This window comes from Aythya ferina (genome assembly GCF_964211825.1).
Source record: "Aythya ferina genome assembly, chromosome: 11".
NCBI classification, from domain to species: Eukaryota; Metazoa; Chordata; class Aves; order Anseriformes; family Anatidae; genus Aythya; species Aythya ferina.
The window spans coordinates 8,234,278-8,453,295 of record NC_140307.1 but is presented as its reverse complement, the minus strand read 5'-3'; the positions used below and the strand labels follow the sequence as shown (position 1 = coordinate 8,453,295).

At 50.7% G+C, this 219,018-nt stretch overlaps 8 protein-coding genes across 16 annotated transcripts; 4 read left to right on the top strand and 4 right to left on the bottom strand.

The window, feature by feature from the left end:
- Positions 1-27,023: 27,023 nt before the first annotated feature.
- MINAR1 (membrane integral NOTCH2 associated receptor 1) lies at positions 27,024-87,274 on the bottom strand. Of its 6 annotated transcripts, XM_084532384.1 has the most exons (6): positions 87,088-87,274; positions 43,165-43,322; positions 43,018-43,080; positions 33,641-35,984; positions 31,853-32,107; positions 27,024-27,826 (listed from the first exon to the last, which is right to left on the bottom strand). In XM_084532384.1, exons 4-6 carry the CDS (start codon positions 35,936-35,938, stop codon positions 27,629-27,631), a joined length of 2,751 nt encoding a protein of 916 aa, XP_084388510.1. In that variant the 5' UTR covers positions 35,939-35,984; positions 43,018-43,080; positions 43,165-43,322; positions 87,088-87,274; the 3' UTR covers positions 27,024-27,628. The 6 variants fall into 6 exon arrangements, 4 of the variants coding, with proteins under 4 accessions (XP_084388510.1, XP_084388511.1, XP_084388509.1 ...); XM_084532385.1 differs by lacking the exons at positions 43,018-43,080; positions 43,165-43,322 and having other exon boundaries at positions 87,088-87,118; XM_084532383.1 differs by lacking the exons at positions 43,018-43,080; positions 43,165-43,322; positions 87,088-87,274 and adding an exon at positions 42,187-42,367.
- An 11,203-nt stretch (positions 87,275-98,477) lies between these two features.
- On the bottom strand, positions 98,478-109,738 carry WDR93 (WD repeat domain 93). Of its 2 annotated transcripts, none has more exons than XM_084531569.1 (15): positions 109,352-109,738; positions 108,525-108,720; positions 107,823-107,887; positions 107,147-107,229; positions 106,117-106,240; positions 104,947-105,034; positions 104,162-104,345; positions 103,904-103,974; positions 103,379-103,465; positions 102,951-103,076; positions 102,193-102,409; positions 101,438-101,498; positions 100,522-100,678; positions 100,122-100,299; positions 98,478-99,035 (listed from the first exon to the last, which is right to left on the bottom strand). In XM_084531569.1, the coding sequence occupies exons 1-15, from the start codon at positions 109,613-109,615 to the stop codon at positions 98,918-98,920; spliced, it is 2,019 nt and encodes a 672-aa protein (XP_084387695.1). In that variant the 5' UTR covers positions 109,616-109,738; the 3' UTR covers positions 98,478-98,917. The 2 variants fall into 2 exon arrangements, with proteins under 2 accessions (XP_084387695.1, XP_084387696.1); XM_084531570.1 differs by having other exon boundaries at positions 98,478-99,031.
- A 416-nt stretch (positions 109,739-110,154) lies between these two features.
- PEX11A (peroxisomal biogenesis factor 11 alpha) lies at positions 110,155-115,150 on the top strand. Its single transcript, XM_084532843.1, has 3 exons — positions 110,155-110,256; positions 110,340-110,455; positions 111,916-115,150. The coding sequence occupies exons 1-3, from the start codon at positions 110,201-110,203 to the stop codon at positions 112,479-112,481; spliced, it is 738 nt and encodes a 245-aa protein (XP_084388969.1). The 5' UTR covers positions 110,155-110,200; the 3' UTR covers positions 112,482-115,150.
- A 2,272-nt stretch (positions 115,151-117,422) lies between these two features.
- PLIN1 (perilipin 1) lies at positions 117,423-123,151 on the top strand. 2 transcript variants are annotated; one of them, XM_084532659.1, is made up of 9 exons: positions 117,423-117,521; positions 118,190-118,244; positions 118,805-119,003; positions 119,159-119,241; positions 119,584-119,836; positions 120,052-120,305; positions 120,774-120,926; positions 121,503-121,736; positions 122,193-123,151. In XM_084532659.1, exons 2-9 carry the CDS (start codon positions 118,200-118,202, stop codon positions 122,565-122,567), a joined length of 1,596 nt encoding a protein of 531 aa, XP_084388785.1. In that variant the 5' UTR covers positions 117,423-117,521; positions 118,190-118,199; the 3' UTR covers positions 122,568-123,151. The 2 variants fall into 2 exon arrangements, with proteins under 2 accessions (XP_084388785.1, XP_084388786.1); XM_084532660.1 differs by lacking the exon at positions 117,423-117,521 and adding an exon at positions 117,626-117,714.
- A 276-nt stretch (positions 123,152-123,427) lies between these two features.
- LOC311442494 (ras-related and estrogen-regulated growth inhibitor-like protein) lies at positions 123,428-126,269 on the bottom strand. Of its 2 annotated transcripts, XM_084531782.1 has the most exons (4): positions 126,021-126,269; positions 125,504-125,557; positions 124,980-125,056; positions 123,428-124,469 (listed from the first exon to the last, which is right to left on the bottom strand). In XM_084531782.1, the coding sequence occupies exons 1-4, from the start codon at positions 126,151-126,153 to the stop codon at positions 124,044-124,046; spliced, it is 690 nt and encodes a 229-aa protein (XP_084387908.1). In that variant the 5' UTR covers positions 126,154-126,269; the 3' UTR covers positions 123,428-124,043. The 2 variants fall into 2 exon arrangements, with proteins under 2 accessions (XP_084387908.1, XP_084387909.1); XM_084531783.1 differs by lacking the exon at positions 125,504-125,557.
- Positions 126,270-142,879: 16,610 nt separating this feature from the next.
- On the top strand, positions 142,880-152,144 carry KIF7 (kinesin family member 7; the record flags this gene model as incomplete). Its single annotated transcript, XM_084531568.1, has 18 exons — positions 142,880-143,183; positions 143,796-143,996; positions 144,131-144,548; positions 145,331-145,862; positions 146,202-146,339; positions 146,478-146,705; positions 147,111-147,283; positions 147,525-147,634; positions 147,912-148,046; positions 148,420-148,622; positions 148,722-148,919; positions 149,170-149,295; positions 149,718-149,894; positions 150,162-150,377; positions 150,567-150,773; positions 150,886-151,084; positions 151,167-151,316; positions 151,405-152,144. The coding sequence occupies 18 exons, from the start codon at positions 142,880-142,882 to the stop codon at positions 151,740-151,742; spliced, it is 4,053 nt and encodes a 1,350-aa protein (XP_084387694.1). The 3' UTR covers positions 151,743-152,144.
- Positions 152,145-152,893: 749 nt separating this feature from the next.
- Positions 152,894-169,781, bottom strand: TICRR (TOPBP1 interacting checkpoint and replication regulator). The gene is made up of 22 exons (XM_084532842.1): positions 169,118-169,781; positions 167,759-168,044; positions 166,984-167,225; positions 166,493-166,736; positions 165,918-166,050; positions 165,004-165,146; positions 164,064-164,272; positions 163,382-163,555; positions 162,810-162,904; positions 162,315-162,408; positions 162,069-162,148; positions 161,527-161,769; positions 160,837-160,933; positions 160,597-160,666; positions 159,767-159,907; positions 159,198-159,288; positions 158,655-158,716; positions 157,695-157,850; positions 156,830-156,987; positions 154,355-156,641; positions 153,646-153,756; positions 152,894-153,326 (listed from the first exon to the last, which is right to left on the bottom strand). The coding sequence occupies exons 1-22, from the start codon at positions 169,775-169,777 to the stop codon at positions 153,208-153,210; spliced, it is 5,895 nt and encodes a 1,964-aa protein (XP_084388968.1). The 5' UTR covers positions 169,778-169,781; the 3' UTR covers positions 152,894-153,207.
- A 530-nt stretch (positions 169,782-170,311) lies between these two features.
- On the top strand, positions 170,312-181,607 carry RHCG (Rh family C glycoprotein). The gene is made up of 10 exons (XM_084532435.1): positions 170,312-173,879; positions 177,159-177,345; positions 177,579-177,729; positions 177,859-178,006; positions 178,409-178,575; positions 179,248-179,385; positions 179,738-179,874; positions 180,434-180,558; positions 181,304-181,377; positions 181,483-181,607. Exons 1-10 carry the CDS (start codon positions 173,669-173,671, stop codon positions 181,546-181,548), a joined length of 1,404 nt encoding a protein of 467 aa, XP_084388561.1. The 5' UTR covers positions 170,312-173,668; the 3' UTR covers positions 181,549-181,607.
- The last annotated feature ends 37,411 nt before the right edge of the window (positions 181,608-219,018 follow it).

Here is a 219,018-nt window from a genome sequence, read left to right as displayed (position 1 = left end):
TATTTTTTCCTCTATGCATAATAAAGTTGAGCAACTTTCTGCCACAGGGTTATGGAGACTGAAAGGATAAATAAGTTAACAGGTGGATTAGGCAAACTTATGCAAGACAGGACAAAGCAGTGGCTGTTAAACAGGATAACTGAGATGCAACCACTGCTTAGCAAGTCACCCAGTTCTGATTGCTGTAAATCAGGGCAAGAAGGGGAAAATAAACTGGCTGCTTAAGGAAGGAGCTCTCTGTATTTTCCTCCTCTTTGTATTCTAGCTTGAGCATCTGTTACATGTTACTGTCTAAAGCAGGGGCTGGGGACAGTGGGACAACTGGTCTGACTCAGAAGAGCGACATTTAAAATCCTACCCCAGCCTGGTCACCTCCTCCCCATCATGATACAACCCTGACTCAGCCAGAGTTTGTGGTTTGAGCTGCAGTGAAATCACTCAACATCAATATCAGGGCATGCATCACTATCAGCAAGAAGTTGTTCGGCAGCAGTGAGCATTAATTTTGTGAGGAAAATTAATTATAGAGCTCATTTGGGGGGGTTATAAAACCAGTTCATTCTGCAGATATAAACATTACAAAATAAAGCGTAAGATAAATCATTAAAAATGGGAACACAGCAGGAGAAGAAAGGAAGTAAGGGGAAAGGAGTGGAGAGGTAATGAATCTGGAAGGACAGATAAGCAGCTGGAAGATGAAAGAGGAAAATAAAATTAGAAAACTGATCTGTGTTGGAAGAACAGTGTCACAAAAATACACATTTGAGGGGCAAAATCATTTGGTGACTAAAATCAGTGGATTTAGTGTTGCCTGCAGTTTTTTCAACTTAAACTTGCAAGGAAGTAAACTTCTGAATGATTACAATGTCATCTAACCTTGCAGAAATATGTCAACTCTGTGTGTATGTGTGTATACACACACATTTATTTCTGTGTATATATGTAATTTTACTTATATATGCACACATATGCTATATATGTGCATACACAAATATAAATATATGTAAATATATTTACATAAATATACACACATGTTTTTTTCCACAACTCCAGGAGGGAAAAAAAGCTTTTGTGAAGGTATCAATGTTTGCTGTTGTCAAAGAGAGAAAACTAACATTCATTTCATCTGCTGTTACTTCCTAGCTGTGCCAGAGCGATATCACCAAAAAGATGTTACCCAACAAAGCTTGAGGATGAGATGACTGAGTGAAAGCTTCGCAAAAACAGAGACTGAAAGATTTGTAAATGAATCCAAAATGAGACAAGCATGTCAAAAAAACATCCAGCAACAGTACAACAAATCTGAAAATTCAACGCTATGTCACAAGTGATGGCAGCTTCTTGGAAGGTGTTTCCACAAAGTGAGTATGCCATAGGCCCTGTTCTCTGCGTGCAGCTCCTACCTAGAGCTGGGATGCTTTGGTGCAGGAGAGGGAGAGGAAATTCTTGTGCACACGGCAAGAGCGTGAGCCATTAATTTATAGCAGCAAGGCTCTTTGTGACCTTTAAATATTGCCTATTAGAAAATGGCACCTTGTTATGCAGCTGTAAGAAGCTGGAGTAAATGGTTTTCACTGTAAAAAGCAAAACAAATAGACAAGTCCAAAGCTGTCCTACAGCTAACATGCATTTGAGTTCTCTCCTTGGTTCAAATCCTTCTTCATGGAGTAAAACAGCTCAGTGAATAAAAACATGCCCCTCCTTCCTAATTCACTCCAAAGTGGAGATGATTAAAATCAACCATTTATCACGGTCCCCTCTGCATAGGGCCAGCTGCACTGAGCTACAAGGAGAGGATGTAGTATTGCTTAACAAGGAAATCCCAACAAGGACATGGCACACTTTCTTAGGACCAAATCCAATTAAAACATTTCCATTTTCATCTCCTGGCCACCCAAAGTAAAGCAGAGTGCATCTAGCTCCAGAGCACTTCAAAGCATTTTTTAATTGTATGAATATTTTAAACATAACACAAGAGATGAATCCTCTGCTCCTCTCAATTAGCACAGCTTCACAAAGTCAGAGCAGTGCACACCAGTGAGGAGTTTGGCCCCAAATGGGGTTTAAAAAAGAAAAGAGAACAATAGCACGGTATGGAAATTCAGGTTTTGTAGTACCTTTAAATATTTCTAGTGCTGCTGTTCTGAATAATGTGTTATAAGAAATTTATGAAAAAAATCTGATTTAGCTATCAACCCTGATCTGGCAGGGATGGTCTTGGTGAGTATGCAGTTGGACCACCTGCATTCTGCAGCCCCAAGAGCTCCTGCTGCAGGGCATCCATGTTTCCTTGCACAAGTCTCACCCCTATGGGATTTGCAGCCCCAGTAGCATGACATTAACCACTTCCCAAAGTCTGAATTCTCCAGGCTTTATCGGGAAAGACGATTTAAGTAGTACTCCGAACACATTTTTGGGTAGTGAGTGCTGGGAGGCAGCAGTGCTGTGTGTCACTGGTGCTCTGCAGTGATTCTGGTACAGTGGCTCTTGGAGCTGTTCTATTTACAGAAATAAAACACACCAACTGAACCAAGTCCAGCACCCTGAGAAACTTGAATCGGAAAGGGCCAAGGTAATTATGAAACAAATATTCCTTTTTCCTTTTATGTGGAAAAGTGCGGAATTTCAGGATCTCAACAGGAAAAGATATGCTTTTCTGGAAATCATTCAGAAGAGTTCAATAGATGTACATTGCCACAGGAGAAATATTTTGGATGCTTAAAGCTCCCCACAGAAAGAGCCCAATTCTCTAGGTTTTTTTCAAACTGTTTCTGTGGAACCCCGCTAAATTTTTATAGAATCCTGGAAATTCCCTCTCTGGGTGATCTTCTGAGGTTTCCTCATTATCGCAATTCCTGGAAGAGTGCTCTGCTACTGGAGGAAGGAAGAGATAAAGCAACTATTGCATCCCCAAGGAGCCAAGATATACACAGAGCGTATTCACACGGGCTACAACAAGCAAACTGGAACTGTAAAAGCTGATGGCACCGTACCACTGAGTTGCTCTTCAGAGAACTTTGCAAAGTCTTATGCTTGTATCAGTGATAATGAAAACTATTAGCTCAGTATGATTAACTCCCTGCAGGACTTTTTTTTTAATATATAATAAAAGGTTGGAAGTTGAAATTATCCTCTTCTGTAATGACTTTTGGATTATACTGTCTGAACTCCACGGTTTTAAGTTGGTATAAAAATATTAACCCATCAGAGAAGCTGCAGAAGAAGTTGGTGTTATTAGAATGGATTCTGAAGATGAAGATTTGATAACTTATCTTTACCATCTTTTTTTTTTTTTTTTTTTTTTCTTTTCCCCTCCTTATAGGTCTTCAAAGCAATAACTAAATCTTAGTTTCACTTGTTTCTTAAACTTAGGACATTCAAAGCACTGTCAAGAGCAACTGGCCTCATCTCAGCCAGCTCCAGGTCCTTCAGGCTCAGAGCAAGTTGGAAATGATCATGGCCCCCAGGGGCCCCACAGGGCTCTCGGCTTCCATGTGCATGGGTTTCCACCTACGTGGTCCTGCTGCCTCCTGAAAAAGTGACTCGGCAGCCACAGTGTATAGGTACTATGGGGCTTTACTGCATCCATCTTTCTAACAGCCTCACATGGCACTGATGGAGTAGTCTATTTAGCTTCAAGGCCTGTGAAGAATTAGCGTGCAACAGACCCACAGCATTAAGCAGGTTCTGAAAGTTAATGGGTGCGAAAGTGCATATATTAAGTGTCGGGGAGAATAAAGGATCTGATGTCAGGTATAGGAAGATATTGCACAAACCTCATTTTGGACAGACAGAAGGAAGGGCTTCAGGCATCTCCCATTTCAGGTGATGCTTGATCCCCTCAATAGCTAAGTTCACCCCACAATAGTGCCTCAAGGACTCCTGCTGCCATCAGGAGCGATAAAGCGAGCCCACAGTGACACATTCCAGCATCCATTTATTTTTGTCCCATGATAGGAAAGACTATAAATTCAATTATTCCAGAACAGCAGCCTTGGTATCCAGAGCTAAAAGGGGACTTTGACTGCAGACCTAGACAGCACCACAGATGCTGCTCACACTGCTTTGTCCCGGTACAGGACCCAATGCAGAAGACCTCCGCATCTACTTCCCTTCAGACATGTCTTACATTCTAAACATGCTTTTCTCTGGCCAGTTAAAACAATTAGCTAGATGCAGTGTGCATGGCTGTGATTCTCCACATGCATTCCTGAGGCCAGGGCTGCCTTACAGGTGCAATGCTGACTTTTTCAAAAATTCCCCATGGGCTGAGGCAGCAGATGTTTTGCATGAGCCACCTGTGACTTCCTTCCCTCCTCCTGCTGGCCTTCACCTCACAGGTGAACCCTATGCATGCCTCCAAAAATAAAGAGATGGGGAAGGAAGGTTTGTTCTTATCCATGGTTTCCCTTAGCAGGTGCAAGGCCAGAAACTGTATCCCAAAGCTCATTCATGAATTCTCCTCCCTGCCTCAAAAGCTGCTGGGAAAGGTGACTTTCCTCTGCAAAGCAGTGACATTAGAAAATTGCCCTTTCTTACTTGGTATCTTTCTGGCAGGCACTCAGTCATGCTTCTCTTGTCTTTCTTCTCCTTTTTCCTGATGCCTGCTCACTTAGCCAAAGCTAAGTGAGAGGAGGGCCAGGACACCACAAACAAGCTGCTGTGCTGACGTGCAGGCAGCTACCCCACTCCCCCAACATGCTCAGCTGCCCCGACTCAGCATGAGAGCTCCCATGCCATGATTTAAAAAGAAAAAACTATGAAAAAAAAAAAAAAAAAAAAAAAGAGTCAAAATAGAATTTGACACTTGGGGACGAAAGTACTTGGCAATGACTTGCTGGGTTTGGTTGTGCTGGGGCAGGCTGTACATCTTCCAGTGCTCTGCAACAACATTTCTAAATCCTCCCTGCCTGGCACTGCTCGGTGCCCCAGGATGAGTCTGCAGCAAGCCAGAGTACAGCAGCTGGATCCAAGGGAGATACTCAATAAGGTTTTGTTTCTTCCCATCCCAAATAAATTTCCTAGGTATTAAACCTCAAGGACACAGAACTTACATTTTTTGGTACCCTGAGCAGAACATTATTTAATGTCAAATTATTTTTCTGCCAAATCTCAGGAAAGTAGACTTAAAAAGAATCCAATGTCCAACTATTTCCCTTATCTTTAATATTAAGATCCGATCTATTTACCTGCCCATTCAATTCTAAGGCACAGAAATTTGTGGTCAGGGCCCAATACTTGCTACTCAAGGGAGAGATCTGTACATCTATTGCTGCAGAAATGCCGTCTTTGAGTTGGAAAACAAGTTATGTACTCCCTAAATATTTATGTAAAGTTTTGCCACTGTGAAAATATTCTTTAGGCATCACTTTCATAATATCATTTCTGAGAGTTCAGCTTTTCTCTACTGTTATTCATCAAATCTGCCACTTTCTACTCTCTTGCACAAATGCCTCTCTTAGGAGGTAATTATATATGCCTTTTTAATATTCTTAAACGTTATCAGATGCTTCTGCAAAACAGTTGTCAGATCTCTTACAAAAATCTAAGGGATTGCTGTTTTGCTGGGAGTGTCTTTGCTTATAATAAATCAGATTAACAAGACTAACTAAGCACAGTTTAACTCTTCCCACTGCGATTTGAGACTTTCCTAAACCACACGCACTGCACTTTTCAAGCTGTGCCAGCTCTTTTTACCCATTAACCAAAAATGAATTAGGGCAGAAGTTCCCCATAAGATACTTGGTTTCTCAGGTCAGCGTGGAGGATGAGCACGGTGTCTGGCAGGGGTCTCAACACACACCTCTTCCCTTCTTATTCTGAAGGTCAGACCAACTAAAGGGCTTGAGAGTTCAAGTGGGGAAGAGTTTAGGTGCTTGAATTCAGAGTGACTGTCCTCAAAACTACCTTCAATAAACACTCTTTTGCTAGAAAATTTCTTACATACCCCATATTTTGCTCCTGCATAAGATGAAGGCTGCCACCATCCTGGCAGGGCAGCTCAGGACCATCCTTCCAGAGAAGCTTTGCCGTAGGGCATCTTGCATCTGTAGGGAGGCAGATGTACAAAACTCAGAGCTGCTGTTTTCAAACAAGCCACTCTCATTGAAATTCCTGATGGATTTGTGTTCCCAGGTATTCTCTCAAAAAGCATGTCACTGTCAGCAGGGGAGTGACTGGGAGGGGAAGGCACAATCCATATCCTAAATCAGAATGATCTCGGAAAATGAGCTGGCCAAGGAACAGCACAAGAGAAATGGGGCATACGATGAAAACACATAAATCTGTCCCCCAGCAACCTTGGATGTCATGATTTTCAGACACCCTTTAAGAGAGCTGGACCTCTACTTTCCACTCCTTTTTCATGAGTAATTGGAAAATTACAATTCGCAAGGTGAATTGGAAACTTCAGCCAAACTCGTATCACCACGCACAGTCTCAAGTATTTATTGGGCTTTTGCATCACAAATTGCAGTGCTAAACAGAGCATCCACGGGCAGCTCAGCCACCTCTGTCCTTTACAGCTCTGCAGCTCAGCTCGTGGGGATGCTCTGGTGATTCAGAAGTCCAGAAGTTACTACACAGAAAACCCCACTAAGTCTATTAACCCTTTTGCCTTTGCAGCCTGACCAATGACACGTGAAATAGCAATTTCAGGACGGAGTCACCCAAATAGCAGGCACAGCTATCCCAAACCCAGAAAACAAGGAGATCTCACCTCCACCTTCCCAAGGTTGCAGCCCTGCAACACCTCCCGTGCTCACGTGGGAGAAGCTGCACTCCCTGGGTCACTGCCGATTGCTCGTCTCCTGAACTGTATGGCCCCAGGCGTGAAAAATAAGGATGAGAACAGAGACGTAGCAACTTTCTAATGTACTTTGCCAAAATAAAATCCAGTGACTCATCTAAAACTTTCAGGGAAAACCAAAAAAAAAAAAAAAAAAAAAAAAAAAAAAGAGGAAAAAGAACACTAGCTGCAAAATCTTTTATTTTGGTCACAGAAACCAAGTGAAAAGGTTAACTCAGAAAAAAATCTCACTGTACTAAATAACCTTCCAATGCTTTTCCTGTGCCTCCTGTCTCTCACCTAGGCTATTTCCTAACAGTTGTTCAATAACAGTTCAGTCACCAGTGCCATAAGTAGTGCCATGCTTCCATAAACTCTCTGAGCTGAGCCTGGCTACAAGGAAGCTCACTGGAAACAGGACTGAGACCATATGCTCAGTTGACCTATGTGATGTTTTTTTTCCCACCCTTTTTTTATTTTTTAATATGCAATTGCAAATCTTATCTTTTCCACACATATGGCTCCTGTACAGAAAGTGTTCTTCCCACTAAGAGAACCTCCAGGGGCGTAGCATTAGCTGCAAGCAAGTAATGCAAATATTGAAACGCTTTATCACCATAACAGAGTCCAAGTGTGAAAGCAATATTTGACCCAGAGATATTTTTCAATTTCTGTTTAAAAAAAAAAAAGAAAGCGATGACTAAAGGCTTCTATAGGAACATCCAAATAACAAACAGTGCAGTTTCTATAGCAATTGCTTACTGACACACTACAGCAAATGTGGCATGGTTCTCAAAAACTCAATTAAAGACCTGGTCAATTTATGATATTTTCATATTTTTCCTTTACCATGAGTCTTCAGATGGCCCACACCCATAAGTAAGCCATACAGAAATCAAAGACAGGGCAGAACTAGGGCAGATTTGCCTGAGACACAGAAAGTATGCTATAGAAAATTGGAGGCAGGAGTCTTTTCGAGGGTCACACATCCCGCTGTGTTTCTTGCACATATCACAGCAGAAAAATAAGTGTGTGAGAACAGATAAGTTATATACACGAATATAAGGCTACTCATGTAACCTCTTCTGAAGAGAGCAAGTTCTGATGCAAGAGGCAGCAGAATGCCTCTATAACCCATCAGCACACCAGCACATCTAAGAAACTTTGCAGAGCAGCCAGAGCAGGAAGCAAATGCTGCAGAGATGTAGGCTGCCAAAATGCTACACAGAGGGACAGGGATGCAGGAGCTGCATCACATCCGAAGTACCAGATGATGTTTAAGTTTCCTCTGGGCAGCTGTACAAGGTGCCATTTCAACACCGCTCCCGAGGTACTTTATTGTGTTTGGGGCTGTGATGTGTATTCCCAGTAGGTGCTTCATGCTAAGTTTCTGAGTTCATATATCTATGAAGATTTGATTGAACCCAGAGACTCAGCCAAAACTGCTGAGCTTCATCCAATTACGAGGTAAACCAATGTAAAATCTAAACAGTGTCTGGGCAGCTGAGTCAAAGGTCAGAATTTATAAGAGAGAGAGCAAACCCAAGGGAGTTGCCTGCAGTTTCAGGTTTCCCAGTATTTCTGGCACTGCAGAGATAAGGTTTGATCTATTGTTGTGACTCCCCAACTTAAAGTCTTTAACATCCCTGAGTGTTTTGGCATCTCTTGGGCAGTTCCTATTACCCATCTAGTTTTGCAGGAGATGCTGCTGGGTCCTTCAGGAGGCTATGTCCAGCTGGGCTCATCAGAAACTGGCCTGGCACAGGGTGAAGCCTGCCAGCACAGTGGCTCTCTTACTGGTTTTGGCTGCTTCTGACCCAGCTGGAATATCAGACTTTCACTGTGAGTGGTTACTGAGAATTAACCATGTATTTACCCTGCCATTTCCACACCCAGGATTAATAAAAGTACAGCAAGTTATCCATTCACAGGCCAGCAAACCCTGCAATACCCTCCGTGAATGAAACATTCCTGCTGCACATGCTCATTATTTTCCCACTGAATGGTGGTTCCCCTAGCCACCCCTCCACATCTGCTGCTTGCTTTCCAGGCACTCTCCTTTCACTGCAGCCATCATCACATGCACAGAAGTCCACAAACCTCAGAGAGGACCATCTCACACTGAGGGCTCCGTGTGGTTTCAGACTCTGCTGAAGGAATTCTGCTCTCTTCTGCACATCTATATTTATTTCTCTGAGAGACCGAAGGACTCCAACAGGATGTGAAACCCTCACCAGTGAATTTCCAAGACAAAGTGAGTTGTCAGCTTCTCTGTTAACAGTGCTTTTGACAATCTCAGGTGCAGGCTGAGCTTTCACTCTTCTTTTAGATTATTTCTGAAATCTGTGGGCAGCCTACCAGGGAGTGTGACTTTGATAGGCAGTGAGCCTGGGTCACCTTACCTGCAAGTCTTCACATCCAGCCCCTTTCCAGGATGCACTATTTATCATATGAGAAATGACACTTTTTTGGTTATTTCTGTAGTTGGCTGACTTGGTACGATCAGAGGAATGACTTAGAGCACAAGCCACCTCTCCTTGTAACTGTGAAGAAGAACAGAAAGATTCACACTCTTAGGGAAGGAGAAGAAGGTGTGTGCAGACAGCTACAAGATGTTAAGAGGGCCGCACACTGCTGGCACAGGGCAGTCCCACTGCCCACTGCCCATAACTACTGCATCCTGCTCAGTTATGATCCCCATTGCTGTGGACAGCAATGAAGATGTTAAATGCCATTTCCAGTAGGTACTCCAGCAAAGCATGGAGCACTCATCAATGTTCTGCAAGCACCCTTTGATGAAGGTAACTGTAAGCAGCAAGCAAAGCCCAGATAAAAATTATCAATGGAGGGAATTAGTGGAAGTTTCCCCGTCTTCTGGCGTGACAAAAGCAAGCACCTTCTGTGTATAAAAAAAAGATATTTCCTGATTGTAATCAGAAGTCAGAAGTTCATAAGCTTTTATTAACAGCTCAGACAAGAAAATTGAAGTATGTGATTAGCGAATGTTACAAAGGCAAATGCGAAATGTCATATCTTGCCAACAACGCATAAGCACGTAAAGCTAAATCAACCGTTCTGTGATTTTGGAAACACAATGGGTTGAAACATATTTTGGAGGAATTAACATGGCCAAACTAATGCATCTTAATGTGTTATGCTGATGAATTGTACTTTGAGAGAGTAAGGAGGGAGGTTTTAGCTCAAAGGGAACTGATGCCTCGCTTCTTCCTGCTGTGCTCCACAAATCCTCTTATTTAAACACAGGGGTACTTAGATTAGCATTTCCATTCTCTGTCCCTAGCTATTTCTGTTGGGGCATTTTTCCCTTAGCAGCATTGTATGTGAATCACATTGCATATTAAAACAAGGCTGTAATGAGCAAAAAGTAGTTATTCAGTGAATTAGTCATGACCATTGGAGGAAAAGGTCAGCCCTCTTCTCCCTCCTCCCCTTTAGCTTCCAGATGTTGGCAGAAGGAAGACTCACTTGAAAAATTCAGAAGCCCTTTGTGCTGTGAACTGTTTGAAATAAATCTTACATGCCTTAGCATTTGTTTGCAGTATAAAATGGATCTGTATTTACACTAAATGAAATATTTACCAAAATGATTATGAACATTTTTCATTTGTGCAAGTCAATGAATTATAGTCTTTAACTCTGGTTCAAGGATTGGTGCATTTTTGCAACAAAAAATAATGTTTTGGCAATGCTAATTTTTCACATTGTTAAAAAATTGGCAGGCCAATTAGTAGTAGACAAATATTCAAAGTGTTTCTGACAGTTTCTCATTATCGATAAATACTAGAGTCTCAGATTTGAAGACCTCTGCCAATTATTAAGAAACTCCAGTGTTCAGCTCTGCTTCATCAAAGCTCAAGCCCACCTTCTGATGCAGTGGGAAAAATAAATCCCTGGTAGAAACTCCTTGCTGTTGAGATATAAGAAGAGAGAAAAAAGGGGAAGAGGATGACCCATTTGGAAACTGGGATGTCCACAGCAAAGCCAGACTCTCAGCTGGCATAAATTGCTGTATGTCTTGGGAAGCCAGTGGAGCATCATCATGTCCCAGCAGCTGTGGGTTCACTTGCACTGCTGTGCTTATAGCCACAGAACAAAATGTTTGATTCCCCTCTCTATACATTATATTTCTTCTCCAGTGGCTACTCCACCTCTTGTGGTCATAGAGCATCCAATTTTACTGATGTGCTGCCAGAAAGGGTGTTTTCTTCTCTGTTTGGAGGAACAGTGATCTTCCAGCTTATCCTTGACCTACTGAGTATTACAACTTGCCACACCAAGTTGTCCTCCAAAGACAGTACAACCCCCGAGAAAAAGTTTGCCAGCCTTTGCCTGAATATGTCATTAAAACGCTCCTAGCCATTTTGGGGCAGCAGCTTTTGGCCCCAGACCTTCCAGTCTTGTGCTCATTTGAATGTGTGACTCCCAGGGACCTTATCTATTTATACTGCCCAAGTGTCATCGTTGCTGTGGGGATTTATGGTGGTAATAGCACCATAAATGCTTTTTTTTGTTTTTTTTTGTTTTTTTTTTTTTTTCCCCAGCACTGTTTATCACACATTATTGTCAGACTCCCTGGCTCAGCCTTCTGAAGGGAAGAGGAGTTGTACAGTACAACAGTGGTGTGGCAGCATTAGGGATGCTGGAATAATCTCTCTAATTGATCTTGGAAGGGGTGGGCAGTGATTTCCTTTGACTGATTTTCATTAACTGAGCTCTTTGTTATTGCTTAGGTGTGGGTTATGAATATAACAGTTTTCACATGAGTGTACCTTCAGTTCAAACACAGTTCAAACACAATATAATCCGCTTCAATAAAGAGGTGGAAGAATGCAGTTTTCAGGAGCATTTTTATGAAGTACTGGCAAACCCTTATGCATGTTAATGCTTGATAAAAATACAGCTGACCCAGATGCAAAACACTGTAGTAAATTAAGGCATGTGACAGGTGAAGCAAAATATATATGCATGACAACCACCATCCTTGTAGATGGTTCACAAATACAGGGAAGGGGGGAAGGGGTCCTGTGCTCCTCAACATGTTACATTTTGACCACCTCCTTCAAAAAAAATGTTTATTTCACACAAGGACTGGTATCTTAAAAACAAAACAAAACCAAACAACAACAAAGAAACCCAGTATGAATGGATTAGACATTTGCAAGTAGATTGCATCTTGTACTGCTCTTGTAGTCACTTCTGTGGGAATGCATTGATAATGGACCATTTATTTTGTATTCACATTGACAAGCCTGGACAAGAGAATGGAGAATTAGGTGCTCTTACAGCTCATATATACTAAAAACCACAAGCATAAATTGGCTGTTACAAGTTCTTGCTATTTGACACACCAGTTTTCTTTATTCCCTTTCACTTAGATATGTAACCTGTATGAAAATGAACCCAGGAAATCAGATGGGTAAATTACCAAACAGTTGTAGGTGTGTCCTTCAGCATAAGCAGCAGAGAACATCAGCAGTTTCCTATCTTGTACCACATTTCTGTGGTTGCTTTAAACTGAATTAAGCTGGCTCTGCCACTAAAAGAGCCATTCGTGTCCTGGCCTGCCACCAGTCCCTTCACTTTATTTCAGCTCAACCATCTCTACAGCTGCATGGCAAAACACAGCAAGGGATCTGCTCTGGAGTTAAACTGACCTGGCCACACACAACAGCCGTGGCTTATGGTGATGGCTTATGGTTATGGTGATGGGCAGCTCAGAGATGCTTTTTCCACCATGCAGGACCCACTCTGCCAGACACGGCTGCTTTCAGCAGCAGCAGGCAGCACTGCTGCCACTGGGGCTCTTGGGAGGGAGCCATCAAATGAGGATCTTCTGGAGAGATGATGGAGCACCATAAAACTCCTCCTGTTGAAGTGAAATAAAGCCAAAATCAGACCTTCAACTTCAGTCTGTAGCAGAGAGAACTGCTGAGCTTGGCTGTTGTTCTGGCAGTCACTGGGGCACAAACCACAAGCAGCCTCATATCCCTAGCAGCCCCTAGCAATCAGTTACACAGCTCGGGAAGATTTTTCTGCCTCAAGTTCATACCTTTTTGAGCAGGACACTAATTTCTTCCCTTCTTTTGTGCTTGGTGGTAGATGTAACAGTCCCTCCTCCCTACACACACTCTCTCCCATTTGCTCTTTCTCTCTCCACCCACAACCAGTCACTCCCATGGTGCTGACCACACCGTTAAGTGCTACCATATGCTACACTAGATGGATGGGTCAAATAATTAAGGTCAGCAAAAGCTCATTGGGATTTGGGAGGAACCTTAGTCCTCACTTACTCTAGTCTGCACAAATTTAGTTTCAAAAGCAGCCAGAGAAACCCAGCAGCATTGCTGAGGAAGTGGTGGTATCAGGTAGGGCAGGGCTGGCTAAAGTCAGCTCCCCAGTTGAAGTCAGTGTGGACCCATGCTCTGATTTAATCCAGACTGTATTCCCTGCACAGGGAGTCCACAGGAAAACCACTGCGAGTTCAGCATCTGTCCTAACAACACCACAACTGCACCTTCTGCCTATGATAGGGTAGTGTCAGGGGAGTGTAGTGTTTCCCTGGGGACAGTGAATGAGCCAGAACATCTTATTTCTTACTTCTATGCCAAAATTTTGCTATGCTGCTTAATCAGTATTGCTTTCTGATCGCTGCAAGAAGGTAACGTGGCAATGTGGGTTGTGCCAGTGCTTCTGCTGCATTCCTGCTGCAGGGATATCGCGCTGGTTATACGCAAAACTCCCTTCCCCACAATGACAGCAAGAAACAAGGATTTTATTGCTTGGCTGTATTTTCACAATGCCACTGAGAGAATGTACAAGAGGAAAAGCAGCTCAGCTCAATTTGGGTTATTTATTAAGTACTTGAAACCCTGCTATAGGACTATATGATGTAATTAGGCATGAGCTCAGAGGAGCTCCCAATACAATAAAAAAACTTGGTTTTGAAAACATCTTAGGATGTTCATTAGGCAAAGCAAGTGTTAAGCAAGTAATCTGTCTCTCCAATGCAATTTCAGTACAATGTATGTCATGACGTCTTATGAAGTGAATTACGGGGCTTTCTGATAAGGGTTCACTTTACTAATAGTAAAGTGGCTTCATACACCCAACAGGGCTTTGTTAAGATGGAAGCATATTATAGCACTAATGAACCATGAGTTCAGCCTAATTAACAGGATGGCAACAGCAATCATACAGCCTTTTCATTCACTTTTATACATTCTGTCAGAGTAACAAAGTTGTGTTCGACACTGCTGGAACCCTCTGGCTTTGCTCCCTATTTGCATGCCAGCTAATCCTGCTTCTTTGTTCAAATGGGCCTGGATCCAGCCAAATGTTAAGCCCGTATAATCGTAGATAATAAGGCAGGGCCCCCAGGCAATCGTGCCATTCATCCACCCACCTGCTGTCTCCCACCCCTCATATTTAACTTTAAGCAGGAGAGCTGATCCCCTGAAATCAGCAGGGCCGCTCACAAATTTCCAGTTAAGCACATACTAAAGTGCTCTACTGGATTAGGGCCATGGTTTCTATTGTAAGAGGAAGAGTCACAGGCAGAAATTATTTATCTGAACAGCCTATTTTGCCCGTGTTGGAAAAACAGCATTTTAGTGGCCTACTTCGCAACTCACCTGAATGAATGGGAACGGCTTCTCGCCTCCCGCTGCTCCTTCCTTTGAGCTGGCAAGCTGAGCCTTCAAGGGCAGCATGGTGTAAACCACATTGATGGGTTATTTGTGGCTGCTGCAGGCATGATGGAGACGTCCAGATAGAAAGGAAGTTTGTTTCTTTAATTTCAATGCATTCCATGCAGTCTTTGAATATCAGGGTACAGATCGGGAGATGCAGATCTTGTCCCCTGGCCCTGCTTCAGCCAGGGTAGCTACATGATGTCTGGCTTATGCCCCTAATACTGCTTCAAATTCAAAAGTCATCCTCCACTTTTCTTCTTGCAATATAACAGTTTAACACTGCAGTTGCAGAAGAGCAACCCAGCACCGCCTGCAGTTCAGTTGTGGTGGGAACAGTCTCTTTAGAACTAAATCTCAGTGAAAGCAGAACTACATCAGTAACCTCCATGGCTTCTCAGTAGAAGCCTGTCCCATTTCAGGATATGGCTCCTGGTCCATAGGAGCTTCCAGGTGCTCAAAAAACAGTTTTTTTTGGTTTGTGGGAGGATTAGTGCAGAGACACCAGGGATACCATACAATTTTTAGGAAAGTTCATCTCCTAGTCTGAAATAATGAAACCTGACTGCAGAAAGTCACCTTTCCACTTCGTTATAGCTGGTGACTGGTGCGGCGATGTGTTGTGGTGTGTCCCTGCTGTCAGCCACTTGGCACGTCCCCTCCACAGCAGCTGCACAGAGATTGTTCAGGATCTGTGCATGACTCAAGCCCAGAGATCAGCCATCTCCTGCCTTCATCATAAATTTGTGTTTTCTTGCTAAAAGTAAATCATACACTACATTTTTACATAGAGTAACTTTGTAAGCAACATGAAAAGAGTCGAAGGAGGCTGTGATCAAAGTGTCTGGGTAAGACTAGAGGCATTGAGGGCATGCAACAAGTTGCCAGATTTTGCTCCTGTTTTAAAATGTTCCTCAGAAGCCGCATTGTCTTTTGATCACGTATTTAAGTAAAATAGAGCAGTGCAGCAGAATTTAATCCTGAAGAATTTTATTCACTTCCACTGGTTACAACCTCTGGCAAACTGATAAGGGATGAACAGATAACCCAGTATTGTTGGGGGAAACATGAATAAAACAAAAAGATGGGAAACCCAAACAACTTCATAGACATAATATGAGGAGAAAACTCACATTAAAAAAAAAAAAAAAAAAAAAAAAAAACCACTTTTGATGAACATATTAAAAGTCTAATAGCAAATTTTTGACTACAAGGAGTCTGAATCAGGGTGGGACACTTTGGTCATGAAATTACATCTGCCAAGTCCTGTCTTTTACTGGACTTGCTCTTGCTTCCACATTGCCGTGTTGCTCCACAACACAAAAACAGTAGCACGTCACTTGTTTGCAGTGTTTCTGAGTGGTTAGATTTTATTTGCACCATTTCTGAGATATAAAAATTGATTCCTGTGGCTGTGGCACTTTATATGCTTGAAGAGTCTTAGTGATACCAACTCAGCTTCTGAGAAGCATCAACATAATAACCTCACCTCTTCACATTGGTCCCAGAAGGTAAGAAACACTGAATAAAACTGCACACTAGATTAGCCTTATTTATAAAGGTTTTTGGAGGGATTCTTACAGATTATAGAGACACACGATGAGAAAACAGTACAAGCAATGTTGTTGTCCTTTACTTGCCCTGACCACTGCACTTCAGTTCCCAGAATGTTCTTTCCCTTCCATGATGACAATTCACCTAAAAAAAGACATAGCTCATTGGTACATAATAAAAAATAATTCTTGTGTACTGCTTTATTCATAGAATAAGATGAAAATCTAATTCTCCAGTTATTTTTTCATTATTTTTATGGTACAGCAAAAATTCTTGCAGTGGAAGTAAGGTGAACAACTCTTACAAGATTAGTCACTGCAAGAGTCAAAACCATGTGGGGAACAATTGCTTTCCAAGTGTTTCAGTTCATGTTAATCTTCCAGAAAAGGAACATGACAAGCTCTTGCCAGGTATGGCATGAACGCAGAGCTCAGGAACACTAGGAACATTATCTGCAGCAACAACATACATCTGTATTTCCAGGTATTTCCCCTATGTCTGGCTAATAAAGGAGCACTAGAGGAGATTCAGAGAACAGGAGAAACTGATGTGGGAACAGGACGTACTAATACATTAAACTGAAGGCTTTTACAAAAAGATGTCAAACCATTTTTGTTGATCTGAGAAAAAATATTCAGGATCGAAAGGCTCATTAGAAATGAAAAACTTCGAGACAAAATGTGTACAAGCTCATGACACAGACAAATAGTTACAAAATGGTTTTATTATCTGAGGGAACATAGCACCATCAGCAACAAATATGCTGCTTGTCTGTACTTATACTCCAAACACTGTTGTTTCCCATACATCATTGGTTCTGCGTTTGCCTGGGTTTTCTCCTTTTTCTTCCCTCTGAAATAAATCATATCCATTAACACATAATGGCATCGGACATGTCCCCATGCAGAGGCTAAAGTGTTGCTTTCAAATCTGTCAAGATACCCACTCCTTGCACATTTGACCTGCATTGCTGTGACATTCTCGCAGCCTTGGTACTAACTCAGATGTAAAATAATTGTGATAGCAGGCCTGTGGAGGAAGGGAAAAGAAGAATATGGGTGCTCCTGGGTGCTGTGAGAATGCAGAGCATTAGCAGGCAAATCTGTAAGGAAATAGTACAATGACCTTCCAGAGCTTTTAAATAATACATTTGATTATAAACCTACTTTAGTGTTAGTTTTAATTGAAATGATACTTCACTTAATATTAGGATAAATGAAGAAAGAAATGTTCCTGCAGAGCCTGGCCTGCTCTGGCAAAAATGACAGCAAGGTCTTGGTGGGATGACACGGCTCTAACCCACTGCAGCCTTTGGTGTTTTCACACCGTGAGCATGAGAATTGGACTAGAAAATTCCTTGGGAGCAAGTCTACAGGGCCTGGACCTGCTGCTGCTGGGAGTCAAGGGGTGTGTGATGCCTTCAAAGGCAGCTGGATCTGAGGATGGTTCTTCTTACTGAATGTCAGTCCTGTAGGGTGTTTTCAGTGAAATACTGTCTCTTTAGAAGTCCTGGGAAGTCAGACACCAGCATTTCAACCTTGCCCAGGAAGGATTACAAGGCATTGATTTTTCTGTTTTACCTATTTCTTCCAGAAAATAAAGCAGTTGCTCTCATTTTCTCTTACTTATTTGAAAAGGCACAGGAAAAAATAACACTACTCAAAATACTGTTAGAAAAATATTGGTACTAGAAGTGGAAAACATTCATCAGTTTATGTTTTAATGAAAAGAGCTCCTGCTCTAGACATTTATATACAGCTCAGCACACATTAAAATACTCCACGGTTCATCAATCCTTCTTTTGTCCAAAACAACAACCAACTTGGGACAGGTGACCCCAGCCTCCCCATGCTCAGGATGCTTTCCCCATCCTCCCAGTGAGATAATCCTCTGTTGGACTCCTTGCCTGCCTCTCAATGACCCACCAGACCACCTGCAAACAGACAGCCATGCTCAAAGCTGTTGGATGTTATCAGCCCTTCTGCTTTGAAGGCAGATTTCCAGCAGGAAGCAGGCAGGGCCGGCAGAAATGGGGGACAGCCATGGCAAGGACAAAATGCTGCTGCAGTGGGTGGGATGGAGCAATCTGACCCATCCATCTCTCACCAACAGCACGAACATGAGCTCCTGCAAGGAAAATAACAGGCAGAAAAGGTATTGCAAGATCCTTTAAAAAAGATGTTCTTCTTTCAGAGTTTTGCAGCCCTCTCTATTTGCTTTTCACTCCCCTCATTTCAGGCAGCTGTTTGAGGGGTCTTCTCCCTTACTCACAGCTGGAAATGAGAAACCAGAAGGAAAATCCTTGTTAGTAGCAAATGGCTCCAAGCTGGGGATGAGCTTGGCCGGGGCAATTACAGTAACCAGTGTCAGCAGATTTGCATATTCACTATTGTAATTGAGGAATAAGCAGTAATGCCATTATGCAAATCCCAGGGCCCCACATACAGCATCCTTACCAAAACATCCCCACAAACAATAAGGCAGAGCAGGGACAAGCAGAACCAGGGAGCAGGGAAACGTCCATAGGGAGGTAAAGGCACCGTAACTCACCAGTAACCAGCCGTGCTCAGCCCCAAGCTCCAGGGCTGGGACACTTCTACCCTGCCTCAATTTTAGGTGTACCTGAGCTCACCGGGTTCCTCTGGGGCCACAGGGATTTAGATGGTGAAATTATTGCCTGCAACTGAAGGAAGGACATAGAAGTATATCAACAAAACAACATCCTCTCACATGCTGCTGGTGAGCTGAGCAGCCATTATCTCTGTTCTTTTGTTATTTTTAACCCTTCTCAACCTCACAATCAGCAGAACTGATTTGGAGGAGGTGTATTTGTCTGACAGGTAATTCGTCATCAGCTCCCCCTCATGAACTCGTGCTTCAAGGTGAGCAGAGGTTTTGGAGAAATTAGAAGTTTCATCAGCACATTTAAAAGTAACCAGTAATTACAGAAACGTTTTTCTCTTAGAATACCTGAAATACCTGAAATGCTCTCAGAGGGATTCTGCTCCAGCCTGTCATTATTTTCCACAATACACAGCTAACTCTGCACCAGCTACTCAGTTCACCTTGATTCATGAACAACTATCACTCCCTCCCTACTGTAAATACAATTCTAAACATATGGGAGAGAATTTATAGTGAATTAGTGCTGTACATTATCGCTGTGATTAGCTGCATTTGTTACCCAGCAGATGTCTGGGTAATAAAAATACCCCATGAGTACAGTATCCTGGAGTTTCCTGATTCCTTGATAACCAGTCCAAGAATTTCTCGTTCCCGCTGTGCTCTGATCCGGGTGGCCCCAAGCAGATGCTCGCTGTCTGCCCAGCTCCTGCAGCGTTAATCCCGCTGTCCCTGTGCTGCCATCCCAGTGGAGCGCTGCGCTTCCCCTGCTCTCCTCTCCCCTACGTTCCCAAAAGCTTTCCCTGTGACATTCATCACCAAAACACTTTGACAAGCAGAGCCTGATATCTCCCAGGTGCTTCATTGCTGCTTACCACCAGAGCCACTGATGACTGATTTGGCTGTAACTATTTATGATAATGCTAATGCCATTATAAGCATTGAGACAATGCTTGTGAGATATTTTAGCTTCTATCTGGTCCCTGTTTTCCTGGGCACTTCACAAACACACGGTGAGGAAAAATCTCAGTTCCAAGAAGGAGCCTGAAGAGACACGTGGGGAGTAACTGGCACGAAACTAAAGCACGCAGAGATCAAGCAACTTGTTCCAAAACATGCAAGACATACGGTACTGCGTCAAGAGCTTTCACATCAGATTATCTTCCCCCCCCCCCGCTGGTCTCTCTGTCCCAAGGATGCCTTACTTTTGTCAGCTTGCGTCCTCCAGTAGAGAGAACACAAAGCCACTGACCCAAACAAGGCTTCTGGAGGCTAAGACAGCATGGATGCTCCAGTGCCCAAGCAGATATTTTTTATCCATGATCAGATCTCTGCAGGCTGCCATCACTGACCTCTTTGCCCAGTAATCATTTAGCATGAGCACATGGTCTACTGTAGTTGGAGCCCATTTTGTGGGACCAGCAGGCTCATACACAGCATAATTTGGATGTCACCACCCTGCCCTTGAGCTCCAGTGCATCTCAGTAGCTCGACGCTTTGTACTTTCTCCTTGAGTCCCAAGTGGTCAGGGCTGTGCTTTTAACAGCAATGATCTTGCATGTGCTTTAACCCACGTGCCCACTGAACCAAGACGACGAGCACAGAGCTTTCTTCTGTCTGTCAGACAAAGCTTTGAAGAAGACAGCAAGCAGTGTTGGACCCCCTTTGAATTCCCATCTCTGTACTCTGAGACTGTTCCCCCAAAGTCCTCTTTGACCAGAACACAAGCAAGCACTCGTCATTGGTTATTTTCTTTATTATATCTGTTTTCAACTTGGAATACTAGATTAGCACACCTTTTTTAATTGGTAAGGCTCCAGTCTTCTAGCAGGAAGTGACTTTTTCTGCTCAGGAAGAAAACATAAGGCTACGTGTAGATAATTTCAAGTAATCCAACCTTTTACTGAACTGTTATTTTTCACTTGCTTCCGAATAGCTTGGGGTATAATTCACAGGGTAATGCCAGCACCCAGGTCAGCCTCCCCAGACCAGAGCTCAGACCAGGTTAAGAGGCCTGTTTTTATCCTCCTGCATACAGAGATATCTGCTTTTGAACCTTTGAACTAAATGCCATCCAAAGGAGCTCAAACCCAACCAAACAATCTCACAAGGCCAAGGTTTTCAAGTCTTTAATTGCATTAAAAAAAAAAAAAAAGCATAAAAATAAAATGTATAAAATGTATAAAATGTATAAAAATACATATTCGGGTGTTGTGCGTGAATCCTTCATTAACACTTACCTGACAAACTCCTCAGAGAAAGGCTGTTCCAAGGAATTCAGTGCCATAAGGTGAGAAAAACCATGAGTTCTGCTTTACTGAACAGCAATTAGCCATACTAGAAATCACACCATAACATTAATTTTGCAGCTACAAGACGCTGGCCTTGAAGAGAATTAATGCACTTGCACACATTTGCTGTACAGTCATAAATTTTGGTAATGCAATTTTATGAGCCTCTTAAATGGTAGCCATCGAAAAAAAAAAAAAAAAAAAAAAAAAAAAAAAAGTAGCAGGAAAGGCAGGGTAAAGTTCAGCAGCAATATTTCATTACCAAGACAAAGCAAGAAGACAAATGACTCAACCTCCTTGGTCCTCCCCTCTCCCCTCACCATTACATGGGCAAAAACACTCAGAACAACAAAGATTTGTTTTATTGCAGGCAGCGTGTCAGCCCAATAGGATGGCAGATTGGGAATTTTTCAGTGCAGGCAGAGATTTGTCTGTCACTAAAGCAGAGTTTACAGCAAAGCTATGCAGCAGTGAGCAGACTTTTCATCATTTCCAGGGCTGGGCAGAATAATACACATTTCTCTTGTTCCTCTCCCAAGCTGGGCTGTTTCACCATAGGCAATTCCCTCTTTTCTGCCCTTCCACTCACACCCGCATGTGGCCAAGGTGGACATGGGATGGAGCCCTGGGGTGTAATGGGGACAACAGGCAGGCAGCACACATTGCATGGGCTCAAAATAAGCACGGAGAAAAGTAATTTTATTGTGAATAACAAGGTTTTGTATTTTTTTTTTTTAACTGTCAGCAATCAGAAATACATCTTTCCTAAGGGTTCTCACCCATTTGTTAGTATTTTCAATACATTAAATCAATTTTCAATACTGGTGTAGAAATGCAACTTCCACAATGCCCAATATTAAAGTGAACGGGAGTCACCTTCATAACTTTGGGATTTCCAGAATCTCAGGATGTTTTGGGGATCAGTGAGAAGCAGCACCAAATTGCAGTTCTATATCTGCTTTGGGCTGCCAGCCCCACCAGTGGGACAAGAAGAGCTTGGACCTCAGAGGGTTTTTTAACTGAGGCCAAAGCATCAGAAAACTGTCCAGCAAAATATCCCCATGTTTACTGAGTGAATCTGGTTAACTTTGAGGAAACATAGGATCTGAGTCTGTGTCGGGACACTATTTCTGCTTAGTGCATCAGAGGAACATCCCCAAATCCACAGATCCAGGAGGGCAGAGAGAAACAGGCCTGGGGATGGATAATGGGGCAGAAGCTGCTCTTCATTTCTAAAGGCCTCCATTCTCAGTAGCAAACGTGTCTCTGGACACCCTTTTCCCACCATTTCCTCAACTCTATTTAAAATTAAGTACTGGTTTTGGCAGAGCCTTGTGGCTCTTGTAGAAATACATGTATTTTGTGCTATTAACAAGAAATAAATAAAACCAAAAGAAACTTACTTATGGGAGGAGCTTGGCTGCTGGCAGCTCACTTCTTCCTCCTTTGAAGATTTTGCTCCAGTTTCTAAGTGGTCTGTGAAGATTTATGTAACAGCAAGAGATTGAATGGTATGTGGTCTCTGAAGTCATGTGAAGTGAAGCTTGCTGGAGGAATTACTAGCAGAACAGCACTTTACAAGATATATTGCTCTTTCCTGAAAAGATAACAAAGTAAAAATTAGATGAAAGGAAATATCTCATCTTTATAATTACTCCCACAGATGCTTGCCTTTTCCCAAAGTGCATGCCAACACGACTGACCTTTCTTTTAAATAGGACCATGCTGCACACAATTCGGCAGGCTACAGGCTACTCGCTCCTCTTCCGTGTTCAGATTGAATGGGATGGAGTCACAGGAGCATTTCAGAGGGCAGCATATGGCCCAGAGATCCAATATTTTGCTCATGACTCTTTTGTGTTTCAGGCAGAGCCATTCATCAAAGCTATATCTGAAATAAAGAATTTATTCAACCAGCACAATTGATTGCTGTGAGCAATACCTTCAGAGAAGCACAGATTGAGTGGGGCTGTGTCTTTGTTGCAGACACAGCGTTGCACATAGGATCCCTCTTCTACCTTGAGACTCGGTGGCTCTTCCAGCAGTTACTGCAGAAACCTGGCAGCTGCCTGGGCTTTCCAGCACAGTGATGACCCAGATGATGTCTATATTTCCTATATATACAGCTTCTTGGCTAAGGAATGTTGTGCCAGAGCCCTTTGGATTTTTTGGCAGAAGCGTGATCACACTTAGCATTTTTATGAAAGTTTCTGCTCCTGGATTCACACTGCAACATAAAAACCCAGGGGGTACTTTTGCTTTTGGATTTGATGAGTGCAAAAGCCTGAAACTGATGTGAGCCCATGCTACAGTCCCCCAAAATAATGACAACACTAAACTGTGGGTCAGAGCCCATCCCAAGGGGATCTGGGGAGGTCCCAAGGGAACCCTGTCTGCAGCCTGGCATTTGAAAGCTGAGTGTCTACATTTCTACCAGCTTGCATCCCCAGTACACCAGATGCCTAACTTTCAGCAGACCCCATCCTGAACAGAATTGCTAAAGCAATGCATTAAAGGTTTTTGTGCACTAGAGATGAGGAAATTGGGAATTTATACTACTATATTTTCCTATCATTGTTCATTATTTATGTCTTTTTTTTTTCTGCAGCTCCTCTTTGCAGCCTCTGATGCTGGATTACTTGCAGTTGCAGCACCTGGAATTTTAAACAACCTGGTTTTGCAATTAACAAGTCAAAAGCAAATTAAATCCATATAGAGATCCTGAGCAAACTAATTGCTTGCTGATAGGTGACTATAAATAGTTATCTATAGTACTGACTTAAAAGTGACTGTAGTTGCATAAACACGAAAGGGAAATAAATACCAAAATATTAGTCATGACCTTGTTAGAACAGTTGATATGGCATAACACAGTTATGAAATAACCTGTAAAATGAAATATTATGATTAGTGTCAAGAGCTAATCTTCCAGAAGCCTATACAATGTAATGCAAAGAAGATTTTAAAAGAAACCCAACAAACTCATTTTTCATTATCTTCTGCAATCTTATTATTTCACAAGTAAGAAATCCATTAGCAATTCTGCCAAGAACTAGATAGGATGCTTAGTTATCTAACACTGAGACACTCACATCCCATGGCTATCTTGATGTCCCTGGAAAAGAAAAAGAGGAAAAGCAGTGGAGTAATAAATTATTATAACTGTTTCATTAAAACTTGGGACGCTGTAATTTTTCAAATTTATTTGGTATTACATTTAAATGAACCAAAAGGCAACATTGTACAGTAACTTTATAAAATAAAATTATTACATAGTACATTAACCAAAGCCCCGTTTAAAAAAAAAAAAAAATCCTAAAAAGTCATTTGGGGACAGATCCTGCTCTTGCTTTTCTACGCACATGATTTATTGAGCTGATTTGAGCAGTACTTTTGTTTTAAGAAAAGCAAATGAGATTTGCCCCTCAAATAGTATTTATTTTTTTTATAATTCTTGCAGTTGCATTTTATCATGTGTAATATATCAAGTTTATAAGGCATAAATACGAAAAACAGTTCAATATGCTCATCATTATTTTAATTAAGTAATACAATCTAGGACACTTTTTTTTTTCAATCACACCAAGGATTACAATGTACCTATAGCTTTAATTTATTTTTATTGTTTTTTTTAATACAAAAGTCTATCGTGTAGTATACAGCATATACTAGTTGATAACTGGTTCACAAGGTCGATCACAATATTCTCGCAGGTTAATATGGTCAGGATTTCCCCTAGCTGATACACTCTGTGCAGAACTGCAGGGTCCCTCGTTCCTGAGCAGCTCTCCCCTGGTGGTGGCCACCCACTGCTGCACCACCTTAGTTATTTTAAGCAAGAATACATTGGCCAGATGTAGAACCTCCTGGGAACGCCTAGGGATGGCCATCGTCCCCTGGGGAAGGCAAGGCAGCAGCTCCTGGAGGCATCTGTGGGGTGCAGAGGTGGAGCCAGGCTCTGTCTTCCCCTCTCCCCTCAGGTTCTCAGCACTGCTGGGACACTCACAGGGGTTGCAGGAGCCGAGTCAAGCTCCAAACAGGGGATTTGTGCCAATCCCTGGGCAGGGAAATTACTGCCTCAATGAGGATGGGCGCCACTGGATGCCTGTGCAAAGGGAGGATGGGCAAAAGCACCTCACTCAGTCAGGGGCGCTGTGGATGCTCGGGGTGCTGAGTGTTTGGGTCAGACCAGCTCCATATCACCCATGACTCCATCGCCTCCCAAATCCTTCTTGTGATTTTGGGCATCCCTAATGCAAAATCTCCTCCTGTGCCAGCACTCAGCACTTCTGTGGAGCTGATGGCAACCCCAAAACACACAAAGCAGGGGCCCTTCAGCCTCTTCTAATGCAGCAGTGCAAGCACGGCCCCAACCTGCCCGCGATCAATACCATTACCTGCATCTTTTCCATATCTCAGATAATCAGATATTTCCTAAAAGTAAATTGCTAAGACTGCTGATTTCAGCTGGCAGGTTTGGGTCTCGCAGGGTCAGACCGCTCGTGTTGGCAGAGATGGGGTTGGTGGAGGCCGTGTGTCTGTCCGGTGTCCATCCAGCACCCATCCTGCGCCCTCCGAGGGACACAACTCTGCCAGCATGAGCAGATGGGACCTGACTCTGCAACCACGGGGCCACTCTGCTTATTTCTGACATCTCCTGCTTGCTGTGGTGGGGCCAACGAGGGACTTGAGGTCTTTCTGATGCTGCCTGGAACCAGGAAGAGATTTCTAAGTACACAACCAACCTAAATGGTGCATAAGGTAAACTGCAGAGCAATGCCCCTGTGGAGTGCGTTCACATGTCTAATATTAGACATCTTGCTGGCAGCTCTGAAACATCCCTGGAGGTTTCTCTACCTGTCTATATTTACTACGTATGGATCCTGAGCTCCTAAACTTAGGTGCTCTGAATCACACCGTGATTGAAGGCCTAAGGGGAGCCCAAAATAGACGGTGCGAATTACTCCCTCCCTGCTGTGACTCCATCCTGCAGCATCTGGAAGCAGAGAGAAATCTTGGTATCAGGAAGGGGCCAAAACCACAGAATTTGGGTCAGGATTGCACCAAGCAGTGCAGGTTTATGGTGCACACCCCATGAGCCCAGAGAACCCCAGCAGCTCAAGCGCCAGACAGATGGGCAGGGGATGCTCTCAGCTGCAGTATGACCAGGGGGCTGCTTCCAAAGGAACCCAATGAACCTCCAGAAAGAGCTTTCACCACAAGAATCACCTTCCCCTTAGAGGACCAGCAAGTTCACATTATTTCCTGATTTTTTTTTAATTTTTTATATATATATTTTTTAACACCTCCCCCCTCCCCCCAATCCACTCATGACAGAAGAGAAATATTGTCTGGGCGTTTGCTTTCACTAACCATGGCACACCATTTCTACCATAACTCGAGAAGTCCTTTTAACCTGCTACGTGCATTTGGGATAAAGCATTAAATGGATGTTTCTCGTGGGGTTACAGACTGCTTGCTGTCCAGCAGAGTCAACCATCATTCTTAAGTACATTAGCACTAGGGGAAGCAGACAAGCTCCCTGTGCTGAATGCATCACACTAACAGCAAGTTTCCACCCGTGCTGGAAGACTGTGCCCTTAATGTAAGTGCTCAGTAACCACCAGCCCTGCAATCTGAGGAGCAATCTGAACTGTATAGAAGGCTTGCGGGAAGAGAACCTCCATTAGTACCCATTATGTTGTGATTTATGTTATGGGCTCAAAATAGCAAAATTAAACAGTTCTGTTTCATCTACAGTCTAAAAAAAGGCACAAAGACTTTGTGACAAAATTATAACTGTTCAGATTACATTTATGAGAACTTTAACTGAGTGTTGCTTGGATTTGCCAGCTTTGCTTGCTGGCAGGAGTGAAATTGAGACAGTTTCACTGTCTGCAGAGGTAAAGAATACCCTTTTGGCAAGGCATGTTTGCCAGCTCTATGCAAATGTTATTCAACAGAAGCAACTAAAACCTCTTTTGATTGCTTTAAAACATAATCTTTTTGGTCTGCAGCACATTGCACTTATCTAAGTACTCAGTGATGATAGAGTGGGTCTTAGGGCAAGACCAAATATAAAAAGCCCTTTTTAATCTGAACATAGGAATGAACTCTGTTCATGGCTACACAGTCTGCTTTCAATCAAATGATCATGAAATACATCAATGCTATAAATAAATACAATACATTCAGAGTTTTCTACATTGTAGAGAGCTTTAAGACGTTCTTAGCTCCCCGGTGTAATGCATATAGAACATTCCCTTCTATACAGTGCTACCTCCAAGTACTCACACCTCCAGTAAATGCAACATAGCTCAGACAACCTTCCCCTTTTGCCTGGATCCTTGTCAGTCTCTGATTCTGTAAAACATTATATTGTTTCTTTAGGAAAAAAAATATTGCACTTTTAAAAATGCATAAAAATCGAACCGAGTTCCCATCAGCTCCGCCACATGCTCTGTTATTTAAAATAATACTTCTCAAAAAAAAATTGTTTCTCTCATCGTTTTGTGTTCTGTCTACGTTTACGGCAATCTCCACCAGGATATCCTCAGAACATTCTTCCTTTGCAAATTCCATACAGTTTTGCCATCAGATGCTTGAAACACAGAATGAGCTATCTGAGATGCACACAGCTGGGAGTCACGAGTCTGTCCACGTATTCAGGATTTCATTGTACAAATGGGAACTACAATGACCAGAATAACTGTACAAGCTGCCGCTGCTATTAGGGCAGCTATCTTGCAAACCTTTGCTCTTCTGAACTCAGCTTCTTTGCGTTTTAATAAGGAATCATAGCCAGGAGTATAAATGTCTTCCATCCAGTATTCTAAGTTGTTTGGGTTTAAAGATTCTTGAGTCTAAAAATAAAAAGGAAACAATTGTTAATTGCCTGGGATCTGTTATTAATAAAATAAGTAAATAAAGCAGGTGTGCTTGGAGGCCTCCCAGCTGCATCTGGGTCTGCTGTCAGGATAAAGTGGGTTATTGCTGCAGCTCACATCCCTTCAACTCCATTTCTCCAGGTTCCAGTTCCATAAGGCTGATGAAAGTGGCAATAAAACACTGCAAAAAATAAACTCCCGCAACAGTTTAATTCTGCTTCAAAATCCCTGACATATTTCTGATTTGCCGGAAACTTTGTCATCCTTGGTGGCATTTAAATAAGATCTCTTTTATCTGCTAGACAGCAGAGATGTCAGCAACTACTGGTCTGTTACTGCTTTTTAAATTATTAAAGCCCAGCTGGTGAGAAATGTTCTTAACACACACTCCTTATGAACTACATTTTACAAAGCTAACCCTAATTTTGCTACCATGACTTGTCTGCAAAGGCAGGTCTCCTCACCCTCCTTGTACAACTTTATTTTCTGCCATATCCTCCCTTCTGCCCATGGAAGAGGTCACCACATACAGCAATGAGTGTTGCAGCATTACTCTCCCATGTGGCATTGAGGTACACATACCTCATACATACCACAGGTGATGTTAAGATCTCATGAGTTTTCTTGTCTTTCAGGAGCCAACCTCTTTCTTCACACCAAAAACCACACAGGAATGAGGTACAGAAGCTAGGGAAAGCCCCATGCACTCAGCAAGATGCTCTCTCAGTTTCTGAGGCAAGAGAAGGATCTGGACGCATAGCACAAGATTTTCTACTCCATATTACACCATCTCCAGACCATCTCTACAGGTGAGACCATTTAACCCCAAGGGCATGAACTACATTTCCACAGGAGACAATACTCTGCCCATTGTCAAAGTCTGATCCAATTCTCTCTGTGTGGAAAAAAAATAAAAATAATAAAAATTAAAAAAAAAGGAAATCTGAAATCTGAATTGGGCACAAAATGAAAGGCAACCTAGAGGACTCTATCAGTGCCTTCATTTGAATGTTGCATTTCATGTTGTTTTTTATTTGTTTGTTTGTTTTTGGTTTTGTTGTTTTTTTTTTTTTCTTTTTGTCTTCTTTTCTTCCTTAGAATTTTCAATCTCTTCATGCTTTGCATTTCCAGCTTGGTTGTTTTTTTTTTTTCCTTTTGTCCTGTCTCTAAGGTAAAATGGGGGGAAAAAGGGAAAACCCAACACTAGACACTATATCACACTTACCAGAAGAAAGAAATAAAGCAAAAATGTGAAAAAGAGGAGAAAAAAATGTTTGAAAAATGACAGCTTTTCCTTGAAGCTGTCTCCTGTGTCTGAGGCTCCAAAAGGCCAATTCTTTAACAACTGAAAAAGGTTCCATACAGAAATGTTCCGGTGAGAATACCAACACATACCTTTTTTGTGCTTGCAATGGGTCTGATCCAAAGCTCACTGGACCCAGCACAAAGAAACTCCAGCAGACTCGAGAGGGATTTGGGTAAGCCTTTAATTGGCTAATTCAGATTTTGTGGCCATGAGCTACCAGCTGAAACCTTGCTTTGCCTGACAGCACTATTTGCTTTATGTACAGAAGTACTAAAAGAAGTGGTTTTATAGCTGCCCCAGAAATAAACAACTAAAATTAAGCAACAGTTTTATGAACAATTAATGGAGATCTCTATGATAGTGCCTGTACTCTGAAGCAGAGACCATCAAGCTGAGTCTTGAGAGTGTACCATTCGATCTGTGAATGACCTATTCCAGCCTTCTGAAGAGAAAACCAGAAATAAAACAGCAACCTCATCTCTAAGGGCATCAGAAAAAAATAGTCTGGCTGAATGCTTCTTCCCTGTGGCTCATCATACGCAGGGCAAAGAGATGAGATCTTACACAGACCCTGTGCTGGGACAAGCTTTGGCCTGACCGCAGTTTTTTGCAATTTCTGTTTTAAGGAAGACTGGGAGAATTTTTAAAGGAGCAAATCAAGGTTAAAAATAAATAAATAAATAAATGACAACTATGCTTCAAGGAAATTATAGTTTTGGACCTCTCTGCCTTGATATTGACCTTTTAACTACTTCAGAAGGAAGATGCATTATTAAAAAGGCCCATTACTGTTAATCAGCTTCCTTTCCCATTTCATTGCCAGACGTAGGAATGTTCATTAAAGCATAATGTATTTACTTTCAGTTCTAATAAAGTTAATCACTAGGAAAAAACCCACTCATCAGTCTGTGTCTATTTTTTAAGTTTGTCAGTAAGCTCTATTATAAAGTCTAGACATGGGTTTTGCAGAGTAGATGCAATTCTGACAGTCCTTTTGCAGGGAGAGAATCAAACCCGTAAAGTTTTATCACCTTTATCCTAAAGATAAATGATGGCAATAAGCTGCTTTCTCTGGTTTGCTCACAGTCATGCAGAGCTGCTTACATGGAAGGGAACAGTCCTACAAGGACCAGATGGAGAACACTTCTCTCAGGGGAGCTGTGCTTCCAAATATCACCTCCCCTGTTGCCTCCACACAGCAGGTAAGGGATGCTTTGTGGCTGCATACTGCAGAGGAACTTCTTTCAGTCTATTCCTACTCCAGCATATGGTCTGCAATGCCAGGAATAGGAATTTAGTATCCCCTCTGATGCTTTTAAATCCCAAACAGCAGCAGGCAGCTGAGGCAAGATGCAGACTGGTCCCTGTGCTACTCGGTTTCTCTCCAGGCATGCTTTAGTGCAGCAAGGAGCAGAGGCTGTTGAGGTCAAGGACACTTGCAAGAGCTGAGCCTGTATGGGCTGCTGCAGGGAAAGTTAACATCCCAGCCAGACCCAGTATAGCCTGGAGGTTAATGCAGTCTGAACAAATTCCTGCACAAGCAAATTCCAGCCCAAGACGTGTGAGGGCAGCACCAGTCCCCTCCGCTGGCTCTGCATGCTGCTATATAAATGTATACAGGCAATACACCATGAGCCAGGGCTGATTTCATTATGTGATGCTTTTTGTGTTTCAGGAAACAATACTGCAACATCTGTTTGTTTTTTACACATTTTGGATTACATTCTTTATGCTTCCCTTTTAAGCTCAGAGATCTTTCTTCCTAGAAGATGTTTTGTGTTTATCAGACTAATCAGGAAAAAGAGCCTGGTTATTCTTTTTAGGTTATGTAGCTATGTAGGCTATGTCTGCACTGGCAAGTTGTGCAACCTGGTAGGAACAAAGCAGCAGAGAAATGGTGAAGACACAGGGTCTCCCCTTTTGCCTTTGAAGGGAAGGAGGTAGCTCTGGACAAGGTCTGGGCTGGCCTATTAGTGGTTGGGAATGCATTGTTTACTCAGGAAACACAACATGTGGTGTAGTTTCAAACAAACAAACTCAATTTCCACTCTCAGAGATCACTCTCCCAAGCAGAGGCCATTGGGAGATCTACCTCAAAGGCACATTTCCAAGCTGAACTAAAATATGAACAAGACCCACCATTAACTGATCTGCCCTTAACATGACTGTAGTTTCCAACAGCCACTTCAGAGCTTCAAACAGGGATGTATTTCAAAAAGAGTCATGGTATTGAATGTCTTCTACAAATATTTTGTTTCATGTTCCTAGCAAAATGGAAAAAGTGTTAACACTTAAATTCTCTGTGAACAATTCAGAAAGAACAAGGATAAAAGAAAAAGCAGCAACGCCAGATTCTGCACCACCACCTTACTGTGATTAGGGACCAGTTTCACCTCCCCCTTTTGTCCATCCCTTTATCCCCAGCCTTTTCTTTAGAGTTAACAACAGTGTGATGGCTTAGCAGACATCTCTCCATTACAGAACAAAGTGGAAGCACCAACCTGTCAAGGATCATCACTCAGCAATCAAACATCCACATTTTTCTTTGTCCTTAGCCAGGACGGATAGGGATCAGAAAGATTAGAGGCTCAACACCTCACAGCTCCTTCCTGAGCTATCCAAATCCCTTATTAAATTCATTTTCTGGTAACATCGATTCACAAACAAGCCATTCAAATTAAACAAATGGGACTCACTTGTAGATCCAATGCTGCAATCTTGCCTTTATCCCCCGAATTCCTTGTGTATTCCTCTATGGTCCACGATGGCTGGGCACGTTTCACTTCAGCCAGCTCCGTCAGCCTCATGTCTGTGTAGAGCGGGTTGCTTTTCATGTGTGACTTGAGTGATGCAGGGTAGGGATGAGGACTAAAGACTTGTTCAATCAAGAAAGCATCTTTTGGCTGTTTAGAGAGTCTATGTGGCTGTGGGATTTCGTATTGCCTGTCTGCCTGCAATAGGGTTCAAAAGAATTTGAGAAAAGAAACAGGACTATGAGGGGGTTAAACACAAAGGACAAGGACATTCCTTTCAGACTCACTATATGATACTGCTTAATCCAAGATAAGAGAAGTATCAGCCAGAACAAAGTTTTTGGATGGTGGATTTAATCTGTTTGCCCACCCTCTTCTCACAACCAGATCAAAGAGGTATTTTACAGATGACTCTCCATAACATGAACACAAAGCTCATGCAGAAGATGAAATTTAGGTTTTGTATTGTTTACAGGTTATAAAACTATTCTGAAAATAGCCCCGAACATTCAGAAATGACTAGCTGATCTGGTAAAGCTCAGAGCCCCACGCAAGCTTCAAAATTTGTGTTTCCAGATCAAATCTCAACATGGCTCCTCATGAGGGGAGCCTCCAGGTGCTACCCCCTTGACACCACATCATCCATGCTACTAATCCAGCATCAGCTGTGGTCTACCACAGCAGTGAGGAAGGGACCTTCAAAGTCTTTACTTCATTCTGGGCAGACCAATGTACAGAAATGCCAGGGTTTGGGCTTGATAAAGGTAACCCCTTTCCCCATCTGAAACCTGCTAATAAACCATAGTTTATGCTTTCTCATTCAATCCAACTGCACTTGCCCCCATCAAACCTCATCTTCTCCTTCCTCAGTCATGCTTTGCTTTTGATCCCCCTCCCAAGGAAGCACAGCATGCCCACCACATGTTCCTGATAGACCGTGAAGCTGAAGGATCCCCAGCCCTCTCCAGTGGGCTCCACTTCCACGAAACAGAAACAATAACCCTCGGCATGCACAGTTTTAACTGAGCAGCAATCAGAGCCCAGTGCAAGAACAGCCATGATAGGGATGTGATCTGCAAAGACAGCAGTGCGTAGGTGCTGGGAGGGATTTGGGCAGAGTTTTTTCTAGCTGACCAAACCAAGAGGGCAGCTATGCTGCATTTCCACCACGGAAGGTTTAAGATGCATGTCAATGACCATGAAAGTCAGACAAAGGAAACATAACTACCATTTGCATCTCATGGTGCACACAGAAGGATTTTTTTCTTGAGGGATTTGAATCCACAAATCTACTTTGTTGCCTTTTAAATATGCATGTACTCTCTGATAAAAGCCATCACAATGCAATTTCAAAATATCCCTTCTAAACCAACCTCTGGAGAATTTCAGACTGTAACAATTTTCCTCACGTTCTTTTCACCAAGTTAATTACCTAGCCTCCATTATATCGCCCCTGATGATGAAGAACATCATCCTCTTTCGAAGATTTCACCCAAATTACCCCCCTCCCTTTTCAAAAGAGCAAAGTGCTTTTAGGAACAGCTTGACCATATTGCAGCTGCCAAGCAAGAACATATAGGTACAAAATCACTCAATTATGATAACAATAAAGACAGGCATAATATGGCGGGGCAAAGCATTGTCATACCCCAAGGCTTGTGATGACTGCGGAAGACATTCATAACTAGATTATTTTCAAGTGCTTATTATGTGAGTTAAGGTTGAAATTACCTCTTTAGATTTCCTGTGCCAGTCTTTATTTTCTCCTCCATCTCTCTCTTTCATCTCCTCTTCTGTAATGCCAACTTGGTTGCTATAAGTAATAGCTCTCCAGTCTCGGGGAGAGTTTGAAATACTTGCTATTTTGGATTCAGTTGCACTATTTTCCTCTGTTAATGATCTCGATGACCTTCTAGTAAATAAACTTTTTTTTAAGGCTTTTACTCGAAGACTTTCGCTGTTACTTCCACTGGCATCTGAACAGCACCATTCTGGATTGTTCTCCAGCTTGCCTCCATGAGTAGTGTTGTGGCACTGAAATATCTGCGGGGAGTTACTTTCATCTGATGCGGCCTCGCTTGTCAGTGAATTAAGATCTATTTGTACACTGACCTTCTCAGGCTGCTGAATTTTTTGATCCAGCTTGCTTAATTTTCCCAGGACTTGGGAGATTTCTTCACGGACACCTGAGAGAGACTCCAGTTTCTTCTCTATTTCACCAATCCTCAAAACCAATTTGCAGACACTTGTTTTCAGTTCATCGTCTGTGTTACTGGCATCTGCCCGGACCACTTTTTCTAATTTGTTGCAGGCACTCCCGTTGGAGATTTTAGTCAAATTGTGCTCGGGTGAGCTGTCACAGTCTGATTTATGCACCTGAGACAGGGAGCCAGTGCTGTTGTAGCATGAAGACTGCATCACTCCCGTGGACCCACTGATACTCATGTCATCTAAAAATCGGAAAATGTCACTGATATCATCACTCACGATTTCAGAGTCATCATCCGAGTGCTTAAGGGAGTGCCTCTCTCCATACTTGGCTTGGCCTGGTGTACACAAATCCTTGCATTTTTTGTGGTCCAGGACCTGTTGCTCCGTTTGTGTCCCAACACTCGTGGTCCTGTCAATGCTTAAGATCTGAACAGAAGTACAATTAATGCTTTTGTCCTTAAACTTTTTGACTGGCTCATGTTTTTCCACATCTAGAATGGAAGGAATTTCCTTGGGTTTATGCCCATTTTGTTTCACAGCATAATTTGTCTGCATAATTGGTTGCTGGTCCTTTGCATTTAGGTAGGACTGATGCCTGTCTGCTGAAGGAAAGTTTGGAGATGGGTTGTTTGAGCTTTGGTAGCGCGTCTTCTCTTCTGACTGCTTCCTATTAAAAAATGATCGTTCAAAGTCAGGTACCTCCTCAGTATTTAAACTCCAGCTTTTAGCTGGCCAGGCAGTTTGTTTAGTTGGTTTTCCTGTCCACTTTTTGTTGTCCTGAGGCCCAAGAATTGTAGTTGGGCCAAAATACGTTGAAGCTTGAAGATCATCTAGGCTTTCATGCTTCGCTCGTCTTTTGTCTGGTATAGGCGAATAAACTGGATTCAAGTACTGGCTGCTGTATGGCATTTCAAAGCTGTGGTTGAAGAAAGCCTGCTTAGAGCTTTCTTTCCTGTTCTGAGGCTCTCTGTGTCCATCTTCTGGCTTTTTGTTGGGCGGTATTAAGTTGGGAGATATTGTAATCAGATTATGAAAATCTTCTTTGAATATATTCCTTTTCTGGATGCATGACTGCATCACAAACGGCTCGTCATTTGAAATGAAAGTTTCTTTCAGACCTGCACTTATTGGCAAGGAGTCCTGGTCTGAAATAGATTCATTTTCGATGTTCATAGGGAAGTACGTACTCTGCATCTCACACGGCGGAGACGTGGCGATGGAGTAGGACGCCAGTGCCTGCAGCCTGTCCAGAGAGGCAGCCCGGCCCTTCATCTCCTTATTGACCCCAAGCAAAAAGTTGGGTTCTGAAGAGGGAACAAACTGTTGGCAGTCTTTGCAGTCCATCTTCCTGCATTTTGAAGACCTTCTGACCGGAAAACCCTGGTTAAAGTCCTGGTCGTTCAGCTCACAATTGGGCACGCAGTCTGCCACGTTGCAGATTTCCGTGTCAGACCTGCAGGACTCAAAGGACTCTTTCTTCTTCACTTTCTGCCTTGCAACTGGAAGCTTCTCCTTGGCCACTCCCCCGTTCATTTGTATGAGGTTGAATATTGTTACTATATCTGCTGCAACCATGATTTTCTTTGATTGCTGATTGTTTACAGTGCATCTCATTTTGTCTTTGAACAAAGTCGCTGGGAAATTAGGATCCAGGCAAGCAGTGTAAAACAGCACACTTCTGAGTTTGGCCAACTGGGACAAATCAAACCTCGCACAGAGTGACTTGCAGAGATCCTGGTAAGAAACGGTGTTCTGCTTTGTGTCCAGCTCCTCCAAGATCTTCACCAGGAAGAGTGAAGTTTCCTGGTTGGACTCCATAGCTCAAGCGTATTTTGTTGTTTATCCTGGAAACTGTGCTCCACTTCTACAGCAACACACAACAGCAAACAAAAAAAGATTTTAAGTCACCCATAGATAATATTCAGGACCTTGTAATTCAGCCACAGACAGGACCTGCCTTCCTTCCCCTTGCAGTCAAGGGCTTGGTTGTATAACCCATCCTCTTGTTTTCAAACTCCAAGGCTGCAATCCAAGCATCAATGAAGTCAGTAATACTTAAATGGGATCAGGATTTCATCCAAGGAGGCCCATTTGTGTCACTACTACCAAAGTGAGCAAGTGAATAAACAGCAGAAGCTTTGCAGGGGCTGAACTCATGGCAGATACACCACCACAGCCTGCTTGCTACTGGGCTTTCACAGAGTATCTGATCAACTTATGAAAGTGCAGATGTGTCAAGTTGTTTGACAATAATTCTACCTCTGTTCTGTAGCCAGAGATGATCTACCACACCATGACAACTCCAGCTGTTTCCATACTGACTGCAAAATACTCACAGGAAGATTTTCTGACAGCAATAAAGTTAGAAGTTATCTGCTAGAAGTTATCTGAGCATGTAATTATAATCATGCTTTTTAAAAAACATTACTCTCCATTCTATATTATCTCTTCTAGATAGTATGATACTCGTTGCAGAAATACCTTTTCCTGACTTTACGATTCAGCGATAGAAGAGCTGCTCCACCACACCTGAAAATCTTTGAGCCCAATTTCATAAATAAAGTGCAAAATTTAGAAAAGAGCCAGAAGAGTTAAAAAATAAAATATCCCACTGAATCTTGAAACAAATCCAGCAGATGTTAGAGGGCTGTCTGCCAATCAAGGAGCATGTGAAGACTGAGAAATATCAAGGACGGAGTACATCTTCTTCAGTAATGTGCTCCCAGAGAAACCCAAGCAGTGCAGCTTCATTCACCGGTCTGAAGAACCAGGGCAGAGGTGGAGAGCAAAGGCTGCACATTTATATGGGTAATAAGAATAGCTCAGGCAAGCACAGCTAACATGAGCAAACATCTTGGGAAGGATGTAAAACCCCACTTTCAGAGTGGAAACCAACCTCTAGCTATTATAGATTAAGAAAGGCTGCTGATGGGATGCAGGTTATTTTTCATCTGCCTGTAGTGAATATTCTTGTCGGTGTCTGCTGCTGGCTACCAGGAGAGGCAGTTTGCAAAACCAGACAGATCCTGGGATGCTGCAGTTCCTATGTTTGGGCACTTTGTTATTCTTACTGACAGGAATGACAAGGATATTTCTCCTTGCCCAAAGAGCTCTGGTGCCTCCCCCCATTCACTTCCACCCTGCGATGACCCCAGGAGTGAGTGTCTCCATCTGCATCAAGAGCAGAATATCTACCTGAGTGGCAAAGCACAAGTGAGGCTTGCAAGGTTTCTTATTACTCCTTAATAAAGCTGATTCCCACCCAAAAACATCAGAACTCCTGAGCATGGTCCCAGGAACCCTAAACAACTCCTCCCTCTCTTGTAGCCTTTCATCCTGACCCCACATTATGCTGCTGATCACCAGCGGTGTCAGAAGCTGCCGTACATCAGCTTTCATAGCAAACACCACAGCAGCAGCTTCCAGAGAGAAAAAAAGAAAAACAAGTTGCCTGTACGAATCTGAAGGAGATCTCCATGCAGACTTGGCTGTTTATTTAAGAAACATCTTTCTGCTGCCTCTGATCAGAAGTTGAGCAGCAGCATGAATGTATTCCTGTGATTGTAAACACCGCTCTCAGAAACCAATGACTACAGGGATTTTCCAGCTCCTCCGTAGCATGCATGTTTGCTTTTAAAGCTCCTGTATTATGCACAGCAGCAAAGCCTTTCTACTAACTGACAAGAGAGCAGAAATGTTATATTGCTCAGCGCCTGGCTGCAGAAAGTGATGCTAAAAGCTGGAGGAGGATGGTTGTATCCCTTCTCTCTTTATCATCCGAGTGTGCTTGGAGGCACAGCCTCTTTATCAGCCTGCCTTTGCATCTCTCTGACATGTCACCATCAGGAAATGAAGCACTCTGGCTGGGTCCAAGCTGCTCTACCTGCCACCAAAGCCACCAAGCACTCCCAGAGTAAACTTCAAATGTGGGGCTTGTAAGAGACAGTCCCAGCTGCCAGGGGACTGGCTCTGCAACTCAATTTTCAGCACGTTATAAATCTGCCATTTGCGGCAGGAGTGGAAATCTGTCTTTTTGTCACCTCCGTGCTGAATACAAGCAACAGCGAATATCTCCTCCCTTTTGTAACTTCACAGCTTCTCACAGAACCTGCACCTGGATATGCATGTTCACAGCCTGACACACACCCTGCTCTGCCCGCACTGACCTGCCAGAGCCCTGTCTGCACCCCACTCACAGTCCTGCTAAAATACACCACTAGTTAGTTTGCAATAAAATACTTCTTAAAAACTGCCAACCCATTTTGTTCCCTTCCTTTCCCAGCACTCCGCCTGTGCTCTCTCACCCCAGTGAGAGTAAACTGGGTAGCATTTCTTGAATTTTTCTATTTTGTATAAAGCCATTCTTACAGTACTGCAAACTTTCATTCAGGTTTCCAAATCCTATGAGTTAGTAAAACTTGGGTCAGCCTGATTTTGAAAGGTGCTGCATGCTGACATCTTCAGTAGGTTCAGAGGAAACCCCAAATGCCTCCTCTCATATTGATTTTGCTTAGCTGCATCAGTACCAAAAAGGAGCCTTGGTTTGGGGACTCCAACCCATGGTTAAGCCATAAGGCAGCAGCACTGAAGCACGGATCCCACACGGAGTTGCTCTGCCAGACCTGGTCTAGCTCAGGCTGGGACCAGTTTGTTTGTCTCCTCCTTTCCCAGAGCCAAGCCTGGGAGGTGGCAGTCAGCTGTAAAGCAGAGAGGGGACAGGGGGTGACAGAAGCTTTGAGACGAGGGTCGTTGGGAGAGAGCTGAGCCTGCAGAGGTGGGAATTTGGCCAATTCGCTCAACGGAGGCTCAGCTATGGGAGGTGGGAATTGAAAAAGCAGGTTGCAAAATTAGATGCAGGCCTTGAGGAAAAGCAAGATATCTAGGAGCTGGAATAATTTCCTCTTCGTCCCTTGGCTGCTCACAAACACCTTTCTGGTGTGAACACACTCAGGTGTAAAAGATACCTTTGGGCTTTAGGCTGGGTATGGAAATGTGTGCTCTCTTGTCCCAGAGCATCAGAAACACTGCCCCTGGAACACCCAGCAGATTCAGGCTGCAAAGAACAGAACAAGAAACAGAACAGGATGTAATATCCCTTAAGGACAAAGCCTTAAAACCTTGCTTCCAGGGTCAGAGATGCAAAAATCAGGCAAAGCTGGTGCCTTTTAGGCTTCCATCTCTCGTCAAGTCACCCTGGGAGCTGCCACATCCCAGCCATCAAGCATTCGGCCAGGCACCATCCCAGCTGTTGGGTCCAAGATCATTCACTACCTCTCAGAGCAGGACCAGAATAGACCTGGACCTGGCATGTAAATGCAAAGCTCCAAAATGAGCACAGGAAGACCTTTCAGAGAGGGTACAGAGTCGTGAACCAGTCAAAAGCAGCAGAGCAAATGAAAGTACCCACAGCACACATAGCAGCATGGGATTGTTCAGATGGCCTCAATTCCACTGAAGTCCTGCCTGATCTTTGCTCCCGGCACCACCACGCACCCTTCACACCCCCCAAACTGCCACTGATCTCCACAAACATGGAGAAAATCGGGCACGGGGCCAGGACCTTGCTTATTTATCCTCAGCCAGACAGCCTCTGACCAAATGAGCCACTTAACATTTCACTCTTAATGACTTTGTCGTATCGACACAGGGAGGGGGGCTGTGACTTAGCTCCTCAGGCTCGACATTTGCAGCCCTGGCAGCACCATTATATGGCAGCATGGGCTTGTACAGCATCATATTGCACGGCCAGTCGCTGGGGTCTGACTCTGGGCACAGATGAGCTCCGGGCTCACCACAAATCAATGCCTCTTTGCCCTGCACCAAAGCAATGAACTGAGCTCTCTTCTTACCATCAAGCTGCTACCTCAGCCTCTGGAGGCGCAGACCAAGAGTATTGTGATTGCAGCCTCCATCCCTCACGGCTGCACAAGGGGAAGATGCTGTTCTATTTTCTGGTGTCTTTGGGAATCAATCCTCTGTAAGATCTCTCCCCCGTGGCCCAGGGAAACCTGCCAGAATAAAATTTCCCTCCTCAACTCCCTGAACCAGCACTGGGGCAAGGGTCCCCTCCACCTGCTGGTTCCCATGTAAATTTGCTATTCAGAGCAATTCATTTCATTGGTGCCACTGCTCCCAGATGCCAAGTGGCACCTTCAGCCCCCACTGCACCTACTAAGGGCAGTGCATACCGGGGCACATCAACCCCAGGGTGTGATTCAAGAGAAAGTCCCACCACTGGCACTGAAAAGGTGCCTTGGGTGAGCCCGAATCGTGGCTGCTGGCAGACAGCTCCTGTTATCTTCCTCCTCTATGTCCTCCTTCATTTCCTTCGCTGTTCTTGGTGCCTCTGACATTTGTCCTCCCCGTTTCCCAGTGCCCACAGCAGGTGCAGCTAACACACAGGCTGTAGAGTTGCTGGAGTCATCATTTCCCTCTCCCTTTGATTTGCTGAAAGGGAGACAGCATCCTTGTTTTGATTGCCCCCACGGTGACTAACGGGCCACCCTATAATACCATTACCGTGACGACAGATAGAGCGAGCGATCCTTGCATAAATTCCCCCAGAAAGAGCAAGCTACTTCAGCGCAGGAGAACATTAATACAGAGGCTGTAATATGCTGTTTTACTATTAACTTCAGCTCATAAATCTTTCAGCCTGTCTTCCCAGCGCCAGATACAATAAAACAAGACAGGCAGCGCATGCCTCTCATGAAACATACAACGCCTGGAGATGGGATTCAGTTTTGTTTCCTCCCATACTCACGGATCCATTTCCCTGTCAAAACACGAAGGAATTTCTGACAGACAGACATCCTGAGCTCCGTCTGCCTTCCACCGTGCACACCCAGCAGAAACAGCATCCCTTTCTGGACACCTTATTCCTCCCCCTGCCTTTTGCTGCCCATTAAAAAGATAACAAAAAAAGTGCACTTTGGAGCCCCATCCCCACGATGGCTTCTCAGCATCTCTGAAAAGTCCTCTCAAGCAGCCGGGCTCATGCAATCTCAATGGGACTGTCCCCCCAGGCGTGCAGGAGCAGGGTGGAAGGACCTGTGCTGGCTCCCTGCTGGGATTTTTATTCTCTCTTCCAGAGCCAAAGGGGACAAACAGGCAAACCCAGGCTCCTCACCAGAAGCAGGGTGAGCTGCACACGGACTCTGCCCAGCACTTCAGCCCCCCTGCAAAATTCAGCAGCCTCTAAAGCCTCACAGGGCACAAATTGGTGGGGAACTTGTGGGTAAAGACAGCATGCCCCCACAGCGGTGTCAGCACTCAGGTCGAACAGGGCTTGCCATTGCACAAGCACATCAGGTTTATTATTTGTAGTGTTCAGTTACATAACCCAGGTTAAGGTTTCTACATGGTCTGGAAAAGTGCAGTCAATCAGTCCAAACCCGTGCAGTAAATTACTTGAATTATTACTGCATCATATGCTCCTGGCCATCCTTTGCCAACTATCGGCCCATACAGACACACACAAACGCTCTCCTGTCGGTGCGTTATTAGAGCACATCCGAGTTCGTTTTTTCCCCCCAAATTCCTGCACAATGGGACACCCCTGCAAACACCGTCAGACAGATACGGAGAGCTCTGAGCGATTCGTTCCCTCTGTGCTCAGCCTGCGTCTCTGCATGGCCAACCCACACCCCCTGCTGCCACCCCATAGCTGACTTTGCTCAGACCGTTCCCCCCCTACCAGTGGGTGCAGCATCCCCGGTGGTCCTCATCCCTTCCCGGTAAAGATTTGGGGGTGCAGGCTGGGGGTCCCCCGCTCTCTCCCGTCCAGCTGCCCGCAGACAGATCCAGCAGTGCGGGACCGAAGCGCAGCTGCCGAAGTCACTGAATTGTAAGATTTTGGAGTCCCCCCCTTTCTTTGAGTCCCGACCAAGAGGCGACACCTCGGGGGGCTTCCAACCTGCACCCCTTCGCATCCCCATCCCCGGGAGGTGCCGGTGCTGAGGCCACCCCCGTTGTCCCCCCCCATGTCCCCGCATCCTCCCCGGGGGTTGGGGAGCGCTTGTCCCCGGTGCCCCTTTCTGCATCCCCCCCCGGCACCTGGGGCTCACCTGGGGGGGCTCCGCCTGCCTCTTTCGTGCCCGTCAGGGCTGGCCCTGCCGCTGCAGCAGCCGCTTGCCAGCCGGGAGGAAGAGGAGGAGGAGGAGGAAGAGCCCGAGGCTGAAGCCCCAGCAGGATGCCATAGCGCCGGGCTGCGCTGACAAAGGCGGCAGCAGGTTGGCATGGGAGGAGGAGGAGGAGGAGGAGGAGGAGGAGAAGAGGAGGAGGAGGAGGAGAGGAGGGAGGGGGCTGCACAAGCCGAGCCTCCCTGCGCCGCCCCCGAGCCCGCAGCTGCGGGAGGGAGCCCTGGCCCGGCTCGGCTCGGCCCGGCGGGAGCCAGCGCTGCGGCACCGGGGATGCTCGCTCGGGCTTTGCAAACCCTTCCCGACTATTTTATTTACTCTTCTTGCGAGTGCCGGCAGCTCTCACAGCCACCCAGAGCCCCCAGGAGGCGGGGGGGAAGCAGGCACCCAGCTGCGGCCCCAATTTCAGCCTTGCTATTCCCACCCTACCCTGCTGCACCCCAAATCCCCTAAAACCAAATCCCCTAGAAAGATGTGATGGATGAAACATCTCTCCACTTGTGTCTGGGTGGGGAGGACATCGCTCCCCCAGCACCCATCCCTGCGTGCCCATGGTGCTCAGGGGGCAATGGGCTTGGGGTGCACGGGTGGCTGCTGCCAGCGGTACCCAAACTCCTTTCACATAAAGGGATGGTGGCCCTAGCTTGGACAGGAGTCACTGGCATGGGCCACCACATGCAGGGCATTATGTGGGTCACACAACGTGGTTGTCCCCACCTTGGGGGTTGTGCAAGGCATGGTGTTAGGTAAGGAGCTTACCTCATGTCCCAGCGGGGCTTCTCTCCCGGCTGCTGGCCAGCTTGCTGTGCCACCCAGAAAGTACTGCAGAGAGTTTTTAATAGAGGTGTTGCCGGGTGAATAAAGCAGTAAGATGTCAAAGTCTTGACTTTTTGCTTCATTAGTAACCTTCAGGAGGTGGAATATTGGGTTTTCTCTCTTAGACGAAGCAATTGGAAGGGCTGCATGCACAAACACACCACGGACATCACACCACTCTGGGCAAACTGGCATAAAGCTGTATGTTTTCCGTACTCTGACAACCTCGGGTACAGATCTCTGCTTTTCTGGAAGAAACAAGGGATCAGGAGAGGGTTTTTTTGTCAGAAACCCACTGATGTGCAAGTCCTTCCACTGACTTTGAGGAACACCGTATGTGATTCAGTGTGCATATAATATCTATAAAGGCACTTATGCATACAACAACCAATACAAGAGGAGAAGGCAAGCATACTTCTTTGCAAATGGAAGAAGAAGGTGTTTGAACTACATTTATTCTTACCCGCTACTTATCAGCAGTGAAAGAGGCAGTGTCCTTGAGCCCCATTTTGCATGCTTCCTTCAGCTAGTTTTGTGCCGTAAGGAACCATTTACTTGCAAATTGCACGCTTGGATGATTTCAGCCCTATACCACATCCTATAGAGCATGCCACCAGGTCACGGGAATGGGCAGAATTCACCAGAAAGCTGTAGCTGGGATAGGAAACTGCAAAAACCTGGGGGAGAATTTGCAGTGACTTAAAAGCTCAAGAGTTCAGAGGAAGGGATGTAGGGAACCACATCCCTTATCTGGAATAAAATGCCTGCTGAAGTGCTGGGGTGTGGATGGCAGTCAATGGGAGCACTGCACCCCTGGTCCTCCACACACAGGTCCTGCTCCTGCCTCATGTGCAGCACGTTTTGTTCAGAGCATTGTTCCCACAGCCCCAGATCCATCAAGCCACACTCTGCAAGGAGAGCACAAGGAGGAGGAGCCGTGCCCTGAACCCAGACCACAGCTGGAGCCAAGTTTGGTCACTTTTTCTCTTGTTTCCCTCACTCACTCCCCACTCAGCATGCAGAAATGGCATTTAATTGGTGGCAAAGGTTTCATTAGCCTCTCGTAGGCTGTGACTAGTAGCATATAATTAGGAGTCACCCAGAAAATTGGTTTGAAACAGTTAAACCTGCTGCAGGGACCTCACTTTCCCACCTGGACCCCAGTGACCCCAATTCTCACCCCCCTGTCCCAAGCCAGGTTTGACAGCAGCTTCAGAGGGAATTTATCTAAGGGGAGGGCACCAGATCAGCTCTCCCTGTCCCTGTTCCCCATCTAATTTTAGCACCATCATCTCTGTTTCCCCTCCCCACCTTTCCTTGACGTCTGCGCTTTGTTCTCCACACTCCTTTTCCCTTTCATCTCCTCTTTCCTTCAGTCGCTGGCACATTTTCCTTGTCTGACTCCTCCAGAGCCTCCACCTTCCCCCCAGGGCTCCGATCTTCCCTTCCAACATCTCCTGGCACATTTAGCAGGTGACCCACTGGTGGCATCCCCCTGAGCCAGGGCTGTGCACACCCACCCTCTGCACCCTTAGCCAGTGCCCAGCTCCTTATGGGGGCCACAGTCTCTTTCTAAGTAACATCAACATAAAATAAAGGTATTTCCGACACCGTCCTGTCCTTTCACAGAGTATGATCATACTGTTCAGTTTTAAAACTAAACTACCACACAGTAAACCTTTTGCTTCTTCTTTATTGCAACCTCTGGGAAAGATCATACCTTTAGAAATACAAGAGCTCAACATACCAGCAACCCAACACCCAACTCAGCATTTTAGGACCTCTCAGGAACCCCCAAATCACTTCCTGATTAATCTCTTTTGCTCAGAGGTAAAAGAAAATACATTTTCATTTTACCTTGGACATGACCCAGCCGCTTTCTTCTTCCCTGTCACAGCCTGGGTGAAGCATCTGATTCTTTTGGAGGGTAGGACAGATACCAAAACTTCCTGCATCATTAAATAGCACTTAGCAATACGCAGCCTGCAGTTTGCTATTTTTATCAAGCACTCCATGTTTGCACTTCCTCGGGTATCTCAGTAGGGTATCAATATTGCTTAAGTTGGCTTCTGTGGCCAGCATGCCTGGAAAGATGCGCCTTCAGCTTGGCAGTGGTTATCAGGGAGTGATTGATAATGGGCAAACTTCTTGTTCAGCTAAATGTTTTTTGGCTTGGGATCACTTGAAATATAACAACAATGACAAAAAATAAATAAAACATCTATTGAACAGCATCCGCCCATACCAGATGTGCTGAGTGGAGAATATGCCAAATCCTTCAAAGCAGCACACTTGACACCAGACCGAAGCAGAAGTGATTTTTTCCCCCAGTATATTTACAAACAAAGAGAAAAGTAAATCTGGAGTGTGATGGATAATTTTTATTTTTTTTTAATATTGCTTTAAATGTTTTAATGACTTTCCCTCTGCTATGCTGAATTCCTTTCCAGTGGGCGTGGAAACAACTGGCTTTTGCTGGCATAAATGCCCATCAGAAATAAACACCACCAGCAGCCCAATGATACATGTTCAACCATTTGTAAAATGAATTTTTAAGACCTTGTACAAAAACACAGATGACTGAAGTGGTTGCAGGCTAATCCATCTAAGAGAAGAAACTTTATATTTAAGCTTGTTTGGCCAAGTGAAGCAGACACACAACGACTCAAGTATTTATATTCATGAGCAATATTTTTATAAACGAGCCTTCACCTTGGCTCTTTCTTTGGGGTCTTTCAGAATGCATAGTTAACCACGAGCAAAAGATTCAGACACTTCCCAGGTAGCAACAACTTCAAGCTCTCTTTCTTGAGTGAACATGCACAGAAGCACAGATGCAACTGATTTTTAGGTGGAAAGCATGTGTGTGGAAGGGGAGATAATCAAGGGCTGCTTTTCAAACACAGCCTCTAGGAGGGAAGGAGCACCTTGCAGGGTGCTGGAGGGCTGTGCAGATGGAGTCAGCGTGGCTCTCATTTATCTGTGCTCAGCCCTTGCTCTGCCTGCTTAGGCACCAGTCCCTCTTCATCCGACAGCAACGAGTGTGACAGGTCACCACCTGTCCTCTTTGCAAGACTTCCATGACTGCAGCTCAACAACAGGCTGCGTAGGACCTTGGGTCAGGGCTGGAGGGGTATTTGTGCCGTGGGAGCTCTGAGGAAGGTGTTACCTCCCATACCGAGTACTGGAGAGGAGATGGCGTTTCCAAGCTGTGCGAAGTACGTGACGATTCCTTGCACGTTCAGGTGGATTGGCTATGCAATCTGTCTCTCCGTTGGTTACTGGCTTGTCCCCAAGTCTTACCCATCAAGGTTTTCTAGAGGAAAATTAGAGATAACCTTCCCAGGAGAGCTAAAAGCTGGAGGCAGGCATTTCACCTCCAGCAGCACTCTGAGATGGAGGCTGGCACTGCCCTGCCTGCCGTTAGCCCTGGCACCGTTTCTCTGAGTGCCCACAGAAACCATGGGAGAGCTTCTAGTCACACCGACGGACATCAAACTGCACTCACTGGCGGTTGGGTAATATGTTAAACAGTCTTTAAATCTCTCGTGGTCGCTGAGGAATTCACAAATGCTTAGCTTTTACCGCCCTGAGTAATTATTTATTGGGAGGGCCTTTTTATAGAATCCTCTTAAAATGCCCATCCAGGTTTTAAGGCCAGCAGAGGCTATTAGCTCATCGGTCTGCAGAATAACGTATCCCATAGCATTTCACTCAATAACCACTGTGTTTAGCTCAGCAGCAAGTATTTGATTAAAAAATATCTTCCAGGAAGGCCTGTAGTCTCCACCGAAGACGTGAAGAAATGAATAAGCTATCATTGCCTTCTGTGGTTGTCTAGTGCTTGATCCCTCTTGAGTTTAAAAGTGAAACACATTTACCGCAAAATTTCCCCACAGATTTGAATAGTTATGGATGCTCAGCTGGAGAGCACCAACATCTGAAGCCCCCATCCACACTCAGCATCCTCATGTTTGTATGCTCCGTGATGCATCACATTTTCCCTTGCAGAGAAATGCCTGGCACTGTCCTACAGGATGGAGCCCTTCCTCCTAATTTCAGCCTTGTGATTTGGAAAATGAATGAAAAGCCTTTGCAAATCACAGGTGAGTGAAAGGACAAGAAGCTCTCGTTTTCAAGGTGACCCCAAGGGCTCAGGGAAAGCAACCATCACTGCAACAGAGAGGATTAATTCTGGCTCTTGCTAGCAGATCAAAAGTTGCATCTATTTGCCTTTTGCTCTCAGCATTGTTTTCTCACTTGTTTTAAGCTCTCCTCCATCAGCTTTGCTCCAGGAAGCAGTGTCTTATTCTGGGAGCAGTCCTAGGACCAAGCTTGTTCATGTCTGATGATGGGCAGGGACACACCTCCATATAACCTTGGGCTCCTTTGGCATTACTTTTGTTTAAATCTGTTTCCTGCATCTTCACCATGGGAATACGGATCACATATCAACCAGATGCTCCATGGCTTTCACAGATTAAGCAATATGTCCTGGCAAAGTCCACGGAAAGGGGAGAGCCAAATGGGAAGGCAGAAGGCAATGGCTGTGCGGGGGTCAAGGTCAGCTTCCCTGGGAGCGGATTTTCTCCTGACCTCCCACACACCAGGCTTGTGTGGGGCGACTTAAGGAGCTGTCTTATATTTTGTCCCAAGTCTCTGCACTGTTCACTACTCCTAGGATCTGTTCCTTTGAGCTGCATTTGTCTTCCTTACCATCCCTTGAAGTTATGCATGGTTTTGTGCTCCCAGCCACAGGTGATGTCTGGTGTGCAGAGCAGGTCAGAACTTCGCTATGGCCAAGCCCATTCCTTGTTGGCTTCTTCAGGCCACCTTTACCTTGATCTGGCACAAAGGGTGCTGGTTGCAATCCAAATATCCAGGCAGCAACACACACTGGGTTTTGTCTTAGGGCTTGGCTGGGGTTAAATCACTCACTTCATTTCAAATGGCTGGCAGTAAATAAAAAAATAAACAATGCTATTGATTTCTCCAGCCCTGGGATTTCTCCACCTGGCTGCCATCAGAAAACAAGGGAATTACATCTTCAGGTATTCCCGTTCTCTCATGTTCCTTCCCCTCATAACCGCCCTGTGATGGGTCACTGGATCATTCACATGAGGTACTGCAGGACATAATAAGATGCATGATAACAACTTGCCTTTATTAGCCAGGAAATCAGGCTTCCCCATGCTGGGAAAAATAGTAGAAGAAAGACAAATGACCCACATGGATCACAATAACTTAAATTACATTACCTAGACAGTGAACTGCTTGTGACACATCCTGCACGAGGCTCTTTAACCACAATAAATAGATTGAAACCTTTCTAGCATTTAATCTTTTCTCCCATTGACTATGAGCAGGTCAGAGAGAAAAAGAATCTCTCTTCTTTCTATATATCTCTATTGAATTTAATTAGGTTTGCAAGGTTTGCTCCCTGGGTGAGTTATTCTAAGTCCTTACACTTCCCCTGCAGTTTCTGGGGGGATTATACGAGTGTCAAAGTCTAGTTCTTCCATAATTGCTTTATCAGTGGGGACCACATAGAACCACATCTTACATGGTGGTTTTGACACGATGGGTTTAGCATATGGGAACGGTGTAATACTTAAAGGGACTGCTTTTCTGCTCTGTACCAGGGAGGAGCAGTGAGGCGTGTCATATCTGACCTGCTTTAGCACATCAAACACAGGAGGACTCAGGAAAGTCTCACCAGGAGACAGGGAGCTGAGCAGGATTGCCCAGGAACATGATGATCCCAAGAACCAGTCGAGTACAACTCCTGACACCGACTTTTGCACAATGTGTTTCAGGGCCAGGGCTGTAGGTGCTCTGCAGAGCAAAAGGCTGCTGCTCCTCACAGGCAGTGCTGCTGTCACACTGCTTTCAGTTTCCCACTGTCCCTGGCTGGCCTGAGAAAATGTTACCCCAGCATCACAGAATATCCCAAGTTGGAAGGGACCCACAAGGATCATCGAGTCCAACTCCTAGATGCAGCTGCGGGCACCCAGCTCTCTGTGCAGGGAGGGCACAGGGCTGGTGCTGCGCTCCCCATCTCCTTGGCTGGGCTGTCCTTGGGATGTTTTTTGAGGTGACTTTATATATGTTTAACTATTTTATGGACAGTGAAACTACCTACAATTAGAGCAATAAACATCCAAAACACAGGAGGGTTTTGTGAGGTGTTCAAAGATGGGGGGGTGAAAGGGGAGGACGGGTCAGAGAAGTCCAAAAGCAACAACGTGATAATTTAATTTCTTTCAGTAGCTGGCTGGTTGGTCTGGTTTTGCTCTTTCATGGCTTACACCGACTTCACTTTGGAGGTACTTTGATGTATTTGTTTTTTTTTTTCTTCAGGTGAAAACTAAGCCATGACAATGCATTTCTGCAGTGCTCCCTAAAATGCCCACTGCTGGCCCTCCTGGTGACAGTATCCTGCAGCAGAGAGATCCGTCTGATCCGATCTGCTCCAGCAGTGCCCCCACTCCTCTGCTCCAAAAGGGCATGCCAGGTTCTGCATCAAAGCAGAAGAAGGTAATTGATCCCGCAGAGGAAAAGGAAGAGCCTGAGGCCAGAGACAGAGACTCAAACTGGAAGAATGCAATGCTTATGCTTTTACCTAAATCAATACTGCCTGCAAGAAGCTGCTGTGGCTGTGGGGCTCTTTGCTGGACTTTTGGTGACTCTCAGATCTAGAGAGGGGTTTGGCAGATCCTGTGCATAAGAAAGCACCTGCAAACTGCATATGAACGGTGCAGAAAACCCAAAGAAGCCACCAGGAATTATCTACGCTTGCAAACAGGCACAAGGGGTAGCAGACAACCTTCCTGCTCCCAGCACAGGCTTTTTGAAGGTGGGTAATTGTCCACACACAGGCCGAGACCCATCAGCTCATTGCACATGAGCCAGCAAGCGGATGTCTTGCAGGACAAGCTTTCCTGGCCCAGGCTGGATGGGCAGAAGCAGATCAGACAGCAGTCAGCTCCCCCAGCACCTCCTTCACCGGGGGATCAGTAATTTTGGCTCCAGTACAAGCAGCACTGTGAGTTTATCAGGGCCAAATAAGCACTAATAAATTGTCATGTGTTAGAGAAACGGGGACTTTTCTGTCCAATCCAAACCAAATAAAAGACAAACAGCAAAGTTTCCTTTACTGCACTGAAGCTGGAAGGAGCAGTCTGCAGCAACACCACAAAACAAACAAACAAACAAACAACGCGGATTCTTTGCAAATAGCTTCTTCTCCTCTAATTGCATTTCCCCTCTTCCTTCTCTTTCAGTACAACTTCTGGAGGTAACAGCTATTGATCTATAACTATTTTGACCAGGAGAGGTGCTGCAGAAACAGCAGAAATCTCATCAGGTCGTTGTCAGCTAATCTGGCCGCGCAGGGAGGGAGCAAACAATTAACACCAAGCACGGCTGCTGGGCTCATCATTACCCAGGAAGTACGAGGTCCTCTGAGGACTCGAAACCGCATCTGAGTCCAGTTCATAATATAAAAGCCACACCTGAGTATGATGTGCCTGCAGAGCTGATTTCACAAAGCGCACAAGTACAAGCAGAGGACCTGCAAACATGTTTTCCATTGACTGGAGCATACAACATCTTATTTATCACGAGTCAATTGATGACCAAACTCAACCAGCAAACTCATAAAAGCATTAGTTTGTATTTGTTGTTCACATTCAGAGACATTATATATCAAAAAGGTCAATGCTTCCCAACTAATTCAATTATAACACAGCCATCTATCATACTAGCTCAGCTAAGACCACGTTAGCGTGCAGTTTTTTGGAGAATGATAGAAGCTGGAGTGTACATACAGGATATTCTGATTCAATGACAAACCTCTGTGGCACAGAGCTCATTGCAAACCTTCCTGCAGCCATTCTTTGCCAAGTGCTTTGTATCCTATCCGAACTGCTTGTTCCTGCAGAAGGCACGGTGGTTAAATACACTGAGACAGTGCTGCAACCTGAAGCCGTGCTGCTTAAACACAGCCTGAAAAATGAGGGTGCCCTGGGATGTTTTATTTGCCTGCATTTGTTTTTACAGGCATGGGGACTGGGATTCATTTGCTGGTCTTTTTGAATAGATTTCATCACAGAAGGAACCAGCACCCTCCCTGCACAGACGTGGAAATCTGGATATAAGATAGCTACAAGGCAAGGATTTATTTAATAAATCTGTGCAATCAGATAGAATAAGAAAATATGATATTACAATTTTTTTTGGAAGTGTAGACAAGTAATCTGGACAGCTATGGGCTCTTCAGGCTGAATTCACAAGTGAGGCTTTTTAATACACGCTGAAGGAAAGGGCTCTGAAAGCAAATGGCGGCAGGAGAAAACGCACGAAGATAAATCACACCCAGCTACACCGTTATCTCCCTCTGATAAAAATCCCCATTTTTTAAAGTAGCACATATGACCTAACTGGGCTTCAGCAAAGGAGCTGACAGAAAAATTAAGTTTATTGAAAATGATTTGGATGAACTCAATACTGCTGGGTAGTTTGCCACCCTCCTACAGGAGAGATGCTGACATCTCAAAAAAAAGGATTTGTAGGTTGGGTGGGGGTCACTAGAGGAATTCCTCCAGGCCTGGGACCCTTCTCATTAATATTTTCATTACTCATGGACAGAGCACAAAGGCACTAATGCCTTCAGTGGCTTTATGCACAGTGGTGAGATGTCCGTGCATCTGTAGGGCACAGAATGGGGTGTGCATTGCTGAGAAGAGCAGGCACAGCCTCACTGGGAACAACCTGCCCCATGTGGTCCCCTGTGCTCAGCAAAGTCCAACTTAGAGCAAGGAGAAAAGTAACCAAGAAGAGCTCACATTGTAAGAGGAGACTGCACAAGCTGCCTCATTTAGCCTTGCAAAACCAAGTCTGAGAGGGACTGGGTTATTTCCTATAAATACATCAAGGGAGTAAACACGAGGGAGAGAGAAGAGATATTTAAGCTAAGGAAGAATATTGGCACAAGAACAAATAGATGTAAATTGATGAAGAATGAATTTAGACTAGGGATTAGAAAACAATTTTTCATAGAAATGGGTCTCTGGAAAAGCCACACAGAGGGAGAATACACTTCTCCTCTCTCCCCCAGCCTCAGACATGACAAGTCTGAGTGTGAGGACAGCAAGCTGCTGCCCAGCCATCCTCCCAGGTCTAGACTCTCACACCTAGCAGACACAAGACCTACTGACTGATACCTCTGAAATCTTGGAGCTCTCCATGCCTCCATTTGACTCATACCCTCTGCAAAGTTTCCAAGAGGTTCGTGCTTTCTCTTAAAAAAGGTTTTCCACCAAGGCTGTGATTTCCTGCTCATGGGCCAGTGGCTGCTTTAAAGCAATGCAAGCATCAGCCTTGGTAACAAGCAATGTAGTTCTCCCTTATTTCATCTCTCTGAGTCCAGGTGCTGCATGAAAGGAGTGCCAGGCAGGCAACAAGAATCACAGTAACAAGGTTGGCACCACCAAGCAAAGGTCCCAGCCCTCCAGCCAGGCGTGCCTTGCTGAGCTCATTGATGCTTATCAGATCCTGCACTGGGGCAGGTAGCGCTCAGCTCAGACCAGCTCAGTTACGTTGTAGGACCACAGCAGGGACATGAGCATCATTGCCTCCTTTCCAAATCTCTCCTACATACAGAGGAAGAGGCAGCAGGACTGCTTTCCACAGCACCCCTCCGGTGCTGCCCCTTCCTGGAAAACCCAGAAGGGACCAACAGAGCCAGCTCTTCCTCACCTTCATCCTGCTTTTTGGAATTCCCAAGAGAGCTGCTGACATCCCCGCAGCTATCCAGGTCTAATCCCGCTATCTGATAGAGGGGGGCACCAAAAGGCAGTAAGGCTCAGTGAGACGGGTTCATCCAAATGGGAGAAAAAAGAAAAAAAAAAAAAAAAAAAAAAAAAAGGAAAAAAAAGAGAGAGAAAAAAAGGTCCTGTCGATATTAGTTGAAATATTAGTGCTGGCATCCAGCTTTCCAGAGATTTGTGAATTATGGGATAATTAGGGGAATCAGAAACCATAATACTGGACTCAATCCTTATAGTAGTGATGCAGTGGGACCGTAAACCATGTAAAAAAAAAATGTTATGCATACCTATATACAATCGTATCATGACTGCCAAAATACCAAGCATAATCATAGTTAACATACTGTGACACTAACAATATCTGGGAAACTGAGGCACAGAAACTCAACACCACAACTTGTCACTACATCAAATCATCCCTTCCAGGTTTAATTATGCTCTAGCTATGCAAGTACCTACAATAACTGCTGCCCAGGTCAGAAAGCAAGCCAGCACAGAGGTCAGGAGTGGTTTTTCCCAGGTCCGTGGTGCCTTGCTTGAGCCACAGCCATGTCTTTCCTTCCCACAAAGATGCACAACAGCCAGGAATTCATTTTGTCACACTGAATCTCTCAGTCCAGCACACTCACTCTCAGTTTGGATGCTCTCTCCCCATCAGACAATATATCCTAGCATCCTCCCCGAGCTTTTTTTTTTTTTTTTCTCAGGGCAAATATATCATTTTCTTGAGTATTTTTACATTATTGCAGCAGAGCTGATTTGATGGCACACAGCTAATGTGGGGCTCTGCGTTTACATTTTGTTGCAGCCTGCAATGACATTAGATAGAGGGCTCCTGAGATGTATGCATTTTAAGTCCCTGCACATCACGCCGGAAAGTGTCAAATGATCTAGCAATAAACGAGTCAAATTCAGCAGCAGAGACTTAAGTGCATACTGCTGTTTCGACGAGTGGGGCAATAGCAACATAATTCTCATTGCTCTTGCTTCGAGTCACGCATGAGGACTCTCCTGCAGACCCAAATGAGCTCTCACACCCCGCTAGTGCAAATAGGAAATGCAGTCCTCTACTCCGGACATCAGCTACTAATTCGTGTTGCTTCTTGCTGCTCAGATCACATTCTGGGCTGATATCATCACTTGTGCCATTAACTTTATTTTTATTTATGCCAGCTGGAGTCATTCCCTTTAACAGAGACTATCGCCGTTCTTTATAAATCTTATCAGAAGGATAAATCAAGAGTAATGTATATTTTTGTAGGTCTATGAATCTGTAACAAGCATTTACTCTCTGCTGGTTTATGCAGATGAGATGAACCCTCTCAATACATTTCTACGCACACACAAAAAAATTATACACTGTTCTAGGAAGGCCAATGAATTTTAAATTGAAACCTTCCAGATTTTCTGTGCGTGAAGGCAGATTTTATTTGCACATTGAACAAACTCCTGGAAGAGAAACACATTCATTTTAATGCCTGCTGCTGGATTTTAAAATATGTTTTCCCCTACATAAAGAACACTTTTAAGAAAAAAAAAAATGAATCTAGTATTTGCTCCAAAGCTCTGCTGGCCCTGGGAACTTGCTCTCTGTAACGTGGTGTGCCTAAAACAGCTGGGCAGCTGGTACAGATGCTGGGGTTGCAGAAGTGGCAGGTGGTTCAGGGGTGCTCCTAGGACCCGTGTAGCCCCCCCATTTCCAAGCATCAACCCAGAGGCCCCCTGGGGGGGGCTCACTGTTGGCTCCCACTGGTGCAAAGGTCCATAAGCAGCTCTGGTTGCAGGGGACCTGGGCAAGAAGAGCAGTAAGGGCAGTCTCAGCCTCACACACCCCAAACCTCTTTTTTTTTTTTTGTCTTGGTATGCTGTAAATCCTCCTAATGGGCCTGTTCTTTAGGAGAGAAGGAACATAAAAGACCTGATTTTAATTTGAGTCCATGGCAGAGAAAACAAGGTTGTGGGAGCACGATGCTGTTTAGGGAAATACTGGCCTTCTTCTCTTCCCTTCAAAAGATATAAAGGTTCCATTAAAAGGGGAAATATCAGTTCCTTAAAGAAAAAATGGGATGCCCTTTTGAAGTGAATACATGTCTGTCCAAGCTGATGGTTTAAATTAAATATTAAAGATAAAATAAATAAACAAATAACCCCTCCGAACCAGAGTTTGATTTATATAGTACTGCGCCTTCAGAGAGGATTTGTGGAAGCAAGAACTCGCTCTCTATTGTTCTTTGTAAAAAAAAAAAAAAAAAAAAAAAAAAAAATCAATTTTTACAAAGCAAGATTATTTTCGGAGTCAGCTTATCAGAAATGCCAGCTGTATCTGGGACATCTGTTTTGCTCTCCCCCATCCTTTCTTTCATTTCTGGTGACTCTAGAAAAGACTGAACAGCAGCCCCGAGCTTGCCCAAAAATAGGTTACCGATTACCACTTTTATCAATGTGATTAAGCTTATTTTTATTGCAGTCTCACCCGTTTTCCCCTAACCTAAGTAGCAGCAGCAGGGCTCTTTTCCCCAAGCCCACATCCCCGGCAGCCAGCAGTACCCTGGTCCCAGCAGGCATCGTTCCCACTCTGCTCGTGCCAGTAGGACACATCACTGGGCACGTGGGCACCCAGCATCCAGAAATCATGTCTGTGGCAAGCAGGTTACACCAGAGCCTTTCACAGGCAAAGATTTCACAAATATGAGAATTCAGCTGCTAAAGAGAGAACAGATGTAATATGGAAGTGGCGCTGGAGAATTCTTTTGGGCATGCAATAAGTCACTGGAGCAATTCTGTTCTCAAAATCCCTCCAAAAAGAAACATGTTATTTTGAGGAAGAATGCTTTTATATCCAGTATAAGAGAGGTTAGTTGCCAATAAAATAGCACAGCAAAAGAAAATACTGAAAAAACAATTGGAGACTGTATTAGCAGTTATCACACAGGTCAGCGATCAACATTACCCTCGTTAATGCTGCCACGCGTTAATTTAAATGCATTAAAAACTCTAATGGACTAAAGAAATGCACAAAAGCATAATGAAATCAGTTCATTCACCTGCCCTCAGCCTGTTCAGAGGAGATTTGTTTCTTCTGTCCTTCATGTGAAGCCTGTACAAGTGGCGTGGGAGTTCACATCAGGATTGCGAACATCTGGAAAACCCAGAAAACGTTCAGACCAAGCCAGCTCTGGCTCCATGACTGCAAGAAGTGAATGCAAATCCCGTTACATGTTGCACACTCACAGCAGGATGAGGCCAGAGCAAGGCAGCTGCTAAGACCTTTGGCACAGCAAGCAGCGCACAACATACCCTGGATTTCTGTCTCATGCCCTTGCTTTCTCCAAGCTGAGGAGAGATGTTGAAAGGCTGTCCTTGCTATTTTTTTCCCCATGTTTCTTTTTCCCCATAAAACATGCAAAACCACTTATTCTTGGAGATTCACATGAAGGTGGGGAAGACAGGTCCCTCCACCCCATCTCAGATATGGCTTATTGCAACGCGCACCCAGAATGTGCCACCTGGATGAAGCTGTTTTTTTTCTCCTCTTGTACTTCCCCCAGTCCTTCCTATTTACACCACAACGTCACCCAATTGCCAAGTTTTAATGTTGCTTACCCCCAAAGGACCAGAACTATTTTACTGCTCTTCTAAAAGGCTTTTTGTTGTTTCTCTGAAATTATCAGAGAACTGAGGAGCTGGATAACCAAGTGATCTTCCCTTGAAGTTATGTGAAGTGCTGTTAGGCACAACAAAGGGATTTTATTAGCACAGGGATGCACCTCTTGCCATGTAGTGCTGATATCTCAAACGTTCACTGGTACAGACAATGGGAGATGAAGACTCACAGACTTTGAATCTTCTCCTGCAACCCAGCCCAAAGATTCATCCAGCTCTGTGTTGGATAAGGAATCCAAAACCCTCATATCCTACAGAAAATCTGACAGCTTCAAGCCCCAGGCCTCGGGACAGAATCCACCTGCTGTTAAAAGTTAATTTCCAGGCACACCAGAAGATACTTCACGTGCATGGCTCAGTCGGCTCCACTGTTAATTTAGTAGGGTACGAAACTCCTGGTACATCTCACCATGCTCTGTGCTGGGACATTAAGCTGTGGGAATTTTCCTCTCGACGCTGGCATTTCATTATCTGCTTCTGTTGATTATTCAAATTGCAATAGATGTCAAGGCCTGCGAGATTCAAAGACCTCACTGAGATGAAGGCAGCTATATCCATCACAGACAACACCAAGGAAATGAGCACAAAAGCCACACCATCCTTCAGGATAACAAGTGAATGGTATGATGTAAAACTGACGCTGCACTTATTTAAAAGTCATTTGAAATGCCATAATGGCTTAGGTTTAACATTACATTATGGTTTTAGGATTACACTTCCACCCCACCCTCCAAAGAGGGAGCTTGGTGCAAGAGTACCACCAGCCCCCAACAGCCTGGACATGGTTAACACAGACCCTACAGGCAAAGGGTGGGCACCTGCCTGCCCCTGTTCTATTCTGGATCTGCTCCAAAGCAGAGAGATTTGATCCCATGCCCTCGGTCAGACACAAACAATGGAAAAGAGCCTTCACAGTCAGATAAATTGAATTTGCTTTTGAAAAAAAAAAAAAAATCATGGACATTGCCTAATTATTCTCTCAGCTAACCATTTTAACCTCGTTTTCTCCTGCTAAGTGAATATCTTATGTGATTTCCATGCTAAAAGCAGCTGAATGTCAAAGGCATTGATCTTGGCTCCAACCTTTGTTTTTATAGGGTTTGGATCTACTCTGCTTTGGCACCACATTATTGGTTTCTATTAGTGTCAAAGTGCCACTTTTTGTTTTGTTCTTGCTTGCTCACAGAGCTCAGCCCTTTGCAGGGCAAATGCCAGCCCAAGTACTTCGGGTGGGCAAATTACCATGGGAGGAGATGCCCCACATGCCTCCAGGACATCCTCCTCTTCCCTGTGCTTCTGGGGGACACCGGGATGCCAGCTGGAGAAGACAATGAATTCCTCATGGATTCATTGCCTTGCTTCTGTATCAAAATCACCAAGGACAGCACTGCCATAGGGTGCTGCCTACTGGCACTGTGGCACCAGCCACTGCTGGTGGTGATGGTGAAGCAGCAGAAGTTACAGCTCCACTGTCCTGGCTTATAACTACAGCTTCATGTTGAAGATGAGAGCTCTCCCGAGCTAAAGAGTGAAATATCTCTGCCCTGCACAAGCCCTAGTCTCATTGTGTTAAAGCCCGTCAATGGCTTTTTGTAACAAACCTCTGCATTCAGAGCATCCTCACCCTTTTATTGCTGTTACCTTCTCCCAAAGTGCTGGGCACTGTCTCCAGCTCCCCACATGCTCCCTAGAAAGTGAGTACAAAGCATTCCCTGCCCCCCAGCACCATGACGATGCTCTGTGTAAAGGCACATTAATCACAGAGCTCACATTCATTTATTCATGATATTATAAACAAGAAACTCTTTGGTTTTGAAGGTTTCTTTCCTTAACAAATGAAGGCTGAGGTGCCAAAAGAGAAAAAGAAAGAAGGAAAAAGGAATAAAAGAGCTACATCAAAATATGAAACAGGGAGGAATATCGAGCCAACGCGCTCATGGATTTCTTGCCAAAATCGCTTGAAAGACTTTCATATCTGAAAACAGGAGAGAATAAAAGGGCTGAAAATATTAAATGAATGTGCTGAACAATTAAAAACTTAAGGTGAAGAGAAACGCTGACTGAAGAAACTTATGTGATCCCAAGGCATTCCTGTTATCCCCAGGGCTTCTCAGGCACTGGGGTCACCCTTCCCTGGTTGGGCAATATGAGTATGGGGTCTCTGTGCCCGGGCAGGGCACCCCCTGGGAACCACCAACCTCCCCTGGCACCCCTTGCTGCTGTCATCCTGACAGGGAGCATGTGCTGCTTCTTTCTGAGCAAGGCCAACAAATGAAGGTCAACCCAAAATGTGCAATAAGTCGGAGGGACAGTCCTCCAGGAGCTCAGCAGGTGTAGAGAGAGGGCTGTTGGTGCTTGCCTGCATTAAAACACGCACCATAACCCCCACGTGCCAGGCTCTGGAGGACTGGCATCTTCTGCAGCTGCATAAAACCAGGGGAAGGGACAGGCGTGGTGCTAAGCAAGGAACTAAAACCAGTAAATGTAGGTGGGTTCATATCCAGTGCTCAGGGGAGAGTGCTTTGTGACCATCTCTTGCGGGAAGACGTTAAACATTTGCAAAAACACCATCCGCAGGAAAGGCCATCACTCCTGAAACCTAATTAAGCCTTGCCTACAACAAAATGTCAGAGTGAAATAAAGGTGTCTGCTCCAAATTTGTCAGGAGCCTCCCAGCATTTCCATAACAGACGGTGTGATTTTTGACAGAACCGTGATGCATGAAGTCAGGACTTGTCTGCAAACTGCAGATGATGAAGACGTGATTAAGGGAATAAAAATCACTCTTGGAGATGGTGGTCTTAATCAATTAGTTTCTATTTCTTGAATGTTTGCCAATATTAACTCTGCTCTACGGGCCATTTCAAGTGACCACAGAAACCCGAGCTGCCAGTGATTTCCTGTAACATCCAGAAAACACAGTAACCTACGAAGCAGAAGGTGAATGCAAGTTATTAAGTCTTCCAAACTTCTTGTTCAAGTTCCAAGTTGGCCATTATTTTGTAGTTAATCTTCTGTCCATTTGTGGTGATGAGGGAGACAGATGTTTAATTAGTTTTAACAAAAAAAAATCCATTAAAAATTGTCTTGCTTCTACTGAACTAGATTTATAACCTGTGTAGACAGAGACAATTGAAAAGACGGAGGAAAATATTCTGCGGGGAATCCAAGAAAATCTGTATCTCGGAACATTTTTTTCCTGCTCTCAGGGACCTCCAAGGTCTACAGAATCGGAGCGAGAAAAACATGTGCATTTTTCAGCTGTCACCATCGCTTATGCACTTAACAAAGGAAAAAGAAAAGCCTAATTACTCATGGGTCTCTTTTTAATTTGCAGGGTTAGTGATGTTTAAAAAAAGAAAAAGAAAAACACACTGATGAATTACCCCTGCACTTACAGCAGTAAAGGAGAGCAGCGTTTCCAAAAAGGTGTGTCCAGAGAGGAGCACCCAGGAAGAATTACAACCCACACCAAGTTATTCTAGCTGTGTGCTAACATCACAGGGTACTATTCAGCTTTCAACCCTCTGCAGTTTTTGTTTACATGTTTCTAAGTAATATTTTGTTCAGGGACTAGTTTCAACGTTATTCTGTCCAAACAGTCTCATCAAGGCCATTTGTATGCCTGACCTCTTTGTGCACAACTTCCTCAGCATCTTAAATTCAGCAGATCCAGCAAGGGGAGATTTTAATTTATTTATTTTTTTCCCTGCACAAACAAACTCTGAGCTGGAACAAAGCCACTTTTTCTTTTTTCCTTTTTTTTTTTTTTTTTTTTTAATTTCTTTTAGAAAAACTTGTATCTTTTTATCACAACCCCATCTGGAATAGGAAAACCCCTCCACATACAGAAAAACCATCATTAACAAATAACTACAAGCAGCTTCAAACTAGAGTCTCACAATTAGACCTTTTGCTATTATTCTCTGGAGCACAGAGACACCTCTGGTCCTGGTTATTTCTCCTCTTCAGACGTCCCAGAGCCCCACACGGCTGCTGCTGTGGCTGGGAGAACAGATCCATCCCCCCCCAGGCTGCTAGCATGAGTTTCCACTTGTTGTGGCTTTCTTTCCTCTCCTAATTAACACTGCTACAAGGCTGGATGCTCTCCTTTAACCTATAAGGCTTTAGCGTGTGCTATAACATCAACAAACCCCTCAATTAATTATTTGCAAATACCAATAAAAGTGTATTTTGGGGCACTGCACAGCCACATCAATGCAAATTGGGCTTAGATACAGAGCTGATGGGGAGCTGAAAGGGCTTGCTTTTGATCACAGAAAAAGCCTGTGAGCACAATGAGACTTAGACATCTTTCAGGCTGCATACTCATGTTTTCTCATATGAAAGGAGAAAAATACAAAAGGAAATTGCAAACACATTTCTTTCAGGGCAGATTTCAGCTTTATACCAAATTGAATGTTTTTTTTTTTTCTTCTTTAAATAACACCGCACTCCTTGCCACAGCAAACAGCAAACTGCATTAACCAGGGCCATTTTTTAAACTGCTGTTAAGAAAAATAGTTTTTTTTTGTGGTGGTGGTGGTGGTATTTTATTTTTTTTTCTAGTAAACAGAATCCTGCATCTAGACTGGGCCTGAGAAGTATCCACTAAAACCATTGAAACAGAGACATGTGGCAACAGCAAAGCTTTACTTTGCAGGAGAACACATCTTACCTGGAGGAGCTGCAGAACAAACCATCCCTGGAGAATTTCAAGAAGGTTTTTTAAGGGAAGAAAAAAAAAAAAAAAAAAAGAAAGAGCTAAGTTCTATCCCCAGACCCAGCCCTTTCAAAAGTGATTCAGATGCACTGGAAGGTAAATTTTGGCTTTTTCTCAGCTGTGGCCAAGCTTTGGAGGTGTTATCCCAAGGCCCAGCACCTTACTAGGTGATTGCATCGTTAGCTGGCTGGTGAGCTTCCCCCTCCCAAACAAATCTCAATGTCACCTGCCGTCAGCAGGCAAGATCTTGCCCTCCCTGCTCAGTATTTACCCTGTGGGGCACCAGTGCTGAGCTCACATCAGCTCAGGGTCTTCAGACCCCACCAGGCCAGCCCCAAAACACCCAAGGAACAGGGCAGGAGGTGGCTGCAGCCCTGGTGCCCACCACAGCTCAGTTCCTGCCTCCAGATCTGCCCTGCAGCCAGACCCAGTATCTATGCTGCCCACAGGCTGTCACCTCCAGGTCATTCCCTACTCAGAAATGCTCAGACACTTTAGATCATCCTCCTCCCTTCCCGAAGCATGTCTTGTACTTGCACCCAGGGCAGGAGCAGTTTAGATAGCATAAATAGAAATAAGCGATAACTATAAAGCAAATAACAGCATCGCAGAGGGAAAGGCGTCTCCCAGAGTGCGGTAGGAAACCCAGCACACACTGCACTGCATATCAGATCAGGAGGAATGGCTTTTTTCTTCCTCTTGTTCTCTCTGGTGAAACCCCGGAGGCATTTCTTGCTTAGCTCCAAGGCACAGTGCCAGCGTCTATTTTAGCAGAAGCTTGTTTTCTGGCCAAGTGTGAGGACTGGGAAACTGATAATCAGAAAGTGTCGTGCACCCTGTGCTCCAGTGGGTGCTCGGCTTCTCTGAGCTCCTTTACCTCCCATGACAGCACCTCCCCATCCCCACAGAGAGTCCTGGTCCTGCCAGGAGGGGTGGACGTGGCTCTGTCTTCCTGCCAGCTCAGACACAGCTCTCCTTCCCTGAGCACACCCATTTACCATCCTTCCTCACAGACACTGCCATCCTCTTCCTCTCCTGAGCGTGTTGCTCCCATCCAGCACCTCCTGCTTCATTGTTTGGGTTGTATTTGTAGGGCAGGGAATGAGAAGGGGCACCTCACTGCTGGCAGCCACCTCCCTAACGGGAGAACCAAGAGGCTTTTCCTGCTTTTTTCTCTCCACATATCCTGGTTTTTTGGTCTCTGCCTTGGTGCATCTCACTTTGGAGACACCCAGAGCACTGCCGTGAAGCTAAGCCAGCCTGAACCCCCCCTTTCCTTCCCCAGTATAGGCATGGATTTAAAGCATGCTATATGGGCATGTGGCATAAGGACCTAAAGGAAATGTTGAAAACTGCTCAAAGAAAAAAATACATTTTACTACACTTATCCATTTGGTCTCCTCAGAGGAAATGGGTAGAGGGTGTTGCTTGCAGAGGTTTCAAGTGCCTTGCAAGGGCCACCAAGACAGAATGTAGAGACACAAGGGAGAAAAGAAATGCAAGATGTAAAGTGATAGCAGTGTCAGAGAGGACCTGGGTATTCCCTGCATCTCAGACATCCCCTTTCAAGGAGAAGTGGGCTCCTGTGGTGGTGATTTCCTCGTTCAAAGCAGGGCTTGGGATCCTGAGTGCAGGGAGGGGAACTAAAGAAGGATCTCAGTGATGCTCAGGAAGTGTGTTCAAGAAGAAGATGGAGGTAATGAAGGTCCAGTTCACAAGGGAATTAAGTCCAGCCAGCAAGAAACAACAAAGGAAAGTGCCTTACAGTACAAAGATGCTGAGAGCAAGAGCCCTGAGGATTTAAACAACTTTGGCAGGACCTGAAGCTGGCACCAGAGTAAGAGAAATGCCTCTACCAAAACAAACAAGACTGATCCCCGAGAGGTTGCTGACTGTATAAAGCAGAGGGCAAAAAAAGGCTCCAGGCTCACTGTGGCTGCAGTGAAGATTTCTAGACTAAAGACTGGAAAACTACCAGGGAAAATCCAGTGCACGTTCTGCTTCCCTTGTGCTCCTCCCTGCACAACCTCCTCTAGCCACCACCTCAGACCAAAGTCTTTAATGCAGCATCCACCATGGGGGCCTCCAACATGGTAGGAACAGTCAGAAATAACCGTGACTTGGTATGGTCCCAAAACTAAATGAGCACTTAGCTTCAATTTGTGCTCAAAGAGGCAGATTTCGAGCTCTGGGATGCAAATAGGATGAGTAATACGAATGAGTTAATAGAAATGGAAATCACCCCCATCTGAAGGAGAAGTAAAACTCGGAGCTTAGCACACTCAAGTCTGGGGAGCTGGGTAATTCCTGAGGATAGTGATAATTAAAAAAGTAAATCTATCAAGGCAGAGATGGCACTGTGTGCTAGGGAGCAGCAAATGTAAAACAGTGTGTAAGAGAAGCCCATTAATCTGACTGCAATAGTGTGCAAGATTTCCTGAACAAGTTATGAAGGGAACAATAATTAAAAGATATGGTAGTTAATGGAAAGTGGTATAAAAAGTAGCACGGATTTACAAAGGGAAGCTCATGAATCCAATATCTTTCTTTACAAAGATAACTGGTTTTCAACAGGGGAAATACAGTAGGTCTAATCTGTTTGGACATCTGTAAAGAAGTTGGTAATAAAATTGCATGGGAAATTGCTAGTTGGGAGTGGAAAAGAGAGAGCCTGCTACAAGAACTGGCAGGGGGTGAGGAACTCACTAAGGAGGTGACCAGGGGGGATATTGGTCCTGGAGGGTTCAGCTCTCCAGCACTGATCTTGGCACCAATCTTGCCTGGCAATTTTGGTGATGGCACTAGCCCAGGCAGGGAAACCACAAACCAGTAGAGAGCTGGGTGGGAGCCACCAGCTCCAACACTGCTGGGCTTGACTGCACAGCAACCTTCCTGGGCTGAATTAAAACAGTAGCATTAAAAATAATAATAATTAAAATAAACTAATTTTTAAATTCACAGCCATGCACTAATGAGCACAGCAACCCCAATAGACATGAGCCACCAAACATGAGATAGCCATGAAAACAAAAAATTCAATCCTAAAATATATCAGGTTGGAGCTTTCCACTAGAAGTTTCCCAAAACTTCTGCATGATGTTAGAGAAAAGAGCAGCAAGTTGTCCCTTAAGGACGGGCACAGTTTTATTGTTCTTATTTTGGAAAGCTGGAATGCCACCCATCACTCAGATACATAACACAGGATGACTTTCCAGCCATGGTTACAAAGACACCACCTAGAGGTGAGTAATATTGTTCTTATGAAAAATAACTCAGCTCGCATTTGGCTGAAAAGAAAGAGCCACCAGACTCTTTTGACACACACAAGTCCCAGCCCAGAATTCACCAGCTGTCCATGCCACATCCTGCCTGGCACAGACCAGTTTCCAACACAACACTTTCTCCATGTCATATTCTTGCCCTCTCATCTCTTATCTTAGATTAACCTCCAAGGATTAAGGCCCCTGCTGCGTTTTTATGATTGATGAAACTCAATTTTCATGTTGCTGATATTTTATGAACCTACATGCAAAATGAGCTTGTTTCAAGGAACACGGTGATTTTCTGTCCCTTGAAATAGACAGTGAACATGGTGTAAATTTCCTTTGCTTTTCCTTATCCGTGTAGTGCAAGCCTGGTACCATACAGGAATGACATTGGTCTGGACTGCAGCTGTCCACGCTGTACTTGGGGGGCCTTTCCACAAAGGCATCTTCCCTTTGGCTCGCAGAAGCGTGATCCCGCCCTGAACTCTCCTTGCCACAGTGGCTATTCAGCCCCACAAGCTGGTGCCTAGAAGGCACAATTTCCCCCTTATTAAGAGTTTGGCAGCATGAAAGCATCTGTATGGCTATTAAAGAAATAACATCAGGAGAGGCTGCACACACCGAGTGGTGCTAAACTGCTATAAAATTCAAATAGGGCTGCACTAGTACAGACCTCCACTCTACCTACCGCAAGGCAGATGATGAAAAAGCGACTCAAACACACAAAAAGAAACACATTGTGAAAATTCCCAAGAAAGCCAGTGCATAATTTTCGCATCTTCAGGCTGTAATGTGGCAATGCTGCAAAGGTGCCTATTTGGGAAATAGAGCGACCAGGGAGATTGCAGAAGAGCTGGGTCCTGCAGCAAGCAGGCTTGCCAGGGCATCAGTTGAGGATGAAAATGATAATTTGGTTTATTTGTGCTTTCTGTGGTGTCCTGCAACCTCTTGTTATGATGAAAAACATGGGGAAGAGGAAGGTGCTCAACCCTTCCGGCATGCACCTGCAAAGAACAACCCCACTGGCCATCAGGAGTTGACTTGCCAACGGGAAACAGAAGGAGGTCCAGTCCTGATGTAATTTATAATTGTTTAACCATTTTAAAGAAGCTCAGACACGCACTGACTCACGGCTCTGCCTCCCTGAGACCAGAGATTCAGACACTGTGGAACGGAAATCAATGTCGATGAGCCAGAGCTCGCTTTTCATTACAGAAATAATGAATAAACAGCTATTCCTTAAAAAGGGCAACAGAAAACTTCACAAGACCATCCACAATTTGAATCCTAGCCAGCTTGAAATATGTGAGTACCACAAGCATTTGATCTTTTATGAGAAGGGGAAGAATACTAATTTACTGCTGAAGAATATTTTGTGTTTTTTTTTTCACCTCCTGTGATGAATATTTCAGCCAGGGAAAATCAAATCAGCTCACGTTACTACACGTATATCAGATCATACCGAGATACCATTCAGAAGGTAATTGAATAAAGTTTTTAATCTTAGATGACATTCAAACAATAAGTAATCAGTTTTCTCACTATTAAAAAATATCACTCTTGCTTAACAGGCGGCAGATGCAATGACAGCTTTTAAAGAGATTGCAGTATTAATCTGGACAGTATGACAGAGCTGACAGTATCTCTGCACCGGTCTCCAGAAAACAAAGTTTGCTTGCAAATGTTTCAGTCTTACAGCATCTCGGAAGCTCACTGGGAAAGATCAGCTCTACTTGTAGAGGCTCAGAAACACATAGAAGGCAATTTTTATTTGCTGAAAGTCACATATTTCAAAAGGAGACAAGAAAATTGATACCAGTCTCTTACTATTTCACCCCAAACACCAAACAACAAGCAAAAGGGCAGCACCAAACAGCCTGCCTTGGGGCATTTCACCCTTGCCAGCTGTTGGAGCCCCCTCAGCATGCAGCCCTGGCTTGTCCCACATCCATCCCACTGAGCTGAGCAGCACCCATGCAGCTGCAGCAGTTCAGGTGGTGGGTGTCAAAGTTGCCTCTACCCATCACTTTTTGGGGCACTTCTGCCCTTCTGGAGATAAATAAATAAATCTCCTCAGGTCCATGAGCATAAGGGAGACAGAAGGTTTCCAGAGAAGGTATATTTTATTGGAACAGAGATATCATTAGGAAAAAAAAAAAAAAAAAAAAAAAAAGGAAAATAGGAACCAACATACGTGCCTAGAAGCCTTCCTCACTGCTTTTTACCTTAACACAGATATTGCAAACCTCTGTCTCTAGGCAGATGCACATTTAAGAAGTCTGCAAACTGGCTTCATCTCGCCCCAAGTGCTTCTACAGCACTTGCTTTTCTCCTGGCTTCAGAGAACAAGCCCCTTCCTCGCTGCTTGCCCTGTACATCAAAACATTCCCTGTCCTGCTACCTGGCACCAGGCTCAGTCCTGCTTAGCTGCACTTTGCCCCTGAGATACAAACCCCAGCTATGTCCCAGTGTGGCAGGGAAACCCCTGCAGAAAGAATTGCTCTCTGTTGAGAATGGTTAACAATCCAATCAGTTTGAAATTACCTGCTTTTAAGGTGCAAGGCAAAAATAATAAGTCAGGAGGAATTCTCTTCTTTAATTAACTTTGGTGGAAAATAACTTTGTCAGATCAGATATGGATATGTTTGCTTTGGTTCACTAGATTTCCTAATAAACACATTAACCGTAACTTACTATTCCAAGCTTAATTGCGCAGCTATAACGAAATTCAATAAAGAGCATGGTTAACACTTGCTAAACTGCAGTTGCTCCCGTTATTGCTCCTGAGACATTATGGATGGAGCGGCCAGCTGGTTGCCCCAGAGTCCAAGCAGAACTGGGACCTCATCAAACCACAAGAGAGGCAGAAATGGGGAGAGGCTGATATGTGCTTAAATAAACACACAGAGGGGTCTATAAATTCCATTTCTGTTAACACGGCTTCCCGTGGAGAATAAATAACATGGGCTGGCGTGCTGTGTGCTTCTCCCATCCAGCTGAGCTCCAACACCGCAGATCAGACCTCCTAAGCTCCCCCAAGCTGCACCTCTGGATGGAAGATCATGGCACTGCTCCCTTAGGGCTCACTCATGGGCCAGGAAGCAGCAATTAATTGTTTTACTCTGCAAGTTAGTACATTGCTTTAAGCATTTCTATTCATCAGACGGAAACATGGAGGGAACAAATGCCTCAGCATTCATGTGTTTCCCCTGGCAGGAGAGGAAAGCTGAAGAAGGGCCCCTAAACACCCAGCACAGAGGGATGGACGATGCAGGAACAGGGCAAGGGCAGAGCAGGCGAGGAGACCCTGCACTGAGAGCAGGAGGGAGCAGCTCTGTGGGCACCGGGTTTCACAGAGGTGACGTGTCCCACCCCAGGCACGGCCTCTTACATCCAGAGCAAGAAGAAACAGAGACAGGGGCACGAATAATTCTGGTTTTGTTTGACATGGATTCATATTTCTATTTCTCCGATAAGCTGAGCAGCAGCAGGTGATCCATATATCTATATATCTATATCCATATAATAACACGCAATTTGTGAGACGGGCATGTTCCTTTCTCTACCCTTATCCTTCAGCCACCGCAGAAATTAAACTCAGTCAATCAATCATCCTGCCATCAGCATCTATCGCCAGACATTAGCTCTGGCGATGGGCTGAAGTTCAGATCTAGGCCTCTAACCCCTGGCTGGTGCAAATGAGTTTACACAGCCAGTACTTCTGCAGTCCCCGGAGAAGCAATAATACCTACTACCTCTGGTTTAATGATGAGCACAGACTGCATTGTACTTTTACAGATACCCTGGAGAAAGGTGAGGGGAAAACGCACTCTATAAGCATACTGATGAGTTATACAGAAGAGCTCCCAGTACCTATTAGACCCTCTAATATGCTGTAGTCTATTAAGGGGAGCACAGACAGGGTGAATTACTGTGCTCCATTCATTTTATTAGCACCAGGCAAGAGGGGCTGTGGACAGGGGAAAGTTCTCTGACTAAAATTCAATCAGACAGCAAACAATGCACAGGATTTTTGCTGCTGTTCCACCCATCATCCCTCAAGATGAGAAAAATAATTCTCAATCACCTGCACTGGAAGAGAAGAATTACTGCTGTGCTGTGGCGAGGGTCAAGGGCATTTTCCCTACAAAACAGACTCCGATAGCTGCCTCAGTTTATTCAATTTTGTGTCTTCCCCAAAGCCAACCATTTCCCAAGCTATCCACTGCACATACCTTCAAAATGGTATCATTTGTTCCACTCCTTGGTAAAGTCCATTTTGGCCTAAAACAGCAACAATTTAGCAAAGCAAAATAAATTTAACTTCTTTGGGTAGATAGAGCACATTAGTCATGGAAAACCTGCAGTATTCCCCCTCCCCTCAGCTCTGCAGCCTGTACACAACCTCGGGTGATCTGAAGCAGTTATGTTTGGAAATCCAAGTTTTTCCACTATTTGGTGAACATTCTGCATCAGAAGTAATGAGAAAAAAAAAAAAAAAAAAAAAGGAAAGAAAGAAAAGAAACAACCTGTTTCTGTTGTGTCACAGCAGAAGGCCTGGAGAGCATCAATTAAGGTCAAGGGAAAGCTTTAGCAGGACCGAGAGCACAGGAGCAGTCAGCAGCAAAATATTGCCAATTAACATAAAAAGCGCACAAGATGTTCATTCTATTTAAGCTAGTTAAACACCGAGATTAAATGTTATGAACTATTAAGTAAAATTAAAGCCAAAATGAACTGCCATGCACGTTATGCCTCGCCTTAATAGTAGCTTATCAGCAGCCCTCACCGAGGAGCATCCCCCTGCACCCAATGCCACCTCTGCTGCCTCTTGGGGTCTGCCCGTGGGTTGTCCCAGCACATGGGGCAGCTCTCAGCAAGATGAAGCCCAACTTCATCTGTCCAAGCTAGGAACAGCTGGCGACGCATAATAACCAGCAGCCGTCACCCGACCATTTCAAGTGACAGTGCTCTTTTCAGAGAGGCTTTAAAATCCCCCCTCTCCCCATTTCCACATGTTCGCTAATTAGTCACTCCTAAAAATACCTCGCTTGCCCCGGAGACCAAGAGGATTAAGTCACAGATTTTTAAAGAAGACACAGTATTTTTATAGGAAGGGAATTTGGTAAATATATGGAAATTAACAAGCTCTCCAAAAAGGTTCGCTAATTTTAAATGAAGACTGTTCTGCATCACCAGCTGTTTATATGCACTGATTGAAGGCTTAATTGACAAGGGATAATTGCTTATTCTTCCTAATATATGGCGAATTACATTTTTCTTACTCAGCACATCGTGCTGATGAGGAGCCCGGTGACGGCAGGCAAAACATTTCTTTCAGAGTCGACTCGGAGAACAGGAGCAGCGCAAACTCCTGCGCAACAGCAGGTTGGGTGCCCCCAGCAAACCTCACCATTTGCCCTGAGCACCACTGAGAGCTGTTCTGAGCCCTGACAAAAGCCCGTGGTCTGCTGAGGGCTGGGTACTCATGGCCTTACAGAACAGCTCAGCTACCAGTGCGACAGAGGTGCCAGCGGTTCATCCCCGGTGCCAAATCAGGGATCAAGGCAGCACAGGCATGCTCTGAGTGCTAAACAGGACCAGAGTTTAAAAATTACAAGTGTTGACCAGTCAGGTGAAAGCAAGATTTACTTAAAGGAAGAATACAAGCCACAGAAATGTTAAATACTAGTAAGTTAGCAAAGGCTGATAACTGCTTTGCAGAAAATACAACATGAGGAATGAGGGAGATTTAAACCCCTATAATAATGGAAAATAATAAGTTTGTCCTTAAGATGCTTCACATTTCTTAAGCATGTTTAAAGGGTTTGAGGAGCACAAGTGCATTTGGAAATGTTGGAGATTAAGTTGGAAGAAGGCATTATTGCTGGGTGCCTTCAAGTCCAACCAGTTTCCCAGGCTCAGCCCAAGAGCAGCGAGATGCCTTCTGCGTTCAGCACCCCTTGTAGGGAGGTGCAAAGGTGCTCAGTGTCGGAGGAGAGGTTCTGCACAAGACAAAACTCTTCCTTGATAAAATCCTGACTCTGGTGCTCAAGCAAATGAGGTGAGATGGATCATGGCAGTACTTTTTGGGTGCTCTCCCAGCTTACCCACCCCAGCCCTGCTGATTTCAAAGGCTTTGGATGAGGCAATCATACTCCAGGACTATCTCCTACTCTATTTATCAGATTAGAATCTTCTCTGAAAGCTAAAGCAAGGATATTCCAAGGCTCTCCATATTCTGCATGTTCATTTTTTCAGTGAAAAGATATTTAACCTAATCCTTTTCAACTCTATCTCCAGCCAGTAATTGGCCAGGACTGGCAGATAAGCAGTTAAAAGTCTCCAGCTCCTTTTTCAGTTAAGGCTCTCTTGAAAATAACCTATATCACACGTAATGAACTTGAAGTAATTAGTGCTTATTCAGTAAGTTTCACTGGACTTAATTTTTGTTTTGTATGCAAACAGCACTTCTGATAGGTTGAAGTACAATATTTCTTAAAATTAAAACCCGCTGCTGGGAGATGTAATCTAGCATTTCCTTCAAATTAATGCCAACATTAGTGAGAGCAGTTCTTGAGCAACACTACCGCTCCAAAGAGCTCTTAAAATAAGGGATGGATAATAAGGTGTATGTGCAGAGGGCCGGGGTTCATCTTTCTTCCTTTCTACTCAGAGGGCTTCCCCTTGCTGCCTGTCCTGTCCCCAAGCATATCAGGGATTGCTGCTGAGCACACGCAGGTTCTTGGGTTCCCCTCTCCACCCTGCTATGGGACAGAGCTCCCCACACAGCCACCAACTGACCAAATCGAGGTCTTTCTGATAAATCTGTCTCCTCTGTGCACATTACACAACCACTGTTTGAGTTGCAGTACAGAGCTGGATGGCTGGTGACCACGGCATGTCCCCTGTTTACACACAAACACTTGAAAGCATCCTGATGCCTTTTCTAAAGAAAAATCCTTTGCACAGACTGCATTAGCAGTCAGTAGCAGCACACAAAGGACAAGGGCAGTCTGTCAGCTGTGTGAAGCCTTAGCCTGGTGTAAGCTTGCCCAAGTCGTTAAAGCTGGACAAGGAGTCAAGGCGAGATGCCATCAACTGGAACAGGTCTTCAAACAGGGCAATACCATCCTAGAAAGGGCCACTGAACAGCCCCAGAGAAAGGCAGAGAAGAGCTAACAAGACTCAAATCAATAGTCACTTCGCCTCATCTGTCCTTTTGCCTTGCCTACAGGAAGGAAGAATCTGCAGCAGCAGGAAAAGTGGTCCCAGGCAGCAGCAGAAGCTGTAGGAAGTCGTCCAAACCCCTGCATCCCTCAGCTGTTTTGCCCAAATTTCAGCAGTGGGTTTGCTGGGCAGGGAGGTGGAGGATACCTGCTTCACCCACCGAGGACAGGCCCTTATTCAGTGCCGACAACTTGACAGGCACTGCTAAAGGCTTTGCAACTCAGGAAGACATCACGACACCATTACAGGTTCCTGCCATTTAAGTCAGGGAGATGAGACAGGAACAGAGAAAAGCTGTGAGGCAGAATTGTGTCTTCGAGGCATTTTTAGGGCTCCAGCAGTGATGCCCAATTAACACAAACAGCCAGTGCCAAGAGCACTCCCAAAGCACTAGGTACAGATTACTCTGCAAAATACAGACATCAGCTCACTGTTTGCACGTGCTGTGCGTTCCAGAGGCTCTGCTGCATCTCGGAAGAGCTTTTTCCTTAACCTACTGCTGTAGGCTATGGGTCTAGAAGCAATACAATGGAAAGGATAAAAATGAGGATAACCCAAAAAACAATCTGCTGGCTCATTCATCAGCCAAGAATTAAGCAGCAATGGCTGTTCAGTTTGGTGGCTGTTGCTGTACCACTTCATGAAACGAGGCAATTTAGCCAGGATTCATTTGCTCGACAAGGATGTGTTTGTTCTACATGCTACCGAGGATTATTTGATATATAGCTGTTGGAGGGCAAATATTTTGAGAACTGCTGAGTGCTTCTGCAGAACACAGAAGCTGTGACAAGCACAAGATAAGGGTGTGACTGCGAGACACGGTGCCTCTCCTGCCAGCACAGGTCCCTGAACATATGTTGGCCTCATCTGCAAAGTTCTTTGTGCAAGCTCAGCTTCCTTGGTCTCCATCCTTGAGGTGGGACTTTGGTGCTTCCACCAAGGATGTTATTATTCCTGTCAGGTGTGGGAGCTCAGAGAGGCAATGCCACCAGTGCAGTTCCTCGCCAATCCTGCTGCGAGCTTGGCTCAACAACCTCAAGCACTGTGAAAGGAGAGCCACAAGGTGAAGCACCTTCGTGGTGCATGGAGCACACCAGCCCCTCAAGGTGAGCAGGTCTGTCAGGAGCTTACTTTGATCCTTCCAGCCTACGTTCAGCCAGTTCTGCTATCAGGGAGAGCAAGAAGGGAACAGGAGACATCAGCGAAAACAGGAAATCAAAGATGCGTCCTCTGCAGTTCAGAGCAGAATTACTGAGATAAGTCCATAACCTCAAGGGCTCCCCAGCAGATACTCCGGAAAATGAGTTGTGATGCAAGCTTAAGCCAAAGAAACCTCCCGTGGCTGTTGAACAAGCTCTGGTAGCTCAGTACTGTTAGAGCCCAGCTGAGCAGTTCTGACCTCCCCTCCCTGCCACATCTCACCATGCTGAGGTTAATGCCTTGCAAGGGGGCAGGCTCACACCTTTGGGTCAGCCCAGCTGCTTGCCATCATCCCCCTGCTCTACCTGGGAGATGGGAAGGCATGGGGTGGGGGTGGGTGTCCAGGTGACAGCAACACTACCTGGTCTCATTTTGTACCTTATCAATGCAAACTAATTTCTGCCACGATCCAGGTGACAGTAGCTGGTAGTCAGCGCCTGCAGCTGGTGGACCAGGAGGCTCAGCCAGCTTGTCCACACTGGCCAGGATGAAGATCTGCTGCAAAAAACACCCGGTGAGCTGGTAGAGAGGGAGCAGGAAAGGTTAAAAGACCACTCTGAGGCAGACAGGTTTGGCATTACAGTAGGGAGCCCCTGTTTGCAACCAAAGGACAGTCCAAGACCCAAACCAGCAGACAGCTCAAGTCAAACCATGTTGGTCTGCAGGGGCTTCTGGCCTGACCAGGCATCCCTGGGATCATACAGAGCAAAGGACTGAAGAAAGCTGAGAAAGTAATTGTGCCTGAGACCACCTAATTACAGGTGTAGATACCTGGCTGGCTTAAATACAGAGACAATTAGACTCAAGTTCATTAAGAGTCTAACACAGAACAGCCAATAGCTTCAATAAAAAGCCATCACTTTCCCCTTAGAACAATGGTTTTTGGGTATTCTTATTTTACCTATTTTTTTGGCCACCAAAATTTTTTAAAAGCAGAGAGGGGCCTTGTTAAAGGCATCTCTTGCCACACAGAAGCAGGAGACACCCTGCTCCTGCCACATCACCCTGCCTTGTGCACCAGCTCCACATTCAGACAGAAAACAGATATTTCAGCCTTAAGCTCATGGCAGCTGAAGGGCCACTGCCTTCATGCCAGTCAGCTCCTAAAGGCAGTGTTAATGGGGACAGCGCAAAGAGCTTTGAGGTGGGCAGGAAAAAAAATGGGTTTGGAAGTGCACTGAGCACCAGAAACATTCCAGGCTTCTGTAGTGGGAATTGGCTACAGTCACTGAAAAATAAAATAAAATAAAACTCGATATAGATTGCAGCAAAATGCATTGTTTGTGCTGCTGTCCTGCTCACGTGTCTCCACAGAGACTGATCCCAAAAACTGCCACCTGAAGAAAGCTTGCAGAAAGCTGGAGGAACAAGCCACTTTCCTAGGTTGTACCAAAGCTGCTGGCAAAGGAAGGAAGAAGCTGAGCCTCCCTCCTGCAGGAGATGCTGAACAAACGAGCCATGCCCAGCAGCAGGGCCTCCAGCCGCTCTGCAGAGCTGACCCTGTTCCACCCTGCTCCTGGGGGCAGCTCGTGGCACAGGTGCTGCCTCACAGCAGCACAGGGATGCGCTTCGTGCTTCAGGAGAGAACAAGCTGCCTCTGACAATGCCGAGAATTTGAATTCCTGCCCAGCAAATCATCCCCTTGAACGGGAACTTCCAGATCAGCGTTTATTAATTCTGGAGTGTGATTTTGTTTCCAAGAAACTTTGTCGGCTGCAACAATAAAAAAAATTGCTGCTTTGGCAAAGTTTCTGATTGAGGAGGATTCAAGTGACAGCACAAGTGTTTTGCTGATAACAAAATCATATACATTTGTTTTATAGCCACTGCTATTTGCTGCAGAATATTTACGGGATGTGCAGAAAAATTCTGTGCATTCAGCACAGCGCAAACTCCTTTCCCCTGTACAGGTCTTTTACCAACCAGAAGTTTTGTCTGGACCAAGCCCTGATGGTACATGCAAAGATCCCAAATACCAACAACCCTGCTGCCCACCCAGGGGCCAGCTCAGCCCTGTGCATGGGAGCAGAACTGCCCAGAAGTTTTGGACAGAGCAGGAGCTGCACAAGAAGTACTTGGCTGCATGCAGGCAGCCCCCAGCAATAGCACTGCCTCATCCAGCATGCAAACCCTTCACCAAACCAACCTGACCAGAGAAAATGAGCTGGAAGAACGCGTGGTTGTTCTGATTCTATTGCAAGGTACATAACAGCCCACTTAGGGCTCCGTGTCCCTCCTATATTTTCATTTAAATCCAATCAACATTAGCCTGAAAGCTCCTGTAGAAGCTGTGTCTAGGCAGTCTAGCTTACCCCTGTTGTTTTATCTGACTTCAGCCCTTTTTATTTAATACCTCTTGCAGTTAAGGTTTGGAGCATAAGGCAATTTCCAGCCCTGGCTCCTGCCTCGCTCGGTTTGTCTAATAGATCTTGGGGCAGCGCTGCAGATTACTTGATTGCCGCCAGATCTTGTGTTGTCACCTCTGAAAAAGCGTGTTGATGGACACCGATGACTGTGGGTCAGAGCAAACAGCTGGCAAATGGCTACTAGCATTTCTGTGGAGGAAGAAAGACTATCAAGCCTGGAGTATTTATCAGGCTGCAGGAAAGCTGACTTGCCTGCTAAACAGGGTGGTTGGTGCCTTTTTTTTTTTCTTCCATTCAGATGAGGAGGGAGTAAGGATTCATACGGCTGGTTGCTGGAAAGGAACAGCTTTCCAGCCCAGCAATAGCGGCCCTGCCTGAATTACCACTGTCCTGACAGCCAGGATATATTGCCTTACTACTTTTCTCAGAACAAGATTCACTGATTTGCATCTGCAGCCCCTACCATTAATCATTTAGGCCCGGAGATTTGACTTCCACACGTCTCCAACACAGCCCTTTGAATTCAATAGACAACCCGTGGGCAATGGATCTGGCACGTGGAGTTTGAAGAGCACAAACCAGGACCACAGCACAAGCTGGGGGCACTGCAAAGGGCCTGGACACCATCCCTGACACCTGCCTTCCTTAAGGACATGCACGCTTACTGGAGATGTGGAGGTTTTCAGCCTGGCTGAGAATCACAGCCCACCTGCACCAGGTCTGGATACCCTGTTAAACTCTCCTGGCTCAGAAGTTGTGACTTATCTGCCACCATTACCAAGCACAGCTGGTTTCTTTCCTTTCTGTTGAGCTCATCAATCCATAGAGAGGCCATTATTGTTATTGATGTGCCTCAGACTCCAGGAGTCCTCCGACTTCCAACCCCAAGAGCTTTAAAGTCATGAATTAAGCCCTAAGAATCATTATTAAAAAGCTTCATCCATTGCATTATTTTCATCCACCGTCTGTTTAAATGCTGTAGGCTATACTTAGCTCAAGGTTTCTCACAACAAGAGCTAGAAATGTATTTATTCTTAATGAAAAAAAGTTTAATTCATATCTATGCATAACTCCAGGACAATCGGCGCTCTCATTACGGTGATACTTGCAGTACAGGCAAGCTGCTCTGGTGCTCCCAGCTTGCCTTTGAGAACACCCAGCTCATGAGGGGGAAGGATGACAGGCCAGGACCTGGCCAGAACTCCCCGGTCCTGGCTCCATCCCATCATTTTTTCCCCTCCCACAGACCTTTTGAAGACAGAAGCAAGGCCATGCTACAGTTCACCTAAAGATTTTATTAGGATTAAGTTTCTTATCATGGGTGCTCACCTGCACTCTTCATCTTTTCAATCACCAGATCAGGAGGAACATGCACTACCTTCACTTCTCCACTTGGATTTAGCAAAATTGATCAGGAAAGTAGGAGGCTGGTAGTAGCCCTAATCCTAAACAGGAACAAAGCTAAACTACAGCTGATTAAAAGATGTTCCCCCCAGCAGTTACAGTATCTCAAGTCCATAGAGTCCACCCAGAAATAAGCAGTCTAGATTTTAATTACTTCACAATTTATATAGCAGGAAGTCTGTGGTTACAAGTTAGGACCCAATGTTCCTTGAAATCAGTGAAAAATGACCCTGAAGACCAGAACTGACCCCTGCAAGGAAAGAAGTTTTCCACTACAAATAGCCTTAATTTCTGTATGCTTTAGGAATTAAAGAAAAATCCATCCTGTTTCCCAAGCTGGGCAGCTCTTCAGTTTATTTTCTGCTTTATACAATAATCCTACTGGAAACATCTCTGTGCATACATTCAGTAACTATTTCAACACAAAAGGAAGCCCTACCCAATACGATAGATAGCTTTAACAAATATTGAAAGGATTGCTCTACAAATACTGCGGCCCTGCATGGCTCTGGGATTGAGAACAGCAGCTGGAAGGTGCCTGCATCATACCTATGCATAAAGCACCCCTCTTCTTCCACAGCACCTGCCCTCACGCTGTGGTATGCCCCTTTGTAAGGGTCACAACATAGTTGACAGCAGCAAAAAGCAAGACATCCACAAAAAAAAGTCACGAAGAACTTGAACATTCACATTCCTAGTGATTGGTCCACTAAGGAATGAGACAATTTGCTGAAGTCAGTGAAAATGGACTTTGTGCATGACAGTCAACAGAAATTTTTAAAAAATAGTAATTTTTTGTGTCCTGAGCAGCTTCATCTCACATGGATTGACTTTTGGGAAGTTGTGAACAGGCTCAGATGCTGGCAGGTCTTCACGTGAGTGGGGAGGACCAGGCACTTCACACAGCCCCATTTGCACTTTGGGTAGCAAGATGCTGGTAGAGGAATAAAGTAATAAATGTATTTTAAACTCCTGAATAAACCTAGGAAGTTAGAGAAACTTGCAGATTCAGAGCATATCCATCTTGGCTGAATCAATTAACATTTCCTGTTGTGGTACCAAGGTCTCCTTTCCAGAGACCACTGAATGCTCTAGAGCAGCTGTATCACTCACACAGGCACTAATAATTGCTTTAATAAGTAATATTTAGGCCACCTACCATGCTTAGCCATTCAGGACCTCAGTGCTCATCTGCTGCTTCACTGAGGCTTTTTGTTAAGGCACATCATGATCGACTGGAAGCTCTCTAGGGTGAACCAATTTCCACAGAATATGGCTTTAACAAATTCTACGTAGCCAACTGGAAAATTAAGAGCTGTCTTTTGCTCTGGGATTTATTAAGGTTGAAGTGGTCTTTATAAGTGTCTTCTCAACATGCTGTTGCTATCTAATCAATTGAAGATAAATTAAGGGTTTGATCAGATTTTCTTTCACAGGAATTGACCTGATGATTAGAGATGATGCCCTGTGCATTGCTTCACCCAGAGCAAGGAAAGCCCAGCTGTGGCTTGCTCTGAGAGGTCACTTTTAAGTGCCCAAGACAGCCTGACCTGACCCTTCAGAAATCACTAGCTAGTGCAGTTGGCTAACAGTAACCGTACAACATATTTGCTTTTCATTTGACTTGATTGGAGAACCAATTGCCGGTGTTTAAAGAGCTTTAAGCTGTGACAGCTTGAAGTGCAGATGGGCAAACTGGATCACACACACATACAGACAGCTCCATGCAGGTCCCTACAATTACAACATGCTACCCCAACCAGAGACACTTTCTGATTTTTCTTCACAAAAAAAAATTTTCCAAGCAGCCAAGGGTAGTTAACAGCAGTAAAACCCAGATCCACCTTGATGCCATCAAATTCCCTTGTCGGGTAATCAGATGTTTTCCAAACCAAGCAAAGATGCTGGAAACCCACAGCAGCCTTCCCTCCAGACTCTTCCTCTGGGTTTTTCCTACAGACCCTGCAAGTGAAAAAAACATCAGTACAGAAGCATCATCTGTAAACTAACCCATCCATTTCTTACTATGCAGGGCAGCCAGACAACATTAACACGGCTGCTTTGATTAGCTATTAAGCCAACAGAATTGTTGGACAATACCAAATTTAACCTGATATCCTTCACCCTCTCAGCTGCAGAGATACCTCTCAGAAATACAGGGGCTGTAAGTTGCAAAGATCCTGAAACCAGTATGTCTTCATTTCAGGGAAAGCACCACGGACAGGAGGAGATAGAAATTATTTTTTCCTGTGAATTATAGTTGACGAGAGTCTAGCAGATAGCCCCCAGGAAAACAACAACCTTTGTGTGTTTGTTGGTAGGAGAACAAGCCGATGATGTGACGGGCCACCAGAGAGACTAATGAGTTTCTGTAATTATTACAGAAGATCTGCCCAGGAGAAGCTGGAGATTAGTGTCACTGCTCAGACAGCAGTAGGGAACCTGAAAATCAGGACAGGGCCAGGCATCCCAAATTCAAGACAGAACGGTTACAAAAATGCATGGATGTTTAGCTAATCTCTCAACAGGAGATTAAAATATCTCACTTGGGTTTGTAAATGAAAGACTGGGGTTCAAGTTGTCTGTGACTAGGTCAGGGAGATTAACATCAGGCCCTGCCTGGTTTTGCATTGAGTCCCATGATCTGAAGTGATGCCTGTCTCCTCTGGCAACATAAGACAATAAAACATGTAAGCACCAGGGGAACTTTGCATATGATTTCCTGAGTAAACTCTTTGGTTAGTTAAGTGCTTAAGCCTTAGAAGAAGCAAGGCTGGAAGAGCTTTCCTATGGGAGGAGAGGGACAAATCTTGCAGAGTTCGTAATGCACAGGCACAGCCAGTAGCTGCCTGCTCTGCACCTAATTTGCTCCTGCTTCAATAACATCATCTCACTGCTCCTCTGATGCCCACCTTTCCCCAGAGGTGGTCTGAGCACACCCCAGCAGCAGCACCTTGCTTGCAAGTCCCCTGAGCAGGGCTGGGGTCCCTTCCCAAGCCAAGATGCTCACAAGCCTTCAGCTCCTTTGCTTTACCCCTGACCCCCAGACAGCAACTTCTGTGGCACCAAGAGCCCCAGTAACATCCGCAAAGCTGTTCGTATCTGTCAGAATATCTCCATGAAACAGTTACAAGTTTTTCAAGAAAAGGAAGGAGGGAAATAAATCTAGCATTGAAAAATTAAAAATTCAGGGGCATGATCAAACTAAATGAACCTTATGTTAAATTATACAACTGCAGGAATGCCAGCACAATTTTATCATTCATACTTAGTCTGATAAAACCCTCAGGCCTTTAATTTATCTCCACTCCAGCACAACCCTGAATCACAAGAAGGTTTTGCTACAGAGCAGAGGTCAGGCTCGCTGCAGAGTGGCACAGGCTGTAAATACGGCCAACTGGTCTCAGCCACCTCCCCTGTGGGACTGACACCGGGATGCTCTTTGCTAATGATAAATCAGAAGCACAGCACCTGAGAGCTCATTTGCTTTCATGCTCTGAGCAACTTCACTGTTCAAATGGGCACAAAACCATCCAGCCACCCTCGAACAACTTCATCACCATCAGGCAGCAGCCTCATTACCACAGGTTGCCCTGATGGATCCCAACAGCAGTAACAGCTCTGCTATTTCACAGGACCTCTGCTTTCCTTCTAGGTTGCTCTGAATACAGTAAAGCCCAGCTATTTACACCTCACGTCCAGGCTTCTGGAGAAGCAGGAGGTGGCACCACAATGCTGAGGAGATGAGAGCATGCAAGACAAGGTAGGGAAGAGAAAATTTAGGGTGCTTCAACTGCCATAATCCCAAAGGCTAAAACTTGAGAAGGTCCTGGGGCAGATACCTGTAAATTTATGTAAATTCAAGTCACGAAGCTCACATTTTCTGTGGCAGTAGCAATCACAGAATAAAGACAAATCAAACTGAAATGGTCACAATTAATCCTACCTGCATTTAGAGGACCTCACATAGACTACAGGCAACTGCACAAGCACTACAGGGTGTTTAGGTGAGGAAAGCCAGCATCCTTGGGATCTACCTAGCTTCCTCAGCCCAAAGGGCCTGGAAAAGGGCTGGGATGTGTAACAAGCACTTGCCAGGCTTCCTTTTTTTTGTTTTTTGTTTTGTTTTGCTAGTCTTAACTAGCACTTAACTAGCCAGACCACAATCAACAAGGGGAACATTCCCATGTCACACACTTGAGCACACTTTGTCTGGAGAAGAAATGGGATATCTGATGTTACTGTTGTATTCCCAGCCCTCTCCAATTCACTGCAGGACCGTGGCAAGTGATCAATACCACAAAGAGAAATGTTTTGGTCCTCTCCCCTGCTCAAATGCAAAAGTTGATTCCTGAGAAGCTCACAGACTTCCAAGCAGCACAGCTGACCCACGCAGACAGGGCAGCTCGTGCTACAGCTTGCATGACCAAGACCTTCTGTACTTTACTCCCCAAGCCTGCAGGGACATGATGGATGCTCTGCACTTCTTCTGGAGTAGAGATTTATTGAACAGTTTCTGAGCTCAGTGCTGCAGCTGATCCCTGTGAGCCCCATGTCCCTGCTCTTTTGAAGCCCTGTCTTGAGTTATGATTGCCCCAAGGTGGGAATCAACACCTGGGAGATCCATGTGGCTCCACCTGCCTGACACACAGGTTTCACACCAAGTTTCTCACTAAATCTTTTCTACTCCTTATCAGCCTGCCAGCAGGACTCACGGGACCTCTCTCTTGGAGGACTAATCCCTGCCAGCCTCCCTGCTCAGCCCATGTGTCATAACCCCCAAATGGGGCAGGGTATCACTTCCACAATGCATCTTAAGAAAACTTCAGCTACAAAAAGTCAACCAAAAAGTGAACAGCACACTACGTTGTGGCAAAACTGACATGTTGTGTGGTTTTGAGGAATTATTTAATTTTCCTTATTGATACAAGCTATGCATTCATAAGCAGCTCAGTGCCTTACCAGCCTCCTGCCAGACTGAATCATTTTAGCTGCGAGATGAGAAACAGCAAAAGTTCAAGGTTGCCACAACAGCAATCAGGCTTAAGGTCTGGAAATACTATAGACAAGTAAGCAAAATATCTCTCAGCCTCGGGACATTCGAGATTCAATTTCATTTAACGAACCTGGCCGCAATTCACCGTGGCACAACAGCATCACAGGCAGAAGTGCACAGCAATGCTTTGCAGGTGTTAGCAGCCACACAGCAAGGAGGGCTTCGTGGTGGCCCCAAACCCAAAGAGCACAGGAGCACGGGGTCACCCCTGGGATGGAGGGACCCACCACGCAATGAAGGGAAGGCATGGAGCAAGTCAGCAGCACTGCATCTAAAGCAGACCCCACACCCCTTGTTTTTGAGGTGGGTTTTCCCCAACTGGCACCAGAAGCAGCTGTCTTGTAGTTAGGTTTTCAGCTTTGGGGGGACCACAGGCAGTAGAAAGCCAGTGTTTGCCTTAATGGTAAGTCAAGATGAACTTCACCTGGAGCAGCTTCTGGAATAATTGGTCCTGAGACATATGCAGCCACAGGACATCTAGCTCTAAGTCAGGACACCCGTCTCTGGGGTCATACAGAAAGTATTTGTGTTTCTTCCACCACGCTACCCCCAGAACAGTATTTTTTTGCAGCAAAGGAGCCATTTGGGCAGTTTTAGTCCCAGCAGCTTTTGTCTACCCCAAGATGAAAGGAACCACCCGAGCATCTCCCCCAGGCAGGATGATGTGACTGCAGCATCCTGCTGCCTCCCCAAGGGACATCGCAGACAGCAACCCATAGAGCTGCATGGAGTAGGCACATATGGTCGGAGACTGCTCTCAAAACAGGGCAATTTTAATTGTTTTTGTTCCTGTGCCAGATTATGCCAGTTTACCTTTGGATTAAAGGCTATCAGCTTCCATCCCCATACTGTTATCCTTTTCTATCCAAAACTTGTTCCCATTGCACCCGCTTTAATATTTTAAGCTGCCCTGGAACAAGACTTTTCAAAAGAAAAGTTAGTAGCCAAACAAATATGCCCATGACATAAGATGAATGATTACACAGCTGAAGCAATGATGCCTTCAGGATTAATCTTACCTAAATATTTCATTTCTTCATTTTGAATTATGAACCTCTTTTTACATAAATACTTGTAGAGTTTATAGATCATTCCTGAAAGCAAAGTTTGATTAAAAAAACTAGGAAAACTCTTGGGGAGGAAAACTTCGGTCTCATCTAAAAGATGGTTTCTGCTCTCCTCTGAAGAGCCCAACGCAGGATAACAAATAGGTCACATTTTTGATGGCATTTTTATTTAAACAAAGCAGGATATCATAAGCCTTGTTCTGCTTTTGCCATTGTTGGATTAACGTAATGAAAGATTTAATTAAGAATAAAGCCTCTGACCTAGCTGTGCCTGAGTCCCAGAGGCCGGAGGGGCTCACTAATCCCTAGTCCCAGTGCTCTGTTTTCTGTGTAGGACCTCAGCATCCCAGATACCTTCTATCTTTAGACCCTGGGCTTGCTCCAGCCAGGAGACAGGCTGTCCATATCCCAATTTCTCACAGCTGACCCCCACCAGCTCTGAAGACCACCCTGTCAGACCCCACAGTGAAATGAGGATAATACTTGTGTTTTGCCCTAATAATTAATGTCTGACATGGAAGAGCCTGGCCAAGACACTGCTGCACATCTGGCAAAACCCATTCCTGTGTGTGCCTCTCACACCAAAGCCAGGTGCTCAACCCCACAGCTGGGCACCACCTCAGGAGCGGCTGGAGGGCTAAAGAGAAAGGAAATAAATATTAGGTTTTCTACAGGAGCAGTTCTTCAGGGGTTTTCTGCTCATTAAGCACACCCCACAAGGTCTTGTCCTCCCCTTGGTTGCAGCGTGGACAGGCCAGAGCCCCAACCAGAACATGGAAAGTGCCCTGAGAGATCTTACAGGTGCAAGAAGGAGACAGACCTCAAGGACAAACTCAGCCCAGTGTCACCAGGCACCTGAGCAGATGACGTAAGCCATCCAAGTTATGAATTTCATTTAAAACTGTGTGATTACTATATCTGCACAATCTGGGTAGCAACTCTCATCCCACAGCTCTTTCTTAACTAGGAGATAAGCCCTATTAATTACCAGCAGGCCTGAGGATATCTCCTTTCCCTACTACCCCAGTTTTTCAGGTACTTGGATAAATACTGAGCTTCCTCTGGCAGGGAAGGGATTGTATCTGCAAAGCGTTAATAGGCTAAAGCCACTTCCAAAATAGCTTGCATCAGCTGATAAGTTTATCCTACATCTTGGTGCTTTAAAAACAGCAGCTCCAAACATCTTCCCTGACCAATTCAAGATTTATATCAAGTTTGGGATCTCTATCCCAGCTTGACTCACCCAATTTTTCAGCATTCAGTAATGAAACCCCAAGAGGCCCATGACTCCTGCACACTACATTTCTGCTTTCAGGGTCTTCCTGTGTTAGGATAGAGGTAACGGTGTCAGGCAACAAGCAGGAGGAGAATATTTCACAAACACAAAAGAAATAATTAGAACTCAGCAATTTATTTGGGAAGGCACCTGTGCTTTTGTTGGGAGGAGACTGTCATTCCCTGCTTTTTAATCTCAGGATCCGCTGATGTATTGTGACTTTTGTGCTTCTTGGTGCCGCGCGTTCACATCCATTTTGCTCCCTCAAGTGGGGCAGGCTTTCCAATGGATTGTCACCATTTAGTAATTACAAATATAAATGTCACTGCTGTCAAATAATATAATGCACCTCACGCATCAGGACACAAGCTGTTTAAAATCAAACTATTATAGTAAAGCTGCTGCCGCGTGAATACGCATTGATTAAATTTCTAGACATTAATCATTTTTAATAAAAACTGAATTTTGTCAAGGCAGCAATGAACTTTCCAGAAGACATTGGAATGAAATGATGTCTCCAGAAGGCACTGTTCCTCCAGGCACTGCTTGAGCGCTGGGGAACGGTTTGAGTACATAATGTATAGCTGCAGAAAGCGTTTTATAAAAATTACCTTGACACAGCAGTTCAACCAATTCTGCCTGGAGAAATGCAAAAGGCCTGAAAGCTGCAGCTCCCAGTAGGTGGCCAACACTCACCTGAGCACCACGATGTGTGTATAAGTGCAGTGGCTGCTTTCTGATGCCCACAGGAGATGGCTCCCCCACACTGCCAATGCCACCCCAGGATGAGGTCTCCCAGCCTGCTCAACAGTGCCAAGACATTTTTCCTTTTTCTACCCCATCACCCCCAAACCCTAACAGATTTTAGACTGTTGAAGAGAGACTATCGCAGCAGCGCTATGACAGATACACCGCTGAGGATGCCCACTTACTTAAAGAAAAAAGGGTAAATTTGTTTCCCACATGCCTTTCTATCAGTGTCAGATCCACCTGCTGCCCACTGCCACACTCATCTTTATCACATCTGGGAAATGTGGCCACTGAAAGGCTCGTGGCACACAGTAATTAAGCAGAAATATGCTTTGATTGAAAGATTTGGGTTACCTTTCTAGAGAAGGGATACCCTAGGAAAACAAGCTGTGACTACTCACCCTACACATTGGAGAAGTTACTCAACACTGGGATCAAATTGCAGGCACAGAGTGGAGCAGCCACTTGGCATGATGATAGATTGCTGTATCAGTCTTACCTGTGAGCCTTATTTACAGAAGCACCACAAAAATGTTTGAGCTGGCAGCCACTCCATTCTGAGAGCAAATATAGCAAAAAATGTTTTCTAACCTATGGAATTTGCAACTTTTAAAAAACCTGTACAAAACAGGTTTCTCCTCAGCAGCCCTTCAGCTCCTGCCTGCTTGGTTTAATAAGGTAAAAAGCCTTAAAAGCATGAAGTATTTGCTAAAATACAGGCAAGGATGTTGTTGTCATTGCTCAATCTACTGTTGGGAGTGCAGCTCTGAGGCTAGGAGCAGGTGAGAAGAGGGAAGTCATGTTTGGAGCCAGATGCCACCCAAATTCAGCTTGCTGCATGTTCAGCCAAGACAGGAGCTGTGCTCCAGGTTTACACCTCCTTGTAGGGGAGCTGGATGAGAGCACCATGGCATCATCCTACACTCAAAGCACTGGTTTCCCAGGATTTCAGGGTGGGACTGAGCCTCACCCAGCCTGAGCTGAGCCAAGATGCTGGTGCCAGGCATGGCAGAGCATGACCACAGCAGCTTCCTCCTTCCCAGGGCCATACCAAGAACAGAGACCAAGTTTCTTACCCTTTCCCCCCACTTCAAACCCCAGGGAGCTCAGAGCCCCCACCCAGGGGTGAATTAGGCACAGGATACCCTCCTGATCCATCCCTGGTCCTCAGCCCTGCACTGCTCCCTCCATCACCCCAGTACAGCTGCATGTGCAGCTGCACAGAAAAGCAGATTGAGGAACCGAGCTGGGCTAAAAATAGGGACAACTCTTCCTAAATAGATCTTAAATTTAGCTGAACACCACACAGCAAAACCATGCTTGAATGATGCTGGTCTGCATGGAGCAAAGCACTGCAAGGTGCCTCCTTGGCCAGGAAGGCTCCTCTCCTCACCAGAGGATGCACTTCAGGAGCACAGGGTTTCTCCATGCTGATCTTGAGCACATCAGCATCACTCACTGCAAAGCCTGGGGTCCCCAGTAACACCCTGACCCTTCCCTTGGCTACCCCTGTACCAGGTTAGCCAGCCCATCTGACCTGCCCTCAAATCCACCAGGAAGTCTTGGGGTGGCTTAATTGCCTAGTATTAACCAATAGCTCAAGACATTATGTGGTTGCTACTTTTTTTTTTATTCTAAGCTTTCCTGATCAGTTAAAACACATTCTCATACATCTCAGCGTCATCTCTCTGCAGCCAGAGAAAGAAAAGGAGCAGGCATTTTTTGGAGCACAACAACTAAAGACTATTGCCCTTCCCTTTCTGCTCACCCTAACGAGCAGGGCAGCTTAACCAGCTCAGCCTCCTCTGTCCCTAGGGCAAGCACATATCAGAAGAGAAATTGTGCCAGGACACAGAAGTACATTGCCACATTCTAGTGGAACCAAAATTGCATTTCACATCTTTAAGTGCCTCCTGGGTGTTTACTGCAAACCCAGGTCAACAGTGGACTTCTCTGGCACCAGCTGGAGCAGCTCTGCTAAAAGCTGCCTGAACTGCAAGAGCTTACACCCAAATGAGCGCCCTGAAGGAGCAGATTGCTATGGCATACTCCAATAGTTCTGTTTTCTTACTTGGTTTGCCAAAATATAAGTCCTTTCCTGCTCCTCAGCATCCCACACTGAGACTGAACCCCAAAGCAAAGCTGCTGTTCAAGAAAAAAAGCAGAGCAGATACCCACTGACCTTAATCCACGCTCTGAGCAGCTCCTCTTCCCCTCCAACCACCCTCTCCTCTACAGAAACTCTTCATCCTGCAGACCAACAGCCTCACTTTGAGCTGGGGAAGAGCCTTTTATAAACTCATGGCCCTAAATGCTTTCCAGGTGGTCTGGATTCAATGCACCACGAAAAGCTCCTCATCCCCACCTGGAAGGTCCTACCCCAGCCTCCTACGGGGTTCCACAAGCAGACTTTGATCTCTGTGCTTTGCAGGATTGGTCAGCCTGACAGCTCAGGTGCTTTCACAAAATGTAGCTCTTGTCACAGCTCCTTTGAGCTGTGTGAAAAGGAGAACAGACCTTGCTACAGATAGGATGGGTTGGTAATAACTGAGGTGTGCAACAACATGCTGTAATTTCCAAGGAGTTAAAGATCTTTAATTCAGACTCCCAGAGCTGGCAAAGAGAAGAAACACCCACCCTGCAATACTGCTGGGAAGACTTTGGGAGGTAAAATGGTAGTAATGCCCAAGGGATGGAAAAAGACAGTGCTTTAGTCATATTGCAGCCATGGAGCCGAGCTCTGTAACCCCATCATTCTGATATGAATCTAAAAATCTTTAAAAACCCTTTCATACACCTCAATTATTTTAACCACTTAGCCATCACGTTCCAGGATTGATTCAAACACATACCAATTATTTAAGTCAATTGCCTATTAAAATTCATTTTCAACAAAAGGTCAAAAAAGCAAATTGAAACCAGATGCAGTGCATTATGCCTATCAGTATTGTGATCTGCACAAAAGTTCATTATTACGATTCTGCTGAGGTAATTCCTCTTGTCAAATTTTGGTCTGTTATGCCAGTGTCGCTATTACAGACTCTATTAATTAAGAGGGTTTTTTTTATTATTATTAACAGAAAGTTTAAAACACTGCAGTCTCACATAATTGGGGATTGCCTACCTACAGCACAGGTTTTGAAGCTGGATGTGCACGTTATTTCATTACAGAAGATCTGAGGAGCTTTAAGGCTCCCTGTTGAGAATCTGCGGAGCTGCAAAGCATTTAGGCAGCTCTCTCATCCAGAGCGGGTACACCCTACCCAGACCTCTGGCCCCATCCCAGGAACCCTGTGGGATGCCACCCTGTGGCCCCATTAAGCTGCTGTGCTGCTTTCTGAGTCTTTGGGATGCCCTGTGGTACCATCTGATTTTCTTTTTAAAATAAAGACCAGGAGAGCAGTTATTCCCCAGGTAGTCCTGCTGATGTCCAGGCTGCTCTTTGTGGAGCAAATGTTATTCCACAGGGGTCAGGGAAGCAGCATCTGTCCCTAAGAGAAGAGCAACTTAGTGGGTTCGTTAATTCAAAGCAACATCAAGGGCTGGGTGACTCCAGTGCCTCAGTTCTCAGTCCTATAGCCCAGTGTTAGTTCATGCAGCTGATGTACAAAATCTTCATGGCTCTCCACAAAATGGTCATTTGCAAAAGTTCATTCCTGGGACCTCTGTGGGTGCCCAGGTATAACCACAAGTGGCCAGAGATGGTGGTGGAGAGGGCAAAGAGCAACCCAGAACTGCTCTGCCACAGCTCCCACATGTGTCCCCAAAACCACCCGCTGCCCTGTGCACTTTTATTTTATGTGCAAGGGCATAAGCAGCTGGTTCAGGGACTGAGCAGTAAAGGGGGCATTGGGCATTGCCACACAAGGGAAAACACAGTGCTTTCTCCTGGAGCATCAGAAGCATTTTCTTTCCTTTGAGATTGATGCTGTGACTGTCCCAAGAGGAAAATTAATTTTCTTCCTAACTAAAGTCATTTGAATGGAGCCCTCGGTTCCAGTAGAAAAATGTTGGCATTTCCCATGGGAAAACTAGAAACAAACCAAAACAGAAAATTTCATTCTAAAATGCCAGCTTGAAATAGGGCATTTGCATTTCTGTCCTCTGATAACAGGCACGTTTTTCCAATTAAGTATTTTTTAAAGGGGCTGTGTTTTGGCAGAAGGAGAGGGTGTTTGATATTTCTGATATGCAAATCTGACCTCCAGCCCTCGGGTTAAGTCTGAGAGAAATGTCTCTTAAATTAGAGGAAAACATTTTTTTTTTTTTTCAATTAATGTTTGGACAGGGGGAGCAGCAGGCCTCCAGCTGATTTCTCTTCCCAGCCAGCCATGGCCCAGAAGGCCTACCACAGTGGGACTTGCATAACATGAAGGCGATGCAATTTCTTATTCTGTGGGCCCTTGATAACTCCCATGAAACCAGCCTGGGTGGAATACACTTTATTTTACAGAAGACTTGGCATCCTAGGTGGAGGATCAGTGGAGGGGATTGAGTCGCTCTCCCAGTGCCCACCATGGCTGTAGCTGAGCTGCAGAGCTGCCTGCTCTGAAGGCGGGTTGGGGCCACATTTGCAGCAGGTTTTGGGATCAGAGCAGCCCAGCGAGAAGATGATGAGGACCTTCCATCCCCACACAATCCTCAGGCCACCTCAGGAGGAGGACAGGCTCGGCCCCTGCTCTCCACATCTCATACAGCTCCGTGCAAGCAAAGGGATGGCCAAGGAGCAAGGCCCTGCTCAGGGCCCTGCAGCCCCGCTGCGCTCACTGGAGGCCGCAGCCACCTCCTCTTCACCTCTCTTCCTTCTTATTTTAAAAGGAGATAAACAAGGGCAGGATTTGCAGGCAGCTGTGGCCTCTTTGAGTGCAGTTCACCACGGGGAGGCATCTCGGGGCAGCTCAGAAATGACTAGCATCGAGGAGTCACAACAATTTGGCTGAGGTCATCCCAGTGCCAACACAAGGCAGTCCCTGGGTAGGGTACACAGCTGATGTGAAACTGATGCTACACTTGATCTTAGCTGAAAGGCCATTAAAAAGAAATCAGAAGAGACTGGCTAAAAGCAATTTATGGGGTTACAAAATGATGTATTACATGCACCATGGCTCCAGGTTTGCAGTAATTTAGGCTGGTATTGATTGAGGAGAGACTGGGGCATATTCCACCACCTTTTTAATTTCAGTCTGATTTGGCCGCTGCTTGCAGGTCAGCAGGCAATTTGATGAGACAAAAACAAACCAAGCATTAGAGCAGCCTAAATCACCCACTTTTAGAAGTACCTTGTAAATAACTTTAAGGCTGAAGAAGGAGAACAGAGTGAAAGAACTGGCTATTAAGGAAAACAAGACTGAAGTTCCAGACTGAGAAAAAATGGTTTCATGGCACCATTAAGAAGGAATATCACTCACACATACCATCATTGCCTGCCTGTATTTTCCCAGACAAATATGCTGTCTTTTCCCTTGTATTATGGTGCTAATTCTGATTCAATGTGAACTGATTAGGTATCAAAATAAAGCCAAAGTATACACAGGGCTGCTTACAGAGGCCTCTAATCATATCATTGCAGCAATGGGATGGATGACTTGGTGTTGTTCCAGCCTATTCACATCACACAATACTGCAGGACTGCCTGTACACCCTGAGAAAAGGGACAGGCTGCAAATCCGAGACTAAATCTCCCACGAGAGTAAATCTGGGATGATTTTCTCCTGCAGGTAGTGATTACAATATTAAGTGTACTGGTGCCTGGGAGGCCAAGGTGAATAGAGAAAACCCATTGTGAGATCAAACACATGGCTTATACCAACCATCAGGTACTGGGTAAAAATGGATTTTCAAAGTTCACTGTGACTATCAAAAGCTTGAACTCTGATGTGCACAGGAAAAGACAGACGCAGGCACTTCTGATTGGATTAATTAGCACTTTCCTGTAAGAAGGCTTCTCTGATCTCTAATTGCATGTTCATTTCAGTCTTTTAATATTGCACTTGTGAGGCTCTTTTCTATTCTCTGCAGGTAAGGGGAGGCACAACCCCATGTTGCCACATTCAGTGGCAGAGCAGGAGATGTGACATCCCCATCTCCTGGGACATCATCTCCTGGAGCTCGGGGCCATGCTGGGCTCTCCCCATCGCATCCTTCACACCAACACCACACAGGTGTTGGGGACACATCCTGCACTGCTCAGAGAAGGAAAACCCTGTGTTTAATCCAGAGTGAGCAACTGCTGAAAAGCCAGTTCTTTTTTTCTGACTCGCAGGATGTTTGACCAAACACAGATATTTTTGGCTCATAAGGTCAAGATGAGGATGTGGAGTGGAGGAACATCTTCTGTGGACGATAGTGTCCTGGTCCCAAAAACACCCATGTGTTGGGAAGCCCAGCCTGGCCAGGCTCTGATGGACTCACAGCCAGCATAGGAACTGCAGGGTTTAGCTGCCAGTGAACCCAGTTCTTCCCTTCTAATAATTAGTTGTACAATCAAGTGAAACCACCTGAGCACCTTGGTCCTCTGCTTCCACTCCAGAAGACCTCAAAAGTTATCGGCAGCTTTAATTAAAACTAGCTTTGAGATACACAGCAACCTATAATGGGCATGGCTCCTTCCAGATAATACTGTAATAACCCTCACTCATATTAAATATAGCGGCAATATTGTTCACCAGAGGTGAGGACATTAGCACAAATAATCAGCCACACTGTGATGGGGAGAGCACTGAAGCCAAGAGGGGGTCTGAAAGGATTGCATAAAAGGCATTTGCTCCCAAAAAGAAAAAGTCCTGCAGCTCCCTGCCCTCCTTAGCATCCTGCCCAGAAGGTCTCTGAGTCTCCAGCAGCTTTAGCTCAAATGTTCCCCCTTACTTTTTTGGCAACATGCCACCAGTAGGAGGCAACTTCCAGGTCCCTGCATCTTTTCTTCCAGCCCATCCTATTTGTTTGTCACCAACTCACACCTCTGGCAGGAAGGCTGCAGGCACTACAATCACAGAGGTGGTCACAATTTCAGCCCACTGCAATTTTGTTGCATAATGGAGCAATGGAAATTTTTGTTGTTTCTTCATTATTAGGGAATAACAGACAAATCTTCAATGTATTTTCTAGTCAAATATCTTATACTCAAATGAAAAATCCTAAAAGAAGGCTTTCTGGCGACAGCAAGGAAACCACAGTCCATTTGAAGGACCTCTAGTTAAACATTATACCATAAAGGCATCCAAGATCATGGCTCATCTTGAAAACCATGCCTCTATTCTTTCCCAAAACACTGAACATGTGCACGGAGCTAAGTGAAATGAGATTTTGCTCAGAAGGCCATTTCAGTCAAAAAGGTTGGCTTTATTTTTTTACATGAATGAAACAAAACATGGCAATATTTCTCCTTTGAGCCAAACCACAAAAAAAAATACAACTTACTTCCTTCAATGTCTTATTCTTCCTTCACACTGCACCTCTAACTAGATAATAAAAGCAAGCGAAAAATACTGGGTTTGTACTCAAAATTTGAAAACATTTTCACAGGATTTTTCAAGCTTCTCGGCAAAACACTTTGCTTTCCGATAGATTATACTTACCTTACTTATATAACTGTAAGCCCCTGCTAACTCGAAATCCCTCCCATATGAAATGCACTTCAGTGGCTGTTCCGTTCAGGAACAGTTCATCCCTGGGAAAATATTATTGCTGGAATGCTACGTGAGTCCACAGCTTCAAGCTGGATGGTGCATTTAAATTCTCTAAAGAGGCTTTTAGGAATTCATAACAGTGCTCGATCTACCTTTGGGGGAAGAAATATGCCTTTTTTTTTTTTTTTTTTTTTTTTTTGAGCTGCAGCAGCTGAAAGCATTAATTGGCTGATCTTTTCACCAACAATTCATTATATTTGATTATGTGCCTTTTGTGCAGCTGTTCTGTTACCCCAGTGCCTTGTTAATACTTCCTAACTGCAGGATGTCATCTTTGAAAAAGGGAGAGGGGCTCCAGCAGTTGCCCTGTTCCCAAAGAATGAAAGTAAATTCAAAGTTGGATGGGAAAACAGTTGTCACTACGATGATAATGAAACTGCATTAGCGCTTTTCCTCAGGAAGCTCTGAAATGAGGCAACAAGACGCATGTGTTTCAGCAAAATAAATATGTTATAATGAGACTATCCTAATGTACTCAGTAAGAGAAACTGTTAAGACAGTCTTAAATGGAAGTGCACATGCAAAACAGGTAGCCTAAATGACAGAGATAGGCTCTGTATTTTCTTCCCAGATCTGGAAGATTAGGATCAGTGTAGTCAGAGAGGGATGCAGGTGTAAAATCCAGATCTGGATTTGAGGCTTTCCCTCAAGAGGTGGAGAATTTACAGAGGAAGGCTTTTGATTCCGATTAATTTTATAAAGGAAACGTGCAAGTCTATCTCTTCACTCTGGTTCCCACAAGAAAATAACCTCAGCCCTTCTGATCCCAGAGGAATGTTGATTTACAACACTGGTAATGTGCACTGAAGAAAAATACAACTTGTTCCTGAAAACTGCTGATTAAAGTGATCACAGCAAAGCAAAATAACTCTGGGCTTCCTCCTTTTATCACTTATACCTGCTTTACCTCTTGTTACTCCACTCAGCAGCACCAGCTCTGATTTAATCTGCAGGAAGTATGCTTGTCCACAAACCTGATCAACAAAATCCAGCCTTCACAAACATATACCAGTGAAAGGTACCTTCTAGCGAGGCTTTGAGCAGAAATATTTTTAGGAATATGAACTGCTAAAATATAAAATTCCACAGAAATAACACAAGAAGAGGGGGAAAAAAGAGAGAGAGAGATGGCAAAACCATAGCATCCACAGCCTCCTCACTGCAAAGTAGCACTGTGTAGGTTAAGGGCTGCTGAAATGGCAGGAAGGTGCAACGTGGCAGATGTTTAGCCTTGTCACATTGGCCATCACGGCTGCAGGATCTGCCAGGAGACTGCCACGGAACTGACAGTGAGAAGCATTTAGCATCCCCACTCCAGCTTTGCACGTGGCTTGTAAGTCCCCAAACATGAGGCACACCTATTGCTGGTGGGCTCTTCAGCTGCCAGACAAAGATCCAGCAAGGTCCAAGGACTGGAGGCTGGAACTTGACCTACTCAGATGAAAAACCGGGTGCAGTTTTGAACAACACAGGTAGATCAACAATTGGGACGATTTACCACAGGCTGTGATGAAGTCTGTGACATGCAGTTTAAAATTAGGGTGCCGGATGTTTTTAAATGATCACTGTTTCAAACTGGAATTAATTCGGAAGCATCCTCTACACCGTGTTTACTCTGCATTACGAAGCTATATTGTACTCTTATTTGATTGTTTGGTCAGGATTGCAGCTTGGCAGGTTCCTCCTCCTTTCCTAATTAGTGTTTCTTCCTCATAGCTCAGCACGGGACTTGTTTTTCTCCCCATACAGAGCTCCATTTCCTGTGCACACCTCCTCACATCACACACTTATTCCCCTCTCCCCTGACCCTTGAATGACAACAACCCAGCCCCATGTATGAAGAAGAATTGCCCTTTGCTCCACTGGGCTGGCACCAAGCTCCTAAGCCCACGGCTGTTCAGTCTGAGGAGCTGGGGGCAGGAGAAGCGCTTCAGACATGGCAGCCCAGGCCAGTTTGCCACGCAGATGTTGTACATGCCCTCCTGCAGCACCAGCAGTGACATGAGTCACTCGCCTTCGCTCCTCTCAGAGCATGGCCATGGCCTTTCCTGGGGCCGAGGCAGCAGTCGCTGCACAGAGGTGTGCCACGTGAAGGCCGGGCTCCTGTGATGACAAATCCTCTGCTGCTGCTCTGCTGCTCTGTTGGCCTACATAGAGGGAAGCTCTTGACAGCAAGGCCTTGTCTGTCTTCGTCCATGTGAAGTGCCCGTAAATCCACGGGGTTACTGCCAGAACCCAGCATCACCCTAGTAATCATGCAAATCTCTTCCTTCTAATGCCCTCAGCCAGGCTCAGCCAACTTCCTCCTGTGTTTTGGCTTCAGGAACGCAGCTGATTTCTCATCCTAGTCACTGGCCATGCTCTTGGTAAAGCATGTATAAAAGATAGCAGAGCCAGGCTGCCCATGGCCCATGAGTGCACATGAAATTCTGTACCAGGTCCTAGAGCACCACCAGAAACACCAGATAATCACCAGCTGGGACAGAAACCTGGACAACCCGGGAAGAGGTTGAAACCCAAAATTAATTTGGGCAGAAACCCAAAATTAAACTAGACTGAGATGCTTGACACAAAGCATTAGAGATTATTAGCATAATCCCTGTAGCTTGGCTCAGCAGCACATCCCCAGCTATAGCCTGGACTCGAAGAGAAACTGTGGCCTGGTACAAGGAACTGGCATTGCAGGGAATGAGGTGACACTGGTTTGGGCACTGAGCAATTAGGAATGGGATGCAGTGCCTGGTTCCCCTGTAGGCTGCCCCTACACCTGCTTATGCCCCTGCTTCCAGAGTAAACAGAAAACCAGCACTTGCTGGGGCTGGCACCGTCCCTCAGTGCCTTGCAGTGACATTACCTGCCCCACATAGCACACAGAGATTGCTGCAGATTCCTCCTTGGGATGGCTTCAAGTTGTATGTGGTGAGGCAGTAGGGGATACAGGAGTTGTTGAATCAAGGCTGGCAACACAGGCGCAAGGAACGCAGCTCCCGGAACACACAGTACTCCTGTTGTAGGACCACACTCCTTACAGCCCCACAGACATGGCTCACCCAAACAGCCCGAACCTTTGCTGGCTCTCAGGAGCAGCAGAATGTTATCAGATCAGCCTCTGATTTCCTCTGCTTCCACAGCACAAGCAAGCATGTGAAGAAATAAGATGACATTTGGCTTCTTGCAGAGAACAGCAGATAATTTAGAGAGATTAAAGAACAGCCTCTTCTCCCACAGAAACCATCTCTGCATGGCTGGGCAGCAACCTGGCTCAGCAGGAACGATGCTGCTCGAGCGCCTCTCTGTGGATCTGGGCTCCTCTTCCTCCTGCACACAGTCTTTCTCAATCTAAATATTTTTTTCCTTTTAAAATGCAGAGCCCGCTTGCTCCTGTTATACTCAGGAAGCAACTCAGAGTTCACCGAACTTGTCACTGAGTGAGGACTTGGCCCAGCCAAAACTCTAGCAGTTTCATCTTTTGATTTTCACCTTTGTATCTCTATCATAAAGACCTTTCTATAATTTCCAGCATCAAAACAGCTTAAATTGGCTCAGATCTACAGCTGTCTAAGGCTCACAGAGTGACTAGGAATGAAAAAAAAGCTGGCAAGGGCATCATCTTTGGAATAAGCAATCAGGAGCCTCTGATCCTCTCCAGAACATGCTGTGGAGCTCAGCACACAGCTCCATCACCAACATGCATGTCAACACACTGATCATACCAATTTTTTTTTGTATCCCTTCAAGAAGCAGCAAACAAATGGTCCCCTGCTGAAGTCATGAGGAAAAACAAAGACTCTTCATCAGCCTCCCGCAGCTGCTTGTTGTTTTCCTTTCTCTGTGGAGCCTGCCAACTCCTGGTTATCTTGGCCAAGCACATGATTAGGGTTTTAGGGTAAATTCAAACTGCAAACAAACAAGCACATCTTGAAATGAATACACACAAACTGGTGGGTGCACAGTACATCTAACTGTTTAGCAGATCATGTCCTGCCTCTTCTACGGATGCTAGGCAAGCCCTGTTCCACTTCTGAGCAGGCAGCAGGAGGGGTATGATTAGAGGGCACAGATCCCCAAACCGTTTACGTTTTCACAAATAGTAAGAATTAGATCTAGTGCTGCTCAAGCAGACACGCAGTAGTTGTGTTGGCTCTCTGCGGAACGGGAAGCAATGCAGAACTAGGATTTCCTGCCCAGAGTAATCCCCTGTGCCCAGATATGGCAGAAGGTCCATTGTTTCTTAAACTACCATAGAAACCAAATAATTTAGCTGTTACTGCCACCACAGCAAGAACAGAGGAAAAGATCAAGGATTGTTCCTTGATCACTTTATTGCTAAACCAGGTGGCTCAGTTTAAATAGGCATTGAAGGTAGTTTGAGCTAACCAGCTTGACTTTGCGCTGAAGCAGATGGCAAGTGCTCACACAACCCAGTATCAATATCCATAACAATCAGATGAGCTGTGGAGCTGTAGTCTGTGGCAGACGGAAAATGACAGCACAAAGGACTTTACTGTGGCCCTCAAAACCCTTCACAAAGGTAGAAAATTGGAAAGTTTCAATTCATATAACTTGCACTTCTCCAGAGCAAAACCAGGCATCTGAAACTTGTGAAACAAATGGAGTGCTTCTCCTGCTTCCTACCTCAACAGACTGGTTGCTTTTATTTCCAGAAGAAGAGCTGAGACCTCTCATCAAAACTCAATTCAAAATAAGACAATTTGCTATGAAAAACTGAAGTGGGACTTTGGCATGGGAGTGCCTACATTGCTCAATCTGTGCTGAATCCCTGGCTCTTTGTATTGATGCTTTGCTGGACCTTTGGGGGAATCATTAGATGGAGACCTGGAAAAAATACAGCCCATCCTTGCACACAGGAATGGTTGCTGGCAGCTTTGTAAGATTCTTTGTAGATTAGACAGTAACCCTGGAAGCATGATTGCTTGTAAAAAGACCAAGGCTTTCTCATGATTTTATATAAACCTTTACTACATGCACTAACACAACCCCTCCTGAGGTGGCAGCTGTAACAGCACAGCTTCTACACAGTGCCAGGAGCCAGGCAGAGATATTTTGTTGATGCTTAAGAAAGCACATTTTAAGTGACGTCTCTTAAATGCCCTCAAGTTCCAGAAGACCCGTGACTGCCCTGAGCAAAGACACCCAGTGCAAAAATGCAGTTAGCCCCTGACAGAGAAATCAAACTCTGAAACTAACATCTAGATACTGCCACAGGACTGAAAACACTGACCGTGAAAGACTGATCAGGGAGCCTGCACAGGTTTTTGCTTATAAAAGGCAAGCTACTTACTTAATGCAGAACTTCTGGATCAAGAAACATATGCTTGGATGCCTGCATTGCCCCTAGAACTTCCTTGTCCTGTGCTGCTGAAGGGATGCTTCAGCTCTCTATGGCCTTTGACCTGTGTGCTTGGCTATGCTCCTGGCCTGTCTTTGGCTCAGCGTAGCACTGACTTCTCTGAACTCCCCAGCTTCTGTCCTGCTCCTCAGTGACATGAATACTTGGCTCAAACACCAATCCTAGCTTGAATTTAACCCAGTGATCTCGTGTGAACATTTCCAGACTGCAAATCCTAAGTAGTATTATCTCAAATCTTCCTTCTTTCAAGTCAAAAGAAACAACTTGACTAAGGAGCAGCCCAGGTCAGACCTGAAGCACTCTGCAGGGTCACTGTGGTTTAGCCCTGCAACCCTGTATGCTCTGGGGGATGCCCACTTTCATGGCTGATTTGCTGCCTAGTTTGAAAAGACCAGATCCCTTGCTGAGCACAAGGATGCTGCTGCCTGCCCATCTGGGTTAGAACAGAAGATGACACATGCTGGTGAGCCTCAGAAACAGAAGGACAGAAAATCAGAGTCTGGTAAAAAGCCAGTCTTGTGAAGTGTGAGAGACATTTATTGGAGGAAAGGCTTTGTTAAAGAGGGACATTGTAACATACCGTATTGCTCTGATGTTCCAGGTCTCTGAGAGGACTCAGAGATCCAGCACAAACCCTTAGCTGAAGCACATAGTTGTTTCACCTACCACCTTGGTAAGAGTTCTTTCCTACTTGAAGACTCTTCCATCAGCTGTGTTGATCTCCCATGAGGAAGAGCTGAACGCTGCTGGAACAGGCTGAAGGTTAGATAAGCAGAGAGTCGCGAGCAGGTCCTTGTGGCTGTGGCAGACAAGCAGATAGTTCAGATAACAAATTGCCCCAGGCTGGAAAGCAGCAGGATAGATTTGAATAGAGATGCTGTTAAAATATCAGTGCTGGATCACGGGTCTGTAGAATTAGGATAGCGCAGAGCCTGGTCCTCAGGATGCATAGCTGACTATGGCTTCTTCTGTCCCTTTATTTTCTGACTCTCCTTGTCCATGGCAGCTGCTCGTGCCTGCAGCCGACTCCAGTACTCAGGCAACTGCTCCTCAAGTCCTACCAGGCGCTGCTGACTAGCAGGGGAAGAAGAGGGAGTTAGAACAGTCGCTGCCATTCTCCCAATGAGCACACAACCCTAGCCTGGCTCACCAAGGGTCCCTGGGGCTGCTCTTCATAGCAGGAGCCTCTGTATTTCTCCCTGCCTGACAGTCTGTAGACACAGGTCTCACTGCAGTCATATCTGATCTGCTCTGGCCTGAGCTCTCAGTGCCCAGATGGGAGGTGATGTCTCACCAGTGTTTCTGGCATGAGGCAGACAAGAGTCTGCTCTCCATCTTTTTAAGAAGTGGGGGCAGAACTGGTGGCATAGGATGAAACTTTTACTTTTCTGTCCCTAACTTATCAGAGAACACCACAGGATTCACCCTGCAGACTAGGAATCAGAAAAGACTACCAGGTAATAAGTCGTGTAAGGTCATACCTGTACCCACCTGTCCCACTTCAAATCAGAGAACTAAAGCATAGTGATAAGAATGAACAGAATGTCACTGACACGGAACTGGCTCCAGGTAAGAATTCAAGGAAAAAGTCATCCAATAAGAGATGTCACATTGCCATCTAGTGACAGCATGAATTCAGCACATCAGCTAAGCTCTGGCTGCAACCTTGTCATGAGGGTGCCAGGGACATTCTCAAACCAAGAAACCTACAACATAAATCTACTTAAGCAACGAATTAACCCAGGAATGGAGGTGAGCAGCAACATACAAAGAGATCCCAGTTCTGCCTGTCTATGGGGTCAAAGGGAAGACGACAACAGTTAAGCAAGGATCATATTATCCAACAACCTTGCACATCCTATGCTGTACAAAAACAACTTAGAACTAGCAAGTCCTCTTGGAAGGAGAGGCCTGCCCCAGGCATCCTGACATACAGTTGCAAGTTATTCTATGGATGACAGAAGGGAGAGGAGGAAGGGGCATGTGTTTTTGGTGGCTGGCAGGGATCCAACTAGCTGAACATCAACCTTATCCAGACATAAGTCTGTGTCACAGTACACAGAAGAACCCAGAGGCTCCAAGGTGAGACCTTGCTGGGACCTCAGCAATGCCACAGCTAACATCGATGCACTTACCTATCAGGCAGAAGGAGACTCTTACCTATCACGCAAGAACATGTTACATCTCTCAAACAATGACAGGTTCTGTAAGGACTTGAAAGGCAAATCTGGTTTCTTTGGGAAAGCCTCCTCCAGTGGGTAGGAGTTGAAGTAAAAGAGGAAGATGGTGCTGTGACTGGCTCTGCTCTGTGCCAATGCATCTGCCTGCTGCTCGTCTCCTAGACAGAGACAAGAACAGTGGAGGGCTCTTAGCAGAGATGTACCAGTATACAAGATCTAGTCAGGTCTGAGCAATTCTTGTTGACTAACTCATGAGGTCACGCTGTGAGAATTTGTGCTCTCCCCAGACATTTGTCTGCCAAGAAATACAGCCCAGCAGTGTCCTTTGCCCTCTCGCTGCCACATCACTGCACAGTCATATTTTGCATCTTGATACCCACCTCGAAGAAGCAGGCACCAATTCACAGTATCCAATGTGAACACTGGCTGCCAGGGGGATGCTACAGCATGAGAAGGTGGACTATTGAAGCAGCAAACCATTTGCGATGTGGCAGTGTTCATCAAGGACACCGTGCCATCCCAGGAGAAAACCAGGGCCTGAAACAGCAAGTTGAGACTTAAAGGTGGATCTAAGAGAGGTGAAAAGCATTTACTGGAAAGGGCAGGGAATGTCATTCAGGACTTGACACTGAGGATTTGACATCCCCAACTATGATGCTGTTTTCTTTGCTTGCCCAGTAGTCATAGGACCACAGCAAGCCAAGAACAGGCTGTGCAGGGAACTTGGACCAGAATTGCTGGGTTGGGATTGGGAAGGGGCAGCAGGACAAGTCAGAAATTAAGTAGATGCAGTCTTCTACATGGCTGGCTCTGGTGAAAGGCTTTTAGTCCTTTTCTCCCCAAGCCTGAAAACTTGGAGGCTACTTGAAAGGTCTGTCTGGACTTGTGCTTACAACTTCCCACTGTGATGCCCTCCTGTATTGACCCTGATCCTGGAAGCTTCACAGCCAGACCCTCTCATTTTTGCAGCTGGACCCTCCCATGTGCAGGCCTCCAGTGCCTCCCACCTCAGTGGTCATTAGAGAACAAGGGAAAGCTACCAGGGGATACCAAGTAAGATAAAGGAAGAGAAATCATTTGAGAGTTAGAAGGTACATGCAGAACTGTAACTAGTGCAGGAAGTCCTTGAGCTGAAAATAGCTAGAGGCTGGGAAAGAATGTGAGGACAGCAACATCTGCTTGCACTGTTCTTATTCTTCTAAGCACCCAGTTACAGCCATCACTGGAAAGGGGGTGCTAGGCCAGATGGACCTGTGCTCTTACCCAGTTCTTAAAGAACCTGGCAGCAATACTCACAGCACTGGGGAATGCCAGGACAGGCACCACTGCAGTGACAGCAAGATTTGGATCTTCAGGCCTGTAAAACAGATTCAGGGTTATGCCACTGTTTCATCCATATCACATGTACTGAGAGGCTGTAATAATGGCAACGGCGATATAAGCTACAAGGGCTGGCATGAGGTTCCAGCCAAGTCCCTTCCCTACACAAACAAAGCTGCTTCCTCCTGGGCAGGAACCCCCAAGGCCTGTCTTGTGCATAGCTGCACAAGAACTACATTGGAGATTCAAGTTCCCTGCCTGACATGGAGGCAGGAAACCACAGCTCCCAGAGCAGCAGCAGCCTCTCTTCTCCTCAAACCAAGGGGATAAGTGAAAGTCAAGTTGATAGAAATATGTCAGGAAATGCTTATTTTGACTTCCAAGTGGACATTACTATGGCAAGGACAGTAGAGAGAAGGGCCCTGGGTACCTGGCAGAGACACAGCTAGCTGAACATCAGCCCTAGAGCAGTGCTACAAGCCCCTGTGTTCTAATGCACAGAGCCCAGGAATAGTCATCATTCTGGAACAACCACTGGATTTTAGGACTGGGACTGACTTCTAGCAAAACCATCTTTGCTGCTGACAGCAACGTGGCAGAGCTATCTGGGTGAAGGCAGTGGAAAGTTCTCTATCTCCTCTATCCCACTGAGATCTGGACCTCCCTGATGGACCTGAGCACTATAACCCAGCTCCCTTGTCTGGAGTGAGATCTATCAGAGACTACTTCACCTGTCTGCCAGGAGCGTGATGCTGGGCTTCTTCGCCCTGGATGCTCTCAACAAATACAAAGACCCATCTGTACACAGCACTAAAAGCTCCACGGCTGGAGAGGGAGGATCTGTACCAGGGCAAGGTGTCTCACTGCTGGCAGCTGCAGCACTCTGCAGGAAGTGGATGCTACGTATGGGACGTTTCTCTGGCATGACAGTCACAGACAGTGGATATCCTGGAGAGGCATTAAATAAAAATTAATCAAATAAATAAATAAATTAATTAAAAGGCAGCAGTTTAAGAAGAAAAAAAAATAATTAAAAAAAGCTACCAGAATAGCCTTGATGACAGAAGACTCTTCTGCCAGAAGAACCATGCATCATGGCAGAATGATACTTCCACTGAGGACAGCCTGGACTATGATGCCACAACAGCCTCAAAGATAGCCTGAGGATGCAGTGGCAAAGCAGTGACTGTCCTGCAGAGGACTACTACTACTGGCTTCAAGACAAGAGAGGAGTCAGTCCTCGCTGCAGCAGTTCACAGCCGCTGCATTGCTGTGCATGGGAATGGTTCTGTCAGGGCTACAGAGTCAGGCTGCTTTGGCAACTTCTGGCAGAGCATCCCATGAACAAGCGAGTCCAAATTAATTTCAGATTTGCTTGTAAATTCACTGGAAGCTCCCTGTTCACACCAAGCCAGAGCCTCACACTCCTAAGGAAGGGAAATATCTATCCATTGTGATCTCAGTGCACAGTACCAAAAGGCAAGCTCACCTAGGTGTTTATCCCAAATAGTTATTGCTGAATCTTCACATGCCAGTGCCAGGTACCAGGAACTGACAGCTGAGCATGCAATTGGAGCTGCACATGGCCACACAACATCAGGTTTCAGATCAGCATCTAAACAGAAGGACCGGAAGATGGAAGATGGATAACTGTAAGAAAGTGCAGAACATTCTCTCTCATGGTACCAGCTTCCAGTTTCCTGATAAAACATGAACCATTCTGCAGTCTCTTGACAAGATTCTGTCAGCCTGTACAACACAGAGCCCTGCAATCCAAATGGCAGCCTAACACACAAGATATGGTGTAGCTCTCCTCCCCATTCCTCATTTCCCTGAATAACGGAAGATCTGGCTGAGGGACAGCTACTGGCCACTGAATACTCTCACTCCCCAAAGTGCTCTGTAAGACTTCCTTACCCACTCTCTCCTTGAGTGGACGGTTAAGTAAATAGAAACAGAGATTGTGGCTTCCGTCCCAGTACACACTGATGCTAGCTGGAACATCTAGAATGGAGAAGGGGACAATAAAAATAGAGAAGGATATCAAGGGACAAAGAAAGGAACAATCCAGGACACCAATACCCCAATTAGAAAGCTGTTATCTAGGCTTTCATGGTTTCCCTGACAAGACTTATAGAAACTCTGCTCCCACAAACTAGAACACAACAAACACTCCCTTGTCTTTTTTTTTTTTTTTTTCCTTGCTTATGTGTCCCCCTCATTCCCTCATTTAGTTATTTTAAACCATGGAGCCAAGTTTTTTGACTTCATGTCAGTGACTGACTTAAAAGTCCTAGGGCTGACATTTTCACCCAGACTTATGCCTTTGAAGACGGAATTTATAGAGCCAACCCAACCCTGAGTCACTGAGTTCTAACTGGAGCTCAATGTCATGCAATGACAAACTTCACATGTTAACACGTTTTTGCACAATTGAGTTACCTGGCTGTACTTTTATGTCAATCCCCCCCTGTAGGATCCAGCTGGGTAGGAGAAAATGAAAAGTTGCACGCCTGAAAAAGGAATCAAGTAAAGAAAGGCCTTGATACCTAGGTAGTGATGCAACAGGTTCTAGAGTTGCTCTAGCCCCCTGCCTTGACACCCTGGGGAACAGAGCTATGCAAGAGGTTTCCATCTACACTTGAATTGTCCCATGTTGAGGACTCATGGAATGAAATGCTGGCTGGGACCCTCACTCACCTGGGAACCTCATCCTTGCTCTCACTCTCACCCTCAGCCTCCAGAAACTGCCGATAAATGCTGCGGAAGATTGCCTCGTGTTGCTCCCACTGAGAGTCCTTGATCAGGTGATTGTGCCCCAAGCCAAGCATGCTGCCATCATCCACTTTCTTCAAGGCATCCAAAGGGCTTTTAAAATTAGTTCCTAGATTGCAAACATAAAGGAAAGAGGCACAGCCCTGGGAGGAGTAGGCACCATGAAGATGTGGGAGAGCCCCAGATGCACTTTTACCATTCCACCTTCAGGGTAGCATTGTCTTGAAGAGGACCACACTGCATTTTCCTGGTGCAAGTATTTCAACATTAATATATTCTCTGAGATTCTCCATATCACTAACCCATTTTCCAGTATTTGGAGGCAGGGATTAGCGCAACTCAGAGCTCACCTTCCCTTTCTGTGGCATTCTCCCTGACATCATCCCAGCACAATGTCTGCTCCCTCCCCATCCTCTCTGTAAAGCTTCAGTATGTCCCTGAATCCAGGACTCAGATTGACAAAAGTAATGGTGCTGTCAGGTTGCCAGAATCTAGGAGCAGTCTCCTCCCTCTCTGGTGACAATGAAGCCAAGGGTGTATGACAACCACTTTCAGACACACTGAAGTGTTTTGTGCTAATAAATATAGGCCAGGAAGGGACTAAGGAACACATTACTGAAGTTTTCTGACTGTTCTGTAGACTTAATGGCCATGAATCCTTTGCCACCTGAAGAAGACAGCATGTTCTAAGCATAGAAACAGTCCCTGACCTGTAATGGGTTTGGGTGGCTTCACTTTCAGCACCAGCACTGGGAGACTCAGCTTTGCCTCAGCTTTGTTTGCAGACACAAAAGACTCCTGCAACAGAAAAATGTCAAACAGAAAAACAGAAAAAGTGGCTTCCCTCGAGCTGTGCTGTGTTCAATGCTGCTAAGCTTTCACCTGTCAGAAGTTTATAGGAACTGAATGCTTCCTGAAGGAAGCATACACAAAGCTCACATTGCCTCCAATATTGAGATACTCATTTTAGCCTCATTCTTCAGGCCAAAACACAGAAACCCGAGGGAGATCACTAGTTCCTTAACACCATTACAAAGTATGGAGGAGTTCGCTCTTAAATGCCCAGAAAAGTCTCTGCTGAAGGAGAAGCAAGAGGTATGAGGCAGGTGTTACAGAGGGTCAGCTGGAGGTTCTGGGCAGAAGGTGTCTATGTGTGGAAAGGTGAAATCTAGAAGGGTGAAGGTGATGTAGGAGAGAGTTAAGCATTGACTCAGCTTTTAAGATTTCCTGCAACAGCCCAGGACACTCACTGAGGCCAGTTACTATCTCTGTAGAACAGTCTCCATGCAGCTCCAGCCTTTTTTTGACAAAGAACTGGTGATTGCATTGGTTAGTTCAAACAAACTAACTGAGGCAGGGTGGAGACATTGCCTTGCTCAGGTGGATTTAGCTATGAACCCCCCAGATCCCTCTCACAGGCAGTCTAAAACAGGAACCCAAGTCATAGGCCCTTGCAGGACCAGATTTCTGAGTGGAGATCTCAGGCCTGATTCCCACTGTGCTCCTCCACCTTCCCCTAATAACATAAGGGAGAAACCCTGTGGGAATACCCTTGCACAGGGCCTCCTCAGATGGGGCAATACTGCTGGGAAAGGAGCTGACGGTTTCAGGGAGGAGCAGCAGGAATGCTAGCCCTGGGACCAAAGGAACCTCATTGGAAAGCCTGTCTTGGGAGAGTAAACATGTCCCAATAACACAAAGGCCTTGTGAAATGTGGGATGGGCAGCTGTAGAGACACATGCTCCATCCCCCTGGGCTGACAGACTTGTTCAGCCTGTATCTTGCTGTCACTGTCTGCAAGAGCAAGGTTTGGGGAAAGACCTGTAGGCAAAAGGGTATAAGAAAAAAATAGCACGGAGAGGGGTGGAACTGTTTTGTACCACAGATGTCCAGCTTGACCTCATCTCCCTGAAAGCCAGCCCTGCTGCAGCTCCTGAGCTCTTCTCTGTCTCCTTCAGCCAGGAATCCTTGGGCAATCGGTAGACCTCCAGCCAAACTTCTGAGCTGCCTGCATTGGGAAACTTTGTTGAGCAACTGGAAACAAGGAGTAAAGGTCTTTCAAGCAAGCAGCCTCTGTTATCTTAAATCATTAAAACAAAATGTGGAGAGTTTTTGAAATATAAAATCCCGGTGAACTCCATGTATCCCACCTCTCCTCCCACTTAGGGCTTCACATACTTGACTAAGACTGACATCACAGCCTGTAGTTCAGCCCCTCAAAGTCCCACAACCACCAAATAAATTCCATGAAGCCACACAGTCGGAGAATTTGACCTGAAACCTCTGAAGTAAAGCAGGAAGTGAGACGTGGTTTCACACATTGGCTCTCTACAAATGGTTGAGATATATATTTAAATCAATCATATATAAATCATTCTCAGCACATGTCCAGGCAGGTTCCACCAAAGGGGTCCAGAAAACATGCTAGCAGCAAATGAGTTGGCAGAGGCAGCTGCCATGAAACAGAACGGTATAGCAAGGAGAGTTGGTTGTAGTGTTTTTAGAAAGTGTCTCTGTGCTGTCCGGCTTACATCAGCAGAGAAAGTTCTTCAGGTCTACATACTTGCAGCATAAAAGTGAGCCATGCTGATTCAGAGAAAGAACTGAGGTAAAAAATTCTGGGGAGAAGAAGAGCCTTCACTGAGCCTCTGCTTCGTTGAGCCTAATGGGAGCTGGGAACTGCACTGACCAGTTCCAATCAGCCAACTTTTGGGATCAGTGCTGATCCATACCAGGCCTTTTGGGAGGAAAGGGAGTGGCAGGAGCACGTCTCTAAGCTGGAAGAGGGACTGGGAAGATTAGGAGCAGGATCCCTGGGAACCCAGAATGCTTGGAACATTTTAAAAGCATTGCTGATGGCCCTTGTGCTAGAACACAACAGCCGTCATCAAACACACCATGTTCTTGCACTTGCCTTGCAGCAGGACTCCTGCATAATCACCTCCTGAGGACAGCACCACCTCCACACAAGTACTTCGCTTGCTAATATCTTCCTGCCAAAGAAAAGCAGGCTGGCGTCAAAGCAAGATCACTGAGTCACAGAGCTCCACGGCCTTGCACAGTTCTCAATAGTGCTGGAAGAACAGAACTGAATATTCTTTCCCAGTGAAATATCTTGTGCCTCGAGTTTTGTTTCTCAGGTTTCCTCTGGGTTGGCAGGAAGGTCTGGTGGCCCTTAGTGCTGCTCTTGCGTGCTCTGTCTAAGCACCTCAGAGATGTTTAGTTTGCGCCTTGCATCAGGCTGTCCTTCCGAGATGTATGTAAGCCATTAGTTCTGAAAATCACTTCCCTGAGACTAGTCTAAATGAAGAATTATTCCTCTGGTTCATATAGGATGGTGTCAGGGACTTCCAGCAGCTACTTTTGCTGCAGATACATCTCTGGGACGTTGGCATGGGATGACTTTGGCACTCAGAGAGCATATGTCACATCACCAGCCAACCTGCATGCTCCTGGCTCAGTGAATGAGCTCTGGTGTCAGCATGTGGCTGCCCATGACAGAATTTCCTGAGAGCAATTAGTACTCTTTATGATTGATTATTTACTAGTCCTTACGCAGTGTCTATGCAATTAAATCAGTACTTACCACCTCATTTAAGATCTTAATGAGTAGGAAGCTTTCCCTGTGAAAGCAGAAGAGCGAGACAAGCCCTGGAATAGAAGTAGGAGGAGGAAAGTGAACAGATGGTAGCCATGCTCTTGGGAGAGGGCTGTTACAATATCTGCAGGAGAGTGGACAGGACTATGTTTTTGTTTTTTTTTCTGGGCTCAAGGAAGAATATCCCACTGCTTCCAGCAATAAACTTTCATTGGCTTCCTTATGTCATTACCAGCAAACACGTGATTGTACACAGAGATGGATAAGACAGTCTGAAAAGCACCTCTGCCAGAAATGACAGCTTTCAGACGAATCAACAAACAAACTTATTTACCACAGGGCTGTGCAATTACAGGTGCTGAAACAAAGCACAAACAGGAGGTCACACCTAGCAATGCTTCTTTCCATCTGGTCTAAAACTTACTGCACTTCAGCCTCAGTCCTGCATCTGTCTCTGCTGTTCCAGCAAGGACACCAAACCCACACCCTTTCCTAATCCCAAGGCCCTAGGGCCACTCTCTCACCCTACAACCCGTTACCTAACACTCTTTGCGGGGCTTTCTAGGAAATACAACAGCCACGCTCACATTCCTCCTGATTTAGCACTCTTCCATAAAGCAGCTACCAACTCTTCAGCTCCAGAGCCCAGCCATCCACCAGCCAGGTCAGAGAAACCCACGTCACACCTACCCATTTCATCCACAGTGAGCAGGACGTGGTGCTCGTCCCCCAAGTCTGAGGAGTGGATGACACAAATCTCTGTCTTGACTGCATCCCAAACACAGACCTGCTTACAGTCGTACATCCTGAAGGCAGCCAGACCCACGGACAGACCAACAAAGATGAATTTTCCAGACACTGACAGGCAATTGGCTGTTCCAGTTACCTACCAAGAGAGAAAAAGATGTGTGCACCCCACCATTTCAGATAAGGAAGATACATCAGCCACACTAGCAATAGTCTCCTAGCCTTTCACCAATAGCAAAGGCTGATTTATTCTACAAGGGAGAAGCTTTTGCATGAGTTTTCATCAGAAGAGCAGGGGAAGAAGGTCACATCTCTGTCACAGAGATTGCTCGGTCAGGAATTAGAGAGTTTATTTCTCTCAGAAATTAAAAAATAAATATTTTTTATTATTATTTAAAAAAAAAAAAAAAACCTGCTCCCACCTCTCACAGCATATTCACTATTACACAAAGCTGAGCTTGCTCATTTGTATGCTACTGACTAATTACCTTCTGGGCTCAACAAGGGTGGAGCAAGCCAAGGAAGCAGAAGGTGAATTTAATGCTCTTTAATACCTGCTTCTTTCTTTTCAGAGAGATGTGATAGATGGGTGGCAAGCAGAACCTGTCGGACAAGCTGAGAAACTGCAGCCCTTTTGAAATGAATCGGGGAGATGGTGGTGGATTCTGAGGAAGGTGATGAACAGAAGGATGTAAAGCCAACTGAATGGATATTCACTAGAGAAACTGGCAAGGTAATTGCTGCTATCCCTGGTGTAAGGGGCTCTGTACCTGGAATTCAGCTGTAGGGAAGCATTTTGTGGGCCGGACCTTCAGTTTTTGTGCTTCTCGGAGCGTCTCCCTTCTTTTGATGATTTCCATAGCATTTTCAAAAACCAGCATCACCAGTTTGTTGACCATCCTGAAGGGCTGAGGCAACGCATCGCGTATTCGCTCGGGATCCTGCTGGAAGAAGTCTTCCTCGTCATCCTTCAGCCAGTCCTCTTCAGATGGCGGAGGAATCTCCAGGGAATGCTTCCGGACATGCACGGGCATCGTGCTGCCTCTCCCAGTGCAGAGCACAGCACCGGTGCAGTAACCACAGCAGGTGCAGGAGAACGAAGAATCGCACAATATCTACTTTCATGAGGTAAAGGGGAAAGAAAAAAGAAAATCTGGTTAATGATCGTTAAGAGGGACGGGAGTTCCTTTGGGTATGGGCAGAGCAAAGTTGCTCTGTATTGTTTATTTCTACTTGTTGCATCCCCTCTGTTACTTAGTTTTTATTCCGCTCTGCGAATATCGGGGACAAAGATACTGACATTTTACATTAAAAATAAATAAATAAATAAAGTAAAAGTTTAGGAGTGAGGTGGATAAGATTTATGAAAAAGCATTAAAAGAAAAAAAAAAAAAAAACAACAACCTGGGAGGAGGGGGGGGGGAAGCTTTTCGCGGTGACACCGGCCCGCACCTGCCCCGCTGTTGCCGGTCGCCATGGCAACGGGCCGGCAGCGACGCGGCCCGGCCGGGGAAGCAGAGCCCGGAGCGGGGGGGTTCCGGCGGCGGAGCGGGGCGGAGCGGGGCGGAGCGGGGCGGCCGCCGTTCGGGTGCCGGTGCCGGCGGGGCTGCCCCGGCGCCATGCAGCGCTTCGTGGACTTCACCGAGCGCAGCCAGGGCCGCGAGCGGCTCCTACGGTGAGTGCTCGGCCCGTGTGCCGCTCGCCCCGGGTGCCCGCCGTGCTCTCAGCCCGTCTCTCTGTCGTGTTTTGCCGTTGCAGAGCCACGCAGTACACGTGCATGCTGCTGAGCTATGTGCTGGAGCGACAGGCCGAGAAGGAGGAGCTGGTGCTGAAGCTGAAGCAGCTGGAAGCCAGCATGAGCTCGGGGCGGAAGAGTAAGTGCCGGGGTCCCCGGGGCGAGCTCCTCCTGGGGACACAAAACCCTTCTGGTGGACTCACGGAGCCGTCAGCATCCTTACCCTGCCTTGGCTTGGCAGGATCTGCACGGCTACAATGGCATTTGTTGCTCCTCCAGCCTCCTCTCCCATGCGTTGCTGCAGGGAGAGCTGGAGCAGTGAGTTAACAGGCAGGAGTTGAAGTTGTCAGCCCTGTTTTGGGACAGAACGAGGAGTTTTGGCACACCGCTGCCTCACTGCACTCCTGTCAGTCCTCCCAGCAAGGTGGTTTAATACTAAAGATCCCCATCCCCTGCAAAGCACCTCTGAAGAACCATCCTTCAATGTGGCTTCTTACATTTTACTTCACACAACTTTTCTTTAGCACTTATGCTCTACTAATTTTTTTCCCCTTCCCTACTTTTCTCGTGCTCTGACTGTATGCATCACTTCGTGCCGTGTCACCCCTGCATCTGTTGGGGTTGTGCCATTTGTTGCTGTGGTTGTCCTGTGTGCTTTCGGCTTGATCTTACACCTACTTATCAATTACTCAATTCTGGAGCAGTTTCAATATGTGTGGCAAGGACGCTGATTTAATGTGTTACCATAGATTTGTTTTATTATGCCAATTAGCTCTGGAGTATGGTAATTTCCAGGAGAGAGGCCAGCTGGTTTATCAGCATAGCCATAATTCTCTTGTCTGTGCTAAACAAACCTCCGGTAGGCTTCAGGCTGAAATTCAGGGTGCTTGCAGCTCCACTAAACATGGGTACAGCCAACATCTGTCACTGTTACAGTGCAGCAGGTTATTAAAAGTATTTTGTATGGTATTGTATTAACATTCATGAGGTGAAACCTAAACTGTGCAGGGCATGAAATAGGGTTTGCTATGTGTTATAGCTGGAAGTGGAATATACTGCTCCTGTTTGCAGGGAGTGATATGCACCTCTGACAAATTCATGGCTGAGGAGGGACTTGGGCGTCAGCATGCTCAGCATGTAAACCCCCAGCTTCTGCAGAAGCTTAGGGAAGGTGCAGCTCGTGGTGGCAATGGGGTTTATGCAGTAACATCACCTCCTGTCCAGTGTTAAATGAAATTCACAGCAGAGTACCACTGACACTGGAGGCTCCGTTTGTGTCACTGCTCTGTTCAGAGTGCTATGGGTCCAGAGCACACCCAAGCACTGAAAATGGAGCAGCAGGAAAGGCTGGTGATTCCTGGCTACTGACAAAATTGTGTTCAGGACAGTAGCACTGAGGGATTTATGCCCCTTCCTTCCCTAATACTAGCCTCTCACACTGCGAACTCACAATTCCCTTAAGAGTGGAGAAGATGTTTAAGCATACAAATGCCCAAAGCCTGTTAAGTTTATGAATTGTGGGCAGTGACGTGCCGAGTTGCCCTGCCTAGAGCTGTGTCTCTGCAGCAGCCACGCTAACCTTCGTGGTGTCTCTTGCAGTGTTCAGACTGGGCAACACGGTGCACGCCTTGGTAGCAGCCAGGAGAACTACACAGCTGCCAGACGTGGTTCCTCGCGTCTGCCTTACGGCTTCCAACCTGACCCGTGCCCTGTACTTCGTCTGCGACACAGTCCTGTGGTTGAAGAGTGTTGGACTCCAGCCTGACATCGACGTGCCGAAGTGGCGGAACTGGGCCACCAAGTGCTACTACTTTTCGCTGCTGATGAACCTGGCCAGGGATTGGTATGAGGTCTCATGGAGGCTGGAGCAAGCTGTACAGGAAGGAAAGATGAAGGAGAATTCTTCCTGGGACAAACGAAATCAGGAACTAAACGGTTTGAAATGTGATGGCGTGCATGGTTTTTTCCTCCTACTGTTTCAGATACTTAAAAATCATCCTCCTCTGGTGCTCGACATGGTGAAGAATCTCTGCGATCTCACGGGTCCTTTGGATACACTGGGGATCTACAAGACCAATCCAGGAGTGATTGGTTTCTGTGGCCTCCTCTCCTCTCTGGTGGGGATCCTCACATTAGCAAGCCCTCATCTGAAGCTGAAACAGTGACAGAGAGAAACTGCACGGCATGTGGTGAGCCGACGGCTTTGAACCTCTGACAGGTTTTGATTCTCCCTATGGCACTTTACAAAAGAAGATATCTCACAGTAACCTCAAGATGAGTTTTGTCCTCTGAATAAATGAACTCCACCCTTGCTCCTTCCCTCTCTCTTTGCAGATGAGTTTGGTGCCCAATGGAGTGAAAATGGGAAAGACAGAATAATATTGCACAAACAGAAACAGGACTTGGAACTTGGCTGCCAGATAAGGAAATACTGATTTTATATTTTAATACAGGGTTACGAAATAGCTGCCTCGACTACTGCAATAGGTAATAGGACTCATAATTAATCGTGTTTACACTGGAAAGCTAGAATTCACCAATCAAAGGTTCCTGCAGTCAAATTTTCTACAGCGTGTTCAGTCAAGTTAGGAGCTCTGCTTAAAGGGCCTGAAGTAATGCCTGAGTGTTGTGATGGGACTGGATTGCTGCATCCTGACGTCTGTGGGCAGTGGTTTGATGATAACAGGAGTGGTGTTTCCTGACCTGCCAGTGATCTCCGCACTGTTGACGCTAGACCTATGGTCTGGTGAGTGCCAACTTTGTCCCAGGGCATCAGCACCTTCTTCTTCTCCTTTGTTAATGTGAGCCAAGGACTGCTGGCCACTTACTCTGACTTCTCCAGCTGAGGATTTTGGTGAAGAACAGTGCCTGGGAAAAGCTGGTCTCATTGCCGATAATGCTGTGATTTGTAGGGAACTGACTTTCCAAAGCTGTGAATCTGGAACCTCTCCTGAGCACTACATTTCCCATTACACATGCACCTTAACTCCCAAGCCCCCGTGATTCTAAATTCAACCATTTTACATTAATCACAGTGTGATAAGCAGCTTGTTCTTCTGTTTTAATTTTACTTGAAAACATCCAGCGTAATAAGGAGCTTTGGAACCTGTATTTAAGGACAGAAGGCTGTCTTGGAGCTTGTTGAGTCGAACTGCAAGGGAGTGTTTCCAGTTGCGTAAGCTCCTGGAGGGAAGGGAATGGAGTTGGACTTGATTGTATCAGAATCTCCTTGAGAAGAGAAGCTTATTACCTGGATTTGGGCATTCACGTTTCACATTTTCCTTCTTGATCCTCATTATCCTCCCATCACAACCATAAGATTTCTTTTGCATTCCGTTGCTGGTTCTACCATTTGAAAGTGCCTTGTATTTGCCCTGTGACAGCGTAATTGCTCTTCAGTTACCTAGCTGGGAATGACTGCCTGGCACTGATCTAGGTTAAAGGAGAAACGCTGTGTCCAGCTGCCTCACAGTTACATGACATGCAGTCTTTGTTGCTCCTGACTTTGCAGAGTACGCTGTCTGAGAAAAATTTGCACATCATATTTATAGGAGACAAAATTATCGCTCTTCTTCATCAGAGCTCGGCCTGTGTGTTCTGTTGCTTTCAGATGCAAGGACTCCTTGTTTCATCTGTCAGGAGATGTGAACAGAGATTACTCTAACCAGGACCAAGGTACTCTCTTATTACTTCTGATACTGTCTGTAAACAGGAATTAAAAGATGCTGGTCTCCTTTATTAAAAGGAGAGGGCTGTGGAATTGAGTAGACATGATAATGCAGGGCCCCAGTTTACCCTAAGTCGTTGTGGTCACGCCTGGAATCACTTCCACTTTGAATCTGAAGTCTTAGGCTGCCAATGAAAGGTTTGAAAAAAGAGGTTGCTGAGCAGGATAATTAAGTGTGTCTGAAGACCAAACATGGCCTGCAGCAGCTCTTCTTTTTAATATGGAAATGAACACCATTAAAAGCAGAGCGTACTGGCAGTTCAGACCATAATGGATATGTTGCCTTCCAGGGCTTCCTCCTGATACCCTTTTTAACAATGGGGTTGTTTTGTTCCTTTACTCCTTTTGCCTTTGAGATGCTGGCAATGTGTGACCCATCCCTCCCTTGGTCAGATTGATCATTATCCCAACGTGCAGCAACCCCTACGCCCTCCTAACTCCTCTCCTAAGGAAAGGAGAAGAATCTCCACGACCTGGCAGTGGAGGTCTGGCTACCCTTTGCCTACAGAATTTTGTCTTCTTGCAAGAAACTGCATTACGGATTCCTCTCAGGGGACCTCTTGGATACGAAATAGATCTTCCACTGTTTTGCAAGCCTATTCCTCTTTTTCCCTTGTAGTTCATAGGTAAAGGGAAATAGATTAACTTGCTGATGTGGCCCCTGGCCAGATATACCTCGCTCTGCCCTCTGCAGAGGGAGGAGTGTGGGATTTTTGCCCTTGTGCCAAGCAAACACTATGCAAAGCCACAAGCCAGTTCTTGATGTTTCTCCTGGAGGGACTGGGGTGGATTAACAAGTACAGACTCAACCTGGGAGACAGGGCAATGAATTTTCAGCCTTTCTCAGCCTTACCCGCCCCATTCTGTATAGAACAGGACGGAGCATACAGGAGTAACTTCACTGGATGTTAAGCACTAACACTTGCCTTTCTGCTCCCCAGCTGGAGGCTAGTAATTTAATGTATTTTAATATGATGTGACTGAAGCCATAGAATCATGATCAAGTGGAGAAGATCCTTTTAGTGCCTTTTCTTTGTATGTTTCTAATACAGCAGTTGGAATAAGGACAGCTGTTTGAACACAAGCAATAAACTTATCTAAGAATGACACCGTGTCTGTGTGTGATTTAGAGGGTGGAGAAGAGATGCTGGAGAAGGAATCCTCTCTCCTATCTCCAAATTGGGCAAAACTGTTGAAGAGACACTGCCTGTGTTTGCTCTTGTTTTATAGGGCTTTCCTTTCACAGGAGCAGGGCAACAGCCAGATTTGACAGGCTCATTTACAACCCCAATTTCAGATGTGAAAACAATAAGAAGTAAACATCTGAGCACCTGGTAAAAGTGCACATGAAATCACCCGAAAAATGACACTTGGGGAATTGCCATCGGCTGCCCTTGAGTACAAGCAGTTAGTGCTGGAGCCCTCAGCCCAGCACAGGCACAGCTAGGTGAAACCAATGGCTACACCTGCACTGAAATATCTTATAAACAGCCTTTCCTTTGGATGGCTCTTTGTGTTGTGGGGCAAATTGCTGCGGTTGTTTAATAATGAACACCTGTTCAGGGCAGAGAGTGAAGGATAACATCTCTGGTTGAGATGGGGAGGGATGGGGAAGGGATAGCCATTAAAACTGAGCTCCTGCTGGTAGCTTGCTGTTTACTCCTGTCCCCTGCAGTAAGAGCTTTGCAAATTTAAAAGCTCCAAAATGTCACTTCCTGAGTAATGCACAAAGCGTTGCGTTCGGCAACAATTTAGTACGAATTTCCCTCTGAATTACTGGTCTCATATATATTTCATAATGGTAGCAATTAACAGGAGAATGGTACGTGAGATAAGGGATCTGCTCACAGACAAGGCTTTCCTAGCGTTTATACCCTGCTTGGCACAGTATTTCAAGAAATGTGTGAGCCATTGGAGAGTCCCAGGTGAGCAGCAAGAATGATCAAAGGTCTAAAACCCAACAGCTCTGGGGAGGGATCAGGTGAACTGGTTTTGTAGAGGAAAGGTGACTGAGAGAGGGTGTGAAGGGCATTCATGTGTCTAAAAGGCTTTCTGCCAAGAGGAAGGCAGTAAATTGGTCTCTAACTCCATCCAAGAGGTACGTTTATATTGCCACAAAGGAGAATTAAATCACACAGGTGATTTTATTTTGAACTGAAGTAAAACAAAACACTAAATAGATTGCCAGGGAAGACATTATTTAAAAAGAAACTGGGCAGACACTTGCCAGCAGTGATTTGGGGATGGTGATCCTGCTGTTGGGCATGGAAATAAATTAACTACTTCTCCAGCCCCCTGCAGACCTAAGCTTAAAGATACCTCATGTCTTTAGGGCTCTAGCTCACCCCCAACCACGGTATATTAATGGGAATGGAGGAGACTGCAGAGACGAGAGTGTAAACCTCTGCTGCCCTGCACCCGGCTGATCTGGCTCTAAATGCTGCCTGCAGAAATTGTTTGTCATGGGGCTGGCACAGCCTCTGCCCCGCAGCGAGGGGAAGGGGAAAGGCCACAGCAGGGCAAAGGCTGCGCTGTCTGTTGATCCCAGCTCACGCCAAGGCAGGGAGAAGGCTGGCACTGCCCCTGCCCGGCCAGCAGAGCTGGGAGAAGCCTCGGTGCCAAGAGAGCAAACTTGTGAGCAGGCTGCTGCCCTTTGTCCCGCTGTCTGGAGAGCAGTGACTCACCCTGCTGCTGCGCTGGAGCCCGTCCAGGACACTGGTGTGCCTGTTCCAGGGCACTGGTGTGCCTCTGTTTGGGGGGTGAGCCCAGCAGGCAAGGCAGGTCTGTGAGTTTTGCAGGGCAGGGAGCAAATCCAGGCTCTCTGGAAGGAAAGGAGGACTGAGCAGAGCTTCCAGGAGCCTGGAGCCATGCAGGTTTGGGCACACACCTCCGTGTCCTGCATGGGGGTTGAGGGACAGAGGCCGAGCTGCTGCACTGCTTGGAGGCCACGTTCATGGGACTGCACCCTGTCTTGGCCCCGCCAGCCCAGGAGAGATCCTGAGGGTCAGAAGAGTCCAGCACCACTGAGGGGTTAGGACATGTAGGGGTCTGCAGCACGTGCCGTGCCAGCTGGAGCACAAACTGCTCTGAGGTGCCCAGAGCAAGGAAAAGAGGTGGCAGGCACGTGCTGTAACAGAGAGAGCTCCCCCTGGAAATAAGGGAACAGGCATTTGTCATGAGTGTGGCTTAGCACTGCATCTGGGGCCCAGGGAGATGGGGATTTTGGCCTTGCAAGGTTTGACTGACCTCAGGCAGCCTGCCCTGCTGTGAGCGGGGCCGTTTTTGCAGCCTTCTGTCCCAAATTTGGGTGTCCTCGGGGTGCTGTTTGCCCAGTTTCCACAGCAACCCGTGGCTCTGAACCCAGCTGGGAGGTGGGGCCTGGGGGTGGTAGTGCCCAGGGCACCGCGCACCCCAGCACAGGCCCCGCACGCAGGGACGGCGCTGCCACCAGCTCCTGCTCTGCACAGGCAGACCCTGGGTGAGTCCCCGGTCCCCAAAGGGGGGACAGTTTCAGCAGGACTAGTCGGGGTGAGGGAAGGGATTGCCTGCCTTCCTTCGATCTCCTGCATTCAGCTTGCTGCTGGGAAAAGGGAGTGGAGCTGTGCTTGGGGGTGTCACCAAGCCAGGAGCAGCGCAGGCGGGGATTTTGCGGTGCTTTGCAGCCCAGCCGGGTACGTGGGGACGATGGTGCTGAGCCATGGGGTGGTGCACAGGGGGATCGCACGGTCCCCATCACAGCCCCACATCCCGAGCATCACCGCTCAGCCTCCCTCATCCTACCAGCAGCTCCTCTCTCCGCTCCTCTCTGCACCTACCCCCAGCCTGCCTACCCTCAGCTTGCTTTCCAGCCCTAACCCATTTCATCCTGCTTGGACCCCGCTCCTCCCAACCTCTCAGCCTCTCAGCCCATTCTTCATACCCTTGGGTGCCGAGGCCCGCTAGCAGGGGAGGAGCCCGTGGAGCCCTTGGCTGTAGGGTTTAAGTGGTAAAAAGTCAAGCCTTAGGCAATGGCACGTCCCGTGGCACCCAGGGGAGGTGCGTGTCCCAGCCCAGCTCCTGCCCATCCCACTCTGAGCTGTGGGGTGAGCAGGGAGCCCACGGGCAGCACAGCACTGTCTGCAGCTCTGAATTTCACTTTGCCCGCAGACGTGTCGCGATGACGGCCAAGAAGAATCAGACCCTGCAGGATGGAAGTGCCAAGGTGAGCGTGGGAAGAGGGAGAGGAAAGGGCAGAGCGTGGATAGTGCCAGGCAGCTCATATGGGCTGCACAGGTGGATGTGAGTCGTACCTTGTGCTGCCCCGTGGGTTATCCTTACCTGTAATAAAACAGAGCAAAGGATAACGTTTGGCGTGCTTGAAGTTATCAAGTTGGGAATCAGGAGTTAACCCCGAGCTGGAAGGAGAACAGTCATGCTTGGGAGATGGGGCAGGTGGGGACCATCAGCGCTCCAAGGGTGTTTGTGGGGTCATTTGTAGGGTCGCTGTTCCTCCGGCAGCAGCAGCCAGGCTGGTTTTGCACAGCTGAGCCACAGGAAAGGAGGCTGGGAGACTCTCACTTGTGCCACCTCCTGGCCCTTAGCTTCCTGAGCAACTGCTTGCTGAGCTGCCACTGGAAAGCAGCAAAACAGGGCTTGGGGACATCTCCTCCTCCAGTGGGAGCTGAGCTCCCGGGTGGGCACAGCGATATGCCAGATGCCTGTAGGTGACGGGATGTTTTTGGGGAGCTGGCTGGCCCCTAACCATCCCCCTCTGATGCTCAGGAGAACGTGCTGCAGCGGGTCCTGCACCTGCCGGTGGTCAGCTCGACCTGCGAAAGCCTGCAGCGGACCTACGCCAGCACCAAGGAGGCCCACCCGCTCATGGCCTCCGTGTGTGAGGTCTACGAGCGGGGCGTGCAGGGCGCCGGCGCCTTGGCCTTGTGGAGCGTGGAGCCCGTGGTGCGCAGGCTGGAGCCCCAGTGTGAGTCCTGAGTCCTCCAACACTGCCCGTGGGGAGGGGACGGGGGGGGACACGGCAGGGGGAGCCTCCCGTGGTGCTGGCACGGGCACACAGCACCCCCAGCGCAGCCCCCAGCCTTTCTCACCACCCCACTCTCGTGTTTTTGCCTGAGGCAGTCACTGTAGCCAACAACTTGGCCTGCCGGGGCTTGGACCACCTGGAGGAGAAGATCCCTGCCCTGCAGTACCCCGTCGAGAAGGTAGGTCACGGGTGGGACAGCAGCCTCTGGGACCCTACAGCCCCTCTGTGGAGCCCACAGTGCTTCTCCTATGGGGCACACTGCCTGTGGTCATTGCTGGAGGTGAGGGGCTGCTCCAGGGCACCCCAAAGCAGGGAGTTGGCCACAAGGGTTGGGTAGGTCCCAGATATATGTCAGTAGTGTCCCGTGTGCCATCCCCAACAGCTGCCTCCAGCCCAGGCCATAGGAAATTGTCATGCCCCTCCTGGGTGCGGCCACGGCTGGGGTCTCCATTGTCCCTCTGGCTGTCCCCTGCCACCTGGAGCAGGCTAGCGGGGCTCTTCTGCATCTCTCCACCCGCAGCTTGCCTCCGAACTGAAGGACACCATCTCCACCCCGCTCCAAAGCGCCAAAAGCACCATCGGCAACTCCGTGGACAAGATCCTGGAGCTGGCGGCGGAGGGCTACGAGGCGACCAAGAGCACCGTGGAGACCACGGCCAGGTACACGAGGAGCAACTCGGTGAGCCAGATGGCGGCCGCCGGCGTCGACACGGCGCTGGGCGGGCTGGAGAAGCTGATGGAGTACCTGCTGCCAGAAGAGGACGAGGAAGCAGGTAGTCCCGATGCCCAAATCATCACCAAAGGGTGTGCAGAGGGGCGTCCCTGCAGGGCAGGGGGTGGCTGGGATGGAGGAGACCCCCTGATCCTGGCCCTATAAGAGGTGGCAGCTCGTTTATGGGGTGCAGGTGGAGGGAGAATGCTTGGCCCTTGGCCACCAGAGGCTTCTGGTGCAGGTCCCCCACCCAGCCCTGAGCTGCTCTGCTTTTAGATAAGAAGCCCAAAGAGACTCGTGGGCCAGCAGCAAAGATCTCCCAGAGGAAGCCCAGCGCTCCCAGAGCTCCCAGCGCTCCCAGTGCTCCCAGTGCTCCCAGTGCTCCCAGCGCTCCCAGTGCCCCCAGCACCCTGGGCCGGATCGGAGCCCTGGTCAGCACCGTCTCCCACCGCGCTTACCAGCAAACCACCCAGAGCCTCCAGCGCGCCAAAACCAAGGGGCAGGAGCTGGTCACCTGGATCCCCATCGTGGTGAGTGCCTCAAGTCCCCCCCAGAGACCCCCAGCAAAACGGGGGCTACAGGAATGAGGCCAGACCTGAAATGTTGGGATTCCTACCGAAGACTGGGCTGGGATTTCCGTCGCCTTTTCCCGTGGTAAAACCCGAGAGCCCTTTTCCCATGTTCCCAGAGAGCACAATAGGCAGCGGGGGCAGTCGCTGCCAGCTTTCCCCTGCTCAGCAGTGGGAGCCGGGGCCAGCGGTCTCCGTGCCATCAGCACATTCACACAGCCTGCAGCACGTTAGCAGGACGAGTTATTTCCAGCTGCCTCCCAATCTAGATGGCTGATTTATGGCCTTGCCATAACATCCTCCCCGCACCAAACGCCCCGTGGGAGGACCAGATACCATCAGGACAGGGGGTGCCTCGCCTCTCCCACCCCTTCCCAGCCAGTCCCAAAGCCCCGGGGCTGCCCCGAGCTCTGTTTTTTGCCCCCGCAGGGCAGCCTGGCCAAGCCGAGCGCACCCCAGGCACCACAAAGCCACGGTGAGGGGCAGGGCACTGCGGGCGGCTGGCTGAGCCGGCGGCAGAGCAGGGTGCCGGAGCAGAAGCAGGAGAAAGCAGGGAAGAAGGAGGACAGCCACGCCGGTGAGGTACGGAGAAACGGGAGGGCGGCGAGACGGGGTCATCCCAAAGCATCCTCCTGGCCCCAACACGTCCTCCCTCTCGTCTCCAAAAAGATAAATAAATGCACTCCTTTTCTGACACCTTCCCAGGGACTGGGTACGAGCCAGAGGATTGACTTTCCCTGGCTTATTCCTTGGGGAAAGAAATCCTGAACCCCCTAAATCCGACAGCTATGTGCCAGGCACGATGCAGGTGCCCCAATTCCCCAACCCGGCACCAAGCTCCCAGTTGTTGCTTTGGGGTCTCGGCACCAAGTGTCCCCCCACTGCACGGTCCCAGCAGTGAAAAAGGGGCAGAAGGACCCTGGATGGGGGGTATTGAGGTTTGGGGGGGCCCTGCTGCCAGCACAGAGAGCCGGGGCTGGGAACTTTCCCCGCTGGCAGCAGCTCTGCTGGGACACGCGGACAGGAAGCTGCAGGTCGGGGTCGGTGCCCTTTGCCTCTGCCTGCAGCGGAAATGTGGGGTCCCAGGGGGCTGCGAGGGTCTGTGGGGGGGAGATGGTGGTGGCCAGCACAAGTGGCTGTGGTGTCTTCTCTCTCCAGGCAGGGGATGGTCCCGGGCTGGTGGGCAGCGTGGCCCACAACCTGCAGAGCGCCTGCGCCTCCGGCATCTCCAGCGTGAAGAAGGTCCCCGCCGTGGCCTGGGATGCGGCCGAGGGCTTGATCCTGTTCACCCCCCGCAGGCTGTCCAGGGCCATGGAGACAGTGGATGCGCTGGGGGGGACCCTCGTCAGCGCCCCCAAGCATCTGCTGGGCACCCTGTACAGCTACGTGCCAGTGAGTTTATCATGGATCAGGTCCCGTCCACCTCCTGCAAAGCCTTTTAGGTCCAAGCTCTCCCCATGAGCCCCCCCCAAGGCACCACATAGGGCCAGCGAGTCACCAAAACCTGTGATGGGGAGTCCCCGTGACACCCCCCAGGCAGGGCACACCCCAGTGACACCAAGCCCTGAAGCCACCATGCCACACGTGCCCTCCTGTCCCTGTCGGGACACCGTTCACCCTGCGTGTGCTCCAGGACGGGACCGCAAATTCCCGGGGATGCCAAAGTTCAGTCCGAGCCCACGTCCCCCCCTCCTGCTCCTCCGCCTCCCTTCCCTCCCCAGGGACCTCATGTCCTGCGGCTGCCCACTCCCTCCTCCTCTGGGGACCCCCGTGGGGATAAAATGTCCTGTCCTGAGCTCTCTGCCCCATGAGGTCTCCCTCGGGGCCGCCGCTCACGCCGGCTCTCAGCTCCGCAGGCAGTCGGTGAAGGACGAGGCGGCGGCTGGGGGCAGCAAGGCCAGCCCTGAGACGGAGCAGAAGGAGGAGGAGGACGGCAAGCCTGCCGCTGCCCCCGCCGAGGAGAAGTCCCAGCTGAGGGGCGACTGGCGGCTGTACCGCGGCCACCACCCGCTGTCCTTCCTGGGCCTGGAGGACCCCCTCTTCATGCGCCACAACCTCTACCGCAGCCCGGCCTTCGAGCCCGAGTGCCCCCTGCCGCGGAAATCCGCCTTCGCCCCCTACAACCGGCGCGTGAGCGAGGGCTCCTACCGCTTCGGCCCCGAGGCCATGTACAGCCGGGCCTACTACGCCAACCTCTACAGCCCGGCCTTCAAGAAGGACTGAGGAGGTGGTGGGAGACACGTCTCGGCACCCCACAGCACGCTTCGCCCCGCCACTACCCGCGTCCCCACATGGACACAGACATCGGTGTGCCAACGAGCAGGGACGTCCCTCCCACCCAGGGGGTGTCTCCATGCTCATGGGTCGCATCCATGGTTGTGTCCTGATGGGGTGCCACCCCCCGTCCCCAAGCTGGAGCCCAAGCAGATCATAGGGAACCCGTGGGTGCTTTGCCCTGTGGTTGTCCCCGCCACGCACGCCCCCCCCCCGCAGACACAGGAGGGTCCTCGCTCTGCCCCGGGGGTGGCTCTTCCCTGGGGAGTGCGCTGGGGCCAGGAGGGGGAGAGCAAAGGCAGCCAAAAGTGCTGCTGTTGGAGGGAGAAGTAGGTGGAGGAGAGAGCAGAGGGGACTGGAGAAGAGAAGAAGAAGAAAGGGACCAGCTCTGGGCCACCCTGGTCCTTGTTGAGGGTCGGAAACGAGGCCGGTGACAGTGGGTGGAGTGCCTGGACCCCCTTCTCCTGCAGTTCTGCCCCACTTCCCGCTACATTTGGTTGTATCTGCTGCAGTAATAAACCTTCTCTACCTGCCCCCGGCACAGTTTGCTTTCCCAGAGCTAGCCCAGCAGCAGGATGGGTTGAGGAAGGGGAAACAGCCCCTGGGCACCCAAGCAGGGACAAGGGGACCCCGAGGGTGCCTTCAGAGGCTGAGCTAGCTGGGTCTATGTGGTGAGCCACAGAGGGCTGGGAACACCGCGGGAAGGAGGGCCCCTGCCTTTCACCATGCTCGGGCAGTGCCCAGCACCATACGTGCCTCTTCCCATGCCTGGAGTACAAATTCACAGCCACGAGGAGCCAGGGGCTTCCTGCCAAAGAAGATTTATTCCGTTTAGAGGAGAACAGAGCGGAGAACTCACTGTCTGTACCGCGCACACCACCCCCTTCCTACATGCTGCTTTCCCAGGCACACCAGGGAAGGGGAAAAGCCTCCAAGCCCTCCTCCCCACCTCCCTTCCTCCCCGGGGACCCGCCGGCTCACAGAGGTCTGGGTTTACGAGACGCACGGTGCAGTCCCACATCCTGGGAACGAGCCCGGCGCCTGACTTTCCCATGCACAGCCCGCGCGCCACTCGCACAAGGGAAATGGCCACAGCCACCAAAGGGCTGCGGGCGGGAGGAGCAGGTCACCAGCACGGCTCCGCCTGGAGTCACGGAGAGAAGGAGGGTGGGACGGGAGGGTCAAGGACCCAGCCTGATATCCTGCGGGGTCAGCAGCAGGATGCCAAGGTGACAGATTGGGGACACGGAACGGGGCGGAGGTGGCGTGTCCTCCCTGCTCACAGGGGCAGCTTCACAGAGAAGGAGCTGTATGTTCCTGCAGGAAACCACCGTGCTGGTGGAAATGTGCCCCATCTCCACGGGCACCCCGAGGAGGCTCCATCCAGCCGGGCAGCACGGGGAGAAGCAACACCCAGGCCACGGCTCAGAGGGAGTCCGTTCGTTTGCGGGCAAACACCGCTGACATGGTCTTGACGATGCCCCGGATGCCCGTACCCTTTTTCAGGGCCAGTTTGGTGTCGGGGATGCGCTCGGCCAGTCCGTGGAAGACCATGAGGGCCCCATGATACGCCTCGGCCGCAGAGACCTCGTAGAACCCACAGTCCAGGGAGAGGGCCAGGAGCCGTCCCTCCTCACTGGACACCTCCCGTTGGTGGTGCAGGTCCCGCTTGTTGCCCACGATGACGATGGGCACCTTCTCCTGGCTCTGCCCCTCCTTGGCCGCCTTGATGAACTGGATTTTGGGGGGCAGGATGTCAAAGCTGGCGCGGTCGCAGATGCTGTAGACCAGGACGAAGCTGTCTGCCCACTGGATTCGCTTCTCCTCCGAGGAGCCATCATCTGCCTGGTCCTAGGGAAAGAGATAAGGAGGGTTTCTGAAGGTTTCTTTACCCAGCTCACTCTCTCCATGCCAGCCTGCTAGTGCAGGGTGCAGAGATCCCGAGCCCATCGGGACAGGAATGGCAGTGAGCAGTACAGAGGTGACCAGACAGGGACACTGGAGTCAGAGCCCTCCCCTTCCCATACAGACGGGAATTGGCACAGGTAATAACAGCGTGGGGTCCTCCGTGGGGCACTCCCACTGCATTAATACCTTGTGCTCAGTCCAGAGGCACAATATCAGTGCCTCACTGTCCTCCCCGGTCAGAAAACTGCGTGCTGCGATGACTATTACCACAAACAGCACAGCTGCCCTGTACTCAGCAGGCAAAAAGGACTCAGATCCTACAAACCATCTGCTGAGCGAGCCTGAAGCGAGAGCTTTGTGTAGCTGGGGCTCCCAGCCCGTGGGTGCTGCTTTTAGCAAAGGCTGGGTTTTCATCGTGGGGGTGAAGATGAGTGAGGAGTGCAGCCCTCTCACCTGGGAGGTGGGGACGTCCCAGATGTGGAAGAGAATCTCCCGACCGTCCACGGTCAGGGTGTGGCTGTAGATGAATTCTGACAAAAAAAAAGAGAGGGAACAAAGACGCTTGCCCACACAGACCCCAGAGACAGTTCCCTTGCACCAGGTCTTCTCCCCTAAAAGCCTTTAGTGTCCACCCTGAGAGACTGCAAGCCCCGAGGCACAGCCCTCAGGCTCTCTGTACAGCAGCAGCGGGGGCTGTGGGGCAGATTTGCCTCTGCCATGAGTACCCCACACTCAGCCCATACACACTTTTGCCACCTGAGCCTTTGGCACCCCAAAGAAATGGTTCCGAAGTGAAAAAAGGGCTCACTGAACAGACACGACCTTCAAGTGTCCCGGGAGCAGGCAGAGGCTCTAGGGAAGCACAGGAGAGGATGGGAAGGAACCGAACCCTGCAGCAGGATGGGGATCAGGCTCACTTTCTGACCTTCCAGTCCCCAGCGGGTGTTTAGTGGGACTGGCCCTGGCCCAGCACTCACCCATGTCTCCGTACTCCCCAATAAAGCGCCTGGTGAGGAAACGCACAGTCAGGGCTGCAGAGGGGAGAATAAGAGTCACAAAATAATCCTAAACCTCCCGGATTCATGCTTAAACCCAGACCAAGGTCAGCACAGCCCCTGATCACACTCAGGCAGCGATCCCCCTGTAACCTCCCGCTACAGGGACCGATCTCGGATTCCCTCCCTTCCAGCCATGGGGCTGCAAACAGCGGAGAGGCACGGCACAAAGCGGCACACCAGCAGACTGCAGCTCCGTGGAAAACACCTTCCCCATCCCTCCCCTGCTGCCTGCAAGGTTGTGTTCAGCTTCCCCTCCCTGGTACCCAAAAGCACAGCCCCATCCCCCCCTCTGTCCCAGAGCACAGCGGGGTTGCTCTCCGCAGCTTAATCTCCAAACTCTGCTGCAGCTCTCCGTCTTTTTTTTTTTTTATTTTTCAGTAGAAAGGCTTCTCCGTGCCTGGCAAGTTTCAGCTCTCCGCTCGCGGTTGTTTCCTACCTGATTTCCCCACGCTGTCAGCTCCCATCACGAGCACATTCGCTTCTGCTTTCAGGGCGGCGGGGCCGGGCACCTCCAGCAGAGCAGGGTGGTCGGGGGTGAAGCTGGCGCTCCTGCGCAGCCGGAGCCCCATGCCGAGCGTGGCCGTGCCCTGCCGGCGGTCCCGGCAGCGTGTCCAAGGGGGTCGGCAAATCCCACGGCACCCAGGGGACCCGCCGGGACCACCCCACTCCCGGCAGCCGCCGGGGAGCTGCGGCCGGGGCTGCAGCCGGAGGGATTCCAAACTTTGTAATCCGTCGATCGGCTCATCCCGGCACACGTCAGCGCCGGGCTGGCCCCGTCATCCCGCAGCGTGGCGGGCTGCCCGCAGCAGCGCTGCCGCACGCGGCCCAGCAGCCTGCCCACGCCTGCCAACGGGCACCCCGGTGTCCCCCGCCACCTCCCCGCCGACTCGACTGGGCTTGTGGGGAGCAGCAGAGCGGCTTGTGACGGGCGTATCACGACTGGCAGAGGGGCTTGGGGCTGATGGGGTGCCTCGCAGACCATATAAGTGATGGGGCATCTTGTGACCGAGGGGGTATATCGTGACAGATGGGGCATCTCGTGATGGATGGGGTATCTCACAACTGACAGGGCATCTCACGACCGAGGGGGTATATTGTGACTGATGTGGCATCTCATGACTGATGGGGAATCTCACAGCTGGTGGGGTGTATCGTGATAGATGGGGCATCTCACAAGTGACGGGGCATCTCACAACTGAAGGGGCATCCCATGACTAATGGGGCATCTCACAAGTGATGGGGTATATCACAACCAATGGGGTATCTCGTGATGGATGGAGTATATCACTACCAATAGGCTATATCATGACCAATGGGGTATATCATGATCGATGGGGCATATCGTGACTGATGGGTATTTCACAACTGACTGCTGGAGTATATCATGATAGATGGGGTATATCATGATAGATGGGGTATCTCACAGCTGACGGGGTATCTCACAACCAATGGGGTATATCACGACTGATAGGGCATCTCACAACTGGTGGGGTATATCGTGATAGATGGGGCATCTCGCAAGTGACGGGGCATCTCACGACTGACAGGGTATATCACAACCAATGGGGTATACAGGCCTGTCAGTTTGACCTCAGTGCCAGGGAAGCTCATGGAGCAGATCCTCCTGAGAGTCATCACGCAGCACTTGCAGGGGAAGCAGGCGATCAGGCCCAGTCAGCATGGGTTTATGAAAGGCAGATCCTGTTTGACGAACCTGATCTCCTTCTATGACAAAGTGACGTGCTGGGTGGACGAGGGAAAGGCTGTGGATGTGGTCTACCTTGACTTCAGCAAGGCTTTTGACACCGTCTCCCACAGCATTCTCCTCAAGAAACTGGCTGCTCTTGGCTTGGACTGGCGCACGCTTCGTTGGGTTAGAAACTGGCTGGATAGCCGGGCCCAAAGAGTCGTGGTGAATGGAGCCAAGTCCAGTTGGAGGCCAGTCACTAGCGGCGTCCCCCAGGGCTCAGTGCTGGGGCCGGTCCTCTTTAATATCTTCATCGATGATCTGGATGAGGGCATCGAGTGCACCCTCAGTAAGTTCGCAGATGACACCAAGTTAGGTGCGTGTGTCGATCTGCTTGAGGGTAGGAAAGCTCTGCAGGAGGATCTGGATAGGCTGCACCGATGGGCTGAGGTCAGCTGCATGAAGTTTAACAAGGCCAAGTGCCGGGTCCTGCACCTGGGGCACAATAACCCCAAGCAGAGCTACAGGCTGGGAGAGGAATGGTTGGAGAGCTGCCAGGCAGAGAAGGGCCTGGGAGTGATGGTGGATAGTCGGCTGAGTATGAGCCAGCAGTGTGCTCAGGTGGCCAAGAAGGCCAACGGCATCCTGGCTTGTATCAGGAGCAGTGTGACCAGCAGGGCTAGGGAGGTGATCGTCCCCCTGTACTCAGCTCTGGTGAGGCTGCACCTCGAGTACTGTGTTCAGTTTTGGGCCCCTCGCTACAAGAAGGACATCGAGGTGCTTGAGCGGGTGCAGAGAAGGGCGACGAAGCTGGTGAGGGGCCTGGAGAACAAGTCCTACGAGGAGCGGCTGAGGGAGCTGGGCTTGTTCAGCCTGGAGAAGAGGAGGCTCAGGGGCGACCTTATCGCTCTCTATGGGTACCTCAAGGGAGGCTGTAGCGAGGTGGGGGTTGGTCTGTTCTCCCACGTGCCTGGTGACAGGACGACGGGGAATGGGCTTAAGTTGAGCCAGGGGAGTTTTAGGTTAGATGTTAGGAAGAACTTCTTCACTGAAAGGGTTGTGAGGCACTGGAACAGGCTGCCCAGGGAAGTGGTGGAGTCACCATCCCTGGAAGTCTTCAAAAGACGTTTAGATGTAGAGCTTAGGGATATGGTTTAGTGGGGACTGCTAGCGTTAGGTCAGAGGTTGGACTCGATGATCTTGAGGTCTCTTCCAACCTAGAAATTCTGTGATTCTGTGTGTGTTAGTACTTGGAGAGAGAGAAAGAGCAGAGTCCTGCTGTGTGTGGGGTTGCATAAAGGCTCCCCAAGGCAGTTCAGGTGTACCCAAAGGCTTCCATTGGGAGCATTTTTTCCATGGGCTGCAGGGGAATCTCCGTTCTGGCACCTCGAGCACCTTGTCCCCCTCCTTCACTCACCGTGCTGGCTACAGGGCTCTTTCTCCCACTGTTTCTTGCTCACTCATCTCATGACTGATGCACAGTGGCTTCTGTTGTTGCTGGTTTTTGTTTTCCTCTCTTAGATGCGCTCTCACACAGGCACCAGCAGCGTCACTCACTGGTCCAGCTTTGGACAGCGGTTGCTTTTGGAGCCAGAGGGAACGGGCTTTATCTGCCACGGGGCATCTCCTGGGACCCCTCACTGAGGCCATTCCTACAGCACTGCTGCTACCACTATTTCTTTTCATTACCTCACCAACCCAGGGATCCCCCAGGCAGCACCTATGCAGAGGTACACAAGTACCATGCACACAACGCTGAGCTCGGCCCGTACCACAGATTCACTGAACCTGCTCTTTGCTCCTGTTTATCAAGGATTCGTGCAGGTGGAGTTCACCACTGTGCTTTGATCTTCGTTATACTCCCCATCAGGACAGGGAGAGAGAGACATCCTCCTCGACCATATTCCTCTGTGAGCAGGAGTTAGGAGACTCTTATCAAGTCAAGATAGAGCGCTGACGGCATTAAGCTAGGATGCTACTCAGTGTCTTTGCTAACCGTGGTGCCTTGTGCAAATTACCTACAGAGAGAAGTCGTGGGCCCCTTCCCAAGGTCAGTCTCCTATGAAGACTGGGAGCCTGTCTTAAGAAACTGGCAGAAACTGGTCCTGAGGATGGACAAGAGCCAAGGAGCAACTGAGTCTGCGCAGAGACAAGAGGTCAAGGAGCGGAGACGAGGAAGAGTCACCAACCTTCATCCCCACGACCCCCGACGACCACCACCAAGACACACTGCGCAAGCGCAGATGGGAAGAGTTTCCAGCAATGACTGCTTGGGACTCATTTTAAGATGAAGCGGGGACAGGCTATGAATATGTACGGGCGCGCTGTGAAACTTCAGGCCTACGTAACTCTTTGCTGCAGATAAGCAAGGCAAGTTGCCGCATCAGGTACGCACAACTTTGAGAAAAATCTCAAATAACTTTCTTCAGACAGGATCTTCTGTGAAGATATTTTATTCACGATTGCAAGGGCGGGCGTCCCATCACTCCGGAGCGCATTTTAGTAAACAAATCCTAACCTTTTATTCCCTATTGCCCAGCCCCTGATCACCTCCCCTGTTTCCTCATTGGCAGAGTACTACAGGTTCTCAAGCTACTCGACCCTCCTCTATACCATATATGTACCATTTTTCTTGTTTTCAACCCTTTAATTTCTCCCTTCTTGTGCGTTGAGGTCTTGTGATCTTTGTTTTACTGTTCTCACACTGCTCATCCTGTTTGTCTCAAGCTTCCAACTTATTTTGGAACAGCGAGGCCTTCTACCGTCCACTCATCTCCTTAGCATTTCTCCTTGTTATGACTACACAACCACCGTGCAATACAGAAAAGTAGTTCTGTACTGCAAAAACACAACTTTGTTTCTCACAGGGGGACTACCCCCGTGCCGCCCAGCGCTGAATAAACACACCTACTTTACAATCTTATGGATTGTGGAGTCCGTTTTCCACAAGCCACCACTCCTAAGCCATTCCCCACCACACCACCTAAAACCCTTACGGCTGCCCACTACGGTAGAGGCTGGAATGCTCAGCACACCATGCAAAGGATTCCCCGGCCCTGCACGTGTTGTTGGAGTTTTAATGGAATGCAAACATTTGAAGGTTTTGTGCCTCTCCCTGGCTTAGGAGAGGCAGCAGCACAGTGCCCGTCGGCACCAGCCCGATGTCAGCTGCTCCCTTGGATGTGTCAGGATGAAGATGGTCTGAGTGGCCAGAGACACAACACTTTCCTCCTCGTCATTCTGCAAGGGCTGGAGGACTGCAATGGAGAGCAACAGAGCAGAAATGAAACCCACCTGTCTGCAGAGACTGCGGGCAGAGCCTGCCACCCCGGAACATACTCCAGAAAAGCCCTTTCTCTTAGCCACCCCGGTACTGGCCAGCTTCAACCCCAACCGAGCTTTTGGCCATACAAACTTTCTCCCTTCCCTCTGAGAAAGGTGAATGCCCCCTGCCCCACCGGTCATGGACCCACACCCCGCTGCCCTCACTCACAGCCGCAGATTTCATGGATCTTCCTCTCGCTCTGGTCCTTGCAGTGCTGCGCGGCAAGACCTAGGCACAAAGCTGCTGTCAGAAGCCTGCAAGGCGCCCCCCAGGCCCACTTGCATGGGGACCCAGTCCCGGGGGGGACTCTGGGGACACTGGGGCTGGCAAAGGCTGACAAAAGAGGGACCCTGGAGGCTGTGGCTCACCGATGAATCTGATGGCTGCCTCCCGCAAGGTGACCTGAGCGTGCTGCAGGTACGGCAGGCTCTGCTGCAGGTATTTCTCCACCTTTCTCTTGTTCTGCATGAGCTGGAGAGAGCGCAAGGTTACGGGGCTTGCAGACCCTGCCCAGCTGGACAGACCACCCCCTCCTGCCAACACCCCCCCTTCCCCTCAGGCCATTCCCATCTCCCAGCCACGAGCCCTGTGGGGCTGGGGTTTTGAGGTATGGAGAGAGCTGTTGTCTTTACCAAGCACTCTGCGATCCTCCAGGTCTGCTCTGTCTGTGCCAGGTGCTTGAGTTTTTCCTTCTTCAGGAAGTTTGCAGCGGTGACAAGGGCTTCCAGGCAGGCCTGCAGAGCAGCAGAGGCTGAGATGGCACCAGAGCCCAGGGAAGGGGACCTGGCAACCCCCACCTCTCGGCAGGGCTGCAGGCCTTTCCCAGCCCACGGTGGGATAATGCAGTGGGGGGTGAGTGTGAACTGCGTTTGCCATAAGGAAGGAGGGGAGCTGTGCCCCCATTCTCCGCGACACAGGCGGCTGCACCCCGAGGGGACGCACGTGCCAAGTGCCCGGTTGCCTTCAGCCCTGTCACCGGACGCCCAGGCAACCCCTGTGGTGTCAGTCTGCTAGTCCCTCTAGTCAGGTATGCCATACGCACCTTGGCCACGCTCTGGGTCTGGTCACTCAGGTGAAAAAAGAGTGGGAGCAGGCTCCTCTGCACGACCTTCTTCAGCTGCCTCTTGTGGCGCCACAACGCAGCCTGCATCACTTTGTTGTAGAGGCAGATGGAGAGCTCTTGCAGCTGGCTGCACTCCTGGTAGGAGGAAGAGAGGAAGACTTCAGCAAGAGCTGCTCCCTGCCCGCGGTGAGCAGGGGCGTTAGGGTGGCTGACGTGAACGGAGGTGCTACAGAATCAGAGTGTGCTCAAAGGAGCTGTGGCCAGATCTGTAGCCACAGTGAAAGGACGCAGCCCCACTAGAGGGAACGTAAGAGGCCTCCTTCACGGGGGGCAGCTGTCATGAGAGTGCCCATTTGTGGGCTCAGGTCCCACAGCAGCCTTACATCGTTAAACAGTGGCAGGATGTCCCCAGCCACTTGCAGAGCGATGGAGCTGGCCTGCTTCCTCTTCACGTGGTCCATCACGTTTCCGATGAGAAGCAGGGCCTTCATCTTGGTGTCAGCCCTGGCAACCTGCAGGCCCTGAATGATGCCTGGCAGCAGCACGGGAAGTTTTCTTGCCTGGAGGAAGGACAGAGTTTCCGTTTGGTGAAACGATGAAAGGCCACCCTGGGCAGAAGCCTGTGGTGCCAGAGCACCAGGCTGCCATCTTGCTCGCGCAGAGGCAGCACGAGAGTTGCACCGGGCAGCAGCCACCACACAGGCGATGGCCATGGGCAGCCCTTGCGTATGTGAGGGGAGCAAGGGTAGGAAAAGGAGGGCAGCTGAGCAAAGACTCTGTGCCCCCTTTTCGGACCCGCTCCAAAAGGTACGTGGCATGCATGGAAAGCTCCCCAGAGAGCCGCTGGGCCCCTCCATGGCCAGCTCATTTCTTGGCCATTTCTTCCGCGCCACAGAGCTGCGGGCAGAGCAGAGCCCTCCCAGCTGGCCGGGAGCAGGCCATGATACCTTCAGGACAAAGGCCCACCGGCCTTCACAGAAGTGTGCCCTGCTCACCGTGACAGGTGTCTCTGACGCTCGGAGGAGAGTGCTGAGCACCAGCGAGTGCGTCACTCGGTTGGGATGCTTCAAGAGCCTCTGGAGATGGTGCAGGGCCCCCGAGTCGTCTTCTCCAACATCTGGGTGGGCCAGCAGCTGAAAGGAACACAGCATTGAGAGACTGTCAGAGGCTGCAGGCAGCTCCTGGCTCTCCCGGCGCCTCAGGCCAGGGGCCCCAGGGCCAGGCAGCCTGTCCTAGGGAAGCTGTGGCTGTGGAAGGCCGCAGGGCCCCTGAGTGCCCTGTGCCTGGCAGCACCCAGCAGCCTTTCTTTGCCTGCTCCTCCCGCACGGACGTCCTGGAGGAGCTGCCAGTTTGGGGGTAGATGGGCAGAGGCACACACACGGCCCTGAAGAGGAGCAAGGCCTCGTCCAGTAACTCACCGCCAAGTGAGGGACGCAGTTGTCGTCAGGGATGAAGCTTGGGAGCCTGCGCAGCTTCTGCTCCTGGAGCACGCTAAGTGTCTCCCTCAGGACATTCTCCATCGTCTGGTTCTGGGAGAACATGGTTTCCCACATGGCCAGGGCAGTGCTGCAAGGACGAAGCACTCAGTCAGCAGGGCACACTCCGCCCCAGCGCCGTGGCCTGCACAGACCCCGCAGGCCCCAGGCTGTCCTGCAGCCCTGGCCCTGCCGCCCCCCTCCCTTGGGGTGCCCTGGGAGCCTTGTCCAGGCAAGCAGGAGAGGGCAGAGATGACGTTCCCTGTGGTGGCAGGGATCCTGGCTGGCTTGCTCAGCTCTGGCTGCCCTGGCTGTGGCCAAGGAACCACGGCTGGAAAGCATGGCGGCGTGGAGGGCCCTGCTCTGGAAACGCAGCGTGCAGTTTGCTGTGGATGTGTCAGGCGGATGTGTCCTGTCCCCTCCCCTCCCATACAAGAAGCCCTGAAGGTTGGCATGCCTGTCAGATGATGGCGAGATCTGCAGCAGGGTGCTGGCCACCTCCCTTGGCCGCTGGTTGGCCAGCCAGAGGATGAGGATGTCCAGGCTGCGCCGGGCTGATGCCGTGTTGATGCACTCCACGTGTCTGTAGATGCACCTCACGATCTCTGGCACCTGGAGAGGAAAAAGTGGAGTGCAGACGTATTTTCAGCCACTACTCACACAACTGCCCTTCCCATCGCTCTGGGATGGCTTCCAGGGATTGCCTGAGGTGCCTGAGAGGGCTGGACGTGGCAGGGAGGAAGCGGGGCCTGACATGGGCTAACGGGCAGGGCAATCCAACTACAGGCCACTTACGTCGGTCAGCCAGGAGGCAGGGTCTTCGATGGCCATATCCAGCACACTGCTGGCCTCCTGCTTGTCGTATATGTTGGAGTCTCTCAGGGCTTCAATGACCTGGAGGATGATGTCTGTCCTCTGAGACTGCTGGAGGTATTTTCCAAAGTTCTGCAAGGAGGAAGGGACGTAAGACACGTTGCAGCAAGTGCCCCGATGGTGCTGCAGAACTGAGCGGTGAGAGCAGCTCTGGAGACAGATGCCTGGCCGTGCTGGCAGCAGTGCCCACGGGAAAGCAGGGAGCAGGGGCTGCAGTCCCTGCGTGGTGGGGGCTGAGAAGAGCCCTCGGGGTGAGGGACCAGGGTTGGAGGCACGGGCCCAGGGTGCTGGCCCTGCAGATATGTGGGGCTTGCCGGTGGCCAGGAGGGCCAGGAGGAGCTGCTGCTGTGAGGCTGGAGTACCGCCTATGGAGAGGTCCTACTCAGGGACAGCAGGACCGCGCGGGCCAGAACAGCGAGGCCACACCAGCCGCACTGATGCCGGAGCCCTGTGTTCCCACAAGTCTCCTGCTGCTGCTGGGACAAGTGTGCCAGGAAGGGAGGAACTCATTACCGTGGCAATGTCCGTGGTAGTGGGCGAAGGAAGCCAGGGTATGGCCTCAGCTTTCCCCTGAGGCTGTTGATTATCTTCTGGTGCTGTTCTTCCTAAACACGGCAGCGGAGGGGGACAAAAAGAAGAAGATTCACAAGGACAAGCCACTTTTGTTAGGAGGCTTACCAAGTGGCGAAAAGAGCTTTTGAGTAGGAATGGCTGAGGAGGGCGGAGATGCTGCAGAGCCCAGGGAGGAAGCGTTGGACAGAGATGGAAAGCAAAGGCAGACATCTGATGGGAGCAACAGAGATGGCAAGAGAGCAAGGGGTGACGTGTGCCTCAGGGGTACGCATGCAAATGCTCCCAGCTTGGGACACACAAAGGAACGAGAGCCCTGCGTGCAATCGCACAACTAAAACGCTCTTGGCCTAACTGAGGTGTGGGGGGTGGCTCGAAGGGCTGGAGCGCTGTAGTGCAGGGATACGAGGGGTACATACAGGGATCCTCTCTCTAGGAAGACCACTCTAGAGGTCTCCACAAGAGCGCTCCATGGCACTACTTAGGAAAAGAAGCAAGTGCCTCAGGCAGTGCCTGTGTCTGGAGGGGAAGGAAGCCCAACACAGCTTCTCTTACTGTTTGTCTGGAGGAATCGGAAGAGGTAATGAAGGGCATCCAAAGCCTCCCATCGTAGCTGCCAGCTCTTGCAAGTGTGGCAAAGGAGGAGCCATCCCACCAACTGTCCCAGGAGAGGCAAATTGCACTCTGTGCATCCATTCGTGGGTCCTCCATCGGCGCTGTGGTCCTGGGCGAGAGAGAGAGGAGGGAAGTGCTGTGGGAGGCAGCTGGGGCCAAAGTCCTGGAGCCAAGAGTGTGCCCAGGGCTGGGTCCCAGGTGAGTCAGCAGCCTTGGCCATGCCTGCTCTGCCACCGTGCTCCCTGGGCGCTTGAGGCCTGCACAGGACGGGGGGCAGAGCTGGCTCCCGAGAGTGCTCTCAGGGACTGGGAACATCCCCCAGGATCGGGGTCCATCGGCAAAGGAGGGCTGAAGGCCCTTGCTTCAGGGCTGAGCCCTAGCTGAGGGTCTGTAGCCGGGCTTGCCTCGGCAGCACCCCTGAGCTGCAGGCTGATGTGGTCTGCGGGGAAGGGGAGGTGGGCTGGCTGGAGGGGTGCGTGGCTCCTTACCTCCGGTGAGAAGCTTGTGGCTAGCCAGCTGGTCAGCTTCACGGCCCTCCCCACGGCCCTCTCGCAAATAACTTCGCTGCAGGAGTTGGCAAAGGGCAGCAGAATCTGTGAGGGGAGAAAGTGCTGGTCTGCCCTGGGAGCTGATGCCCGCTAAAGCAGGAGCATCAGTGCTGGGCTCCCGCAGCACTCCGATCTCGGGAGGAAAGCACCGCGGACAAGGAGGCAGGTGGACAGCAGCAGCACCAGTGGTGACCAGTGCAGTGCCTCGGAAGAGGGGTCCAATTCCTGCCGCTGCGTTGACGCAAAGGAAGCCCAGGAGCGCCATGGGCAAGGCTTTTCTCCGACACAGGAGGAGTCTGTGGAGGGGAAAGGTCTGCAGCCAGGGGATACGGGGCTGCCAGAAGACCTGAGTGGGCAGCCCCCGGTTCCCCCAAGGGAGGCGGGCACCCTTCCTGCCCTGTGCTGCCTGTGCGTGGCACTGAAGTAGGGCCTGTCCGTTCCGGAGTGGATGCTGAATTCCCTCCGGGTGAGGAAGCGCCCCTGGGAACCCCGCTCTTGGCAAGTGGCAGACCTGCAAGATGTCCTGCAGCTCCCAGAAGCCGGAGACAGGAGAATTTCCGATGAACAGCTCCAGCATGTTGTCCATGGCATCCAGGGTCTGCAAGGACAACAAAGGGGTGGCAGTGGATCTCCAGTCCCTCTCCCTCTGCCGGGATCTGCACAGATCTCAGCACAGAGCAGCCAGGGATCAACCCAGAGGGATGGGTGTTCCAAGAGCTCTCCCAGAGCATACCTCCAAGTAGTTGATGCGGCTCGGGCCCTCCAAATGCTCGTGTGAGGGCAGCAGGAATACACTGTTGAAACAGGCGAGCAGGATGCTCTTCTTCCTGCCCTCCAGCACTGACTTGACATAGCTGCAAAGAAAGCAAGGGGCCTCGTTGTCACGGTGCTGGGAGCAGGGCCTCAGGGCCTCAGGGAGGAGGACACAGCACTGCGGGGCCTTGGTCCCTGCCATGGGGGCTGCCTTCCACCTTCCAGAAGCCCCGAGGCTTGGCGAGCAGCGGCCCCGCGGCCAGCACTGCCAGGCTGCTGCCTAGACAGGGGAAGCCTGGAAGCCGGGCCCAGGGCCAGAGCAGGGGCTGGGCACGTACCTCAAGTGGCCAAGTGCAAGCATGGCTTGCTGCTGCACCGCTGTGTTCAGAACGTCCAAGGGCTCGTCTTCCAGCAGCACCTGCAGAGCACAACCGGGATGGCACCGGGCATCGGGCGGCACAGCTCGGCAGCGCCAGCAGAGCTGGTCCAGGTCAGAAGGGCCGGTGGAGCCCCAGTGCCCCCAGCCAGCAGTGGCACCAGAGGGCCGCCCTGCCACCTCCCTGCTGCTCACGGGGCTTCTCAATGGCCCCAAGGCCGTCAGAGGCAGCTGAGTGTCCACGCAGCGCTTGGCCCCGCCAAAGCCCTCGAGAGTCCCGTCCCCACAGCCTGCCCTTGCACCCCTCCCAGAGCCACCAGGGGGTGTCCCCTCACCTTAATATGCTCTGCCAGCTGGTATTTGGTGCAGAAGTCATCGAGGCCGCTCCACAGGTCGCAGTTCAGGGCGCTTCTGCACACTCTGATGACGCTCCTTAGGAACTTCATCTTCTGGCTTTTATCCTGGCAGCCGGGTGGCAGAGAGAACAACGGGGAGCGTGAGAGGGGAGACCCATGGCTGGCAGCAGGACCAAAGCCTCGAGGGGCTCAGGGCTGTGCGGGGCTCCTGGAGGGCGGCAGCTCTGCCTCGCCAGCAGCCCGCCAGCATCCTGGCAGCAGAGCTGCGCGACCCTCAGGAGACACAGGCACAGCCACCATGGCAAGGCCACACCTACCCGTTGTGTGCTGAGGACGAAGGCCAGGATGCTGTGCAAGCTCTTCGCTTCTTCCTGGTAGACAGCTAAGCTGTCAGCTTCTAAGAAGGCTGGAGAAGAAGGAGGGTTGTAGAGGGTGGCCAAAGGCAGGAGGGAGCAGAGGAAGGAGCTCTGGCCTCCCTCCAGCCCCGTGCTTGCTCCCCTGGCACAACCTCCCTGGGGGTGTCCTGGGGCTGGGCTGCCATGCTGGTCCTGACGCTGAGCAGGGTGTTCTTGCTGGCCCCCCCGCTCCCTAGCCCCAGCCCTGCTCCCCCTGACGGGGGCCCTCGCTCACCATTCAACAGCGGCCCATGGTGTTCAGTGGGAGCTGTGTTCTCCTGACGAGCCTCGGGCTCCACCCAGGCCAGCATGGGGCTACTGGGTGGTCGTCTCTCCCCCATCCTGCGGGCTGAGGGTAGAGAAGAGGCAATCTCACGGAAATGGCTCGGCGCTGTGTGAAGACGCGGGCTATGCTCGGGGACTGCTCCGCAGCCTCGTGCTCCTGCCCTGTCCCGTCACAGCCGTGCCGGACACTGGGTGGCAGGGCTGGCTGCTCTGGCTTTTACAGGCAGCAGTGGGGAGTGCCCCAATGACATAGCAAAGGGCCCTTCTGTGACCAGCTGCCGACTCGGGGAGGGCCGGGTGTCCCCTGCAGGGGCACAGGGGCAGCTTGGAGAGAGGGAGGTGGGGGAATCTCACCGAGTCGAGATAGAGCGCTGACGGCATTAAGCTAGGATGCTACTCAGTGTCTTTGCTAACCGTGGTGCGTTGTGCAAATTACCTAAAGCAAGAAGCCGTGGGCCCCTTCCCAAGGTCAGTCTCCCACGAAGACTGGGAGCCTGTCTTAAGAAACTGGCAGAAACTGGTCCTGCGGATGGACAAGAGCCAAGGAGCAACTGAGTCTGCGCAGAGACAAGAGGTCAAGGAGCGGAGACGAGGAAGAGTCCCCAACCTTCATCCCCACGGCCCCCGACGACCACCACCAAGACACACTGCGCAAGCAGAGATGGGAAGAGTTTCCAGCAATGACTGCTTGGGACTCATTTTAAGACGAAGCGGGGACAGGTGATGAGTATGTGAAGCTTCAGGCCTATGTAACTCTTCGCTGTAGATAAGCAAGGCAAGTTGCCACGTCGGGTGCGCACGTCTTTGGTGGGACTACCCCCCGTTCTGCCCAGCGCTGAATAAACATACCTGCTTTTCAGTCTTACTGATTGTGGAGTCCTTTTTCCTCAAGTCAGCTTGCCTGTGGGCACCGGGCTCCTCTCAGGATCTGCCGAGGCCCCCGTTTGCTCTCGTGTCTCTTGCCATCCAGCGTGTCCCATACCCCGGGGAACACCCTTCAGCACACTGTGGAGCCCTGCCTGTCCCCTTCCGCAAGGGTCAATGTTGAAGATTGACTCCACCTTAAGGGACATAGTGCCTTTTGTGGCTTCTCTCTTCTCTTTGAAACAACGAGGATAAAACAGAAAAGATGTATAGCAAGCTGAAGGGATTGCTGAACTTGATAAATTGTTGTATCGGCCTTAGTTTTGTATCGGCCTTGCTTTTGTATCACGAGAAGACTCAGTTCTAGCCACAAAATCAAGGCTGAAGAAGGAACATGGTGCCCAAAGTAGAACTGAATTAAATTAGCCTGTCTTTGCCTGCTCCTCCTGCACGTACATCCTGGAGGAGCTGTACATTTGGGGGTAGATGGGGAGGGGTGAGGGTTGTCATATTTACCCAGATATTGCCCTTTACATAATCGTGTCTCCCTATCTCTAAGGGGGAAACGGATCCTAGGCCAGGAGCTGGTGGGGCTCATTGAGAGGGCTTTAAACTAGGTAAGATGGGGGACGGGGCTGAAACAAGGCTCGTTAGAGCTGTGCCGGGGGGACAACGGCAAGGCTGGGAGAGAAGGCAATGGCCCAAGTGAAGTGCATCTCCACTAATGCACGCAGCATGGGTAACAAACAGGAGCTGGAAGCCATCGTGCGGCGGGCAGGCTACGACTTGGTTGCCATCACAGAAATGTGGTGGGACCACTCTCATGACTGGAGTGCTACTCAGTGTCTGGCTACAGGCTCTTCAGAAGGGACAGGCAGCATGGAAGGGGTGGTGCTGTGGCTCTCTATATCACAGTTTTGATGTTGTGGAACTTGAGGCTGGGAATGCTAAGGCTGAGTCCCTATGGGTTAGGATCAGCGGGAAGGCCAACAAGGCAAGCATCCTGGTGGGGGTCTGTTATAGACCGCCGAACCAGGATGAGGAGACGGATGAAGAGTTCTACAGGCAGCTGCCAAAAGTTGCGAAATCGTCAGCGCTTGTTCTCATAGGGGACTTCAACTTCCCAGATATATCCTGGAAGCACAACACAGCCCAGAGAAAGCAGCCTAGGAGGTTTCTGGAGAGCGTGGAAGAGAGCTTCATGGCACAGCTGGTTAGTGAGCCTACCAGGGGAGATACCCTGCTAGACATTCTCTTCACAAACAGAGGACCGGTAGGAGGTGTGGCGGTTGGAAAGTGTCTTGGGCAGAGTGACCATGAAATGGTAGAGTTCTCCATTCTTGGAGAAGCCGGGAAGGGGACCAGTAAAACTGCTGTATTGGAGTTCCGGAGGGCCGACTTGGATCTGTTCAGGACACTGGTTGGCAGAGTCCCCTGGGAGGCGGCTCTGAAGGGCAGAGGAGTCCGGGAAGGCTGGACTCCTGAGTCCAGGAAGGAAATCTTAATGGCGCAGGAGCGGTCTGTCCCCACGTGCCCAAAGACGAGCCGGCGGGGAAGAAGACTGGCCTGGCTGAACAGAGAATTGTGACTTGAGCTTAGGAGAAAAAAGAGGGTTTACGATCTTTGGAAAAGAGGGCATGCTACTTGGGATCACTATAAGGATGTTGCGAGGCAGTGCAGAGACAAAATTAGAAAGGCCAAAGCTCATCTGGAGCTCAATCTGGCTACTGCCATTAAAGACAACAAAAAATGTTTTTACAAATACATCAACGCAAAACAGAGGACTAAGGAGAATCTCCATCCTTTCCTGGATGCGAGGGGGAACTTAGTTACAAAAGACGAGGAAAAAAAAAACAGTTACTCTCTGGATACCCAGTACCCTGAACTGGTGGAAGGGGATGGGGAGCAGAATGTGGCCCTCACTATCCATGAGGAAATGGTTGGCAACCTGCTACGGCACTTGGATGTACGCAAGTTGATGGGGCCAGATGGGATCCACCTGAGGATACGGAGAGAGCTGGCGGAGGAGCTGGCCAAGCCGCTTTCCATCATTTATCAGCAGTCCTGGCTATCGGGGGAGGTCCCAGTCGACTGGCGGCTAGCAAACGTGACGCCCATCTACATGGAGGGCCGGAGGGTAGACCCGGGGAACTATAGGCCTGTCAGTTTGTCCTCAGTGCCAGGGAAGCTCATGGAGCAGATTATCTTGAGTGTCATCACGTGGCACTTTCAGGGCCACCAGGTGATCAGGCCCAGTCAGCATGGGTTTATGAAAGGCAGGTCATGCCTGACGAACCTGATCTCCTTCTATGACAGAGTGACGTGCTTGGCGGATGAGGGCAAGGCTGTGGATGTGGTCTACCTTGACTTCAGTAAGGCTTTTGACATCGTTTCCCACAGCATTCTCCTCAAGAAACTGGCTGCTCGTGGCTTGGACTGGCGTACGCTTTGTTGGGTTAAAAATTGGCTGGATAGCCGGGCCCAAAGAGTCGTGGTGAATGGAGTCAAATCCAGTTGGAGGCCAGTCACTAGTGGCGTCCCCCAGGGCTTGGTGCTGGGGCCGGTCCTCTTTAATATCTTCATCGATGATCTGGACGAGGGCATCGAGTGCACCCTCAGTAAGTTCGCAGATGACACCAAGTTAGGTGCGTGTGTCGATCTGCTTGAGGGTAGGAAAGCTCTGCAGGAGGATCTGGATAGGCTGCACCGATGGGCTGAGGTCAACTGCATGAAGTTCAACAAGGCCAAGTGCCGGGTCCTGCACCTGGGGCGCAATAACCCCAAGCAGAGCTACAGGCTGGGAGAGGAATGGTTGGAGAGCTGCCAGGCAGAGAAGGACCTGGGAGTGATGGTGGATAGTCAGCTGAGTATGAGCCAGCAGTGTGCTCAGGTGGCCAAGAAGGCCAACGGCATCCTGGCTTGTATCAGGAACAGTGTGACCAGCAGGGCTAGGGAGGTGATCGTCCCCCTGTACTCAGCTCTGGTGAGGCCGCACCTCGAGTACTGTGTTCAGTTTTGGGCCCCTCGCTACAAGAAGGACATCGAGGTGCTTGAGCGGGTGCAGAGAAGGGCGACGAAGCTGGTGAGGGGCCTGGAGAACAAGTCCTACGAGGAGCGGCTGAGGGAGCTGGGCTTGTTCAGCCTGGAGAAGAGGAGGCTCAGGGGTGACCTTATCGCTCTTTTTAGGTACCTCAAGGGAGGCTGTAGCGAGGTGGGGGTTGGTCTGTTCTCCCACGTGCCTGGTGACAGGACGACGGGGAATGGGCTTAAGTTGAGCCAGGGGAGTTTTAGGTTAGATGTTAGGAAGAACTTCTTTACCGAAAGGGTTGTGAGGCACTGGAACAGGCTGCCCAGGGAAGTGGTGGAGTCACCATCCCTGGAAGTCTTCAAAAGACGTTTAGATGTAGAGCTTAGGGAAATGGTTTAGTGGGGACTGCTAGCGTTAGGTCAGAGGTTGGACTCGATGATCTTGAGGTCTCTTCCAACCTAGAAAATTCTGTGATTCTGTATCTCATGATGGATGGAGTATATCACTACCAATAGGCTATATCGTGACCGATGGGGTATATCATGATCGACGGGGCATATCATGACTGATGGGTATCTCACAACTGACTGGTGAGATACAGCTGGTGGGGTATCTCTTGACTGATGGGGCATCTCACGACCAATGGGGTATATCATGACTGATGGGGCATCTCACAAGTGGTGGGGCATCTCACAACTGACAGGGTATATCACAACCAACAGGGTATCTCATGACTGATGGGGCATCTCACAGCTGGTGGGGTATATTGTGATAGATGGGGTATATCACGACTGGCAGGGCATCTCACGACTGACAGGGCATCTCACGACCCGACTGATGGGCTCTATCACGACTGGCGGGGCATCTCATGACCGACGGGGTATATATCACGACTGCTGGGGCACCTCACGACTGATGGGGCACCGCATGCCGCCCGCTGCCCCCCTCCCCTCGCAGCCTCCCCCCCACATCCCCCGGTCCCGGCCCCATCCCGTCCCCGCTCCCCCCGTGTCGGTGCGGGGCGGTTCCTCCTGACGCCATCTCCCCGCGCCCAGCCGAGCGGAGCCGCGCCGGGCCCGGCCATGGCCCCGGAGGGGGCCGCGGTGCGGGTGGCGGTGCGGGTGCGGCCGCTGCTGCCCAAGGAGGTGCTGCGGGGCCACCGGCCCTGCCTGCGGGGCGACGCCGCCACCGGGGAGGTGGCCCTGGGCCACCGCCGCCGCTTTCGCTTCGCCGCCGTGCTGCCCGAGGCGGCGGGGCAGGCGGCCGTGTACAGCGCCTGTGTGCGGCCCCTGCTCCGAGCCTTCTTCCAGGGCTTCAACGCCACCGTCTTCGCCTACGGACAGACCGGCTCCGGCAAGACGTACACCATCGGCGAGGCCAGCGTCGGTGGGTACCGGGCTCCCCTGGGGCCGGGGGGGGGCTCTGAGGGGGCAGAGGGGGGCTGCTGGCCCCTGGTCCCCTCACGGAGCCCCCCCCCGGGATGCTCGGTGGTCTCCGTGCCTCGCACCCGCTGGGTTTTGTCCCCATCCCCAGGCTGCGTTCGGCTCCCCAGCCGCTCTGGGGGCTCCATTGGTTTGGGGGGCTGCCTCAGGTAAAAGCAGGATGGTTTAAAACTTGAACGGTGCAGTGCCACGGGCAGATAAATGCAGTCTCCGAGCACAAACCAAAAAGTTCTCTGAGCTAGGAAGGTTCTTGGAGTAATGCTGGTTTCACAGGGAAGCACACTGCGGCTTCAGACACGATGTAATGCACCTTAGGAAGAAGTGTATGCTCAGATCTGCCACTGCTATGCAGGACAGAATTGGGATAGGATTTACCCCTGAGTCCAGTGTCTTAAATAAAACACCCCCAGGGAGGTTTAGCCTTCACTCCCGGTGGGAAGGCAGCGTGGATGCTCCTTTCTAGAAGCAACGTGTGCTGCAGGCTGGCTCCTGCCTCCGTCCCCAGCCAGTACAGCACTCACTGCATCCTGTAACCGTGTCCGTTTCTCTCTGCCAGCTGCCATCAATGAAGATGAGCAGGGCATCATCCCGCGAGCCATGGCCGAGACCTTCAGGCTCATTGACGAGAACGACCTGGTTGACTACACGGTGCGGGTGTCCTACCTGGAGGTATACAAGGAGGAGTTTCGGGACTTGCTGCAGGTGGATACAGCCAGCAAAGACATCCAGATCCGCGAGGATGACAAGGGGAACGTTGGTACGTGTGGCTGCTCTCGGGCTCCCTTTTCTCCCCGTTCCCAAGGCCGTTTTGGGGTTAGGCACCTGAAAGCAGGGCCAGGCCTTCCTCAGGTAGCCCGTCCCTTACGGCCAGGGCTCTGTTTGCCGTTGCAGTGCTCAGCGGCGTGAAGGAGTCAGAGGTGGAGGGGCTGGACGAGGTGCTGAGCCTGCTGGAGATGGGCAACACAGCCAAGCACACGGGAGCCACCCACATCAACGCGCAGTCGAGCCGCTCGCACACCATCTTCACGGTGACGATGGAGCAGCGGCGCGGGGCCGGCCGCCTCACCCGCCTCGCCCTCCACAACCACCCCTCGGTCCCCGCCTCGGGCCAGGTCCTGGTTTCCAAGTTCCACTTCGTGGACCTGGCGGGCTCAGAGCGGATTGTGAAGACTGGAAACACGGGGGAGAGGCTGAAGGAGAGCATCCAGATCAACAGCGGGCTGCTGGCCTTGGGCAACGTCATCAGCGCCCTGGGGGACCCTCGGAGGAAGAGCAGCCACATCCCCTACAGGGATTCCAAAATCACCAGGTACAGATCGGGACTGGCACCCCACAATCTCATGGCTGGTGGCCCAGCAGGAGGGATGTGATGCTCCTTTGTGGCTTTCTGGCCAGCTGATGGCCTTTCCCATGCCCAGCCTGCCAGGTTTGGTGGCAGAGACCCCAAGCTAACTGAGAGGGGCTTGCAGGGCGAGTCACCCCTTCTGCTCGCAGACCAGGGCTCTCGGTGTGACTGCTTGGTTGTGAGAGCTCTGCTGGTCTGGCATTTCGTAAGTCTGCCCTGTGGGGGAGGTTTCATGTGGGGAAAGCTGAAGAACAGTGAGGCCAGGCTACCAATTTCATGCTAGCTCGTTGTGGTGCTGCAGAAGAGGAGGCTTGAGGCTTGCTTAAGTCATGATACTGAATCTGCAGTGGGGTGTTCAGGCCATTCCTGCCTGGCAGTGACTAAAGATGCTTCTGTTCGGTTTGCTTGGTGGTTTGCCTGTGACGAGCCGCCCCACGGTTAGTTTTCAGCTTGAGCAGGTGCCCTTTGCAGTCTCCAGCACGTTCCCTCGCAGCACACACGTAGCAAGGAACGCAGAGTTGGGTAGCACGCAGCTTCAGGCATTACGCAGATGGAAACTTGCCGTGGTGCAAGCTGTGAGTCCTCTGCTTAATCACTGCCCACTGCAATAGTGCTGAGCTGGCTGCAGAGCCAGAACATCATTCTCCTTGGGTTTGAAAACCTTTGAAAAGGGCTGGAAACCTTTGGGTTCCTGCATTATTTTGTATTTCAGCTAGTTTAATCACCTGTGTCTGTGCTTCCCCCAGGATCCTGAAAGATTCCCTGGGAGGGAATGCCCAGACTGTGATGATAGCCTGCGTCAGCCCTTCCTCCTCCGACTTTGACGAGAGCCTCAACACGCTGAACTACGCCAGCCGAGCTCAGAACATCCAGAACAAGGCGGTGGTGAACTGCCGCAAGGAGACGGAGCACGTCGAGGAGCTTCACCGGCAGATAAAGAACCTGCAGAAGGCGCTGGAGCAGCGGCACCGCTCGGAGACCCGCATCATCAACCGCTCCGACACCACCAAACGCAGCGCCCCAGACCCCACAGCTCGGCTGCTGGCGGAGTGTGCTCACTACAGGACCTGCACGGACGCCGCGTACCGGCTGCTGACGGAGCTGCAGGAGGACAGCAACCTGACGGTGGAGCAGATCCTGCGGGTGAAGGAGTGGCTGTGCGCGGTGGAGAGCGAGAGGAGCGAGCTGACCTCGGCCGGGCTGGATAGCGGCATCGAGAGCACCTCCGCGGAAGAGCAGGGCCTCGACGCACGAGGCTCGAAGCTGGCAAAAGGCCAGGTGACGAGGCTTCGAGGTGTTTCAGCGCCGAGGTGGGGAGGAGGTGGTGTTTCCCTGTCCCACCGCTGCTGCGGAGAGCAGCAGCCACATGGTGGAAGGAGCAGGAGAGGGAGTGGAGGAAAAGCAACGTGGCCAAGAGGCCGCAGGGGGGCAGGAAGCCATGGTGCTCCCACAGCGTGTTGCAGACAGCAACAGCTTGGTCTCAGCTGCAGCTGGGAGATTGATTTCACAAGCAAAACCTCCGCAAAGCTGTGCCTGCAGAGCCCTTATGGAGGCCAGCACAGGGAGGGATGGACAAAGGTGAATGCTGACGTAGCCTCTCTTGTATTTTGGGGACAGGTGAACACAGAGAAGGGGTGTGAGACCGTCAAAGACGAGCACGTGGCCAAGCTGCAGAGACAAGTGGAGCGCCTGGAGGAGGAGAACCGTGACTTCCTGGCTGCCCTGGAGGATGCCATGGAGCAGTACAAACTGCAGGTATTTCTGGGCTCTGCTTTCATAAATTGGGCCTTCCCCAGTGCAGGCATTAGGGCAGGTACAACCTGGCCTTTGGGCTCCTGTGCAGCAGGTCTGGGATCCACATGTATGGAATGACATTTTTCTTGTTGCTTTCAGAGCGACAAACTGCAGGAACAGCAGGATAAGATCTCCGAGCTGCACGTGCGCCTAGAGATGGCCATGCCAAACCTGTGTGTGCCAGAACTGCTGGAAGACCTTCACGTGGTCACTGCCGCCCAGAGACCTCACACGGCCCCTCTGGCTGCTGCGCAGTCCCACGGCCTCTGCGGGGTTCCCTCGGGGCTCCTTCCTGCCGAGCAGAGCGGAAGGGTCCTCTGTAGGAAGGTGAGAGCACAGGTCTGCCCCTGAGGAGCTGCTGCCTTTTTGCTCTGATTCCCTTCAGCATAGGAACTGCTATTCCCACCCCTGAACATGAATCTGGTCAAAGCTGCTCTCAGCATGCACACCAGGAAGGATTCTTGTCTCGAGAAAAGCTCAAGCTTCCAAACTGAGGCTCTTACTTTGATATTAGTGGCAGGTTGAAGACTTTGCTCAGCTTCTAAGCAGCAGCTGTCTGCCTCTAGCAAAACTCAGTTCTCCTGCAAACACTGTTTTGTGGCTTTCCTGCGTGCCTAATAGCGATTCCCAGCTGAGACTCAGCTGCTTTTGCCATCACTGGCTCTCCTGTGGCACATTTCCTCTCTTTCCTATTCTCTGCCCCGGCAGCTTGACAGCAATCCCTCCTGGCAGGACGAGGACCTGGCAGGCTGTCACCCGAATCACACGCAGCGTCCGCCCAGCAGCACAGAGGTCAAAGACACGGTGCTGAGGAGGGAGCTCAGCCAGGACTCAGAGAAGCTGGCAGAGCTCTCCTCGGAAGAGGAGGAAGAGTGGGAACAGAAACAGTCCCTGTGCCAGCGCCGGTGAGTTGAGGCTGTCCCAGTACCCTACATTGCCCTGGAAGCTGTGGGAGCCTGTGCTGCAGCAGGGAGCTCAGCCTCCTCTGCATAGGGTGTAGACGCAAATGCTGCTTGTGGGGTCAGTGGTGCTGCAGAGACAGCTGTCAGCTCACTGGGGAGCTAACCAGCGTCTGTTCTGACTCTTGTGGATCTCAGGGTCCTTGCTGGGAGCAGCCCCAGCTGATTAACGTGCTGCTCTTTCCAGAAATGGGATTCAGAACTGGAGCAAGAGGGAGGCGTGCAGCAAGCTGGGCGAGGAGCTGAGCGGAGGCAGTCCCCGCCTGATGCAGGAGGAACAGCTGGAGCTGCTAAAAGGCAAGTGGCAACTGTAGGTGGTGGGACTGGGGGTTTCCTTCTGATAGGAGGGCACTGCGTCCCACCGGGCTGAACTCGGGGACAAAGTGGAGCAGGTAACGTTCTCCCTGCTTCTGTTGGGGAGAGGTTTGGCCTGCTGGGATGTGGGACGAGCTGCCTGCTCCGGTGCACGCAGCAGGTGACTCGGGGCGGTTCTTGGCTACAGCTCTGAGGTCTAACTGCCCTTCTGTCCCCTGGCGAGGATGGGAGAGTCCTTATCTGGGAATCTGTGTTGCAGAGGCCTGCCGGAGGCGGGATCGCCTTCCAGGGAAGGACTCGGAGTGGAGGCTGGTGCAAGCACAGCAGAAGATCCGCGAGCTGGCCATCAACATCCGCATGAAGGAGGAGCTGATCACGGAGCTCATTAAGACAGGTGCAGAGCTGCTGGAGAGGCAGATAAGCAGGGGGTGGTCGGGGAACGTGCACACATCCCCTGTGAAATCTCCTCCTAGGTGGGATGCTTGGTCCCTGCTTCCATCCTCCCCTTCCCTTGTCGTGTGCCCCATCCCTTCTGCTGGCAGCAGGGCACTGCTTCCCTCTGCCTCCTGCTGCCTGAGGCCTTTCCCCTTGGTTTCTGCCCAAATTCCCGTGCCTAGAATTGCTGAAAGGAGCTGGGGGAGGAGGGCTGGAAGTCCCTGCACTCGGTCTGTAGCCACCTGCCAAAAATATTTGGACAGAGGGGAAAGGTCTGGCCCGGCTGGGAGGGAAGGGGAGCTGGAGGTCATTGCAGAGGGGCTGCCTTGCAGGCAAGGACGCGCAGGCCCTGAACAAGCAGTACTGCCAGAAGATCAGCGAGCTGGAGCAGGAGGCAGAGCAGGTGCGGGCCGAGCTGAGTGACAGCCAGAAGCAGCTCCAGGAGCTGGAGGGCAAAGAGCCGTGGGACCCCGGGGAGAAGCGCAAGCTGCAGGAGTACCGCACGCGCGTGGCAGCTGCCCAGAGCAAGGCGCAGGTGGGTGCGAACGGAGGGCGCCTGGCTCTGTCCCCGGGGGAGCTGGGGACGCTCTGCCAAGGGCTCGGGGGCCACCAAGCAGTTTCACCCCCCGGGCAGGTCCTGTGCAAGAAGAAGCAGGCGACGGAGAGGCTGGTGTCACTTTCAGCGCAGAGCGAGAAGCGGGTGCAGGAGCTGGAGAGGAACATCCAGCTGATGCGGCGGCAGCAGGGCCAGCTGCAGCGGCGGCTGCGGGAGGAGAGCGAGCAGAAGCGGCGGCTGGAGGCCGAGATGAATAAGCGGCAGCACCGTGTCAAGGTAGGAGCTGGCAGGAGCAGCTGTGCGACTGCTGCATTTGTGAAGGTGATGGATGGGCTGGGCAGGGGCAGGTAGCTGATGCTGCCTGTGATCTCAGCATCAGGCTGGAGAGAGGGTGGCGGGCGCTGTGTTTCTTTTTTAAGAGCTCCCAAAGAGCTGGCTGGGAGCATAACCCGTCCAGCAGCCCACGGTGCTCGGTTCTCAAGCAGCGTGCACCCCTCGAGGCTAGCAGTTGCTCCTTCCCATGCAGGAACTGGAACTGAAGCACGAGCAGCACCAGAAAATCCTGCGCATCAAAACGGAGGAAATCGCAGCTTTCCAGAGGAAGCGGCGGAGCGGCAGCAACGGCTCGGTGATCAGCCTGGAGCAGCAGCAGGTACGGGCACAGCGAGCCTGCCTCGTCTGTTGGTGCCTCAGCTCGAGACCTAGCACACTTGGTTACGAATCCATCCTCCCCTTAAGGAGGACAGTCCGTAACGGCACTTGCATCTGGTAGCAGAAGACTTAAATCATGTCTTGTCTCCAGGGCCAGGATCTCTCCTAAAGCATCGGTAGAGAAGCTGTGAAATTGCGTTTGCTCGCAGAAGGGGGGTGGTGGGAGATGGAGCCCCCCAGGGGCTCCTGGGCAGCTGGGGATTTGGCTCAGCTGTGTTTTGGCAAGCTAGGAGGATAAAAACAGTGAAGTCTGGGCCATTTGGGTTAGCAGAGATGGAGTCAACCCCCCTGCTCTTCAGACTAGCAGTCCTGGTGCTGCTGCTGTCTGTACACATGCACGTGCTTTTTGCCTCCTTCCCTCAGAAAATTGAGGAGCAGAAGAAGTGGCTGGACATGGAGATGGATAAAGTTCTCGAGCAGCGCCGGGCCCTAGATGAGCTGGAGGATGAGCTGAGGAAGCGCGAAGCTATCGTGGCCAAGAAGGAAGCCCTGCTGCAGGAGAAGAACGGCCTGGAGAGCAAGAGACTGCGCTCCAGCCAGGTAGGACAAGAACGTGACACCTCTGCCCCTCGCTCCATTTCCAGCAGTGTTGTCCCAGGTCTGGCAGAACCAGGCTAGGTGATGGTATTGGAAAACAGGTGGAAAATCTGCCTCTGTCAGAGAGCCTGTTTGTGCTGGGCCTCTGACCTCATTGTTTTGGAAATCCTTGGCTTATGTGTGCGTGGGGGTCACTTGACTTATGGAGGGGGTGAAAAGGGGCTGGGGGCTTTTCTTTGGAGCAGATCCATCGAGTATCTTCTGCTGCAGGCACTGACGGACGACATCGTGCGCGTGTCCAGCCGCCTGGAGCACCTGGAAAAGGAGCTGACTGAGAAGAGCGGGCAACTGCGGCACGGCAGCGCCCAGGACCAGCAGCAGATCCGCCAGGAGATCAACAGCCTGCGGCAGGAGAAGGACCAGCTGCTCAAGCAGAGGCTGGAGCTCGACAACAAGCTGCGCCAGGGCACCCTGCTGTCCCCAGAGGTACCTCTTCTTGGGCTGGAGGTAAAGATCTGAGCACAGGGCCAGCAGCAGATGCTCCTCCGCATCCCCAAACCGGGCAGATCCCAACCTCCCATCAGCGTTGTCTTGGCCAGGAGATGAAAAAGCTCGAGGGCAGGGGTTAGGCAGCAAACCCTTTGCTCTCTGGTAACTGCAGCTCTGCCCCGGCAGGAAGAACGGATCTTGTTCCAGCTGGATGAGGCGATCGAGGCACTGGACGCAGCCATCGAGTACAAGAACGAGTCCATCACGTGCAGGCAGCGAGTCCTGCGGGCCTCGGCCAGCCTGCTGTCCCAGTGCGAGATGAACCTCATGGCCAAGCTCAGCTACCTCTCCTCCTCCGAGACCCGGGCTCTGCTCTGCAAGTACTTCGACAAGGTGGGAGCGCCGGGGGGAGCCGTAGGGGCTGACCAACCTCTCGTTTTCCTCATCGAGGAAACTGGAGGAGGCAGAGCGGGGCGAGGCAGGAGCTGAGCTGTTCCTCCGGCAGGTGGTGACGCTGCGGGAGGAGCAGCACCGGCAGCACATCGCCTTCTCGGAGCTGGAGATGCAGCTGGAGGAGCAGCAGCAGCTGGTGCACTGGCTGGAGGTGGCCTTGGAGCGGCAGCGCCTGGAGACGGACCGGCAGCTGACGCTGCAGCAGAAGGAGCACGAGCAGAGCGTGCAGCTGCTGCTCCAGCAGAGCCGCGGTAACCACCCAGCTCCCTGCAAGCAGCAGCGACGCCGCTCGCGTGCTTCAGAGCTGGAAGTGGCCTCTGTTTCCCTTCACAGAGCACATGGACGAGGGGCTGGCCAGCAGCAAGCTGCAGTACGAGGGGAGGATCCAGCTGCTGGAAAAGGAGCTGAGCCGCTGCCTGCGGGCAAACCAGGAGCTGAGCCAGAGGCTGAGCAGCTTGAGTCTCCAGCCGGGAGGGCCCAAAGGTGAGAGGAGGCTTGGGATTTGCCTTCCCTACCACGCTCGAGGCAGGGCTTTGAGTGGAGATGCTGATGCTCCTCTCTTTCCCTGCAGGCATGGAGAGAAACGCGCACGAGGAGCCCTGCCCTGGGGAGCTGCCCGTGCCTCTGGCTGCCGCTGAAGAAAGCCACCGCCTGCGGGATGAGAGCAGGGACCTGGTGCACGCCCCGTTGCCATCCACCTGGCGCCGTTCCTCCCTGCCCAGCGACAGCCCCGGGGACCCCCGGAGGGACGCGGAGCACTTGCTCAGGGCTGGGCAGCCCCACGAGGTGCAGCTGCCCCGGGGCCTCCCTCCCGCCAAGCCCCGCTGGGAGCCCCGCCGAGCCAGCCTGAACGTGAGCCCCATGCCGCACCATCCAGCCATGATCGACGTCAGGAAAAACCCGCTCTAGGTGTAGGCTTCACGCTACCCTGGAGGAAGGAGGGGGTACTGCTGACAGGAGCCTTTCTGCCCCCTATGCCAGCCTGGCTACAACGCTGTTACATTTCAGATGCCCAAGGAAGAAAGAGACAGGAATTCTGTAAGGGAAACAAGCGTGCAAGGTGCAGGACAGCTCACACTCCACGTTGCTGCCACGCAGGACAGCACTGACCCAACGCCTCTCCTCCTGCACCTGCTGCAGCTCGAACACCGGGACAGGGGAAATGCCTCCCTGGCCTCTGACACTAAGAACTTGTTTACAGTTGGGAAGCCCCTGCCGCAGGGCTTGCTCAGCAGTTTCGGAGAATTTGTAAATAGGTTTTTGTAGGAACTTTTTGTAACTTTTCTAATAAAGCAGAGTGAGTTTTATGAAGCAGTTGCCAGAGGCTGCAGTGGTCATTTACTCGGATTATGCAGGAAAGTTTTATTTATAGCTCACTGCATGGGATCTAGAGTACCTGCTTCTGTAAGCACTCAGAATAACCGTGACAAATACCTGTTCACAACACTGCTTTCCAGTCAGGAGTTCAGCATTTCCTCTGCCCACAGAGCCTGAGCTGGCAGGCTTCCTACACGAAGTAGGAAAAGCAGCTCCAGACAGCAGTGCAATCGAAGCATCCAGGATAAAAGCAGCCCTGGGTCAACATCATTTTCCATTCCTGCCTATAAAGGGCCTTAAATAGTGTTCCCTTCCAGCTGTAAGGGAGGTTAAATACAGTCCTGTGCCATGGCACTGACCCCATTCACGTGGAGGAGCCCCGGGTACCTGCTTTAACGATGGGGGATGCCTGACTAGAAGCAAGCCCCCACTTCAGTTGAAGTTGTGAGCACCAGTACCACAATTCCCATTTGAAATTTTTTAACATAAATTTGAATTCAAAGCCAGAAAGGGGAAGTACAAATCACCTGATCTCATCTCCAGTTACTCCATTCCAAGTTTTACCACTCAAATGTCCCTGTCTGTGGCACAGTGGATGCAGCTAACAGAGGGCCCCAGTTAGTAGGAGGACAAGACAAACCAAGGAGCACGCAGCCTGATTTCTGTACATCCTCCAGCTTCCTTCATGCAGCCACCACCTCTTGCCCACAACGTGGGGTACAGACAGACTTCTGACCAAGTGATGTAGTGAAAATTCAGATCAGTTTATTTTACAAGAAAGCCGTCAAAGGTGGGCAATTCTCCCTCTTTGCTGAGCAGGATTGAACCTTAACTGCACAACTCAGCTACTACAGACAGGAGAAGTGTCAGACAGGGCAGAGAGCTGACATAATTGAGGTTAAAACCTTTAGACGGTCCTTATTTCCACTGCCCTATTCCTCCATCCCATCTCCCACCAATACAGACAGCTCCAGGACAGCACCAATTAAAAGTTCCTTGTTAAAATCCCCATGGTACAGCTCAGATAACAGTTTCCCGTGTTGTTCTGGCTCCAAATTCAGCTCAGCAGCCTTTTCCGTGAGTAAGTCCTGCTGAGGGGCCGCTTCCTGGAAGCCATGCTGTGGAATGGAGACAGCTCCTGGTTGGTCATAACTTCAAGGGCATCTGATTCTCCTTCTACAAGAGATGAAAAAATTAAAGCCACAATTTGCTCAAAATTTACTTCCTGGTGACTCCAAGAAACCCAGTATCACCAGGAGCAGTACGCTCAACTTCCTGTTCTGCTACTCTTTTCTTCACTGCTACCACCCCACCTTCCAAACGTCCCAGTTCACACCAAATTTTTAGGAAGTGTGAGAGAAGACACAGCACAGAAGTGCTTTGCTGCACCAAGCCCAAGCCCCGGCAAGCTTGTGCTCTCATTTAACTGCAGGCAAGTGGAGCACACCGGGCAGCCTGCTGGAGCCCAGCCCTCCCCTACAGCACAAGGAGTTACCTCGAGCACGCTTCCGAGCCGGCGGCGTCTGCCCCTTACACAGCAGCGGAGACTGAGTCAGCGCCAGGAGGCTGCTCGCAGACAGCGCGCTCTTCAGCGGTGGAGTTGTACCTGGAGAAGCACAGTGACACGCTGCAAACTGGCAGCTCGAGAGCACCTTTAAGTCTCAGCCCTTACTCGGCCTCAAAGCTTCCATCAGCACAAGTAATATTTCCAATTTATCTAAAACTGGGGGTTTCGGGCACTGAGCAAGTCTGCAGTCGCACCTTCACATGTTTCATTCTCTCAGAATTCATTGCCTGGTCCAATTTCAACACACGCTGCAGCATGAGTGCTGTCACTTTCCTCAAGCCATGGTTTGTATTCCATCCTGCGTGCTGTAATTACCTTACCAAACCTTTTTCCACTATGTGCTTCTACAGGGAGGAATTGGATGCAATTCTTAATTTTTCCTTTTAATTTGTCCAGCCTCCTGCTCTTTCACATTTATTACCCTTTTACATCATTATTACTCCACTGATGAAATGCTCACAAACAATCCCACTAGCTGAATTCCTCACAGCTGATCCATCTCTTAGCTTCCTTGTCACTTGCAACCCACTTTCCCTCTCCATCTCAGTCTCCCTCAGACAGAAAACAGTCATGCCTTTTCTCTCCCCTACCCCACACTTTTAGCCATCTCTGAATTTCAAGAGAGCCACTGAATTACCTGATAAAAGGAAGACATCATCGTCCCCCATGCAATTGGGCTGCACAGGAGTTAGGAGTGAACACGCTCTGGGCTTCTCAGAAAGCACCGAGTCTGTCCTTGATTTGCTTCTGTTGCCCTCATCCGGGGAAAAGACACAGGGATCCGAGTTGTGCTTGTCACTGCAGGTTCTCTTAGCCTTGTGATTCTCCTCCTTCTCTGGAGATAGAGATGTAAATGTCCGCTTCCGCGATTTTAAGCCAAAAGTTCCCACAACAAAGCTCTCTTCAGCTCTGGGATCAGAATCAGGAGGAGATGCCTGATCCTGCAGCCTGCAAATCCCTTCCAGTTCAAACTCTCCGAGCATACTTATTACTCTGCTGCTGCAGCGCTCCAAGACCTTCACTTCTCCTTCTCTGCCTGCTGACGTCCTTCTTTCATCCGCAGTTTTCTCGTTTCGACCAGAGCCAGCGCTAGCAGTGCTGCCTGCTGCTCTCCTCCTCCGAGGCCAGTCCTTGATAGCATCAGGGGTGCTCTTCCCCTTCAGCTTTGGAGAAGGCGTCTGGGGAACTTCTGCTTCCAGGGGAGACGGGGAGGTGGCGTTCGAAGCACAGCTCGTTGGGGTGCACGACTGGCAGATGTAGGTCTGCCCCCCACCTTTCCCGGGCGTACTGTGGAAAGCACGGAAGCAGGAGGGTGAGACACAGGCAGCTGCCAGCTTCCCTGGGTGTTTGCTACACGAGGCCGTAGCAAGATCACCGAAGGGGCTTTCTCCTCCCTTGGGTTTGCTGGCACTTGCTTCAGGCTGAACCTCCAGCGCTGAGCAAGAGCTGATTTTCTTAATGCGAAGTTTGGGTAAGCCTGAAGCTTGCATTTCAAGTTCGACCTCGTAAGTGGGTGGGCTGGCAGAAGGCGCTTTGCAATGGCTTTTAGGGGTGGAGAACTTGGCTGGAAGCTCAGGGTTTCCCATCCGTGCTGCGGCCTCCCGCTGCCTCCTGTCTGCGGTGCAGCGCAAGGAGTAGGCAGGAGCAGACTTTGGTAGAGGAGGTGAAGTACTCAGGGCACACCTGGAGTGCCTCCGGAGAGACGGAGCCTTTGTCCTTGTGTATTCTTCTCTCAGGAGGCTTCTTGCCTCCAACTCATCGCTGCTTGTTTGAGAACTGCTTAAGAAGGACTCACAGGTGCTCACACTGGAGTTTCCCTCCTTAAGCACCTGCTCACACTCCGTCTCAGCACTCAGCGCACATTCTCCAGCAGGCAGCTTCGGAGAGGAATGCTCATCCACATTTTCTGGGTCCTTTCCTGGAGAAGAGTTCTGAGCCATTACATCCACTGGTTTGTTTTTCTCTGACACAGGGGTATTTTCAGGAATTTGGGACTTAGAGAGCTGGAGGCTTTCTTCACAAGAGCTATCACCGTTATCACGATGACTGTCCTTATTTCTGGAAGGTGTTTCACATGCACGTGGTGTGAGGTCCTCTCCTCCAGAATCTGGCTCGCACCCACCTTGCTTGGAGGCGTTAAGTGGGGACTTTGGCAAAGAGCCAGCGATACCTGGAGATTTTAGGAGAGATGTTTTAGGCACAGTAAGTTCCCAGTGAGACTCCCCAGCCTGCACATGGGAAGGAGAGCTGATGGCTGCGGCACAGAGAGGAGAACTGAAGGGAGACTGCAGCTTCACAGTGAGCTCAGACATTTCTGCAGTCAGGGGGCTGGCAGGTAGTGCAGGTAACTTTGAACCTGAATCTTCAAGCTTCCTGGGAGTACTTTCCATTGCTTGAGATACTGCTTCTGGCTGCACCCGAATTTCACTTGGAAAGATGAGCCTCTGAGTACCAGCTGGGGAGGATAATTTTGAGAGGGATCTCAAGGAACACCTTGGAGTTCGCAGTTCTGTAAGAAAGCTTTCCTGGAGGGCAGATGGGGAAGAACCAAGTGGATTCGAGTTGTTGTGAGGTAGTGAGGAGTTCACAGTGTTTGATGCCTCGTTATGCTCCGGCATTTGTAAGGCAGCCTCTTTGTAAGGAGGGGAAAGTTTGTCTTGTAGAGTACGATCCTCAGGCGTTACTTGCAGTAAGTGAACCCTTTTACTTTCCCGTAACACAGATGGGGACTTGGCCCCTTGTACAGGACGAGAAAAGTACTTTCCCAAACACTTGGCTGCACTCTGCTTAGCAGCTGGGCTTTTGCTGGGAGTCTTCTCCAGTTTTTGGGGAGTCCTGTGGAGAATGCGAGGTGATCTCCTAGGTAGTTTACTGGCAGAATTCAGTAGCTTCTGCGTAGATTTATGAGGTGTTTTTCTAGGAGTCTGCAGGGGGGAAAAAAGGAATCAGCCTTGTTCTATTCCAACAGTATTACCCATCCTTCTTAACATTTACTTCAAGGTTTAAAGCAAACTGTTTGATTAGACTTAAACACTACATTTAAGATGTATTGGTCTCACTAAACACAGAGTAAGGGGATTGAAGGAAGAGAGAGGGGGGCAAGTGTTTTTACCTGACAGGCCGTCAGCTCCTCCAAGTTTAAAGAATCCTTTCTTGTTCTCCTCCTTCCAGATGAATGCTTCTCTGCAGGGCTACACGTATCAATGACTGCACCAAAAAAGAGTCTCTTGGGAGTCTGGACTGTGGGGCTCTTGGAGTGCAGCTTAATGGCTGTGAAATGGAATAGTACAATTCAACTAACACCAAGAAACCCGCCATGAACAATCATCTCAATCACTTCAGATGTATGGACAGGTAGTATACAAAGCTAGCAGATTTTTTTCTAGCCTGATGTTAAGATTCAGTAGAATTATTATTTCCCAAACTAAAACTGATATCCATCCATAGAAAGAGTGCTCTAGGAAAAAAAAAAAGCTCAGCCTCCTATTTTATTTACAGCTCATAGCATCAGAAAGTTCTAGTTCAAGACTGAGGATTCCAGTAGGTAAAATATAAAGAAATAAGTGAAACCATTGCAACTGATAATCCTAGTGAGAAAGCCAGCAAAGAAGACCCCATCAGTCACTGCTTTATGCCTTTATGCAGCCAGGAGACAAACTAGCTTTAGGATTTCTGTCCCAAATTTGACAGGGTTTCACTGCATTTAAGGGATGCAGAATGGCAATCAGTGATATTCTGTTAGATGGGCCTGACTAGTTGAAGTTGGCAGTGTACTCATCATAGAAATAGCTGCCTCTCCATCCTACAGATGGAGATTCTCAGTTCAAGAATTAGTGGGGCTGAGTTTCTCTCTACAGAAGACATTACATGATAGCTCTTCACTCCTTACAGTCTTTTAGAGAACAAATCAAACTTCGAGCTATCCACGCCAGCTTTTCAGATCAGCAATATCAGCCTACTCAGGTTCCATTCAGTACCTGCTACATCCTGCTGAGTGCAGCTCTCCTCTTCTCGTCCTTGGTGGACTCCCTGTGAATTCTGTGAGCTGGGCTGCGCAGCAGAATAGAAAACACCAGAGTGGGTCCTATTCAAAGACAGTTGTTTGATGCGTGGACTTCTTCTTAAACCTGCTTCTGAAAGGTAATGATATCAGAGACTGAAGCTTCTTTCTCCCTCAACAATAGTGACATCTTCAGGAACAGATCACAATGGAAAAGAACATGCTAAGGAGAAACTTCCACACAGTAACATTAATCTCACATACAAAGGCAAGTATGTGAAGAAAAACGCTTCTACTTTCCTGGGGTGTTCAGAATACTAATGCACACAAGTCTCCTTCCAAATCAGTCTCCTGTCCTCTAAGTCATGATCACTTTCCTTCCTCTCCAACAATTGCATGAGAAGGAATACTAGAAAAATCCATATTCAATCCAAGTTACATCCAGATTAGTTAACTCTCCTCTTTTTACTGAATTTTACCTTCCTACTTGCCCAACCATGCTCTTTTCTTCTTCCTTCCTGAGGAAGAGAAACAGCAGTAGCCAACATGACATTGCCACGTGGCTCTGCAGAACACTGGTCTGTGACAGTAGAAGCCAGAGCAGTTTTAGGGTCCCAGCACTAACACATTACATTAAAAAAAACGTGCTGGTTTGACCATAATTACAGCAGCTCAAGGTCTTGTTGACCCATGAAGTCCTTCAAATATCTTCACTTCAGGTAAAGAGTAACTTTTCCAAGTGAAAATGCAGAGGATAGTCAAAAGGTAATCAAAGCAGCAAGCTGCAAATAGTTCCATCAGAGGAGGCTGTGCTCCACCAACAATTGTAGAATACTTCTGTGTCACTTATTTGTGAGTTACCTACATCGAAGCACACTCATCTTAAGGACTACAACAAGCAAAAATAACTTTAATCAAAAAAAACCTTCCTGCTTACCAATTATGGCCTTCTCTGGAGACTCTTCTACAACACCAGTGTCACAGCCTGGATCAGAAGACCTTTAAAAAAAACAGTTTAGACTTTACATACTCAAATTACATTCAAATTTACATTCTCATTTACAAAAACAAAACTTACCATGAAAACCGAAAAGTAGTACTATATTCTACAACAATACACTGCTTTGGGGGCTACTCTGAGCAGCCAGTAAGCACTCTGCCTCCTATTAAGACATGACTGAGTATAAGCATCTTTCTAGCTGTAGGATTGGCAGCATTTGCTTCCACATGAAACTGCTACATCTAAGTCAGGAGGATTGCACTTCAGAAATTCTCAGCGCAGCAGCTAAACCTGAACAGCGCTCTGCTGCAGGAATTAAAGTACTTTTACTTACACAATGAAACTTAGCCTCCACTGGTTCTCTGTTCTCTTTGCTACCTTAGGTGAAGGTGACACTTTGAAAACAAAGACATCTGGTTCTTGTGCTCAGCCATCAAACACCCAGCACTTACTGACGAAATTCAGAAAGAGCTTACTCACCGGCCTTTGATCTGCCTATGCAGTAGTCTCCTAGAGACCTGTTTATGTAGTGGTGTTTCTGCAACTCTCTTGGTCAGTAACTTGTGATGATCTGAAAAATAAAGAAATTCAAGCAATGAATGGATATAGCACCACACAATTAGAAAGCAGTTAGGAGAAAGAATTAATTTCACATGGGTTTCAGCTTATGAATGACTGCCAATATGGAACAACTAGGGATCAGCCTCCCAGCACTCAAATTATTCTATGTATTTAAGAGTCCAGTGTCTTCACTTCTTTCTTATTCCCTCAATTTATTAATAGCACTAACTTTAATGTGACACACGTAAGATTGCTTCCATTCTTTAACCTTAATTCACAGATCTTTTTGTAACCAAGCATTTTTAACATTTGATTTCTTTGTGAGGTGTACGGAATTCAGCAAAAAACAGGTTTCAGTTCCAATGCCATCCTGTTCTCTCTACAATCACAGCAATGATTCAAAATGCTTTCACCTGATTTGATAACACCACACAATTAGTTTCAGAAGCGCTTCCACAGCTATCCTACACATGCAAGTTATGACCTACCGTTAGCACCTTCATCAGAGCATTTGTATTTTAGGCCTTCCACAGCAGACACTGACTGGCTTCTAGGCATCTTTTTCATAGACTTTTTGGATGGTGAACGTATCCCTTCGTTGAAGAGGTTTCTCCTTACCTTTGTAACCTCTGTGAGGAAAGACAAAGCAAGAAAGGATCAGATTAAAAGGAAAAAGAAGCAAGTCAGAAGTATTTTAGAGGCCAGAACACATTGAAAAATGGCCTGGTTTTTTGTTTGTTTGGTTTTTTTTTTTTTTTGGGGGGGGGGGGAAGGGGAGGGAGAGTTGTTTATGGACTGTGTCATTCTCTAAATCTATCCTGGACTTAAGTTTGTATTATCCATACTTTCCAGCAATAAGCTGCTAGCAGGTGCCACAGGAAAAGCAGCCAGCCAGCATCCCAGATGGAGCAACACTGAGTAAGCTACAAAGTCGCAACTGAAGTACACGTGGGTTCGGGGAACAGATGTGGGATTTAAATCCTATTACATACTTTTGAGGAGAAACATCCTATTTCCAGATGTAAGAGTTTTCTCCTGCCCTCACTCTTTTTCAGAGCAGATGGAAATAATTGCAACAGCCAAGGAAGAACTGAAAGTTTTTTGTTTTTTTTTTTTTCAGGATATACGATGCAAGTTTTCTGTATGTGAGCACACAGGAAACAACTATTTTTGTCCTCAAAGTTTTTTTTCCAGAATTCAGCAGTTTCCTTCAGATTTCCAGGATGCTTCAGCATGATTTCATGAGCTCACTGAAATTTACAGGGATAGCACGTGCTGAAGACGCACCTTTCCATGGAAAAGCTAGAAGTCAATATACCTTGCACTGCTTCTTTCTGCAGAGGCATTTGTTGGGATTTCTCAGTGGCAAGGTGAGAACGTGAGCTCTCCTAAAACAAACAAAAAAATAAATCAGACTCACTGGAAGTTTTGATACAAGGCACACCTACTGAGTTAATACAAAGCAAGGTTTCTTTTTTCCCCACTCAAGTGTCACTTCACAATGTTGCTGCACCCCTGCACGAGCAACCCACACACAACCCTTCTGTGAGAGTTTTACCTTTCTGAGGGGAGTCTTGGCTGTCTTGGGAATCTCAATTTGACGCAAGTTCTGTGATGCTTCTGTCATGCTCCTGTGTCTGGCTAATATATTATTCCTTTAGAAGTCATACAAAGATGAAGTTAAAATAAGATCAGAAGTGTAGTTATCAAACTAATGACAATTAAACATGGGTTTGACTCTTGAGATAGAAAGCCTTTATCTAAATTCAGACTGCAAATTATTAGTTAGTACATCATTTGTTACAATATTGAAAAATGATTTGCAATATAACTACTATAATTAACTTTAAAGTTGGTATTAAACTCACTTCACAGTTTGCTGAAACGTACACAATCCTCAACACAGAGGGCTCCAGTAAATCTCAGTTTTATCTTTAGTGATACAGAGTCACCTAACTGCATAGCAGAACTTCTCTCAGAAGAGGCCCACAGACTCTGCTTGTGCATAGAGCAGGCATACAGAATCAAATCAAGATTACACTTTCATATAATAAAATAATGGGAAGTTAAAATGAAAACTGGGAGCCCTTTATATTCCCCATCAGGCTTGCAGAGCTCTCAGCAAGTGTGAATTTGCCCCAACTAGCCATCGAGCAACAGAAACCAAAACGATAGAGCTATAGTTTAGTTAGCTCCACAGATGCAGGCCAGGCTGCACCAAGCTGCCTCCCTCATTTGGGATTATTACCTTCTCTTTTTGGCAGATCGGGTGCGCAGTTCCTCCAGCTGATCACCCTCACTGCGTAGGCAAACAGCACTGGGAGTTAGGGCAGATGATAAAGACTCTGGAAGGCCTGGAGATTTGCTATCCAGAGTCACTGAATCATCACTGAAGAAGTCTGAAGGCAGAACAGATGCCAGCTTCGGTGGTATTTGTGTACCCAGACTGTAGTACAGATCTCCAAGGGTCTTCGGTATAGAATTCATATACCTAGTGCATCAGAGAACCCACATCAAATAAAGTCCTCCACAAAACCAACTCCATTACAATCCCCAGGTTTAAACTGAATCCTTAGGTATCAATTAAAAAAAAAGCTTTTTTTTGCTACTGGTTTACATGCTTATCAGCTACATTTCTGTTAATTAAAAGTGTAACAAGCAGAATGGTCTAAACTTCTTAGAATTACAAGAATGCAGTAAATCAAAGCTGTAGATTTCTGTTTACTCAGAGAGAGCACACAACCAAAGTCACAGTCTCCAGTAAGAATCGAGTTACCCCAAAAAACTTACAAATCCAGTATTTCCTCTAGAAACTTTGTGAGATAAGCTGGGTCTTCAGTCAGACATAAAATGCGCAGCATGTCTGTCATCTGGAAGAAAATCAGGTGAAAAAAATCGATTAAGCCATGACAGTTGTTAACACCAGATTTTTAGCAAGGAATACAGAATGTTACAGTAGAATCAGGGGAAAACTATAAGGTCCAGGTCTACATTCCTCATGCCATCCAAATCCACAACCTGGTCTAGTCTACTTACCTCTTCTAACAGCTGCTCCATTTCATCAGCGTTGCTTTGTAGTGAAGGGCACTGAAGACACAACTCAAGGCGCAAGAATACCTGAAGTTGACACCTAAGAAAACAAGCAGTCATTTACTGACCCTTTATCTGGAGCAAACTGGTATTTACTTGAAAATGGTTACTCAAAAAAAAAAAAAAACAAACGGTAAATATTGTAGGGGAAGTGGCTCCTTTTGACAACCTAAATCAGTTAATATTTCTTTTTGGTGGCAGGGGAAATGCCTTATTTCAGATTTTGGCTGTAATACTTGTCATATAATATATATTTGCATTTAATGAAAAGGTTTTACCATTGATTCTTTGAAATGTTTTTTTGAAGTGTTTGATATGTTTGATTCTTTGGAACGTTTACTCATGTAAATACCTTTCCACTTGCACAAAAAAGCTACCATCAAGAATCGCTAACTAACTCTACAGCATCTCTGAAGCTGAAGCAAATAAAATGTCTCATACTCTCTGACTTTGGTTTCTTTCTCTGAGCCATGCTGTTGTCTGAGCACTTTGCTTGTCTTCAGAAGATGGTTTCTGACTTGTTCCACGCAGGCCACCTGTAAAGACACAATTAAAACAAAGTTTGTAATTTTGTGCCACTATCTTGGGAATAGCTTGATTTTTTCTTGTCCTTCAAGGAAGGAATTGCTTTGATTTCAGTGACTTAGCAAAGATTAATCATGAAAAGCAAAAAAACAGAAGACAACTTTTTAAGATATGGTTTGTTAGAATTGATTTTTTTTTTATACTGTCCTCAAGCAACATTAAAATTCAAAATGAGGTCAATGTAAAGGAAAAATGATCTGTTGCAATCTTTACCAGTGGTGTGAACTGATAACTGAAATGGATTTTCTGCCATTCCTTACAATTACCTACAGATTTTTACAACTGATTCAGGACAGATAAGAGTTAGTGGTTTTAACCAAGTGCAAACATTAAAAAAATAAGGTAAATTGAAGGAAAAAAGTAGCCTGAAATAGCAAAAAATCTAATTCCTAGATCAGTAACAACCCTGCTTACATATTCTTACCTACCTCTTTCTCTTTGGCATTTTGTACTTTCAAGAACCTTTTAATGGCCATGATCATGTTCTGGGCACACATGGATGAAATAACTTCCTCAGCAACAGCTTTCTGATAGCTTGTAATTAGATGGGCCTGCAGTTCCTCCTCGGTTTCGAAGTCTGCAAGGGAAGTGATCGAAGTCAACTAAACAGAAATTTAACACTCCTTACTGATTAAAACCCCATTCCAACTGAAGAAAGGATTACAGGAGGCCATTAACAAGATTTTTCTCCAACAAAGACACACGCAGACCACATAACAATAACAGAAGCGGCCCTAGGTCCAGAACAAATGATCCAAACATCACCAAGGGGTACTTTGCTTTACTTCTTTTGGTACAGAACTACAACAAAGGACACCACAGTCCTTTATCATTCTTTTCAGATGGGGCAGGAAACTAATTCCAGAGGTTATAACACTATTATAACATTATGATGTAAACCTTTACAAAAACCAAATGGGAGAAAGGTGAAAAATTAGAAGTAATAACCAGAGTATGACAACACAGATATAGAAACCCAAACAATCTGCTCGCTACCTACTGGTACTCCACTCCATTATTTTCTTTCTTTCACCTTTCCCCAAAAATCCAACATAACCGCCTACAAATATAAGGACTGGTATCAGAACTGGTAAGTCAGTACTCGCCTACTGATATTTTAAGAGCCTTTTCCTTTTCTTCCCATTTTTCATCCAACCTTTTCGCTGAAAGCTTCTGCGGAACCTTCTCACTCACTGCTGGTGGCACACCATCAGGTTGAAACTTCTGTGCTTTGACGTTGAGCCTTGCAACATTAAGCATCTGCAGGGATCTGGGCATGGTCTTCATCTTCTGCCTGACTGGAGTTCGGGGAACCCCACCTGCAACGCAACAAAAAGAGAGTTAGTTCCACCAAACAATGGGCCAGGAACACCACCAAGGGAGAACATAATTTAGAGTTATGTGCTGCTATCAGGCAACATTAGTAACTTTTAGTTGAAAATAAATAGGCTGTAAAAGGATTGTATTTCTCCGTGAAATGTACAGGCAGCAGAGGAGGTAGCAAGTTCTCCAGGTCAGAAGTGAGGGAAAATTTTCACTCCAGGTAAGTTACAAGTAGAATCAGAAGTTGCATATGCCTGAAGCAATTTTGTGTCACAGAAATGGAGATATCTGACGGTTAAGGATATATCGTGAAGATACCTGCACCACTGCTTAAAATACTAAAATGTAACAATGAAACTCTTCTGGAAAACAAAGTGTTCAATTTCTCCAAGTTATTTAAATAAATAAATAAATAAAGAGGTTCCAATATTTAGCAGAAGTTGTAGCAGTCTCTGTTCCAACAACTAGCGAAACTGCAGAGCTCTGCATGCTGCTTTTTAATCGTCAGTCACTGTGTAGCCTTGAATTTAGGAGTTATCTGGGTTGTACTAAAGGACAATATTAGTATTTAAGTTATGCTGTCTTTTAAATAGAGAAAAAAAATCTAAAGCATGCCACTACTCAGGAAAGGATGGATCTTTAGGGTTTATACAATAAGGAGGCCTGCTGAGAAATCTCTATCATCTTTAATTGATAACATTCACATATAATCTCAAATCATACATACGTCTTTTTCTGTTATTTCCTGGTCCAGCTGTGGCAGATATTTCACTGAATTTTCTTTGGTACAGCTCAGACAGACTTTCTGAGAGTTCCACTTCAGATTGGTCTGCACCATCCTTCTCGTTAGCACAAGGAGCCTGCAGGAGCCTACATAAAAGAGCAATTCAACACAGGTATCAAAAAAGAGAGGGGGAGGCACGCCTCTTGTTCTTACTGCATATGAACCTGCTTCTACGCGCGAGCCTTTCTTCCTGCAAGCCTTAGGGAAGCACAATTCTACAGTGCAAGTAACACAGGCTGGTACTCTTCTAAAGCCTGCTCCCTATCAGCCTTACAGAAGCAATAAATCCACCCAATCCTCCAGCTTAAAAGAATCACACCGAACTGGAAACAAGCACAGCAGGAGGCAGGAGTTGCCTGATGTACGACAAATGCCACTGATCCATGTCAAAAGCACATACGAGCAGCTTCATGCTACCGAGGCTGTCCTACGTTATGCATTTTTTATGTTACATTCAGCAAGATCTTTAAAGCATGCAGATTAATACGTTCTCAGTAAACACCAATGGTGGTAACAAAACCACCAGCACTTTGCAGTGAATCTTACTGAAGCAGAAGAGGTGCAATCTGCCACCTGGCAGATCTGAATAGCTTTGGTCATTTAAACCATCTATCTCACTCCTGAAGCTGTCAAGACCTTAATGCAAGCTGACTGCTACCCAAATATCCTGTTCCCACTCCCTTTTGTCTCACACACCAAGGCATATTGAAGCAAAAGCACATAATGCTTCTGTTTCTGTGCTCAGTTTACTAAGATGAGCATTTCATTCTAGCACTCTGAGCAACAATTCAGCCATGCTCCCTTAAAAGGGAGCAGAAATTCTTGAGTACTACTCAGACTGGTTTCATAAGAAGTACCTGAATGACTCCATCAGGTCTGAGCTTGCTCCACAAACGTTTGATGAATGGTACCATGCTTCAAGCACTGAAGGATGCCAGCTCCCTGTATCCGACAGCTCCCGTCGGACCCACTCTGGCACAGAAGTTTCTTCTGAACAGACAAAAATAAAAATATTAGAAGGAAGCTAAATGAAATGGCAGAAGGCTTTGGCCTCCATAGGGGCTCTAAGACAGGTTTCCAAAGCTCAGCTCATGTAGGGACAATTTACTAGCCAAACATCAGGCTGGGAGACCCGTAAGATTCACATTAAATAAGAGGTGAGCCAAAAGTAGTCTCCGTGCAGCCACATGCAAAGGTTTCACAGAGGTAGCCCACATAACACTTTTTAAAAACTTGTCCCCAAGCACGTGCAGCTGTGCTTTACCTACAAGGCAATAGAAACTAATGCTGTCAATAGAACTGAAAGGCCTGAGCCACAGAAATCAAGACAAAATGAGACTCCTCACTGAGGAAATCTTTAGGTCTGATTTGGAGTGGAAGGCTCTGAAGCTAGAGCGGATCAAAATACAGCTTTGCATTTCCTAACGCCTACCTGGGCTAGCTAGAGAATCCTCCGCTGACACGTCAATGTTACTCAACACGCTATGCACAATATCCAGGAGATGCAGAGTGGGATCTTGGGGAGGGTCCTCCACCACAGCTCCTCCAAGGTCGTGCTGCTGAGCCTCTGCGGTCTGCTCAGCACGCAGGAGGGTGAGAACTGCGGCGCTCTCAGAAAGCGGGGACAGAACCGCAGTGCAGGGGCTCCACGTCTTGGATAGAGACACTTCAGCAACCTACATCAAAAAAATAATACACGTTTACATTTTCTGGAAATATACAAAGACTTAATGAGCATGAACATTTTACAAACTGGTTGTAGACATGCATGATCTTCTAAAAACTGTTCCAAAACTAGCTCCAAATGAGCAATTTGCAGCATAACAAATAGCAGCATTATTGTTTTCATAACATGTCACTGTCACCCTTTTTGCCACGACTTGTTTCAAAACAGATACTAGTTTAGGGCAAAGAAAGATTTACCATGTACAGTTCTTCAGCCACTAGACTTCTCAGCAGCTGATGAAACACCACCCGGTTATGTTCTGCGCAGTCAGCCTCAGAAATGTGCAGTACCCAGCTCTCTGTGAGAAAGCTGCCAGCCTGCATCCAGTTCCAGCCCGTCAAGCTGCCTTTCAGGAAGATATCGACTGGACAACACAGTTGTTGTTGGCTCATGGCTAGAGGTTCCAGAATCACGGCACACTTTTCCTGCTTCTTTCCTCCTGCGCAAGGACAAAATAAAAACAGAAGCCCTAAACTGTGTAAAAAATTCTTTTATCTGGATGGAGACAGCTTCAACGCAAGAAAAACAAATATCAGGATTAAACAGGGAACAGCTCTTCACTAAGATCTCATGAAGGAGCTCAGTGCATGAAGGGACCTCTAAAGAAAGAAAACGCCCACTGCATGCTGCTTTAAGGCTAAGTTTTCTTTTGAAGGGCCTTTTTATGCATCTTCTTGGTTTAGCCAGATTGAAGAAACTGAGCTAAAGCACGTAGAAGGCTGCACGCCTATGTAGTACGGGACCAGCAATGAGCTCCTCATGCACCCAAACTTCTGGAAAGCATGGAAGAGACCCAAACTGGAATACAGGCCAATCACTCTCATACCAGAGGAACAAGAAGATTTAAAACACACATAATAAGAAACGTAGACCCTTAAACATCTAAAGTTACTCCCACTCATTTTGTAAACAATGGAAACTGATCAAGAACCCTGGCTAACAGACTTATTATTATGCCTTAAAAAATATTACCAGGCATGCTGAGAAACAACGTCCCTTCCTGCTTGGGGAATGCTGCTTGAAATACGGAGGGCTTCGAAAACAAGCAGGTCAAGGTTGAGTCCAGCGGCAGAAGCGACGTCCATGGCAGTGTCTGTGGCACGGGGGAACTCGGGTCTCCAAGAAAGCCGTGCCCAAGGTGCGCCCTGTGGTGGCTCAAACACTGCACTAAGGTTTCGGATGGCAAAATGGTGCCTCCTATCTGCTGGAGCAGCTCAAGCATTGTCCAGTAGCCAACATGATCCGGGGATTCGATCACCTGAAATGAAGTAACAGAGGGGGCTCCAGTTCACATTGGCAGTGAGACAATCTCTACCCAAACAACAAATAAAGACTGCACGTTTCTAGAAGAAGTGGTGTAACAAGCACACAAACAGCATCTCAGTTCTTCCCAAGTGTTTTCATGGACTCTACCAACTTCCAGGGGCACCCAACAGAGAAAAGACTACTCCAAATGAACTAAGACGTAGCCAGTACTTTCAAGGATGCGTTTTTGAGTTTAGTATCTAGACACCTGAACTGCCACACTGCTACCTAACTCCAAGGACAAGACAGCCCATCGATAAACCCTGGAGTTAGTAAATCATTGACATGTCTCAGTCAAAAGGAAAACTTCCGTTACGGCTTCCATGACAAGGACATAGGCAAAGCAGGGACATTTAACGCCTTCTTTGCCTCCGTCTCCAACGCTGATGCTGGGCTTCAGGACCCAGCTTGCCCTGAGCAGGAGGACCATGATGGTGGGAATGACAAGCTCCCAACCGACCCTGACCGTGTGCAGGATTTGCTGCTCCACCTGGACCCAGACAAGCCCATGGGTCCGGATAGCATCCTGTTTGACAAATTTGGTTTCCTTTTATGGTAAGATCAACCCATCTAGTAGATCAAGGGAAACCAGCTGATGTGATCTTTTTGGACTTCAGTAAAGCTTTTGACACAGTTTCCCTTAGTATCCTACTGGGCAAAATGTCCAGCATACAGCTGAACTAAAACGTCATCCAATGGGTGAGCAACTGGCTGACGGGCAGGGCTCAAAGGGTTGTGGTAAATGGGGCCACATCTGGCTGGCAGACAGTCAGTGGTGGGGTCCCTAAAGGCTCCAGTTCAGGGCCAGTCCTCTTTGACATCTTTATAAATGATTTGGATGTAGGACTAGAAGGTGTTTTGAGCAAGTTCTGCGATCCCAGCTGTCAGCATCTTAGTGACCAAGGCTACGTGGCAGTGGCTGCAGACCTCCTTCCCACCCAAAGCTCGCCACACAGAACAGGATCCCCTTCCTTCTCGTACAGGAGCTTGGTGTAGAGATGGCCCAGCAGAGCCTTTGCTCCCTACCTGTGACCACTCAGCGGTGTCCACCCAGTACAGCGTGACCTTCTGGTCCACCAGCAGCTCCTGGACGCCCCTGGGCAGGAGTTTCTCCGCCACCTCCTGGGCCGTGGGTGGCTCGAGGGGCGCAGCAGCAGCACTGCCAGACACGAACTGCCGCAGCTCCCGGCCGGAGTGGGGACAGGGCGAGAAGAGGAACACGGCATTGGCGAAGCCCTCGGGGGCCGCCAGGTTCTCAGGGACCTCTCCCCTCGCCGGCCCGGGCGCTGACCTGCGGCTGGCGCGGAGGGGCTTGGTGGGGGAGGCGATCTCGGGCCGCTCCCACTGGAAGCCCAGCAGCGTCTCCTTCAGCCCACCGTGCGTGAGGGCGGCGCGGGGCGCGGGGCCGGGCAGGCCGCTCTGTGCGGCCCCCATGCGCTCGGCCAGCTCCTCCTCGAAGCGAGCCCAAGCGCCGGGCCCCGGCTGCCGAAAGCCGCCGCCCCGCGAGGCCCCGCCGCGGCCTCCCAGCGAGTCGAAGAAGCGGAAGGCCCAGCGCAGGCGGGGCGGCCCGAAGCGGCAGCACAGGTGGTTGAGGAGGCGCAGGGCGCCCCGCCGCAGCCGCGCCCGCCGGCACGGGCTGGAGGTGTCCAGCAGGAACACGGCGCTGGGCGAGCACGGCACCGACATGGCGGCGGCGGCGGCCCCCTCAGGGCCTCCTCACGGCCTCCTCACGGCCTCCTCCCGGCCCCGCGGCCCCCTCACGGCGCCCCCCGGCCCGGCGGCCCCTCTCCCCCTCACGCCGCCGCCGCCATTACGCGCTCGTCTGCTCGCGCCTCAGCCTCGCGCTCCCTCATTGGCCGCCGCCGCCAGCCCGCCTTCCCCAACCGGAGCCTCCCATTGGCTCGCCGCGGATGGCCGCGCACGCGCGCTGCTTGGGCCCGCGCTCCGTCTGGGAGCGGTGCTGATTGGCCGCGGTTGGGTGCGCCCGATTGGACGGCGGCGGTGAGGAGCCCGAGGGGGCGTGGCCAAGCGCGAGGGGCCAGCCGATTGGCGGCCGCCGCCGGTTTCAAACTTAAAGGCGGGAGGGGAGGGCGCGGCGGTGACGTCAGCGCCTGGGCGGCCTCTCATTGGCTGCCGGGGCGGGGGCGTCAGCGTGGCGGGGGCGCGCCGGCGGGAGTTCGCGGGGACCACGTGCGGGGGGTGCGCAGCGCAAAGAGGGCACTGAGCGGAGCGTGACACGAACCGGCACTACCGGGGACCGCCTGGGACCAGAACTGCGTGCAGGGCGCGGGGACAGTGTGGCGGCACCGCCCTGGGGACAGCCGCACGCCTCTCCTCCTCCTCCCTCGCTGTGAGGTTTGCCCTCTCCGCCCGCTCCCCAAGGACACCACCGACTTTTCCTCTTTCCAGTAAAGCCCCTGGGCTCTCACTGGACAATCATTTACTTGCTGATAAACGTGGTTTTGTGGGGGGAAGGGAAGGGAAGGCCGCCAGAAAAATCATTTGTAGGTTGGGCTCACGTTTGGTTGGCACTTTGATCCAAAAAGCGCTATTCTGAACTTAAAAAAGTCCTGCTTTCTTTTGACCTTTTTCCGACATTTCTCCCAGAGCAATATTTAATGGCGAGGTCTCACTTCAGATAGGGGCTGAGAAGCCCCAGACCTAAATGCAAGGTTTGTTCTCCCACCACACTGACGCTTTGTTCAGCCCCAGTGGACAGCTTGTTTTTCATTCTGCTGAGCCAGCCACAAAGCTTTGTTTTGGATTGCTTCGGGTGCTTTGCTTTCAGGACACTCCTCAAGGACCCGCACACAACGAGTCACCTGAGATGCTGGCTGATGCCCAGAGACTCTCCTGTGCTGCGTGAAAGCTTCCCCACATCGTGTCCCATCAGTGCCCTGCCCGTCCTGTGTGCCCAGTGCTATGGGTACTGCCTGCTGCTGCTTTGCCCCTGATTTTGGAGCAGCGAGCAGGGCTGGGCATTGCTGCCCCATGTGTCTCTGGGCAGCAATCTGACAACAGCAGGAGCTGCAGGAAGGTTCGGGGGCTTCTTGGGTATTAAAGTCCATCTGCTCACTGGCATGAGCTCCGGTGTCATTCCAGGGTGGAGCGGGACGTGTCCCGTTGTGCCCCCTCCCGAGGAGCAGGATGCACAGCACAAACCTGCTGCGGTCACCTCTGGGACCAGCCTGGTGCCAGTGCCCCTGTGCGAGCAGCGATAAGATCTGCTGGGACAGCTCGCAGTGAACCAAGGAGTCCCCGTGCCCTCCTCTCCTGGGCGAAGCTGCCCAGAGGCCTCCGGGCAAGAGGGAGGGATTTGTGCACGCTTCAGATTTTGTTTTTACGTCTCTGAAATATTTTTAGTGCTCGTTAAAAGTGAGGAACTGGGAGAGACCCAGCTGGGACCAGTCCGGTACAACCCTCACCCAGAGCCTTCCCAAGGCAACCGGGACCTGCCCGCTGCCAGCCCAGTTCCACGTCCCGGAGCAGAAGGACAAACGGAGCTGCCCCGAGCCCCTACACAACCCTGCTGATTTCCTCAGCGAACCTTGGGCTGGGGGGCTGGGGGTAGCTTTACAGACACCTGCACGCTCACGGGGATTTGGTGGCTCACCCTGGCGTGTGGAAATCCCAGTATCACCCTGCAAAGCTGCCTGGGGAGCTGTGCTCCTGGAAGAGGCTCCCAGGGCACGGCTGGGTGAGAGCAGATGAGGGCTGAGCCCTGTGTGCGGCAGCCAGCAGAGCGTGCCGGCTCCACCGGGCTGGCAGGGGCACCGTGCTGATCTGCAGGGCGATAAGGAAGGGGCAGTGCGAGGCGGTGCAGCAAGGTGAGACTATCAGGCTGATAGAAAAGCTGTTATCCCTCGTGCCCTGCCTGCACGCGCTGAGGAGGGAGGCAGGGGACAGAGCTGCTGCAAGACAGCCCCTGTGGGACCTCCCGGGCTCTGCAGGGACACGGCTGTAGTGCTGCTTTTTGGGGGACACCAGCAATTCAGTGAGCCCCCAGGCTGGAAAGCTCTGCAGTTTGCTTTCTTGTGCTAAAGAGGAGTCCCCACGTAGAGCACAGCTGCTGGGGCCGGGCTACCAAGCTCCAGCAGGTCCCCTTATGTTATGAAATGCTCCTTTGTGCCCCCGTGTCTCCTTCCTCAAGGTTTCCAAGAGCTGCTCCAGGGCAGGGCTGAGGACTGGTCCCGCCACGTAGCAGACAGGAGGACACACAACTGTCAACAGAGCTGCTGGCACTTAGGGCTCAGGTGTCGCTCATGGGTTTGGCTTCTTTCTGGCTGAAGGTCTCCTCTTGGTGTGTATGGCTGCAGCCGCCCCGTAGTTGGATGCCCAGAGGATTTCTCAGCCGGGTTACGTGCTGCCCTGCTCCCAGGTGACCCTCCGTGGTGCATCTCTCACTGGCTGCTGTGCCACAGAAACGTGCTCCTCGCTCCCGAGCTGCCTTTCCCAGCTTCTTGCCAAAGCTGCCTCTGCCCTGCCTGGAGCCCAAATGGGATTGGAGAAGGATTTTGTGCAGCCATCAGTCTCTTCGAGACCATCCCCAGCATTTTTCTGCCATCTGTCAGTTTGCGAAGAAAGCAAGCAAGAAATAATAATAAACTCAAATTATTGCCTAATCAACACAGAAATCAGCGCTGCTTGCTCAGCCTGCAGGCCACAATTAGATGCCATCAGCAAATTTGGGCAGCTTGCCTGGGCTGCAGTCTTTCATCTCTGGAAGACTGACAGGCATCTCCGGGATCCGCAGGCAGAGGAAGGAGCTGGGCTCCTCTTGAAGGACTTGCCTGGCTCTTTGAGGGCACAGCACCTGGTTCAGAACGGTGGAAAAAGGAAGAGTTGTGTTCAGTGTAACACCAAAGGAAGCCCCGTGCTGGAGAAGGGGACGTTTATTTAGCCTGCAGCTGAGGGCTGTAGTGCTGAGCTCTCCAGTCCCATCTCTGGCACCCAGCTCCTGCAGCCCCAGCCCAGCTCGTCTTGCCAGGAGGACAGGCTGGGTAACCCTACAGATACCCGGCAGCCTTGGCAGTGCCACGGCGTGCCTGTGCATGATCTTGGCCTTTGGATGGAAGCATCTACCTTCCTCTTCCTCCTGGGACTGTCCCACGGACCTTCATGGAGCCGTGCCCGGTGACTCAGGCTGCCCTGGCATCCTCGGCAGTGGGGAAGGGCATTCACAGAGCCGAGCGAGGGGCGAGGGCAGCGGGACACAGCGCGGGCAGGGAGGCTGCTGGGGTGGCAGGGTCAGAAAAGGGGACGGGGAGGGCTGTGGGGCAGGGCAGAGCAGGGGGCAGGACACCCAGCTCCACGGCTACGAGTCCCCCGGGGAGGCAGGGCTCACTGCGGCCGGGAGCTGCTGGGAGAAGAGGTGCTGGAGCCCCGGCTCTCCTCCCAGGGAGGAAGGAGGGCGAGAGCAGAGAGCACATCCGCGAGTCTCCGTGTCTGAAACGTGATCCTGCTGCAGGCACCTCCCTGGGCCCCACCTCGCGTTCCCCGACGTATATATGTGGCCCGCCACGGGCAGGCAGGGGGCCGCGGGCTGACAGCGTGCTGGGGCGCCGGGCGTAGCTGCGGATGGAGCGGCCGAGGCACCAGGGGATGGCGAAGAACACCTGCATGCGCTGGCGGCTCCCGCTCGTCTGCCTCCTCTGGGAGGTGGCCATGATCGTCCTCTTCGGCGTCTTCGTGCGCTTCGGCCCCGAAGCCGATGCCCACTGGGAGGAAGAGAAGCACCAGATGAACCTGACCAGCGACATCGAGAACGATTTCTACTTCCGATACCCGTGTGAGTATTCAGGAAGCCCGGTCCCACTGCTGGTTGGCCACCATCCCATCCCATCCCATCCCATCCCATCCCATCCCATCCCATCCCATCCCATCCCAACATCCCATGCTCCAACATCTCCATTACACACACACCACCCAGAAGATGTTTTTGTTACCCCAAGTGTTTGGGGAGAAGGTAAAGGGGATGTTTCAGTAGGATATTCCTTTTCCAAGTGCTTCTTCCGTCTTCCCCAGTTATACCTGGCTTGGGACAGAGCCTCCCAGAGGTGGTGTCTCCACACAGAGAGCTGGGCTTTGCCCTGACGCTGCTCTGGGGTGCACCCAAGGGTGTGAAAAAACCCTTGTGGCCCTCCAGTGCTCTGGGGGTCTGTTGGCAGGGTGCCGTGCCACCAGTACGTGACGTCTTTTCCCCAGGAATAGGGCTGACGTGTTCCCAGCACCCTGCAAGTTTCGGCTTGCTGCCCCCTCCCTCGGCTCCGGATCAGAGCAAGCTTCCCCGTGCATACGGAGGAACGGCTGCTGAGATCCTGTGACATCTTCCTCCCCTTCCTACGCCCTCCCCCTCACGAGCAAATTACCCTTTAGATGCTGCCATTTTGATGCCGGAATCCTCGTACCCTGCCAGCTTCCCGGGGCCGATCTCTCGGGGCGCCCGATTGCCGCGGGGATTGCCCAGGTGGCTGAAGCCCTTCTGGCCAGGCAGTGCCCCGGGCTGGCTTTGGTCTCCAGGGCTGGTCACCTCCTTTGTGAGCCGTGGGGAACAGGCTGCTTCTGCAGGCAATTGTTTCCAAGGAAGCAACGGGCCTGAGTCATGCATCTATTTAGAACATTTCCATTAAAAAACACCTGCTAAATCAAAGGAGCTATAGAAACCTGTGGCTGCTGAGGATTAGCTGGTTCAGAAAGGAGCTGCTTGCAGAAAGCCGCTGCTCAGAAAGCCGTGTGGCTGAAGGGCTGGGAGGGCACCAGGGGGGCCAAGAACGAGCTTGTAGGAGCTCAGAGCGTTGCAGCCCTACCATCCTCACCGCCCATCTCCGCTCTGCAGCACCAGGTATCCCCTCAAACGGCCGAGTGGATTCCCAAAACTTGATCAACCTACAAGCGTCTGCTTAGCTCAGCTTAGCTTTGAGTCCTGTTTCTGTCCCAGACCTGAGGAAGGGCTCACGTGCCCAAAGAACAGCTTTTTTTTTTTTTTTTCCACCAGTACCTAATCAGAGAAATCCTCTCTCTCCGCAACGATAGACCAACACAGCAAGAGGGCAGAACCCGAGCGTTTCGATCTGTCCACGCAGCTCTGTTTAGAAGAGAGCTCGATGGTTAAACACCCACGGGTCGTTTGTATTAACACGCCTGTGACTGCTGCTGCCCGCAGGACCTGTCCAAAGCTGTCGCAGTGGGCGAGCAGTGACGACCTGAAGTGAGTAGGAAATGCAGGATGCGTTCGTGCAGTCCTGTCACTGGTGCCATCGACTCCAGGCAGCACAACGCTGTCTTCTCATTTTGTGTCACACGTTGATACTCCGTAATGAATGATCTGCTCCCTAGGGAAGAGAAATCAGATCCTTCGGCACAGGTTGTATTCCCAAAGCCCAAACACCTCCTCTGGAGAGCAACACCAATTGCCCTCCCACAAAAGAAGGGTCACAAAACCTGTAGGGCACGGCCCTGCTGTGTAACACAAGTGTCATTCTCCTCAAGGGAAAACAAAGGCAAGGTTTAGAAAAAGGCTTTAGACTGCGTGCAGTTTGAAGAAAGACCTGCTTTTCCTCCTGGTTGTCTGCAGGGTCTAACGCAGCAGGGATCCTCTGTATTTTCCGAGGGCACGCAGCCCACAGCCCTAACTGACCCGCGTATTTCTGCTTACAGGATGAAATTAGGAGTGTTTGATGCAAATGGCTGAGGATAATTCTAGCTGTGTATTGTGCTGCTTACGCTTGAGGAAAAAAAAAAAAAAAAAAAAAAAGATGGAGAGAATAAATATAGCTGCAGAGGGAAAGCGTGTGTGACTGCACGGTTAAACCGGAGTTACAAAGACGGCTTCTTAGGACTTGGGGAGAAGGCTGCTTGGCGTGACCTCTGCTGAGCAGGGTCAGCTGCCGGTCTCGTCTTCTCCATCTTTCACGAGTAGCATCATAGGTGGGGGCATTTTTGAAACCAAGGGAATTAATCTGTCTCCACAACCTGACGATACATCACTGGCGCCTGTCCAAATTCTCGTCTTCACTCAAGTTGCAAGATCCTGTAAAGCTCCAGAGGATGGAAGCCAAGACTTCTGCAGTTGCACACAGCCAAGTCCTCACCCAGCCCATAGTGGAGGCAGTGGCTGCAGCTCCACCATCCCCGAGGAGCACATCCAGGGCTGCTGGATGCCAAAGGGCCAGCAGAGGACCAGGGGCAGAGCAGGTCCTCAATCGCTGAATTTCTTCTGCCCTGAGCTTCTTACATGTCCTGCTTTTTTTTCACTGGAGTGGCCTCCAGTGTGAGGGTCTGCATGGTTCAACTCGTAATTACGCAGCGTTTCAGCTCACTTAATTGCAAAGTGATGCTTATCTGAAAGAAACGTTTAGCATTAAAAAGTACAGCGGGTTTATTGCACCGAGTATTTCTCTCAAGAGGCTCACGCAGGTACGGTTTCCCCCGGGGAAGGGCATCTGAGGGGCTCCAGTTCACAGGTATGAGCACTTGTTGGAAGAACTGGGTCTCTCTGGTTTAAGCACTCAAAATCTCGCAAGGTGGGATCCTGTTCTCAAGGGTATTTTGCCGCTGATTTCAGTGGCAATTAAAAATGCATTTGTAAGCTCCCTGTTCTTGTGTTTTTCCCTAAACACTTGCTCCAAGCCATCACCAGGACCCCTGTGTTGGATAGACCTACCCAAAATGACCATTTGTTTGGGTTTAACAATATTTGGCAGACCCTGTTCATTTCACACGATGTTTGCTGAGTTTTTTGTTTGTTTGTTTAAAGGGGAAGAAAACAACTTGAATAGAAAAATGTTTTCCTTTGCACGCCCCATTAGTCTCCAGTCTTCCCTTGCTTACAGCTTTTAATAAACATTTTTGGCTTTCAGGACTGAACCTTTTAACCGAAAATTCAGTTTCCAAAAGCTAAGACATTTTCAGGCTTGGAAATGGGGGGACATGGAACAGGCACACACATTTCCCCTTGAATTTCCTCCCTGCTGCCATGATGTGGTGTGTTTTCTTCCCCCACCAAATTCAAGCAGCGCTCGCAGCCTTGCCGTCCTCTCAGAGCTGACGATTCCTTCCCTGTGCACAGCTTTCCAGGACGTCCACGTGATGATCTTTGTGGGCTTTGGCTTCCTCATGACATTCCTCAAGCGTTATGGATTCGGAGCCGTGGGTTTCAATTTCCTCCTTGCCGCCTTTGGGATCCAGTGGGCTCTCCTGATGCAAGGCTGGTTCCACTCTTTCCAGAACGGGAAGATCCTCATCGGAGTGGAGAAGTAAGGAGAGATACGGGCTCTGGGGTGCCACCTCCCATGGTACTGTTCCATGGGAAACAGTTTTGGGGGAAGCTCCCTACCTGGACAGTATGTCAGGCTGGGAGGGAGGTCAGTGGGAATCCCAGAGCTGGCTCCTAACCACCTCCATGTCTCAGGGTGGGATCTCTAGAGCTGGGTGTGGGTGAGTTGCAAAGTTTCCTTATTAAACCACAATTTCTCTTCCCGTTTTCCAGCCTAATCAATGCTGATTTCTGCGTGGGTTCTGTGTGCGTTGCCTTTGGGGCCATCCTGGGCAAAACCAGCCCCATACAGCTCCTCGTCATGACCTTGTTTCAAGTCACGCTCTTCGCGGTGAATGAGTACATCCTCCTCAACCTGCTTCACGTAAGGCTTTCGGCAGTCCCCCTCTCCCCATGGCTGAATGCAGGTTGGAAAAACAGATGGGCAAACCACATCTCACCTCCAGTACGAGTGGCAATTCCAAAATGAACCTCTGCTTTCCCACGGCTGCAGGTTAAGGACGCAGGTGGCTCCATGACCATTCACACCTTCGGAGCCTACTTCGGCCTCACCGTGACACGTGTCCTGTACAGACCCAATCTGGAGCAGAGCAAGGACAAGCAGGGCTCTGTGTACCACTCCGACCTCTTCGCCATGATCGGTGAGTCAGCAGCAGCCTCGGCTTCACTGGAATGTGCGTACCGCTCAGCTGCAGAGAGCTGGTTCCTCCTCGTGTCACTGGAAAAAACAGAGCAAAACCAGGACCAGGGGCTGAGAAGCACTCTGTTCCAGTTCTCAGCACCTTGGGACTGCTCAGCTCCCCTCATCGGTGCCAGAGATCAGGTGGTGTCTGGGAAAACAAGGCAGTGCTTTGGCTCCCCTCCTCTGCCAGCCCCACTTGGTGCTGGTCCCAATATGGGGTCGCAGCTCTGGGGCAGCAGGGCACAGGGATTTAACTTCCCTCTGCATAAAAAGATCTTCCTTTAGAGTTTTTTTTTTTTTCAATTCCTGTATTCTTTCTTTTCCCTTTCTCTTCTCTGCCCCCTCCTCCCCACCCCGCCAGGTACCCTCTATCTGTGGATGTACTGGCCCAGTTTTAACTCGGCCATTTCCGAGCACGGGGATGCCCAGCACCGCGCTGCCATCAACACGTACTGCTCGCTGGCTGCCTGTGTCCTCACCACAATGGCCTTCTCCAGCATGCTGCAGAAGAAAGGCAAGCTGGACATGGTAAGCAGGGAGCCGAGAGCCCTGCGCTCCCCAGGAGACTTATAATGAGGTTGACCAAGGGCTCAGGAAGAGAGTGACACTTGTCCTTTGCTGAACTGGGGTTTTGGGACGTGGTGGTGCAACCAGCCTCCAGCCAGAGGGTGCACTGAAAAAGCAGGTGGGAAGTGAGCCCTGGTGGTCATGAGCTGCAGGCTGGTGCCCTGCACGTGGTGAAGCTCAGGCACAGCTCTCCCAGGAGAGCTGCTGATGGGCATGATGCAGAGCCAGGTTTGGCAGCGCTCCCCAGCAAGCTGAGCGGGGCCTGTGCAGCAGCTTGTGAGCAATCGGGGGGCTGACTTGTACGTGTTCTGTGTGGGGGCGTACAGCTGTGTGACAGCAGAGCTGGCATGACACACGGGTGAGACAATTTCCATCTCATCACAACTCCCCACCCAGATTGGTGGATGCAAAGAACGTGTGTGGTACGGGGAGTGGGAGTCTGTGTGTGCCTGTGCTGCCGACAGAGGCTGCCTGTTCTCCTCCTCTTGTTTTTCACCAACGAGCAGGGAAGTGGGCCCTGATATTTCCTATGGAAGCACTTTCAGAGCTGGTTCTCCTGCTCTACCATTTGCACCGTTCCCTGAACAATCGGGATCTCCCTGAGATGCCAAGCCGGGGTGGTTGTTTCTGCAGGTCCACATCCAGAACGCAACGCTGGCTGGCGGTGTGGCTGTGGGCACCAGCGCGGAGATGATGCTGACCCCATACGGCTCCCTCATTGTCGGGTTCATCTGTGGCATCGTGTCCACGGTGGGGTATGTCTACCTCACGGTGAGTGCTGCTCTGGGGGTCTGCAGCCCTGGTCCTGCCACGGAGACCAGGAACGGATTCATTTCTCCTTGAGTGATCCTGCTTTCTGCTATTAGGGAGATGCACTTCTTACTCCATTAACTGCCTCAAAACACTCAGGAAGGCTCAGTCTCCAAACAGGAGAGTGTTTGGAGGATAAAATCTTATTTTACCCTCAGCTTCACTCACATCTTTGTCTACGAACCCTCAAATCTTCAATGGGACACATAATACCAATCTTCTTTCTCTGCTTATCCCAGTCCTCTGTGGAAGGAACTAATTCTTTCCAGGGCTGTGCTCACGTCTCAAATCTCTTTGCCTCCCTTCCCTTCAGCCTGTTTTGGAGTCCAGGTTGCACATCCAGGACACGTGTGGCATCCACAACCTCCACGGCATGCCAGGCCTTATTGGGGGCATTGTGGGAGCCATCACTGCAGCTGCAGCCACAGAGGATGTATATGGAAAGGAAGGGTAAGAAAGCTTGAAACCCATCCATGAGAATAGATCTTACCTAGGGCTCATGGGCTGGAAGAGAGGAGCAATTAATAGGTTTTGCTCTGTGTCCAGAGTTGTCCCTTTTCCACTCAAAAACATGGGGTGCAATGACTATGTTGGGCTTACTCGAGCATGAAAGACTAATCTTTTGTAGCTGACTTCTGGCATCCTCAAAAAGTGAATCGACCCCACTCCTTGGCATTACTCTGGGGCACAGTGGGTGGGGAGATGTTCCTTCCTCTATCTGTGCATTGTTTTGGGATTCCAGTAAGGCTGAAGTTCTGAAACAAAAGAAATGTTTACATTTTGGACTCCTCCTAGGTAAAGTTTTGCCAGGGGGCAGAACAGAAGGAAGTGAACAGTGTTTTGTGTCATTGCAACACACTCCTGGTCCATTGTCGAAGAGGGATGGGGCTAGGGAGGAGCCCTTAAGGGAGCAGGGCAACAAAGCTCCTCTACCTTGGCTCTGCACAACCTTTCTCCACCAGGGTGGATCTCTGCCAGAAGCAATCCTCACCATTTCCATCCTCTGCAGGTTCATTAAAGCCTTTGACTTCACTGGCAGCTACAAGACGCGGACACCCAGTGTCCAAGGAGGGTTCCAGGCAGCTGGCATTTTCGTGTCTCTGCTGATGGCTTTCGCTGGGGGGGCCCTTGTAGGTAAGCAGGAGGAGAACACGGAGAGGTGAGGGTTGGGTCCATCCTGTAACTGAAATGGAGACTCCCTTGGCTGGACGAGTCCTTCCTACTTGTGTTGCAAGGGTTGCACCCGCTGTGCAGAAGGGGCAGCCCCAGGCTTGCTCACATCACTTTTGACTTCTTGCGGACAGGACTACCCCAAAAGCTCATACTGGGCAGTGAAGAGGGAAGACTGTATCCCAGCAAGGTCAAACAGAGGAATGGGGGTTTCACTGTGATGTGGGTCAGACCACAGCCTCATCTCCTCTCAGGGAGACAGGGTGGGAGGTTGTGTTGGTATAGCACTGAGCACCACATCAGGGCTTGGCTCATTTCCTCTGCTGCTAAGAAAGATGGACTCTGGCCACCTGGACCTTGTCTCCATCCAACATGTCCTTGCTGCCACTCCGTGGGCAGCGGGAGCACAGCAGAAATCCCATTTTCTACCCAATCTCCTGACCAGCGCTGTTTCTTCTGGCATCACCCAGGGCCATGAGCAGCAGGGTCAGGGCCCAACATCAGGGCCATGCACCGGGGTTCAGAGCCAGGAATTAGGGAGCACCCCTTTCCCACACAAATTCCACCATCACTTGGGCATCTTTATGCACGAGCAAGGCAGTGCCCCAAAATCAGCCCTGATCAGCGGGGATAGCCCTGAGCGATGCATCCCAGGGACGCGCTCAGGGTGCCCCTTGACCACCCCACCACCTTCCCCGGCTTCTTGCAGGGGCCATCCTGAAGCTGCCCATTTGGGGCGACGCGGCGGATGAGAACTGCTTCGAGGATGATATCTACTGGGAGGTGAGGCCTGGGGTGGTGGCGGGTGGGCTGGGAGGCACAAGATGGCGCTGCCGCCCGTCGCATGAGGGCCTGCGGCGGAGCTGAGGGGGCTGCATGGCTCTGCAGGTGCCTGAGGACGAGGAGAGCGACGTGTACCACATGCACAACCCCGACAAGCCTGCCTCGCCATGAGCCACCGGCTTTTGGGGCTGCCACCTCAGCAGGGTGGCGGGGATACCCCGGCGGCAGGAAGATGTCGGTCGCCACCCTGCCCCTGTGGAGACAGCGGGTGGCCGGAGAAATCGCCCTGTCCCCCGCGACCCTGCCCCGCTGGTTCAGTTTTGTAATTAGTTCCTGTGAATAAAATAAGCACGTGTTGTTCTAATGGCTCTCTCATAGTGTATCTCCTTGATAAAAGGCAGAGGCACGGCAGCCAGGTTGTCCTTGGCAAAGGCTGAAGCTCTGGGGGGAGCACAGGCTGGTGCTTTTGGGGAGGTGGTGCTGGGGTGCAGGGGCTGTCCCTGTGCTCACGCTGCTGCCTAAAGCCTGCTTTTGAGCCTGGCAACATATTTGTGTGCTTCCCACTGCCATCTCCTCTTGGTCACTCTGCTGAGGCCTCCATCAGCAATTTGGGGGCCTTGTTTGCTTGTACTGAATGGCTGACAAGGCCCTTTCCTCCTTTCCAGTTTCATCCATTTCTTCCATTTTCATCAAACCATTCCTCCCACTTCACTGTGCTATTCTAGTGGGAAGAGCCCAAAGGCAGAGAGCACAGCCCCGTCTCTTAACCCCACTTCCTTCCAGCCAGCAAGGCCATCAGGCTTCAGCCAGAGTTATTGGGAGACAGGAGTGAAAATCAGGCCTAAAACCTGTGTGTTTTCCAGGGTGATGTGTGAGGAGCAGGAGAAAAAAAGGGGGAAAAAAAAATAAAAAAAGGAGGTGGGAGGGCTGATAGGTCTCTTCACCGCATCTAGCTGTAATTCTCACACCTGAGGGGGGGAGTCAAAAGTAGCTATTCACATCCCCTTGGGATATGACACCCTCATTTTCCATGCTGGGTAAAGACAAAAACCCTTTACAACATGTTTCTGGAATTTGTCAGCGGCTGCCAGCAGCAGCATGTTAATTAAATGTCGGCAAAGATGGAAGCAAGAGGCTCTGCTCTAATTGGACACTTTGCTTGGTGGAGCTGAAAAACATTGTGACAGAGGAGGAGGCGCCGAAACACTGTGTTCCCCCGCCATGGCGAGGGGACGGGGACAGCCAGGCGCAGGAGATGCTCTGTTCTGAACCAGGGTTGTCTCTGCTTGGCCTGAGACAACCTTGCTGTTGATAAAAGGAGCAGCAAAAAAAAAGAAAAGGCCTAAAATCCTCCACAGTAATTGTCTTGAGCACAGCGGTGGCGTGGGACTCAGGGAAAGGGCTTTGTTGTCTAAGGGGAAATTCAGCTAAATCGCTGTTAAAATGCAGCATTCCTAGTTCCTGGGCTAGTTCTCCCCTTAGGATGAGCTTGGGGTGTCCCTCAATTTACCAGTTCAGCATCCCTAAATAGCAGATCCCCCCATCCCATGTGAGGCACTGACATTGCTGGCTGTAACTCAAGAGGCTTTGGCCAGGACAATTTTGCTCCTTCCCTGGATTGTCCAGGTGGCTCACCCAAGTTAGCCCCCTCCAACCCGAACCAGTACAGGGATCAGAAAAAGAGGGGCTTTGAGCATGCGTCCAGCCATGCCAGCCCCATGCAGGGTGGGGAGGCAGTGTCCCACTGTGGGGAGGTTGCATCCAGCTCCTACAGCCCCTGGTCTCTCTTCCCAGCAGCCTGCAAAGAGCCATGGAGCTCAGTAACCAAAAAAAGAACTGAGCAGCCCTTATTGTTTTAACAAGGCTGCCAGCACACATCTCCATCAGGACAGGTCTGTGAGCAGCAGGAGATGGTCCTGCTCCACATGCACGTGCGGGCAGAAGGAGCCCCAACCCCACTCCCTGTCCTCTGGGCTCTGCCTCCTCCTCGTGGGAAGACACCTGAATTGCCCAGACTCCTGGGCAGTGAAGCGTTTTATTGCTTGTGCTCTTGCAGGGCTCAGTCTGGTCTCAGTACCTAAATCACTCTCTGGGGCCGGCCTTGCAGTTTTAATTCCCTGACAAACAATGCTGGGGTCGGGCCAGCATGTTTGAAGTGCGGTCACGGCCCCAGCAGTGGACGGAGGGTTTCTCAACGGGGAGCAGAGGATTGGCCTGCTCTGGCAGGCAGGAGGATGTGTGAGAAAGGAGCTGTTGATACCCTCAGGGATTAGGTGGTACAAATTGGCTGGGAAGCACCGGAGGCATTGACCAAAGCTGTCCTGGGGCAGGTTCCCATGGGGGGGCTGGCTGAAAAAACCCGCCTTCAAGTAGGCTGGAAGGGCCAGCCTGGCTGCTAATCCCCTGGGAGCTATGGAGCACGAAGCAGAAAAGAGGTTAAAAAAAAAAAAAAAAAAAAAAAGGAAAGAAAAAAAAAAAAAAAAAGAAAGAAAATCTCATGTAAAGATGGTGGTTTCCCCAAGGGGATGATGTTAGAGAGAGCGGGAAGGGGGTGGGGAGGGGGGAACAGCACCATTTAATCCTGCTTTTAATAGGCAGGTGGTGGGCTTAGATCACACTCCCGCTCCTGCAAGCTGCTGCAGAGATTTTGGAGAATGGCCGCGCGGACTGGCGGGGACCCCTGCACCCCTGCACAGGATCCCCATCTGTGGCACGGGGGCACGAGCTTGTGTCTGTGCCCGTGGGTGTGCCTGTGCGGGGTTAGGTGTGTGGTGTAACCCCAGACTGGGGCTGGCGTGGGCTCCCTGCATGCCCAAAGCCTCGGTGGCTGTCCCAGTTTTGGGGTGCCAGCGTGTGCCAAGCCCCCTGTCCCCGTGCACACGCTGCAGCCGTGCGGGTGTTGCCTCGCATGCACACACCCCAACCCTTTCCAAACACACCCCCTGGCTCCCTGAATGCCACAGCAGCGCACCCGCCGTGTGCCCGGTGGCGTTGGCATGTCTGCAGGCACGTTGCACGCGCGTGTGCCCCTCCTCACGCCCGCAGGGACGCGTGCCAGCCGCCCGGCCGCGGCACGGCTCTGCACCTCTGCGCACCTTTGTGCTGGTGCGAGTGCGTGCGTGGCAGACCTGGCGCGTCCACGCCTGTGTGAAAGGCTCTCCAGCCCCTTCTTCAGGAGTGCTGTAAATTGTAATCAGATTAAGGCAGCCAATCACTTAGGGCCCTTGAAAAGGGCATACGTTCCCTAATCAGTACCTAGCATTGAGTCTCACAAAGGGTCTAAGTAACTCGGCAGGGGTCGGGCCCTCTGGAGCGCAGGGGAGGGGGCTCGCCTTTCTTTTCTCTCTGTCCCTTGTAATTATGTCAATTTGCTAGCCAAATTGTTTGCTTGAGTGGACAGTGGGGGCTTGCCCCCCTTCCCGCCTCCCCCCCCCCCCAGCCCCATTCATGTGCTAATGTGGGAAGGAGCATGGCCTCCTGACTTCAGGAGGTGGCCGTGGCCTCTCGAGGAGCAGCACGCGGTGCCCGCACCCGGCCCCGTGTCCCCGGGCTGCCGGGGACACCCCATGCCCCGGCCGTGAAGCTCGACGAGGACTTCTGGCCTCCATGTGCTTGTGGACGTGAAGACGTGGTGTTGGTGCTCCTTGGGTTTCATTCCTCACCACGGGGCTGCCGTGCCAGGGGATTCACCCCTCTGGCTTGGGAAAGAGAGGAAAAACTCCAGGCGTGCAAGGGGAGGTGGTGAACAAAGGGGAGGAGAGGTGGCACCACCCATCCGTGGTCGGGGGGATGCTGCCTGCACGGATGTCCTTGTGAGCAGGCAAGGAGCCTGGTCACGCACACGCTGAGCTGCCTGCTGCCACTGCCAGGTGTCCTGAGCCTGCAGGGACAGGGAGGAAGGGGTGACAAAGAGAGGAGCCCACGCTGCAGGAGGAACCCACGCTGCTTGGATGCAAGCATCCAAGAGCTGGAGAGATGCTGCCGTAACAGCCGCGTGCAGGACTCCCCATCTCCTCCCTGCCCCACGGCATCCATCCCCACCCTGCCTGGGACAGCAGGGAGCAAAGTGGCACTGGGTGTCCCCTCTGCATGCCTCCGCGTGCAGCCTGGGGCTCTCCCGCGTGCCACCTTCCCTCACCTGCACCACATCTCCCCTTCACCCCATCCCAGGGCCGGGAGCCGTGCCAAAGCACGCAGTGGCTTCTGCGACACACCTCCCCACCCACCCACATCCCAGCATTTGCATATATTCTGCCCGCAAATCCTTGTCAAGGGGAGCCTCTTTATTGCCTGTACAGATCACAGGGTGTTAGTTAAGGGGCTTCTTTGTATTGCCTCAGACAGCTGGGGTCATCAAAAGTCCTGCGGTGGGAAGGAGAGACAGGAGGAGGGGGGAAGCCCTGACAATACGGACTGAAGGATTAAAGGAGCATATAAAGTTCCTATTGAGTGAGACAAGAGGCTGTTCACTCCCAAGATTGACAGCAACCAGGAGGCGATTCCCAACACAATGTCCAATTAATTCTCTACCCTCTTCGCTGCCGTCTCCTCCCTCCCTCCTCTCCTGGGCTGGTGCATGAGCAGGGAAGGGCTGAAGCTAAGATCCTTGAGAAGGTAATTAATTATTCCTGACTAAGAGGAGCTTGCTGGGGTGTGACCCTGTCCCCAGGCTCGCTGAGCACCCCGTCCCCCTCCCATGGGGTCCCATGAGCTCTGGCCACTTCAGGAGAGTTTTCCTTTCTGTCTCAGCCAGAGCTGTCCCACCGAGGGTCCGTTTCCATGGCAGGTTCTGCACAATAACCACGGTTAGTGCAGAGCCCAAAAGAAGTAGATTTGGGCTAAATCCAGGCGTAGTTCTGGGCTGGCACGGCTGTGCAGCAGGGCAAGGCAGCAAGAGAGGTAGGGAGCAGGGCAAGACGCATCAGCAAGACGTGTAGGCACACAGAGCATTTAGGGAGAGGCAGAGCAGCGTGCAATTGTCATTTTAAAATTCTACTTTTTAAATAAAAGATTGCAAAATCCATGGCTTTGGCCTAAGTGCTTTGGTTCTCAAATCCCAGCCAAAGGCATTGCCTTCCCGCTGTCCCTCCCCGCTCCAGCCGGGCTGCTGGCTGGGACTTCGGGGCCCTGGCGTGGCAGTGGCTTGAGCTAATGAGCACGGAGAAAAGGAGCGGCGAGGACACGGCTGAGCGGAGCCGGGGGACACTGGCTGCACGTCCCTCTGTCCCCTGGGCTGGCTGCACATCCTGGCCCAGGTGCTGGGCGCAGGAGTGCTTATAGGGGGTGTGTGTGAGTGCGCTGCCTCCTCCCCTGCTAACAGCATCCCCTTGCTTTACCCCCGCGTGTGGGAGAGCAAAATGCGGGCCACCGTGTGAAATTCCTGCAAACCACTGAATATGAGTTGTTTGATTTGTCTGGTCTATTTCTTTTTTTTTTTTTTTTTTTCCTTTACAAATACGTCAGCCTGGAGGGAGGGAACAACCAGGAAAGCACCTTCCTCCGAGCTGGCCACCTTTCGGCACTCCCTGCATCGCTGAGGCTCCTGGGCACACACCTTTCCACAACAACAAACGTCTCCAAAACGGCTGGACTGGGGAGAAAGAGCCACGCAGCCAGGAGGACCCGCTTCTCACCGCAGGGGACACTTCGGCCAGCCCATCGCCCCCATCCCCAGGGGACCCACCCCAGGCTCAGGAGGTGCCCAGGGGCTGCGGCGCGGGGCTGCCCGCGGCTCGGCTCCTCCGCCCGCTCCCTCCTGCCGCACACGCTCCCAGTGAAGTTGTTTGAAAGTCTTCCGGCAGTTTTAGCGGGCAGGAATAACAGATTAGCCATGATCTGATCAGCCCAGTATCTAAGCTGTATTCTCCCCGCTGACAAGTATTTGAAAGAGGGGAGGGGCCACTTGCAGCCCGACGATGAATCTTTCACCGACAAGAAAGGGCCCTTTTTTCTCCCGCGAGCCGCGGGCTGCTCCGTGCCCTGTTGCTAAGCGAGACCAGGGGCTGCCGCTTGCACGCTTGCACGGGTTAGCGGGATCAGGAGATTCACACCAGACATCTTGTTTTTTTTTTTTTGGGGGGTGTTCTCTCCTCGCACGCCTTTGACTGGCAGATAACAGCTCGCCGGCGAGCCCCAGGGATGCTCCCGCTGTGCCACGAGCCCCAGGGGAAGGGAAGATTGCAGAAGCCTCTGCTCCTTGGGGTGTCAGGGCGGGGGGCTCAGCCCTAAATGGCTGTGGTTTGCTGCCACACTTGTGGCTGTCCCCAGCCCAGCCCCACGCACCCTCACAGCCCCCATATCCCGTTGGGTCGGGGTGCAAAGGGGCCGTGGGGATATGGCCTCAGGGGATGCTCCACAGGCAGCCAAGCAAGACCCGGGCTTGGCTTCACACATCGGTGCCTCTGCGCACGGGTTCGAGAAGGGGACATGTGGCAGAGGAGCCAGGAGGAGGATCTGCAGGCCAGGGCCAGCTTTTCTGGTCCCTGCAGGCTCACGCTGCTCCTGAGCACCGTTTCCCCCTCGCCAGCCACAGCCAGGGCAAACTGCCCTGCGAGAAAAAAAAGGGAAATGGCTAAAACAAAGGCTTCCCAGGCGATTTCTGCAGCTGCCACCATGAGGTGCCCTCGCCTAAGACATGGTGCTCGCATCCATCTCCCTCCTCCTGCACGCAGCGGTGCAGGCAGGGCTGCGGCTGCCAGGCTCGGGGCTGGCACCTTCCCAGGGCCCTGCCTCACGGGCAGGGGGCTGGGGGGAGCAGGGAGCTCTCCATGAGCCTAACCAGATGCCAGAAGGACTGAGAAAGTCATTGCTGCTGCGAGCAGCACAAAAAGGAAAGAAATCCCCGGCCTTGGGGGTTGGAACACAAAAGGCCGGATCCGTGCCTGCGACGCAGCCCCTTTCCGGAGCTTGAGCAACACAAAGCAGATGAAAAAAAATGACTTTTCTGGCAAGATGGGCTCTCCTCCGGCATGGGATGGCGGTGTGTGCCATCCCACTGCGTGGGCAGGTTTCCTGCCCCGCTGTGCAGCCAGGAATTGCCTGTCAGGGCTGGGAGAGCCAGGGGGCTGCAGCCCACAGCCCTTCATCTTCCCCTGGGGAGGCCGAAGGCTGTCTGATGTACTTCATACATCTTACTGGCCTGCCCTTCCTTACACCCTTCCTCTTGGACAGGCTCCCCTCTCATTCACTGTACCACCTGCAAAACCCTCACCCAGTATTCCCTCTGTGGGCGCAAAGCCCCAGCCCTGGCTGTCACCAGCCTTCACGTCCTCGCAGCAGTGGCCAGGTATTGGGGACCTCCCCATGCTGCATACGGCAAGTCCCCAGCATCAAAGGAATTGCTCCTGGCTTCGTTTCTTTTGCCTCGGTCGATTCTCCTGGCTTTGCCCCCAAATCTTGGCTTTGCTTGGCTTTGCTCCTGGGAATCCTGAACCAACAGGACGGATTTACTCTTCCACTCCAAGTAGCAGAAATGCAGAAATGCCCTGTAAAACCCTCAGCTGGGAAGGCAGCGGTCTGTGAGAGGGGCCTGCCTGTCCTCCTGCCTGAAGGAACACCCACGGGCAGCACAGGGGCTCTTCCCCAGCACCACACCTTCTCAAGGGAGGAAGGAAATTTTGCTTTCAAGGAGCAGTCACTAAGAGCCGACCTGAGAATCCACGTCCCAGCGCCGAAAGAAACCATTGTGTGGCAAAGAATAGTACACAATGTAAGCACTCAGGAGAGAAGAAAATAATTTTATCCTGATTTCTAGTGTCTTCCTGACTTGTGAGCACCCTCCCATGCTCACACATGGCAGCAGAACAGGCACACAGCAGTGAGATATTTATATGAAGATCCTGCTGTCTCCGCAGCTATCTATAGCATTGCTGGCTGTGCCCATGGCTCCAGCCTAAGATTTGGTTCCCCTCGCTGCGGCTCGAGCAGCTGGAAGGTCCCTGCACGAGGGGACAGAGCTGGCACCCCATTTTTTCCATCACCAAAAGCCCGAAATAAGGAGCCACCACATGATGGAAGCCGGGGCTTGGCAGGGGTGGGACCCGCGGGCGCTGCAGCATCCTTTTTGGGGCGCTGCCGGGAGGGGGTCACCCCACTGCCCCCCTGCAGACGAGGGCCCCCGGCTCAGGAGGACGGGGAGGCGAATCAGTATGCAGGAGTGGTCGCCGCTCGCCAATAAATTAGCATAAACCACTCTAGGAGGTAAATAGACATACAAGGCGCCAGTGTGTGCAGCGTGGGCTGCGGCTTTGTCTCAGCCCCACTATTGTCACGGCCCCTGCTGCACGCTGACCGAGTGGGGCTGTGTGGTGGTTTCTTACACTTTTGACTGCTGGATAAAAGGGGGGAACATAAAGAGAGGGGAGAACTTTTTTTTTTTTTTTTGATTTTTTTGATTTTTTTTTTATAAGTCCAGACGAAGTTACAGACGTCTGTTAAACGTCAATTACAGCTGAATAAAGACGTCTGCTTAAGGCTTAGTTATGGCTCCTTTCAGCCACCGAGATTTTTCCAGGGCTGGCCCGGGATGCCTTCGGCAACCTAATTTGGAGATTGTAACTCTATAAACAGGCCTCGGCATTAATCAAGGCTGGTGAAAATGCAAATGACGGGGGCTCGGGGATGGGACGGGGTCCTGAGCCTTGGAGCTCAGGGCAGGGAGTAAAAAGGGGAAAGCAAAGGCGAGGAAGAAAGGGGCCGTGTGGAGGAGCGGGGACCCGTAAATAGGGAGTTGGTGGATTTTCCCCACTTTCCTGCAGGGGCTGTGAGGGGTATTTCCATGCCAGGCCGCTTAAGGTTTTTCCCAGCAGGACCAAGGCCAAAACACCAGCAAAGCGGGCATTGAATGCCTTCAAATCCCTCGGGATCAGTGGGTGATTTGGGGCGCCCAGAGCGGCTGGTGGGAGGGCAGTCACGGCTCCACAGCGCCTGCCGTGTGTTCTGCTGCTCTGATCCCCATCTTGTCATGGTGACAAGGCCTCCAAGCTCCAGCTGTGGGGAAGGAAGCCCCAGATCAGTGTTGCTCACACCCTTACAAGACCACAAAAAGAGATCTGTGTGGAGAAAGGTGCCCAGGCACCGAGGGACCTGGTCCCTTTGGGTTACCTCCACGGCAGGAGGACAAGGGCGCAGGGCTGTAACCACACTAGGCCTCACCACGGCATTGCCTTCTGCACCCCTCTCCTCACCCCTTCAGATACAACGGCTTGAGAGGAGGACGGGAAGGGGGATTTGCTGGAGAGCATTACAACCAAAATGCACACCCCAGGTCCTTCCCCTGTGGCCGGTGGCAGCCTGGTCCAGAGGGGACAGCAGGCCAAGAAATGTGGCTGACTGTCATAACTCATATATCCACCACAACGGGGCTGAAAAACCACCTGCGTGCTCACAGAAACCCCCTGAAGGGCTCACTCCAGCCTGAGGAGGACCTGCAGGGGGGATTCGGGCTTCTTTTGGTCGTGATTTCTACACAGCTGAGCAGTTTGCTCACAAAAAAAAACATGGCTTGTCCCAGCGAAGCGTGGACGAGGGAGGTGATGCATCAGGGCTGCGGGGAAGCCCACGCAGGAGGGTGGCCCATATTCCTGAGTGGTTTTTGTGGGATTTTATTTTTTTATGACCAGGTGCTGGTCAGAGGGAGACCAAGAGAAGGGCAGGAGGTGAGACCTGGGGACCTGCGAACCCTGGTGCAGGTGTCACCAGTTCTCCATGGCCCTGATGTCCTCCTTCCCCTTTCACCTGGGAAGAGGAGGATGGGTGGATTTTGGGGGAACCGCCAGCATTTCCACAGGAAAAAAAGGCCAGGCCTTGGGCTGGGGAAGCACCACTCAGCCCAGCAAGCAGGAGGCAACGGAAAAAGAAGGGGTGGACGTGGGGAGAAGAGATCAGAGGGCCAAAAGATGGGGGGATGCAGAGTGGGGCGCTGAGTGAGCCCCATGGACAACACCCAGGGCTTTCCGAAAAGCAGGAGGACGGGGTGGGCCAGCGACAGCTGGAAGATTTAATTGCTCCTCTCCGCAGACCTGCTCGGCTCCCTCCCTCTCAGATCTGCATTTCAATATGAGAGCAGCAGTAAGTGGGATGCCGCTGGAAGGGGTTAGAATGATTAATCATTTAAAAAGCAAGATCTTAATTACAGGGTGCAATTTTTGCTATTTAAGGAGTCCATTAGTTTCCAGAAAGGAAAAAAAATATATATATATTGCAGGTTATTCTCCTTTTGAAGCGAATTCGGGTTGGGGGGGGGGAGGAGGAGGACCGGTGGGGAAGGGGGGTGCAGCACCCAGGCTGGCGTGGCCGCCCCTGCTAGGGCGAGGGCGTTGGGGTGCAAGGACGCCGAGGGGGAGGCGGTGTCACTTGTTCCCCGAGCGATATTTTTGAAGGGTGCTGGCTGCGAGCGTTTGCTGTGCTCAACCACGCGCTGGCACGATCCAGCAGGGCTTCTGCTCGCCGCAGCTCCTCCTCCCCGGGGGCACGGGGAGGATGCGGCCCCTGTCACCGCTGCCGCTGACCCCTCGGCCGAAATAGCTCCCGGAGGGCGCGTTGCGGGGTAATTGGCGTGATAAGAGCTGGTCCGCTGGGAGCTGGGCTGAGACCTCTCGCAGCTCATCTCACCCAGGGCTGGGCAGCTCGTGGCCGTGCCGCTGGGGGCTGCGGAGCACGGGACACCCACTGCCAGCATCCCGGGGACACGGGGAGCGGGCTGTGCACGGGGTCAGTCCCGGCTCGCCCCGCGCCGCAGCCGGCGGGGAGGTGACGGGGGTTAATCGCCCACCGCCTCCCCTCTGACCCTTCTGTGGGTTTTTCTCTTGTATGGTCATTTAGCCGTCCCCTGACACAAAAGGGAGCGATTAAACACAGCTCAGGCCCTTCATGCTTTAGTGGATTAATTTGCTGATCCCCCACGGATTAAAGGTCTCGACAGGATCAGCGGGAGCAGCGGTGCAGACCCCGGCGGGAGGAGGCCACTGATAGTCCCGGGCAAGCCCCAGCCTGGAGCAATCCCCGGGGACCTCACCCCCTCCTCACGGTGTCACCGAGCCGTGTCAGGGTTCAAGGCATCGGAAGCTCAGCTAAATACCGGCTTCCCCAAATCCTCCCGCTCGCTTTGCTAGGCCAGCGGCCCCGCGCCCCTCAGGGGTTTCGGGCCATGGCCACGTCATTTGTAAAAGATGGGAGGGAGCAGGGAGGCAGCACTCGGCTGGAGAGCTGCACGCAGCGCTGCCACGGACACAGCGTGGGCTGGGGGGCTCTGCAGGGACGAGAGCTCGTCCCCAAAGCCTCTGGCTGAGGCAGTAGAGGGGTGAGCAGGAGCAGCAGGGGAGAGGGGGACGAGTTTGGGGCGCTGCACCCGGCGGGGGCTGCGCTGCCCTCCCCAGGCCCGCGGGAAGCAGAGATTGCATCTGCCTTTAATTACTCCCTCTCTGCATATCAGATGCTCGTGCACCTTCTGCACATGAATGCTGATTAATTGCAGGGTTAGGCTCTGAGGCAGGCCGGACCACATTATTTCTGATGTTTGCTCTTTTCACGAGGAGAATAAATGCCATGAATCCACAGTAATCAGTGGCTTTTAGCTTGTCACTCTTATGACACTCTTTACTTAGACCAGGAAATGGCAAATGTGGTGGAAATAAGAACTTTATTATCTATTTTTTTTTATTTTTTTTTGCTCCCAAAAGGGAGGTGTGTGTTGGGGGCTGGGGGGGGGTGGCAGAAGAAGGTGGTGGGGGCACGCGGGAGATGGAGAAAGAGGCTCCATTTTCCCTGCATCCCTGGAGCCGTGCTTCACTGTGTTCGGCGAGGGAGAGAAGAAAAGCGATGGCAGCAGCTTTGTGGTGGCTCCTCAGGGAGGAGGCCCCAGTGGGCAGGGGCAATGGGGGGCACGGGACCCTTGGGATGAGCCATCCCCACCCTCCTGGGCCTCCCCCAGTGCCGTCCCTGCTGGTTTGGTGGCCGCGAGCAGTATCGCTGCACCAGGTCACGCCGGGTCCCCAGGAGCCACCCGGGCATGGGGATGGTGAACAGGCCACCACGAGAGGATTGGGGTGTGCTGAGGTTCAGCTGGGGTGCTCAGGGCTCCTCTGGGGAAGGGGTGGCTGCACCCAGGGGTGGGAGAGCTGGAGGGTGCAGGGCCTCACCCTGCTGTGACCTCTGCCGTGCCCATGGCCTTGCAGCAAGGGACAGCCTGAAATACGTAATGTGGGCACACACCATAAGGCCACCTCCGGGGCTGGATGTCCCTTCAGTCCCGGGTGACATCCCCAAACCCCGCTCCCTGGAGGAGAGGAGCAAGGAGGAGGCCCAACAGCGTCCCAATGCCGAGCGGGGACAACCACCAGCCCCGCGTCCCTCGTCCCCGGCCTTCCCTCGCCGGCAAACCCCGCTCGGCCCCAATCGGCTCAGGTGGGAAACCCTTTCACCGCCTCCCTCAATGCCCTGCTAGCGATCTCATTGCCGCCTCTTAGCTCAGTGCGAGGGCAGCCCTCCGCTTTTCAGCCGCGAACATCTGGCGTGCAGCGGGCGGGCGGCCGCCTCCGGCCCCCTCCCCACACCCCCGCCGGGGGGACGCCCGCAATTAGGCAGCCCCCGGCGCCCCCGGCCTCGGCCCCGCTCAGGTGAGCGCCCGGCCAAGGAGGGGTAATTAAGGTTAATCAGGGGGCCGGGGGGTCAGGGCGGTGCTGGGGGAGACCCCGCCAAGTCTAATGGCGGACCGTAATTAGGCAGCTGTGGAGAAGCGGTTAATGAAGACGGCGACCGTTAATAAAGCTCTTCCTGAGCAGCCTTCTGGCCCGGGTAATTGAGGGATTTGCAAGTGCCATCTCCCCCCTTCGCCCTGTAATGAGCAGACCCCGCCGCCCGCCTTAACCCTTCCGGGGACGGAGCCGGTGGTGGCGGTGGCAGCGGGGCCGGGGCGCGGGGCGGCAGCCCCCAGCCTCTCCCACGCCAGGCCCTCGGCACCGGGTCCCCGGGAGCCCTTTGAGCCCCGCTCAAAGCGGCTGGCAGCGACTTTTCTCGCAGATGCTTGGGTTTCCCACGCCTGCCTCGGCATTATGCAATCCCCCCCCGGCCCCACCACCCACCAGCGCCGGGATGTCATCATCAGCCCCGGCCCTGGGAACCCACATTGTTAGCTTAGTAAATAGAGAAATCCCCACTCAAGCATTGCAAATGAGGGCAGAGGGGGAGCCGGGGAACCGCTGCGGCCGCTGCGGCCGCGAGGTCTCTCCCCTCTTTGAGTTGTCAGATGAATTCAGCGCTTAACAAAGAGCGAGGGAGGGAGCGGAGCTGCCGCTGCAGCTGGGCAGGGCGGCAGGAGGAGGCAGGATGGCGATGCCACCGGCCACCGCTCCGGCACGCAGCTCCCAGCCCCTTTACTACCTGCCCCACGCCTGGGCACCGTCAACGCCGCGTGCTCAGGGCTCACGGTGCACTGGGGGGGATGTTTTTGGCAGCAGGGTGGCCACGCAGGGCACGGTGACACATCCCATCCCCGCTCAGCACCTCTGCTGCCCTTTCCACCCGCGTGGCTGCGGTGCCCTGGCCGTCGTGCTGAGGCCTGGGGAGCCCCAGGGCCAAATCCCAGCTCCAGGGGGCTTCTGAGGTGACTGGGAGGTCTCCGAAATCTTTATTAAGATGCAGCGGCGTGGCTGCCCTTCCCTGACAGTTGCCTTAGCCTTGAGCTGGTGAAGGTCACGGTAATGCTCTGGGAGCTTAGCCAGCTTTCTTCCCTCTCACTCCCTGCCTGGTGCTGGGAGCAGTGATGCTGTTCCTGAGGCTGAGCCATGCCGTGCTGCCCCAAAAAGCCTCTCCTGCAGGCTGATTTTTGGAGGGTGCCGGCCCTGCCCTGCCTCTGCTTTGGCCCTGGGGATGGAGCGACCGCACCAGGGGCTTTCGCTTGGCCAAACTCTGCCCCTCCAGCAGAAGACCAAAGAGGGGCGGATGTTACAGGCATGCAGCAGCCCCACGGCAGCACCCCCGGCCTAGCAGTGTGATAAATCAGCTCCCTGCTCCTTGCCTCCGTCCCTCCCCTCGTGTGAGCAGGATCCTGACCCCAGGAGATGGCCAGGGCTCACCTCCCTGCCCGCGTTTGGGGGAGCACCCGGGGGGACAGCCCCATGCCCCACGGCGCCCGGCTGCTGGGCTGCAAGTTAACTCACTTCCAGCTATTTCAGGGTGCCCTTTTTCTTGGGCAGATCAAATTCCTATTAAATCGTGGGTAAATAAAGAGGGAGAAAAGGCTCAGAGGTGACCAAGTGCAATCCGATAGCAGCCCGGCGGCTGCTGGTGTTGAGTATTACCAACACAGCCCTGTAATAAATACATCCTCGCCCCAATTACTTACCAGCAAACCTGCTTGGCAGATCCCACATGGAATGCCACACGTAGATTTTCATGCGAAGCTTTATTTATTTTTTATTTTTTTGGCTCCATGCTCCATAAAACACATTTACCCAGTCACATACAAAATACATTTATCCCGTTTCTTTAAAACAAACAAAATAACCTCTCCTCTCCATCTGGCCTCTTTCTCTGCTCCTTTCTAGCCTGGTCTGCTTCTCTACTCCTCGCAATATGGAACATGACAGGGTATTTTCAATGCTATTTTTGTCCGTTGTGTCATAGCTTATATTTAAAATAGCATTTAAATCTGCCAAGTAGTGCAGTGTTTTAAACTGCTGTCAGACTGAATTTCTCCTCCTACATACCGCATATTTCAGATACGGCTTAAAGACAGCTGAGGGGAGCTTTTGAGGCGGGGGGAAGGTGGAGGTGGCTGGGGACCCGATTGTCTGCAGGTGTGCGGAGAGCCAGAGGGTGTTAACAGCAGAAAGGGGCGCTGAGCTCGGGGGCGGAGGGGGGCCACGAGCCCAAAGACAGCCCGATGGGATAAAGGAGGGTGTGGGATTGGTGTGGTCACCCCAGGGAAGGGCTGGGACACCTCTTGCTGCTGGTGCCCCCCCTCACCACGACCAGGGGCTGTGATGGGGTGTCCAGGGGGTCCCACAGGGGTCTGCACCCGTTGCTCCTGCTGCTGTGGAAACTGGGGCCGGGGGTGCCCTGGTCTGCAGGCAAAATGAGGTCCCCCACGTGGTGTTTGCTTTGTATTTGGGGTTCATAGCAGGAGTCCCCAAAAGGGGGTCAGCCGAGCCTTCAGAGACAGCAGGAACGAGGCAAACTGGGGGCTTGTCCTGCACTGCTCGCACAGGGTTTTACTTCCCCTTTCTTCCCTGATGGTTTTTCAGGGAGGTGGCTGACATCTGGGAAGCCCTGGGGCAAAGTCACACAGCCATGGCCTTGGTTAATGCCTGGGGAGGGCCTGCTCCTCATCCCCCCTCTTCCTCGCATTTTCTGAGGTCTAGAAATGCATATTTGGGGAAAGAAGGATGCAGCTTGTAGGGGCAGGCTTTGCAGGCAGCCCCAGCCTTCCTGCGCCCCCTCCTCACCCAGGGGTCTGAAGAGGAGCCCAGACCCAAGTCCATCCCTCCCAGAACTTCAGCACCAACCATTTAAACCCTGCCTATCCCTGCAATCCGTGTCAAGCCCAATCCCTCACTAGAAACACCTGCCTGGTGCCCTGGCTTGAACCTGGAGGTATTCCAGAAATAGGTTTTCCTCTCTCATTCAAGCCCAGGTTGTTTTTGCTTCATACATATAACCTGCAGGCCTCTACTCCTAAGTGCTGGAGCAACCGTGCATGGTGGCAACAGGCACTGCAGAGAGGGCCCACGGAGGGGGGAGCATCCCTGCACCAAGCCCCCCCAGTGCTTGATCCCATTTCTCTTCTTCCACATCTCTTTTTCGGATGCGCTGGGCAGCTGAAGCTCTGGCGACAGCCCCCACGGCGATTGGGGGAGATTTTCTGCTGCTGGCTCCCCGGCGGTGCCCGGTGGGGTGGGGGCTTCAGGGGGTGCCCCCCAGCTTCCAAGGAGGGTTTGGGGTTTCTTTTCCTGCAGATACCCCAGGCAGAGCCTTCCTGCACCCACGTGGTGCGGTGCCCGCCGGCCTGCGCCCTCTCCCGGGACGCGCGTGTGTGCCGCTGATATCTCCTGCCCATCCTCTTCTGTCAACACCGCCTGAGCGAGGGAGAGATTTGATTTTTAGCATCGTGCCCTCTGTGTCAATAACTCCCCCCCGGCCCTTCTCCTCGCCCCCCTCTCCTGCTGCTGGCGGATACCGGGAGCCGTGCGGGAGGGCAGACAAAGAGCAGCCCCCCCTGCCCCTACCCCCGGGGGGGCAGCAGCCCCTCTCTCCCCTTCCCCAGGGGCCTTGTCCCCCTCCCCAAATCCCCCTCCCCGTGTCCCCCCCCCCAGGCTTGCAGTAACGCCTCTTGCCACAGGGTGCCACTATGGCAAAGCTGTACGCGCCGCCGGCCCCGCAGCGCTGTTGTGTAAGAGCTACCTGGAGCTCCCCGTGTTTTTCTCGTTGTGTGTCCCCCCCCGTGCCCCAACGCCACCCCAAAACTCCCCCCCAAATGTCAGAGAGCAAGGGGAGCAGGAGGCCGGGCGGCCCGGGGTGGCAGAGGGATGCTGTGGTGTCCCCAAGGCTGCCTGGCACTGCCCCGGGGGGCAGCGGGGGCTGCAGCTCCGGCACCGGTGGTCCCAAGGGAGAGGGGAAATTTGGGGGGTTTGGGGCTGGGTGAGGAGCCTGTGAGCGAGGGGAGATGGTGCCTAACGCAGGGACGAGGAAGGGCGTGTGGCTGAGCGATGGGGAGCTGCACAGGGAGCCCTGCGGCTGGCACCGGCCTTTCCGTGGGGATGGGTCCCAGCAGGCCCATGGGTGCTGTGGGAACGGGGATTCTGCAGCTGGGGCATCCCACCCCATCCCATCTGACCCCATCCAACCCCATCCCATCCCATCCCATCCCATCCCATCCCCCCCATCACACCCAACCCCATCCAACCCCATCCCACCCCACTCCACCCCACCCACCCCATCCCACTCTACCTACCCCATCCCACCCCTCAGGACCCCATTCCAAGTTCCTCATCCCCCCAGCACCTCCTGCCCACTCCCCAGCCTCCTCCCAAGGCCCCCGTGCCGCAGCCCCACGCTGCACCCATGCACGTGCACAAGGCGACAGCACAGCTCATCCGAGGGAGCTGGGGTGAGGAGAGCCATGTGGGATCAGGCCGGAAACATGGGATTTTTTAGGGTGAAAAGTGCTCTGCAAATGGCAGGCGGTGGGATCCTACACACCGCATCCGCCGCAGGCAGAGAGAGAGAAGATTCTCCTCTTCCCTCGCTAATAAAGTCTGGCTGAAATGACACAGTATAATCAGTGTTTACCTGGGAGTTTACATACGGTTTGTTGTAATTATAGTTTCAATTCCTGCTTTTGCATTTTTTTTTTCAAACATCTATTTTTCAATCAGTAAAAGTAAATACTATTTTCAGCCCGATGTAATTCTTCCACTCCCGTGGCCACAAACACAGCGAGGAGAGCGATTCCATTTGTGCGCTGTGCAATTGAGCAGAGAGAGGAGCCCGGCGGCTGCTCAGCCAGGACGAGCGGGGACCCGGGGCCAAGCCCCTCTCCCGGCCCCTCCGCCGGTCCCAGCATCTCCACTGGTAAAGGTAAAACCAGCACCAGGCCCGGACGCCGCCTCCTATCACCTCCGCATCTCCAAACCTCTACAGCTGCCTCGTCGGAGGCACCGGGGAAGGGATAAGAGCCGTTAGGTGCGGCATCATTTATTCCTGGGCTGGCAAAGCTTTGTTCCAGCTCGGGGAGTGAGTTGGCACTGAAAGCATCGCGATTCCCCCCTCGATTTATTTTTTTTTTTTTCTCCCCCCTGCTTTTAGGGGTGTGATTTATAACAAATACAGGATCCGGGTGCCAGGTCCCTTCTTCACCCAACTATTGCGGCGCGCACGCTGATTAAAACCGCCCGGTTCCTCCTCGTCCATCCATCAGCCGCTCTGGGGACACGCTTGGACATCCCCACACCTCCAAACCCGCCGGCTCTGCTGCCAGGGGTTGAGCCAATATTGGCCACCCAGTTGTGTATTTACAGGTGTGCACATTTGTGCCGTGCCCCTAAATCCTTGCAAGAAGAATAACAATAACTGGGAGCATGTCTGGAGGAAGAATCAGGCATGGTTGGGGTGCGGAATAAAACCGAATGCCTGAAGTGGTGCAGGGAGGATTCCGACCTTAGCCGCTCCGTGAAATATTAGCATTTTATGTCCCCCAAATCAGACGTCATCTGAACATGGTGCCAAGTCCTAGCTGCTGCCCAGGCGTGCAGGGGAAAGCTGGGCGATGCAGAGCACCCTTCTCCTTGCTGGAGGGTCTCACCCAGCCCCTCACGGGCAGCAAGCAGAGGCCACCAGCCCTGCAGCACCCTGCGACGCCCCGGGGATGCCAAGCATCCTCCCCGCAGCACCCTCAGCATCCTCATTTTGGGGTAAAAAAGGGTGATGCGGGTGCCTCCCAGCAGCTGCATCCTTGGCCTCAGCTCTGACAAGCTCACAGCGAGGGAAATTATTTTTTCACTACCCCACACACGCAGCACCCAAAAGGCTGCTGGAAAACACGCCGTTTCCCCCCGGTATTTAAAAAAACCACCTCTATTTCCCCTACAAAATTAATTTCTGAGCAGAAATGGACGGCGTTTGCCACCCCAGCTGCCGGCACGCTGTGTCCCCAGCCGCCAGCATCCTCCGGCCCCGAGCCCGGGCTGCGGTGGCGGCACGGCCCCGTGGCAGCAGGGGCTCCCCGGCCGTTTGAAGTTTTGCTGCACGGATAAATGCGTGGCCCTAATTCGGGGCTTTTTCACCCAGAGAGCCTGGGCTTTGGCCAACACATCCCCAGCGTTTTTTTGGGGGTTTGTTTGTTTTTGCCAAGGTGGGAGAACGGAGGGGGAATATTGTCCAGTGAGTGCGAGCCATCCCTCTCCCACCACTGCCCTGCAGTCAACAGAAAATTTTTTAAAACCAGTCTTTTTCAATTAAAATAATAATAATAATGTTTGTTTTCTCTTGCTTTTTTTTTTTTAAATCATTTTATAAAAAAAAAAAAAGCTCTTCTCACTGCCTCCCAAACATGTGTATATTTTCTTACCACCTTTCTTAAAAGCCTATCGCATTCAACCTTTTTCTCCCCCAAAAATTAAGAATTATCTGTTTAAAACCATCACCCAAAATATTTATCGCAAGGAACAAAGATATTGGAATCTTCTCTGCGGTTTTGATTTCAATTCTCCTTTTCAGGCTTTTATCTTTTCAATCCAAATTTCTGTGACAATAATCAGATTTTGATTGACATTAAAATTATTTATTGTCACATTGTAGCTGTTTAATAAATTGTGCCTGCTTTTTTGGCTTATAAATGCTGTATCTTTACTACCTTGTTGCTTAATTCAGGGGAAGGAGGCACTCGTGAAGGCAGGCATCAATATTCTCAGCCTAGACAACATGTAAAAATGCCTTTTTACACACATGTCCCTGAGAACAGAGAAACACAGCCCCACCTCTTCAGTAATTTAGATTTTGAAAATCTCTCTGTTTTGTAAAATTTCGCTTTATTTTATAATGCTAAAATACGCTTCTGCGCACTACGTGCAAGAGGAAGGGGATTTTCATCTCCATTCAGATGCAGAACAATTAATTTGTCAGAAGTATTTTAAAAAATCAGGAAAACAATTCAGAACTACTTTCATGATCCAGATTTGAGAGGTTTTTCACCATTCTGGGAGTGAGTTCATCAAAAAAAAAAAAAAATTAAAAAATAAAACAAAGCCCTGAGACATTAATTTCAGAGTGCTATTAAAATCTGGGTCGCGTAGCAAATGATTTTTTTTTTTTAATTTCTACAAATTACTGAAAGTTAAAAGGAACATCAGCCCATTTTACTTTAAAAAAAAAAAAAAGAGAGAGAGAGAAAGAAAAAAATTTTTAGAAGCATAGAGAATGGAGAATTTTGGAATAAATCAGAAGTAGGCAGAGCCGAGCTCCACACCTTGGCAGGAATATTTTTCTGGGCAGAAATATTTAGGGAGAGCTTGGGGGGAGAAAAGACATCATCTGCTGGGGGGGTTCCTGTGGTTTCAGCCCTGCATTAATGGGGACGATGCTGAGCACCCCCCCCCCCCAAGGCCTGGGCTCTGCACCTCAAGGGATGCTCTGGGGATGCCGGGGGGTGCAGGTACTATTCTGGGGGGATGTGGGGTCCCCGTGGGGACGTGGACACGCGTGGTCCCATGGGGATGGAGGGTTCCCCAACCCCAGGTCCCCACCGAGGCGAACCCCTCCTAGAGCATCTCCGCCGAGCACCAGGCGGCCGCAGCGGCGCTGGCAGCCGCGTTTGTTTACGGGCTGAATTTGTATTAAAACGGTTCATTATTTTCCTGACTGGCAGGTTTCCAGTGTCCGTGCTAGTTAATAATTGCAGCCAATTAAATGTTCGCAAAATATGCAATGCGGGAGTTGGGGGGGCAGAGGAGAATTTCTCGCGAGCCCGTGCCCGGCGTGGCATCGCCGCGAGCCCCGGCACCGTGACATCCCAGGGCCATGGGATGGGGGTGCTGGGGGACAAAATTTGCAGCCGGTGGGGAAAATGCAAGTCCCCCCCTCCCTGATGGTGTGTGCAAAACGCCAGCACTGGCCCCCAAAAGCCTGACCCTACAGGCAGGGCTGGCTGGGCTCAGAGGGGCCTCGCCCCACCGCGAGCATCCCGATTTCTGCTTTTTCCCATTTCCCCTCATTTTCTCCCATCTCCCAGACACATTCAGCCTTGGCAGGCCCTGCCTGGCAGCTCAGCCCCTCTGCATCCCACCCCCGTCAGATAAATAAAACACTTCTCATGGCACAAGCCAGGCTCCCGGGGACAAAACCCACCGGGTTGCCGGGCCGAGGCAGCCCCGGCTGGGTTCGTGGGGGTGACCTCGGGTGCCTTGTGCGAGCGGCGAGGACGGGCACCCATTTATCTCACGCAACTCGAGAAGGGGCCGGAGGAGATGAAGAAAGGAGCGTTATTTAGTTCACATTTGCACCGGCCTTTGAAGCTGCGGAGCTCCGCCGTGTGCTGGCAGGGGCGGTTTGGAGGGGGAAGGCTGGCTGGGGGCTCCAAAATCGCTGAGCTGGGGGCTTGGGGGGGGGGGGAACAACGGCTGGGGGGGTCCACGCTGCCTTTCAGAAAGGCAAATAATCACAGCCTAGGTTAGGTCTTCCGTCGAGAGAATAATTGTGCTTCTAAAGGCCCTGATATGATGAGCAGCACCGCTTTGAAATAGAAATAAATACATAAATAAATCAGGGATCTTGGACTGATTAAGGCAATTGCTTCCCTTGCTTTTGCAACCCGTTTGGGTCCTGGTTCCCAGAGCCAATTACATATTTAAAAAGTTTCCTTCTGAAAAAAAAAAAAAAAAAGAAAAAAAAAAAAAAAGAAAGGGCTGCAACTCTAAAATAAAGTTTCTTTGTGGTTGCCTAATGAACAGCGAGGGCTGGGGCAGTTTACTGCTTATTAATTGGTTTTAAATGGCTCCGGCTCCATCCTGGAGCATCTTTACGAGCCGGCCACAATGCTCAGGGTCAGGGCACGGCGGGCACAGCGGCCCCGGGTGCTGCTCTCCTCCCGCACGGCCACGGGGCTCCCGGGACGAGCAGCCACAGGGGCAGCCCCGGCAGCTGCACGGGGGGGGCTGTTTTCAGCATGTGGAAATTCAGGACGTAGGTTTGCTCTTGTGCACATTAAAAATGTTTTAATTTATCAAGAGATTCGATAAACCACTCGAAACCCTCAGTTCCTGCGTTTTCCGGTTACCTGTAAAGCTGGTGTTCTTAACCCAGCTTCAGTGGTGGCTGCTGCAAATGTCTTTAAGCATGGTAGCCTAGCATTTTAACCTGACTTTTCTTAGCTAAAAGCCCCTAAGTACATGATCAGAGAGTGTACATATACTATGCTCGGTTGTGCACCAAGGCCCCTGCCTTCCCTGGAGGAATGGATGCAACCAGGGGAGAGGAGCTGCTGAAGCCCTGAGGATGCTCAGCCACTGTTTTTGTAAATATGAACTCATTTTCTCCAGCTTCCTACACCTCCTTTTTCTCTCAGTGCTCCCCAACAGGGAGACTCACTTTGCCACCCTCTCCCCATCCTGCCCAAGCCTCAGATTATTTTTAGGCTCTGCACAACCACAAGAGCTTTGTCCCTGCTGCTCCTCCTGGTCCCGAGTGTCTGGGCGCTGCTGGGCACCCAGAGCCTGCAGGCACCGAGAAAAGGCTCCGGTCCCCACCCAAAGACAGCCAGGGGTTGAATTTGGCCACCAGGTTCATTATCCCCAAACCACCACAACCTTCGTGCCACGCCAGCCTCCCCGCCAGACCTCCAGCAGGAAGGGAGAGCAGACCTGGGAGGGCTCAGACAGCCGGGGCCCTGCCAGCATCTCAGCAGCTGGGGCTACAAAGAGACCCTTTTTCTGCTTAGATTCACCTCTTCCAACATCTCCCCTCCGTAAACGTGCATTATTGGCCGCGGGAATTGTGTCTGATTGGGTTTGGGAAGCAAGGAGGTGCCGATGCCTTTGATATTTGCCAGAGTTTCTTCCAAGCCCGGCCTATTCTCGGCCCCCGACGCGCAGCGTGTGTCACCTCCGATGCACAATTCGGAGCTTTAACTCGAAAAATAGCATCATGTTTGCGACACTTTGTAAGGTTCCACCCCGGCTGTCCGCGCGTGACTCTCTCCATGTGTGTGTGTGTGCGTGTGGGCCGGGGGTGTGCGCAGCACTGCGGTGAGACAAACAGCTCAGCCCGCAGCTCCTGCAGGACAAGAGCTGCTCAGGCAGCCCGCAGGAGCGGCTGCTTGCCTGTGGCATGGTTTTAATTCCTTTTGGCCAGCCAGCAGGGTTAGGGGAGCCTCGTCTGGCTTAAAACCTACGAGTTGTCCCCGGTGCACAGACCCACGCGGCGGTGCTGTGGGTGCAGGCACACGGCTGAGCCATGCTGGGGCTGCATTCAGGGTGATGGGGCCAGGCTGGTGCACGACAATACGCCAGGCACATCCGATCCGTACCTCAGCACTTTGCAGAGCAGGAAAGAAGCAGCAATTAACCCGCAGGACTCATGCCGTGCTCACGGTGCCCCTGCTTTACGTAAACCGTGCACACACGCGTGCAAGTGGGCAGATCCACCCCGAGTGGATTCACAGCTCTTAGATCACAATGCTGATTTTTTGTTGTTGTTGTTTCTTATGGTAAGGGATAAATTATCCAGCAGGAACAGCTCTCCCCGATTCTGGGGTTTCTCCAGTAGCACCTTGCTGGCCCCTGCCCAGCCCGAGGGGTTTCGTAAAGGGCTCTGGAATAACGCTGGGAATGTCAGTGTGTGGGAAGGAGGAGGAAGGTTCTAGCTGCATGGGGTCTTCCATCTCCAGCTCTGTTTCTATGGATATCTGAATGGAGTTTATATTTATCCCTCCTGTTTGAGCCATTTGTGCAACTTTGGAGGTGGAGGAGAAGGAGGCGGAGGAGGAGGCAGAGGAGGAAGAGGAGGAGGGCGTGACCCCCCCGCTGCCCGGCTGGGGGTAACAGGGCAGGAGCATCACTCCTGGGCCCTGGGCCTCCTGCTGCTGCCCTGCAAAGGGCCAAAATTTGCAGGAGAAAGGGCTGCCCCTGTCACCTTGCCCTTTGCTGTCAGGGCAGGATTTAGGGCAGCGTGCCCAGGCAGCGGGGCAGGTAGGAGCAGGGAGGCGAGCGCCCGCCTCGGCCTGGCCCTCGTGCACCAGCTCCCGGAGCATTACCGTGATGGCTCCATCATTAATTGATCAATCACAGGATGACAGTTAATTAAGTAGAAAATAAAGCTACTCTGCCCAGCCTGGCATTAGTAGGCAGCGGCATTAAGATTTCTGGATTACAAAGAGGTGGGGGGGGGGAGGGAAGAGAAAAAAGGGAAAAAAGGAAAAAAAAAAAGGGCACAGCTGGAGGAACGGAGCCATGGTGGTGGCGGGGGTGGCACTGCCACCAGCAGCCACCCCAGGCCAGGTACAAGGCCGGGATGCTCGGGAGGCCTCGGGGTGGCGATGGCTGAAGGTCCCTGTCCTGCCCTGCAGGCAACCAGCAGCCGTGGTGGGGACAGACAGAGGGACAGAGAGCAAAGCGTCCTCATCCCCCCCACCTTGTATGCCAGCAATTGTCCTGATATGAAAAATTATGGTTTTTGTTAAAAACTATTACTAATGAGGCGTCTTTCCTGCCCTTAATTGTTGCCAAGGCGATGACCCCAGCCAGCCATCTTTAATTAACTTAGACTAGATCTCCTGAAATGAGTTCCTCGGGTAAATTGCTCACCATGGCTTTCAGGCACGGAGCCGTGTTTGCCAAGCCCACCCGCTCCGGCACGCCGCCACCGCCACCGGCAGAGGTGGTGGCACGGGACCGCGTCCCCCTCCGTCCCCACCCCGCCACCGGGGCAGGGGACCCGGGCTGGACAAGCCAGAGCAAGAGGCTGGAAACAGAGTGACGGGGAAGGAGCAGCTCGTGCCCTACGAATGGGAACGGGATGGGGGAAGTTTTCTCCACAAAAGGGGAATTCGCACCGGCTGCCGGCTGCTCCCGGTGTGCCGGGGACCACGCGGCTGCTGGCGCCTCTCCCAGCGCGCGGGGAGAAAATCACATTTCCTGCCTGACAGATAACGCCGGTCAAGAGAATGCCAGGACAATTCCTGAAAATGCCATAATTGTTTTAATCTGATCGCGGATAAAAGATAATGACGCTAACAATATTTAAACGTAATTATAGTTTCCTGCGGCTGTTGGGCTCCCTGAATACTCTCCACTCAAGTGGCTTTGTTTACGAGCGGCTTCAATAACGCCGGGCCCGCTGCTGTGGGTGCGTTTTTCTCTTCCGAGGCGTTTCCACCTGCACCTCCAGCAGGCGGTGGGATGGACGCTTGCCAAGGGGCTCACTCCGCTCCGAGCTACCAGCCCCACACCTCTCTTGCTGCTGCCCCACCGTCACCCTCCTGGGATCTGATGCCCGCCTGGAAATCAGGGCTAGCAGGCATGGGTTGTACCCTGCCAGCACCCAGAGAGGAGATTGGGGTGTAAATCCCCACCCTAATTGGGACAGGTGCATGGTGGTGGGTTCGTAAAGGTCCCCAAGATGCTCCGTGCCAAGCCTGGAGGTGACACTGGGGTGGGGACGGTGGCTGTGTAGGGGGGAAAGGAGCAGCAATGGCAGGAACTGCCCAAAATGCGTGGGACCGGCACCCATCAGTGCCCACAGGGTTTGGGGACACGGGCAGGGAGACAGGAGCCCATCCAAATCCCACACTATAACAAACGTGCTGTGGGCCAACGCAGATTTAAGGCCACCTAGAGAAATCTCACAGTCAAACAGAACGGCAGAAGCAAACGCATGCCCTGAAAATGCAGAAACTGGGGAAAATCCGGAGGAGCAGCAACGCCCAGCACGGATGTAAAACCGCGAGGCAGGACAAAGAGCTTCCCAGGAACAATTTGCCAAGGGCAAATAAAAAGCCCCAGAGGTGGCCGTGCAGGCAGGGCTGGGCGGTGGCAGCCGGGCAGTGGAAGAAGGAAACCAGATGAATCCCCTGCCCTGGCAATCGCTCACAAGATCTTACAGAAATTCCCCCACAGGAGGCTTTCTTGCGGGAGCCGGGTGCGCTCGCAGGCCAGGTAGGGGTGGAAAAGGTCGCAGAGCTGCTCCCGCAGAAATAAATAGCGACAAAGGATGAGATTTCCACGGGAGTTTTGGAAGGACTTAAATATGAAATGGCTATTTCAGTAGCTGGAGCGTAGCCTCCTGTGTGAATCGGTCTTTGTAAATAGGAATGGAGGATAGCCAACTTCCGAAAAAGGGCTCGACGGGGGGTCCGGAAAATCACAACGTCCCGAGTTTAATGGGGAAAACAGATAGAAATTGTAACAAAGAATGAGTAGAAACAGCAATAAACCTGATTGTTTGGTAAATAAGGCCGGTCCCGTTGCTGAGAAGGGAAGTTTGAAAAGCAGCTCGGGAATGAATAACCGGTTAAAAGTTAGGAGACAAAGTGGCGTAACAAAACCTGGGGCTCCCGCAGCGGAGGGGTCACCGCCAGAGCCTCCGCGGCGCAGGAGCGCGGTGCTTGGGAGGCTTGGAAGTGGCTGGGGAAAGGGAGGAAGCTGCCAAGTGCCAATACCCAGCACTGCTACAGCCCTGGCACTGCGCGGAGGGGGATAGAAGGGGCTCTGTGCTGATAAAAGCCTTAAAACGAGAGGGGGATTCGGTGGCGAGCGTGCACGGAGGACGCAAATCCGCTGCCCACGCAGCAACGAGGCGGCTCCAGGAGAGCTCCGGGCTGTGGATGTGGCTTTGAACAGATCTCATTGCTCGCTGGCAGAGGGGCAAAGAGGCAAAATGACTTGGGAAAGAGCAGAGCAGAGCGTGGCAATGGCAGGAGAGGAGCCCAGAGCCGGGGAGGCTGCGGGGAGGGACGGGGAGGCCGGCGGCTGGAGACGCGCGGTAGCTGCAGTCAGAGCAGGGACTCAATAGGGCTGGGGCTCTTCAGCCTGCCAAAAGAGTTGACGAAGGGGGATAAGAGAGGGGGCTGTGAAAGCATGAGTGGCAGGGAGAAGGTGAACGGGCACTTATTATTCCCTGCTCGTCTCAGCAGGAGAGGCAGAGAGCATCGGATGCTCCGGCTGGGCGCTCGGCACGGGAGCAGCTCTGGCACTCCCCTGGGGGGTGCAGGACCTCAGTTTTAGAGGGGTTGGAAAAATATTGGGGAAATCAAGAGCAGAGAGGTGCCTGGCTGCTGGAAGGGCTGACGGGGAGCCGGCTGAGGGCTCTGCTGGGTACAGGCAGGCAGGAGGGCACATCCCTCACTGCCACCCTCCTGAGCCCTGTCCTGTGCTGGGGCACTTGTGGGGAGGGGACGGCTCCTCCCTGGAGCTGCCGTGGGTTTGGGGGTGCCTCGGGGTCCCCTGCTCATCCCCAGAGCATCTCTGTCCCCCAGAACACCTCGGGAGGGGACCTCTTTCCTAAAGCAGTGGACGGCACCAACTCCCCGCTCCCAAACCCTGTTCCCACATTTCCCAGAGGACCACCCCCCAAAGCCTGACACAGATCCCATCCCACGCCTTCCCCCAGCACCTACATTTCCCCAGCTCCTCGTCCTTCCTCTGCACCCCCCTCCGGAGCCGCTCAGTGCCTCAGACCCCCCCCAGACCCCCCGCAGCACCCCCTGCCCTGCTGTCCCTGCACAGCCAGGGGACGGGGGCGCTCCGTAGGGGGCAGAGGGGGCGCCCCCGTTACAAAGCTGGCGAAACACCACGCTGCTCGCCCACGCGGGACCGAGTTGCGGGTGAAGAGGGGGGAGCTTCGCCAGGGAAACCCCTTCCCTGCTCCTCCCAGCGGCCGGCCCGCGGCCGCGGACACGCGTGGCCAGCGCCACGCGGCTCCACGGGCTCTGCGCAGCCCCGACGGGGCGTCCTGACATCTGTAACCAACACGGCGGCTCCGGCGAAGGCAGGGCTGCCCGGCCAGGCGGAAAATTAACACTGACATTGAGTTTAATTAAACAAAACAACCGGGCTGCGACTTGGAGCCGAGACGTGGCGGCAGCTGGGGGAGCCGCCATGGGCGCGCTTCGGGGGCGACCCCCGCGGTCGCCCCATCGGGACGGGACCGGCCCCGGTGTGCCGGGGCCACCCGGACCCTGCCGTCTAGGGACGGGAAACGCGGTGTTTTCCCCGTTTTGCACGAAAAATAAACACTTCCGTGGGGGGTGCCACGCGTGTCCGTGCCCCTGCGTGGGCCGGGGGAGCTGCGAGGCGCGGGGGGGCGCGGGGAGGGCGTCGAGGGGCGCTCGGGGGGGCGGATTTCGTTGACAGGGGTTGGGAAGTCTCCGCTCCGGACATCCTCGGCGCCGGGAGAGACCGACGGCCACCCGCACCCCCTCCGGCTCCGGCCCCGCTTTCCCCCTCCCCGACCCCAAATTAAAACAGGTGGGAAGGGCCGGGGCCGGGCAGAAAAACCCCGGGAGAGCCGCAGGCAGCGGGGAAGAGGCAGGGAACCGCCCGGCAGCGCCGCTCCGCGCCGCGCACCAGTGGCACCAGTGACACCAGTGGCACCAGCGGCACCAGCAGCACCAGCGGCTCGGCGTTACAGGGAAAGCTCTGGGGCTCCGCAGCCCACCGGGCGAGGCAGAGCCTTGCTGCTCGCCGCCCGCCGCCCGGGAGGGCGAAAGGGAGCTGAAAATAGCGCGCACCGCTGGCGCAAGGCGAAGCGAGGGCAGCCTCCGCCAAGCCGGGCAGCTGCAGCGCAGGGTGTCCGCCGGTCGGGGCCGGGCAGCTCGCCCTCGCCTTGCTGCTGCTTCTGCCCGACCCCCCCTCAACCCTCTGCCCCCTCGGGAGCTCCCTCCAGCCTCAAATCCCCCCCCGGACACCCAGCCCCGCTCCTGGAGGCGAGGAGCCTCTGCTGCCGGGCTCAGCCTCCTCCTCCTCGTACCCAGCCCCTTGCTGAGGGGCTCTCGGGCTGGTCATTTTATTTTATTTTATTTTATATTATTTTATTTCTTTTTTTTTTTTCCTTTTTTTTTTTGGGGGGGGGGGGCGTGAAATGTCGGCTTTGAAGGATATTTGTAATAACATAACCAGCAAAATGAATGTCATATTTTTGCTCCAATGAATTGGATTTCCTGAAATATTGTCTCCGTAATGATGCCTTGAGGCTCCTCTGGATTAGATAACTCTCCAACCACATCAAGAAGGCTAATTATCCCGCAGCCACTTTCCCTGCGTTTCCACATCTATTTTCTATACGTGTAGAGCTGTGATATTTTCCCCAAACCTCCGGAGCTGCGTGGGGACGGGTGGCGGGGTGTGTCCCCTCCCCGGTCCCGGCAAGGCAGAGCCTTCGGGGCTGGTTCCCCCCCAAAAAAATCTCAGTTTCCAGGGCCGGGGCGGGACCCCCGACGGGGGACCCCCGTCGAGCGGCCGTGACGTCATAAATCTGAGCCAATTCTGGCGAGTTTGGCTCATGGCGTCAGCAGGAGCTGGCCAAGGAGAGCCGAGAGGAGCGGCCGGGGCGCGATCCCCTCGACGGCTCCACGGGCACATGGGGGGACGGGGTCCCGGGGGGGCCGGGGACACGGCTGGGGGTGGCCGGGGCTTGGGGTCCCGGTGGTCCCGAGGTGCTGCGGGGACGGGGGGCGAGGTCTCGGTGCCTGCCGCCGAGGGAGCCCCCCCCGGGAGGGTTTTAGGGCTGGGAGGACCCCGGTGCCCCGCAAGGAGCTTTGGGGACACGGGGACAGCGGTGTCGCCGGGTGACCCCCGGACAAGAGGCAAGAGGCTGCACCGACCCCACCGGCCCCCAGCGCCCCCAGGGCCGGTGTTTGGGGGGGGTGCGGGCAGGGCCGGCCCTGCACACGCGTGTGTGCCCCCACTGTGCGCCCCCCTCCCCGCAGCCCAGCGCCGCTTTCTGTCCCGGTCCTCACTCGGGACGGGGAGTTTGTCCTTCGGGATTATTCATCTCCTGCAAGTTTTTTGTTAGGCGGTCCTGAAAGGCCTCAAAGGCTGGGAATACCATTCTAATTACAGGGAAGCACAGCTTATTTAGAAGATAAAAAGAGACTTGTAGTCTCATAACAGCTTCTTATATCCGTCAAATAAGGATCTCTAATGACGGGGTGAGAGCCAGTGAATGCCTAAAACAAACTAAAAAAAGGAGCGAAAATAAAGCAGCCAGGGGCTTAAGATATATTAAATTACCCTGATTAGGAATTTAGGCCGTGGCTCGAGTCTGCTGGAGAGGCTGGCGAGGGGGGGGGACGGAAAGTGCTGCTATTCATTTCTGGGGAGAGGGGTCAGTAGGTCGGAGGAGTTCACAGGGCCTGGCTCTATTCTTATGCTAACAGAGAATACAAGCGCTGGCCTGGAAAATAGAAATGAATTTGCAATAATCCGAGCCCCTCTGTTTGCAAGGCAAGCGGCTCTATAGCTAATTGCAGCCCGGCCTCCCCCACCTCGTTGCGGACAGTTGTAACGATGCATGGGAGATTAGAGCCCGAGGGGGCTTTTTTTTTTTTTTTTTTTTTTTTTAAGCTGTCTCCCCCCCACACACACCCCTCCTTCCCTCCTCTCCCCCACGGTGAAATATTCCGGGGCAGACGCTGGTGTTTGGGCTGGCTCTGCTCGCAGGGAGCGGGGCCAAGCAACTTCTTGAACTTCCCCGGAGCGGCGGGCGCGCAGGGGAGCGGGCTGCGGGCAGCGCCGTGCGCCCGGGGAGGGAGGGGGCGAGGAGAGAAAAACGGGGGGGGGGGGGGGGTCCCCTCGGCCCCGCTCTGCACAGCCCCCAAGCGAGGGAGGGGGAAGACGGCTCAGGTCCCGGAGCCGGTGGGGGGACGCTTTGAGCCGCCGGTGACAAGCAGTAAATCGGGGAAGAATAGCGCCTGCAAAGGCGCCGTCGGGGCAGCCCTACAGCTGCCGCCCCGTCTCGCCGCACAAGCCAGCTCCCCCGGTGTCCGCCGCGGCGAGGAGCCCGGCTCCGGCCCCAAGTCCCCGTTCCCCATCCCCGTCCCTAAAATGCCTCCCGGCCCCGTGCCCGGCCCGTCGGCGGCTCTCCCCGCCCGCCCCGTCGGCGCCGAGCGGGCGCTTTCAGGACCCTGGACAGGAGGGGCCGGGCGGGGCCGCCCGTCGCGGGGCGGCTCCGTGGGGTCCCGAGCGGCCCCGCAGCACCGCGGCTGTCCCGGGGCTCCGCTCCTTGCCCCTCATCCCTTCCCCCGGCGGTACCGGGCTGGGCTCAGCTCCCCCCCCGGGGTCGCGCTTCGGGTGTGGGTCGGTGCCGAGCCCGGTGCGGAACGAAGCGGCTGGGAGAGGAAATGGTTTATAGGGTTAGTAATGGTTTGTAGGGTTTATAGGGGAAAGGCAGTTGTTAACCCGCGCTAATAAACGCCCAGAGGCTTCGCCAGCCTCCGCCGCTCTCCCCGCTGCCGGGCTGCTGCCGCGGCCGGGCAGGGAAGGGCACCCCCGGCCCTGGTCCCCGTGAACGCCCCGACGGGCCCCGACGGGGAAATGGGGTGGCTAAGCCTGGGGCTCGCCTTGCCCGAGCCCGGCGGCGAAAAGCCGGCCGTGCTGCCAGAAACGCAGCCCCCTTTCGTTAACCGGCGCTTCCCCTTTTTCCGCTCTAAGCCCCAAAAGCGGAGCGAGGAAGGTGCGGGACAGGGCTGTGCGTGGGGCGGGCGGCACGAAACGGTACCACTTCTGACCCCCAAAAAAATCCCGTTGCGAGTATCGGGATTTTACCGGGCCGGATCCTGCGCCCCACGCCTCGCCCTAACACCGCCGGGCGCTGCCAACTTCGCCCTGCACTGCCGCAGCTCGGGGCTGACCGAGGGGGTCGCCCCCAGCGTCCTCCGGGGAAATCGGGGACGGGAATAAAGTAAAAAATAAGAAAATTTAAAAAATAAAAACGGGGCAGGGAGAAGGGCTCCGGGTCTGGCTGCGGGCTGCGGCCGGGAGCGGGGCCGCCGGTGCCGCCCTGCAGCCGCGGTGGCCGCAGGTCCCCGGGTCTCCCTCCGTGCCTCGCTTTTTCCCACTCTCCCCCCCCCCAGATAATTCCTAAATTGACCAAAATTAAAAAAATAAATAAATAAAATAATGATTCTCGTAAGTGGCATCGGCTGGACACGTTCAGCCCCGCTCGGCATTGTCCTTGGCACGATGTTTCTCCTGGAGGCTTCACCTGACGTTTTTGTCGTTTTAAAAGAAGGAACTGCTGGGTATTATCCAGCGGGCTGTTCTGAAGGGCTTCCTAACCCTAAGGAAATTATATTTCGGGTACATTAAAAAAAAAGAAAAAGAAAAAAAAATTAAAAAAAGAAAAAAAGGACAACAACGGTGTTGGTGCTTCCAAGTTCCGATTGTGTATGGAGTCGCTGAGAAAAGACGCAGAGTTATTTGTAAGAATAATCTATTAACTCTATTTGGGAGGAATTTTCAGCAGGAAGAATTCATTGCAGGGCTGCTCCGCCTGTTCCCTCTCTCCCGAGGAACCGCGGGCAGATATACACGGGAGCTTTCTAAAATTGGTTTGGAAAACAAAATTCGTCGGCGCTTTCATCTCCCGTGCCGTGGGACGCGGGGACGAGGCGGCGCGGTTGGGTTTCTCACCGGCAGCCGCAGCTTGGCTTTTCCCCGGGCCCCCACCTTGGTCCTGAGCCCCCTCCCCAAATAATGCCCGGCCCCGGCGCCCTCTCCCCCCGGTGCCGCCGGGGAGCGGCGGAGGAACGCCGGGCTCCCGGCCCCGCAATGCGCCCGTGCGCTCCGGGGACCTGCTGCTGGGGGCTACGGGGGGACGGAGCCGCGGCTCGGGGGCACCTAAATTAGGGACGGGGGGCCCTAAATTGGGAACGGGGAGCCCGGGATGCGGAGAGCAGAGAGGGGAGCCGGGCACCCGCAGCATCCCCGCAGCATCCCCGCAGCCGGGGCAGGGAACGGGCGCTGCCCGCTGCGCCCCCCGCACCCCAAGGGCCGCCCCCGTTTTTTTCCAAAACCTCCGTGTTTTTTTGTGGGGGGAACCGTGATGGGCACCCCCAAATTCGGGCTGGATTCGCCCCCCCTCGGCTCCCTCCGTGGATGGATTTTCCTCGCCCCGCGGCCCGCTGCTTTTGCTGCCTTGCCGGCCGGGCAGGGCGAGGTTCCCACCTCAACGAAAACACGCGGGGGTGTGGGCAGGGCGCCCCGCGGCCGCCCCCACGCCGCACCGCAGCCGGAGGGGAGGAGATGCCCGGCCTGGGGGGCTCCTGGCGGCCGAGCTACGAGCGGGGGGGGCACGGCCTTCCCCGCACCCCTGGGACCGCTGCTGCGGGGCTCAGCCCGCCGTGGGACGCACCCACGGGTGTCCGGGGAGCGGGCACCCACGGTGGGTGCGGGACCAGCGGGTGGGTGCGGGTCCCCTCGGTGGGTACGGGTGCAGCGGGCTCTGATACAGCCCCGTGTGAGGGCGCGGAGGGGGGGTCGGCACGTGCAGAAATCGCCGACACCCCCGTGGGTGAGTCCGCTTGGGGCCACGCGCGTGCAAAATTTGGGGCCGCGGCCGCGCACGGGCACGGCCCCCGGCGGGGGACACCCCCCGAGGGATGCTCGGCCACGGGTGCGGCGCGATGGCAGCACCCCGAGGGGGGCATCCCGGTGCCCCCCCAGCTCCGGGGCCGCTCGGGGACCGCTGCCGGGCCCGGGACCCCCCCGGCCACGCTCCCCCGGCCCCGTTTTCCCCTTCCCCGCGCGATTTCAGGCGGTGGCGGAGCCTGGAAGCAGCAGCGGTTGAACGGAGCCCCCCCAGCCCTCCGCCTCCTTCCCAAGCACAAGGTGAAAACCCAGCCCCAGCCCCAGCCCGTCCCCGGCTCGGGGCAGCCTTTTAGTGACCCACGCGTGTCCCCGCGTCCCGCGGGGCTGAACCGAGCCCAACGGGGCCGGGTGGCTCCGCACCGGGGGTTGGGGATGGGGGGGGGGGGCTGCGCTCTTCTCCCTCCTGCACCCGGCCGGGCTCGGGAAAAGGGGCGACGAGAGCGGGGTCCGGAGGGGGTCGGGGATGGGGGCACGGGGGGGTCGGTGCCAGCTTCGGGGGAGCTGGGGGGGGGCGAAACGGGGCCCGCAGGTGCCGCTGGCGGGAGCCATCAGCAATGGCTGTTTGGGTGTTGCATTAACACACGCTGCAGTGCGCACACAGGCGGCCCCTCCCCTCCCCCCCCAATCTGCCTGTATGTTAATCACATGCAAATCGTCTCATTTGCATGTTTATCTCTGTCAATGGGCGAGCGTGCCGGGCGAGGCAATACATTTCCCACCGTGGCACGGAGCCCCCCAGCCCCGCCGGGCCGGGGAGGGCAGCGAGCACCTCCCGCACCCCCCCGCGCCCCCCGCCCCGCCCGGCCCTGGCACGACGGCAGGCACTGCTGCAAAATGGCTGCCGGCGGGGGGGGGTCGGGGGGGCCCCGCCAGCAGCCCCAGCGCCCACCTCTGCCCCCCAGCACCTCCCGGACCCCCTCCCCTCAAAGCCAGCGCTGGATTTTTGTGCTTAAACGGCCAATCGGGGGCGCGGCACCCTTCCCCCCTCCCGCCCCCCCCCCCTCCAGCTCTCCATCCCTCCTTTCCCCCTCCATCCATCCTTCCCTCCATCCCTCCTTCTCTCTTCCATCCCTCCTCCATCCCTCCTTCCCCTCTCCTTCCCTCCTTCCCCCCTCCATCCCTCCTTCTCCTCTCCATCCCTCCTCCATCTCTCCATCCCTCTTTCCCCCCCCTATCTCTCCCTCCTCCCCCCCCCCCGCCGATTAGGGCTGTTTCCATGCGCAGGGGATTTCTGATTGCCGACCGATCGGGGGGAAAAGTCGCTTTGCCCCCCCCGCCCCGAGGGGCTCCGACACCTTCCGACGCCGGCCCCGCGCACCTCGTGCCCGCTGCGGGTCCACCACGGCCGCGGTCCCCCCCCGAGGGTCTCGGGTGGGGGTCCCGGAGGTGGTTTTGTCCCTGCAGGGTCGGGGAGGGGGGGGAAATCCCACGGGGACACGCAGCCCCGTGGGTCCAAACACTCGTGGGGGTCCCCAAGGCGGCGGAGAATGGGGGGGGGGGCTCGCCAGGCAGCGCACGGATGGGACGGAAATTAGTGGCACCGGGGCGCTTTTATTTTTATTTTTTTAAATAGCTACAGAAAAAAAAAATAATAAATAACGATAATAAAGCCTCTCCCACATCAGCGGGCGTGTCCGCGCCCCGATGTGCGCCAATCCTGCTATTTTCAAACGTGCGCCGCCTCGGAGCGCGGGGCTCCTGCCTTGGGGCGCACCGAGGGATGGGCACCGGCTGTGCCCAGCCGACCCCCCCCCCCAAAAAAAAATAAAAATCACCCCCCCGGGGCGATAGCGGGGATGACGGCCGTGGGGAAACGGCCCTCGTGTTGCGCCGAGGGGAATCGTGGCGCCCCCGAGGGCGCGTGGGACGCGTGGGACGCGTGGATCTTTAACAGGCGCACGGGGGACCTGGGGAGCCGGGGAAGGGCCCCCGCGGGGCTGCGCAGGGCGTGGGGAAGGGTCTCGGCTCCTCGGGCCCCCCTCCTGCCTTCCCACCATATCCCAGCCTCTCACCTCTCCTTTTTATTTTTTATTTTTTTGTTCTTTTTTTTTTTTTTGCCCCAAATCTCGCCTTCCCCGCCCAGATAAGGTGTTTTCGTTCCCGCCTTGCCTTATCTCTATTTTAACCGCGGGGGGGGGGGAAGCTTCGTTCCACCCCCTTCCCCCAAATTTGTCTTCAAAGAAATAATAATAATAAAAAAAATAAAATAAGCGCAAAACCAAATCTGCCCGCCCGTGCCCGAGGCCTGGGGGCAGCCGCGGCCCCGCGGCCCCGCTCCGACCCCGCTCCCCCCCGGCGCATCCCAGCGCGGTGCCGGCACGCGTGGGGTGTCCTGCGTGGGTTGAACCCCCCCGTGAGGAGGGCACGGCCACAGGAGCTGTGCCCCCCCAGCTCAGGTGCCAAGCCCGGGGCTGGGCACCCCGGATCCGCCGCTGTCCCCCCTATAACCCCAAGTCCGATCCCCCCCGTTAAACCGCGCTCCCCACGGGCACCCCGGCCCCACGGCGCCCCGAGGGGCCCAGCTGCCCCCCCGGGGGGGGCGGAGGAGGCCCCGGGGGTGGGGTTTGCCCACCGGGAGCCCTCTGCTCCCCCAGCGCCCCCCTTCCCCAGCGCCCCGACGGCAGCGGGCACGGTTTTACCGGCGCTCCCCGGCCGCAGGTGGGAAGCCGCCGGGGGTGCCGGCTCGCCGGGGTCCCCCCCGAGCCCCCCGGGCCCGCTCCGAGGTGGGTGTTCCCCTCCCGAGGGGGGCGGAGGAAGTTTGGGGAAGTCCCCCAAGGCCTCCCCACCTCCCCCCGCCAGGCAGCGCCGAGCATCCCCGCACCCCGGCCCGGCCGCACACCCCTGCGGGGGGAAGGGGTGTGGGGGGGGACACTCCTGGGGGGGCACCCACGGCCACTACAACCCCACAGCGAGCCCTGGGAAAGGATATCTTATTTTTTTTTTTTTTTGGGGGTGCAGTGAGACAGCCCCAAACTTGCCCGTCCCGGCGCGCCCCGCCGCAGAGGCAGCCCCCGGGGATTCAATTTTTTTTTTTTTTGGGGGGGGGGTCCCTTACCTGAGCGCCGTCCCGGGGCAGCAGCGGCTTGGGGGAGCCCTCGGGGGGGGGGGTTTGTGCAGGATCCGGCTCGCTCCTGTGCTGCTCCCGCCGTGTCCCGGAGCGGCAACTTCGCGGCTGCCCTCGGCGGGCCGGGGCCGGGCCGTGGGAACCCGGGGGGGGGGGGGGCAGCCCCCGGGGGAGAGCCGCGCACCCCGGGGCCGTGTTTATAAGGGGAAAGAAGGGGAATTTTGAGTGCTTATAACCGAGAACCGGGGCTGTTAAGTTTGCAAGGCAGGCAGCTAAACGGTGCCAAGTGCGGGAAGGGGGGTGGGGGGGGGGGGGGGTCGGGGGGGCTCGCGGGGGGGAGGCTGGGGGGTGTGTAAGAAATAAAGAGCAATTGTCAGAGGCGAACAAAAGGCGGAGGATGGGAAGGAGCTGGGAATCCCGGGGCAGAGCCCCCTCGGCGTGGACTTGAACTTGGGCTTTGACACCGGCTGCGAGGCGGAGAGCGGCTCCGGCCCGGCCGGGACGGGCGGTGGGGGCTCTGTGTGTGTCCCCCCCCCATCAAAGGGGGCTGCAGGGGACAGCCAGCAGCACCCAGACACCCAGACATCCCCCCCCCGAGGGAGGGGTCCCCCTTATTTTACACCTCGGGGGGGGGGGTGACCCGGAGGGGGCCCCGTCGGGTTGAGCGCAGCTCCCGGAGCGCCGCTGCCAGGGGGGCGGCGGGGGGGGGGGGGGGACCCCGTCGGGGCTGGCCGGGGCCAGACGGCCGGGGGGGGCCGCCCGGTTCTCACAGTCTGCGCCCGAGCCTGGATTCTCTGCACGTCCCGGCCGGTCCCCCCTTTGCCGCTATTCAGCACTTAATTGAACATTAATGGCAGCTGGGGATGAGGTCATTGGAGCCGGCTTTTCTCACACATTTTTCATGCAAATCCGCTAAACTCTAAACAAATTTGAATAAAACCCCCTTTGTGCGGGCCCTCCATGGTGTTTTTCCACGGGCCGCTCCGCCTGTCTCCGCACACTTCATCCGGGCCGGGAGGGGGGGGAGCCGGGGGGAAACGGCGGGGAAAGAGGGGCCGGGGGGGGCCGGGGGGGCTCCGGCTGCCGCTGGGCTGAGTCCTCAGAGCGGCCGAGCCCCGTCCTCTGCAGGGATCCCAAAGCCGCCCCCACCCCGCAGGATGCCCCTGCCAGGCCCTTCACACGGGCTGCCTGCAGCCTGCGCTGGGCCATCGCCTCTCTTCTCATTCCCCTTCTCCCCGCAGCACCAGTTTCCCCAGTACAACCCACCAGCGTCCCCAGTTCCCCCTCTAACCCGAGACCCAGTGCATAACACCCCCTCCCAGTAACACCAGCACCCCGATAACCCACCCCGCTCCCAGTACCAGCAGCTCCCCTTGCTCCCCTGGGCACCCACCCTCAGTGCTCCCCACGAGGAGTTTTTGGGGTGCTGGTGGCCACGTAGGACGAGGACACGCAGAGCCCCCGGCCCCCCTGCTCCCGGCCCCGAGGCTCGGCAGCCCCATTAGC

Bases quoted from the DNA above. Each gene is read 5' to 3' on its own strand.
- PLIN1 (XM_084532659.1), top strand. From the start codon at position 118,200: ATGACGGCCAAGAAGAATCAGACCCTGCAGGATGGAAGTGCCAAG. The intron at 118,245-118,804 runs GTGAGCGTGGGA...TCTGATGCTCAG, and splicing joins TGCAGGATGGAAGTGCCAAG to GAGAACGTGCTGCAGCGGGT. The intron at 119,004-119,158 runs GTGAGTCCTGAG...TGCCTGAGGCAG, and splicing joins GCGCAGGCTGGAGCCCCAGT to TCACTGTAGCCAACAACTTG.
- TICRR (XM_084532842.1), bottom strand. From the start codon at position 169,777: ATGTCGGTGCCGTGCTCGCCCAGCGCCGTGTTCCTGCTGGACACCTCC. The intron at 162,149-162,314 runs GTAAGTAGACTA...ATTTTCTTCCAG, and splicing joins TGGAGCAGCTGTTAGAAGAG to ATGACAGACATGCTGCGCAT. The intron at 159,908-160,596 runs GTATATTGACTT...CTTTCCTCACAG, and splicing joins GCAGAAAGAAGCAGTGCAAG to AGGTTACAAAGGTAAGGAGA.
- PEX11A (XM_084532843.1), top strand. From the start codon at position 110,201: ATGCAGCGCTTCGTGGACTTCACCGAGCGCAGCCAGGGCCGCGAGCGG. The intron at 110,257-110,339 runs GTGAGTGCTCGG...TTGCCGTTGCAG, and splicing joins GGCCGCGAGCGGCTCCTACG to AGCCACGCAGTACACGTGCA. The intron at 110,456-111,915 runs GTAAGTGCCGGG...TGTCTCTTGCAG, and splicing joins CATGAGCTCGGGGCGGAAGA to TGTTCAGACTGGGCAACACG.
- LOC311442494 (XM_084531782.1), bottom strand. From the start codon at position 126,153: ATGGGGCTCCGGCTGCGCAGGAGCGCCAGCTTCACCCCCGACCACCCT. The intron at 125,057-125,503 runs GTGAGTGCTGGG...TTTTTTTGTCAG, and splicing joins TGGGGAGTACGGAGACATGG to AATTCATCTACAGCCACACC. The intron at 124,470-124,979 runs GTGAGAGGGCTG...CTCTTTCCCTAG, and splicing joins GGGACGTCCCCACCTCCCAG to GACCAGGCAGATGATGGCTC.
- MINAR1 (XM_084532384.1), bottom strand. From the start codon at position 35,938: ATGGAGTCCAACCAGGAAACTTCACTCTTCCTGGTGAAGATCTTGGAG. The intron at 32,108-33,640 runs GTAATTTCAACC...ACCCTATTGCAG, and splicing joins GGCACAGGAAATCTAAAGAG to GCAGACAGGCAATACGAAAT. The intron at 27,827-31,852 runs GTGAGTCCCATT...TTTTATTTTTAG, and splicing joins TTGCAGCATTGGATCTACAA to ACTCAAGAATCTTTAAACCC.
- RHCG (XM_084532435.1), top strand. From the start codon at position 173,669: ATGGAGCGGCCGAGGCACCAGGGGATGGCGAAGAACACCTGCATGCGC. The intron at 173,880-177,158 runs GTGAGTATTCAG...CCCTGTGCACAG, and splicing joins TTTCTACTTCCGATACCCGT to CTTTCCAGGACGTCCACGTG. The intron at 177,730-177,858 runs GTAAGGCTTTCG...CCACGGCTGCAG, and splicing joins TCCTCCTCAACCTGCTTCAC to GTTAAGGACGCAGGTGGCTC.
- WDR93 (XM_084531569.1), bottom strand. From the start codon at position 109,615: ATGCCCGTGCATGTCCGGAAGCATTCCCTGGAGATTCCTCCGCCATCT. The intron at 103,077-103,378 runs GTAAGGAAGTCT...CCTTCTGTTTAG, and splicing joins TCCACTCAAGGAGAGAGTGG to ATGCTGATCTGAAACCTGAT. The intron at 101,499-102,192 runs GTGAAGTAGTCT...TCTGTTTTACAG, and splicing joins ATCACGCTCCTGGCAGACAG to GCCTGAAGATCCAAATCTTG.